Below are 288,358 nucleotides of genomic sequence, written 5' to 3'. Positions count from 1 at the left end.
AAGGTGATGAAGCTGACTGTGGACAAAGTGAAAGCAGCTGTGGAATATTTCCACAGGAGCACAGTAGGTGCTGAAAAACTAAAGTCGACGTACACAACGCCAGATGAGGATGCCTGAGCTGAGGCCTAAACAAGACTGCACTACAAGGTGGAATTCAACATTTTATATGTTGAAGCGGTTTCTTGAGTCTAAGGATGCCATCATCTCTACCCTGGACATTGTCAATGCACCTGTTGATGCTCTGACCCAAGAGGAATGGGAGGTGGTGGAGGAGGTGTGCAGAGTCCTGGAACCCTTTGAGCAGGTCACTGTGGAGATCAGTGGAGAGAGGTACAGTAAGCAGTTATTACTACATCATTATTTAATCCAGTATTATATAGGTATATGAGCAGTAGATGAGAATGTAGTATCAGTAGACAAAACATGAACCTGAACTAATAAGTTACTGCTCTCTCTTTTCAGCTATGTGACAGCCTCAAAAATGATACTCCTGTGTAAGGGTCTGCAGCGAATCACAGCTAGCCGCCAGAGAGAAGCAAATGTAACCACAGGACATGTGACAGAGTTGATGGACACCTTATGTTCATCAATGGACAGAAAGTTCCACAGAATGGAATAGAGTCACGTGCGATCAGAAACCGCTGCACTTGACCCCAGGTTTAAGAAGTTATCCTTCAGTGATGCCAGAGCGATTGATGAGGCTCTTCAAAGAATAACCTCAGCAGCAGGGAGGGACAGCCCCAGCAATCAGCTGGCTCTGGCACCAGGGCAACAGGAAGAAGAGGGATCAGATGGAGCAGAAGCACCAGCAGTAGTGTCACAAACGTCTGCTGTTTGGATTCTGTTTGACGAGAGAGCAACTGGGGATGCAGCACGAAGGAATCCCTCAGCAGATGCCATAATGGAGGTCCGATCCTAATTGGAGGATCCCCTCCTCCAAAGATCTGCAGATCCTCTGAGCTGGTGGAAGAACAAGGCCTCTGTCTATCCACGGCTTACTAAAGTCATGACAGGAAGACTCTGCCATAGTGGCCACATCCGCTCCCTCTGAGAGGGTCTTCTCGAAAACGGGACAAATAATTACTGAGAGAAGAAACCGCATCAGCCCCTTGAAAGTGAGGCAGCTTGCATTTCCGAATGCAAATCTCTCATTAAAGCAAAATATGGTCAGAATTGCTGAGTGCTGCTGGTTATAACATGGCAATAAAGTAGAGAGAGAGAAAAGAGGGACCAATTTAATGTTTTAAGTGGGATGCTGCAGTTTTGCACATTGTTATTTATTTTTCTTTGATATGGTGCAATATTCTATTATTATGTTGTTCAGAGTGTATTAATTTCATACTTTAAATACACATGTGTAATAGCATCCTTCTTTTTTACATTTATTTCAATTTGTGGGATGCTGCAGTTTTGAAAATGGTTATTTATTTCTCTTTAATATGGTGCAATATTCTATAATGTTGTTCAGATTGTATTCGTTTTGAATTGTTAGATTTATATGCACTTTGTTTATATACATTCAAAAGTTAAACTTTAAATGCAATTATTTATTTAACTAGGCAAGTCAGTTAAGAACATATTCTTATTTTCAATGACGGCCAAGGAATAATGGGTTAACTGCCTTATTCAGGGGCAGAACGACAGATTTTTACCTTGTCAGCTCGGGGGTTCAATCTTGCAACCTTTCGGTTACTAGTCCAACGCTCTAACTAATAGGCTTCCTGCCGCCCCCATGTTTAATAGTTTAATAGCATTCCTGTTCATAACAAACCAATGCATTTTTAAATACATTGTGGTTAAGGTAGAGTATGATTTAGTTTAATAATTTAATTAGAATTGTTTTAACACCAATCATAGTCAAACTATCGCAAACTGTTTGACTTGAAAAAATACAAAACATGTTTTTTTTTAAGAGCCACTTGGGACCCAAAAGATCCGTCTCTTTTTGGTGATCTGAGCCTAACGAGCCGGCTCACTGAAAAGAGCCGGAATGCCCATCACTAATTGTTATTTTCTAGTCCCTAATTTCAAAACCCCCCAAAATTTTAGGCTACACTTATACAGCAGAGTCAAGTCAAACTGTGGTGTATGCTTCTCCTTGTACCACACGGGAAATCATTAGTTAGCAGTATTAAGGTTGGAACTTAACTGTTCTGACAGTAACCGGTGAGAATGACATAAACGAAATAAGCCTTCAGATAAAGACAGGGTCGCGTGGAAACAAGATGTGACTCCTATTACTACCTACAGCGCCTTAAAAACTGCCCCCCAAAAAACAGCTATCATTGCTGGGAAGATAGCCTGGAGATTGGTGCTCGGCCCGATGTCAGAGCTTCCTTGACATGCTTTGATGAAGGCTAGAAATAGGGCTAGCTACAGGACTCCAGGGGAGAAGAAGAAGTAGGGAGGCTTTCAAAGCCCTAAATTACAGCGTATTAGAGTACTTACAGTACACAGGCCTCCAGACTGTCTAGGAAGAGGGATAGTCTTTTAATTTTTCTGTGAGTACAAAGCCATGTCATAAGAAGTCTACTTGGGGTGTAATAAAGTTTTTGTACAGTTAGTTAGGACCAAGGACAGGAGGTTGTGAATTCCACCATGTGAATAGACCAGGAAAAGCTATAGTTGCTGGCCTTGTAGCCTAAAACTAAGGTCCAGAGTTTTAAAAATAATTCTGGCTGTGGTCTTAAAAACTATACAAAACCTTCAGGTCACCCCAAATGACCTTTCTCGTAAAGTCTCTTTCAACTACACTCCCTGCATATCAAAGTAGATTTAACTAATATTCAAGTAGATTTACCTGATGGAGAGTGTTAACATAATGCCGCAGTGTTTGCCTGGGTTTCTTTGCCTTTTTGGTTTAGTCAGAGAGTCATCTAGTTGATTCAGCAATGGCAAACAGTGTGCTACTGGAGAGGTGGGAGATAATGTATAATTTACTTGGGACTTGAATATTGCTTCTCTCGCCTCTCTCTCTTTTTTGCTCCTTCTCCCGCTCCCCTTCTTTCCCCCCTTCCCTCTCTTTTCCTTCCTTCCTTCCTTCTCTCTCTCTCTCTCTCTCTCTCTCTCTCTCTCTCTCTCTCTCTCTCTCTCTCCCTCCTCTCCCTCCTCTCCCTCTCCTCCATTGCTGACATGCACATGCACAGTACCTCATATGTGGAGCTAATAATTTTCAAGGCAATGATTTACGGTCTCCCTTTGCTAATAAAGAGTGAGTAACAAGCTGTCAATGAGAGCCCAAGGATATTTATGAGCCTTCCCAAAGGAAACTTTCCCTCTCTACCCTGACAATAAGTTTTTTGTCTTTTTTTGCTGATGTTATACACATTCACCCAGGAAGGCGTGATAACGTGGAGTAATGACGAGGGGTTTGTGATAGCTCTTAATTTCCGAGTTAGGATGTCTCAAAGGATGTCTCAAAATAGAGGTAGATTTTGAATGATTTCATGTGCATATGAAACCAGCTTTTCAAATAGCAAGTCCTTGGACAGTGGCATTGTAAATGTTATAGCTCCGGAATCTAAATCGATAGACATAGAAATGGCATATTTCTTGGACGATTTATGCTTTTGCTGTATTTTCAGATGTGAAAGTTTCCAAGTCATTTAATGTTGTCTGACTTCTTGGTGTCGATCTTAGGACAGTCTGGATTCTCCTCCACACTCTTAGAAAAAAAGGTGCTATCTGTCCCCGTAGGAGAACCCTTTAAAGAACCCTATTTGGTTCCAGGTAGAAGCTAAAAAAGGGTTCTCCTATGGGTACAGCCGAAGAACAATTTTGGAACCCTCCTAAGATTGAACTCTCTAATGAGGGAACAAAGCTCTCACACTCTGGAGTAATTGATGCACTTGTCATTCACAAGTATGTTTAGATCTCCAGAAAGGTCGCAAAGCCCCCAAAAACGTTGATTGTCACATAAAGTGCGTACAAGTCTCAAGTATCGAGCCTACGAATCATCTTATCTCAGTAAATCCAATCGGAGAACTCTGACTTTAAAAGTCTCATCACCATGTGCTGGTCATAGAATACATAATGACACCTTCGTAACCTTTATGCAATTGATAAAGCTTTAATCATGACTTAGATCTCCGTAATTCCGCTGGACGTGCTTAATCAGAGTTCCCATGGATACGCGGCCAAACAGCTTCGTGCCTTTCAACAACACATATTGGAGATGTATTACTATAATGAACCCAATGACATGAATCCAATATTTGCATTCAACTTTCATTAAGTTATGGCTATGGCAAAATACGTCTGGAGGCAGTTCCAGCAATTTCAAGTAAAGCCGCATTGTATTATTGTAATTAAACACATTTTCCATAAGGTATGAGGCTCATTTCTCGGTGATGGTTGAATATTAATCCTGGGTAATGCTTATAGCTGACCAGCACGGGGTCAAGACATTTTGCGAAGCTCAAGGAAACATATTTCACTCTAATCCACTCATCTCTGTAAGACAGAGGAGTGTGATTCACTCCTCTCTCTGTTTCACATGGATCACATGGCGACAGCTCTACTTTTAGATTCCGGTTGGTGGTTGAAGCTGAAGGACGAATGGATAATTTTTTTTTAAATCAATGTTTTTACTTCAAATCAAATCAAATTGTATTGGTCACATACACATGGTTAGCAGATGTTAATGCGAGTGTAGTGGAATACAGTGTTCAATAGAAAGGAGAGGATCCGGCTTGGTTTTTGTACTCTCGTCCCCTGTTGTGCTTTTGATTCCCAACACCCTGGAAAAGAAACAAGCCGTACGAATAACAACACCACAAACCCCAACGATGATATATTCCGGATTAGGATTCCTGAACAATTCCTGAATTTTCATGCTGTCCGTGGAAGTGTTGAATTGAAATATGCATTGAACCATTTTCCCATTTTCCCAGGAATGTTTTTAGAAGACATTGGGGGGGGGGGGGCATTACTCATCCCTAAGATAAACATTAGACCAGAGCAATCAGAGATAACAGTCCAAAGATGTAGATCCACCTCTGTAGGTGGCAGATAAAGGGAGAACACCTGCTGTTCGCAGACTCTGCTCTGAATGAAATTAGAAACGAGAGACAGGGAACCTGCGGAAGACGAACGGGAAGCAAGACATGGGCTCAGTCAGAACAAGAACAGAGAACAAGAGCGTTGCAGAACTGGAACAAGGGAACAAGGCAAAGCCTCAGACAAGAATAGAGAACAAGGAAATGGAGAAGACACTAACTTTTGTCATTGAACCTGATCTTTCAAGACATGGCCTCCGAACAAGAAGAGAGAACAGGAAGAAGGATGAGACTTTTGACTTTATGACTTTTTGTTATTGGACCTGATTAGGGTTTCAATAAATTCCCTGGTTTTCCAGAATACCTGGTTGGAGGGTTCCAGATTTCCTGCTTCCTGATTCCAGGAACTTCCAACAGGGATTTCATGAAAACCAGGAAATGTATTAAAAGTTCCCTGAATTTTGCAAGGCTAATCCTGATACATCATTCACTCTTAATGTCCCCATACAGTCTTTTTCATTAACATTTTAAATAATCACTTTATGTCTAATAAATAACTGTGGTTGTTTTAAAAAAAAGAAAATCGAACTATATTTTTTTGTCATTTATTTCCCTGAGGCTGTGTGGGCGTGGGAATACACATTTGAATATATTTACATATACAGCCCTGATTGACTGATGCAATCATCTAGAGCCCACCCCCTTACGCCTTCAAGCAACAATAAAGGCATATGGAGTGTAGGCTACTTTGTTATGCTATCAAAACGAAAGGCACACTCCACGCATCTTAATTTGCTATATCAGTATTGCACTGTTTTCAATAGGTCACCAGAAGAAGACGCAGGACCAGAACAGCCTGTTTACATGGTGGACCATCCTGACCTACACCCTGTCTGCGGTCTATTAATTGCAGAATGCCATGATTATCTACAGGGCAGACCATACTGTAGGTCACTGCATCTCAGAGGCTTAACACACTAAGTAATACTAAGTACTACTTGCTGTTGTAGGCCTCTGAAGGCGATGAAGGCCCATGGCGTAATCTACAGAATCATCACAAAGTCTATTTCATCGTAATGCGAAATAAACTTTGTAATGATACTGGAGATTATTACTTATTAAAAATGTTCTAATGAGTAAACACTCTTGAATTAAACATTCCGGAATGTTTTCTGTTGTCGAAGGTAAATAAATAAACCAGACTGAAATGAAAGGTTGTCGTCTTCACAAATTCTCTTGTCAGTTTTAAACATAACAGAATAAACAGATCGTAAACAACTTTTCAAGTTATTGTTTTACAGTTCAAGCTCTGGAAGGTAGAACTAACAGTAAAATGTATTTATATTCTGATCCTATATTCTGGTACTTTTTCAAAAATGATGCACCATTTTCTGTGATCAGACACTTTCTTATCCGGATAGTAAATTAAATACACATCTGCACCAAAACAAATTACAGAAAGTATTGAGTCTTACGTATGGTAAGGAAAGACATGCACAAGTAATATCATATGAATAAAACAATCACTTTATTGAAAGTATAAGGTCAGGGGAATACATTGTGTCATTCAAACCTGAAAACAAAGTGCAAGTTACATCACTATCATAACCATAACATCCTACACAACTGCTTACCCTCGCATTCAGGTACCACACAAGCAAACGCCGTCATATTCTCCTTTCTATCTCTCCTGTAACAAAGCCAACATTTTCTAGGACCCAAATTAAGCCTAATCATGTACTAGGAAGCATTTTCAATGGAAAGTGTCTGGGATACCGCTCCAAAATGTACTCAATTCATTATACATCTTCTCATGTTCATTGTCTGAACTCCGTGCACATGTTGAATGCCATGATTACGGGCAAGAGTTTTTTTTTTTTGGCAATATTCTGTGCTTTCTCCCCAACCCCATTAAGATAAAACATGATTTGTCGTTGTAGCCCATTCTTTCTTATTTCGCAAACTTTGAAATCCGTAATTTTATTCCATCTGGCATTGCATCAGTGAACTCTCCCTCCACTTGCTACACATTGAGCCTCTTTGCTGCATTGATTGGCTCACATAAACATCAAGGTAGACACGTGAAGGCTACCAGTCAAAACTACATTGAAAAGTTAGCTGTCTTATTTAATTACTCATTTGAAATGTCACGGTATATCATTGTATGTAACAATGTCACACCGATGTTTTAATTTAATTTAGAAAAAGTATTTTTAGTGTTAAAATAGGCCTGTACATTTATTTTGTTGGGATCCCCCTCCCCCCCAAACAGCTTACCCAAAAAGGCTTTATCATAATGTTCACAATTTTAGAGGGTTAATTTTGACCTGAAAGTGTGCAAATAGCAGAAAAACCTCCGGGTAAAATCATCTTTTTTTCCTGCAGCGCCCCTTTAAAAGGTCAGGTCAGAGCTAAACGGCTAACCAGTTACTGTGACCTGACACGTCACCCTAACATCCCCTTTAATTTTTCCCTTCAGCAAAACATTTTGCCCAATTGGTTGTACAAAAAAGGTTCATGGGTAGCGAAATGCTCTTCAATCTGTAGTAGAGTAGAGACTGCTGAGAAATTGATATTCTGTCAGGCGTGCTTAAACATTTGATGCATACATAGGTTTTAATTTCAGGAAATACAGAACGTTCGTTCCCTGGGTATTTGGTCCAAAATAACAAACCCCTGAGCGCATGTAGATAATAGATTTGTGTTTGCTGAAGTCAACACAATGCAAGTTCCCTTTGTTTGTGCGTTGGCTATGGAGCCCAGAAGATCACACGCGTCAGGGTCTTTGAAATCAGAAATGTTTCAAGCTAAACACATCCACATAATCACATTTTGAGTGGTTATTAAAATGCAAAACCCCTAATGAATGTGAGAGTATTTTGGGAACTGAAATTTGGTGTTAAACTGGATGAATGGCATATTAAGTGGGGAAAATTTAGGCAGTGATGCCATGTGGAAACTTTTTGTGCAAGCTTATTGAATGTGGTTCAAAACCATGCTTGTTTGATGAGTAACCTTAGCTAAGACCTGAAGACTTGCGTTAGCTCCCTGAGCTAATGCATTGGCTTTAGCTCAATGGGCTAACACAGTCGTGTGGTGTGCAGGAGACACAGATTTTAACACAGTCAGTCACAAGCACAGAGTTGGTCTGACACAACAATGCTGGTCTGGTGAACATCTGAATATTCAAGAGATTTCCAAAGAGTGATCAACAAAGTTTTAGCTAAAAGCTATAGTTTAATCTTCAAGACATTTTGTAGATTCATACAGTAGCTTGTGTTATTTGAGACAATTTATGATCGCCACTGTACGCCCATAAACTAAACCTAAACTGAGAGCGACATAAAGAAATGTGGCATATAGCATATATGTTTAATCATGCAAAAAAAGACTTGCTTGTCATGGTGTGAATCATACCCTGAGAATTAAAGTGAGCTGCATACTGTATCTCATTTGCAAAGTTTAGGCTAGCACAACTGCATGGAACACACACACACACACACACACGTACGCACGCTAGCACGCACACACACACACACACACACACACACACACACACACACACACACACACAAAATTCTCTCTCTCTATCAGAAACAACATGCCCTCTGGCTTTGAACAACTTTTCCAAAACAATATCACATTATCTACACCCTGATTAGACTAATGTAATCAATCTTTTGATTAAGATCAACCTTAACGCAGCTAGGAGTCCTTGTTAACAAGGACTTAAATAAACATGAACATGAGAATTCTATTATCTGTGTTCATAAACTGGGTGGTTCGAGCCCTGTTGGTTTGGTTACCACGGCAACTACTGTAGCTATCTAGTAAACTTGATAGCTACTTCAGTGGATGTTGAACACATTTCTAGCAGCAAATGGTTTAAATTATAACCATGGTATAAAAGGGACATTCACCTTGGGGCTCTATGCTCTCTCTGGAAAATAATGCAACTCCGTGGAAGGTCAGTTCCACTCCGCTAGCGCATCGTGGAGCACCCTTCCACGTCGTTCATTATTTTCCATAGAACGCATCCCTCACAAAGCTCTTGGTCGAGTCACGATACCATAACCATAATACATACAGTATATGTCCTCATCCAAGTAATACTATTGGGGATATTTTCTCTCAGATATCACACACACACACACACACACACACACACACACACACACACACACACACACACACACACACACACACACACACACACAAACAGCAGATTGTCCTGGCAGGATCCTAGTGGACCACGAAATTAATCTAGCGTGATCAATTATTTATTAATTTAGTCGCCCCTTTTTATCCAAATCTATCTCTGGAGGAACCCTTGAGAGCATTCATGTTGACAATGCCAACAGAACTGGACATGGCATTAGCTGCTTGTTTGTTATCCTTATAAACATGAACTTTAACACTGTAGTGCTAAGTGCCCCTAAGGTTGATTGTGTCAACATACTGTAACATATACTAATATACATATAATATACACATATAATATGTCCCAAGGCCTTTATATGTGATATTCAAGTTGTACCTAGTGATAGTATAGAAGGCCACCTCGGTAATTTAGAACACCGCAAGGCTTATTAGTTTACAGTTTTTTTCGATTGCTAAACGACAGTGGACACAACTGGAGTCACATGTGCAAAACTCTAACTACAGTCTGCACAGCAGCAGTTCATGTGGACCAAACTCTAGTTCGTTTTTCATTGATTGAACACAGTTTACAAAACTCTACACACTTATCCCATGACTTTAACCACAACCTGCACAACACTGTGGATTTACAGCACTTTGTTCAAATGCTAACACACTGCTGTCAAAACTGTGAACCACTCATTCAAAACGGAATAGATTTCAGCCTTGTGCCTTTCAAACACTGCTGATTGCAATTTCAGCTGAAAGGCTAAGCAGGTGTCTTGTTTTAGACTTGTTAGTGAACACACACACATATTACAGTATATACAGGTAGAGCTCAGAAAGACTCATTTTAGAAATGGAACAAGGAAGATGGGTTCGTGGAGGGAGAAGGGTGGCAGGGAGAGGGCGGATGCGTGGAGGAAGACAAAGAAGACAAAGAGCTGTTATTTCAGATGAAATAAGGGTTACACTTATAGACCATGTCGTGAACCATGGTCTCTCATTGAGAGAGGTAGGGTTGAGGGTGCAACCCAATCTGCAAAGATCCACAGTGGCATCTGTAATGCGAATTTTCCATCATGCAAACAGGTGAGAGTTACATCCTTACAGTAAATGAAAACATTACAGGAATCTATTTTGTATTGCAACTATAGAGTATTTACACAGATATATATTACAGTAAGTTTGACTGTAAAATATATTTTTACAACAGGACCCAAAGGCTGCCCCCAACAGGGGGAAGAGGAAAAATATTTTCAGATGCGCAGGAAAATGCTATTGTTGACATGGTTGTTGTCAACAATGCAATAAAACTGCGGGAGATTCAAGATAGAGTGCTGGCTGATAATGATATATTTGAAAATGTTAATTCTGTCAGCACAACAACTATTGCTCGAGTCCTAAAGAAACACCAAGTTACAATGAAACAGTTATACACTGTACCGTTCGAGAGAAACAGTGAACGGGTAAAAGAGCAAAGATACCAATATGTCCAGGTAAGACGTCTGAGGTTACGTACACAGCTATACAAAATATTTACAGTAAAAAAAAACACTAGCATTTCTACAGTAAAACTGTGCACTTACTGTTTTTCAGAGAGTAATGGAGGTGGAAGCACTGGAAAGACCACATTCATTTGTATTTATCGATGAAGCTGGATTTAACCTTGCCAAAACACGGCGCAGAGGAAGGAATGTTATAGGTCAAAGGGCCACTGTGGAGGTTCCAGGCCAAAGGGGGGGAAATATCACCATGTGTGCTGCAATGGCCAATGATGGTTTGCTTCTCAACACACCACTCATTGGCCCATACAACACAGAAAGGCTTATAGCTTTCCTAGAACAGCTCTATGCTCAGCTAGTGCCAGCAGAACAGAGGGAGCCAGTAAGAAACCCCCAGTTTTTGTCATAGTTTGCGATAAAGTTGCTTTTCACCACTCTGCAGCTGTCACAGATTGGTTTGCAGCACATCACAGATTTATGGTTTTGTACCTGCCTGCATATTCACCCTTCCTCAACCCAATAGAGGAGTTTTTCTCTGCCTGGAGGTGGAAAGTGTTTGGTCACCACCCACATGACCAAATGTCTCTTTTGGAAGCCATGCGTGCCGGATGTGAGGACACGAGTCCAGAGGACTGCCAGGGATGGATAAGGCACTCCAGAAGGTTCTTCCCCAGGTGCATGGCAAGAGAAAACATTAGATGTGATGTTGAAGAAAACCTGTGGCCTGATGCTAGAGAGAGGCAGGATTAGCCCCTCAATTATTTGTTCGAATTACAGTATGTACTTTTAGTTTCTACCTTTTTTTTCTCATTACTGTAATTCCGTAAATTACTACAGACTATTGAAGCAAACTGCTAATTTTCATTTACCTTAATGAACTGTTATGTTCTAAAAATTTTAATAAATCATGTGAAAGAATGTCACTATTTTCTTTGAAGAAAATATGACTTTGTATGAAGTCACTGAAATTGTTCAAACTGTAAAGATGAAAAGTTTGTATTTTCTGTATTGGTGTTTGATGCTAGTGTTTTTACTCTGTGTGTTCTGAGTGACAGTGTGTGTTATCTCAGTGAGGGTTGTGCATAGTGTTTGGCTGCACTGAGCGTGTTTTGAGCCATGTGTTAAGAGTTGTGTTGCTTGGAATGAGTTTTGCAGGTGATGTGAACTGTTTAGCTCAGGTGACTGTTGGTAGTGCAGACTGTAGTTAGAGTTTTGCATATGTGACTCCAGTTGTGCCCACTGTCGTTTAGCAATCGAAAAAAACTGTAATTTCTCAATCTCTGAGGAGGAGGCTTTTATTGGAATTATCTGGGAATAGAATGAAATATAATAGAATAGCTATATACCAAGCAATTTCATAATCTGGAATTCTTAGTCAGAAATTGGTCAGAGAAAGGATCAGGGTATATAGTAAGAAATGAAAACATGTCACACAGTATAATAGAGTTTTAGTTACAGTTGAAGTCGGGAGTTTACATACACTTTGGTTGGAATCATTAAAACTTTTTTTCAACCACTCCACAAATGTCTTGTTAACAAACTATAGTGTTGGAAAGTCGGTTAGGACATCTACTTTGTGCATGACACAATACATTTTTCCAACAATTGTTTACAGACAGATTACTTCACTTACAATTCACTGTATCACAATTCCAGTGGGTCAGAAGTTTACATACACTAAGTTGACTGTGCCTTCAAACAGCTTGGAAAATTCCAGAAAACGATGTCATGGCTTTAGAAGCTTCTGATAGGCTAATTGAAATCATTTTAGTCAATTGGAGGTGTACCTGTGGATGGATTTCAAGGCCTACCTTCAGACTCAGTGCCTCTTTGCTTGACATCATGGGAAAATCAAAAGAAATCAGCCAAGACCTCAGAAAACAATTGTAGACCTCCACAAGTCTGGTTCATCCTTGGGAGAAATGACCATATGCAAGAAGGTACCACGTTCATCTGTACAAACAATAGTACGCAAGTATGAACACCATGGGACCACACAGCCGTCATACCGCTCAGGAAGGAGACACGTTCTGTCTCCTAGAGATGAAGGTACTTTGGTGCGAAAAGGTCAAATCAATCCCAGAACAACAGCAAAGGACCTTGTGAAGATCCTGGAGGAAACAGGTACACAAGTATCTACAGTGGGGCAAAAAAGTATTTAGTCAGCCACCAATTGTGCAAAAAATATCAGCAACAGTGTGTGAAAACCTTGTGAAGACTTACAGAAAACGTTTGACCTCTGTCATTGCCAACAAAGGGTATATAACAAAGTATTGAGATAAACTTTTGTTATTGACCAAATACTTATTTTCCACCATAATTTGCAAATAAATTCATAAAAAATCCTACAATGTGATTCTGGATTTTTTTTCTCATTTTGTCTGTCATAGTTGAAGTGTACCTATGATGAAAATTACAGGCCTCTCTCATCTTTTTAAGTGGGAGAACTTGCACAATTGGTGGCTGACTAAATATGTTTTTGCCCCACTGTATATCCAAAGTAGAGTCCTATGTCGGCATAACCTGAAAGGCCGCTCAGCAAGGAAGAAGCCACTGCTCCAAAACCACCATAAAAAAGCCAGACTACAGTTTGCAACTGCAAATGGGGACAAAGATTGTACTTTTTGGAGAAATGTCCTCTGGTCTGATGAAAAAAAAACTGCTTGGCTATAATGACCATCGTTATGTTTGGAAGAAAAACGTGCAAGCCGAAGAACACCATCCCAACCGTGAAGCACGGCGGTGGCAGCATCATGTTGTGGGGGTGCTTTGCTGCAGGAGGGACTGGTGCACGTCACAAAATAGATGGCATCATGAGGGAGAAAAATTATGGAGATATATTGAAGCAACATCTCAAGACATCAGTCAGGAAGTTAAAGCTTGGTTGCAAATGGGTCTTCCAAATGGACAATGACCCCAAGCATACTTCCAAAGTTGTGGCAAAATGGCTTAAGGCAAAGTCAAGATATTGGAGTGGCCCTCTCAAAGCCCTGACCTCAATCTTATAGAACATTTGTGGGCAGAACTGAAAAAGCGTGTGCGAGCAAGGAGGCCTACAAACCTGACTCAGTTAGACCAGCTCTGTCAGGAGGAATGGACCAAAATTCACCCAACTTATTGTGGGAAGCTTGTGGAATGCTACCCGAAACGTTTGACCCAAGGTAAATAATTTAAAGGCAATGCTACCAAATACTAATTGAGTGAATGCAAACTTCTGACCCACTGAGAACGTGATGAAAGAAATAAAAGTTTAAATAAATCATTCTCTCTACTATTATACTGACATTTCACATTCTTAAAATATAGTGGTGATCCTAAATGACCTAAAACAGGGAATTTTTACTAGGATTAAATGTCAGGAATTGTGAAAAATGGAGTTTAAATGTATTTGGCTAAGGTGTATGTAAACTTCCAACTTCAACTGTGTGTGTGATTGCCTGTTAGAAGATGATTTCAAGTACTTTCACACACTGTGCGTGGCTCTTAAAGTAAAATCCCTTAAGTGAATTACAACTAGGGTTTCAAAGCTACCAATCTCTTTCATAAGTTCTTTAAACAATAAAAGTAATTTTCCCAACATTTCTGGAACTCTTGGTAACACTTTACTGTAGGTGTCCTTATAAATGCATTCATAAAGCCTTTATAACAACATTACAACATTGTCATAAGCTGTCATAAGTGCTTTTAAATAGTTAAGGGTAATGGCATAAGATGTTACAAAACTAGTTAAAATGGGTGTTATAAATGAATGTTCTTTCTGTTGACATATGCTCTAATGCCAACTGTTAGTAACAACTGCTATTACAGAATCTGTATGACAATTTATGTAATATGCTTACTGAACAAAAATATGAACTCGACATATAAAGTCTCGGTCCCACGTTTCATGAGTTGAAATGAAAGAACCCATAAATCTCTCAATTGTTGTGCACAAATTAGTTTACATCCCTGTTCGTGAGCATTTCTCCTTTGCCAAGATAATCCATCAACCTGACAGCTGTGTCATATCATGAAGCTGATTTAACAGCATTATCATTACATAGGTGCACCTTGTGCTGGGGACAACAAAAGGGCTCTAAATGTACATCCAGCTTCTTCACCTGCGGGATCGTCTAAGACCAGCCACCCAGACAGGTGATGAAACTGAGGAGTATTTCTGTCTGTAATATAGCCCTTTTGTAGGGAAAAACTAATTGTCACAAACGTGAGGAGAGACGGACCAAGGCACAGCGGATGTTGAATTCCACATATTTATTGTAAAGTGAATTTTTTAAATTTAAAAAACAAAACAATAAATAAATTGGACCACGTCCAGATACACAAAATGTACATTATTATAATAATAATAATAACAACAATTTAAGTTAATATATATATTTTTTAACAAAATCACAACAGGATTTGTGAAAGCTGTGAAAAAAAGGAGGACTGAGCTGTAGTGTATATGCGTATATGGAGCAGTGGCAGCAGCGTATGTGGTGAGTGTGAAAGTGTGTGTATGTGTGTGTGTGTGTCGTCAGTATGCATGTGTGTGCATGTTATGTGTGTGTGTGTGTACGTGTGTGTGTCATCAGTATGCATGTGTGTGCATGTTATGTGTGTGTGTGTGTGTGTCGTCAGTATGCATGTGTGTGCATATTATGTGTGTGTGTGTGTGTGTGTGTGTGTGTCTGGGCGTTTGTATGTGTGTGTTGGGGTGTCAGTGTGAGTGTGTGGGTAGAGTCTAGTGTGTGTGTCCGTCGTCAGTATGCATGTGTGTGCATATTATGTGTGTGTGTGTGTGTGTGTGTGTGTGTGTGTGTGTGTTGGGGTGTCAGTGTGAGTGTGTGGGTAGAGTCTAGTGTGTGTGCAAGAGAGATTGTTAAAAAGGGGTAAATGCAGATTGTCTAGGTAGCCATTTTGATGAGCTATTTAGCGGTCTTGTTTAGCAGTGTAACTCTTACTAGCTAACATGATTATTATCCATGTATTTGCTGTGGCTAGGTTTCCTAACTTCTCCCGGGAGAAGACATATGCCAGCTCATGTAGCAAATCTAGCCACAGCAAATAGCTAACCTCGAAGTGAATTTAAAAAAAAACATTTTGGGCAAATTCACACCCCTGAGTCAATATACAGTATGTTAGAATCACGTTTGCCAGTGATTACAGTGGTGAGTCTTTCTGGGTAAGTGTTTACACACCAGGATTGCACAATATTTGCACCTTATTTGCACATCTTTTTTAATTCTTCAAGTTGGTGGTTGATCATTTCTAGACTGCCATTTTAAAGTCTTGACATAGATTTTTAAGCAAATTTAAGTCAAAACGGTAACTAGGCCACTTGGGAACATTCTATTTCATCTTGGTAAGCAACTCCGGTATTTCATTAGCCTTGTGTTTTAAGTTATTGTCCTGGAGAATTTGACTCCAAGTGTCTGTTTGAAAGCAGACTGAACCGAGTTTTCCTCAAGCATTTTGCCTGAGCTTAGCTCCGTTCTGTTTCCTTTTGTCCTAAAAAACTCCGTAGTCCTTGCCGATGACAAGCATAGGCATAACATGATGCAGCCACTACCATTCTTGAAAATATGAAGAGTGGTACTCAGTGATGTTGTGTTTGACTTGCCCCGAACATAACGCTTTGTATTCAGGACATAAAGTTTAATTTATTTGCCACGTTTTTTTGCAGTTTTACTTGAGTGCCTTATTGTAAACAGGATGCATGTTTTGGAATATTTTTGTTCTGTATAGGCTTCCCTCTTTTCACTCTGTCATGTAAGTTAATATTGTGGAGTAACTACAATGTTGTTGATCCATCCTCAGTTTTCTACTATCACAGCCATTAAACTCTGTAACTGTTTTAAAGTCACCAATGGCCTCATTGTGAAATCCCTGAGCTGTTTAATTCCTCTCCGGCAACTGAGTTAGGAAGGACACCTGTATCTTTGTAGTGACTGGGTGTATTGATACACCATCCAAAGTGTAATTAGTAACTTCACTATGCTCAAAGGGATATTCAATGTCTGTTTTCTACCAGTAGGTGCCAATAGGTGCATTTCTATGCAAGGCATTGCAAAACCTCCCTGGTATTTGTGGTTGAATCTGTGTTTGAAATGAACTGCTCGACTGACAGACGTTACAGATTATTGTGTATGTGGACTACGAAGAGGAGGTAGTCATTCAAAAATCATATTAATTACACTATTATTGCACACAGAGTCCATGCAATAAATTGTGACATAAGAAAATGTTGCCATGACAGCGGGGTTGAATAATTATTGACTCAAGACATTTCAGCTTTTCATATGTAATTAATTCATAAAAAGATAATTCCACTTTGACATTATGGGGTATTGTGTGTAAGCCAGTGATACACAATCTCAATATAATCCATTTGAAATTCAGGCTGTAACACAACAAAATGTGGAATGCTTTCTGAAGGCTGTGTGCTGTTGGATAACACATTTAATGATGGGGTGGGTTTGCCTAAAAAGGCTACCAATGTTTTTATTCACCAATAAATAAGAGGGGTGGGGAGAGGGACTATGGTGGGAGAAAGAAAGAAAGTGAAAATATGTTACTTGCCTTGCTTTGCCAAGCTCCCACTTTTGTATCAGATTATTGGATTGGCTGCTCAGTATATCATCCTTAATTCATCACATCCAATACCTTTAGAAGAGACACGATCAAACAGAATAGACTCAAGGTATACATATGACCAGATAGTCAAAGAAATTGGAATTGCTAAGAAATCTTCTTATCTTGTTTCTGATCTCACATTACCCCAGCTCAAATACATTTAAAATCAGTTTTTCACCATTCCTGACATTTAATCCTAGTCAAATCAGGATCACCACTTTATTTTAAGATTGTGAAATGTCAGAATAATAGTAGAGAGAATGATTTATTTCAGCTTTTATTTCTTTCATCACATTCCCAGCCCAGTTTGTCAGAAGTTTACATACACTCAATTAGTATTTGGTAGCATTGCCTTTAAATGATTTAACTTGGGTCAAACATTTTGGGTAGCCTTCCCCAAGCTTACCACAATAAGTTGGGTGAATTTTGGCCCATTCAACCTGACAGAGCTGGTGTAACTGAGTTAGGTTTGTAGGCCTCCTTGCTCGCACACGCTTTTTCAGTTCTGCCCCCAAATGTTCTATAAGACTGAGGTCAGGGCTTTGTGATGGCCACTCCAATACCTTGATTTGTTGTCCTTAAGCCATTTTGCCACAACTTTGGAAGTATGCTTGGGGTCATTGTCAATTTGGAAAACCCATTTGCGACCAAGCTTTAACTTGTCTTGAGATGTTGCTTCAATATATCCACATAATTTTCCTTTCACGTGATGCTATCTACTTTGTGAAGTGCACCAGTCCCTCCTGCAGCAAAGCACCCCCACATCATGATTCTGCCATCCCCGTGCTTCACGGTTGGGATGATGTTCTTCGGCTTGCAAGCCTCCCCCTTTTTCCTCCAAACATAAAGATGGTCATTATGGCCAAACAATTCTATTTTTGTTTCATCAGGCCAGAGGACATTTCTACAAAAAGTATGATCTTTGTCCCCATGTGCAGTTGCAAACCGTAGTCTGGCTTTTTATGGCGGTTTAGGAGCAGTGGCTTCTTCCTTGCTGAGCGGCCTTTCAGGTTATGTCGATATATGACTCGCTTTACTGTGGATATAGATACTTTTGTACCTGTTTCCTCCAGGATCTTCAGAAGGTCCATTGCTGTTGTTCTGGGATTGATTTGCACTTTTCGCACCAAAGTACATTAATCTCTAGGAGACAGAACGTGTATGAAAGCTGTGTAGTCCCATGGTGTTCATACTTGCGTACTACTGTTTGTACAGATGAACGTGGTACCGTCAGGCGGATGAACCAGACTTGTGGAGGTCTTCAATTTTCTTTCTGAGGTCTTGTATGATTTCTTTGGATTTTCCCATGATGTCAATCAAAGATGCACTGAGTTTGAAGGTAGGCCTTGAAATCCATCCACAGTTACACCTAAATTTGACTAAAATGATGTCAATTAGCCTATCAGAAGCTTCTAAAACCATGACATCATTTTCTGGAATTTTCCAAGCTGTTTGAAGGCACAGTCAACTTAGTGTATGTAAACTTCTGACCCACTGGAATTGTGATACAGTGAATTATAAGGGAACAACCTGTCTGTAAACAATCATTCAAATGAGTTCACGGTTGGGATGGTGTCATTAAATGAGTTTTAATGACTCCAACCTAAGTGTATGTAAACTTCCGACTTCAACTGTATGTAGGCCTAGAAGTAGTAACTGCATAGAATAAGCTGCTTGTAGAAGTTGTAATAGCTACATGTAGAAGTACAGTAGCAGTAGAAGTGAAAACTAGTTGTAACTAGTAGTAGGTAGATTTGCTATCAAACTACCTTTGGCGTTCAAAGGGACAAGTTGAAGGTCTCCATGTTTCTCAACACTGTGGCTACCTTCCGTTTGAACTCTCACCTCTATAAACACCCTTTCTGAGACATTCCTTTAAACCCTGTGTCAGCGGTTATAAGGTGGCTTGGCTCAATACACAAAAGCAATTAATCTGGCCCTGTATTCCTCTGTGTGTGATTTGAAGCCTGGGTGACCTTCACCAGTAAATTGACTGCCAGAAAGACCTCTTTTCTAACCTTACATGGCAGTCTTGAACCGCGTCTCGGCATGAATGATCTGACTCTGTGTTCGTTGAACTGAAAAAGTGTTTCTGGAAAAGGAGGGTTGAAGAGCGCACTGGTGGTGGTGAGTCAAGGCTAGTTGTTTTCCGCTGGGTCATGGCTAAGGATTGTGTTCTGGCAAGATCACATTGGTTTGATCTACACTGAACAAAAAGATCAGTACATTTAGGCAGAGGCTCTTATCCAGAGGGACTTGCAGTAGTGAGTGTACACATCTGAATTCACACTAGTCTCACGTGGGAATCAAACCCACAACCCTGGCATTGAAAGTGCAATGCTCTACCATCTGAGCCACATGGGGCCGCCAACATGTAACCTGCAACAGTGCTGGTCCCATGTTTCATGAGCTGAAATAAAAGATCCCAGGAATGTTTAATATGCACAAATAATTTTACATCTCTTTTTAGTAAACATTTCTCCCTTGACCATATAATCCATCCATCTAACATGTGTGGCATATCAAGAAGCTGATTAAACAGTATGATCATTACACAGGTGCACCTTGTGCTGGGTACACTAAAAGGCCACTCTAAAATGTGCAGTTTTGTCACACAACATAATGCCACAGACGTCTCAAGCTTTGATGGAGCGGGCAACTGGCATGCTGACTGTAGGAATGCCCACCAGAGTTGTTGCTAGATAATTGAATGTTAATTTCTCTACCAATGTCGTTTCAGAGAATTTGGCATTATGTCCAACCGGCCTTACAACTTCAGACCACGTGTATGGCGTTGTGTGGGTGAGTGGTTTGCTGATGTCAACGTTGTGAACAGAGTGCCCCATGGTAGATGTGGGGTTATGGTATGAGCAGGCATAAGCTACGGACAATGAACACATTTTATCAATGGCAATTTGAATGCACAGAAATATAGTGACGAGATCCTGAGGCCCATTTTTTTTCTTTTTAAAGGTATCTGTGACCAACAGATGCATATCTGTATTCTCAGTCATGTGAAATCCATAGATTTGGGCCTAATGAATTGATTTAAATTGAATTATTTCCATATAATGGAAATGGAAAGGAAAAGTGGGATACCTCGTCAGTTGTACAACTGAATGCATTCAATTGAAATGTGTCTTCCGCATTTAATGCAACCCCTCGTTGCATGTTGCGTGTATATTTGTGTTTAGTATCTTTCTTGGGCAACTCAATAGCTATAGGTTTGTCATGGCCTCGAAATGATTAGCCCCAGCAGCCTATAGTAATGGACTCATCGAACCTAATGTGGATTTCCCGTTTGTCTACCGATTGTTCTTCTCGCTGTTGACGTTTGACTGCCGACATTTTTGCACGATTCTACATGTAAAATGGTTTGTCACTCTGTGAGCAAAGCACTCTAGGCAAGCAAACACTATTTGTGAGTCCGAGCTCTGAAGTGGAGATAAGATCATATTCCCTAATTAACCAATTGCTCTTTTTGAATTGAGACAACTGCGTTTGCACGATAGGCAGTAAGTAACATTACACATACAAAACATTGGTGATAATAATTTCACCATCTCCTTGCTTTTACCTATGGATCTCTACAGACAAAGCAACATACATTACATTCTGGATGAAGTCATCACAATTGACTAAGGTTGTCCGAAGACGGTATTGTCACCTCGGTCCCTTTGCTCAATCATTATTTCTGTGTCTGTCTGTCTCTCCCGCTTTCTTTCTCTCTACTCTCTCTGGAAAACAAAAATGGCTTATCCGGTGTCCCATCTGAATGACATGGAGATAATTATCGAAGGAAGGCCTCATCGGAATTCACCAAAAGCCCCCTCTCTCTATGAGACAATGTTACTATTGTGCTAAAATCCCCGTCAGCTATTTTGATCATATCAGCAGCCAGATCTGGTTGTCACTGAATTCATAGCAGAGAGTAATGAGTTTATAGGCTCTGGAAAAACAGGGCGGCGGCAGTCGACATCTTAAACTAACCAACACCCTAGGGTTGTCTGGCAACTGAGGGAATGGAGGGGTGGAAGGATGTGTGTGTGTGTGTGTGTGTGGGGGGGGGGGGCAATGAGAAACATAGTTATAATCAGAGGGGAGAAAGTGAGATAAAGAAAAATATTGCATGATTACTATTTCGTCCAATGACTGTTTACTGCGAGGAAACAAAATGACAGGCGACGGCGGTGATGAGTGTGATTAAGTCGTAGTCCCTGAGCGAATTAGAAGGTGAGCCACTGTGCATTAGGTCGGAGTGTGGATTTGGAATTGTGCAGATGACTTGTCGCTGTGTTCTGGTTGGGGAAAACATTGAGAATTTCATGTACAGTATCTGTCATTAAAATGTCAATTACATGCAACACTTGGACTGTGCTTTTTAGCAGTGATGTTTTGGATTGTTTGGTGGCTTGAAGTAGGGCCCAAACTCTAGGCCCTACTCCTATAAGCAACCAAAGAGACACAAAAAGAGCAATAGTGTTTTATGTAGTGATAACTGTCCTTAAGCTATATAGAATCACCAGTGCTTGACTTGGACTGAAATAGGTACCGGTACTTATTTTGGTTGGCAGTACTGTTTACATTTAGGTGCAGGAGTTCCACGCTACTTTCTATAAGAGGAACAGGAGCTCAACCAGTAGGTAGTGTGAGGTGCCGGTACTCAGTTCCGGTGAGCAACATACCTTCATGGTTGAAGAAAACAGCCTACATAATCTGTAGCAACACAGAGGAATGATTCAGTCTGTTTTATTTCCTCGCACCCCTATCCATCACCATTCAGGTGAGACACCTTTTTAATGAATCTGGATCACATCAAATGATCACATTTATCATGTAGACGCGCAATTCTCCAAATTGTTGTTTGAAATGGAAAGAGGGACTGACAGGAGACATATTCCCCCATCAATCGTGACTCCATCCTGGGACTAGAATAGATTTGAGAAGTGCCGAATAATAATGTTTTGTTCTCCCCATAGACACATACCTAATGAAACGCGCTTTTGGAAATGTCTTTTTGTAAAGTAGCATGGAGTAGTCTGAGTAGTGCTTTATTCTCTTATCATCAAGTTGAACTGTATGTAGCTACTACAGAGGAAGACAATGAACAGCACAAGTAATCAAAATTGAACCAGGCGAACGTTTAGTCGTGCAATTCATGAGAGGAAGCTTACATTTAAAAGGAATGTTGATAACAGAGCATTTATTATGTTGCAACCGCCAAGGATGATTGGGTGGGAAAACATGGCACAATTGATAAGATTATTTGAAAAATAAATCCCCAAAATGACATCTAGAACCTAAATAGCCTCAACACCACAACAGTTACTCCCAACATATCACAGCATTTGACCACTTTGGCGTGACACTCAAATCAAATCAAATTGTACTCGTCACACGCGCCGAATAGAACAGGTGTAGACCTTAGAGTGAAATGCTTTACTTACGAGCCCTTAATCAACAATGCACTTTCAAGAAAAATACCTAAAAGAAAACAAGAAATAAAAGTAACAAAAAGTAACAGTCTACACCCATGTCTCGCAAACGTCAACATGAGTAACCCAGACACCGATCTGCGTCAACTGGTGGCAAAATGAGGCAGTACAATCTCCTCATGAAGACTTCCTTGTTTTTCCATGGTGGTACCAATGATCCAACGATCCGCGGCTCTCTCGATCTTTCACGGCCCATTCAGAGCCTCCCATTCTGGAGGCGTGCCAGGTGAGAGAGTTGGTGAATAACCAGCTAGGCAGAAGACCACCCAGTGTTTATTTAGTACTGAAGGGGGAGAGAGAGGGAGAGAGGGAGAGAGGGGAGAGAGAGAGGGAGAGAGGCAGAGAGGGAGAGAGAGAGAGGGAGAGAGGGCGAGAGAGAGGGAGAGAGGGAGAGAGAGAGGGAGAGAGGGAGAGAGGGAGTGGGAGAGAGGGAGAGAGGGAGTGGGAGAGAGGGAGAGAGACAGAGAGGGAGAGAGAGAGAGGGAGAGAGGGCGAGAGAGAGAGGGAGAGAGGGAGAGAGAGAGAGAGAGAGGGAGTGGGAGAGAGGGAGAGAGGGAGTGGGAGAGAGGGAGAGAGACAGAGAGAGAGAGAGAGAGAGACAGAGAGAGAGAGACAGAGCAACAGGGTTTGTTGGCAGGGAAGATGGCATCAGGGAGATTGATGAGGTTGCTGGATTTAATTACTTTTATTGGTGTTTTTGGCACAAGGTATCTGTGAGCTGTTTTTAGGGAATACAAATCACAGGCGTTGCAGGATTCACAGAATGGGCTAATCTCTCTTCTTCTCGCTCTAGATTGTCAGTCATCATACCTGGAGAGAGACACATGTAAGACATACGTTCCTCTCTAGGAGGTGTGGAAATATCAACGAAATACAAAGGTTTAGGAGAATTTCTGACACCTTTCGTGTCTGTTTGAGGTGTCAGGATAGAATGAGCAGCGGCCCTTAAATTAACCCAATATAGACCTCTAGAAAGTTTCAGCACAACATGATGTTGCCATGTAAAAACACACCGTAATATTGATATCCAGGGGTCATCACTTTGTTATGATAGATGTTACACCCAGTGAGTCAATGGACAGGTGTTGAGAGAGAGAGACACATCAAGGGATAGAGAGAGAGAGAGAGAGACAGAAAGACAGAGACAGAGGTATATTGCTGAAATGACCCTTATATGTTGGCAGGTAATTATTGAGCCATATTGTTTGGTAGCAACGGTGAAGGACCTCCTCAGCTTTCTCAGCTGGCATGAGATAAAGAATAGCTACATTAGAGGAAATTCATCTGGGTCCTGTGGGTGTGTGCGTGTGCGTGTGCGTGTGTGTGTGTGTTAGAGTGTATTGGTCTAGAGAGCCAGTGTGCGTGTGCGTTCGTGTGTGATTTGGTCGGTCTAGAGAGCTGTAACCTTCAGAAGACTGTTAATCCCCCCTTAGCTGTCGGTAGTTGAAGAGACACAGTACAGGAGGCTCTGTTGATGTGGTGGTGGCTGATGACAATAGGTGTTGTTCTGAGGTGTGGATTGTACAAGAAAAGAAATGGTAGGGAGATGTTATGATTGTATCCACTACTAGATAAGTCTTGTAATGGGAATGATGGCATGGGTGTGTGTGTGTGTGTCTGTGCTTCCGTTTGTGTGTGTGTGTGTGTGTGTTTGTATGAACTAACTATTCAGCTCTTTGGTTTTGATAAGACCAGACATATGAGGTCTCTTAGGAGCAACAAGTAATGCAATGTTTTATTGACTCGGTAGATGATTGTGAAACTCCTGTCAGATGTGGAGAGGACGAGCAGAAACAAAGGAATGATGCACCCACGAAGAACATGCTGATGCCCTGAGGGCAGAGTTCACTACTTCCATTTTGAGGCATCCTCACTGTCAGATTCATCCTCACTGTCAGATTTCAGTACCGTATCCCTCACCTTCCTCTGTTAGCATAGCAAGTATGATGGAAATGTGGAAAGTCAGAGTTCATCAGGAAATAGGGATCCCCAACCTCCAATTCCAAACATGAGATTACGGTGATCTTTTTTTCCGTTAGAGTGAAGTAATGACAGCAGGGAGAAAGAACTTCAAATGAGACAACATGGACTATATCACAGAAAAAGTATTGAATATGTAACATATTAATCAGGGAATTTGGCCTCTTAGTTTACATGTTAGTCTCCTGCAAACAGTCAGACACACACATATAGAGTACAGAGCCAAAACAACCAAAAATTTGTCACGGTCCTACTATTTTTGGACCTCAGTATATAACCACCTGTTTAACTGCGTAGCCGTACTGCTTACTAAGTATTGTTTGGTAAGGACAAAACATAGCATCCCTGAGGCATTGCTGTTTTCAGTGCATCAGAAGCAATCTGCCTTGCTCGACACTGTCTGTCTCCACATCCATTCTCTTTTCTCCTTGCAAAAAAATGGTGTGCATCCCGAATGGTACCCTGTTCCCTTTCAAGTGCACTTGGCAACACTTGCCCCTTTGGACCCTGGTCAAAAGTAGTGCACTACATAGAGAATAGGATGCATGTTGGCACGTAACCTAGTCCTGGGTCTCCATTAGTGATGCACTGCAAAAGAGGTAATTTGCAACAGATTTGTACCTTCAGGGCCTAACCATTGTCACCCAATTTCAGCTGTATTATTCTGCACCCCTAGAATCAAGTGACCTGTCCTCTGTCTCCTCTCCCTTTTTCTCCTCGTCATTTGCTCTAAAGAGAGAGAGATAGATGTGTGGAGAGTTCTGTTTGGGAGGTTATTTTGTCCTGGCTGGTGATTACACAGGCCCCAGATAGTGTGTGTGTGTGTGTGTGTGTGTGTGTGTGTGTGTGTGTGTGTGTGTGTGTGTGTGTGTGTGTGTGTGTGTGTGTGTGTGTGTGTCCAACTTGAAGTGGCCCTTTGGTTGATAGCGCCTCACAGGACGCCCTGCTCTCTCCAAGAAACGGGCGAGTTTTCCTGTCTTCAATAACATCTCTCCCCTGAGGAAAAGTCATTGTCATTTCTAGTTGTTTGTCTGCTCAGTTTTGAGGACGGTTACGTGTTCATCAGGCCCAGTTCTTTTCAGTTTGACACTATGCTGATACCTCGGTGTGTGTCGGGTTCCTGGAGAGGAAACGGGAAACTGAAAAGGATCCCCCTGTAAGACAGTCATAGGTGTGTCTGTTTGATAATGAGTGTTTCGAGGACTGAACCTGGCAATTCCACCGAAACGTGGGGCAGATTGACGAGGTATTACGTGATGTCATCTGGCACAAAATGGCAGAACATGGACAGATTGATGAGGCATTAAGTGATGTCATTTGGCACAAAATGGCCACGAAGCACCTGAGGCTATTTCTCCCAGTTTCCTTAGGGACCACTGATTGATAGGTGTCACAGTGGTGGTAAGGTTTGTCCAGAATACCGCCCATTAACCTGGAAGAGGAAGTTATTCACCTAGGAAGAGTTATTCAACTTCAGTTTAGAGAGATGGAGGAGCGGGTCAGAGCTATTAAAAGAATAAGCAACTGAAAATAAAGTTGATATCAACTTTAAAGGCCTCAACCTATTACAACGTTTCCATTGTATAACTTGAACTATGTTGATTTTTCTGTTCAAAGAAGATTGGTTCATGCCTTGAGGGTATATTTACTGACTGCTATTGAGAGCTACAAGACTGATTAATTGAATGCATGTTTCCAAATCCGGGAGACTAAGTTGTAATGGGTCAACAGGAATATTCCATATACTTTGAGGGAAGAGGTCTTAAATTGTCGAAGTGTTCTTGTCCTAGCCAATTGAAGGATTAAGCTGGAGGGATCAAGGAGTGTGTGCATGCATGAATCAAAGATCTTGTTCAAATACACACTCTCTGTTTGGATTTCAAATGAGTGAAGGCATCAACTACTTTGATAATGCATATAGATTTCTTTCCTTCTACTTTCACTTTGCGTTTCAAGGACTTTTGCCGAAGTGTCCATATCACTTGGCTACACTTGCAAAAAGTAGTATATCTTACAGATGACAGAAAAAAAATATGCTTTGTTTTTAAATGTCAGGTTCGCTCTTGAAGTGAAAAATATTTGTTTGCAGGTGAATTTATTCTTTGATTGTGACAAGGCTGCGTTTCTGAAAAACATGTCCTGATCATAAATTGATCTGATGACAACTGTACAGAGGCGAAGGCAGAAATTGCCATATGGCTGGGCTTGAGTAAAAGTGACTGGGCCAACATTTATCCTGCCAAAATACAGCAAAAATACCCAAACATCAGTCGTGTAGTCGTGGTGTATGGAGAAGGGGGTATACTCTAAATTTAAAAAAATCCCAACATTTCCCAAACGCCCTGCCTGGCGAACGAAAGGCGCCCTGTGTAAAATATTCGATGAGGAGCAAATGTAGGCTACACTGAATGACCTAAAATCAAGGCAATGCGAAATACATCCATCATTATCATCCAGAACTAAATAATAGACCTAGCACTTATGGCTGATATGTTAGGCTGAGGGACCAGATCAACACAGAGGTAAGAAAATAAACAGATTTCTGTGATGGTGCGTTGCATGAGAACGGGATACTGGGGGAGTTCCTACACTTCACAGCAGCTGAAAGCTTGGATGCTTGTCGCTGCTGGTTCATCTCTGTATTGTGCGTTTTGCTAGAGGAGATTTATTGGTTACAACAACAAAAAAGGCCTAGGCTACATTCAATTCTATACACCTTGGTTTTCACATATTTCTGCCCTAAAATATTACTATTCTTGTATACCTTTTCCAGGCTGTAGTCGTTGCCACATGATGTCTGTAGGCCTATAGGCTATTTCATCTATAAGGGAAATGGTGATCGCTACCCTGGCCTAAACCTCATAGCCTGTCCCTAAAGCTCTTCTATCGAGAAGCAAAATCAAGAGGCTAAACACTGTAGAACTCGTGAGACATGGGGAATAAATGCACAACTCTCTTTTTGAATGCGAATATTAGGAGACGGAGAACAGAAAAGAGTCCTGCGGGCTCAGCCAGCACCGGCCAAGCCACATTACCTGTCCGTGGGACTGAATAATATAGACCTATGCTATGGTTTCACACTCACACTTCTCAAGCAAGGATTGATTTGTGTTTTTGTAGGCGACTTTGTGCAGGATTTCTCTATTGTACTATATAATTGATAGGGTGTACACCTCCGCTACACCACTTTGACACGCATCAGTGGGGATTAAGAAAGACTTGAGACTAGCCTCCACTGCCCAACATATTTAAGGGGAAATTTGTGCAATCACATTGCATAATTTCACGCGTAACACAGGATAAAAAAACATTAAGTTGCCATGACAAAACAAGCCCGTTGTCGCAAAATAGGCAGAGCGAGTGTGCAACTACAGAGCCGTTTACAACAACATTGCTTACAAAACAGCCCGATGAATGTCTGAATCTGACAGTAAACAAACATAATGAAATACACAACATGTCTGTCACTTACATATTCAGAGAGAGAGAGAGAGAGAGAGAGAGAGAGAGAGAAAGAGAGAGAGAGAGAGAGAGTGGGAGAGAAGAGAGAGAGAGTATCAGGCAAGTGCAGAGGTAAAATGGGATATGATATATTGTCACAAAATACAGATGACGGATGAAGCGTTCAATCCGGATGAACCTCATGAAATAATCAACATATTATCAGATCAGATCGACCCAATCAAAGGAGCGATCTACAGTACAGGTAGGTGGATTCTGGGGACTGGATTCAGGACCGTGGTCAGCGCATCTGCCGGACACCAGCTCAGCACTAGATTGGAATAGGGGCAAACAGCTTATTGCACTACTGCACAACAAAGAATATAACGCCCTGAAAGTGTCACAATTTTTGCCATATGACAACAGCCAAACACAACACAATGCAAACACTTTAGGCTTGTATCTCAAACTGTATGGCGGGCATGACATGAATAGATTACTTTGAATAAGAATACGCTGCTGTATAGGCATTCAGGCATGAAAACATATTATCATTAAATACACTGCTCAAAAAAATAAAGGGAACACTAAAATAACACATCCTAGATCTGAATGAATGAAATATTCTTACTAAATACTTTTTTCTTCACATAGTTGAATGTGCTGACAACAAAATCATACAAAAATGATCCATGGAAATCAAATTTATCAACCCACGGAGGTCTGGATTTGGAGTCACACTCAAAATTCATGTGGAAAACCACACTACAGGCTGATCCAACTTTGATGTAATGTCCTTAAAACAAGTCAAAATGAGGCTCAGTAGTGTGTGTGGCCTCCATGTGCCTGTATGACCTCCCTACAACGCCTGGGCATGCTCCTGATGAGGTGGCGGATGGTCTCCTGAGGGATCTCCTCCCAGACCTGGACTAAAGCATCCGCCAACTCCTGGACAGTCTGTGGTGCAATGGTGGTGGATGGAGCGAGACATGATGTCCCAGATGTGCTCAATTGGATTCAGGTCTGGGGAATGGGCGGGCCAGTCCATAGCATCAATGCCTTCCTCTTGCAGGAACTGCTGACACACTCCAGCCACATGAGGTCTAGCATTGTCTTGCATTAGGAGGAACCCAGGGCCAACCGCACCAGCATATAGTCTCACAAGGGGTCTGAGGATCTCATCTCGATACCTAATGGCAGTCAGGCTACCTCTGGCGAGCACATGGAGGGCTGTGCGGCCCCCCAAAGAAATGCCACCCCACACAATGACTGACCCACTGCCAAACCAGTCATGCTGGAGGATGTTGCAGGCAGCAGAACGTTCTCCACGGCGTCTCCAGACTCTGTCACGTCTGTCACGTGCTCAGTGTGAACCTGCTTTCATCTGTGAAGAGCACAGGGCGCCAGTGGCGAATTTGACAATCTTGGTGTTCTCTGGCAAATGTCAAACGTCCTGCACGGTTTTGGGCTGTAAGCACAACCCCCACCTGTGGACGTCGGGCCCTCATACCACCCTCATGGAGTCTGTTTCTTGTCCATTTGAGCAGACACATGCACATTTGTGGCCTGCTGGAGGTCATTTTGCAGGGCTCTGGCAGTGCTCCTCCTGCTCCTCCTTGCACAAAGGCGGAGGTAGCGGTCCTGCTGCTGGGTTGTTGCCCTCCTACGGCCTCCTCCACGTCTCCTGGTGTACTGGCCTGTCTCCTGGTAGCGCCTCCATGCTCTGGACACTACGCTGACAGACAACAAACCTTCTTGTCACAGCTCGCATTGATGTGCCATCCTGTATGAGCTGCACTACCTGAGTCACTTGTGTGGGTTGTAGACTCCGTCTCATGCTACCACTAGAGTGCAAGCACCACCAGCATTCAAAGTGACCAAAACATCAGCCAGGAAGCATAGGAACTGAAGTGGTCTGTGGTCACCACCTGCAGAACCATTCCTTTATTGGAGGTGTCTTGCCAATTGCCTATAATTTCCACCTGTTGTCTATTCCATTTGCACAACAGTATGTGAAATTTATTGTCAATCAGTGTTGCTTCCTAAGTGGACAGTTTGATTTCACAGAAGTGTGATTGACTTGGAGTTACATTGTGTTGTTTAAGTGTTCCCTTTATTTTCTTGAGCAGTGTATAATACCGCAGAGGGTATGAATATAACAGCTCATTTGAATAAAAAACTATAAACCTGGCCTATCAAGGCAGGCATGAAAACATGAAAACATCACACACAGCCTAATATCACAGTGGGTATGAATACAATGGCCCACTGGAATCAAACACATACAGTGCCTTCAGAAGGTATTCATACCGCTTGACTTATTCCACATTTTGTTGTACCACCTGAATGAAACATTTATTAAATAGATTTGTTTTCTCTCACCCATCTACACATAATACCCAGTAATGACAAGTGGAAACATGTTTTTCAAATCTTTTTCAAATGTATTGAAAATGAAATACAGAAAAGCTAATTTACATAATTATTCACAACCTTTTGCTGTGACATTCCAAGTAGAGCTCAGGTGCATGCCGTTTCCATGGATCTTCCTTGAGATGTCACTACAACTTGATTGGAGTCCACCTCTGGCCAATTCCATTGTTTGGACATGATTTAGAAAGAAACGCATCTGTCCATATAAATTCCCACAGTTGACAGTGCATGCTAAAACAGAAACTATACCATGAAGTCCAAACGGGCAAGAAGGACCTTGGTCAGTAAGGTGAGCGAGAACCCATGACCACTCTGACAGAACTACAGAGTTCATTGACTGAGATGGGAGAACCTGCCAGAAGGGCAACAGTCTCTACAGCACTTCTCCAATCTGGGCTTTATGGGACAGCGGCCAGACGAAAGCCACTCCTGAGAAAAAGGCAAATGGAGTTTGCAAAAGGGCACGTGAAAGATTCTAAGAGCACAAGGCAAAATATTCTGTGGTCTGATGAGACAAAAATATAACTCTTTGGAAGGAATGCAGAGCGCTGGAGAAAACCAGGCACAGCTCATCACCCGTCTAACACCATCCCTACCGTGAAGAATGGTGGTGGCAGCATCATACTATCGGGATGCTTTTCAGAGACTGGGAGACTGGTAAGAATAGCGGGAACAATGAATGGAGCCAAATATAGGCAAATCGTTGATGAGAACCTGCTTCAGAGTGCAAAGTACTTAAAATGGGGGCAAAGATTTACGTGGACAATGACCCCAATCCTACAGCCATAGCAACACTGGAATGGCTTCAGAACAAGAATGTGAAAGTCCTTGAGTGGAAAGACTTGAAGGTTGCTGTTCACTGTCGCTCCCAATATAACTTAACAGAGCTTGACAAAATCTGCAAGGAAGAATTGGAGAAAATCCCCAAACTAAGCAAATACAGACGTACAGTACCCAAGACAACTCAAAACTGCAATCGACAACAAAGTTTTTTTGGTAACACTTTACTTGACACCCAGCACCATAACACGTTATGTCAAAATGTCATAACAGCTGACATAACTTGTCATAATATGGTCATAACACTGTCCTTACACATATATTTAGACCTGGTGTGACATTGTTGCGTTATTTTATGACTGGTTATGACACCTACATAAGAGTGTCAAAACCTACAAAACCTACCACACAAGGCAAAAACATTCCATTGCACCATAGCCTACCTGTCAACCGTATGTTTATGTTATATAACATTTTCTGAAATTGTCCATATTAAATGAACATTGAAATTATGCACACATTGATGTCATGCACCTACCCCATGCACATGCACCTACCCCAATGCATCTGTTGCTGGTAACTGGGAAGAATGCAAGAGAATATTTCAGGAGCAGGACACCCTCTTTTTTAATATTTTTGTTTACTGATGACTGACATAAGAGCACGGTACGTGATAGGCCTATCTGGCTTATATGATTATGATGATCATAATGCTTCTTGACAGTGCCACAAGAATGGCGCCAAATGGGATGGCTCACGTTCGCGTTGTTTGTAACTTATTTTTTTACTTATTTTGTACTTCATGTTGCTGCTATCGTCTCTTATGACCGAAAATAACTTCTGGACATCAGAACAGTGATTACTCACTTCGAACTGAACAAAGATTTTTTCTTTAATGAGTCCGATGCGAAGCCGGGCCCAAATCCCTGTAGTTTGCATGAAGAAAAGACAGAGAAAAAGGGGCGGAGGTCTGGCTGCCTTCTGAGAATTCGTAGACGAGTAAGTAAACCTCCACTACCATCCATTCTATTGGCCAATGTGCTATCATTGGAAAACAAAATGGATGATATGTACAATCAAGACTATCTTACCGACGGGACTTTAAAAACTCTAATATTGTAATGGTTTTCTTCTGGTGAAAGAGAGGCGGACCAAAACGCAGCGTGGTTAGTTTTGTACATCTTTAATAAAGATGAAAGTACAACAATCTACAAAACAAGAAATGTGAAAAAACCGAAACAGTCCTATCTGGTGCAACAAACACAGAGACAGGAACAATCACCCACAAAACCCAACACAAAACAGGCCACCCAAATATGGTTCCCAATCAGAGACAATGACTAACACCTGCCTCTGATTGAGAACCATATCAGGCCAAACATAGAAATAGACAAACCAGACACACAACATAGAATGCCCACCCAGCTCACGTCCTGACCAACACTAAAACAAGGAAAAGACACACGAACGATGGTCAGAACGTGACAAATATCTTATGTGGCTAACGACGACACGGATAATATAGAGCTGGTGAGATTGTCCATGTATACTCTATGAATTTTATGGACAGTCTATTTTTCAATAGTTCTATTTTTATTAATTTTTTCTCCTGTCCTTCCTCTACCCTCAACCTATCTCATCTATTTCTGATGTCCATCCGGTTTGATTTCTATTTGCCATATCTTTCAAACAGCTCTTTCACAAAAGTTCTTAAGCTACATACGTTTTACGGACAAAGTATATTTTACGTTCATTATCCTGTTGTTATTTTGGCTGTTCTTTTGGCTGCTGAATTTAACATTCAGCAAAAATAGCTTTCTTTCCTCTTTGAATATTCTGTCGGTATAAGAAATGCAAAACAAAAAATGTGTGTCCAGCAAGCTATTCTGGCCTAGCTTTTCCTGCATGGGACTTCAAGAGCTAAGGAACGTTTTTTAAGGAAAGGCCAGTGGAGCACAAGTGCTTGCGTATTGCGCAAGAGACATAGGCTATAAGTTAGAAGTTTATTATTTATAACCATCATTAATTAGCTTGATATAAGGCTAATGCTGCATTGAAATATATTATCTGAAAGAGATAGTCTACAACATCTATACATAGGGCTATATATCAATCTAGAACAGGATTATCTGTTTTGGATGCAATTTGAATGGGGTTGATGGAGAGAGAGAAAGACTGCAAGAGAGTTCTCAATGCGTGCATTGATTTAAAGGAACAATATTCCAGTGATAGGCTGTTTTAAAACTCTTAAAAAAGTATTGTCTTCACAATACTGGCTCCCAAAAGACAGATGGAGATGGGTAACTTAGACACGCAAAAATACTCAAAGTTGATTTTTCAGCAATGGGATATTAGTCATCAGGATACTAGGAAGAAGAAGCTGTGTAGCCCGTCATTTTAACCTAGCTTGGAGACCCTCTTTCTCTCTTTCGTCACAGGCGTAGCCTTAGGTCATCAAAGGACAACAGGGCTACATTGTTGAGATGTGCAGTCCGCATGCAAGTTCTGATCAATTTTATTATATGGCCTGTACTGGAGAAGAGTGTCTCAACAGTGCATGAAGTCATAGGTAGGGTGATGATGGTCGTTAGTGGTCTATTGATGTTAGGGAAAATGTCAATGTCTACACATTTTAGAGAAAACAGTGTCTCTTGTTGAATTGTATTCCTGCCAATAAAAATGTCCATACCACTTCCTTGAAATTAAACAAATTCATAAAAGATTGGACACACCTCCTCATTCAAGGCTTTTTCTTTGTTATTACCATCTTCTACATTGTAGAATAATAGAGAAGACACCAAAAGATGTAGTAACCCCAAAAAAGTGTTAAACAAATCCAAAAGTATTTTACATTTAAGATTCTTCAAAGTAGCCACCCTTTGCCTTGATGATACTTTGCACACTCTTGGCGTTCTCTCAACCCACTTCATGAGGTAGTCACCTGGAGTGCATTTCAATTAGTGTGGTGTGGTGCCAGGACAACAACCTCTCCCTCATTGTGAGCAAGACAAAGGAGCTTATCATGGACTACAGGAAAAGGTGGACCGAACAGGCCCCCATTAACATCGACTGGTCTGTAGTGGAGCGGGTCGAGGGTTTCAAGTTCCTTGGTGTCCACATCACCAGTTCTACAGCTGCACCATCGAGAGCATCCTGACCGGTTGCATCACCGCCTGATATGGCAACTGCTCGGCATCTGACCCCAAGGGGCTACAGAGGGTAGTGCAAACGGACCAGTACATCACTGGGGCTTAGCTTCCTGCCATCCAGGACCTATGTACAGTAATAGGCGATGTCAGAGGAAAGCCCATAAAATTGTCAGAGACTCCAGTCACCCAAGTCATAGACTGTTTTCTCTGCTACCGCACGGCAAGCAGTACCGGAGCGCCAGGTCTAGGACCAAAAGGCTCCTTAACAGCTTCTACCCCCAAGCCATAAGACTGCTGAACAATTATTCAAATCGCCACCCCCACCCCCTCATATTCGCTGTTTAATATTTATGCATAGTCGCTTCACCCCTACCTACATGTACAGATTACCTCAACTAACCTGTACCCCCGCACACTGACTCGGTACCGGTACCCGCTGTGTATAGTCTCATTATTGTTATTTTATTGCTTTACTTTTTATTATTTTTTACTTTAGTTCATTTGGTAAATATTTTCTTAACTCTTCTTGAAGTGCACTGTTGGTTAAGGGCTTGTAAGTAAGCATTTCACGTTGTATTCGGCGCATGTGACATTTTTTGTTATTGATTTGATTTGATTTGAATTAACAGGTGTGCCTTGTTAAAAGTTAATTTGTTGAATTTCTTTCCTTCTTAATGTGTTTGAGCAAATCAGTTGTGTTGTGACAAGGTAGAGTTGGTATACAGAAGACAACCCTATTTAGTAAAAGACCACATCCATATAAGACCACATCCATATTACGGCCTGAACAGCTCAAATATGCAAAGAGAAACAACAGTCCATCATGAAGGTCAGTCAATACGGAATATTTCAAGAACTTTGAAAGTTCCTTCAATTGCAGTCGCAAAACCCATCAGGCGCTATGATGAAACTTGCTCTCATGAGGACCACCACAGGAATGGAAGACCCAGAGTTACCTCTGCTGCAGAGGATAAGTTTGTTAGAGTTACCAGCCTCAGAAATTGCAGCCCAAATAAATGCTTGACAGAGTTCAAGTAACAGACACATCTCAACATCAACTGTTCAGAGGAGACTGTGTGAATCAGGCCTTCATGGTTGAATTGCTGCAAAGAAACCACTACTAAAGGACACCAATGATAAGAAGTGACTTGCTTGGGCCAAGAAACATGAGCAATGGACATTAGACAGGTGGAAATCTGTCCTTTGGTCTAATGAGTCCAAATTTGAGGTTTTTGGTTCCAACCGCGTCTTTGTAAAACGCAGAGTAGGTGGTAGTTTGAAGAATCTGTTGAACACTTTTTTGGTTACACATGATTCCAAATGTGTTATTTCACAGTTTTGATGTCTTCACTATTCTTATACAATGTAGAACACAGTAAAAATAAAGACAAATCCTTAGGTGTGTGTCCAAACTTTTGACTATATATATGTATATGAAGTCGGAAGTTTACATACACCTTAGCCAAATACATTTAAACTCAGTTTTTCACAATGGCTGACATTTAATCCATGTAAAAATTATCTATCTTAGTTCAGTTAGGATCACCATTTTATTTTAAGAATGTGAAATGTCAGAATAATAGTGGAGAGAATCATTTATTTCAGCTTTTATTTCATTCATCACATTCCCAGTGGGTCAGAAGCTTATGTACACTCAATTAGTATTTGGTAGCATTACCTTTAAATGATTTAAGTTGGGTTAAACGTTTCGGATAGCCTTCCACAAGCTTCCCACAATAAGTTGGGTAGATTTTGGCCCATTCCTCCTAACAGAGCTGGTGTAACTGAGTCAGGTTTGTAGACCTCCTTGCTCGCACACGCTTTTTCAGTTCTGCCCACAAACTTTCTATAGGAATGACGTCAGGGCTTTGTGATGGCCACTTTGTAGTCCTTAAGCCATTTTGCCACAACTTTGGAAGTGTGCTTGGGGTCATTGTCCATTTGGAAGACCCATTTGCGACTAAGCTTTAACTTCCTGACTGCTGTCTTGAGATGTTGCTTCAATATATCCACATAATTTCCCTCCTCATAATGCCATCCAATTTGTGAAGTGCACCAGTCCGTCCTGCAGCAAAGCACCCCCACAACATGATGCTGCCACGGTTGGGATGGTGTTCTTCGGCTTGCAAGCCTCCCCCTTTTTCCTCCGAACATAACGATGGTCATGTTGTCCAAACAGTTCTATTTTTGTTTCATCAGACCAGAGGGCATTTCTCCAAAAGGTAAGATCTTTGTCCCATGTGCAGTTGCAAACGGTAGTCTGGCTTTTTTATGACGGTTTTTGAGCAGTGGCTTCTTCCTTGCCTTTCAGGTTATGTTGATATAGGACTCATTTAACTGAAGATACTTTTGTACCTGATTCCTCCAGTATCTTCACAAGGTCCTTTGCTGTTGTTCTGGGATTGATTTGCACTTTTCGCACCAAAGTACGTTCATCTCTAGGAAACAGAACGCGTCTCCTTCCTGAGCGGTATGACGGCTGCATGGTCCCATGGTGTTTATACTTGAGTACTGTTGTTTGTAGAGATGAATGTGGTACCTTCAGGCATTTGTAAATTGCTCCCAAGGATGAACCAGACTTGTGGAGGTCTACAATTTTGTTTATGAGGTCTTGGCTGATTTCTATGATTTTCCCATGATGTCAAGCAAAGAGGCACTGAGTTTGAAGGTAGGCCTTGAAATCCATCCACAGGTACACCTCCAATTGACAAATGATGTCAATTAGTCTATCAGCAACTTCTAAAGCCATGATATAATTTTCTGGAATTTTCCAAGCTGTTTAAAGGTACAGTCAATTTAGTGTATGTAAACTTCTAACCCACTGGAATTGTGATACAGTGAATTATATGTGAAATAATCTGTCTTTAAACAATTGTTGGAAAAATGACTTGTGTCATGCACAAAGTGGATGTCCTAACTGACTTGCCAACACTATAGTTAGTTAAAAGACATTTTTGTCGTGGTTGAAAAACAAGTTTTAATGACTCCAACATAAGTGTATGTAAACTTCCGACTTCAAGTGTATGTATATATATATATATATATATTTTTTTAAGCCATCCTGATTGGGTGGGCCAGTTCAAGCTGGCCCTGCCACGGCTTCGCCTCTGCAACTGTAGAAATTAACTGCAAAAATGACTATATTCTGATTTTAAACCATATTCTCAATTTCTAGCTCTCAGTAGTTAGCAACTCATTTCACATAAAGCAAGCACACTCCTACAATATGTTATCCCTTTGTTCGAAAAATACATTACACAAAAGGGTGTAGGCATGAAAATCACCATTATTTAGTCGTTTACACATTACCCTCTTCATGTGGCTATATAAAACAGACTTCGTACGAACATGAAACATTAACATTTTGCTGGCTTATGATTATGAATGAGGTTTTGAATGTTCAATAATGTTGTTCCTAGGAGACAAATTAATTCCAATAAAGCAATCTCCACTAATCGTTTTTATAATCCTCTTGGCTGAAGCACACTTCAGGAGCGGTATCTACTCCTACGTATTGTACTCAGGCTTCATGTTGAGAGGAGTACTTGTACAAACACCACAGGGACTCTCAGTATGGTTGAGAAAAGACAGCAGCCACTAGATTCTATGATAGTTAATTCTCTCTTATATGCCAACCTGAGTCATTATACAATATTTTGAAGAGCCATTTTCCCTGGCACTAACTTACCAGTCATTTTGGATATTTTCAATTCTGTTTGGATTCAAATCCTGCACTTTTACGAGTCTACTAGGATTTTTAGAGCAGTGTGCCTTATTATGACAATTTAATATAGTCAGCTCACTATGCACCCCAACATGATTGGTTAGTTGATTAATTGACTATTGATTGGCCCATTGGAATGTCTTATCTACCATCTACTGTCCCTTCCCTCTATCCTGGGTAGGAACTGTTATGTTAGCTGATGAATGACTGTAAGGAGGCTTGCGATTCCATTACAGTGTTGACTATAGCTACTGGATCTATATAATCCACAAGTGTTAAGGACATTAGATGCAATTGCATGCTGATTGGGTTGATCCTCGTTGATGGACTCCCATTCATCCAACCAAATTTTGTCCACCCTGACCACATGACATATCTCTCTGTGTATCAATCAATTAGTGACTAGTTGAAACTAGTGTTTCTCACATATACATGACCAAATGTACAACCCTTCTAATGTATGTGTAGTTAACATGCTTGGATGTTTCAGTTACTTACAGTATATAGCTACAGTGCCTTCAGAAAGTATTCACATCCTTTGGCTTTTTCCACATTTTGTTGTGTTACAAAGTGGGATTCAAATGGATTTCATTGTTATTTCTGTCAACGATCTACACAAAATACTCCAGAATGTCAAAGTGGAAGAACAATTATAACATTTGTAATTGTCACGCCCTGGTCTTAGTATTTTGTGTTTTCTTTATTATTTTGGTCAGGCCAGGGTGTGACATGGGTTTATTATGTGGTGTGTTTTGTCTTGGGGTTTTAGTAGGTATTGGGATTGTGGCTTAGTAGGGTTATCTAGTAAAGTCTATGGTTGCCTGAAGTGGTTCTCAATCAGAGGCAGGTGATTATCGTTGTCTCTGATTGGGAACCATATTTAGGCAGCCATATTCTTTGAGTGTTTCATGGGTGATTGTTCCTGTCTCTGTGTTAGTTTGCACCAGCATAGGCTGTTTCGGTTTTCATGTTACGTTTATTATTTTTGTATTGTTCGTGTTTATTCGGTTATTAAACATGTATCAAAATTACCACGCTGCATTTTGGTCCGATCCTTGCTACACCTCTTCGTCAGAGGAGGAGAAAAACTGTGACAGAATCACCCACCACAACAGGACCAAGCGGCGTGGTGACAGGCAGCGGCAGGAGGAGCAGCGATCACAGGACTTCTAGACTTGGGAGGAGATCCTGGATGAAGAAAACCGTGACAGTAATACAATACGAATATATCTTGATAAGATAAGTATTCAACCCCCTGAACCAATACATGTTAGAATCACCATTACAGCCCATTACAGCTGTCTCTAAGAGCTTTCCACACCTGGATTTCACAGCATTTGCCCATTATTCTTTAAGAATTTCTTCAAGCTGGGTCAAATTGGTTGTTGATCATTGCTACACCACCACTTTCAGGTCTGGCCATAGATTGTCAAGTAGATTTAAGTCAAAACTATAACTCAGCTACTCAGGAACATTCACTGTCTTCTTGGTAAGCAACTCCAGTGTAGATTTGGCCTGGTGTTTTAGGTTATTATGTCTGGTGCAAAGCAGGTAACCAGGTTGTCCTCTGCTTAGCTCCATTCCTCGGACATTAATGGTTACAAGCAAATATTTACTCCTAAACTCATTTAGGCTTGCCATAACAAAGGGGTTGAATACTTATTGACTCAAGATCTTTTCAATTTTTATGAATTTGAAAAACATATTCCACTTTGAAATTATGGGGTATTGTGTGACAAAAAATATAAATGTAATTCATTTTAAACTCAGGCTGTAACACAACAACATGTGCAAAAAGCTAAGGGCTGTGAATACTTTCTGAAGGCACTTGATAAAACATGTTTGGTGAAATCGCCATTCAATTGGGGCATTATCACCAGCAGTGATCTGTGGCCAATTTGTAAATCAGCAAAAAATGTGTTGGGTGTGGGGAGAGAAACAATCGGCCCACTGCCTGCCATGATATTCACTCGTTTATGAATCCTCGGAGGGTGTAAAGGTTAAGAACTGTCATCAGATTAGCCATTGATTCCAATTAGTGCTGCTTGCTACTGAACAACCTTTGTCTGTCTGCGATCACTGCTCGGGTATTGATTCGCCAGGCTTGTTCCATTATGTTTGATTGTTGCCGGGGCACTGTCTGTTCTGAGAACCTGATTACCGTCTTTTCTCGCTCCCCCACATTTCAAACCACCCCTTTTTAGATAGATCCATGAATAAAGGTTTATAAAGGTTGCTAATAAGGTTAGCCCATGCACTGCTTTCCTATAGGTATTCCGAAAGGTCAAACAGAGATATTATGGCTGTGGTAAAGGAAACAAAAAGGCTAGGAATGGCTCATTATGAACCGGGTACAGAGAGGCCTGGGTAACTGCAAACAGCACAGTCAGGTCAGACAATACACTATATACACTGGCTGACTTAGAATAAGGACACAATACAAATAGTCTTACAGCAGTGTTATAATAGGACAGTAGCTTGTTGAAATACATAAAGTTATAAAGAGTGATAAATCAGTTTCTGGTTTTGAAATGTTTTCTCAGATGATTCTGATTTCATGTAAAGATTGTGTGGTATTATTGAAGAGCAAGGGTAAAACATTTCATCGTTTCTCCAACGAGAGAAAATATACTGATTTCCCCCCACACACAAATGGAAGTCAATTAATTGGGCCCCCACACCGATCTACAGTACATCAATATTTTTGCCTATTCCACCATAGCCTATACTCAGTGACAGCCATGCTAGTACAGGGCATTAAAATTGGAACTGAGCCTAGTCTCAAAATAGCTGCATCGCTACAAATGTCACCACCCCTCCGCTTGGTTAAATTAAACACATTTCAGGCAATTAATGTCGTATAAATGTCTATTACCATTTTGACGCTTGGAAGTTATGGAGTTTCTTGAAACTTTGAAATGAGGTTATTGATCCTCTTTGTTCTACCTTTACCCCCTTCTCTCGTCGAAATAAGTGTTTTCTTGAAAATGTTTTATGTGTTTTTTCACTTTGTTATGTGGCTGAAATTGGTTAATTGAATAGCAATGCAATTCTTTTTTGCTTGTCTGATGTATTTATCTGAGTTAACGATCATTTAATTAAATTCAGCAAATGGCAGATGTGATCTGTATAAGTGTAAATGAAATCATTTGTTTTTACTCTGTGATCTGTACCACAGTGTTACTACATACCCCAAGCGAATCACTGATTAAGGCTTTAAAACGTCCAGCAAATGTTTTTTTTTTACATTGGCAGAACACTTTAGCGGAAGAGAAATGTTTTGTCAGACCACACTCACACACTCCCCCAAAATAAAAGCATTACTGTCATTTACAAGTGTTCAAGCCTTCACCCATTTCCTAGCTGCCCAAAAGCAATACCAGAACTTCGCTAATTGGCCAGTAAATTTTGAATTTCCAGGTGGACGTTCAGAGAGGAAAAGTTATGTTTGTACTGTATAGAATTAATCAAAAATAGTCTTCTATAAAAATATACCCATTATCCTTTATTCTTCATTAAAGGACCCATGAATTCCAAATAAAAAGGAATACTTAATACAAAGTATTCCAACTGCCTACAAGGCCGCTCATTGCTACCCGTTCACTGGGCTCTCATTTGAACTAATTATTTGCTCAAGAGAAGTCTGGGTGAGGTGTGAAGAATAGGAATCAATTACGATATTTTTCAGCTTTCACGTTTGTTAAAGAACAAGAAATGACTAATGGGCTAGTCTGGAATCACTGGAATTTCTGGGAATCCATGGTGGGTCGGTGTCTTTTTTTCTTCCGAAGTCTGGCATAACACAAAGATACAGTACAAAGCTCCTCCATAGCTCAAAACCATTTACAAGCCACCAATCAAGATGATCCTTTTATTCTCTGCAGGCCGTGGCGTTTTAGAGGACGGAGGACATTCCAGTACAGCTATACACAGGAGGAATCGTGTAACCCTACATTTACATTTACATTTAAGTCATTTAGCAGACGCTCTTATCCAGAGCGACTTACAAATTGGAAATGCCATCATCTTAATCACCCTCACCAAGCCCCAAAAATGGAAAACAGCATTATTACACAGTATAGCAGTAGCCTACAATCTAGATATAGTCCATGTCGTACACATCCAATGAATTAGGTCCTGCTTTGAAAATCCTCCATGACAGAGGAGGACGCCACAGACTTGTTACACCAGAGGACTGTCTCTCTCAGTGGGCCCGTCCATTCAGGTCGCCCGCTTAATCGAGATACCATTGCGATGATGGAACAAATATGAATGTTTTTCATCCATATTAAAGTCCTCTCTGCATCTCCCTTTGGGGGAATGTTTCACCCCTTCAACTCTGCGGAGGGAGAGTGGTTAGTATTCCGAGTGATAGATTACAAGGCTATAATCACGCCTCGTGAAAGGCACACAGTGTTGAAGGGATGGGACGCCACAGTGGTAGATAAAAGGATCTGAATGTCTAGAGCATTGGGGTGATTTAAATATAAGCAATGCTAAAACACAAAGTAGAATAGAGAAGAGTTGAAGAATATATTAATTTTCAAATATGAGCAAAGTGTAGCCTATCCCATTGTGACCAGTTTTGGCCCCGTTTGGGAAACATGTTTGATTTAAATGTGTTTTTTAAATATCTGAATAAGTCTTGTGGATAGGTAATGCATTAATACTAAGTGTAGTTAATTACAATAAATTGAGTCCATGTTTTATGCACAAGGGTAAACAGAGGAGCAGATTATACAGTATATAAGTATAGTGTTTTTTTAATCAAAATCTTATTGTTAGATCTTGTGAATCATATTAATATGATTGAAGATGAAATTAACATTAGAAATTCAGTTAAAAACAGCTCTCTATGTTGTCTTAACTGGCGACTGAATAATTTCAGTATCAAAGGCAGTGAAGATCGCTTCATAAATCATATTTCAGGGCTGAAATATTTGAGTCCACATTTGATACATCCCATTGAATTGTCTGTTTCAGAGGTACCTACCTATAGGCCAATATGAAGTCATGAGCTTTAACTAGAAATTAATTTGAGTCCTCTCCTTCGATCCCACTCCTGTTTACTGAGAAGGGAAGTCTATGACATTTGTACGTGTCTGTAATAAGCTTGTGGATTTACATATTGCACAAGCAAGGATATTTGATTTGAAGGTCCAAAGTCTATCAAGAGATATTTATGCCTGGTTGATTTAACACATCTGTAGTGCTGTAGCAGCTATAGGGTTGCTTCCCAAATGGCATCCTATTCCCTAAACAGTGCAAGAGCCCTACGGGCCCTGTTCAAAACTAGTGTACTAAATAGGGAATAGGATGCCATTTGGGATACAGGTAAGGATTTTTATGACTAGGAGGTAAAAAAAGGCCAGAATTACAGCATAAGTTTGCCAGTCCCCACGTTCAGCCCTTTTCAGTAGATCTGAAGGATTAGCCGACAGATAACTGTCACGCCCTGACCTGAGTATTCTTTGTTTTCTTTATATATTTTGGTTGTTGACGAAATTGGAGGAGAGTGAAGAGAGAGAGCTGTTGGTTTGGCGTAGTATGCACGGCATTCGCCCTGAGGCGCATGTTAGCTGTTCGATGCCACCTATGTCAGTTTCTCGTACTCAGCCTGAAACTTGTGTTAAAGTTCCCGGAAGATTTGATGCCGGCTATACACACCAGGTCTCCAGTACACCTTCACAAGCCGGTGTGTCCTGTTCCTGCTTCTCGCACTCATCCTGAGGTGCGTGTTCTCAGACCGGTACCACCAGTACCAGTACCACGCACCAGGCCTATAGTGCGCCTCGACAGTCCAATACGCCCTGTTCCTACTCCCCGCACTCGCCCTGAGGTGCGTGTCCTCTGCCCAGTACCACCAGTGCCAACACCACGCACCAGGCTTCCTGTGCATCTCCAGAGCCCTGTAAGCCCTGTTCCTGCTCCCCGCACTCACCCTGAGGTGCGTGTCCCCAGCCCGGTACCACCAGTGCCGGCACCACGCACCAGGCCTATAGTGCGTCTCGGCAGTCCTGTACGCCCTGTTCCTTCTCCCCGCACTCGCCCTGAGGTGCGTGTCCTCGGTCCAGTACCACCAGTACCGGCAACAGTACCCAGTCCAGAGCATCCGGCAACAGTACCCAGTCCAGAGCGTCCGGCTACAGTACCCAGTCCAGAGCGTCCGGCAACAGTCTACAGACCGGAATCCCCTAGGACGGGTCGCAGTCCGGAACCTACCAGTCCGGATCCGCCAGAGTCTCCCTCCAGTCCGGATCCGCCAGAGTCTCCCTCCAGTCCGGATCCGCCAGAGTCTCCCTCCAGTCCGGATCCGCCAGAGTCTCCCTCCAGTCCGGATCCGCCAGAGTCTCCCTCCAGTCCGGATCCGCCAGAGTCTCCCTCCAGTCCGGATCCGCCAGAGTCTCCCTCCAGTCCGGATCCGCCCTTTACGATGATCTTCAGTCCGGGGCCCGCTGCAAGGGTCCCCGCTCCAGAGGAGTCATCTAAGTGGGCAAAGACTGAGGTAGAGCGGGGTCCACGTCCCGCACCCGAGCCGCCACCTTGAAAAAGGCCCACCCGGACCCTCCCCTTCTGATTATGTTTTGCGGCCAGAGTCCGTACCTTTGTGGGGGGGTACTGTAACGCCCTGACCTGAGTATTCTTTGTTTTCTTTATATATTTTGGTTAGGTCAGGGTGTGACATGGGGGATGTATGTGTTTTGTACTGTCTAGGGGTTTTGTAGGTTTATGGGGTTGTTTACCATCTAGGTGTTTATGTATGTCTATGGTTGCCTAGATTGTTTTTTCAATTAGAGGCAGCTGTTTATCGTTGTCTCTGATTGGGAACCATATTTAGGCAGCCATCTTCTTTGGGTATTTCGTGGGTTATTATCTATGTCTATGTCTAGTTGCCTGTGTCTGCACATTTAGACAATATAGCGTCACGTTCGTTTGTTGTTTTGTAAGTTTGTTTCAGTGTTCTTTCTTCATTAAATATAGAACATGTATTCATATCACACTGCACCTTGGTCTCCTCACTACGACGATCGTGACACTAACGCATCTGCTCAGACATGACTACATCTAAGACTACATCTGTATGGAATCAATACCTCATACTTTTGTGAAATTGAGTTTGTCGAGCGAGTATGGAAGAAATGCTGAGATGGCCAGTTATTGGAGAACTTAGAGAATGGGATTTCACCCACAAAGGGGTTGGAAGAATTAAGATTCTTGTTTCTTTTTATCGCATTTTTATGACAACATTCTTAGCTTTTTAAATAGACAATCACCTTTATAAGAGACGTGTCATGCTAAACGGGTATTTAAGGTTAAAAATCGATTCCATATGTTCCTATGCTGTTCTTCAGTAGGTATAGGTACAGTATAGGCACTATATTTTGGGGATTATTCTAATACAATTTATGCAACAGTACAATACAATAACACCTACATGTCTCCACCATCCTACTTACTGTACCCCTTACCGCTGGTCCAGTTGTATCATCAAACTTCATACTGAATACTGATAGACCCGTATACAGTGGGGAGAACAAGTATTTGATACACTGCAGATTTTGCAGGTTTTCCCACTTACAAAGCATGTAGAGGTCTGTAATTGTTATCATAGGTACACTTCAACTGTGAGGGACGGAATCTAAAAAAAAATCCCAAAAATCCGATTGTATGATTTTTAAGTAATTAATTTGCATTTTATTGCATGACATAAGTATTTGATCACCTACCAACCAGTAAGAATTCCGGCTCTCACAGACCTGTTAGTTTGTCTTTAAGAAGCCCCCCTGTTCTACACTCATTACCTGTATTAACTGCACCTGTTTGAACTCATTACCTGGCTACGTCCCTTCCGTCTTCAAGAGAGCGAGAGTTGCACCCCTTCTGAAAAAACCTACACTCGATCCCTCCGATGTCAACAACTACAGACCAGTATCCCTTCTTTCTTTTCTCTCCAAAACTCTTGAACGTGCCGTCCTTGGCCAGCTCTCCCGCTATCTCTCTCAGAATGACCTTCTTGATCCAAATCAGTCAGGTTTCAAGACTAGTCATTCAACTGAGACTGCTCTTCTCTGTATCACGGAGGCGCTCCGCACTGCTAAAGCTAACTCTCTCTCCTCTGCTCTCATCCTTCTAGACCTATCGGCTGCCTTCGATACTGTGAACCATCAGATCCTCCTCTCCACCCTCTCCGAGTTGGGCATCTCCGGCGCGGCCCACGCTTGGATTGCGTCCTACCTGACAGGTCGCTCCTACCAGGTGGCGTGGCGAGAATCCGTCTCCACACCACGTGCTCTCACCACTGGTGTCCCCCAGGGCTCTGTTCTAGGCCCTCTCCTATTCTCGCTATACACCAAGTCACTTGGCTCTGTCATAACCTCACATGGTCTCTCCTATCATTGCTATGCAGACGACACACAATTAATCTTCTCCTTTCCCCCTTCTGATGATCAGGTGGCGAATCGCATCTCTGCATGTCTGGCAGACATATCAGTGTGGATGACGGATCACCACCTCAAGCTGAACCTCGGCAAGACGGAGCTGCTCTTCCTCCTGGGGAAGGACTGCCCGTTCCATGATCTCGCCATCACGGTTGACAACTCCATCGTGTCCTCCTCCCAGAGCGCTAAGAATCTTGGCGTGATCCTGGACAACACCCTGTCGTTCTCAACTAACATCAAGGCGGTGGCCCGTTCCTGTAGGTTCATGCTCTACAACATCCGCAGAGTACGACCCTGCCTCACACAGGAAGCGGCGCAGGTCCTAATCCAGGCACTCGTCATCTCCCGTCTGGATTACTGCAACTCGCTGTTGGCTGGGCTCCCTGCCTGTGCCATTAAACCCCTACAACTCATCCAGAACGCCGCAGCCCGTCTGGTGTTCAACCTTCCCAAGTTCTCTCACGTCACCCCGCTCCTCCGCTCTCTCCACTGGCTTCCAGTTGAAGCTCGCATCCGCTACAAGACCATGGTGCTTGCCTACGGAGCTGTGAGGGGAACGGCACCTCAGTACCTCCAGGCTCTGATCAGGCCCTACACCCAAACAAGGGCACTGCGTTCATCCACCTCTGGCCTGCTCGCTCCCTACCACTGAGGAAGTACAGTTCCCGCTCAGCCCAGTCAAAACTGTTCGCTGCTCTGGCCCCCCAATGGTGGAACAAACTCCCTCACGACGCCAGGACAGCGGAGTCAATCACAACCTTCCGGAGACACCTGAAACCCCACCTCTTTAAGGAATACCTAGGATAGGATAAAGTAATCCCTCTCACCCCCCTTAAAAGATTTAGATGCACTACTGTTCCACTGGATGTCATAAGGTGAATGCACCAATTTGTAAGTCGCTCTGGATAAGAGCGTCTGCTAAATGACTTAAATGTAAATTACCTGTATAAAAGACACCTGTCCACACACTCAATCAAACAGACTCTAACCTTTCCACAATGGCCAAGACCAGAGAGCTGTGTAAGGACATCAGGGATAAAATTGTAGACATGCACAAGGCTGGGATGGGCTACAGGACAATAGGCAAGCAGCTTGGTGAGAAGGCAACAACTGTTGGTGCAATTACTAGAAAATGGAAGAAGTTCAAGATGACGGTCAATCACTTACTGTCTAGGGCTCCATGTAAGATCTCACCTCGTTGGGCATCAATGATCATGAGGAAGGTGAGGGATCAGCCCAGAACTACACGGCAGGACCTGGTCAATGACCTGAAGAGAGCTGGGACCACAGTCTCAAAGAAAGCCATTAGTAACACACTACGCTGTCATGAATTAAAATCCTGCAGCGCACGCAAGGTCCCCCTGCTCAAGGCAGCGCATGTCCAGGCCTGTCTGAAGTTTGCCAATGACCATCTGGATGATCCAGAGGAGGAATGGGAGAAGGTAATGTGGTCTGATGAGACAAAAATATAACTTTTTGGTCTAAACTCCACTCTCCGTGTTTGGAAGAAGAAGGATGAGTACAACCCCAAGAAGACCATCCCAACCGTGAAGCATTGGTTTTATGTAATGGACATACACAAAATAGTGAAATTAAAAAATATATTGTTTCAAAAGAATTCTAAAAATAACAAACGTAAAAGTGGTGCATGCATATGTATTCACCCCCTTTGCTATGAAGCCACTAAATAAGATCTGGTGCAACCAATTACCTTCAGAAGTCACATAATTCATTAAATAAAGTCCACCTGTGTGCAATCTAAGTGTCACATGATCTGTCACATGATCTCAGTATATATACACCTGTTCTGAAAGGCACAAGAGTCTGCAGCACCACTAAGCAAGGGACACCACCAAGCAAGTGGCACCATGAAGACCAAGGAGCTCTCCAAACAGGTCAGGGACAAAGTTGTGGAGATGTATAGATTAGGGTTGGGTTATAAAAAGAATATCCAAAACTTTGAACATCCCACGGAGCACCATTAAATCCATCATTAAAAAATGGAAAGAATATGGCACCACAATAAACTTGCCAAGAGAGGTTCGCCCATCAAAAGCTCCACAGCGGAGATTGGAGTATTTGTCCATAGGACCACTTTAAGCTGTACACTCGACAGAGCTGGGCTTTAGGGAAGAGTGGCCATTGCTTAAAGAAAGAATAAGCAAACAAAGAAAAGGCATTTGGGAGACTCCCCAAACATATGGAAGAAGGTACTCTGGTCAGATGAGACTGAGCTTTTTGGCCATCAAGGAAAACGCAATCTTTCACAAACCCAACGCCTCTCAGCACCCAGAGAACAACAGTGAAGCACGATGGTGGCAGCATCATGCTGTGGGTATGTTTTTCATCGGCAGGGACTCGGAAACTGGTCAGAATTGAAGGAATGATGGATGGTGCTTAATACAGGGAAAGTCTTGAGGGAAACCTGTTTCAGTCTTCCAGAGATTTGAGACTTGGACGGAGGTTCACCTTCCAGCAGGACAATGACCCTAAGCATACTGCTAAAGCAACACTCGAGTGGTTTAAGGGGAAACAAAGCCCAGACCACAATCCAATTGAGAATATGTGGTATGACTTAAAGATTGCTGTACACCAGCAGGAACCTATCCAAATTGAAGGAGCTGGAGCAGTTTTGCCTTGAAGAATGGGCACAAATCCCAGTGGCTAGATGTGCCAAGCTTATAGAGACATATCCCAAAAGACTTGCAGCTGTAATTGCTGCTAAAGGTGGGTCTACAAAGTATTGTCTTTGGGGGGGTGAATAGTTATGCATGCTCAAGTTCTCAATTATTTTCTTATTTCTTGTTTGTTTCACAAGAAAAAAGTGGTAGGCATGTTGTGTAAATTAAATGATACAAACCCCCAAAAAACCTTTTAATTCCAGGTTTGTAAGGGGGTGAATACTTTCACAAGGCATTGCGTTAAAAAAGTATGAAAAAGTATGCTTTCGTTACCGTAAGTCGCTCTGGATAAGAGCATCTGCTAAATTACAAAAATGTAAATGTTATTTTTTTGGGATACAATTGTGCAGGTTACAAAGACACAAATTAGACAAGTAGTGCACATTCACTTTTTTGTCCCCATGCAGTGTAGGCACTGCAGATTCCCGACTCCGAATGATTTGCACTTTCTTTTCCCAGTATGACAAAAATGACATGAGAATCCTCTCAGACTTCTAATCAGCGCAGTGGCTTTGGTCTCTGCATTGCTCTGCGCTTGGAGAGAGAGCTACTCTTTAAGAAGGGTGGATTCTTAGATCATAGGTACACATTTGCTATCTTAATTTGATCTCTGTTGTTGCAGATCATTTTAAAATGCAAACTTGTAATGTATTCAATGTTTAAAAATGCTCCTAAAATGTGTAATTTATCATTTCAGATTTAAATTGCCCTCATGAAAATTGTATCAACCCCTTCAAAAATGATAATCCACATAATAATGAGAATGCCCTGTTCTTGCAGAGTTATTTTCCTGCTGGGAGAAACTGGTCAAATTAAGACATACTATGTCTGTAATATAGGTCTAGTCAATACAAATATCAGCAAACTCTGAAGCATTGTTGCTATACAGTCTGTTGACGTTGATCCAGTTAAAGCCCTCCCATATGTTACAAAACCAGCCAGCCAGCCTGTGAATAAATCTACTCTTGCTATGTCTTAGGGTCCTAGGCCTGCCTAGCTATGTCTTAAACCAGTGTTTCCCAACCCTGGTCCTCCAGTACCCCCAACAGTACACTTTTGTATTGTATCCCTGGACAAGCACACCTGATTCAACTTGTCAACTAATCATCAAGCCCTCAATGAGTTGAACGAAGTGTATTTTTCAAGGGCTACAAAACTATATACTGTTGGGGGTACTCGAGGACCAGGGTTGGGAAACATTGCCTTAACATGTCTGAATGTGTATTTAATCATACATTATTTCCCTATCCATTCAACTCTATTTGGACAACAAGTGACTTAGTTTGACAACATTTGCCCTTGTAAATACATCTATAATGTATTCACATTGCACAGAAAATTCCATTGCACAACCCCCCTCTCTAAGTGTTAACCAACTGCTGATTTGTAATTCTAATACAAGGTGGGGAAAAGCGGTGTTGTTTTCTTGTGGGAGGTCTAGCTGGAGCAACTGTGATTTAGTTTGCTCTGATACCCACCTCATTATAATGACAGCAGCTCTTGCAAAACAACAAGCAATAACCACCACCTAACTATTAACTCCAATTAGTCATTTCATGCAGACTTCTCATGCCTATAACAGCCATGTTCATATCAGAGCGTCTAGATCCGTCAACATACGATACAGTATGTCACACATGTAGGACATGATAATACAATGTTCTTGCCGTGCTGCTTCGGTCCCCGCCTGTCACAGGAACGATTATCTCTCACACTAACAGCATAAACAGTAGGGTTCCCCGTTTCATTTGCTCAATGACGGAGGACAGTAATGAGCCTTATTCAATTTTCCAGCATGTTGTACAGTACATTAAGGCTGCGGGTAGAGCTTCAGCCCCTTTATCAATGCCCTTGGACGTGAAGAAGGTCCACACGTGTTGTGTTAATGTCTTTCTGATAAACTAGCACCTTGTAAACCTTAAACCTTGTAAACTGGAGCGAAAATAAATCCAACATGTATCTGCATTCATCAATTCGATCTAATTCTGATGAACAGTTTTTGATTACTGGATTACTATGTAACATATTACTGGAGTAGTCACACAGTTATTGCACAGGTACGCGATCAACTTAATGTAAAATAGAAAATAGAAAATAAACTTAATGTAAAGGTAGAAGAAAAACATACAGTAAAGCTATAAGAGAAATGTAATGTAAAGTATAAGAGACACTTCATGTAAAGGTATAAGAGACACTTCATGTAAAGGTATAAGACACACTTCATGTAAAGTATAAGAGACACTTCATGTAAAGGTATAAGAGAAACATAATGTAAAGTTAAGAGCAACTTAATGTAAAGGTATACGAGAAACGTCATGTAAATGTACAAGAGAAACTTAAAAGGTCAATTGTTACCCAATAGCATCATAGTTTTGACATCTTTTCATATGCAAATTAGGAACCATGGCCTTCTCCACTTGCAATCTCACTGGCAAGAGGCCTACATACGTAGCTCTCAAGGCTTTTCACACTGATGAATAAATGACAACAATTCTGCCGTTCCCTTTAAAATCCCCATGCAATACCTTAATTCACCTCCTTCTCCTGGGAGTTGTGTGTGCAGCAAAGGGCCCATGATTGACTTCCTTCTTGTCTTATTAAAGGGGAAGGAGCCAGGTTGGCTCCCCTAAGCCTTTCCCCTGGCCTTTATTAGAATCTTGAGCAAACACAAGCCAAACAGAGACGGATAAAACGGTTGTATACGAAGCCCTTTCCTGCAATCAAATAACCTAGTGGCCTCGTGTTGAAGGTTATTCCTATTTTTCATAACTTCATAATTAATCAACATAAAAAATATAAAATAAACACCAAACATCTGGTGTTTCTATGTCAAACTGTTTAGTTATAGTTCAGTGTTCTGTTCAGTATATACAAAGTGTAATATTGGGAGGCAAACCCAAAACGGAATACATTTCAACTCCATATCTGACATGTGAGGTGTATACTTTTGTTTCAAACTAGATTTGTTTAAGACTACCAAGAAACCCTTTGTGTGACTCTGATTTAGCCCACCGCAGTAAAAGGTGTTTTTATTTTCTCTGTTGTTCATTAAGGGTAAATACTACTTATGCATTATACGACAAGACTTAGAAGATGTTAATAGGACTCGTTTATGTGAAAGTTTAAGGAATTATCACAGTAAATTGACTGAAATAACAAACATACAAAAACTGCATTCCTTTGAATTACTATATTATTGTCAGCGTCATGTGTATAGGTGGCAGGGAAGTCAGGCGCAGGGGATTCAAAATGGAGTGTAAATGGAGTCTTTTAATAAATGTCCACGGAACATGCTCCATAACACTAAAAGTACAGACATGAACAAACATGGGTGTACGAGGACCCGTCGCGCACCAACACAACGATAAACAACACTGACAATAAAACAATCTCTGACAAAGACATGAGGGGAAACAGAGGGTTAAATACACAACAGGTAATGAATGGGATTGAAAACAGGTGTGTGGGAAGACAAGACAAAACCAATGGAAAATGAAAAATGGATCAATGATGGCTAGAAGACCGGTGACGTCGAACGCCGAGCACCGCCCGAACAAGGAGACGCATCGACTTCGGGAGAAGTCGTGACAATTATGCACATTGTTATTGATTCAATCATAAACTTCTTTTTTGGGATGATAAATGCAATTACAATTTGTGTCTGTTTCTGTTAATGTTAAATAAAACGCCATATCGTATCTTGGGCTACTTGCTCCGTGTATCCTTCACATTAATCTCTTGGCCCCAAAATGAAGTCTAACTGTTATCCAAAATACTCAACTCACATTTCATATCAAGATTTGGAACTGGGGGCTTATTGTTCCTATCCAAACAAAAACATAGATTTTTTGAGCATTTTCTTCTTACTTTCTCCTTCTGTTCTCTTGATCTGTCTTGAGGTTTCTTAATGCAGCAGTGATTTGTGAGGTCCACAGACAGGGTTGACTATAACATCCTTCTGGTTCAGTAAAGCGTGTGGGTTTAACAAGTTCATGACAGCCAATGTTCAAGAATTGAATCCCTCCGGGGAGGCAACAGAAATTTTCCCTGTTGCTTCTGTGTGTGTGTGTGTATCTTCACACACACACACACACACACACTACAGCACTTCTCTGCTAACAGTACAGAGGCAGTACAGTAAGCAACCTTAACTGAACCCCCCCACCTCCATTAACGCTCTTGGCTGCGCTGGCAGATTTCTTCTTCATGGGTCCTATTTAAAATAATGCTGACGTGCTAACAAATCTGACAATTAGCTCTTTTTCTGTTTTAGTAACTCCGCTGCAGTAACAATGAGTTCATATTTCCTTCTACTCCACCACAACGCCGAGGAGGAGGGTGGGGACCTGAAGGAGAAGACGCCCCCGGAGAAGAGTAAATATAGACGTCTTATGAGCAGTTACCACGGCTTCGCTCTGCGACAGGCGTTTTTTTTAAACGGTGGATATTTAACACTACCTGTGAGAAAGTCACTGTACATAGCAGAGTACTCTACATGTTTCCAACCACGCTATTAGCAGTGCAAAGCAATACCTTTCTACAGTGTCAGTGTGTATCATCAGTGGCCATGGTTCATTTGACATTTTGAAAACAATCTTACCCAAAGCAACTTACAGTAGTGAGTGCATACTTTTTCATACTAGCCCCCCCCCATGGGAATTGACCCCTCAAGCCTTGCACAGCAAGCGCCGTGCTCTACCAACTGAGCCACATGGGACCATATCTGATTTTGATGAGAGAGCAAGGGATGTTGTGTTAACATGCCCTCAGCCTGGCCTACTGTGGAGGTATATTATCTTGATGTCCTAGCTACTAGAGCCTGCTCATCCTCCCTTACATTTGCATTATCGTCGGGGATCTGGACTTCCGCGAGGGATTGCAGACAAAGGCATTCAATAATCTTGATGAGTGAATATATAAGTGTACATTGCAGGCCCAGTTGAATGGACCGGGTCCTTTTGAAGAGAAATCCTTCTCAATCGGTGCTACTGCCTCTATGCCTCCGGGTCTCCTTGTGTGTCTGAATGCACCGTCTCCCTGCTTTGTATTTCTACTCACCAAAAATGATGTTTCTGACACTCCGAATATAAGCAATAATTGAAAACCGTCTTTGAAGAGGTTTCATGCAGCACTGTGCAAAAAAATGACAATGATGTATAGGCCTACAGTGTCACTCTCTAACAAAAGGGCATTGTGCTAATGCATCTAAGCTACAAAAGGCATATGATTTTATCAAATTAGTTGGGCAGAGGCATGCCATTGGCTCTTGGCAACAGTTGCTGCGCTTCTGTCTTACTGGCACATGCTAATTCCTGTAATTGTATGAGCGGAACGAGACCATTAATGAGCATTCATTTTTAAAAACAAATTCAAATAGTTTTTATGTGGTACCTTCCCAATAAGACACATTCATTTGTTACGGGTCAAATGTTCATTTCAGTTGATGTGACTGGGAGAACCCTTAGCCTAGCACATTCCACTTCATATTAAGTGACCCTTCGCCTGTGTAGTTACACTGTGTTTAGGCTAGTAATAACATGTTAAGAACTGGGACTTTGAGGTTCCGCTCACATCATGTGCATAACGTGGTAAACTATTGGTGAATATTTGATTTTCCACACCACCTCCACATTTACAAAGGCAACTCTCCCATATGTAGTCAGTATGGTTACCATTTTTTTTTTTTTTTTTTTACCTTTATTTAACCAGGCAAGTCAGTTAAGAACAAATTCTTATTTTCAATGACGGCCTAGGAACAGGGGGTTAACTGCCTGTTCAGGGGCAGAACGACAGATTTGTACCTTGTCAGCTCGGGGGTTTGAACTTGCAACCTTCCGGTTACTAGTCCAACGCTCTAACCACTAGGCTACCCTGCCGCCCCAATTCACAAGATTCACAAGATTCAAGATACCAGGACCAAAGAGTATTCAAATAATACAATATAAGAGCTCTGATGATACAACCAGGAGAGTACGTTTTCAAGAATGACATAAAACATATTTAATTTACAACACGATCAAGGTGTTTTTTAAAAGATAGTGTATATTAAAAGGTATAAACGAATCCAATCAGAACAGGCTCACAAAGAGCTTGATGTTTCAATAAACGTCAAAGCCTCAAAGAGCCTGCGTTTGGTTTTGATGCTGAAAAGAAACGTTATTCAAGATACTGACAATGTAATTTCAGAATAATATGCCAGTGCAACCTTGATGTGTTGGCCAAGTAGATTGTTTCAAAGAGGGCTTTTGAGCTAAAGCTCAGTTTTTTCTACCTGAAGGCAATATCGTTGTTAAGAATCTCCTCATCGACAAAGATAATAGTCAGCAGTGTCAGGGTAGTTGTCGGGCTTGAGATACAAGGAAGAGGACATGTAACTGGTCACTGGTGATGACCAGAATCACTTGGTCTCTGATAACCGTACTAGGTCATGTAAGGGCCTTAAAGGGAAGTTCAGTGTTTTATAACATAATGTTTGGATGGTTCCTCACATTGAAAGCAATCTATTGGCCTGGAGAAACATTCAACCATGGTTTGGTTTTCTTCAAACAGCCACTGCCATGTCAACTACCAAGTCACGTAAGGCGCTTAATTCAGTTGTATACCAGCAAATGTGTTACCCAAGAGTTAGCCTATACAAAGCGAGTGTGACCAAAATGACTTTTCATCAATGAATGCTCAACTTATGTCACTTAATTAAAACCAGTTGAAATGCCTTCAATCTTAATCAGCAAAGTTGTCCATCAAGGAGCAGGAAATACGTGTCAAATCGTATCTTTCACACACGAGCAGTAAAAGCACGTCGACTAGTCTAGTGGCTGTCTTAATATTGGCAGACGAAGGTGAAAGCGCTTTCGAGACAACAACAAAAAATAAACAAAGAAAAACGTCTTTCAAGAGTGTTATTGTCCGTGACAACTAATCTCCATTCATCTCCATGCATTATTAAGAGACTAAACCAGAGAGTGATTGAGAGGAAGGAAGAAGAGAGAGCGAGAGAGAGAGAGAAGAGAGAGAGAGTAGAGAGAGAGTAGAGTAGAGAGAGAGAGAAAAGCGAGAGAGAGAAGAGAGAAGGGAGAGCAACGAAGGAAGAAGATATACAAGCCGATGCAAGCCATGGCCCCACATTTTGATCTAGAGGACTTGTGTCAAAAGCGGTGACATAAACGATGTATCTCGCAGGGCCCATCAATAACTCCCAAAGAGCTCCTAATGGAGGTATAAAACTGGACAGATAAGAAGTTTGGCCAGGAGCATCCATAAATCACCACCTCAGAATGACCTATATAAAAGTGAATGGCCGTGACAGGCGCACATAAATTACAAATGGATACTGTATTATAAGAAGTATTATTATAATTATCAAGGAGCCATAGACACCTTAAGTACATATAATATATTAAATATTCGGGAAAAGTGCTGCGGGTTACAGCTCACTGGGGCAATGTGATTTACAGTACATATCCAATATTGTCAGCAATTGAGGCTTATGCTATAGTGATTGATTGATTTTTCCTATTAATATCAACACTAAAGTTGTCATTTTTGGTGTTAGATATCTGTTTTTGCATGACCATTATCTCTGGGCAATTTCCAAAAACAACTATATGTCTGGTTTACCAAATATCCTTCGTACAAGGCTTTTTAACGAACTAAACTAACTAACTAACCCCTGTTGTTTACATGTGGCTGTATTTGTTTGATTAATCAGCCAATACAGTTTGATGAGTGAGGATCAAGAACATTTCGATCATGACCTTGAAAAGATAATGACTTTGCGGTTTAGAATTGAATCCCTGGGGGATACTCCATTTTGAGGCTCTTTGACATATGAGGTACATTTACATTTACATTTAAGTCATTTAGCAGACGCTCTTATCCAGAGCGACTTACAAATTGGTGCATTCACCTTATGACATCCAGTGGAACAGTAGTGCATCTAAATCTTTTAAGGGGGGTGAGGGGGATTACTTTATCCTATCCTAGGTATTCCTTAAAGAGGTGGGGTTTCAGGTGTCTCCGGAAGGTGGTGATTGACTCCGCTGTCCTGGCGTCGTGAGGGAGTTTGTTCCACCATTGGGGGGCCAGAGCAGCGAACAGTTTTGACTGGGCTGAGCGGGAACTGTACTTCCTCAGTGGTAGGGAGGCGAGCAGGCCAGAGGTGGATGAACGCAGTGCCCTTGTTTGGGTGTAGGGCCTGATCAGAGCCTGGAGGTACTGAGGTGCCGTTCCCCTCACAGCTCCGTAGGCAAGCACCATGGTCTTGTAGCGGATGCGAGCTTCAACTGGAAGCCAGTGGAGAGAGCGGAGGAGCGGGGTGACGTGAGAGAACTTGGGAAGGTTGAACACCAGACGGGCGTTCTGGATGAGTTGTAGGGGTTTAATGGCACAGGCAGGGAGCCCAGCCAACAGCGAGTTGCAGTAATCCAGACGGGAGATGACGAGTGCCTGGATTAGGACCTGCGCCGCTTCCTGTGTGAGGCAGGGTCGTACTCTGCGGATGTTGTAGAGCATGAACCTACAGGAACGGGCCACCGCCTTGATGTTAGTTGAGAACGACAGGGTGTTGTCCAGGATCACGCCAAGGTTCTTAGCGCTCTGGGAGGAGGACACAATGGAGTTGTCAACCGTGATGGCGAGATCATGGAACGGGCAGTCCTTCCCCGGGAGGAAGAGCAGCTCCGTCTTGCCGAGGTTCAGCTTGAGGTGGTGATCCGTCATCCACACTGATATGTCTGTCAGACATGCAGAGATGCGATTCGCCACCTGATCACCAGAAGGGGGAAAGGAGAAGATTAATTGTGTGTCGTCTGCATAGCAATGATAGGAGAGACCATGTGAGGTTATGACAGATTATCCCCTACCTCTTCAATCTAACAAGAAAATGACCTTTCAACATAACATAAAGTTGGAGATGAGAATGAACTCATCAAAGATGAATTGCAAAACCATGTACACTGCCTTCGCACATCAAACTTCACATCTTGCCTCAAGCTACCATTTCAAACCCCAGACAAAATTATGTCTGAATCTTCACTGTAGAGCCAAATATGGAACGAATGCCATTTGTGATGAAATCCTACATGATCGGTTTGATCTCGCGGTGCATTACTTTCCTGCTCTTTTAATCTTTCATCAGCATCAACCCATTGAAAAGCTCCAACCGTACTGTCCCAATCACTATTACTGTGATGAAGAATGCTCCAGCCTGCACATTTATGACTAGAGCCGACATCAGCATGTATGGAACTGAGTCAGACAGTAGTTGCAGTGAAACCTAGGATTTAATACTTCATACTCCAGAATAAATGTAATGTCCCAAAGACGTTAGGTTAAAACCTTTTGGGTGTCCCAAAACTCCTATCAAACCCCCCTCTTCCCCATTCAACCCATGATAAGATGTCTGGAATTTGCAGGAAATTCAGCTGAACTGCAAACTTGCATCATTTTCCCCGTCCCCTAGCATAGGCCCGGTAATCAAGTGAAACTGGTTGAGACAGCTCTTCCACCTTGCATTGCTAACAGAGCTGAATGAAAGAGTTCTGGCCGCTGACTGGTGGGTGAAGTAGTTTGTCCCGTTCTGTAACAAGTTCGGTCCAATGCTTGAGCAATGGGAGAGGCAGCCGCCTTTGCCTCACTCACCACAGAGAATGAGAAAGAGAGTGGGAGATGGAGAGACCGAATGAATGAGAGATCGAAAATGAGAAGAGAGAGAAGGAATGACAGTCAGAGAGAGAGAGAGAACAAGACAGATCACCAGAGAGAGAGAGTTAAAGAGAGAACAAGAAAAATGTAAAGAGAGAGAGAGAGCACTGAAAATAATTTAAAGCTAAATGCCAACTAAGAATAGACTTTGAATCAATCAAGCACAGCTGTCTGGTGGCAGAATTAATATGTCCCTTAGAAAGCAACGCCTTCCCCAAAGTCTGCAGCCTGAGCCAGACATATGTTTTCACAGCACATCGTTGAAATATTAGCACGGTCACAAGACTAACATTTTTCTACTTCTAGAGCTTCACTTTTGAGAACCATGTCAAATGAAATAACAAATGAGGGATTTCTGAAGATGATAATTACTTTAGAAACGATGAAATGGTCGATAAACAGAGCATCTCTAAAATATTAGCAGTCAAAGCACATATAAATCTTTTTTAAACTTCTTCTGCTTCACTTCTGTGCCTAGTTCCAATCATATAAAACACAATATTCTACACAAATTGGGATTAAGTATCAATAAAGAAGAGTATGACTTGGTCGATAAACGACGGGAGCATTGTGTTTTGTTGATTCCTGTTGCCTGTTTAGCCTTCAAGCATGTTTTCACCAGATACAAATAGCTTGATGAAAATAACTTTCTAACACATTCTATTTTTGACCACTTATAAAAGAACATGAAATCCATCATACAGCAACTATATTCAAAATGTCCCTCCAAACAGCTCCCAGGCCTTTGTACCAGAAAATAATTTACTGGTCTTGTGTTTTTGCTTTGACTTAACAACCCAGAGCTGCTAGCTACCTATCTCCTGAGAGTTAGAGTGACCTGTCTTGAAGGACCACTGTGATTCCAAGCCTGTGTGATGGACTCTCTGTATCCCTTCTCACCAACAAAAAGGTCCCTTTAAACCTTACAAGCTAGATGGAGCCCTGCAGCTTTGCACATTTCTCAGATGTGTTTTGTCGAATACAGGTCTAGTTTCTCAGCACTTCCAGCTGTTGAGAAGGAAGCCACAAGAAGTCCTGGAGTCTAGACATTAAAGACAACAACGTCTGGTCCTTAACTTGCAGAAATACACTTTTTGCATGTTTCTCTCAGAGAGCTATGTATAGTTTTACAAATAATATTTAAGCCTCCTACCACTTGTGCGTGTGAAAAGCTCATCGCTGCTGTCACGGTCGTCGTATGAATCGGACCAAGGCGCAGCGTGGTATGCGTACATTCTTTATTATTATAAGAATGAACACTGAACAAACTAACCAAAATAACAAAACGACACGTGAAGCTATACAAATGAGTGCTGACAGGCAACTACACATAGACAAGAACCCACAAACACCAAAGGGGAAATGGCTACCTAAATATGATCCCCAATCAGAGACAACGATAAACAGCTGCCTCTGATTGGGAACCATATCAGGCCACCATAAACATACTAATACCTAGACCTACAAAACCCTAGACATACAAAAATCCTAGAAAATACAAAACCCCTAGACAATACAAAAACTAGCGTATCCACCCTAGTCACACCCTGACCTAACCAAAATATAAAGAAAACAGAGATATCTCAGGTCAGGGCGTGACAGCTGCCAACGATGATATAATGGATGTCAAGTGAAACACAGTCTCGCAAAAATTCCCACGTCCCCATTTATCACTCTAAATCATTTCCTGAAGATTTCTCAAGACCACATTTATCGAATGCATCTATCTTTCTCTTGTGGAGCTGCCGACAGATATGGATGGTCAAGGAGCCTGAATATTTAAGGACAACCCTAGCCCCACAAAGTTGATAGTTCCTAATTATTCTAAATGCTAACCACTGTTCATATCAGGCACACATTTTGCCAGCACACAGACACACATGGCTTGAGAGATACAGTATATACGTATATTGTATATTCAACTCTGTTGACTGGAGTGCTTGAGATCAACAATGCTTGTTTTTAGTGTTGTGAAATGTGAAGTGCTTAGAACAAATCAAAGGCATGTCCTGTCACCTACTGTAGTAACACAGCTGCAAATTGCAGCTCATCAAACATGGATTACATTTAGCTAACTTTAGGTAACCATGAATAGCTGTGACAGGTTAATACCAGTACAGAAAAAACACGTGTGATGCTATGCTTTGTAATTTAAAGTCTGCTTTAAGATAATGCTTAACACAGCACTGTGCCTGGAGTCTCAAGCTCAACCACTAAATGGGTTAAAGAGATTTCCATTTGCACAATTGAAGATATTGACCGCAAGCATTAACTATGCCCCCACAGTGTTCTGTAGCTTAAAAAGACTCTAAATGCATTCCGCCATTATGCATGAGTGTACCCCCCCTTGCACCCTCTCGACCCCTCCTCCGTAGAAATTGTTTCCTGCTTTTGCATGTGACCAGCCAAGAGGTCGCGACCCTCATTAAAAGATGGAGTCGGAGAAGCGGAGAGGGACCTTTTTTAGATTGCTGAATAGACTGCAGCCGAATTAGAATAATGCTTTGAAAAAAGGTTTGTATGTTGAGCTGGCTGCTGGCTGCTGGCTGCTGGCTGCTGGCTGCTGGCTGCTGGCTGCTGAGAAAATGTTTCCTGTTTCGCCCGCAGTACCATTTCTATACGTAATCACCTAGCTCATGAAAATTGCAAAGGCAGCGGTGAATTATTTAAAATGCCTAGCGTTGAAAATGATGTGATGCACGCTGTCATAACTATCTATGGTGGTCCAGAGTAGACGTGGGAGTCAAAGAAGCGAGGGGAGTAGATAAAAAGAAATCTTCGTAACTGATTTTTCTTTCTCATTCATTTATAGTGCCTACATTTGGTATTCCTCAATACTTCTTTATTGGTACTCTAGGGGCATTCTTAAACCGAGCCAGGGTACTGTAGGACTCGAGAAGAGATGGAACGAGGAGAGAGAGGGAATGGAATAAGAAGTCGGAATAAAAACATATATGGGTATTCGACATTGCTAGAAAGGGCTAATATATACTTATATGTTTCCTAAGGGTTATTTACGTCCAAGAATGTTTACCATAGATACACTACAAATGTGTTGTTTTTATCTCATTATAACATATTCATTAACAGTTTAAGAATTTCTTGTTTTCTTTCTGCTGACCAAAGAGGAGGCACAGTCATTAGGAGAGAAAACATTGAAAATAGTTTGGTGTTTAACACCAGGGGAGTTCTGGGCTGATATGAGATGATTAACTGCAATCTTAATGTAATCCTTCAGGTTTCTGACCTCTTCTTTGTTATACCACCTTTTGCAGTCAGAATATAAATAGGTAGGAGTCGAGCTAGGCGTAAAGTAAAACTATGTTTCATATTGTGTTAGTGCAGATATATAGGTTATTAACTACGAGAGTAATGCTGCAATGTTTTATGATATAAGGTAATGGCTATATTGTGTAATCACAACAGCTATCAAACCAAGCCAGGCGTGCATTAACTATGGGTTGATGCAAACCATATTCATTTGTAATGAGCTCATAAAGCATTATTGGTCATAAAACTGTGCATATCTGGCCCAGTGGTTCTTGTGCTTGTTGAGTCATGCTTAGGTCCTGTCACGCCCTGGCCTTAGTATTCTTTGTTTTCTTTATTATTTTGGTTAGGTCAGGGTGTGACATGGGTTATTATATGTTTTTGTCCTGTCTAGGGCTTTTGTATGTTTATGGGGTGGGAACCAGTCTAGGGGTTTTGTATGTCTATGGTTGCCTAGATTAGTTCTCAATTAGAGGCAGCTGTTTATTGTTGTCTCTGATTGGGAACCATATTTAGGCAGCCATACTCCTTGAGTATTTCGTGTTTGATTATCTATTGCATGTTTGCACACTGTGTTGATAGCGGTCACGTTCGTTTTGTTATTTTGTTTGTTTAGTGTACTTCGTGTTATTTCGTCTTACATTAAAATAATGTATTCACATCACGCTCCGCTTTGGTCCTCCGATCCTTACTACTCCTCCTAGTCAGAAGAGGAGGACAATCGTGACAGAATCACCCACCACCAAAGGACCAAGCAGCATGGTTTCGGGCAGCAGCAGCGATCTCAGGACTCCTGGACATGGGAGGAGATTCTGGAGGGCAAGGGACCCTGGGCACAGGCTGGAGAATATCGCCGCCCCAAGGCTGAGCTGGAGGCAGCGAAAGCCGAGAGGCGGTGGTATGAGGAGGCAGCGCGGCTGGAAGCTCGAGAGGCAGCCCCAAACATTTCTTGGGGGGGGCACACGGGGAGTGTGTCGAAGTCAGGTAGGAGACTTGCGCCAACTCCCCGTGCTTACCATGGAGAGAGAGGGACCGGGCAGGCACTGTGTTATGCCGTGAGGCGCACGGTGTCCCCGGTGCGCATGCATAGCCCGGTGCGGTACATAGCAGCGCCTCGTATCGGCCGGGCTAGAGTGGGCACCGAGCCAGGTGCGTCTCCCCGGGCCGGGTACATGGCACCAGCCCTACGCATGGTGTCCCCGGTTCGCCAGCACAGCCCAGTGCGGGCTATTCCACCTCGACGCACTGGCCTGGCTACGGGGAGCATTCACCCAGGTAGGGTTGGGCACGCTCGGTGCTCGAGAGCTCCAGTGCGCCTTCATGGTCCGGTCTATCCAGTGCCACCTCCACACACCAGGCCTCCAGTGGCAGGCCCCGCACCAGGCTGTCTCTCTGTCTCCTCCCTACAGGTGCTTCCGTCTGTCCAGCGCTGCCGGAGTCTCCCTCCTGCCCAGAGCTGCCGGAGTCTCCCGTCTATCCTGAGCTGCCGGAGTCTCCCGTCTATCCTGAGCTGCCGGAGTCTCCCGTCTGTCCTGCGCTGACGGAGCCGCGCTAAGGGGAGCATTCAGCCAGGTAGGGTTGGGCAGTCCGGATCTGCCAGAGTCTCCCTCCAGTCCGGATCTGCCAGAGTCTCCATCCAGTCCGTATCTGCCAGTGCCGCCCGTCAGTCCAGAGGTGCCACTCACTCTAGACTCGACCATCAGGCTAGTGGCGTCCTCTCCGGGGTCGGTGGTGAGGGTTCCCGCTCCAGAGACACTACGTAGTAAGTGGGCTGAGTCAGAAGTGGAGCGGGGTCCACGCCCCTCACCAGAACCACCACCGCGGAGATATGCCCACCCAGACCCTCCCATATATACTTAGGAGGGGGGGGGGGGGGTACTGTCACGCCCCGACCTTATTATTCTTTTTTTCTTTATTATTTTGGTTAGGTCGGTGTGTGACATGGGTGATTATATGTTTTTGTCCTGTCTGGGGCTTTTGTATGTTTATTGGGTTGTTACCAGGGGTTTTGTATGTCTATGGTTGCCTAGATTGGTTCTCAATTAGAGGCAGCTGTTTATTGTTGTCTCTGATTGGGAACCATATTTAGGCAGCCATATTCCTTGAGTATTTCGTGGGTGATTATCTATGTCTTTGGATGTTGCATGTTTGCACACTGTGTTGATAGCGGTCATGTTCATTTTGTTATTTTGTTTGTTTAGTGTACTTCATGTTATTTCGTCTTACATTAAAATAATGTATTCACTTCACGCTGCCCTTTGGTCCTCCGTTCCTTATTACTCCTCCTCGTCAGAAGAGGAGGAGGACAATCGTGACAGGTCCTCATAATTCTGGTGGTTGATGAGGTCGGTCCTCATAATTCTGGTGGCTTATGAGGTTGGTCCTCATAATGCTGGTAGTTGATGAGGTTCTTATAAATACATATTCATCACTGAAATATGAATCACTTTCTGTCTGTGAAGACAGGGAAGAGGACGGAATGGGAATCTGGCATTTTAATGAAGGTAAGGTACAGGCTGAAATTCATGACCACTGCAGCAGAGGGGAAGTACTGTAGGTCTTGGATTTGGTTCCCCTAGCAACCTTTTCCTGCCTTTTCTATGCAACTAAAGCCTCACAACCACCAAGTCAATTAAGACCTAGCTCAATCACAATGATGTCTTTAAATACCGTTATGTGGTTTGGCCAGGAGAATAAGTGTGATGACATATTTCAACACAGATATGTAATTAGGCAATGACCTTTTAATGATGTCTGGTGATTTTAACTGTTGTTTTCTTCCGCCGAAAATATATTCTAGTCAACTCACTGCAGCTACGGTGATTTGCTTTTCCCTTAGATCTAGTTACTCAGCCCAGGGTAGCAACTGGCCTCACATAATCACTGCCTCATGGGCATAGCCTTCACAGCATTTATATGCAGATTGCTTGTAAAAATTTGAAGACTGAACACTACCAGTGCCTTGGCAATTTCCCAACCCACCTAAGGTCAAGTGCAGTGTGCGTTTTAAACGGAGCCCCAATTCCAGAGTATCTATATTTTCTTACAGTAATCTTTAATTAACTTCCCATAACTACCTAATAAAATTGACAAACTTTGTCAACTCCTGCCACTTTTTCCCCTGCTTCATTAGTGCATTTCTCACCGCCCAAGTGTCACTGGCAAATTTACATGCTTTATTTAATTTGGCTTTTTATTTGAATAAGACAACTGAAATATTATCGGTGACATAATCCATTTAAAAAATGATCCTATGGTGATTTATATCTCATTCCGAAGTCTTTATGATGAGCCATTCTCCCTGCAATATACGATCCGAGGGTGTGTGTTTGTGTGTTATGAATAACCATCCATCTCATTCCCATTTAAAAAGCCAGTTCCCCAGCTGTATTCTCAAATATATATTAATACTGCAACGGATGAATAAGAGGTATAAATTGTGCATAATGGCTCATATTTCATGGCAACCCTGAAAAATATTAATGGCTGTATACCGAGGTGTTGCCATGCCGTGCACATCAATAGTGGAATCAACAAGTAAGCAATCATATTTCTTGAAGATGTATAAACACTGTAGATTCTGTGACAGGCCTACTGGAATGGCTGTTTTGCATTGTTTTCCCTAAGGTTTAATTTTGGCTGCTACATGATGGTTAAGTAAAACAAATCTTTAGTTTCCCCATTTTCCCTTTAAATGTAGGTCGTGCCTCCCGAGCAGAGCAGTGGTCTAAGGCACTGCATCGTAGTGCTGAAGGCATCACTACAGATCTGGGTTCGATCCCGGGGTGTGTCACAACCGGCCGTGATTGGGAGTCCCATAGGGCGGCACACAATTGGCCCAGCGTTGATTGGGTTTGGGGAGGGTTTGGGGAGGGTTTGGGGAGGGTTTGGCCAGGGAGGCTTTACTTGGCTCATCATGCTCTAGCGACTCCTTGTGGCGGGCCGGGTGCCTGCAGGCTGACATCATTGTCAGTTGAACGGTGTTTCCTCCAACACATTGGTGCAGCTGGCATTCAGGTTAAAGTGAGCAGGTTTGGTGGGTCATTTTTCGGGCCCACCAAAATATAAAAATGAAATTTAGGTCATAACCATTATCCTCCTATGAATGTCTAAACATATGAGTTTTTAGGTACTCAATGGTATATAGTGAATGACTTGGAAACACTAAGTCATAACTTGCAATAAAGTATAACTGACTTTTCTGTGATGCAGAATCTTCAGGTCTTAAACACAGTTGATCAACTCAAACCTCTACTAGTTGTTGTAACATGTAGGCTGCATTTCCTACCTCCTCTTTACCCATCATCCTTTGCTCCATTAGCTCCTTCTCAACCCATATGTTACAAAACAAAACAACCTCGATCCAACTGTAAGGTTCTGTATTTATTTTCTTAGTCAACCTTGTGTTCTGTTTCGCTGTGTTCTTGAACGTAGCCCTGTCTTTCATTTTGTTCGTTACTAAGCCTTTTCCTAGCTTGTTTGTGAGAACCAGTTATAGCCTTCAGTCCTAGTTTTTATTCACCTGCCTGTTTGCCTACCTGTGTATGACCATGATTCCTGCCTTCTGTGAAGGTGAAATATACACCTGCCGCTCTCTGCGCGTGAATCTACACCTTTTTCATTACAGAATACCTCCCCTATAAACGGAATGGATTCAGCGGAGCTACAGCAGCACCTAACCCAGCAAGATGAGCGTATGGAGGAAATCTGCCATCTTCTCCGACAGCCTATCCCTACTCGTCCGATGCCAGGTATTGTAACCCATAGCCCTCCATTCATATCCAACATTGATGAAACACTCAAACGGTTTCATTCGTCCTTCTTCGTCTTCTTCCCCGGCTGCGTCCAACTTCTTCTTCTTTGGAAAAAGGGACGGTGGCCTCCGTCCATGTATTGATTACCATTCCCTGAATGACGTCACAGTCAAGAACCGTTTCCCTCTTCCTCTGATCCCAGCGACCCTTGAATAAGTGACCCTCGCCAACATCTATACAAAACTCGATCTGCGAAGTACATATAACCTTGGTCATATACGTGAAGGCAACGAATGGAAGACGGTCTTTATCACCTCACGAGGGCACTACGAATACCTGGTCATGCCCTATGGCCTTACTAACGCCCCCGTCGTCTTCCAATCCTTTGTGAACAAGGTTTTCCAGGATATGATCAACCACTTTCTCATCGTCTACAATGATGATATCCTGATTTTACTCCCCCTCCCTGAATGAACACATACAGCAGGTGCAAAAGGTTCTTCAACGGCTCCTTGACCATAACCTTTATGTGAAGACTGAAAAGAGCAGCTTCCATGTAACCTTGGTAAACTTCTTTGGTTTCGTACTGACACCTGGAGTGGTCAGCATGGATGAGAACAAAGTCACTGCCTTCAGTTCCTGGCCCAAACTCACCACAGTTAAGGAACTCCAACGTTTCATTGGGTTCCCCAACTACTATCGCCGGTTCATTCGGAACTTCAGTTCTACTGCTCGAGGAGTGTCGCCACTGATTGGAGGGCGCACAACATCCCTTTCTCGTCCTAACAGATCATTGTAATCTGGAATATATCAGAAGGGTCAAGAGGTTAAACTCCAGACAAGCCCACTGGGCTCTCTTCTTCACACGCTTCCATTTTCATGTTACTTACATCCCTGGAAAGAAAAACTTAAACTTAAAAGCTGATGCTCTCTCCCGCCAGATTGACCTTCCGACCAGTAACTCAGACCCTACACGCATTCTTCCTTCCTGTTGCATTATGGGACCTGTACAGTGGGAGGTTCACTCTGCCATACAGGAAGGCCTAACCTCAGACCCGGCTCCTCCTGAGACAACAGTTGGGAGGAGTTATGTACCAGCAGATGTTAGACCCCAACTGATGCAATGGTGTCACACATCCTTGGTGTCAGGACATCCGGGCATTACACGAACAACCAAACTTCTAGACCGTAAGTTCTGGTGGTCCTCACTGGCATCCGACGTAAGGGATTATGTACTCTCCTGTCCAGTCTGTGTTTCCAAACCAAAAGCCCTCGTCATCTCCCTATCGGTAAGCTTCAACCTTTGTCAATCCCTCACAGACCTTGGTCCCACATAGCTATTGACTTCATCACAGACTTCCTGAATCGACTGGTAACACCACCATCCTTGTCATAGTCGATCGTGGTTCCTCTTCCTCATTTACCTAATGCCATTGAGTGTATGTTTCAGGTTTCGGTGGAGTGAGCAGGTCTGGGAGACCACTCACCGGCATCTGCAGGAAGCCTCTAATACCAGGAAAATGCATTGCCGACAGATGGCACCAACCTTCGCCATTCTTTCACCACGGACAGTGTTTGTGGCTCTCGACCAGAGACATCCGGCTCCGCCTCCCCTGCGAGAAGTTCTGTCCTCGCTTCATTGGTCCCTTCAAGATAACCCATCGTAGGCCTCCCGGGTGGCGCAGTGGTTAAGGGCGCTGTACTGCAGCGCCAGCTGTGCCATCAGAGACCCTGGGTTCGCACCCAGGCTCTATCATAACCGGCCGCGACCGAGAGGTCCGTTGGGCGATGCACAATACAAAAAATAAATAAATAAAGATAACCCATCGCATCAACTGCCTGCAGTAACCCCGTCAGTATAAAATCTACTCGTCCTTCCCTGTGTCTCTGTTAAAACAGGTCACCTACAGTCCTCTTCATCCTCCAGTCTCAACCCGCAGTGCGCCCCCACCGTTGGACATCGCCTACACAATTTAGGCCATCCTTGATTCAAAATGCCACTATCTAGTGGACTGGGAAGGTTATGGCCTGAAGACCGGTCCTGTGTCCCCGACCAGGACATCCTTGACCCAGAGATGATTCAGGTATTCCACCGTAATCGTCTGGATCGTCCCGCTCCCCGACCTCGGGGTCGACCCCCGAACACACCCATTGGACACCCATTGCACACCCATCAGCCTCAACGCAGAACGTCGGATCAGTCCACGACCTTGTTGAACCAGCCTGCTGGACCTCGCCCCCGATGTAGGTGGCCGCCTCTGCTCCCCCGCCCGCACGCTCCACCCTCCGGTGCTGTTGGGTCGTCAGGAGCCTCCCCTGGGGGGGTTCTGTGTTTATTTTCTTAGTCAACCTTGTGTTCTGTTTCGTTGTGTTCTTGAACGTAGCCCTGTTTCTTTGTGTTCTTGAACGAGGCCTCTTTTATTTTTGTTCATTTTGACTCGACTAAGCCTTTTCCTAGGTTGTTTGTGAGGATCAGTTATAGCCTTCAGTCCTAGTTTTGATTCACCTGCTTGTTTGCCAACCTATGTATGACCACTGCCTGCCTGTGACCACAATTCCTGCCTTCTGCGAAGCTGAAATAAACATCTACCGCGCTCTGCGCGTGAATCTACACATTTTTCTCCCTGAGTGTAAATTACACCGACACAACCCTATTTAGGCTGCTACAGTGAAATACTCACTGACACAGATTTGGCACCTTGCCCTTCCAACCAATTTGATTAAAAATAATCTCATTGTCCAGGCCGGGCTAATGAATGCTAACGCAATATGAGTCACCTTTGTCCAATAAACACTACAGCCGGCTAGAGGAACATGATCTCTTGAAAATGCATCCAATCTGATGATATATCAGCCAAACAGAATGATTGATTGACTGTTTTGCTCACCAATTCCTTTTATAAAGCCATAGATTTCCGAGATGCCGTTTTAGCAGCCTTACCCAAAACAACGATTCCCGCAGATAAATCGTCCATGCCGACCAACAGGGCGACTATTTAGTCATAAATATGCATAGTGGACTCAATCACTCAGCATGTCATATATACACCACAGTCCTGGCCAACAGTCTAAGCCTCTGCGTAAACAAATGTGTTATTTATTTAGGTTCAGGTGTGGGAGTGAAGACGTTTGCAGTGTGAAATGCTATGGTCAGCTGTTTTCAGGTGATTTGTTTTTCTACTGTGTGTGGTTTGGGCCTTGTTAATATGGCAAGTGTGTACGAGATATTTCCATGATTGCAAATGTTTTTGTTATAGCCCTACTGGAAATATAACACTTAGTTGTTTTCCTTTAAGGAACATGGTTTCTTCCACCATGTACACACTGCAGTATGTGTATCTAACATGCTGGGTTTTCAGACGGTTTGGTAGTAAACTAAAACCAAAACGCATTTAATATGTACAGAGCTCTGTCTGCTTTAGGGAATAAACATATTATCAACACGTTGAAAATTCCGAACCACAAACTCTCTGACTGAAGTCATTAGGAGGAGCATGGCCATGAAGATTCCCAGGAGACCCAGTACTACTGGCACTTGGTGAAACCAAAGGAAACCCCAAGTGATTGGATCCATGTGTACTGGTAACAGCTTGACTCTGGGCTAGATAGTATACAGTCACAGAGCTGTGGAGCCGGGTGCTGCGATGCAAAACAAATCATGAGATCTCTCTACAGGCTACTAGCATTTTTTCACCTCTTAATTACAAGACACGATGCATTAAACCCGAACGTTACATGTTGACAATCTTGCATAGTAAACAGGTGGCGAAGTCAGCATCATTAACACTCTGAAAATTCCTCCCTTTGACATTAATATTGATACATCCACTTGTTCTATTAATTGAGTTCGTGTGAAATTACACAGTCCAAAACATTGAGGGATACTTTTGATTGTTCCTCACATTGGTGGTCAAAGAGGAACTAAAGGTGAGAATGCTGTGACGGCAAAAAATAATATTAGACTCGCTTCTCTGTGCAATTATTCACCAACGCACGACAACAGGGGATCAGTGCTAATAGTTATTGAGAGGCAAAATCTTGAATTAAACGTTTTTCTCAGACTAGCACTACAAGAACGCCGACCGTGTTGCAATTCAATTCTGGCCCGTGCCTCGTATTAGTGCTTAATGAAACTATTCACAATTATATCATTTGCAAACTCTTCCCCGGGTCAAAGTTGTCAGGGTGGCGAGGGTGTAGAAACTTAAAGACATCATTATCTCGGTTCCACTAATAATTATACTCTCAGGCTGGTGACTCTGTTCAGATGTGAGGTCAATTACAAATATACTGCATAGAAATGCATGCAGTAGGGGATGCATATTCAACCTGATGAATGACGACATTGCTACCCTGCTGCATAAATTCCCCCATTGAACACGTTTGGTACATGGTAATCGGAGGTGGTGTGTGTATGGACCAACTTAGCATATTAGCTCAGTTTTGTTTTTAGTCAATACATTTTAACATTTTTGCTTAAAGGCCTTTTTAAAAACGAGTTTTCGATCGCTTCACTGTAAATATGGACCCCTGCACAATCTTCACTTGTTGTAAATAAACGTTGAGGCCCTGGCATCTCAAGGATCTATTGTGTGCATGGTCTTCCTATCAGACTACCTATGCTCTCTGCGTTGGATATCCTCACTCCATCCATATGCAGGTTGAAGCTCTTGGATCGTGAGCCATTGATCTGCTGGTTTAAGGACAGCCAGTGGTCGTGAAAAATAAAGGTGTCACTCTTTCAGCTCTAACAGTGTCACAGTGTCACAGCACTGAAACACTGTCGCAGTGTGTAGAATAGCGGACACAGAGTAGCCAATGGAGTTGATAGGTGGGAATGAGGAGGACCTGTAGTTGCAGAACATTTTTTATATGATAGGTTTCACATTATGGATTTTCAGGAAGCATGGCTTGGCTTTAGTGGCGGTTCTAGATTTTCCAGGTCTATGCCCAAACAGTTCGAACTTCTAATTTTAAAAATGAATCTCTCCAGAAATAAGTCTCTCACTGTTGCCGCCTGCTACCAACCCCCCCTCAGCTCCCAGCTGTGCCCTGGACACCATCTGTGAATTGATCGCCCCCATCTAGCTTCAGAGTTTGTTCTGTTAGGTGACCTAAACATACTGTTTTTATTTGATTTACTTTTCTGCTCTTTTGCACACCAGTATCTCTACCTGCACATGTTCATCTGATCATTTATCACTCCAGTGTTAATCTGCTAAATTGTAATTATTCACTCCTATGGCCTATTTATTGCCTACCTCCTCATGCCTTTTGCACACAATGTATATAGATTCGTTTTTTTCTACTATGTTAATGACTTGTTTTGTTTACTCTACGTGTAACTCTGTGTTGTTGTCTGTTCACACTACTATGCTTTATCTTGGCCAGGTCGCAGTTGCAAATGAGAACTTGTTCTCAACTAGCCTACCTGGTTAAATAAAGGTGAAATAAAATAAAACAAATAAAAACGTATGGAATGTGGGTTGATTTGGCACTCGAGCGTCAATACATTACCCATACCCTAACACTGTCAACCAAGAGTCAAGACTAAACCAATTCAACCTCGGTGGTGTGCAGACTGGTTTTATATTATTCTTAACGATTTCGAACAAACCAGAAAAAATGCAACAATATACATGTGAAACTATATATTCACAGTATTATGAATGAATTGTGGTTTATTTGGTAGCATTTCGTAGTGTGACTGATTTTACTTATTGCATTAGCACTGTACAAGTTAGAGTTGAGCCCCCCTCCCCATCTCGTACTTCTGAGTGAGAGACCTCAGGCAGTAGCCTGTCTAGCTCACAAACTAGAAACAGGGCTCCCACTCCGACAAGGTTAATTGACCCACAGTCCCACACGGTGACATAATATCATTGACGTGACGGGGAAATGAGCGATAGAAACCCGATCGCGCAAATGCCACCATTCCTCTTTTTTGTGTGTGCGGGCGTCCCATGCCCCCTTGAGCAGCTTCGCATGTCGCCTATACCTGAATCCGCTACTGCTTGGCTTGAAAAACAGTTGTCCATAGCAGCAACTTCCAGGATACAAGAAACTCACAAAAATGACGGATGATGGCGAGTCTGAAGCTCAGCCCTTCAATTAGCTATTAAAAATATTGCCTAGTCAGACCATCATTAATCTGTTGAAATCTAATTGTATTTGTCACTTGCGCCGAACACAACAGGTGTAGGTAGACCTTACCGTGAAATGCTTTCTTACCAGCTCTTAACCAACAATGCAAATCAAGAAATAGAGATAAGAAAATATTTACTAAATAAATTAATGTAAAAAATAACACAATAAAATAACGAGGCTATAGACAGTGAGTACCGGTACCGAGTCAGTGTACGGGATTGCAGGTTAGTTGAGGTAATTTGTGCATGCAGGTAGGGGTAACGTGACTACACATAGATAATAAACAGGTGTCCTGGGTGATAGGCCTTATAAGGGGCATACTGTTAAGCGTGGCATAGATAATTTTCGACCTTTAATTAATTGGCGATACTTCCTCAATTCCCAATTTGGAAGAAAACATGTCTTCTGAACTTCCATGGCTAGTTTCAAGGGGTTTGTTTGAATTTACAAAATAATCCGTTATTTATTTTGCTCCATGAAGTACAGTGCATTCGGAAAGTATTCAGACCCCTTGACTTTTTCCACATTTTGTTACATTACAGCCTTATTCTAAAACGAATTAAATAGATTTTTCATCTATCTATACACATTACCCCATAATGACAAAGGAAAAGCATTACTTTTTTAGAAATGTTTGCAAATTCATGAAAAATATAAAATGGAAATATCTCATTTAAATAAGTATTCAGACCCTTCACTCAGTACTTTGTTGAAGCACCTTGGCCTTGATTACAGCCTCGAGTGTTCTTGGGTATGACGCTACAAGCTTGGCACACATGTATTTGGGAAGTTTCTCCCATTCTTCTCTGCAGATCCTCTCAAGTGTTGCCACGTTGGATGGGGTGCTCAAGTGCTGCACAGTTACAGTATTTTCAGGTCTCTCCAGAGATGTTTGATCGGATTCTAGTCCGGGCTCTGGCTGGGCCACTCAAGGACATTCAGAGACTTGTCCCGAAGCCACTCCAACATTGTCTTGGCTGTGTACTTAGGTTCGTTGTTGGAAGGTGAACCTTCGCCCCAGTCTGAGGACCTGAGCGCTCTGGAGCAGGTTTTCATCAAGAATCTCTCTGTTCTATGCTGCATTCATCTTTCCCTCAATCCTTATTAGCCTCCCAGTCCCTGCCCCTGAAAAACATCCCAACAGCATGATGCTGCCACCACCATGCTCTACCGTAGGGATGGTTCCAGGTTTCCTGCAATGTGACGCTGGCATTAAGGCCAAAGAGTTCATATTGGTTTCATCAGACCAGAGAATTTCCTTTCTCATGGTCTGAGAGTCTTTAGGTGACTTTTGGCATACTCCAAGCGGGCTGTCATGTGCCTTTTACGGAGGAGTGGCTTCCGTCTGGCCACTCTACCATAAAGGCCTGATTGGGGGAGTGCTGCAGAGATTATTTGTCCTTCTGGAAGGTTCTCCCATCTCCATAGAGGAACACTGGAGCTCTGTCAGAGTGACCATCGGGTTCTTGCTCACCTCCCTGACCAAGTCCCTTCTTCCCTGATTGCTCAGTTTGGCCAGGCGGCCAGCCCCAAGAGAGTCTTGGTGGTTCAAAACTTCTTCCATTTAAGAAGGATGGGGACACTGAGTTCTTGAGGACCTTTATTGCTGCAGACATTTTTTGGTACCCTTCCCCAGATCTGTGCCTCGACACAATGCTGTCTCTGAGCTCTACGGACAATTCCTTCGACCTCATGGCTTGGTTTTTGCTCTGACATGCACTGTCAACTGTGGGACTTTATATAGACAGGTGTGTGCCTTTCCAAATCATGTCCAATCAATTGAATTGACCACAGGTGTACTCCAATCAAGTTGCTGAAACATCTCAAGGATGATTAATGGAAACAGGATGCACCTGAGCTCAATTTCAAGTCTCATAGCAAAGGGTCTGATTACTTATATAAGGTTTATCTGTTTTTAATTTTTTTATACATTTGCAAACATTTCTAAAAAAACTGTTTGCTTCGTCATTATGGGGTACTGTGTTTAGATAGATTTTAAAAAATCATCAATTTTAGAATAAGGCTGTAACGTAACAAAATGTGGAAAAGGTCAAGGGGTCTGAATACTTTCTGAATGCACTGTAATCCAACAATGTGTACGCCGCCATCTTATCTATTTCAAATCATCTCGTATTGATCAACACAGGCTAGTGTCATGACATGCAGCCCTTTCGGGCATACACACACCCATCGCAATCAATGAGAGAAGATTGGACATAAGACAAGATGGTGGCGTACACATTGTGGATTATATCATGGAACAAAACATTCATTTTATTTAATAAACGGGGCAATTTCTCAATTCTATGTCCCTGCAACTTCACAACATCACCTACCTAATAATGCCTTCCAGCCAGCTGCAACAGTAATAATGGTCTGACTAGGCAATATTTTTAATAGCAACCACTCAATAGGGTTTCACCTGCAGCGAAGACTAGGCCTAAATGCTAAACAGCATAACTAGGAATTACCCATTTTCCAGCTCTAAACAGAGCCTACTGTAACACTGACCTTTACTAGGACTAAGGAGTCGACCAGTACAGCTAAGGTCAACAGGGAGCCAGTTGTAAAATTGAGTTCAACCCTGAGCTGAGAGAAAAGGACAGCATTTCTACCTTTGCTCTTAAAGCTCACCCACAATGATTAACCAATGAGAATGGACATTTAATTGTTGATTAGACAAGGCAATGCTATAGAAAACATGATTTTAGTTAAGTGCATTCATTACTTTAAATTACCATAGTTAGTCAAGTACACTTTAGTTTAAAAGACACAGAGCTGCATAAAATAGAACATGATTAGAGCTACTACTTAGGGACACTGAAAGCAAGGCTGAGCAGCACACTAATTATCTAATTCACCACACCTGTGCAATCAACATTGGTAGCAAACAATAATGTATATAAACTCTGCGTTACAGATTATATGTATTGGCCAATGAGAGGCTTAGAAGCAACCAGTCGACCATATTGCCACTCCCCAGAAAAAGCAGTCCTCCATAGGAATGTTTCAAGGTGTCACGACTTCCGCCGAAGTTGGGTCCTCCTCCTTGTTTGTGCAGCGCTCGGTGTCGATCCACTTTTCATTTTCCATGTGTTTTGTCTTGTTTTTCCTCACACCTGATTTCAATTCCCTCAATTACTTGTTGTATATTTAACCCTCTGTTCCCCCCATGTCTTTGTGTGGGATTGTTTATTTGTAGTGCTTGTGCACGTTCCCCATGAGCGCTCGACGGGTGATTTTTGTGCCTAAGTATCTTGTTGTTCTGGATGCCGTTGGTTTCGCATAATAAGTATCCGGTTATCACCCAGTTTTGCTCTCCTGCGCCTGACTTCTCTGCCGCCAATTACGCACCCGCTACACAAGGACAACATTTCATGTGTCTAAGTTGTTTTTTGTTGTAGTGGGGACAGTAAAATTAGAACTTTCAAAAAAAAAAAAAAATGAAAAATTGGTTTTTATATTTATATGTTTAGCTTACAAAATATACTTTAAAAGTATGCATTAACGTGTCTGTAATAAAACAAACATGGCAAAAACAAATTTAGACGTTAATATATGCATTTATTAAGCCTCCAAAATATGTTTTACTATGGTGAGGAAGTGCTAAGGTGGAGGCACAGAGCCTTCAAAACAGCGCCCCAAGTCAACCATCTAGTGTATATATAAATCATTGGTAGCAAACAATACAAAAAAAGGTTTATAGTCAGAGATCTGTATATAATGACGAGGTGCTCATGTCTCCACCCTAACAATGGGAGTCGTTGTCCCAAAGGTAGGAAGGTAGAGCGTCACTAGTTACCACAGCCACAATGTCTAAACCCTGCCCATTTCTACAATCTTTGAAAGGATGTCCCAGCATCAGTGGAAGAGAGCGAGAGACTGATGCGCCTATTGAAATAAAAGCCAGGCATCTGTCCATTTTTAAAGACACTCGATTCATGAATAAGTCATCATAGCGGAGCAGGGTTGAGGTAAACAATTTTTTTTTTAAAGTCACAACTGCAAGATCAAAAACTGTGATCCCATAACAGATTGATCTGTTCTTGTCTGGTGAGTCCCAATTTGAGGCTATGCTTCCCGTTTTCAGTACAGTAGGCTTCTGAAGTAAGAGTCATTAATAATTATCATTGCTTCACTTTGAAGGCTCCCGGTAATATTAATATTTCAGCCCCGGTAGTGAAAGCTTTTAAAGTAGTCGCTCATCTAATCCCTCAAATGGATTAAGAGTGATCTTTTTCCCTCTCTTACCTGGGCTCCTCCAAAAAAACTTTTCAGCAGCAGATGATGTTGATGAGAGTGCTACTAAGTTTAGTCAAGAGCTGTGTTGACAGACTGATTTTTTTCTGATGGTGGATGGCTCATCTTCAGTCCCTTTGTTCTTTCCTGTTAGCAGGGCACTGCAACAAGTTGAACTAAATACAACTAAACTGTAGCAAGTTGAACTAAATAAAACTGAACTGTAATACACTGAACTAAACAAAAACTGAACTGTAATAAGTTGAGCTAAATAAAACTGAACTGTAATAAGTTGAACTAAATGAACAATAGGGCTGTAACGAATCTCCTCTTCGTCTGACGACGAGTATGACATATCGGACCAATGCGCAGCGTGGTAAGTGTCCATGAGACATAGAGTTTGTGTGTGATTTGACTTGATTTATTCCTGTTAGCCCCTAGTGAAGCGAGGGCCCTCATGCATCTAGCTTTCTTTGTGAATTATACTTATTTCCTAAACCTTCTCAAAGGAACCACTGTGTATAAAAGATAATTATTTATTCTCATTGTTGTTGATAATAACTGCAACCATTTACAAAGGCAGCTCTATAGTCCAATTAAGTACCCTGCAAGAAAACATACATTTGGAGGCTTAAGTGAATTAAGGAGTACAATAAGGGCTTGATCAAGGACAGGTGGGTTACTCCCAAATTGCACAGTGTGGCAAAACAAACCTCTGTTCAAGATCACCCAATGTGAAAAATTTAAAACAAAATAAATTATATTCTCTCTCCACAAGGTAATCCTTTTTTTTTTTTTTACTATCTGGCATACTAACACCCTTCAGTGTGTGTCACACCCTGACCATAGAGAGCCATTGTTTGTTTCTCTATGGTGTAGTAGGTCAGGGCGTGACTAGGTGGTGATCTAGTATATCTATGTCTATGTTGTGTTCTAGTTTCTTTTTCTATGTTGGTGTTTAGTATGATTCCCAATTAGAGGCAGCTGGTAATCGTTGTCTCTAGTTGGGGATCATATTTAAGTAGTTATTTTTCCCACCTGTGTTTGTGGGATCTTGTTTATGTGTAGTTGCACTCCATTGTCGTCACGTTTCGTTCATTCTTTATTGTTTTTGTGCGTTTCAGTGAATAAAACATGTGGAAAACATATCATGCTGCACCTTGGTCCGATAATTCTTACGACGAACGTGACAGTGTGTTGAACAAGAAAGTCTCTGACGGTATATTCTATTGGCTGGCTTCAGTGGGTCCTTGTTATAACAGCTACTGTACATGTATATCATGCTTTTATGACCAAGGCTTTTGGTTTTAGCTGGATGACATCATTGCTAAGCTATGGCTTTGTTCATTAGGGGAGATCTCTCATTGCCCTAAAACCTGGGTCTCTCAGTTCTGTTTAAATGGATAATCCAATTATCCATGTCCCCAATGCCTCACTATATCCACCAGACCTTGGGGTCGATTCAATTCAAACTGAGCCAATTTAGAGGAGAGGAATTGAAATTTGAATCATGAATTGGAAACGGGGGTGATAACTTAACCACCCACGGTCAAGCCTACTTTTGTGACTTTTCATTCATAGCAATTGGGCTTCTGATTCTCCCAAAGTCTGAGTTTGAAACCTCATATTGTTATGGATGGACGGTCGGGCAATTAATCTTTCCTAGAAACAAACATCCCAAAACAGTGGAAATTGAAAGTGTTGAACTCAGCTGTTGAACTCTTCTCAATGAGTCACTGTCAACTGATTGCTCCTGACCCGACGATTGAACCTGGCAGAGCCCCACAGAGGGTGAATACCAAATAAAGGCTGTAATACGGGAAACATCTCCATTCAATAGAACTCTCTGTTTGAGACTCCACAAAGTGGAAAGAAAAGAACCATTCACTTGATCTCTTGTCTTTTCTAGCTTTTCCTGGAGCTGGAGACTTTAGATTTTTTTCCAAGACTTCAGTTCCTCCTTTTCCCCTTTATTCTAGTCACCACTTGTTCTCTTCTTACCCCTTTAGAAAAAGATCCCTTTGGCTGCGTTTAGACAGGCAGCCCAATTTTGGTATTTTTTTCCCACAAGTTGGTCTTTTAACCAAAATATCTGATGTGAAAGGATGTCATGTGATTGGTCAAAAGGCCAATAAGTGGGAAAAAATATCAGAATTGGGCTGCCTGTCTAAACGCAGCCTGGACAACTTCCTTGTTCGAGAGCTACTTTTACGAAGGGAATGTTTTGGCATTTAACTATATAAAAAGCCATGGCTTTTCTAGTTTGTGTCTGGCGATTTCAATTACTTGTTTGTGTTGGTGTTGCAGGCCTGTTTAACAGAGCCAAGGGTTTTTATGATAGGCTATCTGTGGCTGTGGTGTCGAAATGTGGCCCTGGGAGCTTAACTAGGGAAATGCAGGGACGCAGTAGAACAAATTGAATTCCAAATGTATGAGTAAAGTTGTATCTATGTAGCAGGGAGGCCCAGTTGATCAGTTATCACAGAAACTTCTAACCATAAATAACAATTCTAGCCTAAAAAAGGGGGTTCTGTGACTAAGTTACATTTCATGTAACTATTTGGGTTACAAACGAGACATACATTAGCTTGTTTTTGAAAGTCCTCCAGTGACGTTCGTTATATGTCCTTTAGAAATCTTACTCAACATATTCTAAGGATAGTCTGAATCACCCACACTTCTACAGTCCTCTACAGTCACCTTCAGTCAGATGGCATCTTAAACTTAACCAATGTCCTTATGCGTCCTGATACTGTACCTCCTTTCTCCCAGTCCCTCTTTCTGTGTGACTCATTGACCTTGTCGTGCATTCATAGTCCACGTGCATACTAGTACAGTACAACTGGGTACAAATCAGACAAAGTAGGGTCTGAATATCATATTCTGCAACATCCTCCAAATCCATTTCTGCTATTGACAGGGCATTGATTCTGTGTGAATGGATGACGTGTCCAGACTTGGATGTGAGATGATGGGGTGTGAGACTGTGCCACCCACTCACACACATGCAGGTGCACACGCACACACCCACCCACACACACACACACACACACAGCAATGGACATGATGATGGGAGTGATGGTGATTGAAGAGATGGTTGCCTGGCCGTGTGTGTGTGTGTGTGTGTGTGCCTGTGTGCACACTGGGGGAAGAACCACTTGATAAGTGTCTTCCAGCCACATGGGGCCTGTCCATCACAGGACCATTAATCCAATCCAAAATGTCTGCTTAATGCAGTGTGCCACGGAGAGAGGCAATACTTCATTTATTTTAGGTCTATGGTAGGACGTCAGGGGATTTAACACTTTAGGCCACCAAGAGGGAAGAAACATTCCAGTACAATGGGAATGATATTGGAATTCTATACCAATGATGGAGAATGAAACGTTAAAAATACATGTTGGGAATTGGATAGCCTACCACTGATCACAGTCCTTAAAAAAATACTATCAGATCGGTTTTTAATCTGAGGTCGATGTTTTAGGCTACTTGGATGAAAGCCATGAAAATATTTTTAAATCTCTATTTATTGTATCAACAACTCGTTATGTATGAATAGAAATAAAAACAACAACAACTGAACAACTGTCAAGGTGGTTTGTGTTCATTTGTCTTTCCCTCTGTGCATTTAAACGCTCATCAGCACAACAATTATCGCATACATAATGCATAACCTATCACGTCCAAACAAACAGCTACATTTCTGGCGTGTTTGTGTTTCCCCCAAAGTTACTGACATTGACTGTCTGCACAGTCTATAGGGACCTATGCCTTTTAAATGGTAATACTCTTATTTCTGATGTGTGAAAATAACATAACAGTATCTAATTATGATAACCGTACCTAGGCTATGTGTTTACTCTAGTGTTCTCCACAGGTGGCATCTCACGTTTATGAAACATTTTCAGATAAAAACAATTAATTATTGACAGCGTCAATTTGGCACGGAGGCACGTTCTAGCAAGTCCAAGGTGAACTTGAGTCTCTTCTAGATATCGGATGTGTCACGTAGGCTAGTGAACGACCTCACATTGCTTATGATGCCGTCACATCACACGTAGAGAGATAATCTATAGCAGTGGTTTCAAACTCATTCCAGGAGGGTTGCGTGTCTGCGGGTTTTTGGTTGTTCCTTTCAACTAAGACCTAGACAACCAGGTGAGGGGAGTTCATTACTATTTTGTGACCGTAATTCATCAATCAAGTACAAGGGTGGAGCGAAAACCCGTCACACAGTCACTCGGCCCTCTGGAATGAGTTTGATACACGTGATCTAAAGCATATATTCTATGCCCATATAGAGGTTATTTAAATCTTAATAAACAATACCTCTATGTGATCCGTGACATTATGCATAATTGGGGTTTAATTCAAATGTTATAATTTCGGAACAACCCCCCCTTCCTAATAGCAATAGCACGACTATAACTTTAAAGCAATTAGATAGATTCACAATGAATATAACTATTCTCTTTCATCTTCTGAGAAATGTGATTGAGCAGTTGACTCTTATGCACAGTAAACCTAGGCCTACTGGTAGATACAATCTACAGCTGTTAGGGATATTGTCAACAAGACCATAGTAACAGCCAACAACATTGACAAAGGACTCATATACAAAATTGTATTTAAATATAGATTGAATAAGATGACTATTACATACGTACGATAAATGCTAACAAATGATTTATTACAAAATGATTAATGCGTTGTTCTGGGTGAGGGGAAAAAAACAGGCGCAAGAAGAAATCTCGCCTATCTTTTCCCCCTGATACTGCCAGCTCCTCCTCCGCGCGCGCAAGGCTTCATTCGATCAAATCCTTCATCTGGGACCACTTCGCCGAGTCGCACTTTTTAACACTGCAGAACAATTGGACGAGCCACAACTTGCGACGAGTTCTGTTGCTTAACATCAATTACAGTCACAAAGGGGAGAGAAGAAGAGAGTAAAAAAGACTTGTATCCAGACTGAGTATCTTTCTCTGCCACCAGCTATGGAGAGGGGGGTCAGATTATGCCCTATTTGGCACACCAGCGTTTTCTGGTTTCTGCTTTTGATAATGCTATCTTTCTTTCTAGCCGCTAAATCAGAGATAACTTGCAGATCATGTCAGCCGGGAGATAAGGGGCGTATTAAGGAATTACTGCTTAAAACGGACACACGAGAATTCGCAACAGGGCACGGAGGGGAAGTTATTGGAAATGGAGACGGGACAACTGCTTCACGGAGTTTAAATTCTGCAAGTGCCGAAACTCAACAGCTTGATTGCGCAGCTGGATCCGATGAATGCATCCAGGGGAAATACATATACTCAAGGCGAAAACGGAATACTGACATACTGCTCCGTTCCAAGAACGCACTACTCGATGGAGGAATGCAATACGGTGGTGGTAAACAGAGAAAATTCACCCCGCGCGGTGAGTACAAAGTTTCCAGCCTGAAAATGAACCGTCATGTAGGCAATACAGATGTCTGGAAGGCTCGCGCAGATTTAATTCCCGGCGTCTCACACAAGCACCAAGTTCGTAGGGACAGCCCGGGAGCTAATATTGGGGATGTTAAAGTGAAGTCCTCCGGCTTACCCCAGAGAAGGGAGACACTGCCTCTGAGTTACTCGCGAGAGGGCATCACCTCACGGACTGGGCGCAGCAGAGTGACACGGTCCGAATTGCGATGGAGCAACGAGGACAGAAGAGCGGCCAGTTCGAGGCAGGACGAACTCAAACTCACCAGTTCAACCTTCGCATTGACCGGAGATTCCTCTCACAACCAAGCCATGGTGCACTGGTCTGGGCAAAACAGCAGTGTAAGTGAATACTTGTACAGTTGTTTTTAAATAATATTTGGCCTATGTGCGCATTCACGCAGCGCATCAATGGAGATAAAATTTAGCCATCAGTTTGACTTTGATGAAATTGCCAATAAAAGGCCCACGAAAGGTGTGTGCGTGCGTGCGTGCGTGAGTGTGATGGAGCGCGCATATAGTGTGAGATTCCCAGGATTCATTCCGAGGCAACTGTGCATGCTGTCATCCCCAGTATAATTGTCAAAGCCTATTCGACATGCATCTATTTTGTTGTTAAGTGATATCATCAAGTGACTGAACAATCATCGAACAAATCATGGCAGAGACAACCAAGACAGTTAACACAATCACCTCAGCATTTACTTCTCCGAGACAGTTTCCCCATGCTTTGCAGAGAGAATCGGTCTGACCCTCCTCCCCATTCCTCATTACCCACTCGTAGTCCTGTCTGTAACGAAACTGATTTCATTTCAACACATCACCAGCCCCCAGTCAGTCATGGCAGAAGTGACATCCCCCATGCCTCCAGGTGTTTCTGAGGGGGCATGAAAAACCAACTTCCAAAGTTTGACCATATGCACTTGCGTGGGGGGATATCAACATATATTACCTATTTCTTCTGTCGAGGCAGTAGTAACTAATGGTCATCCTAGGCTCTTGTCAAGGGTTTCCCAATACAAAGTGGTGCACATTTTTGTTCCTACCCAGCGCTAACACTCTACTGTACTGAACTGTACTCTATACTGTATTGAACTCTACTCTACTGAACTGTACTCTACTGTGCTGAGCTTTGATGTCCAAACTTATGATTGGTTCAGATTTGTCCGGTTTCAACTCTACTCTACTCTATACTGTAATGAACTCTACTGTTCTGTGCTGTGCTTTACTGTGCTGAACTTTGATGTCCAAACTTGTGAAACATAGACATCTATGATTGGGTCAGATTTTGTCCGGTTTGGACCAACCAAATTGGGTTTTATTTGGGGGCAGAGCTCATACAAATAATAGCCAGTGTGTGGAGTTATACCCAGGGTGTAAGGTCCTGGGTGCCGTGAGGGTGAAATCAGGCGCAGGAAAGCAGAGTTCAATAAAGTGCTTTTTTTTATGCGGTGAACTACGGTCCCCCCACTTACGGGTGCTCAAACCAAATGCCCCTGACACAGGGTACCGAAAACAGTCTAGCACTAAATACACGAACATGTACATCTAATTGGTTACAATAATCAATCCTGCACAAAGAACCAGGCGGGCCGGCTGACTAATAAAGCCTCACTAATTATAACCAACTCAAAACAGGTGTACTCAATAAACACATAATAAGGAGGGGGAGAAAAGAATCAGTGGCAGCTAGTAGGCCGGCGACGACGACCGCCGAGCGCCACCCGAACGGGAAGGGGAGCCACCTTCGGTCGGAGTCGTGACACAGGGACCCATGATGAAATTCCATTTCTGTAATTCTGTTACCGGGTGTAAATTCAAGTCAATAGCTGTGTTCGAATACTCATACCAACTAGAGGTCGACCGATTATGATTTTTCAACGCCGATACCGATACCGAATATTGGAGGACCAAAAAAAGCCGATACCGATTAATCGGACGATAAAAAAAAAAAATATATATATATATTTTTAAAATTATTATTATTATTTTTTTTACAACAATACTGATTGAACACTTATTTGAACTTTTAATACATAAATAAAAATCAATTTAGCCTCAAATAAATAATGAAACATGTTACATTTGGTTTAAATAATGCAAAAACAAAGTGTTGGAGAAGTAAAAGTGCAATATGTGCCATGTAAAAAACGTTTGAGTTCCTTCCTCAGAACATGAGAACATATGAAAGTTGGTGGTTCCTTTTAACATGAGACTTCAATATTCCAAGGTAAGAGGTTTTTAGGTTGTAGTTAATATAGTATTTATAGAATTATTTCTCTATACCATTTGTATTTCATATACCTTTGACTATTGGATGTTCTTATAGGCACTATAGTATAGTATTGCCAGTGTAACTCCCAGCTAACTAGCTAGCCATTTCACATCGGTTACACCAGCCATTAGGCTGATAGGCTTGAAGTCATAAACAGCGCTGTGCCTGCGAAGAGCTGCTGGCAAAACGCACGAAAGTGCTGTTTGAATGAATGCTTATGAGCCTGCGGCTGCCTTCCATCGCTCAGTCAGATTGCTCTATCAAATCATAGACTTAATTATAACATAACACACAGAAATACGAGCCTTTGGTCATTAATATGGTCGAATCCGGAAACAATCATTTCGAAAACAAAACGTTTATTATTTCAGTGAAATACGGAACCGTTCGGTATTTTATCTAATGGGTGGCATCCCTAAGTCTAAATATGCTTGTTACATTGCACAACCTTCAATGTTATGTCATAATTACGTACAATTCTGGCAAATTAGTTCGCAATGAGCCAGGCTGCCCAAACTGTTGCATATACCCTGACTCTGCGTGAATTGAACGCAAGAGAAATGACACAATTCCACCGGGTTAATATTGCCTGCTAACCTGGATTTCTTTTAGGTAAATATGCAGGTTTAAAAATATATACTTCTGTGTTGATTTGATTTTAAGAAAGGCATTCTGTCGTTCTGCACCTGAACAAGGCAGTTAACCCACCGTTCCTAGGCCGTCATTGAAAATAAGAATGTGTTCTTAATTAACTGACTTGCCTAGTTAAATAAAGGTATTAAAAAAATCGGCGCCTGAAAATACCGATTTCCAATTGTTATGAAAACTTGAAATCGTCCATAATTAATCGGCCATTACGATTAATCGGTCGACCTCTAATACTAACTTTACTATTTGTGACGTAAATTGAGAATGTAGTATGCTTATTGGTCATAGTATGAATAGAGTTAGTATGCCAAAAGTTCCCGGATGTCGTACTACATGCGCCAAAATATGAAGTATACACGCAGTGGACACTATTTCCGTACTTTTAGGGCCGATCATGCAATTCTTCAGGAAATGGGCATGGCTTCACAACATTTTCAGATTTGAAGAAAATGGAGGAAAATATGCAGCTGAAGTCCAAAGATAAAAATGAATTGTTTTAACTAATTATGACAGATGGTGAGCAATGTAATAAAGTAAGGCTGCACGTTATGTTGGCTGACAATGTGTTGGCTACGCTATCCTTACGAACTGCATAGTATATCATTACAGCAGTAGGTACTACCGCTATGTTAGCTAGCTACCTCGTTAGTTGGTTACTAATACATGGAACTTGCCAGTATATTAACTATATGTTATCTAACTAACTACCCAATGTTTATTGACTTGATTATTCACGTCATTCTTAGCTAAATGGTATAGTAGTTGTGATTTCTCAATGGACATGAATTCGCTCTGGCTATCTACTCCAATTTCAGAGCACTCTCGCCTGAGTGAGCCAGAGCGTGGAAAACCTGATGAATTTAGGAACGCTCAACACCCGTTTAATATTGCCGGGGTCATTAAACATCGGCAAAAAGGCCCAATTAAATTGTTGCCAGCAGCACAGTTACAGGCACCAACACTCTGGATAACATGCAAACAGCCTAACCATCTCTGCTGTGGTGAGAAGAGGTTGCATAGCAACAGAATCAACTTCCGGTAGACAGGTGTAGCGCTAGTATGCTCAACTGAAAGGATATCGTTTGTTTACAGTAAAATTAACTAATAGTATGTAGTATATACTCATTAAGTATGTAGTATACAGTATGTTAGTATGGCTGTGTTCGAATACCCAATCTGTCATGTCATAGCTGACACCCTGTTCTTTCTGCAGACATCGTTGAATCTGAATTCGAAGCAGATATTTACATTTTTTGGGGAAAAACGTGGACACAAAAAATAAAACCAAGGGAGATGTTACCAAACTTTGCATCTGCACAGTTCTTCCAGTAAATGTGTTGGTTTGTTAAACTTTGAAATCAATGTTTTTTGTTTGACATACATTTTAATAGAAAAATTGAGTCTCAGCGTAATTCTGTAACCGTGGAATTGCTCAGCAGCATCACCACCATCTAGCCACATGGAACCTGTGCTGTTTTGTGATATGAATAGATTGGGTTCTAATTGTGTGCAACTGTGAAACAATTCCCTCCTCTCTTCTCGCTTGTGACGCAAGCAACTTTGGAATGAGCAAGAATAGATCCTCTGCATTAAATATGTAGAGTTGTTGCTGTATGCAGAAATAAATAGAGACTTAGATTTTTCCCATCTGAGCACAAGTGCAAATAAACAGATGAGTTGACGATGCTTCGTGGAGCAGAAATGGAAGTGTCTGTCTGTCCGTCTGTCGTTATATGGGATGTATGCTGCTGCGGCTGTATATCTAACCTATTGGGCATATACATAGTTAAGGGTATTAATGTTCCCATATGCTTTGTGTGTGTGTTTGAGCCAGATTGGAATATGAAGGAATGTGCCTTCTCATGATAGCCCAAGAGACAGTGGTGGATTAAGTGATGGAGGGATGGAGTCATGCAGTAGAAGAGATGGGAGGTCTGTGTGTGTGTGTGTTTTTAAATACTGTATGATTTTACATGATTCATCTGATCATATCCAGTAAGATGAAACAAACAAAAAAAGTTCAATTATGGAATAGTTCAATTATGGAAATGTTTGACTCAAAAAGGAGCTGAGATAATTTGTACATTCTGATCATTGTTAGGAGAGATGTTGGGACAAGTTTGGGATTTTAAATCTCATGGAAAGGTTACAGCAAAAATGCCAGAGTCCCAACGGGGGATATGTGGCACTGGCATATTCCTTGCATGCACATAAAAGTGTGTCAGGAGACTGCATATTTACATTATTGAAATGTCAGGGCATTAAGTACTTTGCTTGTCACTCAAGATAACAAGATGCAGCCTGACACATAGTCAATCCATGTAACAAGTTTACTCCGCAGCTTTGGACTGCCTCGGAAGATGTAGAATGTGCCCACATGCATCATGGGTATTAATATGGATTGAGTGGTATGGAAGTCAATGGCTCAATCCCGAATCAACCCCTAAGCCTTTCGCCTTATGCACTTGTGGAGATCTGATAGGTTAGGTAGAAGTTTTAACTATATTTCTTACACCAATCAAATTCTCTCAGATCTCCACAAGTGCGTAGGTTGTAGGGCTTTAGTGGTCCATTTGAGATTGGGCCAATGTAGCGTTGAAGCTTCATCCTTGAATTCATGTTGCCACAGTACTCCTCAGTATCGGGTATTGCTCAGAAACATCTTCACTTTAGTCATAGCAGATCTGGGTTTAAATAGTATTTGTTTTCTGTCAAATGCTTCAGCTGTGCTTGACTGAGCTTGCCTGGCGCAATGGAACCAATGGAATAGTCCCAGAAGTGCCAACCCCGCCCATCTGGGACTTCATGAACCCAGGTCTGAGTCATAGAACCAGAATCAATGAACCAGAACCAAAGCCAGACTTGAACAAAGCCAGGAGCCATACTCTGATTCCATTTTCTCAGTTGAGGCAGTTCTTTTTCAAGACAAAGACAAAACCCATACTGAAAATGAAACGAGTTCTTAGCCATACAATGATCAAACAAAAGCATTTGTCAGAGAAGTTTCTTTTTGAGCCGAACAGAAGAAGAAAATCAAATGTTTTAGTAGCCAATTAGGGAGTGAGTTGATCACATGAAGTTGGTGGAGAAGTGTGTTGTGAGAAACCATCTCTCACCAGCTGTCTCGGTTTGACGACGCTCTCACTGTGGCTGTTCCTATGTGTTGAAGGAATCTATTTATGGTTCTGTACAGCTGTCGTCTCGTACAGCAGTGGTGGCACATTTACAGCAAAAAAAGAGAAACTGTCCTCTTTCAAACTAACATCTCTGATGTTTTTCTGCCTCATCAAATGTTCTGTAATTTGCTCGTTTTCCAACAATTTGATGGTGTCAACGGGTCCCGCTTTCAATAGTGGCCTCGGCGTAGCTAGTCGTGTTAAACCAAGTACAACCTGTTATCCAAGATGGCTGAAAATCAAACAGGCAATTTAAATGAGCCGTATGGTAAACTGACAGACCCACAAATCAGGGCCACAGCAGTTGAATAAGAGAACACAACCATTGAAATGTACTATTACATATTCATTGGCCCTGTCAGAGAGGAGTTTGTGTTTGATGTTGCTATTTCTTTCCATTCATTTGTCACTTTATTATTATCCTGCACCACCAACTGTGCTGTCCCTGTATTCCCACTCCTCACACCCCAACTCCCATGTACAAAACAGTGAGTCACGGAGTGATATCACTTGAATACGAACAACGATAACAGCAGCCTAACAAATCCACTCTTTCAATTGTCCCCCATCTCCAAAAGGAAGTAGGTATAGAAACACATTTACTTGCATTGCAATGGGATTCCCTCCACACTACAGGGGCTAAGGATAGGACTGAGCAACGGGTAAATATCTGGTCATATTCTATAACAGATACAAATGTTTGTCATTATGTGCTACATTCAACAGTTGAATGTGGTGTTTGGTTGGTGGTTGTGGGACTTTACACTAATATTTATTTGTGATAAATACTGTATCAATTCCATATGATTGGCTTATTATCTTACTAGAGAACACTTCCCAAGCTCTGTCCCCCCCCCCACTGGTAGGAGAGTTAACTCTGGTGTCTGTGTCTGTCTGGGATAATTGAGCCGCAGGGTATGTGCTGGGTCAGGCACTGATCAGGCGGCGGGCCCCTCGGAGGCCGTCACGGTCCGCTAGCCAGCGTTTATTTACCGGTCTGGCTAACACAGCCCTCCCTCGTTTGCCTGTAAACAAAACCCACCAGGCCCAGGTTTGCTCTTCGTTTCTCACTTTTCTTTCTCAGACAACTCCCAGAGGAATTATTCACAAATAATAAAGACGGCCTGAGTTGGAAAACCTTATTAACCAAATCTAATAGCGATATTGAAAGCGTCAGCTTTCCTTGTTGTTATAGAGCCCCAGACTCTGCATGCACGGACAAATAATAAAACCGAGTTTATAAGTAATGTACCTGGGTAGCACTCTAATCCTCACCCTCGGAGGCCTCAGGAGTGCACACTTAATTTCAGTAAGTGCCCTTCCCCTACCTCCCACCCTCCTCCACTCACACTCGCTTTTGGATCCTGTGTCAATCATATTTTGATATGATTTCATCATCTTTCATGTTTGCTTACCCTGGACAATATTCCAGGTCCCTATAGTGTTAAGTGAAGTAAATTAGTTATTTACCAATAAAGATTGAATCAAGTAAAAGCCAACTGGTAGATAATGCTTGCTGAGAGCTTGGGGGTAAATAGATTGCGGGGCTGTAATCACTGGTGGTTCAATTTCAAGGGTTATCAGTGTAATGCTATGCTATTTCCAGGGGATTGTAGGTGAAATAATTGGGTTTAAAATGCATGGTTTGGTGTCAAGAAGTTGGACAGCAGTGATGGGAAGCCATTGTATCACATTACTGCTGTAAAAGGAAATATACTTATCTGTTGTTAACCATACAATTTATTATTTAATTCAAACCGATTCATTTGGAATATGTTTACAGATTTTAAGGTTTGCACGAGCTAATTCAGCTGAAATGAACAACAAAACATTTGTCATATTCCTTTTTGAAAGTACCCCCTAGTTGACCTTTTTTGACAAATGTTGATTTATTCGGATACCTAACTCGCAACTCAACAGTCAGTGGTGCAGTCATACAAGTGCTAGTTCTCCCTCTCAGCACATCACACATCTGGATGGGTTCCCTCTTCATAGTATCCAGTGACACGTCATATACCAGGCAGGTAGTGGTGGTGGCATATTATCCTAAAGCCATCTCACGTGCACACACATACACACGGAGGCAGACGGCGATGGACATGATGATGGGAGTGATGGTGATTGAGGAGCTGCCTGGCTGTGTGTGTGTGTGTGTGTGTGTGTGTGTGGGAGGGAGGGATGAGAGGTGTGCTTAGCAGGGCCATGCCATTAGAGGTGCATTGAAGCGCGGTGCAAAGGCCTGGCTTCAAGGTGGAACACGATCAGGCTCTCTGAGAATTCATCACTGTTCGGATATCGGCCTATGATTTATGTATGTACTGAAGAGTAGACAGACATCTGAGGATGACTAAAATATGGAAGTGGATAATAAGAATGACTGAATTATGAGCCAGGTTTTTCCTTCTACATGTGTTTCAGGACAATTCTAAATGACTTTGAGTAGGAAATAGTCATCTGTATATTTGTTGTGATGGCTGTTATGGTTGGTGTCATGCATCAGGTTAGACTACTTTAAAACAAAAACCCTGTTGACTTCTGGTAGAAAAGTGATGTGTTCACTATAATGCGGATAGTGTTGATGTCCACACCTGCTTCAAAACTGCAAAAAGGCACGGAAAATATGAATCATTGATGGCATCATATTCTTACAATTAGGGAAACAGAAAATGCATTATCTCAAGTGTTGGATTTCCTTGATTGCCATGCTATTGAGTTGATTATCTTGTGTGTGCTTCCGTCTCTGCTCTCCATATGGAATAGAATGGGCCCCAGTGCAGAGTTTTTCATATTAGATCCGTTTGGCCTGATGTATTATTTCTCATTTCAGATTTGATTGTAATTGTTGAGTTTCACATTCACAAGGCCTAGCCACTTTGGCAGTGAGTTGAGCCACTCATGTCCATAGCACCAGTAAGTGGAGTTTGTCCTTTTAATAACCAGAACTGGACAGAAATAGTAGCGGTCCCAACCTCCCAGTAGGAGGAGGTACCCACACATCGTGCTAATCCCATTGACATTTTGGACATTTGATACAGCATGAGGAACATTTGATACATCAAGCCACATTTCCAAGTCCGTCTTGCTAATCACATCGAGAAATTGAACGTTTTATACGTCCATCCAGCAACATTTCCCCCGGTTGCGAGATGAGGCGTTTGAACGACAGCTTTGTAAAGCTGCACGATTCCAGATCTGATGATTATGTCCCTTCAGTAAATAACTACAGAGAGATCAAGACGGATGGAAAAAAAAACAATATGAACTTTTATTGAATAGGTTGTTTTGCAACACACGGAGTTGCAACCACAGTCCTCCAGAAACATACAGTAAGCCCTACATCAAGATGCCAGAATGGGTTCAGCTTTCAGCTCGTCTTCTACTCTCTCCTCTTAATCTCAGGCAAATGGGAAGGAATTGAGATGAATCGCTGTGCACAGAGTGTATACACATTAGTAGTTTCCTCGGAGCTCGTAGCAGCTCGTGTCCCCTCTCGCCATTCAGATTGACAAGGATGATTGTTGGCAGCTATTGAAAGACAGTCGGAGGTCCTCTTTAGGCAGCCAGACAGTCCCATCTAGGCCCATCTCCGCACTGATCAGGTGCAGAATTGTATGTGGCACAAATTGAATGCCAGGCAATCTGTAACCCCGAAGAGTATGGCTGAAAGCGAAGATAAAAATGATTTTTTTTTCAATGAAGAAACGCTGGGGAGGCAGACGGGGTGAAAGAGATGAGGTGGGATGAGATGACTGGCTCCAGTTAATTGACCAGGTCCAGATAAAGCAAGGAGACAGAGACCGGGGAGGAGGGGGGGAATGGTAACCCACCCCCAAAAAATATAGAATGGCATTTGCTCTCCTTAGGAACCATCAGCCGACATGTGTTTGGCTGGTTATGTCTGGCGCCGTCTATGGGCACAGCGACAAAATCAAACTCGAGATGAACTTTGTTTTTGCCCCACTTACGCTCTGGGAAACCGACATCGCACAATACAAGGGACTTTCAGATTCAAAACAAAAAGCGAACAGCAAAGTTCTCCTTTTACTACCACACCCACTGGAGGTGGTTTTAATAGATTACGACGGACGACCTGAGGAGTGCTTAACAACGACTCTCTTTCTATGATGACCGATAGGATTCATGTCTATACTTTCTCCTCTGTACGTGACTTGGCTCTGTATCAGCTTCTCTATGCTATTATAGAGAACATATACAGTTTGGATTTTTGTCACCCATTTAAAAAAAAATATATTGCACGGGTTAGTTAAGTCCACACAATATTTCTCCAGCTGCACTGAAGGCCATTCTGTTGCGTTTGAGTGTGTGTGTGTGTGAGAGAGAGAGAGTCAGAGAGAAACATCGGTAGATAGAGGGCGAGACAGACAGACAGAAAGCGAGAGAAGGAAGGAGAGAGAGGAAGGAGGCCAGAAAGACTAATCCATCTTACATGTGTAATTGACATTCCCCCTAGATGTTATTAAACATGCAGCACGCTTTTGCCCAGAACAAACAGAGAATTCTAGCTGCCCGCTTCCGTCGCCACCCGCCGACAACCACCTGACAACATTTATTAAACAACTGGAAAAAGGTTTACCACAATGGTGTGGTTGCACACAAAATGGATTGAGTACCTGCTATTGGTTACAGTATTCACTACAGTACAATACTGGATTATGTTCCTGCTATTGGTTACAGTATCCACTACAGTACAATACTGGATTATGCTCCTGCTATTGGTTACAGTATTCACTACAGTACAATACTGGATTATGCTCCTGCTATTGGTTACAGTATTCACTACAGTACAATACTGGATTATGTTCCTGCTACTGGTTACAGTATTTACTCCAGTACAATAAATACTGGATTATGTTCCTGCTATTGGTTACAGTATTTACTACAGTACAATACTGGATTGAGTTCCTGCTATTGGTTACAGTATTCACTACAGTACAATACTGGATTATGTTCCTGCTACTGGTTACAGTATTTACTCCAGTACAATAAATACTGGATTATGTTCCTGCTATTGGTTACAGTATTTACTACAGTACAATACTGGATTGAGTTCCTGCTATTGGTTACAGTATTTACTACAGTACAATAAATACTGGATTGTGTTCCTGCTATTCTATTGGTTACAGTATTTACTACAGTACAATACTGGATTATGTTCCTGCTACTGGTTACAGTATTTATTACAGTACAATAAATACTGGATTATGTTCCTGCTATTGGTTACAGTATTTACTACAGTACAATAAATACTGGAATGTCTTCCTGCTATTGGTTACAGTATTTACTACAGTACAATACTGGATTATGTCCCTGCTATTGGTTACAATATTCACTACAGTACAATAAATACTGGATTGTGTTCCTGCTATTGGTTACAGTATTTACTACAGGACAATACTGGATTGTGTTCCTGCTATTGGTTACAGTATTTACTACAGTACAATAAATACTGGATTGTGTTCCTGCTATTGGTTACAGTATTTACTACAGTACAATAAATACTGGATTGAGTACCTGCTATTGGTTACAGTATTCACTACAGTACCATACTGGATTATGTTCCTGCTATTGGTTACAGTATTTACTACAGTACAATAAATACTGGACTGTGTTCCTGCTATTGGTTACAGTATTTACTACAGTACAATACTGGATTGAGTTCCTGCTATTGGTTACAGTATTTACTACAGTACAATAAATACTGGATTGTGTTCCTGCTATTGGTTACAGTATTTACTACAGTACAATACTGGATTATGTTCCTGCTACTGGTTACAGTATTTATTACAGTACAATAAATACTGGATTATGTTCCTGCTATTGGTTACAGTATTTACTACAGTACAATACATACTGGAATGTCTTCCTGCTATGGGTTACAGTATTCACTACAGTACAATAGTGGATTGTGTTCCTGCTATTGGTAACAGTATTTACTACAGTACAATACTGGATTGCGTTCCTGCTATTGGTTACAGTATTTACTACAGTACAATACTGGATTGTGTTCCTGCTATTTGTTACAGTATTCACTACAGTACAATTCTGGATTGTGTTCCTGCTATTGGTTACATTATTTACCACAGTACAATACTGGATTGTGTTCCTGCTATTGGTTACAGTATTTACTACAGTACAATACTGGATTGTGTTCCTGCTATTGGTTACAGTATTTACTACAGTACAATACTGGATTGTGTTCCTGCTATTGGTTACAGTATTTACTACAGTACAATACTGGATTGTGTTCCTGCTATTGGTTACAGTATTTACTACAGTACAATACTGGATTGTGTTCCTGCTATTGGTTACAGTATTTACTACAGTACAATACTGGATTGTGTTCCTGCTATTGGTTACAGTATTTACTACAGTACAATACTGGATTGTGTTCCTGCTATTGGTTACAGTATTTACTACAGTACAATAATGGATTGTATCAACGAATAAAGCCAGATAGAAAAAAGGAAGAGGAAATGACCTTCTAGATGAGATCTCAGCTCTTAAAGTGAAGAGGATAAATGATATTAATAAGTAGAATCAACAAATGAACATGATGATTTATCTGTAGAATTAACCTTTTAGTGAACAAATTCCACTCAGTCCTTTATGGTATGTAAATTACATCCTATCAGATGTTAGATGAAAAAGCACATCAGCTGTACCTGGCACGCATCGGTGACTGTTCACACTCTACTGATCATTTCAGTCTATATTCCCTTGGCAACATCCATATTGGACTAACTCTACTTACAATTTCAGTACACACTATTCCCTTGAGAATCCTGCAGATTGGACTGTGAAGAAGTAACACATTCAGCTGTCCTTTCGTGAACCTGTAAGGGCTCAATTCTTCCCTCGGTAGTTGTATATATTCTAGTCAGGTGAGTGGTGGCCCTATTAGCAGATTGAATAGAGATATTAATATTAAATGAGGATTTATGGAAGAAAAAACCTTCCCCTAGAATGCAACATCAAACAGCTGTGAGTGTGGAGAGGAAGGGCCCCCTGTCTTGAAAAGGCGAGAGACGTATCAAAGGCAGGTATGAATTAATACATTAAATAAATCATGCCCAGAAAATGTTCATTCCTTTTGAATCTCTAAGCTGGTGCGTGCATATGAAAATATACACATTTTTGAGGCTCAAAAACAAACCGATGTCTAATCTCGTTGTTTACACAGTAAAATAATGTTTGTTCAGTGAATTAGTTCAGCGTGTTTTTGTGGTGTGAGAAATCTGAGACTGACTGGGCTTGTAAAGTTGTTTTTAGCGTTCTGATATGTGCCTCTGACCGGCTCCCACCGTATTTGATAGATCTGGAAACCGGGCCGCCATTTTGGTTCTGTCTTTGAAGTAAGGAATGGGTTGGATGCAACTGGCAGAGATACGCCTGGTGCTCTTGGCAGCTCCCATCTGTGTCAAACCTCATTGAAAGACACGTCGGAGACTGATGAAGGCATCTGGAGATACTACCTGCCACATCTGCCTGCCACAACTACCCACATCCAAATGTGTTTACCTCAACAGCCCTCATCACTGCCGAATTACCATGTAGCCTTCAGATGACGCTTTGATCGGGCCGCTCTCAATGCCGCAGCTCCAGGAGCCAACCGGCAACCATCAGTCTCCATTAGCTGCCACCAAAGTGACTGTTTTGACATCCCACATAGGCTAGGCTTCATTAGAGGCATCCTGGCTGGACTTCGTCTTTAATCTCTAGAGACCGGCTGTGGATGTCCGGTTGTCCCCATGTCTGTAATTGTAGGTGTTCAGTGGCCTTGAATCCCATCACCGTGGGCTAATCGTCATCATTCACCAACCTCATGGTCATCCCCATCTAGCAGATCTGATTTCCTGCATCTAAACATTGTGTACATATTTAATGTGCCTAGAGTATAGTTGCATTAAAAGGGATGCTTTTTTGGTGTGTCATTTCAATGTAAAGTTGTAGAGGGGGGGCAGTGGGGGTGCAGGTGGCGGTTGATTGATAGTGTCTGACTACAGCGGGGCTAGGCTCATTAGTATTTCTGGGCTTTCGATTGGTGCACCAGGAAACAGGGGCTTAATTAGTTCATCTACTCAGCAGCGATATGCTCCCGGGGTTCACCGGGCCTTAATAAAGGCTTCTACCATTCAGACAGAGATGAATTCTCAGCCCTCTTCGTTGACGTGGAGTTCAAAGGAAATCACCCAAGACTAGCTACAACGTCTGGCGGTCTTGGTCAATTTAGTTCTGTCTCTGTGTATTACCTGTTTCATACTTCTTTGTAATGCCAAGATGCTCCAGATAGATGGGAGAGACAGGGGATAGGGATATCTACCTTCACTCGTTCCCATAGACCTTCATGGAGGAAGCTTGAGTGAGTCCTCTTGCGAGATTAGGTGATACTGTATTAGATTATTTTAGCATGGAGTTGCGATAGAGAAGGCACATATGTCAACCTGCCAGGTAGTGGCTCATGGGAGCCCTGGTGGTGCAACACCGTATTACCTCCCAACTGCTTCCAATGCAGAGGTGGAGGATCGAAAGGAGTTTGTTTGTACATTCCATTATTCATGAATCAGTCATTTATTCATTATACATAGGTGGGGGGGGGTTCAAGCATGTGGGCTTTTTGATATTTAAATTATGATTTTTAATGGGATCCGGCCTTCATTTTGATTGAGGAAAAACAACATAACGTGCTTGACCAAACATCTGGAGTGTTTCTTTGTTTGGTACTCGGGGGGAGTGCTTCAATGACTCTGTCTTTTCTAAGGATGTTTAAGAGGCAAAACCAGACCAATATTTTCAGTCATTTTAACAATATACATCACCAAGTCTGTTTCATGCCCTTTCTTACTTATCTCAAGATTGGATCCATTTACACAGCAACTGTATTATAAAACCTTATTGCTATTCACCTTTATAATATAATTATGGTAATTTCAAGTAATTTTGTAATTTTATCAGTTAAAGAAGATTACATCCATTTTCATTTAAATCTATAAGAGCAGACTGAACCATAATCACACTCATCTGTCATTTTGTAATTTTTAATTTGACAACTGGTTAAGATGTTTTTTCACACACCGCTAATTAACATCTACTTTTTAATCAAGTAATTATCTAATTAGGGGAACTTTTGAATCTAAGTTTAAAAGCCTGTGCTAGCAGACATTAAACCATAATGATTACTTCTAACACACACTATGATTATAACTTAGGTCTTTGTAATGAAATCACTCCTACACATACATAGTCTGTCCATTCAACACCATTCAATGCTTCCAATTCCAACTTGTATGTGGTATTCCCCTTTAACAGAGAAATACAGAGGCATATGTACACCTGCAACCAGTAGGAAGTCACCTTTGACCTTTCCTCTCCACTTGGTACCCTTCCAGTCAGAGATGGTGCCATGCTGGGATGTACCATCCAAATCAAAGTGGACTCTTTCCTCCTTCTGGCGGTCTGCCAGATCCTACTATGCCAGGTTTGCCAGGTGCTCATGAGCCCGACACAAGGACCCAAGGCAGGTAGCCCCCCCCAGTCCCCAAGCCAGATGGCCCAACCCTGAGGCTACATCACCGAGACCTCCCCCTGGGGCTGGCTGCCACTGACCGCTGGTCATCATCAGGGTTGCCAAGAAAACCCATAACCATCCTGTTTAAATTTAAATCAGAGAGATCAAAGAATCAAGAAACGGAGCTTTTAGTGAACTTAGCTAACACATGGTGCCTCAGATCAGTCACTTTCCTAGCGCTGCTCTTCCCATGTCTTATACACTGCCCATTGTGATTTAGCTCACAGAAGGGGCAATCATGGCGTGTTTCATCTCGAAAGGACTTTGCCATTAACATTAAAGCTTATCAATGTAGGATAGCAAGGCAGAGGACTCTAGGCTTTCAACATACTGTACCAGCAGTGCTTGATTGCAAGTAAATCAAGCCACGGACAATCAACTAGAAAAAATACAATAGCATGCAGAGGATGGCGAGAGGTGCTCAAAGCAAAACCGTCCAGTCTTCTCACATAACGCACACACCCCTCCAGGCTTGTCCAAGGTCAAGGCCGGCCGGCAGAACTGACTGTGCAAGCACATCTATTCACTTCATATCTGTAAAAACTTTAACTGTTTGTCTCGTGCGAAATGACCCAGGGTCTGCAGAGCTGTTGCCTACAGTGTTATATCTGTGGATGAAGAGATTGTGGAAGTGGATAACAAGTTGAAAATGGTGTTCATACAAAATGTGGATGATTCCCCGAGACGATAAGTGCTGTGTTTAAACAATACGGGGGTGGGGGGGGGGGGCGCAATCTCACAAACAACACACTTTTTTAAATGTTGAATGTGATTCGAATAATTGTTTGACTACCAAACCATTTGCACAAAGACAAATAAAGATTACACTGAATGTAATCAATTATGCTGGCATACAAACATAATAGTATATTGAATAAAAATATGAACGCAACATGCAACAATTTCATTTTTTCCCACTAAAGGGCTTCATTACAGCTGTCAGGGTGGTTGGTCTCAGACGATCCCGCAGAGAAGAAGCCAGATGGGGAGGTCCTGGGCTGGCTTACACATGATCTGTAATTTTTAGGCCGGTTGGAAGTACTGCCAAATTCTCTAAAACGACGTTGGAGGCGGCTTATTGTAGAGAAATTAACATTACATTATCTGGCAACAGCTCTGGTGGACATCCCTGCAGTCAGCCTGCCAATTGCATACTCCCTCAACTTGAGACTGTGGCATTGTGTTGTGTGACAAAATTGAACATTTTAGAGTGACCTTTTATTGTCCTCAGTACAAGGTGCACCTGTGTAATGATCATGCTGTTTAGTCAGGTTCTTGATATGCCACACCTGTCAGGTGGATGGATTATCTTGGCAAAGGAGAAATGCTCACTAACAGGGACGTAATCAAATTTGTGCACAAAATTTGAGAGAAATAAGCGCGTATGGAATGTTTAATGAAACATAGGACCAACACTTTACATGTTGCTTTTTATATTTTTGTTAAGTGTAGTTTGTAGGCTATTGTTTGTACTTTCTATTTTGTCATAATTTCCTTTTTTAATTTTGCTGGATAAGCTATGTACACAGGAGTGGAGGCTCCTCAGAGGAGAAAGGGGAGGACCAACCTCAGAGAATTTCATAAAAATGGTCAAATATTAAAAAAGTATGTCTTTTCAAAAAATGATATGCTAAATATAATCACGTCACCAAATAGTTGATTAAAACACACTATTTTGATTACCAAAAATGACGAGACGGCCTACAGGGAGGTGAGAGACCTTGGAGTGTGGTGTCAGGAGAATAACCTCACACTCAACGTCAACAACACAAATTAGATTATCGTGGACTTCAGGAAACAGCAGAGGGAGCACCCCCTATCCACATCGACGGGACAGTAGTGGAGAAGGTGGAACATTTTTATTTCCTCGGCATACACATGATGGACAAACTGAAATGGTCCACCCACACAGACAGCGTGGTGAAGAAGGCGCAACAGCGCCTCTTCAACCTCAGGAGGCTGAGGAAATTTGGCTTGTCACTGAAAACACTCACAAACTTTTACAGATGCACAATCGAGAGCATCCTGTCGGGCTGTATCACCGCCTGGTACGGCAACTGCTCTGCCCACAACCGTAAGGCTCTCAAGAGGGTAGGGCGGTCTGCACAACGCATCACCGGGGGCAAACTACCTGCCTTCCAGGACACCTACACCACCCGATGTCACAGGAAGGCCAAAACGTTAATCAAGGACAACAACCACCCGAGCCACTGCCTGTTTACCCCGCTATCATCCAGAAGGTGAGGTTAGTACAGGTGCATCAAAGCTGGGACCGAGAGACTGAAAAACATATTCTATCTCAAGGCCATCAGACTGCTAAACAGCCATCACTAACATTGAGTGGCTGCTTCCAACAAACTGACTCAATCTCTAGCCACTTTAGTAATTCATAATTGGATGTAATAAATGTATCGCTAGTCACCGTAAACAATGCCACTTTATATAAGGATTACATACCCTACATTACTCATCTCATAGAGTTGAAGTCGGAAATGTACATACACATTTAAACTCAGTTTTTCACAATTCCTGACATTTAATCCTAGTAAAAATTCCCTGTTTTAGGTCAGTTAGGATGTCCAGTTTATTTTAAGAATGTGAAATGTAATAATAATAATAATAATAATAGTAGAGAGTGATTTATTTCAGCTTTTATTTCTTTCATCACATTTCCAGTGGGTCAGAAGTTTACATACACTCAATTCGTATTTGGTAGCATTGCCTTTAAATTGTTTAACTTGGGTCAAACATTTTGGGTAGCCTTCCATAAGCTTCCCACAATAAGTTGGGTGAATTTTGGCCCATTCCTCCTGACAGAGCTGGAGTAACTGAGTCAGGTTTATAGTCCTCCTTGCTCGCACACGTTTTTTTCAGTTTTGCCCACAAATCTTCTGTAGGATTGAGGTCAGGGCTTTGTGATGGCCACTCCAATACCTTGATTTTGGAAGTATGCGACCAAGCTTTAACTTCCTGACTGATGTCTTGAGCTGTTGCTTCAATATATTCACATCATTTTCCGGCCTCATGATGCCATCTATTTTGTGAAGACCCTTCCTTGCTGAGCAGCCTTTCAGGTTATGTCGATATAGGACTCGTTTTACTGTGGATATAGATACTTTTGTACCTGTTTCCTTCAGCATCTTCACAAGGTCCTTTGCTGTTGTTCTGGGATTGATTTGCACTTTTCACACAAAAGTACATTAATCTCTCGGAGACATAACGCGTCTCCTTCCTGAGCGGTATGACGGCTGCGTGGTCCCATGGTGTTTATACTTGTGTACTATTGTTTTTACAGATGAATGTGGTGCCTTCAGGCTTTTGGAAATTGTTCCCAAGGATGAACCAGACTTTTTTTTCCTGAGGTCTTGGCTGATTTCTTTTTGTTTTCCCACGATGTCAAGCGAAGAGGCACTGAGTTTGAAGGTAGGCCTTGAAAAACATCCACAGGTACACCTCCAATTGACTCCACAGGTACACCTCCACCTCCAAATGATGTCAATTAGCCTATCAGAAGCTTCTAAAGCCAAGCTTCTAAAGCCAGTTTTAATGACTCCAACCTAAGTGTATGTAAACTTCCGACTTCAACTGTATTTACTGTACTCTATACCATCTACTGCATCTTGCTTATGCCGCACGGCCATCACTCATCCATATATTTATATGTACATATTCTTATTCATCCCTTTACACTTGTGTGCATAAGCTAGTTGTTGTGAATTTGTTAGATGACTTGTTACTTGTTAGATATTACTGTCGGAACTAGAGGCACAAGCATTTCGCTACACTAGCCTTAACATCTGCTCACCATGTGTATGTGACCAATAAAATATTGATTTGATTTGATTCATTCTGTAGATTCTGTTGAAAAACGTTTCTTAAACGGAAGATAAACATACTTGAATTTGTCCAATAGAAACTTGCGTTTGTAACTGCTGGACGAATGATAACATCCTATATCAGCTAGATGCACTCAAGATTGTGCAAGTCGATATTGAATGTCACTGTCATCTCAAATGTGTCTCTCTACCTGTGTGCAACTACATTGTAAACTTTCATTCATAGGCTAGGTTTCAGCAACCTCATGATGGGTATAGGGGAAATGTGAGTATCATGTAGTAGCCTTAACCTATCGCTGTTACATTGAACTAGATGAACGGAATATGAGTGACAGTCATCCAATATGCTGTAATAGAAATAAGGCCATGCTCATAAAAAAATTGTCCTCCCTCATCTTAAACAGCACTGACCGCCACTGGTACACAGGTGAATAGTATCTCACCAGGGAATAGTACCATCAACTCAACAACATTGTCTATAGGGAATAACAGTAATATTAGAGACCGGTAAAGGTACTACTACAATACACTCTTAGAAAAAAGGTTTCCAAAAGGGTTCTTCGGCTGTCCCCATAAGAGAATACTTTTTGGTTCCCTCTGGGGGAAGGGTTCTACCTGGAACCAAAAAGGGTTCCTCAAAGGGTTCTCCTATGGGGACAGCCCCGAAGAACCCTTTTAGGTTCTAGATGGCACCTGTTTTTTGCTAAGATTGTATGGTAGCTCTTGTATTCCTCTGTTCGGATCGGATAAAGAACAATATTTGCTTTGTGTGTTGGCACCTCAATGCCAGATCTCTCTCTCCCTCCTTCTCTCTCTTTTCCCTGTCAGATTTTGACTGAATTGGGTTAGACATGTGAGGCACAAAAACAGAAGCATCACTGATGGAAATGACAATGCATCTGTCGTGTTGTTATATTGAGATGTAAAAAAATAAAAAAAACTCTCAAAAGCAACAGCAACTTATGTAACCCCGGCAAACCACAAACTTCTGGGACAGTTATGTTGCTTACATACAAAAATACTGTATAGACATTGTGAAAAAGTTGAGATTGCTTATACTACATGTGGTATGCCTATGATGAAAACTATCTAGACAATGAAATGCAGAACAGTTTGGTACTGTTTCAACAGTAGACTAATGAACAGAAACAGAATTCAAGATATATTTTGAACTGAACCCTATGGATATCAATGCCTGAAAGTGTGCTGCGGAATAACATATTTGAAGTCTATTCTGTTTGGAGTGGTAGTGTGGCGTCTGTATTCTGTGTTCAACTGCCATAGATCGTGGTGTCGTGCACAGGGACCTGTCTTGTCTGTCTCCTTGTGTGTGTTGGTTAGTAGACAGGGCCTAATTCCTCCACCATGTTGTCTCTTGTTTCCCTGCCTGCACCTTCTCCATGTTGTCTCTTGTTTCCCTGCCTACACCTTCTCCATGTTGTCTCTTGTTTCCCTGCCTGCACCTTCTCCATGTTGTCTCTTGTTTCCCAGCCTGCACCTTCTCCATGTTGTCTCTTGTTTCCCTGCCTGCTCCTTCTCCATGTTGTCTCTTGTTTCCCTGCCTGCTCCTTCTCCATGTTGTCTCTTGTTTCCCTGCCTGCACCTTCTCCATGTTGTCTCTTGTTTCCCAGCCTGCACCTTCTCCATGTTGTATCTTGTTTCCCTGCCTGCTCCTTCTCCATGTTGTCTCTTGTTTCCCTGCCTGCACCTTCTCCATGTTGTCTCTTGTTTCCCTGCCTGCACCTTCTCCATGTTGTCTCTTGTTTCCCTGCCTGCACCTTCTCCATGTTGCCTCTTGTTTCCCTGCCGGCTCCATCTCCATGTTGTCTCTTGTTTCCCTGCCTGCTCCATCTCCATGTTGTCTCTTGTTTCCCTGCCTGCACCTTCTCCATGTTGTCTCTTGTTTCCCTGCCTGCTCCTTCTCCATGTTGTCTCTTGTTTCCCTGCCTGCACCTTCTCCATGTTGTCTCTTGTTTCCCTGCCTGCTCCTTCTCCATGTTGTCTCTTGTTTCCCTGCCTGCTCCTTCTCCATGTTGTCTCTTGTTTCCCTGCCTGCTCCTTCTCCATGTTGTCTCTTGTTTCCCTGCCTGCACCTTCTCCTCCTACCTGGTTTATCTTTGCCACATGCTTCCCACCTCACAGAATAAATGTGACGGCTAGAAACGACATTGTGCCCGTGCGTTCAAGATGCCTAAGATAAACTGCTGAACATGTTCAACTGTTAAACACTGACGTTGTCAATGTCTGAAAAACACCGATACTCTCTGAATCTTCTCACAGAAAGGTAGATGTGAGGAAATACAAATACATGGTGCATTTGTTTAAATGAGCTAATGTGCTTCAGACGTCTGGCCTCCATCTTGAATTTGTGTTTTTATGACTCATGCCAGAGAGCTGATTAGATTGTTTTACGATGCAGTCTGCTGTACAGCGTAGTTTACTGATTTAGCAAATTTCACCATCCAGATATTTGTTTGTGAACAGGCGAGACATTTGGCCAGTATTTTCATGTGAGATTAAGTTATTGCATCAGATTTACTTCTTACTACTAGAGATTAATTTAAGTATTGATTTAATGATATCAACAAGGGAGTGTGTGGGTGTGTTTTTTTGTGTTGGTGCAATCCTTGAGAATTCACAAAGTCTGGACTTGTTTGAAGTGATCTATTTTTATCTGAGGGAAATGTTTGTTTATGTGTGCCTCGTATGCAAGAGCTTCCTCCACCTGGGACTTTTAAATATTGCTGGTTTTGAGCATTTTTACTTTTTAACAAGCAAATTTGCAGTTGTTGCAGCATTTTTTTATGCCTCTGTTTCCACTGCTGCTGAGGTCTTACGAAGCGCTCGTTCGCTTGCGCTGTGTTTCTTAGGTTTTCCCTCTCCTCTCGCTACACCTCTTCATCTGAATAACTCCTTAAAACCTGAGTACCTCAGCTTCCCCCAACTCCTATGGCAGGGCCATGTAGATAGAGAACAGGTATGCTACCTAATGAGATTTCCTCTATCTTTTCCCCCTTGCCCGGGGGTCTACGAAACGAAAGTCTGCTTAGTTGAAACGGGTAGCTACCTTTATTAGCGTATTCCTCAGTCGAAGGACTCCTTCAGATTCACACCTCAAGCAAATTCCCATCGTGTTTGATCCGTCAGCCCCGGCTGAATTGATCTGAGGTAAATCAAAGGTGCTGTACTCCAGCAGCATGAAAGGGAGGAGACACGCTGCGCACCACAAGACATCAACTTCGGCTTTCCAAGCTTTTTTAAATTAATTAGAAATAAAAAAATATATATACTCTACCGTTCAAATGTTTGGGGTCACTTAGAAATGTCCTTGTTTTGAAAGAAAAGCACATTTTTTTGTCCATTTAAAATAACATCAAATTGATCAGAAATACAGTGTAGACATTTGTTAATGTTGTAAATTACTATTGTAGCTGGAAACGGCAGATTTTTAAAAATGCAATATCTACATACTGTAGGTGTGCAGCAACCATCACTCCTGTGTTCCAATGGCACGTAGTGTTAGCTAATCCAAGTTTATCATTTTAAAAGGCTAAATTGATCATTAGAAAACCCCTTTGCAATTATGTTAGCACAGCTGAGAACTGTTGTTCTGATTAAAGAAGCAATAAAACTGGCCTTCTTTAGACTAGTTGAGTATCTGGAGCATCAGCATTTGTGTGTTCGATTACAGGCTCAAAATGGCCAGAAACAAAGACTTTCTTCTGAAACTCGCCAGTCTATTCTTGCGGCGCTCCTTGCGGCTGGGGACTTTAATACAGGCAAACTGAAATCAGTTTTACCCAATTTTTACCAGCATGTCACATGTGCAACCAGGGGGGAAAAAAATCCTAGACCACCTTTACTCCACACACAGATGCATACAAAGCTCTCCCCCACCCTCCATTTGTCAAATCTGACCATAATTATATCCTCCTGATTCCTGCTTACAAGCAAAAACTAAAGTAGGAAGCACCAGTGACTCGCTCAATACGGAAGTGGTCAGATGATGCGGATGCTACACTACAGGATTGTTTTGCTAGCACAGACTGGAATATGTTCTGGGTTTCATCCAATGGCATTGAGGAATACTTAACTGGGCAAGTCAGTTAAGAACAAATTCTTATTTTCAATGACGGCCTAGGAACAGTGGGTTAACTGCCTGTTCAGTGGCAGAACGACAGATTTGTACCTTGTCAGTTTGGGGTTTTGAACTTGCAACCTTCCGGTTACTAGTCCAACGCTCTAACCACTAGGCTACCCTAGTGAAAATTAAATAAATAAATACCCCCAAGCCATAAGTATGCTGAACAATTCATTCAATTTACACTGATCCCCCTCCCCCCTTTTGTACACTAGCTGTATGTTTTTGCTATGCATAGTCACTTCACCGCCACCTACATGTACAGATTACCTCAACGAACCTGTACCCCCGCACACTGACTCGGTACCGGTGCCCCCTGTATATAACCTCGGTATTGGTATTATTATTATTGTGTTTCTTTTATTATTACTTTTTTTATTTTAGTCTACTTGATAAATAATTTATTCTTCTTGAACTGCACTGTTGGTTAAGGGCTTGTAAGTAAGAATTTCACAGTAAAGTCTACACTTGTTGTATTTCGCGCATGTGACAAATAAAATTAGATTTGAAGGTGTCAGTTTATGGTTGGATTGAGATAGGTCATTTCCCATTCATTTATATGATGCAATTCTTCAATTGAACACTTACAATAGGTCGCCTAACAAATGGAGAGGTCTTGCCATTGGATTGCACCTGTCTGATCTTTGTACTGTACAATACTTTGACAGACTTCAACACTTCAACCCCAACGTGCAAAGGATGGATTTTCTGCTCAAGGGATGGATTATTTTTCCCATCTGGAGGAAATTGAGGAAGTCGTGATTGCCAAACAGATGACTTAACATATTGGGGAATTCTCTGATAATTCTTTGGCATTCCTTAGTTATTCATGAGGTTGTTATGGCAATAGTATCAGAGACACCGTTAGGATTCGTAGGAAAGAGAGAGAGAGAGAGAGTGAAGTCTCTGCTAATGGAATCTGCTAATGAATAGAGTGAGGGCAGTATTTTCATGACCATCAATCATTTAATTGTTAATTTCAATGATTAATGTTGGCTTCAGTTTCATCCACCAGAGTTGCCTATCTTTTGCTGCACATATTCTGTTCGTAGAATGATTTGAAAGCCTGTATAACTTGGAAGGGATGCACAGATTGCATTCCAATGCAGTGCTATGTGTTTGGTGGTACATGGACCTATACAGTGACAGAATTCAAATGAACGAATGACCAATGTCGACTAAAGAGGGAATACATTTTTCCATGTACTTCAAGTTTAACTGGATATATTAAACATGAGATTGAAAACTCATGAATTAATTACGCAGCTACAAGACATGAACCAGCTTAGTAATACACTATATATACACAAGTGTATATATAGTGTATCAAATTAGTGGATTTGGCAATTGCTGACAAGTGTATAAAATCGAGCACACAGCCATGCAATCTCCATAGACAAACATTGGCAGTAGAATGGCCTTACTGAAGAGCTCAGTGACTTTCAATGTGACACCGTCATAGGATGCCACCTTTCCAACAAGTCAGTTCATAAAATGTATGCCCTGCTAGAGCTGCCCCGGTCAACTGTAAGTACTAGGAGCATCAACGGCTCAGCCGCGAAGTGCTAGGCCACACAAACTCACAGAACGGGACCGCCGAGTGCTGAAGCGACACTCCCTACCGAGTTCAAAACTGCCTCTGAAAGCAACGTCAGCACAATAACTGTTTGTAGGGAGCTTCATGAAATGGGTTTCCATGGACGAGCAGCCGCACACAAGCCTAAGATCACCATGTGCAATACCAAGCGTTGGCTGGAGTGGTGTAAAACTCGCAGCCATTGGACTCTGGAGCAGTGGAAATGCGTTCTCTGGAGTGATGAATCACGCTTCACCATCTGTCGGACGAATATGGGTTGGGCGGATACCAGGAGAATGTTACCTGCCCGAATGCATTGTGCCAACTGTTTGGTGGATGAGGAATAATGATCTGGGGCTGTTTTTCATGATTCAGGCCCCTTAGTTCCAGTGAAGAGAAACCTTAAGCTTCAGCATAGATTGACATTCTAGATGATTCTGTGCTTCCAAAGTTGTGGCAAAAGTTTGCGGAAACCCTTTCCCGTTTCAGGATGACAATGCACCCGTGCACAACGTGAGGTGCATACAGAAATGGTTTGTCGAGATCAATGTGGAAGAACTTGACTGGCCTGCACAGAGCCCTGACCTCAACCTCATCGAACACTTTTGGGATGAATTGGAACGCCGACTGCAAGCCAGGCCTAATTGCCCAACATCAGTGCCCAACCTCACTAATGCTCATGTGGCTGAATGGGAGCAAGTTCCCGCAGCAATTTTCCAACATCTAGTGGAACGCCTTCCCAGAAGAGGGGAGGCTGTTATAGCAGCAAAGGGGGACCAACTCCATATTAATGCCCATGATTTTGGAATCAGATGTTCAACGATCAGGTGTCCACATACTTTTATGTATTGTATATGATATTTTTGGGGTCATTTGGACTATAAATAGTCCGCACGCTCATGTCTAACAAGTGTCTTGAAAGATTTTATAGCTTTTTTCACTGTCACTTGCAAAGCTCATCAGCTGTGCAAAGTGACCTACTCTAATTTGACCTACGGTAAACCGTGTCAACTGTGAAATGTGTGAAAGGAGTGGAAAGGCTAAATCGTATGGATTGATTTGCTTATTATACTTAGGAACACTCTACCCGAACCCCCAGTAAAACAGCCCACGTTATTAATGTACCGTTAATTGTGTCACAACAAGGTACCTTGGAGTTACGACAACTGTCTGTTTATTACACAGTTTAATGCCGTCATTTCCTACATTGTTGGTGGCAAAACGTCAACATTTCATTATAGCTCCAGCATCAAGCAGGTAGGGGGTTCCTATCTCTTTGATATACGCTATGTGCTGTGCACATTTACATAGCAAAGCATGGCTGCTTTTATTGAAGTTTCCGGCTCGACTTAATATTACTGTTCTTATTTTGCTGTCGTTATTCATAGGTTTTTTGCAATCAGAGGACTAGTATAGACCATATCAGCTTAGGATAAGATTAGATGTTTTTTAACTTACTCATATACGGTAAATAAAAAAAAAAAAAAAAGCTTTCAGATCTTTTTATTAAGTGATTTAAATTCCACTCTTTTCTGCTATGTGGACACAGTGTGACACGAAGTGACAAAATGACTCTTGCATATATTTTCCGCAGTGTGTGTCAACGGTTCGCTGGATAAGCCTACGCATAAAGTGCATTAGTAGTTCCTTTACTTTGAGAACATGCTTTCACATCACAAGGGCATCAGCAATTTCTTAAATGAAAGTCCTGAAAGTTATACAGGAAAGCCATTTTTTTTTTTTATCTATAGGTTTAGGCAAGTGGACCCAGTTGTAGTGAAAATTCAAGTTAAATAAAAACTAAAAAGATACCGCAAAGAAAACAAAGTCAAAAGTAGTTACTCTTCACTTGGATTCAAATGAATCTAGCAAGCGAGTTACGAAGATATTACGTAATAGCGCGAAACAACAGACGTACTAATGATTTTTAGATTGTATGCTAATTAAGTGACGCTAGGTCTTGCTGAAGGCGTTATATTATCTCAAAACATCTAAATATAAGTCAAAAATATTGTTTTTATGTATATATATATATTTTGTGATTATTATTTGACTTTTTATGCGTCATGGATTTATTATGAAACATTATAAGTGCTTATTTTGTTGTTTGTAAAGGTGTTACTTATCCTGGACACAGAGAAAACCAGTTTGATTCAATAGTGCTGGAATTGGTCGTTTTCTTTAAACACACAGCAGGCGCCACGGCAACCAGCTGTTGAATTTGATCGCTTTGTGTTTGGAGTTGTTTCCTCTATCAAAGGCAGTTGGATGATTAGGGCTTTACGCAGGAAACTAGACAGCCCTGAATCATTTGGCCAAATGATGCACTGTCATATGGCACTCACTGCGAAAAGCCTCACTGGGCAAACGTTTGTGTTTCTCTCATGTGTTATTGTGAAAGTAATTTTGTCAGGGTTTTAGGGATAACAAATCAAGAAGTTAGGTGTAGCTTTTTAATTTAGGTAAGAAGCAATGGAATGTTTACACTGTAATGTATGCAGAACGTTTTGTTTTTGTTATTCACAGAATTGAAGTGCCAATTTACCTGACTTTTCTGAAGGAAGATAATATTTACTGATGAACAGATGTTTTCTGATAGTAGATATCAAAATATGGTAGCTGTAAGGAGGGCTGGCACAAAACCCGTATAACCATGTAAATGACGGGTGTGCATGAAGACCGTCGTGAAAATAAAATAACCACCATCGTTACATTTTTTGTTGTGTTTCCTTATAGTTTTTAGGGGGGAGTGAACAGCTGACTGAAGATGGGACGGGCGGTTGAGTCCGTTTCTGCGATAACATGGACTCTTTAACAATGTGATGAAACTTGCCCTTTGCTGAAACAATGAATAGAATGGGCTTGGAATCCTGGCAGTCTGTCTGGTAAACTCATGGCTACACTCACAATAGACCCAGTTGGTATTAGATAGAACGTTGCGGCCCAACCGCCTGTGGGGAAAATCAACCTGTGGTTACCTAGGTTACCCCACTGGCTCACAGCAAATACTTTTCAAAGACAATTTTAGTTTTGTTTGCTTGTTTTTGTCAATTAGAAAACTACATTTAAGCGAAGTACAACATGTCTAAAGATTACTTTTCAACATTGCCTGCTCCCGAGTGTTCTCTCTACTTCTATCATGCCCCTTGTTATGATGGTGTTAGCAGCCACGTAAGTGAGTGCTAGCTAGCTTCCAACCGGAACATTAAGTTAGCCAAGACCAACAACACAGATTATACAGCTACAAGTAGTGAGTGGCGTTTCAAACGGACTATACTAAACAAGTAAAATGTCTTAACTGCGTTTAAATGTTTTCCACACACATAGCTCCAGTTGAAGTCGAAAGTTTACATACACTTAGTCATTAAAGCTCGTTATTCAACCACTCCAAAAATTTATTGAAAACAAGCTATAGTTTTGGCAAGTCGGTTAGGACATCTACTTTGTGCATGACACAAGTCATTTTTCCAACAATTATTTACAGACAGATTATTTCACAATACCAGTTTGTCAGAGGTTTACATACGCTAAGTTGACTATACCTATAAAAAGCTTGGAAAATTCCAGAAAATTATGTCATGGCTTTAGAAGTTTCTGATAGGCTAACTGACATCATTTGAGTCAATTGGAGGTGTACCTGTGGATGTATTTCAAGGCCTACCTTCAAACTCAGTGCGTTTTTGCTTGACATCAAAAGAAATCAGCCAAGACCTCAGAAAAACATTTGTAGACCTCCACAAGTCTGGTTCATCCTTGGGAACAATTCCCAAACACCTGAAGGTACCACATTCATCTGTACAAACAATAGTACACAAGTATAAACACCATGGGACCACGCAGCCGTCACACAGCTCAGGAAGGAGTGTAAAAACCATGTGAAGATTTACAGAAAACGTTTGACCTCTGTCAATGCCAACAAAGGGTATATAACAAATAGTATTGAGATAAACTTTTGTTATTGACCAAATACTTATTTTCCACCATAATTTGCAAATAAATTCATTAAAAATCCTACAATGTGATTTTCTGGATTTTTTTCCCTCATTTTGTCTGTCATATTTGAAGTGTATCTATGATGAAAATTACAGCCCTCTCTCATCTTTTTAAGTGGGCGAACTTGCACAATTGGTGGCTGACTAAATACTTTTTTGCCCCACTGTATATACTGTATTCTGTACTATTCTACTGTATCTTAGTCCGTTCGGTTCTGACATCGCTCATCCATATGTACTGTATATAGTCTTAATTCATTCTTACTTAGATTTGTGTGTACTGGGTATATGTTGTGTAATTGTTAAGATATTGCTTGTTAGTTTTGCTACACTGTCTGAGCTGGAAGCACAACCATTTCACTCCACCCGCAATACCATCTGCTAATCACGTGTATGTAACCAATAACATTTGATTTGATATGATGTTAACTAGTTGGCCTAGTGCATCGTTGCACATGAAAGGAAGTTTGGCTAGCGAGCAAGCATTTGAACCAGGTTGCCTTTTTATTTATTTGTTATTTCACCTTTATTTAACCAGGTAGGCTAGTTGAGAACTTGTCTTATGGAAGAAGTGTATCTTACAGAAGAAAAGAGCTTCTGGATATCAGGACAGCGATCACTCACCTCGGATTCGACAAAGATTTCTTTCTTCTCCAAACACCCTACAGGGCTGACATCCCAATTCTCTCCCTCACCCTCCATTTGGTAAATCCGACCACAATTCTATCCTCCTGATTCCTGCTTACAAGCAAAAATGAAAGCAGGAAGCACCAGTGACTCGGTCTATAAAAAATGGTCAGATGAAGCAGATGCTAAACTACAGGACTGTTTTGTTATCACAGACTGGAACATGTTCCGTGATTCTTCCGATGACATTGAGGAGTACACCACATCAGTCACTGGCTTTATCAATAAGTGCATTGAGGACGTCGTCCCCACAGTGACTGTATGTACATACCCCAACCAGAAGCCATGGATTACAGGCAACATTCACACTGAGTTAAAGGGTAGAGCTGCCGCTTTCAAGGTGCGGGACTCTAACCCGGAAGCTTACAAGAAATCCCACTATGCCCTACGACGAACCATCAAAAAGGCAAAGCATCAATACAGGGCTAAGATTGAATCATACTACACCGTCTATGACGCTCGTCGGATGTAGCAGAGCTTGCAAACTATTACAGACTACAAAGGGAAGCACAGCTGCGAGCTGCCCAGTTACACGAGCCTACCAGACGAGGTAAATCACTTCTATGCTCGCTTCGAGGCAAGCAACATGAGAGCATCAGTTGTTCCAGACGACTGTGTGATCACGCTCTCCGTAGCCGACGTGAGTAAGACTTTTAAACAGGTCAACATACACAAGGCTGTGGGGCCAGATGGATTACCAGGACGTGTGCTCCGGGCATGTGCTGACCAACTGGCAGGTGTCTTCACTGACATTTTCAACATGTTCCTGATAGAGTCTAATACCAACATGCTTCAAGCAGACCACCATAGTCCCTGTGCCCAAGAACACAAAGGCAACCTGCCTAAATGACTACAGACCTGTAGCACTCACGTCCGTAGCCATGAAGTGCTTTGAAAGGCTGGTAATGGCTCACATCAACACCATAATCCCAGAAACCATAGACCCACTCCAAGCAAGCTAAGGAACCTGGGACTAAACACCTCCATAGGCAACTGGATCCTGGACTTCCTGACAGGCCGCCCCCAGGTGGTGAGGGTAGGTAGCAACACATCTGCCACGCCAATCCTCAACACTGGAGCTCCCCAGGGGTGCATGCTCAGTCCCCTCCTGTACTCCCTGTTCACCCAAGACTGCATGGCCAGGCATGACTCCAACACCATCATTAAGTTTGCTGATGAAATAACAGTGGTAGGCCTGATCACCGACAACGACGAGACAGCCTATTGGGAGGAGGTCAGAGACCTGGCCGGGTGGTGCCAGAATAACAACCTATCCTTCAACGTAACCAAGACTAAGGAGATGATTGTGGACTACAGGAAAAGGAGCACAGAGCACGTCCCTATTCTTATCGACGGGGCTGTAGTGGAGAAGGTTGAGAGCTTCAAATTCCTTGGTGTCCACATCAACAACAAACTAGATTGGTCCAAACACACCAAGACAGGCGTGAAGAGGGCACGACAAAGCCTATTCCCCCTCAGGAAACTAAAACGATTTGGCATGGGTCCTGAGATCCTAAAAAGGTTCTACAGCTGCAACATCGAGAGCATCCTGACCGGTTGCATCACTGCCTGGTACGGCAATTGCTCGGCCTCCAACCGCAAGGCACTTCAGAGGGTAGTGCGTCAGACCCCAGCCACCCTAGTCATAGACTGTTCTCTCTACTACCCAATGGCAAGCGGTACCGGGGTGCCAAGTCTAGGAAAAAAAGGCTTCTCAACAGTTTTTACCCCCAAGCCATAAGACTCCTGAACAGGTAACCAAATGGTTACCCGGACTATTTGCATTGTGTGCCACCCCCCAACCCCTCTTTTATGCTGCTGCTACTCTCTGTTTATCTTATATGCATAGTCACTTTAACTATACATCCATGTACATACGACCTAAATTGGCCCGACCAACCAGTGCTCCCGCACATTGGCTAACCGAGCTATGTGCATTGTGTCCCACCACCCGCCAACCCCTCTTTTTACGCGTCTGCTACTCTCTGTTCATCATATATGCATAGTCACTTTAACGATACCTACATGTACATACTACCTCAATAAGCCTGACTAACAGGTGTCTGTATATAGCCTTGCTAATGTTTTTTCAAATGTCTTTTTACTGTTGTTTTATTTCTTTACTTACCTACACACACACACACATACCATTTTTTTTCGCACCATTGGTTAGAGCCTGTAAGTAAGCATTTCACTGTAAGGTCACCTGTTGTATTCAGCACACGTGACAAATAATCTTTGATTTGAATAATCTTTGATCTTTGAACAAGTTCCCATTTGCAACTGCGACCTGGCCAAGATAAAGCAAAGCAGTATATATATATATATATATATAAAATGGGGTGCAAAGGAGCAAGATAAATAAATAAATACAGTATGGGGATGAGGTAGATCAGTTGAAGAGCATACATTTAGTTTTACTTGCATTCAAGAGCAGTTGGAGGCCGCGGAAGGAGACTTGTATTGCATTGCAGCACGTCTGGAGTTTAGTTAACAGTGTCCAAAAAGCTAGGACATGTTTTCTTTTCTACTTGCATGCCTGCACGCACGCACGCACGCACACACACACACACACACACACAGACAGATAAATCAGTACCATGGACAGCCACATAATATATAGCTTATGTTGATTGGACGAAACCATTTTTGGTATCTTTGAGTTGTTACTGTATTAGACTAAGCATAGGTGATTTGTTGATGTTGAAATGTTGATGTTGAAATGGTTCTGGAATATAGTGGAGGCAGTTCCTGTTTTCTTTGTGTCTTGCGATAACTCTCCGTGGTTCTAAATCAGTAGTTGATTATTGGTCCGAAAATGTTGGAAACATGACCTTTCTTGACCATGCTGTAGGTTCTGCAACTCTTTGTTACATGCACAATGTTTTGTGGACTTCACCGGTCAGATGTTGCTCTTCGGTTTTGGGATAAAACAAAGGTGCGGTTCAATTTATTTTGCCTCTGTGTCTTCTTATTGTCTCGGCCTTAGGCCTATACATCACGATGTCTTCTTATTGTCTCGGCCTTAGGCCTATACATCACGATGTCTTCTTATTGTCTCGGCCTTAGGCCTATACATCACGATCTCTTCTTATTGTCTCGGCCTTAGGCCTATACATCACGATGTCTTCTTATTGTCTCGGCCTTAGGCATATACATCACGATGTCTTCTTATTGTCTCGGCCTTAGGCCTATACATCACGATGTCTTCTTATTGTCTCGGCCTTAGGCCTATACATCACGATGTCTTCTTATTGTCTCGGCCTTAGGCCTATACATCACGATGTCTTCTTATTGTCTCGGCCTTAGGCCTATACATCACGATGTCTTCTTATTGTCTCGGCCTTAGGCCTATACATCACGATGTCTTCTTATTGTCTCGGCCTTAGGCCTATACATCACGATGTCTTCTTATTGTCTCGGCCTTAGGCCTATACATCACGATGTCAAGGCATATGAACTAACGGCGCAATTTTCACAACACAGGTTGAAATGGACTTGAATGACGCCCGTTCTATTCATTCTATTGCTATGGCAGCACATGCCATGGTAATAGAGTGCCATTTGAACGGTTATTTGGCTGGCCAATTACCATCATCCAAAATGTATCAACTGTCACAGCCCTAGCCCGAAGTCAATGTTTGTTTTCTTGAGATGCAACTGTAGGCTACATTGCATTATAGAAAGAACATTCACTCAGTGGTGTAAAATAACCTCCTAAGGCATCTAACAACCTTGATTTATTCCCTTTTTACTTCCTGCCCGTTCTTTGGCACAGGTCGTGGAATTCAAAATGAAAGACCTATGTAAAGAATGCCTTTTTCTGGGAACACATTTGTTATTAAATGATGACTGTAGGTGTATGAAACCACAGTGATTTCTGCCAACACGTACACCACATGGTGTGGGCTGCCATCTTATTCAAAGTACAAGCTTCTGTAGCCTTTTCTTTCCAAAACGTCTGAAAACAACGGTCATAATTTTGCGTTGGATTTAGAAAATATACATTTAAATACAAGTTTCCGCTTAATGCAATATAAATAGGTATTCATATCTGGGACAATATTGTTTTTAATATTCTGAGGAAACAGAAGCACATTATTGGCAAGGTAAGATGAATGTGAGTTACTTCAATTGGAGTTTGATTACAATCCAGATCTCCAGAAATTGGTTACCTTAGCTACATTGTTCCCACCAAGTCCCGAGCCAAGTAAATTAAACCCTGAATAACACTAGCTTTAGCTGCCAGTCTTAAATCTGTCACTCGGTGCCTCGAGAGATCCAGAGCTATAGGCCGGAGCTAAATTTGCTGTCTGTAGTAAGTTGGCTTTGAGAATAGACACTCTACTCAATTCAGGGCTTCTGGGCATTCCAGAACATATCGCACATGATTTATGTGGATTTTCACCAAAATCCCTATTCAGTGAAGAAAATCCAAGAACAGTGTCTGAGGGGCGGAACAACCTGTCATGGAATGAAACCTAACACTCTCCTCCTAGCAACCACTCTCTGCAGTGCTATGATATTGTCATGGTCGGCTCTGGATAATCATTGAGTCTTAGAATATTTGAAATCAGTACACGTTGCTTATTATTTGGCTAAATGTTGTCTTGAAACAAGACCTGGGTTCAAACAGTATTTAGAATCTTTCAAATAGTTAAGCTGTGCTAAACTGATATTGTCTGACACAATGGAATTTACCCACAATTGCTACCTCCACCCATCTGGCACTCTTGTCAGGTTCAATCAAACAATCAACCTATTCAAAAATAGCATTTGAACTCAGGTCTGAAACACCATCAATTAGGCATTGTAATGACCCATAATCCAATAACACTTTATTTGGATAGTCTGCTCTACAACATTTCAGCTAACTATCTACTAACCCTTGCCCTAACCTGAACCCTTTTATTAATGACCCCTAATGTTAACCCAGACCTGAACCCTTACACTTATTCTAAACCTAACCATAATCAAATCAAATACATTTGTATTGGTAAAATACACGTGATTAGCAGATGTTATTGCGAGTGTATAAAAATGCTTGTCCTTCTAGCTCTGACAGTGCAGTAATATCTAACAAGTAATATCTAGCAAATTACACGACATATACCCAATACACACAAATCTAAGTAGGAATGAATTAAGACTATATACATATGGACGAGCGACGTCAGAACCGAACGGACTAAGACGCAGTAGAATAGCAAAGAATACAGTATATACATATGAGATGAGTAATGACTAGTGTTCCATTCCTTAAAGTGGCCAGGGATTTCTAGTCTATGCCTATAGGCAGCAGCCTCTAATGTGCTAGTGATGGCTGTTTAACCGTCTGATGGCCTTGAGATAGAAGCTGTTTTTCAGTCTCTCGGCCCCAGCTTTGATGCACCTGTACTGACCACGCCTTCTGGATGATAACGGGTGAACAGGCAATGCCTCGGGTGGATGATGTCCTTGATGATCTCTTTGGCCTTCCTGTGACATCGGGTGCTGTAGGTGTCCTGGAGGGCGGGTACTTGCCCCCGGTAATGGATTGGGCAGACCGCGCCACCCTCTGGAGGGCCTTGCGGTTGCATGCGGTGCAGTTGCCGTACCAGGCGGAGATACAGCCCGACAGGACGCTTTCAATTGTGCATCTGTAAATTACATAGGTGAGCGCTATGGAGTGATAGTCATTACGTTTAGTTACCTTTGCCTTCCTGGGTACAGGAACAATGGTGGCCATCTTGAAGCATGTGGGGACAGCAGACTGGGATAGGGAGAGATTGAATATGCCCTGAAACACACCAGCCAGCTGGGGTGCGCATGCTCTGAGGACACGGCTAGGGATGTCGTCTGGGCGGGCAGCCTTGCGAGGATTAACCTGTTAACCTGTTAGTTTTTTTAAGAAGCCCTCCTGTTCTCCACTCATTACCTGTATTAACTGCACCTGTTTGAACTGTTTGAACTTACCTGTGTAAAAGACACCTGTCCACACACTCAATCAAACACTCAAAGACTCCAACCTCTCCACAATGGCCAAGACGAGAGCTGTGTAAAGACATCAGGGATCAAATTGTAGACCTGCACAAGGCTAGGATGGGCTACAGGACAATAGGCAAGCAGATTGGTGAGAAGGCAACAACTGTTGGCGCAGTTATTAGAAAATGGAAGAAGTTCAAGATGACGGTCAATCACCCTCGATCATGCAAGATCTCACCTCGTGGGGCATCAATGATCATGAGGAAGGTGAGGGATCAGCCCAGAACTACACGGCAGGACCTGGCCAATGACCTGAAGAGAGCTGGGACCACAGTCTCAAAGAAAACCATTAGTAACACACTACGCCGTCATGGATTAAAATCCTGCAGCGCACGCAAGGTCCCCCTGCTCAAGCCAGCGCATGTCCAGGCCCGTCTGAAGTTTGCCAATGACCATCTGAATGATCCAGAGGAGGAATGGGAGGAGGTCATGTGGTCCGATGAGACAAAAATAGAGCTTTTTGGTCTAAACTCCACTCGCCGTGTTTGGAGTAAGAAGAAGGATGAGTACAACCCCAAGAACACCATCCCAACCGTGAAGCATGGAGGTGGAAACATCATTCTTTGGGGATGCTTTTCTGCAAAGGGGACAGTAAGAGCATTGAAGATGGGTCATGGCTGGGTCTTCCAGCATGACAATGACCCGAAACACACAGCCAGGGCAACTAAGGAGTGGCTCCGTAAAAAGCATCTCAAGGTCCTGGTGTGGCCTAGCCAGTTTCCAGACCTGAACCCAATAGAAAATCTTTGGAGGGAGCTGAAAGTCCGTATTGCCCAGTGACAGCCCCAAAACCTGAAGGATCTGGAGAAGGATCTGTATGGAGGAGTGGGCCAAAATCCCTGCTGCAGTGTGTGCAAACCTGGTCAAGAACTACAGGAAACGTATGATCTCTGTCATTGCAAACAAAGGTTTCTGTACCAAATATTAAGTTCTGCTTTTCTGATGTATCCACATGAGTATGTCATGCAATAAAATGCAAATTAATTACTTAAAAATCATACAATGTGATTTTCTGGATTTTTGTTTTAGATTCCGTCTCTCACAGTTGAGGTGTACCTATGATACAAATTACAGACCTCTACATGCTTAATTTACCGTCATCTTTGTAAGTAGGAAAAGCTGCAAAATCGGAAGTGTATCAAATACTTGTTCTCCCCACTGTACGTCTCGTGTCTGAGCCGCTGAATTGCAACTCCACTTTATCTCTATACTGACGTTTATGTTTGATTGCCTTGCGGAGTGAATAACTACACGGTTTATATTCTACCATATTACCAGTCGCCTTGCCATGGTTAAATGCGGTGGTTCATTAAGTTCAGTGACCTTTGCCTTCTTTGGTACAGGAACAAGAGTGGCCATCTTGAAGAATGTAGGGACAGCATACTGGGATAGAGAGAGATTGAATATGCCCGTAAACACACCATGCCGTCTGGGCCTGTAGCCGCGTGAGGGTTAACACATTTAAATGTTTTACTCACATTGGCCACAGAGAAGGAGAGCCCACAGTCCTTGGTAGCGGGCCGCATCGGTGGCACTGTGTTGTCCTAAAAGCGTGTGAAGACTGTGTTTAGCCTGTCCGGAAGCAAGACATCGGTCTCGGCGACTTGGCTTGTTTTTCTTTTTGTAGTCCGTGATTGTCTGTAGTCCCTGCCACATACGCCTCGTGTCTGAGCCGTTGAATTGCGACTCCACTTTATCTCTATACTGACTTTTAGCATGTTTGATTGCCTTGTGTAGTGAATAACTACACTGTTTATATTCTGCCAAATTACCAGTCGCCTTGCCATGGTTTAATGCAGTGGTTTGCGCTTTCAGTTTCGCGCAAATGCAACCATCTATCCACGGTTTCTGTTTAGGGTTGGTTTTAATAGTCACAGTGGGTACTACATTTAATATACACTTCCTTATGAACTCAGTCACCATATTCGTGTATCCATCTCGACTATTTTCGCAAGCTACCCGGAACATATCCCAGTCCACCTGATCAAAACAATCCTGAAGCATGGATTCAGATTGGTCAGACCAGTGTTGAATAGTACGAAGCATGGGTACTTCCTGTTTGAGTTTCTGCCTATGGGACGGGAGGAGCAAGATGGAGCCGTGGTCCGATTTGCCGAAAGGAGGGCAGGGGAGGATCTTGAAAGCATTCTGTAAGTTTGAATGGCAATGGTCAAGAGTCTTAGCAGCGCGAGTTGTACAATCGATAAGTTGATAGAACTTTGGCAGCACAGTCCTCAGATTTGCTTTGTTAAAATCCCCAGCTACAATAAATACATCCTCAGGATAAGTGGTTTCCAGTTTGTATAATGTCCAGTGAAGTTCTTTGAGGGCTGTCAAGGTTTCGGCTTGAGGTGGGATGTAAACGGCCGTGGCGATGATGGAGGAGAATTCTCTTGGGAGACAATATGGTCGGCCTTTAATTGTGAGTTATTCTAGATCGGGTGAATGAAAGGACTTGAGTTCCTGTATGTTCCTAGAATTACACCATGAGTTGTTAATCGTGAAACACACCCCTCAGCCCTTCTGCTTCTTGGAGAGATATTTATTGTTGTCTGCGCGATGTACTGCGAATCCTGCTGGCTTTACCAACTCTGACAGAGTATCCCGAGAGAGCCATGTTTCTGTGAAACAAAGTATGTTACAGGCCCCTTAGTTAGTTGGTCGTATGCCCATCTATAGAACATCTACAGATGGGCAATCAGGACTATCCAAATAAAATGTGACCCACAATCCTTCTCAATGCTTGCGAAACCTGTCTTTTCTCAGTGAGATGAGTTAGCAGCGTTCCCTAGACCTTTCATTTGTCAGTGGCTAACGACCAGCGTCCCTCCCCTCTGCTCGGGTGTTGTTTTACCTATAATAGTGGATTGATTTGTGACTCCCAGGAAAATTGTCTGGGAGTGAGTGAGTCGAAAGTTGGCATTGAACTCATTAAAGTTTGTATTATCCAGTGTTTAGCACACTGATTAAGGAAAGAGGAGCCATCTGCTTGAGGGACCAGGTCTCCCCTAACAGCCCTGTGTAATTCAACCAAACAAAGTTTGCCTCTCCATCCAAGATGGCTGCCCTGAGGGGAATAGCCAATTCTTCTGTTGCTCTGCTCTGCACACTACAGGAGCAGGTGTATCTTGTGATTGAATCAACAGTAGTATGTGGCTGTTCCTTTGATGTCTTCCCTTCCTGCCGCTTTCGTCGCTATCCTATTGGCCAAACATTTTATTAATGAATTCTCTCATTAATCAGTTCCACACAATAGGATTGGCTGATTTAAATTGAGTCACGGTGCCTCGCCAGGGGGTAATATCTCAGGGTGTCTCCCCCCACCCTGGACACAATGACACCAGTTATCTTTGGTTCCTATTCACAGGCTTTGACTGCTGTTTGGCAGCTGTGGATGACACATTGCTGTGGATGACACATTGCTGTCGAGATGGGCTGATATTTAGGATAATGATCGTTTTCGCCTGAATTTATGTGTTATGCATGATTTTGCCTGAATTGATAGCAGGGGAGTTGACACACGGTTGATTATAGATTATGGTAACCTTTAATGGGGTAAACAAGATAAGCAAAACAATGAATCACTAGCGAGACAAATAGTGCCAACAGTAGGTAAAGAAAGCTGGAGGTCTACTTTTACCGTCTCTTAAAACTTTTATGAAAAGTTTTATGCAAACTAGGACAGCAGACAACCATTAAGTACCTTCGTACTTTTGACAGAAGAGGTGGGAGTGAATTGATTTGATCTGATTTCTCTGCTATTTCCTGGATTACTGCTGAAACATTCAACAGAGATGGAGAACACACACCGGCTGACTGCTGTTATTAAATCAACAGAGATGAATGATTAGTTAGGAAAAACATTCTTAAAGTGACATGACCTGTTCTTATCCCATAGATGGGCTTTCATCACTCATGTATTGGAGAAGAGTTTTTAGGAAGTTTGACAGGAAGTTTCAACAAGTTGGTTGAGCGTCTGCCCAGACCACAGCTGTTCAATTGTTCAATGCAAATACTTACCAGTAAGGTCCTCTGATATGTTCACGGGTATCTAATATATTTAGTAGTCAATTTTAGTGTCTTATTTAAGTGCCCACTCCATTTCTCACAGCTAATAAAGCCGGGAATCTTGTCAGGGGATAAGAAATGTTCAGTACCTTTCAAAGTTCAATGGGTTTTTATATTTTCTGTTAAGAGGGTTTTAAGCGCCTTGTTAAGTTGCCCATTAAGTCAGTCCATATTGATCTCTCATCGTGCGCTGGAGTGCCGGCCAGCTATCATATTTCCCCAAAACTACCTCTTGGTTAAATGCTTACATACTAATTATTTTTGAAAAGTTGAACCCGCGCAACCCCTTACTCAAACCATTAGTGATCAGTTGTTTTATATTTCACTGTCAGTGGTAGTTATTTATACTAGTGTTGCAATTGCAGTGCCTTGCAAAAGTATTCACCCCCCTTGGCATTTTTCCTATTTTGTTACATTACAACCTGTAATTTAAATTGATTTTTATTTGGATTTCATATAATGGACATACACAATATAGTCCAAATTGGTGAAGTGAAATGAAAAAAACATATGTATTCACCCCCTTTGCCCCCTTTGCTATGAAGTCCCTAAATAAGATCTGGTGCAACCAACTCCCTTCAGAAGTCACATAATTATTTAAATAAAGTCCACCTGTGTGCAATCGAAGTGTCACATGATCTGTCACATGATTTCAGTATATATATACACCTGTTCTGAAAGGCCGCAGAGTCTGCCACACCACTAAGCAAGAGGCACCACCAAGTAAGTGGCACCATCAAGACCAAGGAGCTCGACAAACAGGCCAGGGACAAAGTTGTGGAGAAGTACAGATCAGGGTTGAGTTATAGAAAAATATCCAAAACTTTGAACATCCCACGGCGCTCCATTAAATCCATTATTAAAACATGGAAGGAATATGGCACCATAACAAACCTGCCAAGAGAGGGCCGCCCAACAAAACTCACAGACCAGGCAAGGAGGGCATTAAATCAGAGAGGCAACAAAGAGACCAAAGATAATCCTGAAGGAGCTGCAAAGCTCCACAGCGGAGATTGGATTATCTGAATATAGGACCACTATAAACCACTTTAAGTACACTCCACAGAGCTGGGCTTTACGGAAGAGTGGCCAGAAAAAAGCCATTGCTTAAAGACAAAAATATGCAAACACGTTTGGTGTTCGCCAAAAGGCATGTGGGAGACTCCCCAAACATATGAAAGAAGGTACTCTGGTCAGATGAGACTAAATTGAGCTTTTTGGCCATCAAGGAAAACGCTATGTCTGGCACAAACCCAACACCTCTCATCAACCCACCATGCTTCACTGTGGGGATGTTTTTCATCGGCAGGGACTGGGAAACTGGTCAGAATTCAAGGAATGATTGATGATGCTAAATACAGGGAAATTCTTGGGGGAAACCTGTTTCAGTCTTCCAGAGATTTGAGACTCGGACAGAGGTTCACCTTCCAGCAGGACAATGTCCCTAAGCATACTGCTAAAGCAACACTCGAGTGCTTTAAGGGGAAACATTTAAATATCTTGGAATGGCTAGATGTGCCAAGTTTATAGAGACATATCCCAAGAGACTTGCAGCTGTAATTGCTGCAAAAGACGGTTCTACAAAGTATGGACTTTGGGGGGGGGGGGGGGGGGATGGTTATGCACGCTCACGTTTTCAGTTTCCCTTATTTCTTGTTCGTTTCACAAGAAAAAATATGTTGCATCTTCAAAGTGGTAGGCATGTTGTTAGATTTTCGGGGGGTTTGTATCATTTGACTATTTTAATTCCAGGTTGTAAGGCAGCAAAATAGGAAAAATGCCAAGGGGCGTGAATACTTTCACAAGGCACTTTTGGTACTGATGTGAAGCGGAAGCTCTTTATTCAGGTATTGATGTACATGTTTAACTTTTGGCACAGATGCGAAAATATGACCAGGAAGTCAGGATTAATCAATAGGACTTTTTTTTCCCTCTCACTCTCATGGCTCATCCTTCATATTTCTTCAATAGTCTGCCATATTGATCATATGTCATGCAAACGTCTTACATGTTTCCCTTTACTCTATCCAGTCACTATTCCTTATTACCAACAGCACAAACATACAGTACAGTAGCACTCCTGTCATTCCCGAACCAATCAATACAACTTTTCTCACCCGTCCCCATAACTCCCAAGTTCACATCAGAAAGCAAAGTCAGGCACTGTTGTCATAAACATTCTTTCCTAACGTTTCTCTCTGATTCCCTCCAAACCCATCCTTCTCTATCCTCCCATCCCTCTCCCTGCTGGGAGATGTAGTCAATTATAGCTGTAGGCATCCGTCCATCTAGACCCCTCCCGGCCCTGCCAGGCTCTAGGTGATTGATCCTGGTTCCCCAGCGAGGCTCGGCCCCAGCCATGGCTCCGGCCCAAGGCACCACCACACGGTCACCTCTCAGCCTCCCTTCAGGGGGAGACCTTTTGTTCTCTTCACCGCTGAGAAAGATCTGAGAACGATGACCTGTCTGAAGTGATTGAGCTCTCCAGCATGTGAAACGGTGGCGGAGGAACACATTTCGTACCTAGGAAGGAGGGGGAGGGATGGAGGACTGTACGCTAGGGGGATGGCAAAGACGAAGGTCACGGGCAAGGCAGGGAAGCAGACGGGCATCACTCAGAATATATGACAGCTGGTTTGACACTTGTCTGATCGGCGTGTTCGAGGGTTGTAGCGATGATGGAAGTAGTACGTAAACTTAGTTACTCAATGGTGCTTGTTCTAGTGTGTTTGTAAGATGGTAACCTTTTTGATTGGTCATTTACTTCCATCTAGAAATCATAAATGATCCCAAAATAGTTCCAACAGATGTTGAATGTTGACTACTTGAAGTACTTCACTTTGTCACGTTGGCTTATGCGGTCAGCTTTTAGATGTGCTTGTCTTTTGTATTCTACATAGTTATTAAGAGACATGTAGCAGCCTGTATCGTGTGCGCTGGGAGTCAGGAAGCAAGTTCAGGGAGTGCACAATTTAATAAACAAATGAACAGAAACACGAACAACGCACAGACAGGAACCTGAAACAGAAACAATGATGCCTGGGGAAGGAACCAAAGGGAGTGACATACATAGGGCAGGAAATCAAGGAGGTGATGGAGTCCAGGTGAGTCTGATGACGCTCCGGTGCGCATAACGATGGTGACAGGTGTGCGCCATAACGAGCAGCCTGGTGACCTAGAGGCCGGAGAGGGAGCACACGTGACACAGACCAACATGATGGCTTTGTTCCAATATAAACGCTAGCATGCCACTTAGTATGAAGCAATGTATCGAGATAGTGGTATGCTACTTTAGTATAGACTAGAGGTCGACTGATATATGATTTTTCAACGCTGATACCGATTATTGGAGGACCAAAAAAAAGCTGATACCGATTATTCAGCCAATTTTTATATAAATATTTGTAATAATGACAATTGAAACAATATGAACAATGAACCCTTTTTATTTTAACTTCATATTGTACATAAATAAGATCTATTTAGTCTCGAATAAATAATGAAACATGTTCAATTTGGTTTAAATAATGCAAAAACAGTGTTGGAGAAGAAAGTAAAAGTGCAATATGTGCCATGTAAAAAAGCTAACTTTTAAGTTCCTTGCTCAGAACATGAGAACATATGAAAGCTGCTGGTTCAATATTCCCAGTTAAGAAGTTTTAGGTTGTAGTTATTATAGGAATTATGATTTTTTTGACTTTATCTCTATACCATTTGTATTTCATATACATTTTGACTATTGGATGTTCTTATAGGCACTTTAGTATTGCCAGCCTGTTCTCGGGGGTTGATAGGCTTGAAGTCATAAACAGCGCTGTGCTTCAAGCATTGCTAAGAGCTGCTCGCAAATGCAGTAAAGTGCTGTTTGAATGAATGCTTATGAGCCCGCTGCTGCCTACCACCGCTCAGTCAGACTGCTCTATCAAATATCAAATCATAGACCTTATTATAATAAACACACAGAAATAATATGGTCAAATCCGGAAACTATCATTTCGAAAACAAAACGTTTATTCTTTCAGTGAAATACGGGACCATTTTGTAGAGCGGGTGGCACCCCTAAGTCTATATATTGCTGTTACATTGCACAACCTTCAATGTTATGTCATAATTATGTAAAATTCTGGCAAATTAATTATGGTCTATGTTAGGAAGAAACACAGTTCGCAACGAGCCAGGCGGCCCAAACTGTTGCATATACCCTGACTCTGCTTGCACTGAACGCAAGAGAAGTTACACAATTTCCCTTGTTAATATTGCCTGCTAGCATATATTTTAACTAAATATGCAGGTTAAAAAATATATACTTGTGTATTGATTTTAAGAAAGACATTGATGTTTATGGTTATGTTTATGGTTTGGTGCAATGTAATCGGCATCCAAAAAGGCCGGTTACTAAAAACTTGAAATCGCCCATGCCGATTTATCGGTCGACCTCTAGTATAGACATTGGAACGTGGCCGATGTTTTGTTTTGCAGCTGTGGATAGCTACCACTTTATATGATGTGGTTCAAAGTCAGAGGAAGTACACTTGAGACATACAAATGATCTGTTAGAACCAAAAACAACAGGAAAAACACAATTATTGATGTCAATGCTGTATTGCCAGTCATGCAGACTATCTTGAGTTGGCACGTCCTTAGCACACTCCGTGTTGATCCTTTGCTGTGCTTTGTATTGTTTACTGTTAACATATACTGTACATTTGAGAGAAGATGGCTGTGAGTTTATAGCTAAGATACTATTGGTCAGCTCTAGAAAGACTGATGTATGTAAATGTTTGAAAGGCTGTTGTAAGTGTATACAGCATACATCAACCCAGTTGCATTATTGAGGGGGAAATGATCCTCTCACATTTGATCTTTCTACACTCTACTCGTTGTTTACACAGTGTACAAAAGATTAAGAAAACCTGCTCTTTCCATGACATCTGACCAGGTGAAAGCTATGATCCCTTATTGATGCCACTTGTTAAATCCACTTCAATCAGTGTAGATGAAGGAGAGGAGACAGATTAAAGAATCACTTTTAAGTCGTGAGGCAATTGAGACATGTTTTGTGCATGTGTGCCATTCAGAGGGTGAATGGGAAAGACAAAATATTGAAGTGCCTTTGAACGGGGTATGGTTATAAGTGCCAGGCACACCGGATTGTGTCAAGAACTGCAATGCTGCTGGGTTTTTCACGCTCAAAAGTTTCCTGTGTGTATTAAGAATGGTCCACCACCCAAAGGACATCCAGCCAACTTGACACAACTGTGGGAAGCATTGGAGTCAACATGGGCCATCATCCCTGTGGAACACTTTTGAAACCATGCCCCGACGAATTGAGGCTGTTCTGAGGGCAAAATGGGGGCGCAACTCAATATTAGGAAGGTGTCTTTAATGTTTCGTACACTCAGTGTATATTTCCATTATAAAATGACTAAGTGGCATGCAGGGACATATTGTGCATCATTGCGTTTGTAGAAGTTCAGTCACACACCCATAATGACAAGCGATTTATACAGAAAACAATTTCCAAAAATGCTCATATGCAACAACTTTGGAAACGAAAGCTCCAAAAACCCACCTATAATTCATACGGGTTCTAAATATTATGCAGCTGCTCCCGGCTTCTCCAAACCTGGTTTAGAGGGGGAAAATATGGCATTGATGCATGATCATTTGCTGGTGGAAATGATTGATACCAGCCATTGGATGGACTAAATTGCCACAATTTGTTTAGATCCCTCTGCAGAGAATATCTGAGCATTAATAAATCATTATCAGTCATTAGTATGGAACTGAGAGGGATCGTGTGAGCCTCGGCACAAATTTGTCTCCTCCTGTTTCTATGGGAGACGTGCTACCCAGCAGACCTAAACATATACGTCTTGTCACTTACGATCCGCCCATGCCTGAAATTTTAAACAAGCCCCCCAAAAATGTGTTATGTATGAGGATTGTCGTGCTTATCGTATCTAAGTGAGGATTAATGGGAATGTGACGTACTGTCCCTCCTGTCTTCTATCACCGTTCATTTCTGTATTGTCACGCAATGCTCATAGGATTTGCCTTAATTTATCTCTGAAGAATATTATCAGATGAATATTCACTCATGTCTGTGAACCTGCGATGCTGTATATCCGGAGGTATGTTGTATTACGTGCACCTATCATTTTATGATCAATTGACTAATGTCCCAAGTGTATGGGGAGGGCAATGCTAATGATACTGAACAAACAACCAGCATGATTTCATGACACTTCAACCTATTATCGATTCAATATAAATACAAATAACCTGAGATGTAAGCAGCTAACAAAGTTCCCGTGAGAAAGAAACGTGTGGAAAAATAATCTCTGCAGAGAAAAATGTTCTACCTCGTCTTATGTTAAATATAGAGGACAGCGTCAAGGAACGGAGAAGGCTTCAGAAAATAATTAGTCTCCATAGAGGGAGAGAAGAGACAGACAGACTCATTTCTTTCCATCCCTGGGCCTTTTTTTTGTACAGGACTTTCTTTTCCATCACTCCCCGAGAACAGCGTTACCGTTCCGTTCTTTTTACCTGTGATGTTTGTTTGCATCTATTTGCTCAGACGTGAGCATCTGAGGTAATTAAATAATAATCAACACAGACAGGCAGGAAAACTGGGGAGGAAATCATTTGTGCCTTCTCTTCATCTTCGAGAGCTCAACGGGCAGATGATACCGCTGTCGATTAAGTTGCTGTTCCTCCAATGACACCTGAAAAACAGAGCTGTGCAGAATAACACCGACTGGCCTCAGCATGGGAAGACATTTATCGACCAATGATTATTAGACACATGTTGCTTTGTGGAGGAGCTTGTAAGTGACAATTCTAGCTTCATCAATGCAGGTGGGAACCTCTGCAAAGTTATATCTTACACATTTCCCTATCTCATTTTGCTATGAACAACATCCCCAAACTGAAAAGGTCTAAAATGATCAAATAGAGCCATCACTATTATCATCACAACCAAGAACAAAAAAAAAAGTTAAACTGTCGAATAGCAATTCCCGGTAGTTTCTTTCATGTGTCTGGTATAATAGAAAGATTTAGGCGATACTCTCCTCTCCTGATTTAGCGACCGATATCGACACCGCTGGCGTCTATTCAATTTGGCAGTCGCCAGGGCCCCGACAATGGTCCAAATGCAAATTGAGGAGACAGCATGACATTTAAGTAAGCACCATGCCTTCTCCTTTGACTTCAGCTCTCCCTCCAGCCTCTAACCCCTGTCTCATCTTGAAAGCTGATGCAAGCAGTGCGACGGCTTCGGTATTGGATTCCCTGAAGGAGGGATGGAGAGTTACTCAGTGTCAGTCTTTTATTCGGAAGGCACTGTGCTAAAGGAACAGGCAATCCAGAACAGTATGAGAGATGCATTGTCCATTGCATGGCTTTTATAGTGGGAATAGCCAAGATGGGTTTTGAGAAAATCATGTTAGACTCCATGTAGAGTTCATTGTAGAAGACTTACTCTGGGCGGACTGTGGTTAAAGCCAATACCTGGTTACCACTTGTGGCTGAGTGAACCATGTTCACAAATGTGAAAACCCCCAGATATTACAGGAGCTATTCATGAACCTCAATGGACGACAATAGGGGGTCAGCCTCACATGGGTAGCCTAAAAGCTGTAGATATCAAAGATGTTGGATACATGAACTGTTTACCATTGACATTTTAGTTCTGGTCTACTTAACTGGGTGTGTCTCCCATAGACACCAGTGCAATAGCAGCTGGATCTGGTCTACTTCCTTGACTATCATCGAAACATAAATACAACTGTGAGTGGGGTGTCTCGCTTTCCCTTCCGTCTCTGGTAGATATCTCTCCAACACTTTCCGGGTTGGTTTTCAGTACTTACACCTTAGCATGGCGAGTTTCAACAGATCTTCTACAAATCTGATGAATCTCTACCCCACTGGTCGCCTGAATAGCCTCTTAGCTTTCTCCTCATGTACCTGGAATACACTTTTTTAAACTCCAGTGCCAGCCCTTTAAAGAGTGTGAGGTGCAGGATGCAGGTGTGTGGTTCACTGGCCTCGATGCAACAGGGCAGAGGAGAGGTAGAGAGCTAACTGAACTAGCCACTACCATTCAACCCCGCTGAGGCTTTTTCATTTGACCCCAGCTGACAGCTCCTACACTGCTCCCCAAGAGCCTCCACTTCCAGTTATTTAAGATAAGGTCCAGGAGGAGAGGAAAGACCGGCAGAGGGAGGAAAGAAAGAGAGAGAAGTAGTCAAAGTGACAGCGAGAGAGGGAGAGTAGAAAGAAGTTGGGTTGGCATGTCCATAGCATACACTAGTTGGCTGTGAGTTTATAGCTAAGATACAATTGGTCAGCTCTAGAAAGACTGATGTTTGAAAGGCTGTTGTATACACTTACATCAATCCAGTTACATTGTTGAGGGCGAAATGATCATCTAGCTCACGTTTGATCGTTTTACACTCTCTACTCGTTGTTTACACTGAGTGTACAAAACATGAAGAAAACCTGCTCTTTCCATGACATAGTCTGAACGGGCGAATCCAGGTGAAAGCTATGATCCCTTATTGATGCCACTTGTTAAATCCACTTCAATCAGTGTGGATGAAGGGGAGGAGAAGGGTTAATGATAAGGTCCAGGGATAGAGGAAAGACTGGCAGGGGGAGGATAGAAAGAGAGAGATTTTGTCAAAGTGAGAGCGAGAGAGAGGGAGAGTAGAAAGAAAGGGAGGGAGGGAGACAGACAGAAAGCGAGAGAGAGGTAGACAGGTATTCAGAGAGAGAGAGAGAGAGAGAGAGGGGTAGTCACAGAAAAGTAGGGAGGGAGAGCGAGAAAAAGAGAGAGCTAGACAGGGAGCGAGTGTGAGAATTTTATTTTGTTATCAACCATGCTGGCGGCTGCATGGGATTTCCCATGGGATTGAGCGCAAACAGACTGTATGGGGAGTTGAGTGCTCTCCTAATTTCTCCACCTGCTTCTCCGTGAACCATTGGGGCTCAACGTTCGGTGTTTGGGCGAATTTTAGTTAACACATTTTGGGTGCCTTCTTTACTGACGTCTCCCCAGATTTGAATTGGCACTGTACATTTTAATCCCCCAAATGATAACCTCCCTTTGAAATCAAAGAATCTGGACAAAGTTGTCCCAGAATATGAGTACTAACACAATGCAGCACAGATGTCTTGGCCCTATGTAGCCACAGAAGCCAGCATTAGTGTTGAGATTTAGTTGATGGCATGTTGCCTTTAAAGTCCTTGGCATATTGGGGCTAAAGTCACAGTCCTCAGTTAACACACCGTCAGCACTAAATGATTATTTCTAATCTATTTGATCTTGTTTAATTGCTCAATGGCATGCAATCATGCTTAAAGGCCCAGTGCAGTCAAAAACGTGATTTCCTGTTTTGTGGAGGATATTTCCATGCTGTGATGGTAATGCACTTTTTGTGTAATAGCTGTATGGAAAAAATGCCTGGAATTTCAGCCTTTTCTGGTGGGAGTATTTGTCCGATGCATAACGTCACAATGCGATCCGATTATTACAAACCAATGAATGTTTACATAGTTTAATTTGCTGATATCCTCCTAGTTATGGCGCTGGCCCCACCCAAAAGCAAGAGAAACTGAAGTATTGCTGTCTTCCATCCGAAAAATCACTTTGTCTGATTTGGCTTCGATTTATTTTTCATAATCAAGTGTCAAGAAATGAAGTCCGAACTGCCGACACATGCACAGCACACTTCGCTTTGGACTGCAGAGCAAATCAGGCTAGATACACACGTGGATTTCCCAGCAGTTGCTTCAATGTTGCCGCATGGATCTTGAAACCGGCGGCAGCAGCAACCATTCATGAAGTGTTTAGATAGTTTGTTTTCTATTATAAGTAAAGGACATGCTATTCATGTGTTGTATGCTTCGTCACAATATTGTCTTGAACATTCTCTTGAGTACTGATGCCCGGACGAACGCATTCTCTGAGCTACACTACACCCTTGGCGTTTTTGTTGCATTAGAACCTGTAATTTATATGGATTTTTATTTGGATTTCATATAATGGACGTACACAAAATAGTCAAAATTGGTGAAGTGAATTTTAAATTATGGAAAAGTGGTGCGTGTATATGTATTCAGCCCCTTTGCTATGCCCCTAAATACGATCTGGTGCAACCAATTACCTTCAGTCACATAATTAGTTAAATAAAGTCCTCCAGTGTGCAATCTATGTGTCACATGATCTGTTACATGATCTCAGTGTATATATACACCTGTTCTAAAAGGCCCCAGAGTCTGCAACACCACTAAGCAGGAGGCACCACCAAGCAAACGGCACCATGAAGACCAAGGATCTCTCTGAACAGGTCAGGGACAAAGTTGTGGAGAAGTACAGATCAGGGTTGGGTTATAGAAAAATATCCAAAACTTTGAACATCCCACGGAGCACCATTAAATCCATTATTAAAAAATGGAAAGACTATGGCACCACAACAAACCTACCAAGAGAGGGTCGCCCCCCACCCAAACTCACAGACCAGGCAAAGAGGGCATTAATCAGAGAGGCAACAAAGAGACCAAAGATAACCCTGAAGGAGCTGCAAAGCTCCACAGCAGAGATTGGAGTATCTGCCCATAGGACCACTTTAAGCCTTACACACCACAGAGATGGGCTTTACGGAAGAGTGGCCAGAAAAAAGCCATTGCTTAAAGAAATGCTGTGGGGATGTTTTTCATCGGCAGGGACTGGGAAACTGGTCGGAATTGAAGGAATGAGGAATGATGGATGGCACTAAATACAGGGAAATTCTTGAGGGAAACCTGTTTCAGTCTTCCATAGATTTGAGACTGGGACAGAGGTTCACCTTCCAGCAGGACAATGACCCTAAGCATACTGCTAAAGAAACACTCGAGTGGTTTAAGGGGAACCATTTATATGTCTTGGAATGGCCTAGTCAAAGCCCAGACCTCAATCCATTTGAGAATCTGTGGTATGACTTAAAGATTGCTGTACACCAGCAGGAACCGATCCAACTTGTAGGAGCTGGAGCAGTTTTGCCTTGAAGAATGGGCAAAAATCCGGATGGCTAGATGTGCCAAGCTTATAGAGACATATCCCAAGAGACTTGCATCTGTAATTGCTGCAAAAGTTGGCTCTACATATTATTGACTTTGGGGGGGTGAATAGTTATGCACGCTCAAGTTTTCAGTTTTTTAGTCTTATTTCTTGTTTTTTCACAAGAGAAAATATTTTTCATCTTCAAAGTGGTAGTCATGTTGTGTAAGTCAAATGATACAACGTTACTCTTTCAATAAATGTATTGTTTTATTCATATTATGCTATTTGTGTATGTCTTTCCTTATCATATGTTAGATTGCGTTCTGTAATTTGTTTTGGTCCAGGAATGTATTTAATTTACTCAAAATATTCCTTATTTTGTAAGGATCAGAATATACATACATTATACTGTGAGTTATACCTTTCAGAGCTCGAGTTGTAAAACAATAACTTATAAAGATACTTACATGCCAATGTTTTGACTTTCATTATAACCTTGTTTACGATCTGTTTATTCTGTTATGTAAATAACTGACGAGAAATTATGATGACGACAAGCTTTCATTTCAGTCTGGTTTATTTATTTCCCTTCAATAACAGAAAACATTCTGGAATGTGTAAATCGAGAGTGTTTACTCATTAGAAACATTTAAATAACTTATCTCCAGTATCATCACAAAGTATATTTTGCAAGAAATATGAAATAGACTTTGAGATGATACTGAAGATTAAACAGCAAGTATTACTTAGTGTGTTAAGCCTCTGAAGCAGTGACCTACAGTATGGTCTGCCCTTAATAGACGGCAGGATGGTCCACCATGTAAACAGGCTGTTCTGGTCCTGCGTCTTCTGGTGAGCTCGTGCTTGGTTTCCCAAACTCGCCCCCCCCCGGAGTTTTATTGGAAAAAATCAACACGCAGTGATGATTTAAAAAGACTGCATGGGGGCTCTCAACATCAATTGTTTTTGGAGGAGAAAAACACTGAAGTTAGCCTCCCTCACCAACACCACTTGTTGAGCTTACTCTGGAAGGGAGGGTCTTTTTAGTCCTGGTTGTGTTCTCGAGGGGAAGAATAAACATATTATATTTTAGTGTTTCAGGTTGTCAGCCCTCAAAGGTAATGCAGTGAGCAGACTTAGAAAAGGAATGATTGATGTGTTACCTATGAGATGTCTTGATGGAAAAATGACTTGATTCGATAGTCTATTTCCTTTCAGAGAAAATCTTCATATGAAAACAGTCACTTCTCTGAGATTGCAGGTTTAACTTTGGCACCAGAGAAGAGTGACATTGGCATCTAAAGCAAAGTCCCCCACCCCCTAGTGGGACGAGGACACAATTTACATAAGTAACATCTTGATTTGCTGTAACACGAAATTAGTGCCTCTGTTATGTTCAATTAACTCTGCGGTTGTCGTTGTAATTAAAAACTCCCGGTCCCCTACTGTTCAATAAGAAGCCCTAGCCAGGAACTAGGCAAAGGAAGAAAAAATGTAATAGTTGAAAGATGAACTGCTGGTTCATCAGGTTTTCATCAGATACGACCTTGGCAATCCATAATGGAGTCGGGTTCAAGATATCTTTGGAGGAGAGCCACACTATCCATAAGTTGAAAGTTAATGGGGGAAGCATCAGCTGTGGCCAGTCCCCCGACTCCCTGTTATGGAAGCCCTTGCCAGCTGTTACGTGGAGGAAGTGGCGGTTGGCTTAGTTGCACCCCCTTACTAGACATTTCTCTTTAAATGGATTACATTGGGGAGGGATTATGTTCCGCCGTATTATGCTAAGTAGTTTAGCTTTTTTGAGGTTAACAATTTTCCAAATTCACACTCGAGCATCTGGAGCTTCCTTTGCTCATTGGTATTTGCCGTAATGCTGTGTTTAAGAGCAAGTGGGAGGGAACCTCCGTCGTGTTCGGTTTCACATTACGTCTTTATCTTACTATCCCACTGGACGTGCTAGGAGGGAGAACCAATGAACTTCTGCTGACTAATTGCCTCTGATTAGTGTTTTGATTGTCCAGAGTCTAAATGAGGGGGCGTTTCAGGGTCCCCAGCAATACTCCATAGTGGAGTTTAGGTCTGTCACTTTTGTAACGATGCCACAGTGTGAATGATTAACTGCAAAGTAGAGAACCCATGCTGTCATTGTAATATGGCACTATTCTACAACACACTATTTAGCTCCCATGCTTTCCTTTTATGCAAACCATTCATCTTTATTTTACACTGAAGCTGAAGATGGGCATTTTATTTTTTGCAAAAGTCTCTCTATCTCTCTCTGTGCCTGTAACAGTATGCATCTAGGTGGTTGTTTTATGGGATCAGTTGCAGAGCTATAAGCCATAATCCCAAATGTTTTAAAATTGCTTTCAAATACTTTTTATGTTTAATTCATGAAGTGGTAATATGCAGGTAATAAATCTGGGAGCGAGAAAAGCCAACCCAAACCCTATTCATTAGGCATCTGCACCAGTTACACTGCGTTGTCTTACAATATAAATGGTACCACTCTTTGCTTCACTTACTTTTATGTGAAAGGCTTTGCTGTATCTACAGTTTCTTTGAGTGGATAAATATAGGCCTGTTGAATGCTCTAGCTAGCTGGTTGAATATAGGCCTGTCTGTTGAATGCTCTAGCTAGCTGGTTGAATATAGACCTGTCTGTTGAATGCCCTAGCTAGCTGGATGAATATAGGCCTGTATGTTGAATGCTCTAGCTAGCTGGTTGAATATAGGCCTGTCTGTTGAATGCTCTAGCTAGCTGGTTGAATATAGGCCTGTCTGTTGAATGCTCTAGCTAGCTGGTTGAATATAGGCCTGTCTGTTGAATGCTCTAGCTAGCTGGTTGAATATAGACCACCTGTTGAATGCTCTAGCTAGCTGGTTGAATATAGGCCACCTGTTGAATGCTCTAGCTAACTGGTTTAATATAGGCCACCTGTTGAATGCTCTAGCTAGCTGGTTGAATATAGGCCTGTATGTTGAATGCTCTAGCTAGCTGGTTGAATATAGACCTGTCTGTGAAAATGCTCTAGCTAGCTGGTTGAATATAGGCCTGTCTGTTGAATGCTCTAGCTAGCTGGTTGAATATAGGCCACCTGTTGAATGCTCTAGCTAGCTGGTTGAATATAGGCCTGTCTGTTGAATGCCCTAGCTAGCTGTCAATCCTCCCTATGTCTATCAACGTTTGGTGCCAGTAGTGCTTCCTGGTCAGCTCACATGGTCAGAGAGAACTCCTGACCATATTTACATATAAAAGTTGGGGCTAGGAGTTCATTTCTTGACATTTTATGTTTCGACATTTTAGTCATTTATTTAACAGACGCTCTTAGTGCATTCATCTTAAAATAGCTTGGTGAGGCAACCACATATTACAGTCATAGTATGGCCTGAACCGGAAAACTGAATTCATTGTGAAGCTAACATAAATAAGTGAATATTTTGCTTTCAGTGTGACTATAGCAGTTAACATTAAAAAAAAGATTGTCCCAAATTGCCAGATTACTGACCTTACCGTGTCCTACGCCCCAGACGTATTAGAATTCCACGGCACCCCAGTTACCTTGATACCATGTTTTATTCATCACAGCAGTAAACGTGGCTTGAATTTTACCGTGTATTTCTATTTCTAAAAAAGTCACGCTCATTAGGCTTGAGGTACGGTTGTTTAAGTCAGCGTCCAATTTTGGGACCTTGAACATTAGAATAATCTAAGTGCTCATTAACATGTTGGTAAAGACCAGCTAGGCCATATTAATTTGTGCATGTTTTCATCCAAGTTGGCAGTGCAGCTTACACCTGCACTTTCCAATACAAAGCCCAACAGGCCCAGCTTACTATAAAATGATCTGCATAAATTACTTCTATATTAAATGCTGCATCCTTGCTGCTGTACTCAGGAAATGCATTCTCTCCATGGGGATACCAATGCACTCTATTTATACATAGTGGATTCATAATAGGCTAGTCCGAGGCTATACTGCTAGTCCACTTTCAGAGATAATGAACATTTTCTGTCATAAATCCAGATCTGGCCAATTAGCTATATTGGCATATTAACGGCATGTGACATGACTGCAGTTTCCCCTGTATACTTACACAATCAAGTAGTTGTAGATTATTAGTTAGTGTGTTGTCTTAAAATGATCTCAAATCAAAGTTGAATGGTCAGGCACACAGATTTGCAGGTGTGATAGCTGGTGCAGTGAAATGCTTATGTTACTAGCTCCAACAGTACAGTATAATCTCTCAAATACAAATACACAAATAATCAAAGATCAAATCAAGAAATCAAGAAATGACAGAACGAGTCCAATTAACAATCCAGGGGTAGATATATTAGAGTGAGTATGTGTCAGAATCCATAACAGAACATCACATTTACACATAACCTTTAATGAATACCACAGCTATGTATTATAGAACAATTAGGATGACAAAAACCACCCGTCTATTTTTGGCCCAAGGTTTACTGTAAGTGCATCTTCAGAACCAAGGATCATGCTGTGGAACGCTGTTTGTGGATATTATAGATTGCTGACAACAACCTGGCAGGTACCGGGAGTCGAAATGCAGGTTACAGTCTAATGGCGGAGGCTACCCGTGGCAGGAAGACAGGCATGCGTGCAGTGCCTCTGTGAAAGAGTAATTTATCACCAAAAAAGTTACGTCCCAATCGATGAAAATGTAAAGCAAGGCAACCTTTATTCTATTTGTGCTGATACCAGCTCAAAGCACCGCTATTGAAGGGGCTCAGAATCCATTTGCAAGCCCCTGGCACAACTCCTAGTCATGTTCCGAGCGGAGCAACCCAGATACTGTTAAAAAGGCTCCCTTTATATTGGGAAGCTGGGAGATGGAGGCAACATTGGCAGGCAGGTGGCGGATGGAAAGCAGTAGAAGAAGTGGAATCAATGGGAACAGGGGCACATGCACCAATTATGGCCATGATTTCAAATGTAATCTCATAACACATATTAAAATACTTTTCCTGTTGAATACATTTTACATTGCACAGGTGATTACTCCCAAGTCTGGAAGCCAAATAGTGTGACAAGGTCTTTTTGTAGCTGGAGTGTTAGCGGTACCCTCTTAGCATCGAATACATAATGAATTTCAAAAGCTGCTGTTTAGGTATAACAAATTCTTCCTTTCCCCCCTTTTTTTTGTCTCCTGATCGGGTTTATGTATGTTTCGCTGACGCCAGTGTTTTTTTCCCACTTAGTCGTCAAAATGCTCGGCGCGGCTTGTTAGGGGTAAGCTAGTGTGTCAGCCACTGATAAGGGAAACTTGAGACATAATTCACCCTTGAATCTTTATGGTTCGCGCTAGGCGCTAGCGTTTGAAAGTTCCAAAGGAAGTCTTGATCAAAGTGATTAAGGCTGTGCAATAATGACAGACATTAATAGTCATCTCTGCATTATGCATTCTACTGATAATATACAGATCATTTCAATGAACAACGGTACATACCCTGAATACAACAATGCGGAACATCTCGAAGACAATCCTTCAGCAAGTGTCCCTCAAACAAACCCTGTTCATTTAGCAGTCTTTATGGTCCTCAAGCTCCACTTGACAAAGACATAAATACCTCTTTGTTGGATACTGAGGAAAAACACACTCAGCGTTTAATGGCCACTTATAGTAAACGAAGACAAACAGAATGATGATGCCATGCAATATAAAAGTTGCTATATAATAATATCCAACTGTTATGGTGTAGTGGATGGATTCACAGGCAATGGAACGCTGATGACATAAGGCGGAACTATCGACGACTCACCCTCATTAAAGCTAGAATTCTTAGTTGCTACATCCATTTCTGGACTTATAATTGAATGACATGTACCTATTGGTTCTTGAAGAATATAACTTATAAATGCCTCATGAGATTAGTTCTGTTTTACCCCTTCTGAACCCCAAAATATAAGCTTGTTTTACTCCACTGTTTGTAAACAATGTAAATGTTACCAAGCACTGTATAGCCTCAAAACATGGTTAAAACTATCATTTTGATATCATGACCCTGCATCCAAAGCTCTGTGTATGATTTTGAGAGTGGTTACATTTCTCCAGGCCCATCCCTCAACTTTTTACCAAAAAGATTTGATTAAGGATTTTTAGCTTTAACAGTGATCACAAAAATTCAGAGTATAACACAACTTTCATAGCAGAATTCCTTCAATTGCAGTGAATGATATACAATGTTGTAGCTCTGAGTCTCTACTTTTATATAATGTCAAAAACTATATTTCAAATTTTGCTACATAAGACTGAATCCAGGTTGGGAGTCCCGCTGAAAACTTAGACTGATATTGTCCTAATAACCAAAACCTTTTAGGCCTTTTTACTATAGTTTATGTGATGATATGGCATCAGAGGATACTTGAGTGTCAGCTGCATCTTGACACTTTACCCCATAAATCATCTATGCAATACCTTCCAGAGTGGTTCCTGGGTAAAGCTAAGACTCCCTGTACAACTCTACCATGATGATAAGGATTACCACCTGTTTGTATAGCTGTAGGTACGCTGTTTCACCTTCCAGAAATCTTAATTATGCATCATTTGATGCCATTTTCACAGCGAAGTAATGCAATTATCCCAAAGGCCTCCAAGCTTAGCCGCTTCACATTTTTGCTTCATAACTGCCACTGATGTTTTACAGAGAAACTGTTGTCTTTGAGGGTTGTTGTTTTTGTGAAGGTTGAGTTTTTTTTTGAAACCGTCTTCTCTTTAAACTCTCCAGATTTGTTTGTCTGGTATGGAGGGATTTGGAATACATTTAAAGCGATCATGTTTTGTTTAAAAAAAAAGACTCTGCACAACAGTTGCAGTCCTCTCCAGAGATGTCCGCATAAACCAAGCCGTCTGTTCAGAATCATTAATACACACATTTCCCTAGCACTTCACTATGTGACGTAAGACATTCCATTTCATTTTACCCCCATTACGTTCATATTCTCTTCGGGGTTTAATACTACAACTAAGGCAACTGACAAACAATCACATGATACATTTCCTCTGCAGATATTGTGCTAGAGTTTTATATTCCATATATATATATTTTACAAACATAATTTAGATGTCAATGTAAAGATGGTATGCTAACACATAGCCCAGTCACAGGAGGGATCAGGATTTAGAGAAGGGAATCGGTCAGAACATGGACAGATGAAATAGCAGACAGATTAGATATCAATAGGCTTCATGTTGACAGTGGGAAGGTAATCAGAGAAGATGTGATTCCATCTCAATGGAATCATAAGCTCCTTGGCCGGCGGTGAGGATTCGCTGATCCGCGACCTTCTGTTTTAAAGGCTGAGGATTTTTAAGTAAAAATACATGCTATGATACAGCTCCTAACCGCCATAAGACCTCTAAACAAGACTGCTAAATAGCTAATCAAATGGCTACCTGGACTACCTGCATTGACTTTGTTTTGCACTGACTCAATGCACACGCACTGGACTTCAGCCACACATACTCACACTGGCATCCCAATACACACACACACACACACACACACACACACACACACACACACACACACACACACACACACACACACACACACACACACACACACACACACACACACACACACACACACACACACACACACACACACACAACAATGCACACGCACTGGACTTTAGCCACACATACTCACACTGGCATCCCAATACACACACACACACACACACACACACACACACACACACACACACACACACACACACACATAACAATGCACACGCACTGGACTTCAGCCACACATACTCACACTGGCATCCCAATACACACACACACACACACACACACACACACACACACACACACACACACACACACACACACACACACACACACACACACACACACACACACACACACACACACACACACACATAACAATGCACACGCACTGGACTTTAGCCACACATACTCACACTGGCATCCCAATACACACACACACACACACACACACACACACACACACACACACACACACACACACACACACACACACACACACACACACACACACACACACACACACATAACAATGCACACGCACTGGACTTCAGCCACACATACTCACTCTGACATCCCAATACACACACACACATTACGTACACCCACACACACATAACATGCATAACATACAGGGTACTCCCTCTATACAACCCTAATATGTTCTACTCCCTATATATAGCAATGTCATTTTTACTCTCTATTTTTATTTGTTATTCACTGTGTATGTATTCCTCGGTCACAAATAATTTTTATGTTAGAAAAGGACCCGTAAGTAAGCATTTCCCTGTTTGTCTACGAAGCATGTGACAAATACAATTAGATTTGTTTCTGATGAAACGGCTATATCGCAGACTTATACAGACAGACGCTGGGCTCCACCATAAGGTGCGAGTCAAAGCACATCAGATGAATTTTCCCGAATGTAGAAATATGCTGTGCCAGCGAAGACACTCGGGTTTTAGGGCAGAAGAGGGGGAAATTCACATTTTGTCGTCAGGAAATGGATTTGCCATGATATTTCATGTGGAGAGCTTTCTCCTCTCCTTTGCAAATGACCCCGTATTGGAAAAATCAGATGGTTTAAGAAATCCATGAGATTAGATTCTGATACATTATGGACAGTGAGGGAACAAAAGAAACACAACACTTTTTTCTGCTGAAGAGACAACTGTGTTTGTGCTCGCCCCCGGAATGCGGAATGTGGTTTAACCCTCTCAGGTCTATAAGTCATTATCAATACAACGTCACAATAAGGTGCAGAGCGTTCGATATTCCTGCATGGGGGCATTGGTCCCCAAGCTCCATTAAAACCATTGACAACTGTGTTGACAACTCCCCTGTTTTCAAGGGATTGTTAAATAAATGTCAATTATTTGGTTGTAATATAATGTAATGTAATAGCTCTTGAAGAACATACATTCTTAGAATGGGTCTCCAACCCTCTGTGGAAGTTGTTCTACATGGAACTCAAAAAGGTGCTACCTGGAACCAAAAGGGTTCTTTAAAGGGTTCTCCTATGGGGACAGCTGAAGAACCCTTTTAGGTTGAAGATAGCACCTTGCTTTCTAACGGTGTAGTCAGAGCATCAGATTTCCAATTATTCCATGCAAAACAATTGCACACATTTAGCTCTATCATCATAGTTATGTTTAATCACAATTGCTGCTGACAGACATTATAGGCTACATTTGTTGATGGACCAGGTCAACTTGGCTAGCTAGCTAATAACAGATCATGTCAATATGGCTAGTATGGCTAACAGACTAGTTAACAGGCTAACTTTTAGGGGATAAACTATATGACTATATATCCAAATATTGTTTGATTTGATTGCCATCTATAGTGGTGATGACAGTAGGCCGACTGATCATTTTACCAGGACGAGGACTTGTTGATGTCAATCACTTTCCAAAAGCCTAATCTCTGATGAAGCAAGCTAAATGACATGTTTTTTTTGCTTAGCTAGCTACATGCCCAACGGATAGGATACCGTCACGTATCTGAAATGACATGATCAATTGATGTTTTCTGATCATGAAGATCATGTAGTTACTTGCTGTATAACTCTGATAGAACTAAATGTGGAATAATCTGAACGGTGTAGTTCTGACTATTCTCTTCACGGGGTGATGATATTAAAACCAAACAGTTATAACATTTATTTAACAATCCCTTGAAAACGGCACATAGTGTTCAGTGGTTTTAGCGGAGCTGGGGGTCTCCTTGCCCCCCCGCCCAACCATCCACCCAAATGGACAAGGAACATACATGGACTCTTTCCAATGAACTGTTCATGTGTTAGCATCCTTGTTTTCTGAGACATCATCTCTAACATCTCAAGGTACAATAACAAGGTCAAAAAGTGAACTTCAGAAGTCTCCTCTAATCCTCCAACCATCCCATTAGACCATCTCTCCTCTTTCCCGTTCCAGTCAGCACCTAATTGGTCCCTGCTTGTTATTTCAGCTCATAAATGATCTGATAGTTAAAAAAAGAGGCAGTCTTTTTCATATCAGTGTGGAAAGATGTGAAAAGCTTGACTCATTAATAAAATCCTGCTGTCTCCGTCATCCAAATGAAGGGGAATATTTTTTTTTCTCGAAAACTCTTCAAGAAGGTCAAACAGCTCAATATGGGGAATTACGCACGCACACACGCACACACGCACGCACACACGCACGCACGCACGTAGAGAGAGTCTTTTAAAACGCTGCCAGCGGTACCATTCATTCCATTCATCTAATTAGACTAAATAATCATGCATCCTGTTATTTGGTCTAATTTATTTCATAGATTTTTATTTTCAACTGAACGTGGGAGTTTTAGCTGGTTGGAGGCATATTTTAGTGTCAGATTTGCTTGACATTGACAAGCATTTTAAAGTGATGTGGGTGGTGTGTGTGTGCATGATTTTTTGTGTCTGACAGAGTGTGTGTGTATCGGTTAAAAATTCATGCTGTCTGTCCTTTAGTACTCATCACCAGCCCTGGTGTCAGATCCTATGATGTCATATGTCGAAGCTACTCTGTCAAGTAACTTCTTTCTCCATCACCAATGAAAGTCCGATTCTCTCTCTGTAAATTCCCCATCGCTTTGAACCTTCCGACAAAGTAGTACCCTCAGTTAATGCATGTACATGTATATTACCATATTGCGGGTCAATAAGTGTCAATTCCATTTAGAGGGTTAGAGGGTTACTAAAATCATCATTTATTTTCTATTAAAGTTCAGTGAGATGTATTGACTGTATTACTAGGCAGTGTATAAGGCAGTAATAAGGTGTACCTTTGATTATCTCAGGGGAATAATTGCGGTCAGACCAGATCATACCAGTCTAGGGAAGTCATTTGAAGTAATTTACTAATGTTTGTGTAAATATGCCGAACATCTATCTGTATGACAGACGGTCTGATGACAGAGAATGATGTTTCATATTAGCTAACTGTAACACGTTTAAGTTCTCCATCCAATCAGTTTGTGATGAGACAGGACATCCTTGTCTTACCACTGATTCTGCACCTGTCTGCATAGATTCTGTTGGCTCAGTCGTTTTTTTTTTTACCTATGCAAAGATATGATCTTGTGTGTGTTTGTTTACCCTCAACACACATCTGTCAGGTTAGGCAAACATCGATTGGAAACTGAAACGGCAGCAGCAGAATGCCTAGCATGTTAAAAGCCTCTTAAGGATCCGCCCCCTTTTTTTCTCCAATTGTAACCTAAAATGACATAGCCAAATCTAGCTGCCTGGAGCTCAGGCCCTGAAGCAAGGATATGCATATTCTTGATACCATTTGAAAGGAAACACTTTGAAGTTTGTGGAAATGTGAAAGGAATATAGGAAAATATAATGCATTAGATCTGGTAAAAGATAATACAATGAAAAAAAACAACATTTTTTTTGTATTTTTTGGGGGGGGACCATCATCTTTGAAATACAAGAGAAAGGCCAAAATGTATTAATCCAGCCCATGTGCAATTTAGATTTTGGACACTCGATGGGAGCAGTGTATGTGCAAAGTTTTAGACTGATGCAATGAATCATTGCATTTCTGTTCAAAATGTTGTATCAAGACTGCCCAAATGTGCCTAATTGGTTTATTAATTACTTTTCAAGTTCAAAACTGTACACTCTCCTCAAACAATAGCATGGTTTTCTTTCACTGTAATAGCTACTGTAAATTGTGCAGTTAGATTAACAAGAACTCAAGATTTCTGCCAATGTCTGATATGTCCTGGGAAATGTTCTTGTTACTTACAACCTCATGCTAATTGCATTAGCCTACGTTAGCTCAACCATCCCATGGGTGGGACACCGATCTGTAGAGATCCTTAAGAGGTCTAACCACATATCAAGCATCAAAAATGGACTAAACATTCAAATCCTGTTGCTGCAGGATTATTTTGCTGTGACAATATAGGTCAAATTAAGATCCTACATCTGTATCAAAATATACTTTAAGGGGATAATTTGTGAGTGGAAAAATGACAGCATCAACAACTATCCAAAATCTACCCAAAGACACAAACATTGCTCACCGCAGAACTCAAATACACCATCAACACCATCAACCCGCTCATTTGATGAACACCAGGTTTTTCATGCCGTTTTAGCCTCGTCACATGTTAGCAGCCACCCCGTGATCTAGTGCCTAGCGCTAAAATGGCTGATGGGATCCTTATAGCAATCATCCCATAGCATGCTGATGGGCCCTGACGTCTGCTTGCTCCAGTTAGCTCCCTGCCTCTAGCCTAGCCGTGGAAATCTGTCTCGTCTGTCTGTTTCTGCACATCAATATGAAAAAAAAGTTGTGCCTGCCATCACCATCGAATGCCGGTATAAAGAGATGGAAGTGATTGGATTGAAGAATGGGAGTGGGGGATGAGAGGAAGGCTGGAAAGCTTGTTTGGCTATGCACAGACTGGATGTATACTCTATTTATATATAAAAGTCAGTCGGAGAACAAACTAGCTCTGGTTCTGATGAGTCATCCGTTTTGTGTAAGTACTGTATCTGTACTTTTACAAAGTAATAGTGTTGAATAGTTTTGGTGTAACATTTATACAGAATTATTACAACTATTCCCGAGGAACCCAGATAATGATAGATAGCAAACAAAAGTGGAAATTTGCCAAACACTTTAAAAAAAGTACTTTTTTTCTTGCAGATAATATTCTCATTTCCCATTCATCTCATTTGAAACCAAGAGAAATGGGAAGCTTGTAGTACAGTGGGTTCCGTATCATACATTTTTTTTCCTCCTTTATTTAACCAGGTAGGCAAGTTGAGAACAAGTTCTCATTTACAATTGCGACCTGGCCAAGATAAAGCAAAGCAGTTCGACACATACAACGACACAGAGTTACACATGGAGTACAACAAACATACAGTCAATAATACAGTAGAAAAATAAGTCTATATACAATGTGGGGTGAGATAAGGGAGGTAAAAGGGTTACATTGGGTAACATTTACCTCCTGTGACCTCGCCAAGTCAATACATCCACTTATTACTAATTGCATCTGGTAATACGGTAGACTGTACGATTGGTAAGGTAAGCGAAGTGCTGAATTGGCAGATTTTGAAATGCTGGAAATTCATTGTAATGAATGGATCAGGCTTGTTTTCTTCATTTCTGGTTTTCTCCCACATCCCTTTGCTAATAATAACCATATCCCCAGGATACACTAAATGAATTACATTTAACTGAACTTTGCGTAGCTGTATAGTACGATATTGTACAATAAAGCCGCTCTACATTTCTGTAATCATAAAACACATTTCAAATGCGAATTCCCTCCATGTGTTCTTCAGATTTATAATGAATTTCTTCGGGGGCCCACAAATCAAATTAGCTGGCGACCTTTTTACAGTTCGCACAGATTTGAGGTTGAAGATTTAATCATCAGGTAACAACTGTCTAGGGAGAGGGAGTTTAATTTCACAAAGCCAGTGTCAAAAAGGACAACTTCATGAAGGTTTTGTTTAAAGTTTATGGATTTAAATGCAGCAATTTAGAATGGTATTTGTACATACTGAACAACAGTATGTTTTTACAGTTTATTAATTAGTATGCTCAATCTCTTCCACTGACACTTTGCTCCACAGATTGGGCTGAACTTTAGTCCCTGAAAAGTAAGCAGAATGTCCCTATCCGCTAACCACGAGTCAACTAGTACACTGTGTTCTGCGGAGCAGCTTCTTTTAGCCGTGCCTTTCAAACCGGACTTTTCTCCCCTGCATTACAAGAACATGTGGACCGATCTGCAACACCAAGGTGAGCTTCCCTTGGCTTTCTATGGATCCTGCCTCAGTCTTTGTCCATTAGTCAATAGATAAAAACTTTAAACCAGTTATGCGTCTCTCAATTGTGAATTCCCCTTCCCATAATCTCCCTGCTATCCCTAAGGACTCATTCGCTCTCCTCCATTTTAGCTGACCAAGGAGAATCCCTTTCCCTTTTTCCTTTCTCGGGCCTATAGAGGTGAATGGATCTGTGTGTGTTGCCGTATGTGTATGTGAAGTCACAATAAACAATAAATAGACAAGAGGATAAGGGGAGTGGAGGTTTATGTCCTACCAATAACCCCCAGGGTTTATTGCTTTCAATTGTCTCCTCGCGGAGGAGTTCCTTGTATACAGTAGCCTCCTCTCTCCATGAGAGATTGAACAACTCCCCTCCCTGTGGCCTGGCCTATTAATTTATGCATTAACTTGGACTCGATCCAGTCTCACATTTCCAAAATGCAGCCAGTCATCAGCTCTCCAAGCCCAAATAATTATTCTAAGTAATTGGATATAGTGTCAAGAACGCCATTAAAAACAGTAAAAGGGGTTGGCTGACGCGGATCAACCAATCAATCATTCCCGATCCCTAACCACTAACCAATAGGGGCCTCCCGCCTGTCCGTTACGCGACAACTCTTTGTTGTTGACATTTTAAATAGCCGTATGGTTCCTCCTGGACTTGCCCAGGCATGTCCCTCTGTAGTAAACAAATACACCACGGCTCACTAACCCCACTATATACATGATATACTGGGACATCTATGCAAAGGGCAACGCTAAAGGTGTCGCGGCAATTCTGAGTTTTTAGTACTACTGTTCGTGGCGTGTAATGCGCCCCCCCCGCGCCCCCCCCACCCCCCCCCCCATATGATGATAAACCATAAGTAATCAAGGAGGTGATAGAGGACTATAAATTGTACTTGAATGGAGTTTACATTACAGTGAAGGTGAGGCTGTTTGTTAAGCGCTGTGTTGAAAGGAGAGGCCTTGGGGTGACGGACATTGATCGTGTTTACATCATGTCCCCTGTATTATCCCCTAGTTAATGACACTGTTCAGATCAATGAATCTGATTGCACCCCCTGTAAATGGATTCGGTGGATGGTAGCCAATGAGATCGTCTCCAGATGACACTTTAGAAATGGGTGCCATTGACTCGACAACTGGTTGTGTTTTCCTCCTTGCGGGCTACAGTGTTGGTCTCCTCTGGTCCAATCAATCTTTTGGCCCTAGTATGGCGGCTTCCCTTCTGTCCTTGTTTGTGTGTGTGGCCTCCTCAGCCAAGGCTGGCACTAACGGTCTGGCCTTGAATGATTTCCTGTGTGGGCTGGGTTGAAATCTTGGTCAGATCTGACATCATGGGGAGATTGATCAAACTCCATTGAACCGTGATTGAAACCAGAGTTCTGTCTTTCTTCTCCTTCCTCTTATCTTGTTTTTCTTTTTTGTTGTTGCTTTATACAGGACATATTGAATATTCTGAATACTGCTATATCTCTAACATTGTTGACTATTCTGAATAATGCTATATCTCTAACATTGTTGACTATTATGAATAATGCTATATCTCTAACATTGTTGACTATTATGAATAATGCTATATCTCTAACATTGGTGACATTGTTGACTATTCTGAATAATGCTATATCTCTAACATTGTTGACTATTCTGAATAATGCTATATCTCTAACATTGGTGACATTGTTGACTATTCTGAATAATGCTATATCTCTGACATTGGTGACATTGTTGACTATTCTGAATAATGCTATACTTCTAACATTGGTGACATTGTTGACTATTCTGAATAATGCTATATCTCTGACATTGGTGACATTGTTGACTATTCTGAATAATGCTATATCTCTAACATTGGTGACATTGTTGACTATTCTGAATAATGCTATATCTCTAACATTGGTGACATTGTTGACTATTCTGAATAATGCTATATCTCTAACATTGGTGACATTGTTGACTATTCTGAATAATGCTATATCTGAATAATGCTATATCTCTAACATTGGTGACATTGTTGACTATTCTGAATAATGCTATATCTCTAACATTGGTGACATTGTTGACTATTCTGAATAATGCTATATCTCTGACATTGGTGACATTGTTGACTATTCTGAATAATGCTATATCTCTAACATTGGTGACATTGTTGACTATTCTGAATAATGCTATATCTCTAACAATGATGACATTGCTGACTATTCTGAATGCCATATATTGTCTTACTATACAATGCTCTCTTGTGCTGAAATTGAGTGTGCCTATTGATGTGCAGCGTGTGTCTCCTATTCTATTACCAGGGTATGAAGCTCAGCAACAATTGCTCCCGTATCGATACAGCTGTCTGTGTACACGCTAGAATACGGCTTGTTCCAACCCCCCAGGGAGCCGTTTTATCATCTCATTACAGTGATGTGCGAGACGAGGTTAAGACCCCCGTTGATTGTAATTCTCATTCCTCTGTGTTCTCGTGTTAACGGCTATCTCTTTAGCCACCTCAGCTACTTGAAAATCTTGTTTCTCTTTTGTATCGTTTTTATCCCTCCACGTAATACCTACTTTTGGTTTGTCTTAACGTGTTTTTCTTTGACGCAAATTAAGCACGTGAATGATGTTGAGGTGCCTCACACAATAGTTTGATACACAATGGTTTGATACACAACAGAGCCGAACAACAACAGAAAGGGAGTCAGTGTCATGGCGGTGGTGAGTGTTGGCGGTGATTGCAAAACTAGCAATAGGTGGGTGGGCCGCGATGATTCCAAGGGAGGGAAGTATTGGTTTAGACTGGAGCTCTACTGCTAATCACCTTTAATCACATGCAAATGCTGGGAATCAGGAGTCTTTGATTCTGAATAATGGGAACAAAGAAAGAGATTGGCAGAGAAGAGCTTGTTAGCTACTACCACCATCTCTTCTTCCCCCTGTCTCTCACGCTCTCTCTTGCTCTCTCCCTCTTCCTCCTTCGCTCTCTCTCCCTCTTCCTCCTCTCTGTCTCTCTCTCTCCCGCTCTCTCTGTCTCTCCCTCGGCCTTCTTCTCTCTCCTTCTTCCTACTTCTCTCTCTCGCTCGCTCTCTTTTGCTCTCTCTCTCTCTCTCTCTCTCTCTCTCTCTCTCTCTCTCTTGCTGCAAAGCCTGGAGGGACAATTCATCTGCCTTCGGCCCCTAGTACTCAAACTACCCAGCCCCAAACTGGAGGCCAATCAAGCAATATCAATGAGACAAAAAGTGGACCGATTATTTTGCCTCAGAGGGAGAGAGAGAAGAGAGGGAGAGAGTGTCTTTGCCAGATAGATAGATAGATAGATAGATAGATAGATAGATAGATAGATAGATAGATAGATAGATAGATAGATAGATAGATGTAGCTTTGTAAATACCTTTTATTATCCCATTAGTGAGCTGATGCTACTTCTGAGGATGAACATCTGAATAATGAATCTGCGATGAGCGAGATTCTTTTTAGCTTTATTTGTCACGCTCCATCTGTCTAGTAGTGTAGCGACTGTAGCTAATAATCTCATGTAGGTTGTGCTGTTAACAAATAGGGGGAAAACAGCCGCTAGACTAGCCTCTTGGGCCTCTGCAGTCTAGTACCAAAATCCAAGTCAGCCACAGCATTTTACTCATAGACTCGGTTTCATAGACTCGGTTTGTGTAATGCTTTCATCATATCCGCACCTACCTGTCACCGCTAACATAAAAACTTGATTTTCAACTCGTTGAAAATCATATACCCACAGACTTCTCATTCCCATTCAATACCACTAGAAACTTTGAGTATGTCTGTGAGTTTCATAGTGCTTTCATTTCCACACCTTTCTGTCACCGCTAACATAAAACTCGATTTTCCACGTTGACAGTTCCAAGGTTTTATGTGTTATTGCAATATCCCCCGGGGATATGTGAGCGGGTTCATCGGATTAACATTCATATATTCAGTTTTATTTGTCAAATGATCAGGAGTGAGCAACCACATTCCTCTCTCGCGGTACGGAAGTGATGTACTATATTTAACCAGTGGGTGGATTGTAACCTACTTTGGAAGTTAAAACTCAATTGTTGGAGCTCGGGCTTTTCATAATACGCAGGCAGGAACTCTTACCTACTTGGGATACGGTGAATAGTCCCGTTATCTTTTGTCTAGAGCGAGAGTGTCCATGAATTCAATTTCAATAATTCTGTCAAGTGTTATCTTCCCCTTATTTCAAAGTACTAAACAGTGATTTATTACCCGAATCGACATTGTTTTCAGATATATCATTCATTTGAAGACCCATGTGCGCACAGACACGCACACGCTCATTCGCACACATGCACATTTGCACTCGCATACAAGCATGCACACGCACGCACACACACACACTCAAACCTCCCAAAACAAGAGATTGTGAACAATCTCTAGAGTCTATGTGCATAATTCATGGCAGTATACAGTAGCAGTCAAAAGTTTGGAAAACATGCTCATTCAAGGATTTATTTTTATTTTTACTATTCTCTACATTGTAGAATAATAGTGAAGATATCACAACTATGAAATAACACGTATGGAATCATGTAGTAACCAAAAAAGTGTTAAACAAATCAAAATATATTTTATATTTAAGATTCTTCAAAGTAGCCACCGTTTGCCTTGATGTCAGCTTTGCACATTCTTGGCATTCTCTCAACCAACTTCATGAGGTAGTCACTCTGGGGTCCAACTCATTCCAAAACAGCTCAATTGGGTTGAGGTCGGGTGATTTATGGAGGCCAGGTCATCTGATGCAGCGCTCCATCACTCTCCTTCTTGGTCAAATAGCCCTTACACAGCCTGGAGCCTTTTTTCTGTACAGCACTTTTATATATCAGCTGATGTAAGAAGGGCTATATAAATACATTTGATTTGAAAAACAAATGATAGTCCCACTAAGCGCACACCAGATTGGATGGCATATCGCTGCAGAATGCTGTGGTAGCCATGCTGGTTGTGTGCCTTGAATTCTCACCAGCAATGCACCCCCACACCATCACACCTTCTCCTCCATGCTTCACGGTGGGAACCACACATACAGAGATCATCCGTTCACCTACTCTGTGTCTCGCAAAGACATGGCTGTTGGAACCAAAAACCTAAAATTTGGAATCAGACCAAAGGGCAGAAAGGACAGATTTCTAATGTCCATTGCTCGTGCTTCTTGGCCCAAGCAAGTCTCTTCTTCTTATTGGTGCCCTTTAGTGGTGGTTTCTTTGCAGCAATTCGACCAGGAAGGCCTGATTCACACAGTCTCCTCTGAACAGATGTGTCTGTTACTTGAACTCTGTGATGCATTTATTTGGGCTGCAATCTGAGGTGCAGTTAGTTAATTGCCGATTTCTGAGGCTGGTACATTTGACTAGTGTATGTACAGTAAGTGAATTCAACAGTGTTCAGTTGAAATTAAGTCGGGTGCACAGTAGCTCGTTCATCTAGACACACACACAGACACAGACACAGACACACACACGCACACGCACACGCACACGCACACGCACACACACACACACACACACACACACACACACGCACACGCACACGCACACACACACACACACACACACACACACACACACACACACACACACACACACAGTAGCTCAATGTCTTCCCCTGTTACAGTGATCACGCTGTGAATAAGGTAAATCCTGCCATCTAATCAGGCCAGTAGAATTGCAGGTGGCAGAATCAAACTACAGCAATGAAAATCTGCATTTGCACTTTGGATGTGTTTTAGTAATTTCAGAGTCTTCTTCCCACCACGGTGCTTTGTGTTTATCTGTTCTTCTGCTGATAGGGCTAAACACATACAAGCATGGCAGATAACTACTAAGTACAGTTGAAGTCGGAAGTGTACATACACTTGGAATCATTAAAACTCGTTTTTCAACCACTCCACACATTTCTTGTGGAGTGTTTTGACAAATCAGTTAGTCATTTTTCCAATAATTGTTTACAGACAGATTATTTCACTTATAATTCACTGTATCACAATTCCAGTGGGTCAGAAGTTTACATACACTAAGTTGACTGTACCTTTAATCAGCTTGTAAAATTCCAGAAAATGATGTCATGGCTTTAGAAGTTTCTGATAGACTAATTGACATCATTTGAGTCAATTGGAAGTGTAACTATGGATGTATTTCAAGGCCTACCTTCAAACTCAGTGCCTCTTTGCTTGACATCATTGGAAAATCAAAAGAAACCGGCCAAGACCTAAAAAAAAAAAGAATTGTAGACCTCCACAAGTCTGGTTCATCCTTGGGAGCAATTTCCAAATGCATGAAGGTACCACATTCATCTGTACAAACAATAGTACGCAAGTATAAACACCATGGGACCATGCAGCCGTCATACCGCTCAGGAAGGAGACGCGTTCTTTGGTGCGAAAAGTGCAAATCAATCCCAGAACAACAGCAAAGGACCCTGTGAAGATGCTGGAGGAAACAGGTACAAAAGTATCTATATCCACAGTAAAACGAGTCCTATATCGACATAACCTGAAAGGCCGCTCAGCAAGGAAGAAGCCACCGCTCCAAAACCGCCATAAAAAAGCCAGACTACGGTTTGCAACTGCACATGGGATCAAAGATCGTACTTTTTGGAGAAATGTCCTCTGGTCTGATGAAACAAATATAGAGCTCTTTGGCCATAATGACCATTGTTATGTTTGGAGGAAAAAGGGGGTGGCTGGCAAGCCGAAGAACACAATCCCAACCGTGAAGTAAGGGGGTGTCAGCATCATGTTGTAGGGGTGCTTTGCTGCAGGAGGGGCTGGTGAACTTTACAAAATAGATAGCATCATGAGGGGGGAAAATTATGTGGATATTTTGAAGAAGCATCTCAAGACATCATTCAGGAAGTTGACGCTTGGTCGCAAATGGGTCTCCAAATGGACAATGACCCCAAGCATACTGCCAAAGTTGTGGAAAAATGGCTTAAGGACAACAAGTCAAAGTATTGGAGTGGCCATCATAAAGCCCTGACCTCAATCCTATAGAGAAATTGTGGGCAGAACTGAAAAGCATGTGCGAGCAAGGAGCCCTACAAACCTGACTCAGTTACACCAGCTCTGTCAGGAGGATTGGGCCAAAATTCACCCAACTTATTGTGGGAAGCTTGTGGAAGGCTACCCGAAACATTTGACCTAAGTTAAACAATTTCAAGGCAATGTCACCAAATACTAATTGAGTTGTATGTAAACTTCTGACCCACTGGGAATTTGATGAAAGAAGCAAAAGCTGAAATAAACAATTCTCTCTACTATTCATCTGATATTTCACATTCTTATTATTCTTTACTAGGATTAAATGTCAGCAATTGTGAAAAACTGAGTTTAAATGTATTTGGCTAAGGCGTATGTAAACTTACAACTTCAACTGTATATCAGTACAATATAAAATCTTATTTCCATTAGTATCCAACCTGGAATATATATATATATCAACATACGATATCCAGCCGTGAATAGAGAGATTGTGCATACTGTGTGACAGATCTTGACTAAAACCCTGGGGGTATGTCAACAAGTTGGTTTACAACACTGAATATGTTGGTCTTAAAATATACAGAAAACTATATCACTGTGGTTTCGGGGTAATATTGTCAAAAGAAAAAAATATATATAGACTTTCTATTAGACTAGCTAATTAGGCCCCAGAAATAGGCATCCCAAAACCCAGAACATTACTATGCATGTTTGTTATTTATACTAACATTTCTTTGCCTGGGACATTGCTCTCAAATGACACGTTTTGATCCTCAATGGAGACAGATTTTTGGGGGGATATCCAAGAATTTGACAGATGACTTGAAAATCAAGGTTCGCAGCAACATTTTACTTTCATATCTGGAATAGGCATGGATTGTGAAATATTTCCAAAATATGAAACGACAACAGCTAATCCTACAGAGAGAAGGCATGTTGTCACGATGATCCCTCCGGAGTTTGACAGATTCAGGTTTTTGAACATCTAGGAAGATGAATCATGTTTAGATATGATATATATGTATTTGACTAACTTGTTTTTTTTCTCGGGAATATAATAGATATGTAGTAGCGTGCAATGCATTCCTTATAGATTTAAAAACACAGAGAAGCATTGGGTGCGAGCACTCAAGACTCAAGACTACAGTATCTGAATATCTGAGACGATACCTGAAACATTAATACGAGTGAGGAATACAGAATTGTACTTTTGCATGCAGTCAGAAAAAAACATGACTAAACTCTCTCTCTCTCTCGTACAATTCAGTGAAAGAAATACAGAAGAAGACGAAGAGTTTTATATGAATGCCCTAAAGTGTGTGCTTAACATGTCTAATATCTGGGAGTTTCACAGTCAGACAAAGCCGTGGCTAGGATCCCTGTGTTTTCTGTTTGTTTGCTGTTCGGGGCTCTCTGTTGCCGTAGGAGATCGTAATTATTATTTGTATATGCGTGTTTGGGGATTTTGATCGTTGTTCATCATTTTTATTTTTTCTCCCCTTGTCAATGACAATCACCAGATAGCGGGAAACACAACAAGCCGTTTTCTGGCAGCAAAGACACTCAGTGTGTTCTGTGTATGTATTCATGTGTGTGTTTCTGTCTCTCTCTGTGTGTGTGTATTTGCGTGTGAAAGAGAAACTCTAAGCACTTAAGTCTTTGCAGAAACACAGCTGTTATTGATCCGCACCCTGAGCTCAAACCTCTCTTTGCATTTCTAATACCCCCTAAAATTCTGCCAACCAGACTTTGCATAACATTTGCAAACTCCCTCAAACTGGCCTTCAATGCACTTTGAAAGTTTTACTTATCCGAAAGGGAACACTTAATACAAACCTCGCCGGGCCTACCACCGCGAACGTTCTTCTGAAGCCCAGTGACTTACTTCAATGTGGGGTTTTCAGCATAATGCATCCCATAAACAGAGCTGTCGCCTCAACCTGCCACAGCCACGGAAACCCAAACGCCTCACAAGCTAAAAGTCAGTCTTCCATCGTCTCTCCCTCACACAACTCTCTCCCCTTTGTTAGTCCTTCTCAAATATCTTTCATTTCCCAAAAGTCGGTCTTTTCCTTCTATTGCTCGGCAAGGTAATATTTACAGTAGGAGTCTACCCACGGGCCTAATTGGCAAGCTCGGTAATGTAGCATATGCACTTTCCAGCGGGGAGACCATCTGACACGGACGCACGCTGATGGCCACCCACATTAGGCTCCATATGTGGCGGACCGATGGGTCCGCATGCACACTGTCCTTCAGTTAATGATGCCAGCTACACAGCCAGCCCCGCCTGGCCTGCTCCGCTTTTACAGCTCTGCTTACTTTGCTTTTAAAGGACTTTATCTGCCCAGGTTATTGGTTGTTTGAGCGAGGGCGAGGTGATAGAGAACCTGGCTCTAGTACACAGAAACAGGCAGAGGTGGAGGCATAGGCATGGAGTACAGAGATACAGAGATACATTGGTACAAGGGCACCTGCTCTGACAAACAGACATAGAAAAACTGAATTTAGAGGTTTGGTAGAATTTAGGAGAGAGAAAGGAGGGAAGGAGATAGAGAGAGAGAGAGAAGCCTTGTGGAGGTGGTTGTGTGTGTGTGTGTGTGTGTGTACGCGCCTGTGTACGAATTCTCCCTCCAGCTGGCCAGCGAAATGGACTGGGTCATTAGCATGCATTGGTCTCATCTGCACATGTGAGGTTATTCATCCCCTGGGGTAAATCTCTCCTCACCGGAGTATCTACCACTCAGACGCTTTGAGGAGACGCCGGGCTACGTTGTGAACAGGCTCTTCATTTAAAGGAGTTTTGTGTTGATGTTTTCTTCTCTCTAACCATAACTCCTCCACAGGTCGACCCAAAGCAGCCGTGTGTGTGTGTGTGTGTGTGTGTGTGTGTGTGTGTGTGTGTGTGTGTGTGTGTGTGTGCGCGCGTGCATTGGTTCGGTGCGTTCCGAGGCCGCAGATGTTGCCTCATACATAATACAGCGTGATCAAAGGGGCCTGCCTCACAATGTAATTCCCCGCTGCAGAGGTGCATCTGTTCTGGCGTTGTAACTCACTCGCGGGGCCCCCACGCTGGCGGAACTCACTTCACAAAGTCACACAAGTTCCACGGTGGTGACTCCTCCGCCACGCCTGCCTCCACAACATGCAGCGGGGGGTAGACTCAAAGGTATCCGAGGGACAGGGAAACAGTTGGATGTTGCCATGACGCAGCGTGCAGCCAAGGAATATTGTGTAGCCGGTCTTGGAGACGGCATGTACAAATTGTTTATAGGCTCCAGTTGTTTTGTTTTTGCTGTACACTATGGACTTGGGACGATATTCCACAGAGTTTTTTCCCCTGAATATGCAGTTCCCTGAAGTTCCTCTTAGAAGTTTCAGACCGCCTAGACCGGGTGTTTGTGTATGGAGGGGGAAAAAATAAGCTATGTAGATGATGCTAAGGTCATCTGGATGACATGAGGCTGATAAAGATAGACATAACACTGCTGCTGGATCTGTTCGACTTGTCCATGTTGTTACTGACCTCTGTGTTGTATGACATCCACACGCATTTGAACAATCCCGAAACTGTCAAACCCATGACATCATACTCCAGGCGATTCCACACAGTTAGCAACATGCGAACAGACAGCAAACATTGCGTGAAACGTCAGTACCATGTCAAAGTAGACTGGTAAACTACAGGTGTGCTTGGTGAGTAGCTCCTTCGCACACAAATTGCAATGAATTTCAAATATACCTCTAGTCATAAAGTAAATAGATTGCGAGGGCTTCTGTAGTTCCGTGCTTCTGTAGTAACATGCTTCTGTAGTAACATGCTTTTGTAGTAACATGCTTCTGTAGTTCCGTGCTTCTGTAGTAACATGCTTCTGTAGTAACATGCTTCTGTAGTTCCGTGCTTCTGTAGTAACATGCTTCTGTAGTAACATGCTTCTGTAGTAACATGCTTCTGTAGTTCTCATTCTGCTTTGGGCGGAATGCGATTTATCTGTCTTCGTTTTCCCCCGAAGACTTGGATTGACCCAGATTTTCCTTCTAAATCCCATGCACGTTAAGGGTGTTACAGTTATAAAGAATATTTACAGTGCCACGTTTAGATTGGATAGGATATGGTTAAGTAATGAGCTCTTAATAATTAGTCGTCACACGCTGTTCGTCTGATGTATCTTTTAGTTCCTTTCGCTGACAGTTCAGCTGAGCTTGCTAGTCAGTAGTCAGATCCCCTGAACAAGCTAGGTGGAGGACACATTTGTTTAATGTATTCTCTATCAGGTAGGACCGTGAGTTTCCCAAAGACGGAACTATGCCTTTTCATGTGTGGCTACAGAGGCTACATATCAAACATTTAATAGCTTCCTTTCTCTGTTCCTTCTGTTTTCTATTTTGAAAAGGATGTGATGGGTGATTTTAGAAAGTATGGAAGAAGCATCTTGTCTTACACAAGTGATCGTGAAATAAAGGGACACCATTTGAACGTGGGAAAAGAAAGGGGGACAAGTAGTCAGTTGTACAGCTGAATGCATTCAACGGAAATATGTCTTCCACATTTAACTCCTCAATCAGAGAGGTGCGGGGGGCTGCCTTAATCCACGTCCACGTCATCGGCGCACGGGGAACAGTGGGTTAACTGCCTTGCTCAGGGGCAGAACGACAGATTTGTACCTTGTCAGCTCAGGGATTCGATTCAGCAACTTTTCGGGGATGTTAACAGGCCAAATTGTTGATGACCTGTGGCTTGTAACACCAATAACAGATCATTTCCTTGGATTTCACATACTGTAGAAGAAACACGGGTCTCCTTGACTGCTGACAATGTCATTCGGGGACGAATCATCAAATGTTTTGAATTGCTATGTGAAATGCGATTACGCCTAAGTTTAAGATGAATTGTTTGTTGAAACGTGCATTTATTGTAGGCTCCGTGTTTAACGTGTATTCATAAGGATTCTTCCTCGTGTCTTGCAGGTGATTCTCATGCTGACCAAGCTGTTTGACTTCAACCTGAACAGTGTCACAGAGAGCTCGTTGTGGAGGTAAGCACATCATGCAACGACAAAGTAAGTCTTCTGTGTACATTTCTGTGTCAAGTCTTCAGCAACTGCCCGTTATATTGGATTCTTAGCTGCAACAAGTTTGTGTTTCATGCTCTGTCTCCCTTGTATACCACCAACATTATAAATGCATATAATAGGTATAAGTACATCGCCATAAGAGGTTGACAAATCGAAGCCTTACACAAAATCACCTTGAATATTTAAACGGTGCAACTTGCCCTCTCCTCATTGAGGAGACTTTTCACCCGCATAACGTGCACCTGTCTCCAGAACCTTCCAGCTGACCGACCAGATGTTTAATTCATCCCAAAGCAGACAGGCATTAGTGTGAATATGACTCACGGACAGCCAATGTGCTCTCCAGTGTTGTCCAAGTGCACTTACTTTGACTGGCCTTGAGTGCAGCTCAAGCGAGTCTCGTTGCACTTTCAGCTCAAGGGGCTTCTCCCCCTTACTGAAAACTGAATTCATACATAATGCACTCCCTTGGCTATAGTTGTAATATCTTGTATTTGTAGATCTACAGGTTGTTTTCTTGCTACCTTGATATTCGGTGCCCAATAGGTTATTTATACAGTGTGACATTCTGTGATTCTGTTCAGAGTCACGTACAAGTATGTTTGAGAGTTTGCCGAAAATGTAAAGTGTTTGACTGTCCATTGGAAATCCCACAGTTAAAGGATTTTAGTTGTTCTTCTATAGACTCCTTTCAGCGGAGCATGTTTTGTGACGTCTCGCCTTATTTTACCCCGGTCTTTTGCAAAAAAAAAAGAGAGTCAAATTGAAAGCTCTTACATTTGTTCCACTTGGCAATCATTAAAGTTGATTGAATGCAGGTTTTGGCATTTTAAGAGACTCCGGAAACAGTAGGCCTGTCAAATCTGTACAAATCTCAGTGGTGCGGGTCTGCTGGAACATTGCGGCCCTCATGTGAGAAAGAGGAAAACAGACCTCAGGACTTTCCGGTGATTTCAGCGGCCCACAACTGATCCGTGGGTCACCCCAAGGCCCATCTCCCAACCACAGCAGTGGTAAATGTAGCGTTATGTGATTCTCTATGTAAGTCCTAACCACTAACCGTTAGTGGCTTAAGGCCGTGGATGGCTCAAACGTGAACGGGCGTGATACCTCATTACTCTGTTAATGGTGCATCTAACATCAAGAGAGAGAGACTGTCCTGGTAGTTTAAGAATGGTAGACAGCCATCAAACCTGGGGCAGAAATGGGAGGGGGGTACAAGCCCAACCTGCTCCTCTCAAAGCGGAGTGGAGAGAGAGAGAGAAATACTGTCGGAGTGCACCGATGCAATTCACACATTCATTTGGAATACTTAGCAAAGCTGCCATCCGTTGGACGTTTCAAGCTGTTTATTGTTTGTGTTGCACCCCGCTAATGCAATTAGCGACCTCTCGCTAACCATCTCCAGATAGGGAGGACAACAGGGCTTCGGGCTGCTGCTGTCATAGTACAGTAGATATATGGGGGGAAATCTAATTGGGCGTACTCTAAGTCTCCTCCCAAAATAAAGTTGTTGTCCTTGAAAAGAACCCAAAAAGGCAATATCACATTAGTACGGTATGAATAAAAGAGCTTGAAATTGAACCCTCAACTAAAACAGAGGAGTAGCTAGGTATGTGATGTGAGGAGTAGCTAGGTATTTGATGTGAGGAATAGCTAGGTATTTGATGTGAGGAGGAGCTAGGTATATGATGTGAGGAGTAGCTAGGTATATGATGTGAGGAGTAGCTAGGTATATGATGTGAGGAGTAGCTAGGTATATGATCTGAGGAGGAGCTAGGTATATGATGTGAGGAGTAGCTAGGTATATGATGTGAGGAGTAGCTAGGTATATGATGTGAGGAGGAGCTAGGTATATGATGTGAGGAGTATCTAGGTATATGACGTGAGGAGTAGCTAGGTATTTGACGTGAGGAGTAGCTAGGTATTTGATCTGAGGAGTAGCTAGGTATTTGATGTGAGGAGTAGCTAAGTATATGACGTGAGGAATAGCTAGGTATATGATGTGAGGAATAGCTAGGTATATGATGTGAGGAGTAGCTAGGTATATGATGTGAGGAATAGCTAGGTATATGATGTGAGGAGTAGCTAGGTATATGATGTGAGGAGTAGCTAGGTATATGATGTGAGGAATAGCTAGGTATATGATGTGAGGAGTAGCTAGGTATATGATGTGAGGAGTAGCTAGGTATATGATCTGAGGAGGAGCTAGGTATATGATGTGAGGAGTAGCTAGGTATATGATGTGAGGAGTAGCTAGGTATATGATGTGAGGAGGAGCTAGGTATATGACGTGAGGAGTAGCTAGGTATATGACGTGAGGAGTAGCTAGGTATTTGACGTGAGGAATAGCTAGGTATATGATGTGAGGAGTAGCTAGGTATATGATGTGAGGAGTAGCTAGGTATTTGATGTGAGGAGTAGCTAGGTATATGATGTGAGGAGTAGCTAGGTATATGATGTGAGGAGTAGCTAGGCATTTGATGTGAGGAGTAGCTAGGTATTTGATGTGAGGAGTAGCTAGGTATTTGATCTGAGGAGTAGCTAGGTATTTGATGTGAGGAGTAGCTAGGTATATGATGTGAGGAGTAGCTAGGTATATGACGTGAGGAGTAGCTAGGTATTTGACGTGAGGAATAGCTAGGTATATGATGTGAGGAGTAACTAGATATATGATGTGAGGAGTAGCTAGGTATTTGATGTGAGGAGTAGCTAGGTGTATGATGTGAGGAGTAGCTAGGTATATGATGTGAGGATTAGCTAGGTATTTGATGTGAGGAGTAGCTAGGTATTTGATGTGAGGAGTAGCTAGGTATTTGATCTGAGGAGTAGCTAGGTATTTGATGTGAGGAGTAGCTAGGTATATGATGTGAGGAGTAGCTAGGTATTTGACGGTATTTGAGGAGTAGCTAGATGTATTTGATGTGAGGAGTAGCTAGGTATATGATGAGGGGTGAGGATATGATGTAGCTAGGTATATGATGTGAGGAATAGCTAGCTATATGATGTGAGGAGTAGGTAGGTATATGATGTGAGGAGTAGCTAGGTATATGACGTGAGGAGTAGCTAGGTATTTGACGTGAGGAGTAGCTAGGTATTTGACGTGAGGAATAGCTAGGTATATGATGTGAGGAGTAACTAGGTATATGATGTGAGGAGTAGCTAGGTATATGATGTGAGGAGTAGCTAGGTATTTGATGTGAGGAGTAGCTAGGTATTTGATGTGAGGAGTAGCTAGGTATTTGATCTGAGGAGTAGCTAGGTATATGATGTGAGGAGTAGCTAGGTATATGACGTGAGGAATAGCTAGGTATATGATGTGAGGAGTAGCTAGGTATATGACGTGAGGAATAGCTAGGTATATGATGTGAGGAGTAGCTAGGTATTTGATGTGAGGAGTAGCTAGGTATATGATGTGAGGAGTAGCTAGGTGTTTGATCTGAGGAGTAGCTAGGTATTTGATCTGAGGAGGAGCTAGGTATATGATGTGAGGAGTAGCTAGGTATTTGATCTGAGGAGTAGCTAGGTATTTGATCTGAGGAGGAGCTAGGTATATGATGTGAGGAGTAGCTAGGTATATGATGTGAGGAGTAGCTAGGTATTTGATCTGAGGAGTAGCTAGGTATATGATGTGAGGAGTAGCTAGGTATATGATGGGAGGAGTAGCTAGGTATATGATGTGAGGAGTAGCTAGGTATTTGATGTGAGGAGTAGCTAGGTATTTGATGTGAGGAGTAACTAGGTATTTGATGTGAGGAGTAGCTAGGTATTTGATCTGAGGAGTAGCTAGGTATATGATGTGAGGAGTAGCTAGGTATTTGATGCGAGCAGGAGCTAGGTATTTGATGTGAGGAATAGCTAGGTATATGATGTGAGGAGTAGCTAGGTATATGACGTGAGGAATAGCTAGGTATTTGATGTGAGGAGTAGCTAGGTATATGATGTGAGGAGTAGCTAGGTGTTTGATCTGAGGAGTAGCTAGGTATTTGATCTGAGGAGGAGCTAGGTATATGATGTGAGGAGTAGCTAGGTATTTGATCTGAGGAGTAGCTAGGTATTTGATCTGAGGAGGAGCTAGGTATATGATGTGAGGAGTAGTTAGGTATATGATGTGAGGAGTAGCTAGGTATTTGATCTGAGGAGTAGCTAGGTATATGATGTGAGGAGTAGCTAGGTATATGATGTGAGGAGTAGCTAGGTATATGATGTGAGGAGTAGCTAGGTATTTGATCTGAGGAGTAGCTAGGTATTTGATGTGAGGAGTAGCTAGGTATTTGATGTGAGGAGTAGCTAGGTATTTGATCTGAGGAGTAGCTAGGTATATGATGTGAGGAGTAGCTAGGTATTTGATGCGAGCAGGAGCTAGGTATTTGATGTGAGGAATAGCTAGGTATATGATGTGAGGAGTAGCTAGGTATATGATGTGAGGAGTAGCTAGGTATTTGATGTGAGGAGTAGCTAGGTATATGACGTGAGGAATAGCTAGGTATATGATGTGAGGAGTAGCTAGGTATATGATGTGAGGAGTAGCTAGGTATTTGATATGAGGAGTAGCTAGGTATATGATGTGAGGAGTAGCTAAGTATATGATGTGAGGAGTAGCTAGGTATTTGATGTGAGGAGTAGCTAGGTATTTGATGTGAGGAGTAGCTAGGTAAATGATGTGAGGAATAGCTAGGTATATGATCTGAGGAGGAGCTAGGTATTTGATCTGAGGACGAGCTAGTTATATGAGGTGAGGAGTAGCTAGGTATATGATGTGAGGAGGAGCTAGGTATATGATGTGAGGAGGAGCTAGGTATTTGATGTGAGGAGGAGCTAGGTATTTGATGTGAGGAGTAGCTAGGTATTTGATCTGAGGAGGAGCTAGGTATTTGATGTGAGGAATAGCTAGGTATATGATGTGAGGAGGAGCTAGGTATTTGATCTGAGGAGGAGCTAGGTATATGATCTGAGGAGGAGCTAGGTATTTGATCTGAGGAGGAGCTAGGTATATGAGGTGAGGAGTAGCTAGGTATATGATGTGAGGAGGAGATAGGTATATGATGTGAGGAGGAGCTAGGTATTTGATGTGAGGAGGAGCTAGGTATTTGATGTGAGGAGGAGCTAGGTATTTGATCTGAGGAGGAGCTAGGTATATGATGTGAGGAGTAGCTAGGTATTTGATGTGAGGAGGAGCTAGGTATTTGATGTGAGGAGTAGCTATGTATTTGATGTGAGGAGGAGCTAGGTATATGATGTGAGGAGTAGCTAGGTATTTGATGTGAGGAGTAGCTAGGTATTTGATGTGAGGAGTAGCTAGGTATTTGATGTGAGGAGTAGCTAGGTATTTGACGTGAGGAATAGCTAGGTATATGACGTGAGGAATAGCTAGGTATATGATGTGAGGAGTAGCTAGGTATATGACGTGAGGAATAGCTAGGTATATGATGTGAGGAGTAGCTAGGTATATGATGTGAGGGGTAGCTAGGTATATGATGTGAGGAGTAGCTAGGTATTTGATGTGAGGAGTAGCTAGGTATTTGATGTGAGGAGTAGCTAGGTATATGATGTGAGGAGTAGCTAGGTATATGACGTGAGGAATAGCTAGGTATATGATGTGAGGAGTAGCTAGGTATATGATCTGAGGAGGAGCTAGGTATATGATGTGAGGAGTAGCTAGGTGTTTGATCTGAGGAGTAGCTAGGTATTTGATCTGAGGAGGAGCTAGGTATATGATGTGAGGAGTAGCTAGGTATTTGATCTGAGGAGTAGCTAGGTATTTGATCTGAGGAGGAGCTAGGTATATGATGTGAGGAGTAGCTAGGTATATAATGTGAGGAGTAGCTAGGTATTTGATCTGAGGAGTAGCTAGGTATATGATGTGAGGAGTAGCTAGGTATATGATGTATATGAGGAGTAGCTAGGTATATGATGTGAGGAGTAGCTAGGTATTTGATGATGAGGAGTAGCTAGGTATTTGATGTGAGGAGTAGCTAGGTATTTGATGTGAGGAGTAGCTAGGTATTTGATCTGAGGAGTAGCTAGGTATATGATGTGAGGAGTAGCTAGGTATTTGATCTGAGAGTAGCTAGGTATATGATGTGAGGAGTAGCTAGGTATATGATGTGAGGAGTAGCTAGGTATATGATGTGAGGAGTAGCTAGGTATTTGATGTGAGGAGTAGCTAGGTATTTCATGATGTGAGGAGTAGCTAGGTATATGATGTGAGGAGTAGCTAGGTATTTGATGTGAGGAGGAGCTAGGTATTTGATGGAGGAATAGCTAGGTATATGATGAGAGGAGTAGCTAGGTATATGATGTGAGGAATAGCTAGGTATTTGATGTGAGGAGTAGCTAGGTATATGATGTGAGGAGTAGCTAGGTGTTTGATGTGAGGAGTAGCTAGGTATATGATGTGAGGAGTAGCTAGGTATTTGACGTGAGGAATAGCTAGGTATATGATATGAGGAATAGCTAGGTATATGATGTGAGGAGTAACTAGGTATATGATGAGGAATAGCTAGGTATATGATGTGAGGAGTAGCTAGGTATTTGATGTGAGGAGGAGCTAGGTATTTGATGTGAGGAGGAGCTAGGTATATGATGAGAGGAGTAGCTAGGTATATGATGTGAGGAGTAGCTAGGTATATGATGTGAGGAGTAGCTAGGTATTTGATCTGAGGAGTAGCTAGGTATATGATGTGAGGAGTAGCTAGGTATATGATGTGAGGAGTAGCTAGGTATATGATGTGAGGAGTAGCTAGGTATTTGATGTGAGGAGTAGCTAGGTATTTGATGTGAGGAGTAGCTAGGTATATGATGTGAGGAGTAGCTAGGTATTTGATGCGAGCAGGAGCTAGGTATTTGATGTGAGGAATAGCTAGGTATATGATGTGAGGAGTAGCTAGGTATATGACGTGAGGAATAGCTAGGTATTTGATGTGAGGAGTAGCTAGGTATATGATGTGAGGAGTAGCTAGGTGTTTGATCTGAGGAGTAGCTAGGTATTTGATCTGAGGAGGAGCTAGATATATGATGTGAGGAGTAGCTAGGTATTTGATCTGAGGAGTAGCTAGGTATTTGATCTGAGGAGGAGCTAGGTATATGATGTGAGGAGTAGCTAGGTATATGATGTGAGGAGTAGCTAGGTATTTGATCTGAGGAGTAGCTAGGTATATGATGTGAGGAGTAGCTAGGTATATGATGTGAGGAGTAGCTAGGTATATGATGTGAGGAGTAGCTAGGTATTTGATGTGAGGAGTAGCTAGGTATTTGATGTGAGGAGTAGCTAGGTATTTGATGTGAGGAGTAGCTAGGTATTTGATGTGAGGAGCTAGGTATTTGATGTGAGGCTAGGTATTTGATCTGAGGAGTAGCTAGGTATATGATGTGAGGAGTAGCTAGGTATTTGATGTGAGGAGTAGCTAGGTATTTGATGTGAGGAATAGCTAGGTATTGATGTGAGGAGTAGCTAGGTATATGATGTGAGGAGTAGCTAGGTATTTGATGTGAGGAGTAGCTAGGTATTTGATGTGAGGAATAGCTAGGTATATGATGTGAGGAGTAGCTAGGTATATGATGTGAGGAGTAGCTAGGTATTTGATATGAGGAGTAGCTAGGTATATGATGTGAGGAGTAGCTAAGTATATGATGTGAGGAGTAGCTAGGTATTTGATGTGAGGAGTAGCTAGGTATTTGATGTGAGGAGTAGCTAGGTATATGATGTGAGGAATAGCTAGGTATATGATCTGAGGAGGAGCTAGGTATTTGATCTGAGGACGAGCTAGTTATATGAGGTGAGGAGTACCTAGGTATATGATGTGAGGAGGAGCTAGGTATATGATGTGAGGAGGAGCTAGGTATTTGATGTGAGGAGGAGCTAGGTATTTGATGTGAGGAGTAGCTAGGTATTTGATCTGAGGAGTAGCTAGGTATTTGATCTGAGGAGGAGCTAGGTATTTGATGTGAGGAATAGCTAGGTATATGATGTGAGGAGGAGCTAGGTATATGATGTGAGGAGTAGCTAGGTATTTGATCTGAGGAGTAGCTAGGTATATGATGTGAGGAGTAGCTAGGTATATGATGTGAGGAGTAGCTAGGTATTTGATGTGAGGAGTAGCTAGGTATTTGATGTGAGGAGTAGCTAGGTATATGATGTGAGGAATAGCTAGGTATTTGATCTGAGGAGGAGCTAGGTATATGATCTGAGGAGGAGCTAGGTATTTGATCTGAGGAGGAGCTAGGTATATGAGGTGAGGAGTAGCTAGGTATATGATGTGAGGAGGAGATAGGTATATGATGTGAGGAGGAGCTAGGTATTTGATGTGAGGAGGAGCTAGGTATTTGATGTGAGGAGGAGCTAGGTATTTGATCTGAGGAGGAGCTAGGTATATCATGTGAGGAGTAGCTAGGTATTTGATGTGAGGAGGAGCTAGGTATTTGATGTGAGGAATAGCTAGGTATTTGACGTGAGGAGTATCTAGGTATATGATGTGAGGAGTAGCTAGGTATATGACGTGAGGAGTAGCTAGGTATTTGACGTGAGGAGTAGCTAGGTATTTGACGTGAGGAATAGCTAGGTATATGATGTGAGGAGTAACTAGGTATATGATGTGAGGAGTAGCTAGGTATATGATGTGAGGAGTAGCTAGGTATTTGATGTGAGGAGTACCTAGGTATTTGATGTGAGGAGTAGCTAGGTATTTGATCTGAGGAGTAGCTAGGTATTTGATGTGAGGAGTAGCTAGGTATATGATGTGAGGAGTAGCTAGGTATTTGACGTGAGGAATAGCTAGGTATATGATATGAGGAATAGCTAGGTATATGATGTGAGGAGTAACTAGGTATATGATGTGAGGAATAGCTAGGTATATGATGTGAGGAGTAGCTAGGTTTTGATGTGAGGAGGAGCTAGGTATTTGATGTGAGGAGGAGCTAGGTATATGATGAGAGGAGTAGCTAGGTATATGATGTGAGGAGTAGCTAGGTATATGACGTGAGGAATAGCTAGGTATATGATGTGAGGAGTAGCTAGGTATATGATCTGAGGAGTAGCTAGGTATTTGATCTGAGGAATAGCTAGGTATATGACGTGAGGAATAGCTAGGTATATGATGTGAGGAGTAGCTAGGTATTTGTTTTGAGGAATAGCTAGGTATATGACGTGAGGAATAACTAGGTATATGATGTGAGGAGGAGCTAGGTATATGATGTGAGGAGGAGCTAGGTATTTGATGTGAGAGAGGAGCTAGGTATTTGATGTGAAGAGTAGCTAGGTATTTGATCTGAGGAGTAGCTAGGTTTTTGATCTGAGGAGGAGCTAGGTATTTGATGTGAGGAATAGCTAGGTTTATGATGTGAGGAGGAGCTAGGTATATGATGTGAGGAGTAGCTAGGTATTTGATCTGAGGAGTATCTAGGTATATGATGTGAGGAGTAGCTAGGTATATGATGTGAGGATTAGCTAGGTATTTGATGTGAGGAGTAGCTAGGTATTTGATGTGAGGAGTAGCTAGGTATTTGATCTGAGGTAGCTAGGTATGATGTGAGGAGTAGCTAGGTATTTGATGCGAGCAGGAGCTATGTATTTGATGTGAGGAATAGCTAGGTATATGATGTGAGGAGTAGCTAGGTATATGACGTGAGGAATAGCTAGGTATTTGATGCGAGCAGGAGCTATGTATTTGATGTGAGGAGTAGCTAGGTATTTGATGTGAGGAGTAGCTAGGTATTTGATGTGAGGAGTAGCTAGGTATATGATATGAGGAATAGCTAGGTATATGATCTGAGGAGGAGCTAGGTATTTGATCTGAGGACGAGCTAGGTATATGAGGTGAGGAGTAGCTTGGTATATGATGTGAGGAGGAGCTAGGTATATGATGTGAGGAGTAGCTAGGTATTTGATGTGAGGAGTAGCTAGGTATTTGATGTGAGGAGTAGCTAGGTATTTGATCTGAGGAGTAGCTAGGTATATGATGTGAGGAGTAGCTAGGTATTTGATCTGAGGAGTAGCTAGGTATATGATGTGAGGAGTAGCTAGGTATATGATGTGAGGAGTAGCTAGGTATATGATGTGAGGAGTAGCTAGGTATTTGATGTGAGGAGTAGCTAGGTATTTGATGTGAGGAGGTAGCTAGGTATAGGATTTGATGTGAGGAGTAGCTAGGTATTTGATGTGAGGAGGAGCTAGGTATTTGATGTGAGGAATAGCTAGGTATATGATGTGAGTAGCTAGGTATATGATGTGAGGAATAGCTAGATGTATTTGATGATGAGGAGTAGCTAGGTATATGATGTGAGGAGTAGCTAGGTATTTGATGTGAGGAGTAGCTAGGTATATGATGTGAGGAGTAGCTAGGTATTTGACGTGAGGAATAGCTAGGTATATGATATGAGGAATAGCTAGGTATATGATGTGAGGAGTAACTAGGTATATGATGTGAGGAATAGCTAGGTATATGATGTGAGGAGTAGCTAGGTTTTGATGTGAGGAGGAGCTAGGTATTTGATGTGAGGAGGAGCTAGGTATATGATGAGAGGAGTAGCTAGGTATATGATGTGAGGAGTAGCTAGGTATATGATGTGAGGAGTAGCTAGGTATTTGATCTGAGGAGTAGCTAGGTATATGATGTGAGGAGTAGCTAGGTATATGATGTGAGGAGTAGCTAGGTATATGATGTGAGGAGTAGCTAGGTATTTGATGTGAGGAGTAGCTAGGTATTTCATGTGAGGAGTAGCTAGGTATATGATGTGAGGAGTAGCTAGGTATTTGATGCGAGCAGGAGCTAGGTATTTGATGTGAGGAATAGCTAGGTATATGATGTGAGGAGTAGCTAGGTATATGACGTGAGGAATAGCTAGGTATTTGATGTGAGGAGTAGCTAGGTATATGATGTGAGGAGTAGCTAGGTGTTTGATCTGAGGAGTAGCTAGGTATTTGATCTGAGGAGGAGCTAGGTATATGATGTGAGGAGTAGCTAGGTATTTGATCTGAGGAGTAGCTAGGTATTTGATCTGAGGAGGAGCTAGGTATATGATGTGAGGAGTAGCTAGGTATATGATGTGAGGAGTAGCTAGGTATTTGATCTGAGGAGTAGCTAGGTATATGATGTGAGGAGTAGCTAGGTATATGATGTGAGGAGTAGCTAGGTATATGATGTGAGGAGTAGCTAGGTATTTGATGTGAGGAGTAGCTAGGTATTTGATGTGAGGAGTAGCTAGGTATTTGATGTGAGGAGTAGCTAGGTATTTGATGTGAGGAGTAGCTAGGTATTTGATCTGAGGAGTAGCTAGGTATATGATGTGAGGAGTAGCTAGGTATTTGATGCGAGCAGGAGCTAGGTATTTGATGTGAGGAATAGCTAGGTATATGATGTGAGGAGTAGCTAGGTATATGATGTGAGGAGTAGCTAGGTATTTGATGTGAGGAGCTAGCTAGGTATATGGTATATGAGGAATAGCTAGGTATATGATGTGAGGAGTAGCTAGGTATATGATGTGAGGAGTAGCTAGGTATTTGATATGAGGAGTAGCTAGGTATATGATGTGAGGAGTAGCTAGGTATTTGATGTGAGGAGTAGCTAGGTATTTGATGTGAGGAGTAGCTAGGTATTTGATCTGAGGAGCTAGGTATATGATGTGAGGAGTAGCTAGGTATTTGATGTGAGGAGGAGCTAGGTATTTGATGTGAGGAATAGCTAGGTATTTGATGTGAGGAGTAGCTAGGTATATGATGTGAGGAATAGCTAGGTATATGATGTGAGGAGTAGCTAGGTATTTGACGTGAGGAGTAGCTAGGTATTTGAAGGAATAGCTAGGTATATGATGTGAGGAGTAACTAGGTATATGATGTGAGGAGTAGATGTAGGTATATGATGTGAGGAGTAGCTAGGTATTTGATGTGAGGAGTAGCTAGGTATTTGATGTGAGGAGTAGCTAGGTATTTGATCTGAGGAGTAGCTAGGTATTTGATGTGAGGAGTAGCTAGGTATATGATGTGAGGAGTAGCTAGGTATTTGACGTGAGGAATAGCTAGGTATATGATGTGAGGAATAGCTAGGTATATGATGTGAGGAGTAACTAGGTATATGATGTGAGGAATAGCTAGGTATATGATGTGAGGAGTAGCTAGGTTTTGATGTGAGGAGGAGCTAGGTATTTGATGTGAGGAGGAGCTAGGTATATGATGAGAGGAGTAGCTAGGTATATGATGTGAGGAGTAGCTAGGTATATGACGTGAGGAATAGCTAGGTATATGATGTGAGGAGCTAGGTATATGATCTGAGGAGTAGCTAGGTATTTGATCTGAGGAATAGCTAGGTATATGACGTGAGGAATAGCTAGGTATATGATGTGAGGAGGAGCTAGCTAGGTATTTGATTTGAGGAATAGCTAGGTATATGACGTGAGGAATAACTAGGTATATGATGTGAGGAGGAGCTAGGTATATGATGTGAGGAGGAGCTAGGTATTTGATGTGAGGAGGAGCTAGGTATTTGATGTGAAGAGTAGCTAGGTATTTGATCTGAGGAGTAGCTAGGTTTTTGATCTGAGGAGGAGCTAGGTATTTGATGTGAGGAATAGCTAGGTTTATGATGTGAGGAGGAGCTAGGTATATGATGTGAGGAGTAGCTAGGTATTTGATCTGAGGAGTATCTAGGTATATGATGTGAGGAGTAGCTAGGTATATGATGTGAGGATTAGCTAGGTATTTGATGTGAGGAGTAGCTAGGTATTTGATGTGAGGAGTAGCTAGGTATTTGATCTGAGGAGTAGCTAGGTATATGATGTGAGGAGTAGCTAGGTATTTGATGCGAGCAGGAGCTATGTATTTGATGTGAGGAATAGCTAGGTATATGATGTGAGGAGTAGCTAGGTATATGACGTGAGGAATAGCTAGGTATTTGATGCGAGCAGGAGCTATGTATTTGATGTGAGGAGTAGCTAGGTATTTGATGTGAGGAGTAGCTAGGTATTTGATGTGAGGAGTAGCTAGGTATATGATATGAGGAATAGCTAGGTATATGATCTGAGGAGGAGCTAGGTATTTGATCTGAGGACGAGCTAGGTATATGAGGTGAGGAGTAGCTAGGTATATGATGTGAGGAGGAGCTAGGTATATGATGTGAGGAGGAGCTAGGTATTTGATGTGAGGAGGAGCTAGGTATTTGATGTGAGGAGTAGCTAGGTATTTGATCTGAGGAGTAGCTAGGTATTTGATCTGAGGAGGAGCTAGGTATTTGATGTGAGGAATAGCTAGGTATATGATGTGAGGAGGAGCTAGGTATATGATGTGAGGAGTAGCTAGGTATTTGATCTGAGGAGTAGCTAGGTATATGATGTGAGGAGTAGCTAGGTATATGATGTGAGGAGTAGCTAGGTATTTGATGTGAGGAGTAGCTAGGTATTTGATGTGAGGAGTAGCTAGGTATATGAGGAATAGCTAGGTATTTGATCTGAGGAGGAGCTAGGTATATGATCTGAGGAGGAGCTAGGTATTTGATCTGAGGAGGAGCTAGGTATATGATGTGAGGAGTAGCTAGGTATTTGATGCGAGCAGGAGCTAGGTATTTGATGTGAGGAATAGCTAGGTATATGATGTGAGGAGTAGCTAGGTATATGACGTGAGGAATAGCTAGGTATTTGATGTGAGGAGTAGCTAGGTATATGATGTGAGGAGTAGCTAGGTGTTTGATCTGAGGAGTAGCTAGGTATTTGATCTGAGGAGGAGCTAGGTATATGATGTGAGGAGTAGCTAGGTATTTGATCTGAGGAGTAGCTAGGTATTTGATCTGAGGAGGAGCTAGGTATATGATGTGAGGAGTAGCTAGGTATATGATGTGAGGAGTAGCTAGGTATTTGATCTGAGGAGTAGCTAGGTATATGATGTGAGGAGTAGCTAGGTATATGATGTGAGGAGTAGCTAGGTATATGATGTGAGGAGGTAGCTAGGTATTTGATGTGAGGAGCTAGGTATTTGATGTGGGAGTAGCTAGGTATTTGATGTGAGGAGTAGCTAGGTATATGATGTGAGGAGTAGCTAGGTATATGATGTGAGGAGTAGCTAGGTATATGATGTGAGGAGTAGCTAGGTATATGATGTGAGGAGTAACTAGGTATATGATGTGAGGAGTAGCTAGGTATATGATGTGAGGAGTAGCTAGGTATTTGATGTGAGGAGTAGCTAGGTATTTGATGTGAGGAGTAGCTAGGTATTTGATCTGAGGAGTAGCTAGGTATTTGATGTGAGGAGTAGCTAGGTATATGATGTGAGGAGTAGCTAGGTATTTGACGTGAGGAATAGCTAGGTATATGATGTGAGGAATAGCTAGGTATATGATGTGAGGAGTAACTAGGTATATGATGTGAGGAATAGCTAGGTATATGATGTGAGGAGTAGCTAGGTTTTGATGTGAGGAGGAGCTAGGTATTTGATCTGAGGAGGAGCTAGGTATATGATGTGAGGAGTAGCTAGGTATTTGATCTGAGGAGTAGCTAGGTATTTGATCTGAGGAGTAGCTAGGTATTTGATGTGAGGAGTAGCTAGGTATTTGATGTGGGGAGGAGCTAGGTAGATGTGAGATGTGAGGAATAGCTAGGTATATGATGAGAGGAGTGAGGTATATGATGTGAGGAGTAGCTAGGTATATGATGTGAGGAGTAGCTAGGTATTTGATGTGAGGAGTAGCTAGGTATTTGATGTGAGGAGTAGCTAGGTATATGATGTGAGGAATAGCTAGGTATATGACGTGAGGAATAGCTAGGTATATGATGTGAGGAGTAGCTAGGTATATGATCTGAGGAGTAGCTAGATATTTGATCTGAGGAATAGCTAGGTATATGACGTGAGGAATAGCTAGGTATATAATGTGAGGAGTAGCTAGGTATTTGATGTGAGGAATAGCTAGGTATATGACGTGAGGAATAGCTAGGTATATGATGTGAGGAATAGCTAGGTATATGATGTGAGGAATAGCTAGGTATATGACGTGAGGAATAGCTAGGTATATGATGTGAGGAGGAGCTAGGTATTTGATATGAGGAGTAGCTAGGTATTTGATGTGAGGAGGAGCTAGGTATATGATGAGAGGAGTAGCTAGGTATATGATGTGAGGAGTAGCTAGGTATATGACGTGAGGAATAGCTAGGTATATGATGTGAGGAGTAGCTAGGTATATGATCTGAGGAGTAGCTAGGTATTTGATCTGAGGAATAGCTAGGTATATGACGTGAGGAATAGCTAGGTATATGATGTGAGGAGTAGCTAGGTATTTGTTTTGAGGAATAGCTAGGTATATGACGTGAGGAATAACTAGGTATATGATGTGAGGAGGAGCTAGGTATATGATGTGAGGAGGAGCTAGGTATTTGATGTGAGGAGGAGCTAGGTATTTGATGTGAAGAGTAGCTAGGTATTTGATCTGAGGAGTAGCTAGGTTTTGATCTGAGGAGGAGCTAGGTATTTGATGTGAGGAATAGCTAGGTTTATGATGTGAGGAGGAGCTAGGTATATGATGATGAGGAGTAGCTAGGTATTTGATCTGAGGAGTATCTAGGTATATGATGTGAGGAGTAGCTAGGTATATGATGTGAGGAGTAGCTAGGTATTTGATGTGAGGAGTAGCTAGGTATTTGATGTGAGGAGTAGCTAGGTATTTGATGAGGAGTGAGGTATATGATGTGAGGAGTAGCTAGGTATTTGATGCGAGCAGGAGCTATGTATTTGATGTGAGGAATAGCTAGGTATATGATGTGAGGAGTAACTAGGTATATGATGTGAGGAATAGCTAGGTATATGATGTGAGGAGTAGCTAGGTTTTGATGTGAGGAGGAGCTAGGTATTTGATCTGAGGAGGAGCTAGGTATATGATGTGAGGAGTAGCTAGGTATTTGATCTGAGGAGTAGCTAGGTATTTGATCTGAGGAGTAGCTAGGTATTTGATGTGAGGAGTAGCTAGGTATTTGATGTGGGGAGGAGCTAGGTATTTGATATGAGGAGTAGCTAGGTATTTGATGTGAGGAGTAGCTAGGTATATGATGAGAGGAGTAGCTAGGTATATGATGTGAGGAGTAGCTAGGTATATGATGTGAGGAGTAGCTAGGTATTTGATGTGAGGAGTAGCTAGGTATTTGATGTGAGGAGTAGCTAGGTATATGATGTGAGGAATAGCTAGGTATATGACGTGAGGAATAGCTAGGTATATGATGTGAGGAGTAGCTAGGTATATGATCTGAGGAGTAGCTAGATATTTGATCTGAGGAATAGCTAGGTATATGATGTGAGGAATAGCTAGGTATATGATGTGAGGAGTAGCTAGGTATTTGATGTGATGTGAGGAGGATAGCTAGGTATATGATGTGAGGAATAGCTAGGTATATGATGTGAGGAATAGCTAGGTATATGATGTGAGGAATAGCTAGGTATATGACGTGAGGAATAGCTAGGTATATGATGTGAGGAGGAGCTAGGTATTTGATATGAGGAGTAGCTAGGTATTTGATGTGAGGAGGAGCTAGGTATATGATGAGAGGAGTAGCTAGGTATATGATGTGAGGAGTAGCTAGGTATATGACGTGAGGAATAGCTAGGTATATGATGTGAGGAGTAGCTAGGTATTTGATCTGAGGAGTAGCTAGGTATTTGATCTGAGGAATAGCTAGGTATATGAGTGAGGAATAGGGTATATGATGTGAGGAGTAGCTAGGTATAGCTGATTTGAGGAATAGCTAGGTATTTGATGTGAGGAGGAGCTAGGTATTTGATGTGAAATAGAGGTAGCTAGGTATTTGATGTGAGGAGTAGCTAGGTATTTGATCTGAGGAGGAGCTAGGTATTTGATGAGGAGGAATAGCTAGGTTTATGATGTGAGGAGGAGCTAGGTATATGATGTGAGGAGTAGCTAGGTATTTGATCTGAGGAGTATGGTATATGATGTGAGGAGTAGCTAGGTATATGATGTGAGGAGTAGCTAGGTATTTGATGTGAGGAGTAGCTAGGTATATGATGTGAGGAGTAGCTAGGTATTTGATGAGGAGTAGCTAGGTATATGATGTGAGGAGTAGCTAGGTATTTGATGTGAGGTATATTTGATGTGAGGAATAGCTAGGTATATGATGTGAGGAGTAGCTAGGTATATGATGTGAGGAAGCTAGGTATATGATCTGAGGAGTAGCTAGATATGATGAGGAGTAGCTAGGTATATGATGTGAGGAGTAGCTAGGATATGAGGATAGCTAGGTGATGTGAGGAGTAGCTAGGTATATGATGTGAGGAGTAGCTAGGTATTTGATGTGAGGAGTAGCTAGGTATTTGATGTGAGGATAGCTAGGTATATGATGATGTGAGGAATAGCTAGGTATATGATCTGAGGAGGAGCTAGGTATTTGATCTGAGGAGTAGCTAGGTATATGAGGGTATGAGGAGTAGCTAGGTATATGATGTGAGGAGGAGCTAGGTATATGATGTGAGGAGGAGCTAGGTATTTGATGTGAGGAGGAGCTAGGTATTTGATGTGAGGAGTAGCTAGGTATTTGATCTGAGGAGTAGCTAGGTATTTGATCTGAGAGGAGCTAGGTATTTGATGTGAGGAATAGCTAGGTATATGATGTGAGGAGGAGCTAGGTATATGATGTGAGGAGTAGCTAGGTATTTGATGTGAGTAGCTAGGTATATGATGTGAGGAGTAGCTAGGTATTTGATGTGAGGAGTAGCTAGGTATTTGATGTGAGGAGTAGCTAGGTATATGATGTGAGGAGTAGCTAGGTATTTGATGAGGAGGAGCTAGGATATGATGTGAGGAATAGCTAGGTATATGATGTGAGGAGTAGCTAGGTATATGATGTGAGGAATAGCTAGGTATATGATGTGAGGAGTAGCTAGGTATTTGATGTGAGGAGGAGCTAGGTATTTGATCTGAGGTAGGTATATGATGTGAGGAGTAGCTAGGTATTTGATCTGAGGAGTAGCTAGGTATTTGATCTGAGGAGTAGCTAGGTATTTGATGTGAGGAGTAGCTAGGTATTTGATGTGAGGAGGAGCTAGGTATTTGATGAGGAGGAGTAGCTAGGTATTTGATGTGAGGAGGCTAGGTATATGATGAGAGGAGAAGCTAGGTATATGATGTGAGGAGTAGCTATTTGATGTGAGGAGTAGCTAGGTATTTGATGTGAGGAGTAGCTAGGTATTTGATGTGAGGAGTAGCTAGGTATATGATGTGAGGAGTAGCTAGGTATATGATGTGAGGAATAGCTAGGTATTTGATGTGAGGAGTAGCTAGGTATATGATCTGATGAGTAGCTAGGTATTTGATCTGAGTAGCTAGGTATATGATGTGAGGAGTAGCTAGGTATATGATGTGAGGAGTAGCTAGGTATTTGATGAGGAATAGCTAGGTATATGATGTGAGGAATAGCTAGGTATATGATGTGAGGAATAGCTAGGTATATGATAGTGAGGAAATAGCTAGGTATAGGTGATGTGAGGAATAGCTAGGTATATGATGTGAGGAGGAGCTAGGTATTTGATATGAGGAGTAGCTAGGTATTTGATGTGAGGAGGAGCTAGGTATATGATGAGAGGAGTAGCTAGGTATATGATGTGAGGAGTAGCTAGGTATATGACGTGAGGAATAGCTAGGTATATGATGTGAGGAGTAGCTAGGTATATGATCTGAGGAGTAGCTAGGTATTTGATCTGAGGAATAGCTAGGTATATGACGTGAGGAATAGCTAGGTATATGATGTGAGGAGTAGCTAGGTATTTGTTTTGAGGAATAGCTAGGTATATGACGTGAGGAATAACTAGGTATATGATGTGAGGAGGAGCTAGGTATATGATGTGAGGAGGAGCTAGGTATTTGATGTGAGGAGGAGCTAGGTATTTGATGTGAAGAGTAGCTAGGTATTTGATCTGAGGAGTAGCTAGGTTTTTGATCTGAGGAGGAGCTAGGTATTTGATGTGAGGAATAGCTAGGTTTATGATGTGAGGAGGAGCTAGGTATATGATGTGAGGAGTAGCTAGGTATTTGATCTGAGGAGTATCTAGGTATATGATGTGAGGAGTAGCTAGGTATATGATGTGAGGAGTAGCTAGGTATTTGATGTGAGGAGTAGCTAGGTATTTGATGTGAGGAGTAGCTAGGTATTTGATCTGAGGAGTAGCTAGGTATATGATGTGAGGAGTAGCTAGGTATTTGATGCGATATGAGGAGCTATGTATTTGATGTGAGGAATAGCTAGGTATATGATGTGAGGAGTAGCTAGGTATATGACGTGAGGAATAGCTAGGTATATGATGTGAGGAGTAGCTAGGTATATGATGTGAGGAGTAGCTAGGTATTTGATATGAGGAGTAGCTAGGTATATGATGTGAGGAGTAGCTAAGTATATGATGTGAGGAGTAGCTAGGTATTTGATGTGAGGAGTAGCTAGGTATTTGATGTGAGGAGTAGCTAGGTATATGATGTGAGGAATAGCTAGGTATATGATCTGAGGAGGAGCTAGGTATTTGATCTGAGGACGAGCTAGGTATATGAGGTGAGGAGTAGCTTGGTATATGATGTGAGGAGGAGCTAGGTATATGATGTGAGGAGGAGCTAGGTATTTGATGTGAGGAGGAGCTAGGTATTTGATGTGAGGAGTAGCTAGGTATTTGATCTGAGGAGTAGCTAGGTATTTGATCTGAGGAGGAGCTAGGTATTTGATGTGAGGAATAGCTAGGTATATGATGTGAGGAGGAGCTAGGTATATGATGTGAGGAGTAGCTAGGTATTTGATCTGAGGAGTAGCTAGGTATATGATGTGAGGAGTAGCTAGGTATATGATGTGAGGAGTAGCTAGGTATTTGATGTGAGGAGTAGCTAGGTATTTGATGTGAGGAGTAGCTAGGTATATGATGTGAGGAATAGCTAGGTATTTGATCTGAGGAGGAGCTAGGTATATGATCTGAGGAGGAGCTAGGTATTTGATCTGAGGAGGAGCTAGGTATATGAGGTGAGGAGTAGCTAGGTATATGATGTGAGGAGTAGCTAGGTATTTGATGTGAGGAGTAGCTAGGTATTTGATGTGAGGAGTAGCTAGGTATATGATGTGAGGAGTAGCTAGGTATTTGATGTGAGGAGTAGCTAGGTATATGATGTGAGGAGTAGCTAGGTATATGATGTGAGGAGTAGCTAGGTATATGATGTGAGGAATAGCTAGGTATATCATGTGAGGAGTAGCTAGGTATTTGATGTGAGGAGGAGCTAGGTATTTGATCTGAGGAGGAGCTAGGTATATGATGTGAGGAGTAGCTAGGTATTTGATGTGAGGAGGAGCTAGGTATTTGATATGAGGAGTAGCTAGGTATTTGATGTGAGGAGGAGCTAGGTATATGATGAGAGGAGTAGCTAGGTATATGATGTGAGGAGTAGCTAGGTATATGACGTGAGGAATAGCTAGGTATATGATGTGAGGAGTAGCTAGGTTATGATCTGAGGAGTAGCTAGGTATTTGATCTGAGGAATAGCTAGGTATATGACGTGAGGAATATCTAGGTATATGATGTGAGGAGTAGCTAGGTATTTGATGTGAGGAATAGCTAGGTATATGACGTGAGGAATAGCTAGGTATATGATGTGAGGAATAGCTAGGTATATGATGTGAGGAATAGCTAGGTATATGACGTGAGGAATAGCTAGGTATATGATGTGAGGAGTAGCTAGGTATTTGATGTGAGGAGTAGCTAGGTATATGACGTGAGGAGGAGCTAGGTATATGATGTGAGGAATAGCTAGGTATTTGATGTGAGGAGTAGCTAGGTATATGATGTGAGGAGTAGCTAGGTATATGACGTGAGGAATAGCTAGGTATATGATGTGAGGAGTAGCTAGGTATTTGATGTGAGGAGTAGCTAGGTATATGATGTGAGGAGTAGCTAGGTATATGATCTGAGGAGTAGCTAGGTATTTGATCTGAGGAGGAGCTAGGTATATGATGTGAGGAGTAGCTAGGTATTTGATCTGAGGAGTAGCTAGGTATTTGATCTGAGGAGGAGCTAGGTATTTGATGTGAGGAATAGCTAGGTATATGATGTGAGGAGTAGCTAGGTATATGATGTGAGGAGTAGCTAGGTATATGATCTGAGGAGTAGCTAGGTATATGATGTGAGGAGTAGCTAGGTATATGATGTGAGGAGTAGCTAGGTATATGATGTGAGGAGTAGCTAGGTATATGATGTGAGGAGTAGCTAGGTATATGATGTGAGGAATAGCTAGGTATATGATGTGAGGAGTAGCTAGGTATTTGATGTGAGGAGTAGCTAGGTATTTGATGTGAGGAGTAGCTAGGTATTTGATGTGAGGAGTAGCTAGGTATATGATGTGAGGAGTAGCTAGGTATATGATGTGAGGAATAGCTAGGTATATGATGTGAGGAATAGCTAGGTATATGATGTGAGGAGTAGCTAGGTATATGATGTGAGGAGTAGCTAGGTATATGATGTGAGGAGTAGCTAGGTATATGATGTGAGGAGTAGCTAGGTATATGATGTGAGGAGTAGCTAGGTATATGATGTGAGGAGTAGCTAGGTATATGATGAGAGGAGTAGCTAGGTATATGATGTGAGGAGTAGCTAGGTATTTGATGTGATGGAATAGCTAGGTATATGACGTGAGGAGTAGCTAGGTATATGATGTGAGGAGTAGCTAGGTATATGACGTGAGGAATAGCTAGGTATATGATGTGAGGAGTAGCTAGGTATTTGATGTGAGGAGGAGCTAGGTATTTGATCTGAGGAGGAGCTAGGTATTTGATGTGAGGAGTAGCTAGGTATATGATGTGAGGAGGAGCTAGGTATATGATGTGAGGAGTAGCTAGGTATTTGATCTGAGGAGTATCTAGGTATATGATGTGAGGAGTAGCTAGGTATATGATGTGAGGAGTAGCTAGGTATTTGATGTGAGGAGTAGCTAGGTATTTGATGTGAGGAGTAGCTAGGTATTTGATCTGAGGAGTAGCTAGGTATATGATGTGAGGAGTAGCTAGGTATTTGATGTGGAGGAGCTAGGTATATTTGATGTGAGGAATAGCTAGGTATATGATGTGAGGAGTAGCTAGGTATATGACGTGAGGAATAGCTAGGTATATGATGTGAGGAGTAGCTAGGTATATGATGTGAGGAGTAGCTAGGTATTTGATATGAGGAGTAGCTAGGTATATGATGTGAGGAGTAGCTAGGTATATGATGTGAGGAGTAGCTAGGTATTTGATGTGAGGAGTAGCTAGGTATTTGATGTGAGAAGTAGCTAGGTATATGATGTGAGGAATAGCTAGGTATATGATCTGAGGAGGAGCTAGGTATTTGATCTGAGGACTAGAGCTAGGTATATGAGGTGAGGAGTAGCTAGGTATATGATGTGAGGAGGAGCTAGGTATATGATGTGAGGAGGAGCTAGGTATTTGATGTGAGGAGGAGCTAGGTATTTGATGTGAGGAGTAGCTAGGTATTTGATCTGAGGAGTAGCTAGGTATTTGATCTGAGGAGGAGCTAGGTATATGATGTGAGGAGTAGCTAGGTATATGATGTGAGGAATAGCTAGGTATATCATGTGAGGAGTAGCTAGGTATATGATGTGAGGAATAGCTAGGTATTTGATCTGAGGAGGAGCTAGGTATATGATCTGAGGAGGAGCTAGGTATTTGATCTGAGGAGGAGCTAGGTATATGAGGTGAGGAGTAGCTAGGTATATGATGTGAGGAGTAGCTAGGTATTTGATGTGAGGAGTAGCTAGGTATTTGATGTGAGGAGTAGCTAGGTATATGATGTGAGGAGTAACTAGGTATATGATGTGAGGAGTAGCTAGGTATATGATGTGAGGAGTAGCTAGGTATTTGATGTGAGGAGTAGCTAGGTATTTGATGTGAGGAGTAGCTAGGTATTTGATGTGAGGAGTAGCTAGGTATTTGATGTGAGGAGTAGCTAGGTATATGATGTGAGGAGTAGCTAGGTATTTGACGTGAGGAATAGCTAGGTATATGATGTGAGAAATAGCTAGGTATATGATGATAACTAGTGATGAGGAATAGCTAGGTATATGATGTGAGGAGTAGCTAGGTTTTGATGTGAGGAGGAGCTAGGTATTTGATCTGAGGAGGAGCTAGGTATATGATGTGAGGAGTAGCTAGGTATTTGATCTGAGGAGTAGCTAGGTATTTGATCTGAGGAGTAGCTAGGTATTTGATGTGAGGAGTAGCTAGGTATTTGATGTGGGGAGGAGCTAGGTATTTGATATGAGGAGTAGCTAGGTATTTGATGTGAGGAGTAGCTAGGTATATGATGAGAGGAGTAGCTAGGTATATGATGTGAGGAGTAACTAGGTATATGATGTGAGGAGTAGCTAGGTATTTGATGTGAGGAGTAGCTAGGTATTTGATGTGAGGAGTAGCTAGGTATTTGATGTGAGGAGTAGCTAGGTATATGATGTGAGGAATAGCTAGGTATATGACGTGAGGAATAGCTAGGTATATGACGTGAGGAATAGCTAGGTATATGATGTGAGGAGGAGCTAGGTATTTGATATGAGGAGTAGCTAGGTATTTGATGTGAGGAGGAGCTAGGTATATGATGAGAGGAGTAGCTAGGTATATGATGTGAGGAGTAGCTAGGTATATGACGTGAGGAATAGCTAGGTATATGATGTGAGGAGTAGCTAGGTATATGATCTGAGGAGTAGCTAGGTATTTGATCTGAGGAATAGCTAGGTATATGACGTGAGGAATAGCTAGGTATATGATGTGAGGAGTAGCTAGGTATTTGTTTTGAGGAATAGCTAGGTATATGACGTGAGGAATAACTAGGTATATGATGTGAGGAGGAGCTAGGTATATGATGTGAGGAGGAGCTAGGTATTTGATGTGAGGAGGAGCTAGGTATTTGATGTGAAGAGTAGCTAGGTATTTGATCTGAGGAGTAGCTAGGTTTTTGATCTGAGGAGGAGCTAGGTATTTGATGTGAGGAATAGCTAGGTTTATGATGTGAGGAGGAGCTAGGTATATGATGTGAGGAGTAGCTAGGTATTTGATCTGAGGAGTATCTAGGTATATGATGTGAGGAGTAGCTAGGTATATGATGTGAGGAGTAGCTAGGTATTTGATGTGAGGAGTAGCTAGGTATTTGATGTGAGGAGTAGCTAGGTATTTGATCTGAGGAGTAGCTAGGTATATGATGTGAGGAGTAGCTAGGTATTTGATGCGAGCAGGAGCTATGTATTTGATGTGAGGAATAGCTAGGTATATGATGTGAGGAGTAGCTAGGTATATGACGTGAGGAATAGCTAGGTATATGATGTGAGGAGTAGCTAGGTATATGATGTGAGGAGTAGCTAGGTATTTGATATGAGGAGTAGCTAGGTATATGATGTGAGGAGTAGCTAAGTATATGATGTGAGGAGTAGCTAGGTATTTGATGTGAGGAGTAGCTAGGTATTTGATGTGAGGAGTAGCTAGGTATATGATGTGAGGAATAGCTAGGTATATGATCTGAGGAGGAGCTAGGTATTTGATCTGAGGAGGTATTTGAGCTAGGTATATGAGGTGAGGAGTAGCTAGGTATATGATGTGAGGAGGAGCTAGGTATATGATGTGAGGAGGAGCTAGGTATTTGATGTGAGGAGTAGCTAGGTATTTGATCTGAGGAGTAGCTAGGTATTTGATCTGAGGAGGAGCTAGGTATTTGATGTGAGGAATAGCTAGGTATATGATGTGAGGAGTAGCTAGGTATAGGTATATGATGTGAGGAGTAGCTAGGTATTTGATGTGAGGAGTAGCTAGGTATATGATGTGAGGAGTAGCTAGGTATATGATGTGAGGAGTAGCTAGGTATTTGATGTGAGGAGTAGCTAGGTATTTGATGTGAGGAGTAGCTAGGTATATGATGTGAGGAATAGCTAGGTATTTGATCTGAGGAGGAGCTAGGTATATGATCTGAGGAGGAGCTAGGTATTTGATCTGAGGAGGAGCTAGGTATATGAGGTGAGGAGTAGCTAGGTATATGATGTGAGGAGTAGCTAGGTATTTGATGTGAGGAGTAGCTAGGTATTTGATGTGAGGAGTAGCTAGGTATATGATGTGAGGAGTAGCTAGGTATATGATGTGAGGAGTAGCTAGGTATATGATGTGAGGAGTAGCTAGGTATATGATGTGAGGAGTAGCTAGGTATATGATGTGAGGAATAGCTAGGTATATCATGTGAGGAGTAGCTAGGTATTTGATGTGAGGAGGAGCTAGGTATTTGATCTGAGGAGGAGCTAGGTATATGATGTGAGGAGTAGCTAGGTATTTGATGTGAGGAGGAGCTAGGTATTTGATATGAGGAGTAGCTAGGTATTTGATGTGAGGAGGAGCTAGGTATATGATGAGAGGAGTAGCTAGGTATATGATGTGAGGAGTAGCTAGGTATATGATGTGAGGAATAGCTAGGTATATCATGTGAGGAGTAGCTAGGTTATGATCTGAGGAGTAGCTAGGTATTTGATCTGAGGAATAGCTAGGTATATGACGTGAGGAATATCTAGGTATATGATGTGAGGAGTAGCTAGGTATTTGATGTGAGGAATAGCTAGGTATATGACGTGAGGAATAGCTAGGTATATGATGTGAGGAATAGCTAGGTATATGATGTGAGGAATAGCTAGGTATATGACGTGAGGAATAGCTAGGTATATGATGTGAGGAGTAGCTAGGTATTTGATGTGAGGAGTAGCTAGGTATATGACGTGAGGAGGAGCTAGGTATATGATGTGAGGAATAGCTAGGTATTTGATGTGAGGAGTAGCTAGGTATATGATGTGAGGAGTAGCTAGGTATATGACGTGAGGAATAGCTAGGTATATGATGTGAGGAGTAGCTAGGTATTTGATGTGAGGAGTAGCTAGGTATATGATGTGAGGAGTAGCTAGGTATATGATCTGAGGAGTAGCTAGGTATTTGATCTGAGGAGGAGCTAGGTATATGATGTGAGGAGTAGCTAGGTATTTGATCTGAGGAGTAGCTAGGTATTTGATCTGAGGAGGAGCTAGGTATTTGATGTGAGGAATAGCTAGGTATATGATGTGAGGAGTAGCTAGGTATATGATGTGAGGAGTAGCTAGGTATATGATCTGAGGAGTAGCTAGGTATATGATGTGAGGAGTAGCTAGGTATATGATGTGAGGAGTAGCTAGGTATATGATGTGAGGAGTAGCTAGGTATATGACGTGAGGAGTAGCTAGGTATTTGACGTATGGAATAGCTAGGTATATGACGTGAGGAGTAGCTAGGAATATGCTGTGAGGAGTAGCTAGTTATATGATGTGAGGAGTAGCTAGGTATTTGATGTGAGGAGTAGCTAGGTATTTGATGTGAGGAGTAGCTAGGTATTTGATGTGAGGAGTAGCTAGGTATATGATGTGAGGAGTAGCTAGGTATATGATGTGAGGAATAGCTAGGTATATGATGTGAGGAATAGCTAGGTATATGATGTGAGGAGTAGCTAGGTATATGATGTGAGGAGTAGCTAGGTATATGATGTGAGGAGTAGCTAGGTATATGATCTGAGGAGTAGCTAGGTATATGATGTGAGGAGTAGCTAGGTATATGATGTGAGGAGTAGCTAGGTATATGATGTGAGGAGTAGCTAGGTATATGATGTGAGGAGTAGCTAGGTATATGACGTGAGGAGTAGCTAGGTATTTGACGTATGGAATAGCTAGGTATATGACGTGAGGAGTAGCTAGGTATATGATGTGAGGAGTAGCTAGGTATATGACGTGAGGAATAGCTAGGTATATGATGTGAGGAGTAGCTAGGTATTTGATGTGAGGAGGAGCTAGGTTTTTGATCTGAGGAGGAGCTAGGTATTTGATGTGAGGAATAGCTAGGTATATGATGTGAGGAGGAGCTAGGTATATTATGTGAGGAGTAGCTAGGTATTTGATCTGAGGAGTATCTAGGTATATGATGTGAGGAGTAGCTAGGTATATGATGTGAGGAGTAGCTAGGTATTTGATGTGAGGAGTAGCTAGGTTTTTGATGTGAGGAGTAGCTAGGTATTTGATCTGAGGAGTAGCTAGGTATATGATGTGAGGAGTAGCTAGGTATTTGATGCTAGAGATGAGGAGCTAGGTATTTGATGTGAGGAATAGCTAGGTATATGATAGGTGAGGAGGAGTAGCTAGGTATATGATGTGAGGAATAGCTAGGTATATGATGTGAGGAGTAGCTAGGTATATGATGTGAGGAGTAGCTAGGTATTTGATATGAGGAGTAGCTAGGTATATGATGTGAGGAGTAGCTAAGTATATGATGTGAGGAGTAGCTAGGTATTTGATGTGAGGAGTAGCTAGGTATTTGATGTGAGAAGTAGCTAGGTATATGATGTGAGGAATAGCTAGGTATATGATCTGAGGAGGAGCTAGGTATTTGATCTGAGGACGAGCTAGGTATATGAGGTGAGGAGTAGCTTGGTATATGATGTGAGGAGGAGCTAGGTATATGATGTGAGGAGGAGCTAGGTATTTGATGTGAGGAGGAGCTAGGTATTTGATGTGAGGAGTAGCTAGGTATTTGATCTGAGGAGTAGCTAGGTATTTGATCTGAGGAGGAGCTAGGTATATGATGTGAGGAGTAGCTAGGTATATGATGTGAGGAATAGCTAGGTATATCATGTGAGGAGTAGCTAGGTATATGATGTGAGGAATAGCTAGGTATTTGATCTGAGGAGGAGCTAGGTATATGATCTGAGGAGGAGCTAGGTATTTGATCTGAGGAGGAGCTAGGTATAGCTGAGGTGAGGAGTAGCTAGGTATATGATGTGAGGAGTAGCTAGGTATTTGATGAGGAGTAGCTAGGTATTTGATGTGAGGAGTAGCTAGGTATATGATGTGAGGAGTAGCTAGGTATTTGATGTGAGGAGTAGCTAGGTATATGATGAGGAGTAGCTAGGTATATGATGTGAGGAGTAGCTAGGTATATGATGTGAGGAATAGCTAGGTATATCATGTGAGGAGTAGCTAGGTATTTGATGTGAGGAGGAGCTAGGTATTTGATCTGAGGAGGAGCTAGGTATATGATGTGAGGAGTAGCTAGGTATATTTGATGTGAGGAGGAGCTAGGTATTTGATATGAGGAGTAGCTAGGTATTTGATGTGAGGAGGAGCTAGGTATATGATGTGAGGAGTAGCTAGGTATATGATGTGAGGAGTAGCTAGGTATATGATGTGAGGAATAGCTAGGTATATGATGTGAGGAGTAGCTAGGTTATGATCTGAGGAGTAGCTAGGTATTTGATCTGAGGAATAGCTAGGTATATGATAGTGAGGAATAGGAATAGCTAGGTATATGATGTGAGGAGTAGCTAGGTATTTGATGTGAGGAATAGCTAGGTATATGATGTGAGGAATAGCTAGGTATATGATGTGAGGAATAGCTAGGTATATGATGTGAGGAATAGCTAGGTATATGATGTGAGGAATAGCTAGGTATATGATGTGAGGAGTAGCTAGGTATTTGATGTGAGGAGTAGCTAGGTATATGACGTGAGGAGGAGCTAGGTATATGATGTGAGGAATAGCTAGGTATTTGATGTGAGGAGTAGCTAGGTATATGATGTGAGGAGTAGCTAGGTATATGGTATGATGTGAATAGCTAGGTATATGATGTGAGGAGTAGCTAGGTATTTGATGTGAGGAGTAGCTAGGTATATGATGTGAGGAGTAGCTAGGTATATGATCTGAGGAGTAGCTAGGTATTTGATCTGAGGAGGAGCTAGGTATATGATGTGAGGAGTAGCTAGGTATTTGATCTGAGGAGTAGCTAGGTATTTGATCTGAGGAGGAGCTAGGTATTTGATGTGAGGAATAGCTAGGTATATGATGTGAGGAGTAGCTAGGTATATGATGTGAGGAGTAGCTAGGTATATGATCTGAGGAGTAGCTAGGTATATGATGTGAGGAGTAGCTAGGTATATGATGTGAGGAGTAGCTAGGTATATGATGTGAGGAGTAGCTAGGTATATGACGTGAGGAGTAGCTAGGTATTTGACGTATGGAATAGCTAGGTATATGACGTGAGGAGTAGCTAGGTATATGAATATGCTGTGAGGCTATATGATTAGGAGTAGCTAGATTTGATGAGTAGCTAGGTATTTGATGTGAGGAGTAGCTAGGTATTTGATGTGAGGAGTAGCTAGGTATTTGATGTGAGGAGTAGCTAGGTATATGATGTGAGGAGTAGCTAGGTATATGATGTGAGGAATAGCTAGGTATATGATGTGAGGAATAGCTAGGTATATGATGTGAGGAGTAGCTAGGTATATGATGTGAGGAGTAGCTAGGTATATGATGTGAGGAGTAGCTAGGTATATGATCTGAGGAGTAGCTAGGTATATGATGTGAGGAGTAGCTAGGTATATGATGTGAGGAGTAGCTAGGTATATGATGTGAGGAGTAGCTAGGTATATGACGTGAGGAGTAGCTAGGTATTTGACGTATGGAATAGCTAGGTATATGACGTGAGGAGTAGCTAGGTATATGATGTGAGGAGTAGCTAGTTATATGATGTGAGGAGTAGCTAGGTATTTGATGTGAGGAGTAGCTAGGTATTTGATGTGAGGAGTAGCTAGGTATTTGATGTGAGGAGTAGCTAGGTATTTGATGTGAGGAGTAGCTAGGTATATGATGTGAGGAGTAGCTAGGTATATGATGTGAGGAATAGCTAGGTATATGATGTGAGGAATAGCTAGGTATATGATGTGAGGAGTAGCTAGGTATATGATGTGAGGAGTAGCTAGGTATATGATGTGAGGAGTAGCTAGGTATTTGATGTGAGGAGGAGCTAGGTATTTGATATGAGGAGTAGCTAGGTATTTGATGTGAGGAGGAGCTAGGTATATGATGAGAGGAGTAGCTAGGTATATGATGTGAGGAGTAGCTAGGTATATGACGTGAGGAATAGCTAGGTATATGATGTGAGGAGTAGCTAGGTTTTTGATGTGAGGAGGAGCTAGGTTTTTGATCTGAGGAGGAGCTAGGTATTTGATGTGAGGAATAGCTAGGTATATGATGTGAGGAGGAGCTAGGTATATGATGTGAGGAGTAGCTAGGTATTTGATCTGAGGAGTATCTAGGTATATGATGTGAGGAGTAGCTAGGTATATGATGTGAGGAGTAGCTAGGTATTTGATGTGAGGAGTAGCTAGGTTTTTGATGTGAGGAGTAGCTAGGTATTTGATCTGAGGAGTAGCTAGGTATATGATGTGAGGAGTAGCTAGGTATTTGATGCGAGCAGGAGCTATGTATTTGATGTGAGGAATAGCTAGGTATATGATGTGAGGAGTAGCTAGGTATATGACGTGAGGAATAGCTAGGTATATGATGTGAGGAGTAGCTAGGTATATGATGTGAGGAGTAGCTAGGTATTTGATATGAGGAGTAGCTAGGTATATGATGTGAGGAGTAGCTAAGTATATGATGTGAGGAGTAGCTAGGTATTTGATGTGAGGAGTAGCTAGGTATTTGATGTGAGAAGTAGCTAGGTATATGATGTGAGGAATAGCTAGGTATATGATCTGAGGAGGAGCTAGGTATTTGATCTGAGGACGAGCTAGGTATATGAGGTGAGGAGTAGCTTGGTATATGATGTGAGGAGGAGCTAGGTATATGATGTGAGGAGGAGCTAGGTATTTGATGTGAGGAGGAGCTAGGTATTTGATGTGAGGAGTAGCTAGGTATTTGATCTGAGGAGTAGCTAGGTATTTGATCTGAGGAGGAGCTAGGTATTTGATGTGAGGAATAGCTAGGTATATGATGTGAGCAGGAGCTAGGTATATGATGTGAGGAGTAGCTAGGTATTTGATCTGAGGAGTAGCTAGGTATATGATGTGAGGAGTAGCTAGGTATATGATGTGAGGAGTAGCTAGGTATTTGATGTGAGGAGTAGCTAGGTATTTGATGTGAGGAGTAGCTAGGTATATGATGTGAGGAATAGCTAGGTATTTGATCTGAGGAGGAGCTAGGTATATGATCTGAGGAGGAGCTAGGTATTTAATCTGAGGAGGAGCTAGGTATATGAGGTGAGGAGTAGCTAGGTATATGATGTGAGGAGTAGCTAGGTATTTGATGTGAGGAGTAGCTAGGTATTTGATGTGAGGAGTAGCTAGGTATATGATGTGAGGAGTAGCTAGGTATTTGATGTGAGGAGTAGCTAGGTATATGATGTGAGGAGTAGCTAGGTATATGATGTGAGGAGTAGCTAGGTATATGATGTGAGGAATAGCTAGGTATATCATGTGAGGAGTAGCTAGGTTATGATCTGAGGAGTAGCTAGGTATTTGATCTGAGGAATAGCTAGGTATATGACGTGAGGAATATCTAGGTATATGATGTGAGGAGTAGCTAGGTATTTGATGTGAGGAATAGCTAGGTATATGAGGAGTAGCTAGTGTGAGGAATAGCTAGGTATATGATGTGAGGAATAGCTAGGTATATGATGTGAGGAATAGCTAGGTATATGACGTGAGGAATAGCTAGGTATATGATGTGAGGAGTAGCTAGGAATATGCTGTGAGGAGTAGCTAGTTATATGATGTGAGGAGTAGCTAGGTATTTGATGTGAGGAGTAGCTAGGTATATGATGTGAGGAGTAGCTAGGTATATGATGTGAGGAGTAGCTAGGTATATGACGTGAGGAGTAGCTAGGTATTTGACGTATGGAATAGCTAGGTATATGACGTGAGGAGTAGCTAGGTATATGATGTGAGGAGTAGCTAGTTATATGATGTGAGGAGTAGCTAGGTATTTGATGTGAGGAGTAGCTAGGTATTTGATGTGAGGAGTAGCTAGGTATTTGATGTGAGGAGTAGCTAGGTATATGATGTGAGGAGTAGCTAGGTATATGATGTGAGGAGTAGCTAGGTATATGATGTGAGGAGTAGCTAGGTATTTGATGTGAGGAGGAGCTAGGTATTTGATCTGAGGAGGAGCTAGGTATATGATGTGAGGAGTAGCTAGGTATATGATGTGAGGAGGAGCTAGGTATTTGATGTGAGGAGTAGCTAGGTATTTGATGTGAAGAGGAGCTAGGTATATGATGTGAGGAGTAGCTAGGTATTTGATGTGAGGAGTAGCTAGGTATTTGATCTGAGGAGTAGCTAGGTATATGATGTGAGGAGTAGCTAGGTATATGATGTGAGGAGTAGCTAGGTATATGATGTGAGGAATAGCTAGGTATATGATGTGAGGAGTAGCTAGGTATTTGATGTGAGGAGTAGCTAGGTATATGACGTGAGGAGTAGCTAGGTATTTGATGTGAGGAGTAGCTAGGTATTTGATGTGAGGAGTAGCTAGGTATTTGATGTGAGGAATAGCTAGGTATTTGATCTGAGGAGGAGCTAGGTATATGATCTGAGGAGGAGCTAGGTATTTGATCTGAGGAGGAGCTAGGTATTTGATCTGAGGAGGAGCTAGGTATATGATGTGAGGAGTAGCTAGGTATATGGAATAACTCAATCACCTGTAACACAATACACAATCCCCAGTGATCCAATATCACAGTGAACCAGATCACCGTTATCAGACTCACTTTACATTTGTATTCATTTAGCACACTCTGGTACAGTATCCAGAGCAACTTACAGGAGCAATTAGGGTGAAGTGCCTTGCTCAAGGGCACATCGGACAATTTTTCTTTCACCTAGTCGGCTCGGGGATTATTAACCGATTTTAACCGCTAGGCTACCTCCCACCCTGTTATTCTTGTCTCTTTATAATATTCCATCCAACACATGAACAATCCAGAGAATTGGCTGGCTGAAACCAGAGGTCATATGGAGAAGATAACAGCAGAAGGACAGGGGTAGAGCCACCATTTCACAACCTCATAACCAGCCCAGCCTTTTCCGCAATCATTGTCCTTGAGCAACCAAATGGGGGGGAGGGTGACGATTGTATTGGTTTCATTGGTTCATGTTGAGAGTTGCTGCACCACTAAAAGTAAGTCATTGGACCTTAAATCACAGCAGGCGTATGATAGGGTTCTATGAGGAGCAGATCAATAGCCAGATGATGTCATTGTCCTGTGGTCCAAAGTGTCGATGGATCCACCCGTTGATAGATGTTACCGCTGGTATTCAGGAGTTCACCGAGAGGCGCCCATATTTAATCGACATGGAAACCATCCCATAATAAATCTGAAAAAGTAAAAATGAAAGTCACGGGGCTGGGCTTTTTGTGTGTTTCTATGTGTTGTTTGTCAACTTCACCAGAAGAAGAAAAAAACGACTTAAACATTGTAACGGTTCCATTTCAATAGAGTTTCCAAAATCAGGATTTAACATTTCTTTAAGCACATGATGAATGAAAACCCTCTATCGAAGTCAGTGATTGCTTTGTTTGTAGTAGGGACAAGCATTGTAGGGTGATGCATGCATGGTGTATTTTTGAAGCTTTGCCTGCTTTGAATGTGTGTGTGTGTGTGTGTGTGTGTGTGTGTGTGTGTGTGTGTGTGTGTGTGTGTGTGTGTTTATGTGTGTGTTTTAGCTGAACATGAAATGGCTCCTTGATTGAGCCTCGCTTCTCTATAAATAAAATGATCCTGGCAGGGGAGATAAGTTGTTCAAACTTCGAGACATTCTGGAATGTAACATCTCAGACAGAACACAAATTTCACATTAGTACTCTGACCATCGCTTAAATATTTCAGCACAATCCCCTTTCATCCACCGTTAGCTTTGACTCAACTGTTGGGATCCATATTGGGTTGTAGTTTTATGCAGACAGACATGGTGATACTTTGAAACCACAGAGTTGTCCTACCTAGACACGACCTCCAAAAAACTTCACACACTATTTAGCCTTTTCAGTATTCTTTACCAAATCCACTCAAACATTGATGTTACTTCCTTTAAAACAGGAAGCTTTGTGTGAATGACAATGCAGGAGGCCGTGTGAAAACTTTGCATAAAGCTAGTCTAACTCATGGTTCAATGGCTTCATCTTTGACAGTCCACTTGAGACTATGCAGCCAGTCTTTCAAATGTACGTGAAGTTTTGCACTTCGTTGTGTCTTTATCTCCTAAAAGATTGGACTGAAGGAGTAAATTACATGATTTGACTTCAAGAATCTTGTCCTGGATCATAACAGAGCAACTATTCCAGAAAAAATGCTATTGTTCCTGGTGATGCTGTTTAAAAAAAATTCTGTGCCGTTTTAAAAGAAGTGATGGTCATTGGTCAGACAGTTGGAGACTGTATTTCAATGAATGTTGAAGTAGTTTGTTTCGACGGCCACATATAGCAGAATGTGAAGTACGGATTTGCCAATTTAGAGGTTGGACATCTGTTTCAAACTGGTAGGAGACTATATGTCAACAAGTGTCACAATTTCAAAAAAATAAGTATTCTACTGAGCTAAAAGTGGCTAACAAGTACATACTTTGCTGTGGAACTATTTAACTGACATTAAAATGGACAGTCCTATAGATGTAGGATGTTAATTTGACCAGTTTCTCACAGCAGGGAAATTATCCTGCTGCATCAGAACATATACACACTTTAGAAGCCTTTTTAAACCTTGATTACACTACCAGTTTGCATTTCCTGCAACAAACACGGTGATCAAATGAAGATCCTTCATCTGTATGATTCATATGAATATCAAAGATCAAAATGGTTAACTATGCCAAATATGTGCTGTAGTGATATGTAGAGCCCCCTATTCTAACTATACGTTACAGGTACTGATATTTGGCGCTTAGGCTTATACAAAACATGAAGGTCAAACTTCCCACTTGAACCCACTACACCCTGGCTAGGTGGATTGGTGGATTATCCCGTGTAATCTGAGTGTGTTGTCGTAGAACAGCGAACCACAAGGAGGTGGGACTTAATTGTGCATGCTTTTTTTTCTCTCACCTACTAAACATTCTCCAGGGGATTTTTTTAATTACAACAAGTAATTCATCAAGTCTTCATCAAACACTCTGATTAAATTCCAGGTCAACCGACTACGGAACCACTTACCAGAAGCTCAATGAGAAAGTGGGGGCGAAAACAATCCTCAGCTACTTATACGTCAGTCCCAACAACAAGAGAAAGGTAAGGTGCATTTATGTGTTTTGAGGTGTATTTAGTGTTGTTGTTTTGTCATAACTATGAGATAACGTTCTAGTTCTCTGTTTGCTTTCCAAATGTCTCTCTGTGTGGGGTTGTTTCTTACACTGTAAATGCTGACAAATGTCCTAGCTCATATAAAACAGTCCACTTGACTCAAATTCGAACGATCTATCAGTATAAGTCGTTTTTGTAGTAGAAAAAGTTGATCTGCACATTGCGGCTCAGTTGGATACACTTACGAAGGCGCGGCAATGGACTTGCAATGCTGATGTCAACTGCCAATATATAACGAACAGAAACATTTTGAAGTTTGTACTGCCATGTCTGTTTGGTGCCTCTGTCATCTTCAACAACATCCGCCACATCCATTAAGCCGTGCTAATCTCCACCCAGAGAGTTAGCAGTGCTCTTCTAAAAAAATACTTCTAATCGTTAATATTTATACCGACCCTATAATTTCTCTCTCTTTCCGGAACGAATGAATTATAGACCAGACAAAGAAAAAAAGGAAGGAAGAATTGCAGTGTTTTAATCAAAGGATAGACGAGCTCTTCATATTTGCGACCGTTGGCTCACCCCCTGCACCCCTAACCCCATCCAACCCCTTCTCCCACAACCCTCAAGAGGAGCCATCCTGACAATTTGAATCATTAGTCCCGTCTCCCTTCATCCTTCCTTTCTCTCATTCCTCCCTTTTTAAGAAGACTCTAATCAGAAGAGGTCATTTTCTCCTAGTTAATTCTTGTCTAATAATGAAGATGAAATGCCCCCAACCTCCACTCCCCACCCCACCTCTCCTCGCCCCCCGTGTTCAGTCCAATGAGAAAGCTTCTGTCATAGACCAGGAAAGAGGTGTCACGCTAATGGTGAGAGGACGGGAAAAACAGCAGTAGGCTTTATCATTGCTGTGGATTGTCATGTGGAATGTTAGCCTGTTTTGTTTGGAACAGGAACACTTTGTATTACAAGAGGTAGGAGGTAAGCCTAGATAATTGTGCAAAATAAAAAACATCAAAGACCAGGGAAATGTTGTCAAGGTAACAGATATTGATAGTGAGACATGCAGGGAATACAGTATAGTGAGCTTTACCATTTCCATTAAATATAGTGTAGACTGTTAGCCCGTGGAACATTAGCCTGCACTGTTTTTAAATGTTTTATTGACAAGAAGTGGAAGGTACAGGCCTTGATGTTGCTACAAAATAAAAACTAACAAACTACTAAGAGTCAAATAGCCTGCTATCTTACAAAGACCATACTGAGCCGTACCTAGTAATTCACCCTGTCTCTGCAGCAAACCTTCTAGCTTAAACACTGAGTGTACAAAACATTAGGAACACTTTTCGTAATATGGATTTATCCTCAGGCCAGACTCAATTCGTCGGGGAAATGGACTCTACAAGGTGTTGAAAGTGTTCAGAAGGGATGTTCATAATGTTTTGTGCACTCAGTGTATGTCTCTCTGAACAAAACACAGACCGCTAGTGGGTTTCTAAAATGGCTACAGCATACTACTGCAGAGTCACCCCTTTAACACAGAACTCAGGTGATATGACGTGTAAAAACAGGTAACTGGGTGCTAATCACACACACACACACACACACACACACACACACACACACACACACACACACACACACACACACACACACACACACAGCCTGTGGGAAGAGGGACCCAGGTTACCTTTGTCATCATCACTCTGGCTAGCTGTCACCCACGCTGTTAGGGTAAGTCAACCTTCTGTTGCTGCAGGGGATGGTAGAGTAGAGAGGAGTGGAGGAGAGGGATGCATGGGGTCACTGGTGTACAAGGACCAGTGGAAGGCCAGTCAGAAACAATGGATCACTATTTTATCACTCAGATCAGAACACTGCATGCATTCTGACTCATTCTGAGTATGAGAATGCTTATAAAGGAAACGCTTGCGAAGGCAAATAACCGTATTATCAGTAGTTTCTAGTTTTATTAGATGTGTGTATGGGATATGCATGCTATAACATCGTTCAACAAAACGCTTACTGGCAAGTTCCTTCTGGACGGTGCAACCACAATAAAACTTAATAAAAGATAACAATAGAAACATAGTTAATGGTTCAGTAGAACAGAATAAACATTTTAGCATAAGTATAATGAAGAAAGGCACAATTACAGTCCAATATTTACTCATGTTTTGGGGAAGAGGGGTGGATGGGGGGCAGTGTATAAATTGAGCAGTATTATAAGTCTTGTAGCAGCCGTTGTGATGTGTGTGTGTGTGTAGCATGAATGTATATGTGTGTGTTTGTCTGTGTTGGTGTGTGCATGTGTGCTAAGGTGCAGAGAATCAGAGCAGGTGGTCAGTCCAGTTGAAGAGTAAACACAAGCAAATAGCGGATAAACAGGTTTTAGTACAGAGAAATGTGTGTGAGAAATAACGTGTAATGACGGCAAATATCGACAACCCCTCTGACATGCTTGCAGATCATTTTCTTGTACAAATGTTTGGTAGGGCGGCTAATGCTTCCGGAAAATGAAAGGAATTTGAGGGGAGGGTGATTGAGCGACGGACAGATTCAGACAAACAACCTCTCTGGTTCCCTCTCAGAAGCAGTCTTTTTTTTTGTTGGAAGTAATAGCTGTGCTTTCCATGAAAATTGCAGAACAAGCTCAATTGTGGTGGCTTCTGGTACATCCTAATGCCTTGATTCCATCCAAAATGCACCCCTAAATTATAGAATACTTTAATGACTTTTCCTCTCATTTTGGTCAAATTTGTTGTTGTACTAACTAGAAAGACATTACTTTACAATAAAATGACTGGAAATGATTGAAATTCAGTGTGTTAGTTGTTTTGGATATCGTCTAGGCCTTGTCCTGATCTCAACTCTTTCCTAAGTAAGAAAACCTTTTCAACATCAAACCTGTCTTCTCTTGAGATTCAAGTCACATTTACAGTCTTACTTCAACAGGTATGATTGAATAATGAAGCAGGTGTTAAACATGGGCTTTGCTAAACAGAAAGCAGCAGTTGTCTGTTAAATGTAATTAAATCAGTAGGCCACATATCTATCTGTCTTTAATACTAGCATATAAGTATCATTATCAATCTGTTTTATTTCATCATATTTTGGACCTGAACGCTCTCTCCACTTCCTATTGTTCCTGCAGTGAGAATTCATCTTCACTGAATATTTTCATAATTTATCTGCAGACACATCTCTCTTATGGAGGAGATTCGGTTCCATTAACCTAACAGATCCATTCAAAAAGAGCCAGTCAGTTGGCGAACAACCCATCGCTAGGCTACACTGCCATTCAAAAGAGAGCTACACTGACGAGCCATTCAGAGCCAGTCAGTTGGCCAACCCATTCAAAAGCCATTCAAAAAGAGCCAGTCAGTTGGCGAACAACCCATAGGCTACACTGCTTCAAAAAGAGCTACACTGACTACACTGACGAGCCATTCAAAAAGAGCCAGTCAGTTGGCGAACAACCCATCGCTAGGCTACACTGACGAGCCATTCAAAAAGAGCCAGTCAGTTGGCGAACAACCCATCGCTAGGCTACACTGACGAGCCATTCAAAAAGAGCCGTCAGTTGGCGAACAACCCATCGCTAGGCTACACTGACGAGCCACTTTAGCGGTCACTGGCATATCTTTTCATGGGCTTCGAATCCTAGGAAAAAACAAACAAGATCTTTGGTTTTACATGTCCCGATGCTATACCATGGACATAACTACATTGTATGATTTATAAATAGCAAAGGGATATAGGGGATTGACTTTATTCAGTCGACACTTTTTGTAAACTAGTCAACACTTGCCGTTTGGTAATCAATCAAAGCACAGTAAATAGCCTTTGCGCCCCGACTCTGTGGCTGTATAGGCCGATAAAACATGCGAAAGACTGACAGGTGTCTGTACTATCAATAGATCAATAGACGATGCATATCATTCTCTTTAGAGACAGAAGGCTACATGGACTTTTCTGACTAAAATTTTAAGTGGAAAAAGTAGCCCGGCTTACAATGAGTCTGTTATCGGCTATTTAGCTGACGGCCGGGCGCTTATGGAAAACACTGATGAATGCTTTTTCTCATGAACATATTGACTAAAGCAGCAGTCAGTGGCACAAATGTTTCAGATGAGGGCCTTATTTATTTATCTCTCTCTCTCTGTGTGTGTGTGTGTGTGTGTGTGTGTGTGTGTGTGTGTGTGTGTGTGTGTTGTGCTCCAAAACAATGATAGCCTCTGTACAGCTCAGACATCATCATCAGGCAGGTGGGTGGAATATGAATTTGCTTCAGAGTTCAAATACTTCCATTCATTGCCACTATTTTTGAAACAAGCACATATTTATAAGTGCAAATTAATATTTAATGTCCTTGAACTGTCCTCAAAGTAGTAAAGACAAACTCTTTAGAAATGTTCCCATCACTTCCCAAAGAAGTGTAAATGAGGGTACGTACAGATGTAGGATCTTCTTTTGATCACTCGTTTGCTGAGAATTTTCCTGCACAGCAGGAAATGCAAACTTGTAGTGTATTCAATGTTTAAAAAGGCTAGCAACTGGAACTGCCATGGGACCCAACTGGCTCTAGCATGATAGTTTAGCATGCTAGCAACTGGAACTGCCATGGGACCCAACTGGCTCTAGCATGATAGTTTAGCATGCTAGCAACTGGAACTGCCATGGGACCCAACTGGCTCTAGCATGATAGTTTAGCGTGCTAGCAACTGGAACTGCCATGGGACCCAACTGGCTCTAGCATGATAGTTTAGCGTGCTAGCACGGCGCAATTTACCATCCTTCAGCTGGTGGAGGTAAACGCTAGCACGGGAGTGGTTCCTCATCTCACTGTTCTTCATGGGAGACGATACAGGCGTGATCTGAGTCGAGGCGAGTTAGCCGTGCTCTGGCTGAAGGAAGGGAGTAGCTGTGCATGTGGTGGTAAACGTGATGGAAGCGAACAACCTAACGGTGGAAAAAATATAGAACATCTGTCAGCCCTAAGGCACAATCTACAAATGAGAGCGAGGCAAGAACACTAAGGCCCATGAGCAGGCTGGGAGGGAGGGAGGGAGGGAGAAGCCAATGGAGAGAGAGAGAACCCCTTGGAGTGCTTCCGCAATCTCACACAGATCACATCTCATGACGCCACATGCGATTAATCTTACATTCTATTATGATTTATTAATGTTCCACGTAGCGTGATTGTTTGAGACAAAGCAAAATCAAGGTAGTGGCAAAACGGCATGCTTCTTTGCCCTTTAAGTAGACCTACCTCAAACTGTGTTGCATGCCTTTCCTTGTATGACCTCATTATTATGTGATGCAGTGTAGAGGGTCTGCACTCCAAAAATATAATTTGCATATTTTTTTCCATTCTAGAGGCAACAAGTGCAACGCAAACAGGATTATCATTAATGTGCTTAATATTATGCATCGATCCCCCACTAGCTCCGACTAGCTTGTTGTACACAACACTCCACCATATCTTCCAATGTGTTTGTGTGTGTGTGTTGGGAGGTAGGGGCTAGGATGGGAGTCATAAAGCCCCAATTACCGTCAGTGTGAAGATGCGATGTTCGTGTTGGTGAGGTTTCCGGGCCGGGCCGGGGTGCAGTGGAAATGTCAAGGTGGTTAGTCAATTAGTCTCGACTTCAAATGCCTGGGCTCGAGAGACAGTACTTGTGTTTAATAAGGAGAGTTCAAATTGTTGCAGCACCTGGTTGGCTGGTAAAAGAGAAGAGAAGGGCTCATTATGTAGTCCAGAATAGAGCGCTGTAATACCGCATGCAAAGACAAGACAAAGTTTTGAGGGAGTGATCAAATACGGGTGAAATGAAGAGGTGAACTAATGACGAGGTAATAATGATACGGCCAAATCCAAAAAGATGGTCCATGCACCATTTGCCGCAGTGTGTTCTCACTTGTTCAATGTCCCTCTTTCTCTTCCTCCCGCTTGGCACCCCTTTCATTTTGGTGAGACCTTTACCCGAGCATCCCAAGTCTCCCGGCTGACATTTTTATTAGCCTCTTTTCCCACGCCAGACCTTGTCCCTGCCTGACTGCCCTTTTGCCTGTAGCCTCAATCCGGCATCTACTCGGCCTCCCATCCAAAGCAAGACCTGGATTGTGTTCGAAAACGGACTGAAACCGAGGAAGAGACTACCTGGGACGTGTCCACTAAGAAATGCTCATCTTAGTTTTCCTTTGTAAAACATTTTAAAACCTGCCCTAAATGAACATAACCCTGTAGTTAAACCCATTCAATCCCTTTCCATTGCTGACATGTTCTCCGTAAATAGGTTATGCCCTGGGTTCAGAGCAGCAACCGCGAGATAACTCCTTAGGTAGATCTTTAGTAAGCGCTAGGACAGTACATTGTATTAGCAGATGAAGAAAGTGAAGTCCATTAGGAAGAAATGATCTCTCCAAGGCACTGCGGGGCTTTTCATTAAAGATGTATTATCTTTCCTGGGTCTTAGTGAGTGTGTTACACTGAGATTTCTCACAAAGGAAAGAGGAGGCCATTTTTATTCATTCCAGACAGGCATACAGAGGAAATTGAAGCCATTCTGTCAGTAATTAAAATGCACGGTGGACAATTATCTCAGTTGCAATAGCGTTATTAAGATACATTCTTAAGACATGAATATAGAATGTCCATGTGAATATATTGGAACATTTCACTAACAGTAGATAGATGTACATTCTGATTTACTGTAGTATGTGTGTGTTATATAGTATGTCTTATAAGATTTACGTAATATGATCTTGCTGCCTTTTCTCCTGCCAAGTTGGACGGTTTCTACTCATGATTTTCCTCATGAAAAACCCCTACACTTCCTATCCATCAAACTCAAACGTATTTGCTGGGGAGTTTTCTTCTCTTTTTGGACACATTTTGGAATCGCCCTAACTCCAAATATAAATTGGACTATCTGACCAGCTGATGCAGAAAGAACTGTCGAATGGCCAAAAAGTTTTAAACAGAGGAAGTTATTTTAAAACTCTGGGGGGTCCATGGAGGTACTGCAAGGGGACTGCAAAAATATATATATTTTTATTTAATTTAATTTAATGAATATTGCTTGCAACAACAGAATAAACACATTTAAAATGACATACCTACAGTAAAAAATAGGATATTATGTTATTTCTAATGATGTCAACTTTATTTCTCAACTCCTAATATTGACATAGGCTTTGAAAAGCACCTGCGTTAAAGGCTACCAGTGCAGCAAGTGGCGCTGGCTGCTGGTATGCTTTCTCAACTCGGACATACAGTTTCTCCAACACATGGCGAACCTTTGTTCGCCGTGCAGAAACTCCCGCAGCAGAAACTCCCGCAAGCTCTGGGGGCTGATGAGACCATCCAGCTCACACCTAGAGTGGGGATAACAAGTATTTGATACACTGCCGATTTTGCAGGTTTTCCTACTTACAAAGCATGTAGAGGTCTGTAATTTTTATCAAAGGTACAATTCAACTGTGAGAGACGGAATCTAAAACAAAAATCCAGAAAATCACATTGTATGATTTTTAAGTAATTAATTTGCATTTTTTTTGCATGACATAAGTATTTGATCACCTACCAACCAGTAAGAATTCCGTCTCTCACAGACAGTTAGTTTGTCTTTAAGAAGCCCTCCTGTTATCCACTCATTACTTGTATTAACTGCACCTGTTTGAACTCGTTACCTGTATAAAAGACACCTGTCCACACACTCAATCAAACAGACTACAACCTCTCCACAATGGCCAAGACCAGAGAGCTGTGTAAGGACATCAGGGATAAAATTGTAGACCTGCACAAGGCCGGGATGGGCTACAGGACAATAGGCAAGCAGCTTGGTGAGAAGGCAACAACTTGGCACAACTATTAGAAAATGGAAGAAGTTCAAGATGACGGTCAATCACCCTTGGTCTGGGGCTCCATGCAAGATCTCACCTCGTGGGGCATCAATGATCACGAGGAAGGTGAGGGATCAGCTCAGAACTACACGGCAGGACCTGGCCAATGACCTGAAGAGAGCCGGGACCACAGTCTCAAAGAAAACCATTAGTAACACACCACGCAGTCATGGATTAAAATCCTGCAACGCACGAAAGGTCCCCCTGCTCAAGCCAGCGCATGTCCAGGCCCGTCTGAAGTTTGCCAATGACCATATGGATGATCCAGAGGAGGAATAGGAGAAGGTAATTTGGTCTGATGAGACAAAAATAGAGTTTTTTGGTCTAAACTCCACTCGCCATGTTTGGAGGAAGAAGAAGGATGAGTACAACCCCAAGAACACCATCCCAACCGTGAAGCATAGAGGTGGAAACATCATTCTTTGGGGATGCTTTTCTGCAAAGGGGACAGGACGACTGCACCGTATTGAGGGGAGGATGGATGGGGCTATGTATCGCGAGATCTTGGCCAACAACCTCCTTCACTCAGAAGAGCATTGAAGATGGGTGGTGGCTGGATCTTCCAGCATGGCAACGACCCGAAACACACAGCCAGGGCAACTAAGGAGTGGCTCCGTAAGAAGCATCTCAATGTCCTGCAGTGGCCTAGCCAGTCTCCAGACCTGAACCCAATAGAAAATCTTTGGAGGGAGCTGAAAGTCCGTGTTGCCCAGCGACAGCCCGGAAACCCGAAGGATCTGGAGAAGGTCTGTATGAAGGAGTGGGCCAAAATCCCTGCTGCAGTGTGTGCAAACCTGGTCAAGAACTACAGGAAACGTATGATCTCTGTCATTGCAAACAAAGGTTTCTGTACCAAATATTAATTTCTGCTTTTCTGATGTATCAAATTCTTATGTCGTGCAATAAAATGCAAATGAATGACTTAAAAATCATACAATGTGATTTTCAGGATTTTTGTTTTAGATTCCGTCTCTCACAGTTGAAGTTTACCTATGATAAACATTACAGACTTCTACATGCTTTGTAAGTAGGAAAACCTGCAAAATCGGCAGTGTATCAAATACTTCTCCCCACTGTATGTCTAAATTTCATGTTTTTAAGAAATTATTTTGACAGTAACCCTCCTTTTTAATTTCCACATCTAACAAGTGAAGTGCTTATTGTCCTATCTACATAGTAGTAGGTTAGTCAGACAGACTATATAGTTGTCATGCATCTAATTAGCCTATTACCGAGCAGTGCCGGTGGCAGCCCGCCTCGGCCTCCTCACCTATTTGGCTATCAAAAGTTCAAAACAGTTAGGTGAATCAGGTCGGACTCGGATGGAGAGTGAGTGCATTGTTGATGGTGGATGAACAAAAGGCCAAGTGGTCCACAAAAACGCAGCAAAAAAATCTTTATCTGACCAACCTCATGCCAAATGACCACCTTGTCCTCGAATGAGGAAACACCAGGTGGAAGCTAATAGGCCTAGTTATGCAGCAGCTAGCACTAGCAGCCTGCCAGTCCAGACTGAGACCTCACTGCCCGGGCCCTGCTATAAGAGTGGACTTATAGCAGGGCCCTCCTCTTCTTCCTCCCTTTGCGAATAGTGACAGGTTCCTCTAGTGAGAGTGTCGAGCCTCCACCTCCTCCTCCTCTCCCAGAAAACCAAGCTGACGGTAAAAGCCTACGTGGAGTCCAAGTTCCAGTGTGTAACATATATAGGCTACCATGCTAAGTACTGTATATAGCTATAGATAGGCTAGTAGGCCAGACTGCATTGTCTGTATAATGAAACAATCCCTAGTAAGCTATTGTTTTGATCACTGGCATTAATAGACTGGTTCTCCGTTCTACCCAAGCTGCACGAGAGCGTGAGGACGGCAAAGGTAGGCTTTTAGGGCTACAGGACAGTTGTATCCTATTTAAAAACGTAAATTTCTTACTGATTAGTATGTTGTTGCATGGAACATTAATTTCACAATCTGCAACGTTTGAATGTCCTACTATAATGACTATGGAAGTAAATACATTATTGCAAACAGACAGCATTCTAAACAGCAGCATTGCAACACTGTAGGCCTATAGCTTAGTGAAACACAAGTGTCAGGCTCAACATGAGAAAATGACAATCCAAAAAAACAAAAACATGTATCCATTAAAGCAAAGCTATAGGCACTAGCACCAATCTGATAGCCTATCGATAGGCAGCCGCATAGACGTTGCAATTTCAGAACCACGGACAGCGATCGGTAGTCTACACTGAGGGGCTGACTTTGCGAGGGTCCAGAGAAACTGCGCTACGCAAGTGCCCTTAGCCAAAATGTGTTTGGAGTTCCACTTCCTCTTCCAATCATAATGTGGGGGGGGAGTCAAAATGTAGAGAAACCTCACCAAATATATTCATTATAAAATGTTAATTACTTCTCCTTGCCATTATCATTCATCTGATGATAAGACAAGAGATGTGAAAGAAACACGTTTTTGCTAACATATGATGAGGGTTCCTAGGTCGCTGGTTTGCCTGGGAGGGGGGTCCCTTGGCAAGAAAAGGTTGAAGACCCTTGGTCTAGTTATGTTGGGTGTTGTGTAATTGTTACTTGGGCCACTAGATGGTGGCTGATTCATGGCTTCTACACTACTCTGCTGCTCTTCAGACACTCTCTACAAGGCGAAAGAGACAGTCAAGACTGGAGGAGTTCACCTACTGGTCACCGACCGTCCATGGGATGACATTAGTCGAACAAGCAACTCCTATTGTTTTCCGTTCAACAACAAATGCACCTGCTGCTCGTTTACAGGAAGTAACATCTGTCATGTTGCCCATTCAAACTCTCATAATCATGTCTGGGTAGTCAAACTAGAAGTGGGTAGTCAGCCTAAAAGTGGGGGTCTGTTGTTAGGAGCTACAATTTAGTGAGTACTACTTTCCCTCTACTCCTCTCCATGAACTTCCTTGAAATCTTGCCATTTGAACCTCCTATAGTGCAAAGAGAGTATATTTGTCGCTGGGGCACCGACTGTGTTACGCTTGGATTTAGAGAGAGGCTTCACAATCCAATTACTGTGACTGGGGTGAAATGGAAAATATGGGCCTAATTTCATTAATATTCTATCACTGAGTATTTACTGCTGCACGGCTATTAACTCACTGTGTTATTCATCGCACACTTCTTAAATGTCTTGCAGTTGGTGGCTGCTTCATTATCCTTTGGTCATTTTGAACCTCTTTGGCTTCATAAACTAAATACGTGCACACGGACACACACACACACACACACACACACACACACACACACACACACACACACACACACACACACACACACACACACACACACACACACACACACACACACACAGATGTAGCAATTCCAGGCATGCCCTCTCTTTTCCCCGTGCCCCATCAGGGGAAAGTGTGAAGTGTAGAAATGAACAAAATGCCAGCGTTTAAGTGTGGATTACAGAGCATGGAACTCTGATGGAGAACATTTCAGGGTCAGCATGATTCCTTCAGACTCCATTTTATTTCCCAAACTCTGTTAATTAAGCAACAAGTGAAGGATTTAACAAGCAAAGCATTACGCAACATTTGGACATGCATTGTTTTGACCAGAGTGTGATGGTTTCTTGAAATTGCCATTGGAAACGTTGATTGAGTCAACATGTTCAGTCTGTCATTTCCTGTCTAAACATGTCACCGTAATGTCATGTTGTGTGAAGAGGATGTTGACATTTCCATGCAGTTTTATAGAAATCTGTTCAATTACAAGGGGAAGCTCCAAGATGGCGTATCTAAAGATACAGCTATGTCTAAGCAAACAGTCATGTAATTACAAGGTAAAGCTCCAAGATGGCTTATCTAAAGATACAGCTACTGTCTAAGCAAACAGTCGTGAAATTCTGCATGATGAGGACGTTGTTGACATTTTTATACAGTTTTACATAAATATGTAAAATGACAAGGTAAAGCTCCGAGCTAACATAAGTCTAAAGGCTTATCCATGTTAAGTGAAGTTGAGTATTTAGATAAAAGTAGAACTGCTGAATACTTGGCAACTTCATTGCCCTGTTTACCGCTCGTGGTTAATGTCATCTTATGAAGCAGAATATAGTATTCAACACGACTCCTACAGGATTCATTCCCTCACAGCCACATCTGTCCAACTCTTCCCCTCATTTCTCTCTCATCTCAAGGTTATAAGTGGAACTAATCAGATACAACCACATCCCCGAGAAGCTCACCAGAATCTTCATAATCCATTTCCACGTCGCACTAGAATATATATCGATTTCCATATTCCAAAAACATATTATTGAAATAAGTTGTTGTGAGTGTTCCCCGAATTGATGAAACTGCTTATAATCCTCCCTTCACAATAGCTGCATTAGCCTACATAGGCTAGGATAGAATAGGGCTGTATCACAATAGCTGCATTAGCCTACATAGGCTAGGCTAGAATAGGGCTATATCGCACTAGGGTGTTGTTTCCATATTTATAGGAGCAGACACAAGTTTTTATAGTGCTCAGAGTTAAAATACTGTCTCTTACAAAGTGTTAATTGTGTATGGAATGTAAAAAAGAAACCTTGTTGGGTGCTACATTTGATATTTGATTGGATTGGTCAGCATGTGGATCACGTATGGCGCTACGCTAGCTAGCTCACTGTGATTGATGAACTTGTGTTTGGGGTCGGCCCACTATAGCTACCATTACCATGCATAGTTTGACAAATGACTTAGCAAGCTTGAGCAGGCGCGGCTGAGACTATGTTATATAGCCAATGGTTCCTGCTGGAAGTGTATTGGGCATTTTAGCTCATGCCCCATTCCCAAATCCACCGCTATTGATGGTAATCAGGGAAACTTAGGAGATTTGTCAAATGGGGAAAAGCTGAGAAAGAGTGATAACTGATTGGAAAGACATCTGTCATGTGACACAGGGGAACCTGTTAAAATCACCTTGGGATGTTGGTTGAAGGTTGTGTCTCCCTACTCCGTTAGCCTTTTCTCTATCCTCTATAACCCAGTCAGCATGGTTCCATAGCAGTGTGATCCCTGCACGACTGGTGTCATTAATGACAATTTGCTAGCGTAATGTTATCAGTGGTCTGGCTGGGGAAGGGTGAACTATAGAAATATGGTGGTGTGAGGAGACTCCTAGACTTCGACGGTTTGACGGTTCCACAATGTCTCGACACTGAAACTGTGGAGGTTTCAGAGTCGTTGTCTGACACTCAAATTGTGGACACTACTGGGATGGATGAGTTAGGATAATATATGCCAATCAGTTCATGGTTTTATTAACACACACACACACACACACACACACACACACACACACACACACACACACACACACACACACACACACACACACACACTACTTCCTTCCCACTGTGCTACTGATAAGGGGTTATGTAAGTGTTCAGGATGACTGATTCAATTACATTTGCTGCTGATTATATCTTTTGATATATGTGTTTTTGTTCTCATTTGGCACAATCACAGGGAAAAAATTGTGAACCTCCAAGAAAAGAACAAAGCTTGTGGGAAATTAGAGCTTTCAAAGCCTGACTGAACAGAGCACAGGAGAAAGAGAGAGAGGGAGAGCAATCTGAATGCGTTACCCATACACACTCGCTACAAGATAGGCAAAAGGTGTTTTAAAAGACTGTCTGTACAACAGTAATTAGGATCTAGCAGAGCGGAATACAGGTTTATAATTGAGATATCTAACAAGCGGGAGATGACAGTGAGTCTAAAGACGCCAATTTAGAACCGCAAATTACTGACATTATATCTGTTATTAAATGTAGACTTTATAATCAAATCATATATTTGAATAATAATTTAATTTTTTCAATCGTGCAACTTCAAACTCTCAAGCTGCCTATCACATGGATTCAGTGGTGGTCGGCGACGTTTAAGATGAGGGAGGATGAGCATGGCCTTATTTCTGTTATCAGCTCAATGTAAAATCAATAGGTTTAGGTTACTACATGATACTAGAATTTTCCCTATTCCCATCATGAGGTTGCTACAATCTAACCTATCAATGAAAGTTTACAACTTAGTTGCAAAGGTCGAGGGGAAAATTGGAGTAATCAAGGTGACAGACAGTGACACATTCAATACTTTGCACACTCTTGGCTGCATCGAGTTGATCTAGGGTGTAATCATTAGTCCAACAGTTGCAAACAAGAGTTTCTGTTTGACAAATTCAGGTATGTTTATCCCTGTTTCGTTACGTTTGCTTCCGTTTAAGAAATGTTTTTCAAAAAAATCGGCGGAATGAATACACCCTAATCACATTCCAACACAGTTCACTTTCATAGCAGCCACATACAAACAGCATGATAATTTTGCTCATTGTATAATTCCTTCTCGCATCTACACGCTCTCCTCCGCTCACATTTTCCCTTTGCTTGTGGACTTCAGTACACAACACATTAGCTGTCTGTGACCAGGCGAAAAAACCTTTCTAAGCCAAACCTTCATATTGTAACCGCCAACCGCGACACACGGCCTACATCATTGTCACCATATTAACTAACGTCATAGTCAACATGGTTACTAGAACTAACATGTTAGTAAACCTGCTACAATCATGCAGTACAGTGTACAGTCAGCAAGCAGTTTAGCAGTTACACCGATGGGGCCCGGTAGCAATACATTAATAAAACCAAAAGCTTACCTTGACTTGGAAGAGTTCCAGTGTTGGATAGCCATAGCCAGCTAGCTAACATAGCATCCCTCTCTGTTTGAGCTGAGTGTTTGAGCAGGCTAAACTAGCTAGCTGCATTCGCTAGCTAAGTGAAAGTGAAAAGAAAATACAACAAAATATAGCTCTCTCTCTCTTGCTTCTTCATTTTTAACGAAATTAATTTGTTAAACTGTTCAACTATTGGCTTTCTCTTTCTTTGAGTCTACTACTCACCACATTTTATAAACTGCCATGCTAGCTAGCTGTAGCTTATGCTTTCAGTACTAGATTAATTCTCTGATCCTTTGATTGATTGGGTGGACAACATGTCGGTTCATGCTGCAGAAGCAGACGGACGTCCTCCGGAAGTTGTCACAATTACTGTGTAAGTCTATGGAAGGGGGTGATTTTGTATTGAAGTCGTTGTACCCAGAGGAGGACGGAAACTAGCTGTCCACGGAGTCCATCATGGTGCTACCCTACAGAGTGCTGTGGAGGCTGCTGTAGACCTTCATTGCAAAACAGTGGGTTTTAATAAACTATTTGGTGACGTGAATACATTTAGTATAGTTTTATCTAAAAAGGATAACTGTTTTAATGTTTCACATTTTTTTATGATATTTACTGAGTAGGATGGTCCTCCCCTTCCTCTGATGAGCCTTCACTGCATGGATTACCAAAATATATACCATTTAAATCTTTATCCAACACTGATTCAAACTAAGCCTCACTCCCAAGCCAACTATAATATCTCCCATTCTTCCAGGACCAGCTCCCTCCATGGCTAGCTCTGATTTATATTTCTGTCTGCTCTCATTCAGATCATGCTTCTGACTGACCCGGAGGTGGAAAGCAGCCTGCTGATCAGCTCCGATGAGGGAGCCACCTATCAGAAGTACCGCCTCAGCTTCTACATCCTCAGCCTTCTCTTCCACCCCGAGCAGGAGGACTGGATCCTTGCCTACAGCCATGACCAGAAGGTAAGAGGAGAGGGAGGAGAGAGAACTGACTGACACAGGTACGCACACACCCACTCAGAGATCACTTAACTACTGTATCTGGTAGATAGCTATAGTCTCTTTTTGTCATCAGAGGCTTTCTGTATTTTGTCTGTTTTGCCCTCTGTCAGACATCAAAACAAGATGAGCTGTTATGAATGAATAATCTTTTTTTTCCTTTTTTTTTTCGTGTCAAATCGTCAATTGGCAACCCCATCCCTTATGGGATTAATTGACACATAAACAAACATTACAATAATTCACTATGGTAATTAAATGATAATTCTTCTGAGTCAGGCGGTGGGGTGAGGGATGAGGTGGCATCAGTTGGGGACTGGTTGCTCTGCAGTTGAGTGAGTCGCGTTACCATGGTGAGAGAGAGAGAGACTTGATTAGCATATTTTGTGGATTGCCAGTGGATTTAAATTTATGATAGCCCTCAACTAAGAAAGTGAGTGGGTTTTAAACTATGAGGGTTGATGATTGTTGATTCTATTTAATATATTGGAGTTTAGACAAGTGGCAAAGTCAAGTGTTCATAACTTACGCAACGATTTGCTTTATTTGAATAAATTGAGTTTCTGTGGCTGAGACTAGAGCCATGTACTCTATACCCCATATACTCTATATATAGTGTCATATACTCAATCTACTACATTTTGCTGTATATGGAGCCATACTCCATATATATACTGTATTCTCAATATTCTCCACATACTCCATATATAGTGCCATACACTCAATATACTCAATATAGAGTCCCACTGTATATGTGGCTCAGGTGGCCCTACATGAGGATTTTACGATGCAGTTTGGGGACTTTAGAGGACGAATCCCTAAGTCCCTTAAGCTCCTCATCCGTTAAATGTAGGCCCGGCATCCCTTCCGATAACTTTAGGAGAAAGCAAAACCAACAGGGGTGAACCCCGATAAACAGTCATATGCACCTTAACAAAGGCTAAACGTGTATTATATAGCCTTAGACCGAGGGTTTGACTAATTCCTTTTCACCATGACTCAGGGGTTTGATATCCCCTACAGTATTTTCGGAAAAAGGCATCAAAGGTATAACATATGTGGCGATGAATCATCAAGATTCTAGTCCAAGGGAATGAAGCGTTGCCGTTTTAAGAATAAATAACCGTCTAATATATGAGACGCTGTCTGATGATGGTAATTACTGATGAACTACTGAGGCAGGAGATGGTAATATGTAAAATATATATTCCAGACCTGCGATTTATAGCAATTTTGAGAATGACCATTACCATTAATAAATGCCTTGCTTGCAGCCAGAGCCATTTGCGCCTAATGTTTCACATCTGATAAATAATGAATGTTTCTCTTTTCTTTCCTGAGGAGGTACTTAGTGTAACTTGGGAGGTGTTTGGTTGTAGTTATAAGATGCACCTGGCCATGCATATACACTGAGTGTACAAAACATTAAGAACATCTTCCTAATGTTGAGTTGAACCAACCCCCCCCCCCCCCCAATCGCTCATTCTCCTTACCTACCCCCCTCTCTACTTACCTGACTACCCAGACTCCTTGCTCCAGCTAAATGCTACGCCACACGTTAGTTTATTCTCCGCAATGAGTCTGAATCCGAGTACCTCCCAGACGATTTCTTGAATGTAAACAAATTCTATCCATTTTGATTGGTCCCAGAAATCGATGGGTTGGGCCAGAGCCAGAACACACGTGGGTAAAGCAGTGGGTTTGAAAACGGGCTTTGATCACCTGATTGGTTAGAAATGATCCAATCACTGATGACTTTGTTTTGTACAACACCCCTCATTTCGACATCTCGACAAATAGCTTCAATGATGGCAGTCTCAGACGAGTAGCGGAAGAATTCAGTTTGAGTCGTCAGGCAACCTCTCTACCTCCCTCCCTTCCTTCCTTCCTTCCTCACTCCCTCTCTCCTACTCCTGTCTTTCCCCTTTCCTTCATTTATCTTGCAGTGGTCCCTTAGAGCTATTTCTCCTCATTATTTGCATGTCTTAGATTGAGGGACTTCTAGAAAACACACACACACACACACACACACACACACACACACACACACACACACACACACACACACACACACACACACACACACACACACACACACACACACACACACACACACACACACACACACAGAGAGAGAGATCACTTAACTACTGTATCTGGTAGCTAGCTACTGTCTCTTTTGTCATCTGAGGCTTTCTGTCGGTTTTGGCCTCTGTCAGACATCAAAACAAGGTGAGCTGTTATGAGAGGTGGAGGGTGAGAGTGAGGGGTGAGGCAGCATCAGGGGACAATTTTTTTCTGCCGGTGAGTGAGTGGCGTGACCATGGCGAGAGGCTATTGTCTGACTCATTACTCATATTCAGATATGACAAAGAGAGAGGGAGGAGGGGGAGAGAGGGAGAAGAGAGGGAGAAGGAGGGAGAAAGAGCGATTAGACGAGTTAGAGACTCGATTGGTGTCGGTGGATGTAAACTGAAAGTAGTCCTGAAGGTAGCCCTGAACTTTCCAGGAAGCGAGAAGCATTCACACAATGGGTTGATGATTGTTGACATAATGACACTAGATTGTGTAATATTTTTAAGTTCAACTGAGTGGCAAAGTCGAGTAGTCATAACTTACTCAGACTGATTTGCTCATACTTGAATAAATTCCGTTCTTGTGACTGAAACCAAAGCCATATATAGAGCCACATACTCCATATACAGTGCATTCAGAATGTATTCAGACTCCTTCACTTTTTCCACATTTTGTTACGTTACAGCCTTATTCTAAAATTGATTAAACAGTTATTTTTCCTCATCAATCTACACACAATACCCCATAATGACAAAGAAAAAACTGTTTTTTAGAAAATGTTGCAAATGTATTAAAAATCAAAAACTTATATCACATTTACATAAGTATTCAGACCCTTTACTCAGTACTTTGTTGAAGCTCCTTTGGCAGCGATTACAGCCTTGATTCTTCTTGGGTATGACGCTACACACTTGGCACACCTTTATTTGGGGAGTTTTTCCCATTTTTCTCTGTAGAATTTCTGGATGGGGAGTGTTGCTGCATATCTATTTTCAGGTCCAGAGATGTTTTATTGGGTTCAAGTCCGGGCTCTGGCTAGTTCACTCGAGGACATTCAGAGACTTTCCCGAAGCCACTCCTGCGTTGTCTTGGCTGTGTGCTTCGGGTTGTTGTCCCGTTTGGGAGGTGAACCTTCGCCCCCAGTCTGTGGTCCTGAGCACTCTGGAGCAGGTTTTCATCAAGACACTCTCTGTACTTTGCTCCGTTCATCTAGTTTCCCAGTCCCTCAACTGTGAAGCATGGTGGTGGTAGCATCATGCTGCCAGGATGTTTTTCATCTTTGTCATTGTGGGGTATTGTATGTAGATTGATTGAGGGGAAAAAATGATTTTATCCATTTTAGAATAAGGCTGTAACGTAACAAAATGTGGAAAAAGGGAAACGGTCTGAATGCTTTCCAAATGCCCTGAATAGTGCCATACACTCAACATACTTCATATATTTCATAGAGTCCTATAGATGGCCCTACATGGCGACTTTCTTTTGCAGTGTGGGGACTTTTGAGGACCAATACCTAAGTCCCTTAAAAGGAAACTTCACCATTTTTCAACTTCTTGAACATCACCTCCAGCACCACCCCAACATAGACATATGTGACAATTGTTTATTTCCATGTTTGGTAGTAAAAAGAGATAGAGGAAGATACGTGTTTCCAATGATATCATCATTGTGCATCGTTTGATTTTGACCAATTGTGCGTAGGCATTGCCAACTAATTGCCTACTAATTCTCTACTAATTGGTTTATGATGTCCTTGGAAAGACTCATCTTTCTCTATTGTTTTTACTACAAAACATAGAAACGGGCCATTTTCACATATGTTAATGTCGGGGTGGTGCTGGAGATGGTGAAAATGAGGTAGATTTCTCTTGAAGCTCCTCGTCCGTTAAATGTAGGCCCGGCATTCCTTCCAATAACTTTAGGAGAAAGAAAAACCAACCGAGGTGAACCCCGATAAACAGTCATATGCACTTTAACAAAGGCTAAACGTGTATTATATACCTTTAGAACGAGGGTTTGACTAATTCCTTTTCGCCATGACTAAGTGATTCGATGAATCAAGCTCGATGAATCAGACAAAGATGTAAACATTGTGCTTATAATTAATTGATATTGGAGTCTAAGGGAATGCAGTGCATATTTGTATCGAATAAATGGTTATGGAATTGTTCATGAATAAATAATCATCTAATACATGAGACACTGTCTTGTGATGGTAATTGTCTGTGAATTACTGAGGCAAGAGAGAAGGTAATTATGCCAAAGATATATTCCAGACCTGCGATATATAGCCATTTTGACCATTACCATTAATAAATGCCTATCTTGCAGCCAGAGCCATTTGGGCCTAATTCTTCGCATCTGATAAATAATAATACTCATTTTCTCCAGAGGAGATACTTATTGTACTTCGGGAGGTTTTCGGCTGTTGTTATAGGATGCACCTGGCCATGTGTATATATATGCTACACTCTATAGACCCTCACTTCTTTCTTCTCTCTCTCTCTCTCTCTCTCTAAATCTCTCACTCTCACTCTCCCCTCATCTCCCTCCCTCCCTCAATCTCCTGCTCCCGTCTTTCCCATTCTCTTTATTTACTCTCTATGGTCCCTTGGAGCTATTCCTCCTTCCTCCTTGGCATTTCCTAGATTGGAGATCTGGCTCTCTAGCCAGTACTTATTTCAGTGTACAAATCCCTCTCACTCTCCCTCCTCTCCAACTTGCCTGACTAAGTGCTAACACTGTATGTGTCTCAAATGGCACCCTATTCCCTATATGAGGCACTACTTTTGACCAGATCCATATGGGGCCTGGTTAAAATTAGTGCACTAACTAGGGAATCGGGTGCAATTTGAGACACAACCTCAGTGTGGGGGTTAGCTAATTAGTCAGTGATTTCCTCTCTACCCCTTCTTCTTGCATCTGTTTAATTCAACTCTGTTCCTTATGAAAGTCATAGCTCAGCTCAAATAGCATTTTTTACATTTTCCACTGCCATGTATTGACGTAGAAATATATTGACCATGTTCTGTGGCCAGAATAGCATATGCTCATATGCAGATATTGCAGATAAGGCACAAATGGTATGGAAGCAACCGACTGTATAGTACATGCAGTACAGTACTGTACATACATAGTAACGTGTTCAACCTGGCCTGATCTAATGTTATGACATGGTTATGAAATGTTTAATGATGTTACGGATGGTAGTAGCATGTGTTGTGGACTGAAGACCCTAATGGTTGGCCTTCACTGGTGTTCTTTGAAGACCATTGTGTAAAGACCTTGTTAAAGACCTTACATAATGGAACATCATTTCACTGCAGTTCAAATGCCTGCAATTCAGCTTGGCTTTAATGGTGGTTCGGATCAGTTTAATTAAACATGATTATCAATTGAATAACAAGAATTTTCAAGGGGATTATTTGAATGAAAATGTGCTGAAATTGAGGTCTGTTAACTGAGGCCTTGACTTCACCCTTCAGGAATGAGTAAAAAACTACAATTTAAAAAAATAAACAAATATTAACAAACAGTATCACCATTCAGTCGGCCGTTAATAAATGACTGTTTACATGTTATGCTTGATCGCTCACGTTTAAAATGGAAAAAGTCCACAAACTAAAACAATTAAATAAAGTCTCATGCCTCGTTGACTTCTCTGCTATAATCAGTAAACCAATACATCATTTGGCTTAGCTGTCGCAGGTGATTTTGTAAAAGAATAAAAAAATAAACCACATCCAAACTTTCACAACTTTACCATTCTCACAAGGTTTGCGTCTCATTGGCTGGACATCAGTAAACAGATTAAGCTCAAAAAACAACAAACAAAACAAAGCCCAATATTGACATTGTTCATGGATAGTTCATAGTAACCAGAAAAAATACTGACTCCAAATTAAATAGTGAAAAAAGAAGCAACCAAAAGGCATTTATTCCATGCTTATTCAGGATATTCAATTGTGCCATGCTTCCTTCCCCAAATAAGATTTCCTGTTTCTTGAAAGAATCCCCCCTCGGCTCAAACCATCTACCAATAGAGATTGAAATGCCTATGTGTGTGTGTGTGTGTGTGTGTGTGTGTGTGTGCGAACCATCTCTGTGTAGCAGCTCTCAGTAGAGATTGGGATATCTCAGCAACCTTCCCGAAGTGCTGACTTGCGAAACAATGCTCACATTGAGACCACCGGCTGTGCTGCGGCTCCCCTGCTAGGCCCCCCGCCACACACACACAAACACACACATCACCCCCCCCCCCCCCCCCCCCCCGCTGATCTCTAGCCTTGTTAGGAGTATGCAGCCATATATCCAGTACAATGACACCCTCACCATACACAATCCCTTTTACAGCTTCTTATTTAACCTGGGAATGTGTGTGAGGTTTTCACATGGAAAGAATGTGTGGAGGATTGACAGATCGTGTCTATCAGCTTCAGCCCTGTTCTGAGGCACATTTTTTGCTGCTCTCTTGTGCCAAGTAGGTAACATAGCATCTCAAGAATGTAAATCAACTTGAGAGCAATTTTTCCTACGGAAGTAATTGCGTGATTGCATCATTTGTGAAGTGAGCAGGACTAATTGTATAACGAGTTGTGCTCATATTGTATCACATTGAGGGTAATGGGAAAATGCTAAACTATTTGAATTAAAGTAAACTATATCTGGACTGTCACTTAGGGTTTGCGTTGAATGATTATTTTACAGTATTCATTTAATCTGTCTTGTCTGACTGAATACAGAATGTAAGTCCCACCGGCTTTCTCCCCACAGCTGTACAGCTCGGTGGAGTTTGGAAGGAGGTGGCAACTTGTCCATGAGAGGGTGGCCCCCAATCGATTCTACTGGTAAGCACAGCAACCTATAACCTTCTTCCTGTCTTCCCTAATGCCAAGACTAACTATACATTGAAATCCTTATTTGGTCTTTGGAAGCAGATATGCCAGAGTGAATCCTCTTCTTTGCGTTACATTATTGACATGTCTGCGTCTGTGCTTTCTCAACATGAGATAGCAAGGTGCTGGCGCTCCAAAGAGTTTCAGACTTCTAACGAATGCATTAGGGCTTGTTCGTGAACTCACTGTGCTGAATGGTTCAGGATTTGGAATGCAGCTAACGATGTGGTCTTCGTTTGGTCGAGCGTGGCTAGTGGACAAGGGAATGTGAACAGACCCAGTAGTCAACACATGAGTGGAATTTTGGATGAGTTTTGTGATTTCAGCCAGAACCTGTTGGAGCTCAGGAGGGGTCCTGTTCAATGTTATTCCTAAAGCAAGGTCATATCCAAGGTTTTGGAGTTACGTTTGGAATGTTAGTTTGAGGGAGTTAAATGGATTTGGATATGCATGAAATACCTTGTACAATTAATGCTGCAAATATATATTTATTATCCTTTTTTTATGAGCTTCTCTGTCATGGGATACAGCAGTCCTTGATAATACTTGATAATGAGAGCATTGTAGTTTGATTTAGATCTTCTGTTTGAACCATAATGCCCTAGGTCTTTCGAAAGCATGACCTTACTTGACCGTGTCAGTCAAATCCACCCCATGAGAATGCTCTCGTCTTCTATCTATATTCTGCCGGGATTTGATCTTCCTTCTACTGTTTCGTTTCTTGTTCTCCTCCTCTGTTCTCCGTCCTGTTCTACTTCGTAGCTGGTCCCACGTCTGCCAGACACGAACTGTCAAAATCACACTGTTAACCCTGATTCCTAACCCTAACATTACATTAGACCAAAGAGGTAATACATTTTTACAATATAGCCAATTTTGACTTTGCAGAAGTCAAAATCAAGCAGAAATCGCTCAGTTCTGACTCGAGGACAGGACTCGTCCCAAAAAACGTCAACCTGCCAGCCGTGAGCAGATTTTCATCTAGAATCTGGATCACATCTATAGATCACATCTTCTCTGTTTTTTTTAATGTGAGGCAAGAGCTCCATCTCATGACAACCCTTCTAATCATTTGTACCTGTTTAAACCACTAGTCTCAAGGAAAGACAACATCACAGCTAATCACATGTCAAATCATTATTACTGCCCCTTATCTTCCCACATTGTAGATGCTGTAGATTCAAACTCACCACTAGTACAGTCTATGAGAATTGAAATAGGTGAGCTTAAATAATAGTTGTTCACCCTTATTTTTTAAACTGAAGAGAGAATGAGGGAGAAAGATAAATAGGTCAGTCTCCAGAGATTATGCGTTTTATCTAGGAAATCACCAATACTGCCAAAAAGTGCCATAATTAAGACCGGGGGGTGGGCTCTGTGCGTGATCTCATCTCCCTTTGTGTGCTGTCTCATTTGCTCTATGAAGATATCCCTCCGATTTCCTTTTAGTAAATATTTGAGGCCTGTAATGATTTTGTGCAGCTGCACTGTGTCTGCGGGCATTCTGAGCAAGCAAATCAATTACCTTCCCTCTTGCTAATGTTAGGATGTGTTCTCCATCAATCTGTCAGGAAGGTAAGGGCAGTTTGGTATGGTTTGGCCTTGAACACGGTAACATCACACGCAACACCTGAGGTAGTTTTCCTTTTTACCTCAATGAACAACCTTTTGAGGTGTTCCTCAAGGTTATAGCCTGGGGCCCTTGAAGTTTCTGGCAATCGTTATTCTGGTTGTCATTTCCCCTCAGTGTTCTGTATTTATCTGACAAGCAATCTCAGGGATGAGAAGGTAAGTATAAGCTCGGTAGCATCAGTAAAGTCCTTCTGTCCTTCCTTGCTAAAGAATAGTGATGTACATGAAAGAAATTCGTCTTCTCCCCCGCAGGTCGAAAACGGGTTTAGACAAAGAACCGGGCTTAATTCACCTGGAAACCATCATCTCTGAAGGACGTGAGTAATTCAATTTTCAGAGTTCCTGCTCTGTTCCTCAATTTTCCGGTGTCTCTACTGTACTATGAGCCTTGAACTAAAGTGGAAAGGGATTGAGAGGGTATGTAGGGCTACGGGCCACACGATTGAAGGCGCACAATGACGATTGAGAAAAGTAATGCATATATTAGAATGCCTTTAAAACCAGAGTGATCCCGATACTCAACATTCTGAATGTCAATGAAATGGATGGAAACACAATGGCCACCTGTCCGGTGTTTTAGCACGGACATAATTCACTTGAATGGATCTACCTGATACAGTGACGCAATACGCATGATACAATACCAATTCACAATTTATGTTTTTCTACTCTGTCATGAACATATTATATTTACCATGTATCCTAACGTCAAAAGGTTGAGACCGATATGGAGGTAACACATGACATATACACCTCATAGTTAATCTACGCCATTGTACTGGGGATACATCTCTCAAAACTTAAGGGGTATTCTTCCCGGCCCTCAACTAACTCAATAGACAAAAATAGAAGCTCCCTTCTAATCCCTGACAGAAAGCAAACAACCACCCTTTTGGCTGGGGTGGCAGAATCACCCCCAGTTAGCAGCCGCCACAGATACAGACACCCTTGTGACAGCGCAAGCTTTGCCCCAGTATGGCCATCACCATTGATCACGCGGCTCACTGTGTAAACCAGACAGCATAGTTAGCTGAAGCCTAACACACAGGGACAGCCAGTCCCACACCTCTCTCCCCACCTCACACCGCAATAGAGGGGAAAGAAAGCAATTGGCCTCCCTGGTCCACCCTCCACTTTCCCCTCGCTTTTCTCTCACCACTTTATTGACACAATTAATGTGAGACACCTGATGGAAGGCTAGCTCGCTGTGAAGGCTGCCTGTTCCCCATTGGCTAATATGATCATTGGTTCAATGGCTGCGGTTTCTTCTCTCCGTGTGTGCAGAGGCGCTGTACGTCACCTGCAAGCTGCAGAACTGCACCGAGGCCAATAAGGGCAAGCCGTTCCCTGGCTACATTGACCCCAATTCCCTTGTGGTGCAAGACGAGTATGTGTTTGTCCAGGTAGGTAATTGTACATATCTGACGTGAACCAGAACAGAGCTGTGTGTGTAAGAGAACATGTAGTAGGATTATCAGAAATTTTGAGATCATATCAGTATGTATATTGCGTGAATATGCATTGGGATTGATGTGTTATACTGCTTGAATGTGAACGAACAATGGTATGTGTGTGAGAGAGAACATGTTATACTTTTATTGGAAATGTATTATAACAGATTATCTTAATCAGGGCTTTAGTGTGTAGTATGTTTAATGGGTCATATATATCTTGAATGTGTTTTTTCATTCAATGGTTTCATGACCTGCAGGTGTCAACTGGTGGCCGTCCAATCTACTATGTGTCAGCCAAGCGGGAAGTCTTCACACCCATGAAGCTACCCAAGTACACCTTGCCTAAGGTATAACTCACAGACACACATGGTCATACAATGATTGATCAACATGCCAGGATAGGAGCAGAAGCAGGGAGACAGAGTAGAGGGAACAGAAGCAGGAAGACCGAGTAGGGAGAACAGAAGCAGGAAGACCGAGTAGAGGGAACAGAAGCGGGAAGACTGAGTAGAGGGAACAGAAGCAGGAAGACCGAGTAGGGAGAACAGAAGCAGGAAGACTGAGTAGAGGGAACAGAAGCAGGAAGACTGAGTAGAGGGAACAGAAGCAGGAATACTGAGTAGAGGGAACAGAAGCAGGAAGACTGAGTAGAGGGAACAGAAGCAGGAAGACCGAGTAGGGAGAACAGAAGCAGGAAGACTGAGTAGAGGGAACAGAAGCAGGAAGACTGAGTAGAGGGAACAGAAGCAGGAAGACTGAGTAGAGGGAACAGAAGCAGGAAGACTGAGTAGAGGGAACAGAAGCAGGAAGACTGAGTAGAGGGAACAGAAGCAGGAAGACTGAGTAGGGAGAACAGAAGCAGGAAGACTGAGTAGAGGGAACAGAAGCAGGAAGACTGAGTAGGAGAACAGAAGCAGGAAGACTGAGTAGAGGGAACAGAAGCAGGAAGACTGAGTAGGGGAACAGAAGCAGGAAGACTGAGTAGGAGAACAGAAGCAGGAAGACTGAGTAGAGGGAACAGAAGCAGGAAGACTGAGTAGAGGGAACAGAAGCAGGAAGACTGAGTAGGGAGAACAGAAGCAGGAAGACTGAGTAGAGGGAACAGAAGCAGGAAGACTGAGTAGGGAGAACAGAAGCAGGAAGACTGAGTAGAGGGAACAGAAGCAGGAAGACTGAGTAGGGAGAACAGAAGCAGGAAGACTGAGTAGAGGGAACAGAAGCAGGAAGACTGAGTAGGGGGAACAGAAGCAGGAAGACTGAGTAGACAGAAGCAGGAAGACCGAGTAGGGAGAACAGAAGCAGGAAGACTGAGTAGACAGAAGCAGGAAGACCGAGTAGGGAGAACAGAAGCAGGAAGACTGAGTAGGGAGAACAGAAGCAGGAAGACCGAGTAGGGAGAACAGAAGCAGGAAGACCGAGTAGAGGGAACAGAAGCAGGAAGACTGAGTAGGGAGAACAGAAGCAGGAAGACTGAGTAGAGGGAACAGAAGCAGGAAGACTGAGTAGAGGGAACAGAAGCAGGAAGACTGAGTAGGGAGAACAGAAGCAGGAAGACTGAGTAGAGGGAACAGAAGCAGGAAGACTGAGTAGGGAGAACAGAAGCAGGAAGACTGAGTAGGGAGAACAGAAGCAGGAAGACTGAGTAGAGGGAACAGAAGCAGGAAGACTGAGTAGGGAGAACAGAAGCAGGAAGACTGAGTAGACAGAAGCAGGAAGACTGAGTAGGGAGAACAGAAGCAGGAAGACAGAGTAGAGGGTGGAGAAGTGTCTAGGGCTCATGCTGGAAACAATCAGTGATCCCTGCTGTAGGAGGAAGTATATGGTTCCGGAAGCGAGAGTGTTACCCACTCGACCAGACTCCGGTCCAGTGGATATATATCTATGTTTCAACCTACCTTAAATGCATCAAAAGAATAATCTCTATGGGAATTCAAACCTAAGCCATCATGAGACCAATACTGGAAACATCACAGGTAGCTTTCTATCCAGCATCTCTTTGTTATTTATGAGTGAACTGAGGCCAAAACCAACTGCCATTATTTCTGGCATTGTTATTCAATGCAGTTATATGCTTGTGGTCTCCTTTGTGGCCTTCCCGCCTCTCCATTGACAATTAAACATGTTTTATTCAATCAAGCCATGGGCCATCCTAGTCTCGTTCTCTCTCTCACACACTCTCTCGCTCTCTCCCTCTCTCTCTCTCTACACACTGAGGTGTGCAGGCGCAGTCAGAGGTAGATGAAATTCACTAGTGAGAACAGCTTGTGTCCCTCTGTGTTAGTGCGGGCCGACAAGCACGCAATTCAAGTTAATAAGTGTAATATCCTCCTCGCTGGAGTTACGTTGGTGAGAATGAGGTCGGATACTGATTTAGTCTTATGATTAAACCCAGCGGGGGTGGGATGAGTAAATTGGGTAGACGGAGGTTCTCGAAAGGCCACTGTAATACACCCGTTGACATATTATTATTATTAACAGGCGTTGATTGTGGGTACATGGAATGTCAATTTTTAAGGTTAATCAAGGGAGATGTTAGATTCGATTGTAATTTATGTTATTTTCTTGTGATTATGTGCTGGATGAGTTAGAATGCATTCTAAATAAACTATCGTCTCCATTGAGGAGCTACAGTAGTTAGAGAGAGTACCAAATCAACCTTTTATTTCATCAGATCACTTCCACTGTACGATACTTCTGAAGCAGTAGATTGTTTTTCTGTTACCTTACTGGCGAAAAGGAGGGGGAAGCTATACATTTTGAGAGTTACATACCGCATCACCTCTGTTAATTTGATAATTACATGGGGATTTTGAAATTGGAGGTGTGAGTTTGAGTTTGTGTTGCTTGATACGCTCTTCATCAAGTTGTTCATTCCAGTGTAATTTCACTGTAATTACTATTGTGTAATTATTCTATTGTGTAAGTGAAATTACAGTTGGCCTTCATGTCATTAATTAAATCTGATTGTTTCACCAATGCAATCTATTTGAAATGGTTAGCTACCAACTAATGATTGAATTGTAATCAAACAAAATCGCTGTAAAAATGATTAATTTAAATGTTCATTAAAATGTTCAATTAACTTAGTGCACCAAACATTGAGTTGCCCTCAGAACAGCCTCAATTCGTTGTGGCACGGACTCTACAACGTGTCAAAAGCGTTCCACAGGGATACCGGCCCATGTTGACTCCAATGATTTCCACAGTTGTGTCAAGTTGGCTGGATATCCTTTGGATGGTGGACCATTTGTGATACACACAGGAAACTGTCGAGCATGAAAAACTCAGCAGCGTTGGAGTTCTTGACACAAACCGGTGCGGCTTGCACCTACTACCATACCCCATTCAAAGGCACAAATCTTCTGTTTTGCCCATTCACACTCTGAATGGCAAGAATACACTTGTCTCAAGAATACACAATACTTGTCTCAATGCTTAAAGATCATTTTGTAACCTGTCTCCTCCCCTTCCTCTACACTGATTGAAGTGGATTTAACAAGTGACATCAATAAGGGATCATAGTTTTCACCTGGTCAGTCTATGTCATGGAAAGAGCAGGTATTCCTGATGTTTTGTACACTCAGTGTATATTAGTCTGTACTTAATTACAGCTCACAAATGTATGTATTTGTTCCAATTACATGATAAAGTGTATATGCAACTTAATGTCAAATGTAACCTGCTGACATTCTTTCTCTGCTAGGATCTGCATGTGATCAGTACGGATGAGAACCGGGTGGTTGCGGCGGTGCAGGAGTGGAACCAGAACGACACCTACAACCTGTACGTGTCAGAGACTGGAGGGGTCTTCTACACCCTGGCCCTGGAGAACGTAGTCAGCAGCATGGGGCACGAGGGCAACGTCATGATAGACCTGTACGAGGTAAATATACAACGTCATGGTAGACCTGTATGAGGTAAATATACAACATCACGGTAGACCTGTATGAGGTAAATATACAACGTCATGATAGACCTGTATGAGGTAAATATACAACATCATGGTATACCTGTATGAGGTAAATATACAACGTCATGATAGACCTGTACGAGGTAAATATACAAAATCACGGTAGACCTGTATGAGGTAAATATACAACATCATGGTATACCTGTATGAGGTAAATATACAACATCATGGTATACCTGTATGAGGTAAATATACAACATCATGGTATACCTGTATGAGGTAAATATACAACGTCATGATAGACCTGTACGAGGTAAATATACAACATCACGGTATACCTGTATGAGGTAAATATACAACATCACGGTAGACCTGTATGAGGTAAATATACAACGTCATGATATACCTGTATGAACTAAATGTACAACGTCATGATAGACCTGTATGAGGTAAATATAAAACATCATGATAGACCTGTATGAGGTAAATATACAACATCACGGTAGACCTGTATGAGGTAAATATACAACGTCATGATAGACCTGTACGAGGTAAATATACAACGTCATGGTAGACCTGTATGACGTAAATATACAACATCACGGTAGACCTGTATGAGGTAAATATACAACGTCATGATAGACCTGTATGAGGTAAATATACAACATCATAGTATACCTGTATGAGGTAAATATACAACGTCATGATATACCTGTATGAACTAAATATACAACGTCATGATAGACCTGTACGAGGTAAATATACAAAATCACGGTAGACCTGTATGAGGTAAATATACAACATCATGGTATACCTGTATGAGGTAAATATACAACGTCATGATATACCTGTATGAACTAAATGTACAACGTCATGATAGACCTGTATGAGGTAAATACTGTATACAACGTCATGATAGACCTGTATGAGGTAAATATACAACATCATGGTAGACCTGTATGAGGTAAATATACAACATCACGGTAGACCTTTATGAGGTAAATATACAACGTCATGATAGACCTTTATGAGGTAAATATACAACGTCACGGTAGACCTTTATGAGGTAAATATACAACGTCATGATAGACCTGTATGAGGTAAATATACAACATCACGGTAGACCTTTATGAGGTAAATATACAACGTCATGATAGACCTGTATGAGGTAAATATACAACATCATGATAGACCTGTATGAGGTAAATATACAACGTCATGATAGACCTGTATGAGGTAAATATACAACGTCATGATAGACCTGTATGAGGTAAATATACAACATCATGGTAGACCTGTATGAGGTAAATATACAACATCATGATAGACCTGTATGAGGTAAATATACAACGTCATGATAGACCTGTATGAGGTAAATATACAATGTCATGATAGACCTGTATGAGGTAAATATACAACGTCATGATAGACCTGTATGAGGTAAATACACAACGTCATGATAGACCTCTTGTACATGTACAAAGTAAATATACTGGAGATAAGGTAGATGTACCTGTATGTGTGCCTGAGGCTGGTCTAGTGGGTAACACTGCTGCCTGGCTTCACGGCTTCTCTGAATCTTTCTGTCTCTCTGCTCATCTCTACCTATCTCTGTTTCAATAAAAAAAAAAATACTTTGAATAATATAAATATATATATATAACTCAGCAAAAAAAGAAACTTCCCTTTTTCAGGACCCTGTCTTTCAAAGATAATTTGTAAAAATCCAAATAACTTCACAGATCATCATTGTAAAGCGTTTAAACACTGTTTCCCATGAACCATAAACAATTAATGAACATGCACCTGTGGAACGGTCGTTAAGACACTAACAGCTTACAGACGGTAGGCAATTAAGGTCACAGTTCTGAAAACTTAGAACACTAAAGAGGCCTTTCTACTGATTCTGAAAAACACCAAAATAAAGATGTCCAGGGTCCCTGCTCATCTGCGTGAACGTGCCTTAGGCATGCTGCAAGGAGGCATGAAGACTGCAGATGTGGCCTGGGCAATGAAATGCAATGTCCGTACTGTGAGACGCCTAAGACAGCGCTACAGAGAGACAGTACGGACAGGTGATCATCCTCGCAGTGACAGACAACGTGTAACAACACCTGCACAGGATCGATACATCCATACATCACACCTGCGGGACAGGTACAGGATGGCAACAACAACTGCCCGAGTTACACCAGGAACGCACAATCCCTCCATCAGTGCTCAGACTGTCCGCAATAGGCTGAGAGAGGCTGGACTGAGGGCTTGTAGGCCTGTTGTAAGGCAGGTCCTCAGCAGACATCACTGGCAACAACGTCGCCTATGGGCACAAAACCACCGTTGCTGGACCAGACAGGACTGGCAAAAAGTGTTCTTCACTGATGAGTCGCGGTTTTGTCTCACGAGGGGTGATGGTCGGATTTCCGTTTATCGTCGAAGGAATGAGCGTTACACCGAGGCCTGTACTCTGGAGCGGGATCGATTTGGAGGTGGAGGGTCCGTCATGGTCTGGGGTGGTGTGTCACAGCATCATCGGACTGAGCTTGTTGTCATTGCAGGCAATCTCAACGCTGTGCTTTACAGGGAAGACATCCTCCTCCCTCATGTGGTACCCTTCCTGCAGGCTCATCCTGATATGACCCTCCAGTATGACAATGCCACCAGCCATACTGCTCATTCTGTGCATGATTTCCTGCAAGAAAGGAGTGTCAGTGTTCTGCCATGGCCAGCGAAGAGCCCGGATCTCAATCCCATTGAGCACTTCTGGGACCTGTTGGATCGGAGGGTGAGGGCTAGGTCCATTCCCCCCAGAAATGTCAGAGAACTTGCAGGTGCTTTGGTGGAAGAGTGGGGTAACATCTCACAGCAAGAACTGGAAAATCTGGTGCAGTCCATGAGGAGATGCACTGCTGCACTTAATGCAGCTGGTGGCCACACCAGACTGTTACTTTTGATTTTGACTCCCCCTTTGTTCAGGGACACATTATTACATTTCTGTTAGTCACATGTCTGTGGAACTTGTTCAGTTTATGTCTCAGTTGTTGAATCTTGTTATGTTCATGCAAATATTTACACATGTTAAGTTTGCTGAAAATGAACGCAGTTGACAGTGAGAGGACGTTTCTTTTTTTGCTGAGTTTATATATACAGTGGGGGCAAAAAAGTAATTAGTCACCAATTGTGCAAGTTCTCCCACTTAAAAAGATGAGGGAGGCCTGTAATTTTCATCATAGGTACACTTCAACTATGACAGACAAAATGAGAATAAAATCCAGGAAATCACATTGTAGGATTTTTAATGAATTTATTTGCAAATTATGGTGGAAAATAAGTATTTGGTCACCTACAAACAAGCAAGATTTCTGGCTCTCACAGACCTGTAACTTCTTCTTTAAGAGGCTCCTCTGTCCTCCACTCGTTACCTGTATTAATGGCACCTGTTTGAACTTGTTATCAGTATAAAAGACACCTGTCCACAACCTCAAACAGTCACACTCCAAACTCCACTATGGCCAAGACCAAAGAGCTGTCAAAGGACACCAGAAACAAAATTGTAGACCTGCACCAGGCTGGGAAGACTGAATCTGCAATAGGTAAGCAGCTTGGTTTGAAGAAATCAACTGTGGGAGCAATTATTAGGAAATGGAAGACATACAAGACCACTGATAATCTCCCTCGATCTGGGGCTCCACGCAAGATCTCACCCCGTGGGGTCAAAATGATCACAAGAACGGAGAGTAAAAATCCCAGAACCACACGGGGGGACCTAGTGAATGACCTGCAGAGAGCTGGGACCAAAGTAACAAAGCCTTCCATCAGTAACACACTACGCCGCCAGGGACTCAAATCCTGCAGTGCCAGACGTGTCCCCCTGCTTAAGCCAGTACATGTCCAGGCCCGTCTGAAGTTTGCTAGAGAGCATTTGGATGATCCAGAAGAAGATTGGGAGGTGGGGGTGGAAACATCATGCTTTGGGGCTGTTTTTCTGCAAAGGGACCAGGACGACTGATCCGTGTAAAGAAAATAATTATTGGGGCCATGTATCGTGAGATTTTGAGTGAAAACCTCTTACCATCAGCAAGAGCATTGAAGACGAAACGTGGCTGGGTCTTTCAGCATAACAATGATCCCAAACACACCGCCCTGGCAACGAAGGAGTGGCTTCGTAAGAAGCATTTCAAGGTCCTGGAGTGGCCTAGCCAGTCTCCAGATCTCAACCCCATAGAAAATCTTTGGAGGGAGTTGAAAGTCCGTGTTGCCCAGCAACAGCCCCAAAACATCACTGCTCTAGAGGAGATCTGCATGGAGGAATGGGCCAAAATACCAGCAACAGTGTGTGAAAACCTTGTGAAGACTTACAGAAAACGTTTGACCTCTGTCATTGCCAACAAAGGGTATATAACAAAGTATTGAGATACACTTTTGTTATTGACCAAATAGTTATTTTCCACCATTTGCAAATAAATTCATTAAAAATCTTACAATGTGATTTTCTGGATTTTTTTCTCATTTTGTCTGTCATAGTTGAAGTGTACCTATGATGAAAATTACAGGCCTCTCTCATCTTTTTAAGTGGGAGAACTTGCACAATTGGTGGCTGACTAAGTACTTTTTGCCCCACTGTATGTATGTATGTATGTATGTATGTATGTATGTATGTATGTATGTATACAGTGAATATACTGTAAACAAGGCAGGAGTGTGGTGAAGGAAAATGCTTAATGTCATGATTGATCTGTAAATACACTGGAGAAATGGTTAATACACATACAGGTTCCCAATGCACAAGGGTGGCATGTAATGTTAGAAACAGAGGTGGTTTGCGCTAGAGTGTAACCTTGAGATACCAATTGCCTTCATCTTTCCTGAGACCGGAAATGAATTGTTGCCTCTGGAGCTAGGCTCTGGAACACCTATACCATATACTCTAGTGGTACAGTAACTAGGCCCAGGCCTATAGTAGGCTTTGAAGTGTGGCGTCCCTGTGGGGCCATGATATCGAATGCAGCCAGAGTTGGCAGAAGTACAAACTAGACAGTTTCAAGGTGTTCGACCCCCAAGCACTTTGATGTATTGAATGATTTCCAATCACACAGTTGACAGATGGAATTAATATATCACTGATAATAACCATCAAACATAGCCTCGTTTAAATGCAATCTTCCCAAATAGACCTATTCTTTCTCTATATTACCTACTCCAGTAATATTAGATTATATTGACTAGCGATCAATGTGGGAGAGTTTAAGAACCAGGAGGTGTAGAGAATAAAGTAATCTCCTGTCACTTTTGGAAGTAAACCGAGTTGCTGTTCCATTTTCAAAGGCGCTTTGGAATGAACACAGAAGCAGTTTCAAACTGCTGACGCGCACATTCTTTTCTTTGATGAATAACTGCAGACATTAGCTTACATACCTGATACAAACGTGGGGCCCGCTGTACACCAGATTGCCAGGGAAGAAAATATCAGCTCCATCGAAAAATTTAATAATTAAGCTGTTGATGATATACCAGCCGCGTCTAAGCCCCTCATTTGGCCTTGAGATCGGCGATAGAATCAAATCCAGTCCCTTGATTGGGGTCGGGGACCCGAAACACAGCATATGCTAAAATCTGAGCTCCAGGCGAGACTGAAGTATCTGTCAATTATTGACGAGAAGGGAGTGCTTGGCAGATGCATGTGAGGACTTCAACTCAATTTCATATTCAGAGTTATTTCCCAAGCCCCCAAGTCAGATTAACTTAGGACACCCGTATCTTACTACATACAGAGAGTCTAGTCTAGACGATAAATCGCTTCTTACTTATTTTGTAATAAATGGCTTTTAGCGTGATGTTATCACGCTTTTACGGTTATAGGATGTGTGTGTGTATCGTCAGAGGGGACCTACTGTAATATGCATCATAATATATTGTGCTCTGCTTAATGCAGGAGATATGATTGTGATACAGATGTCGGATCTTAATTTGTTCTCTCTTTTGTTGCTGAGAATTTTCCTGCACTGCAGAAAATGCAGATGAGCTTTGTGATTTGCATAAATTAACTGAAAACCCGCACTAACACACGGTTATGGAGCCCACGTTTTGCCAGCTAATAGCCTAACCACCGATCAAGTAACATTATGGACTAAACGTTAAAATCCTGTGGCCGCAGGATTATTTTGCCTTAACAATATAGGTCTAATTAAGATCCTACATCTGTATCACAATCATATCTCCTGCATTAAGCAGAGCACAATATATTATGATGCGTATTACAGTAGATCCCCTCTGGCGATACACACACACATCCTATAACCATAAAAACGTGATAACATCTCGCTAAACACCATATAATATATGTTTGTATTAAGTAAGATGTGATTTATCGTCTAGACTCTATGAAAATGCGTAATATTAGTCAGGTATTTTTATCTCTCATCCATTATCTTGATGAGATAGCCTGGTCTCGTACTTTGTTCATAACAAACTTACATTTTGCACTTCTTACGTTAATAAAATACATTTTTTTTATACATAAGATCACTTTTAGTTGAGAACAATGTGTCTGACCATTTCCCTAGAAATAGGTCTAGAACCTTCCTTGAAGTAACCACTCATTATTAGACCAGCTACAATTTGGGGCTGATAGCAGGATCTAATAGAAGTATTGCATCTTTACTTCTTTTAGGAGTATTGCATCATGTTTTCCCTGATCTATATCTCCTAGGTGGCGGGTATAAAAGGGATGTTCCTCGCCAACAAGATGACGGACAGCGTGGTGAAGACTTACATCACCTACAACAGAGGGAGAGACTGGAGGCTCCTGCAGGCTCCCACTGCTGACCTGAGGGGCAACAGCATCCGCTGTGAACTAGTGAGGACACACACACACACACACACACCACACAAACAGATGCACGCACGTACCAAACACACATGTATACACACATGGGTACACACACACACACACACACACACACACACACACACACACACACACACACACACACACACGTCATAACACTGTTGGACTTGTCAACGGGGCCTTGTCAGAAGTTGACTGAGCCGGGCCGTTGCCGCGGTGCTGAGGTGGTGAGCGAAGGGGGATAGAGCTCTGAAAGAGCACTGCTCGTCAAAGCTGAGCGCTCCGGAGGTTGTGCAGCGTAGGAAGCTAGCCGAGCTGAAAGGTCAGCCATTTTGATTTTGATCCAGTCCAATAAACTGATCTCACATTTAGAGCTGGAGATGTGTCAGAAAGAGAGAGACAAACTATGCCTTTCTTTTCTTTGTTTCTCCACAAACTTGGGTGTTGATTGTTCATGCTAGCTAATAGCTACTTTCAAGTAGTTCCAAAGTTGAGACCTTTGCTGTATTGTTTGTGGATATCAACTCTATTCGGGGTATTTCTCATAGTTAAGTGTGCTGGCCGTCTAAAAGGCTCAAAGTAACACAGATTTGCTTTAATTGTCAGCTTTATTACAGTGTGTATTATAGATACAGGTCCCAGTCAGCCAAGGGGTAGAGCATAGCCACTTTTTAGCTTCCTTAATACACCCCAAAATAATTACCCTTTGATAAAGTAATTAGTGATTCAATAGCGCACCTCGCCTTCACCCAGTATTATGCAGTCGTTTGTCAGAAAATGTCAGCCTTTTAATAAACCTCTAAACACAACACACACACACACACAACACATACGCTCGCACTACTGGCATTTGCAGTGTCCTAATGAGAATTGTGTAGCTAAAGGTTATTCCAATCAAAGCTAATGGTGGAAGGAGCCAATGGGGAGTAGTGTTTGTGTGAGGATTTATGATGAGGGGGGGGTGGTTTGTGTGTGTGTGTGTGTGTGTGTGTGTGTGTGTGTGTGTGTGTGTGTGTGTGTGTGTGGATTCATGTGTGTGTCAATAAATCCCACCTCGATGGCCATTTGCTTGAGGGTCTTCTCTAATGGGTGTTTGTGTTGACATACAGATAAGTCTATTCTGGTGACAGATCTTCCCCCTCCTTTGTTAACGAGTCAGGCTAACTGTTCTGTTTGTTCTTCTTCCCCAGCCATACTGTTCCCTACACCTCCACCTACATGTGTCGGCCAACCCCTACACGTCGGGGAATATCGAGAGCAAGGACTCTGCCCCTGGGATCATTGTGGCCTCAGGTAGGTGAACATGGGATTTTATTTAAAGTGGCAGTGTGGATTTGTAAAGTTACATTTACTGCGTACATTTTGTGAAGCTCAGATACTTGAGGGGTTTCTTTGACTTTATGAGTTGAGTTTAGACAATTTGCATACTTTATCGTTCCGGGGTGAACATATAGGCCTGTATTAAAGTTTTCAAACACTGGCAGTTATACAATTTAGGGGCTTCATTCATGTTGCAAATATATCCAGATTTAAATTATGTACTCAGCCCAAAGCATTTCCTGAAAAGTTTCTGATCCAGCATACTTTAGGACGGCCATGCATAATATTTGTTGTTGGCCCAAACTGACGTCCCCGCGCTGTCACCACTGTGCGTTGTATACAGATGGATTTACTAGCTAAGTGCTACACTTGGGAATTCTAGAGTGGGACAGCATCTTCAGAGTGCCTGCTGTTCCTCTTAAGTGCCTTTTCTTATTCTCCTCCAGTCACTGCCTGACTAGCGCCCGTCTATTGTCTTTTATATTGTGCTGTATGGAACTGTTGACTCTTCGTGACAGACTGCTCATCACTGGCTTTACATGGGCCTTTCAGTCAGATATGACAGTCTCCCATTTGCACATGAACAGAGACTAAATATATGGTTTCGTAATGTTAAAATACCATCTTTGCCACCCAACTGAACATGCTTCTATTTCAGGGAAGTTAGGAACCAATATGCACAGGCAGTTAGGAAAGCTAAGGCTAGCTTTTTCAAACAGTAATTTGCATCCTGTAGCACAAACTCAAAAACATTCTGGGGCACTGTAAAGTCCATGGAGAATAAGAGTACCTCCTCCCAGCTGCCCACTGCACTGAGGCTAGGAAACATTGTCACCACTGATGAATCCACTACTATTGAGAATTTCAAAAAGCATTTTTCTACGGCTGGCCATGCTTTCCACCTGGCTACCCCTACCCAGGTCAACTGCCCTGCACCCCCACAGCCAATCTCCCAAGCCTCCCCATTTCTCCTTCACCCAAATCCAAATAGCTGATGTTCTGAAAGAGCTGAAAAATCTGAACCCCTACAAATCAGCCGGGCTAGACAATCTGAACCTTCTCTTTCTAAAATGATCTGCCCAAATTGTTGCAACCCCTCTGACTAGTCTGTTTAACCTCTCTTTTGTATCGTCTGAGATTCCCAAAGATTGGAAAGCTCCCCCTCTTCAAAGGGGGAGACACTCTAGACCCAAACTGCTATAGACCTATATCTATCCTACCCTGCCTTTCTAAGGTCTTCGAAAGCCAAGTTAACATTTCAAATCCCAACGTACCTTTCCCGCTATGCAATCTGGTTTCAGAGCTGGTCATGTGTGCATCTCAGCCACACTCAAGGTCCTAAACTATACCATAACCGCCATCGATAAGAAACATTACTGTGCAGCTGCATTCATCGACCTGGCCAAGGCTTTTGACTCTGTCAATCACCACATTCTTATCGGCAGACTCAACAGCCTTGGTTTCTCAAATGACTGCCTCGCCTGGTTCACCAACTACTTCTCTGATAGAGTTCAGTGTGTCAAATCAGAGGGCCTGTTGTCCGGACCTCTGGCAGTCTCTATGGGGGTGCCACAGGGCTCAATTCTCGGGCCTACTCTCTTCTCTGTATACCTCAATGATGTCGCTCTTGCTGCTGTTGATTCTCTGATCCACCTCTACGCAGACAACACCATTCTGTATACTTCTGGCCCTTCTTTGGACACTGTGTTAACTAACCTCCAGACGAGCTTCAATGCCATAAAAACTCTCCTTCCGTGGCCGCCAACTGCTCTTAAATGCAAGTAAAACTAAATGCATGCTAATCAACCGATCGCCAAACCCACTGGCTCCAGGTCATATACAAGTCTTTGCTAGGTAAAGCCCCGCCTTATCTTAGCTCACTGGTCACCATAGCAGCACCCTCCCGTAGCACGTGCTCCAGCAGGTATATCTCACTGGTCACCTCCAAAGCCAATTCCTCCTTTGGCCGCCTTTCCTTCCAGTTCTCTGCTGCCAATGACTGGAACGAACTGCAAAAATCTCTGAAGCTGGAGACTCATATCTCCCTCACTAGCTTTAAGCACCAGTTGTCAGAGCAGCTCACAGATCACTGCACCTGTATATATCCCATCTGTAAATAGCCCATCCAACTACCTCATCCCAATACAGTATTTATTTATTTATCTTTCTCCTTTTCACCCCAGTATCTCTACTTGCACATTCATCTTCTGCACATCTATTCACTCCAATGTGAATTAATGTTGTAATTACTTCGCCATCATTCCTTACCTCCCTTATCTTACCTCATTTGCACACACTGTATATAGACTTTTTCTAGTATTATTGATTGTATGTTTGTTTATTCAATGTGTAACTGTGTTGTTGTATGTGTCGAAATGCTTTGCTTTATCTTGGCCAGGTCGAAGTTGTAAATGAGAACTTGTTCTCAACTAGCCTACCTGGTTAAATAAAGGTGAAATAAAATTAAAATTAAAAGTGATAATGCCCGGGATGCCGCTGTTTGGAGGATATATTGGCACGGGTGTTGTTAGTCTTGAGATGAAGTCAATCACTTCAAACTGAAGTTGGAAAGACTGCAAGCTAGCTACACTTTGTTTCGTTTCACCTCTTTTGAATTGACATTTCTTTGTATACATCTATAAAGATTATGCCAGCTAATTCGATTTCGACTGGCTGAGAAACGTTGCCAGCCTGCCTGTCTGTCTCGTCCCGACTCCCGACACATTCATTACTATGGGACAGCTGAACTTGAATATTGAATCAATGACAGACAGACAGCAAGGTTTCTCTACTGTTGAAAACTTAAATGTTAGTCTAAAAGTTAGTCTAAAAGAAATGTGGAGATCAAGTTTATAAATTGCCTGGCTGGGCTGATGAGAAAGTGGATTCCACAGTCAGATGGAACAGAGTAAATAGGTATTTTAACGTCATAGATTTAGCTGGTGGTAACTTGTGGAATTGACATCAGATGGATTAGACCCACCCGTTGTATAAAAAGGGACATTTGTTATATAGTTTTTTTCCTTAAACTAAACAACCAGCCCAACCATCCACTGTGAGTTTTTCTCTTCCACGAGAACCTAGGTGGCAGCATGTCTGTGTCAACTCAAATTTGTGGCTAAACACAGGAAACCATAATCCAGAAACTCACAGTGGTGCACAAAACTATACCCATCACGGTTTAGCCCTTTATGGCTGCCAACTGGGAGTCCGGGCACAGGAGTGCATGTCCGCTCGATGCACTCATCATCTCCCCACCGTTAGTGGAGTAAAACAAACACCACAGGAGGATCAGAGACTATGTCGTGCCCCAAATATCACCCTGTTCCCAATATAGTGTACTACTCTTGATCAGAGCCTATGCACTAAATAGGGAATAGGGTGCCATTTTGGACTCAATACCAGCATCAGTCTCAGAATGACTTCCCATTTTAGCTGTAGGGCTTTTAATTCCTGCTGGGATAGACTAGTCTATGACATATCTCCACACGCCTTAGGAGTCAGGAGTGGGTCTAGTCTACTACTAGACAGTGCCATGTGGTCTCTGGAGAACTGAAGGGCTGGGACTTCATGGGGTAGTATAACTGGCATGGTATGACAGAGGGTCTATCGCTAGTATATGTACAATTGCTATTACAGAACATCTCTGTATCCATTATATAGAATATTATATCCATAATGTAACTGACTGTGTTTAGCTGAGTCATTGCAAACACACAAATCGTTATTTCACATCTCTGTATCCATTCAAAGTAGGCTACTGTAACCGACAGTTTTTTGCTGGGTCATAGATTTCTAAAGCAACAGCTGTAGGGAAAGTGAGCAGAGCACTGTTTCACCTCGACACTGGATAAAAGCCCTTAATCCTAGGGTACAAATCTAGTTAAATAAAATCACATTTCATTTGTCACATGCGCAGAAAACAACAGGTGTGAAATGCTTACATACAAGCCCTTCCCAACAATGCAGAGTTTTAAAAATTCCAATAAAAAGAAAAATAGTAACACAAGAGGAATATAATACACAAGAATGGAGCAGCATACAGGGACTAGATCAATGTGCAGTAGTACGAGGTATTTGAGGTAGATATGTACGTGAAAGCAGGATAAAGTGACTAGGTGTCATGATAGATAATAATAAGTTAAACAAAGAACAGTAGAAGAGGCATATAGCATGCAGGGGGGAGAGAGATGATTTGGAGGGAGCGGGGCTCTGAGGGTTACACTCTGGAACAGTTCTCTTGTACCCTCCTGTTAGGAAGGAGGTCAGGAGAGGGAGGCAACTAAGGAAGGAAGGAAGGAAGGAAGGAGAGAGAGAGTGAGAGAGAGAGACACACAGAGCCAATGAGACATACACGCAGTGCCCGTGACACACACGCAGAGCCCGTGACACACACGCAGAGCCCGTGACACACACGCAGAGCCCGTGACACACACGCAGTGCCCGTGACACACACGCAGAGACCGTGACACAAACGCAGTGCCCGTGACACACACGCAGAGCCCGTGACACACACGCAGTGCCCGTGACACACACGCAGTGCCCGTGACACACACACGCAGAGCCCGTGACACACACGCAGAGCCCGTGACACACACGTAGTGCCCGTGACACACACGCAGTGCCCGTGACACACACACGCAGAGCCCGTGACACAAACGCAGAGCCCGTGACACACACGCAGAGCCCGTGACACACATGCAGAGTCCGTGACACACACACAGAGCCACTGAGACACAGGGGTAGCCAACTCTGCCTCTGAGGGGTACACTCTGGAACACTTCTCCTCTAGCCTCCTGTTAAACCACCTGACTCTAATTAGCTACTAAATGGGAGTAATTATAGTAGAAGACTCAACAGCCTCAGTCTGAAAGTGGAGGTCTTTATGTGATAGAGGAGACTGGATGGTTAATACTGCACAGTAAGTGGACTATATTACTGTAATGTGTGTTAGGAAACCTTTTTAGTTATCAATGTCAATGTATGAAAGGACATGACTGACTTTGACTCTAGTATATAGTCTGTGTGTCCTTCAGGAAGAAATGACATCAATCACTTCTGTAATTTAAGACACTTCCTGTATGACTTTGAACTTTTTATTAAGGTCATGTACAGTATATCAGACAGCTGTGGGATTTTGGATTTGATTTAGATCAGCACCACACCCTCAAGGATATCAATAGTTTAGCAGTTGGCTAAAGTCATACGGGACTCTCTCATCCTGAACACTTCACCCAACCCCCCCCACCCTCTCATCAGGCTCCATCGGAGCGGAGTTGACCACCAGCAACGTGAGCATGTTCATCACCTCGGACGCCGGAAACACGTGGAGACAGGTGAGGGGGAGGGAGGGAGGGAGATCCTCACCATCTCAATAACTACATCATCATCCCCAGGATGGTGTTTAATCCACCACTTTGCCACCCGCCGCTGTGATTTAGTGCAGATAATCAAATGAGATCTTGAGACTAATGTTATTCGGTAGCCCCCCTGCCTTTGCCCGCACAACGGTGCCCGTGGGTGGGTGTCTGTGCCACCTTCTCCTCCACCTCCCTTATATGACGGCCGCAATTTCAATGTAAGGGGCCTCGTGTCTAATTAAAGGACGCAGATGAAAATTAATGAATAGAGAATTGACGCGGCAACGTCACGCCACATCGAAGTGTGGTGTGATTTGGTGTTGAGGGGGGGGGGGGGGGGTAGGGAGGAAGGGAGATCTGATGTGTGTAAGGGGGGTGTGTATGTGTGTGCTTGCCTATGTGTGTGTACCTTCGTTCATTAGGTTGCTCTTTCATCAACATTAAAGTCCACTACTATAACTAAAATGTCTTGGTAATCAATAACGCTAGTCATATAATGAGTTTATACTTTTTACCTTTTGCCTTTCAGATCTTTGATGAGGAGTACAGTGTTCTCTACCTGGACCAAGGAGGGGCCCTGGTGGCTATAAGACACACTCCACTCCCCATCCGACACCTATGGTGAATCTCTATTAGAAAAATAGAATTTGGCATGGTTTGCATCAACTCTCTCTCTCTCTCTGAGGAAGACTTACGTCCTCACGTTCCCACAAGCCTGATAGTGTAATGAGTATGTCTAAGAACATAGGAAGTTATTAGTTTAATTCCAAACCAGTAGGCGGTGAGATATTCTCCTCCTTTGACGATTGCTATTCAATTTCACCTTTCCCTGTTCATTACGTGATGTATAGCCTTGCCTTTCAATGCCTTTAGAAATGCAGTACTCATATCCTATCCTATGTGGAATAATTAAAATTCAGTTTTTAGCAATTGGATAAGACACTGGAGAAGATGTTTGTTTTCTCCCATAGAGATGCATATAATACTGTAATAGTACACACTATAATATGTTCTAATTCTGTCCATCAGTTATGGTATGTGTTATTATTATATTGCTATGGTTTCTGCCATAAAGATACAGCAGAAAATACTGAACTATACAACAGAAAATACTCAACTAAACAAAAAAAGAAACGTCCTCTCACTGTCAACTGCATTTATTTTCAGCAAACTTAACATGTGTAAATATTTGTATGAACATAACAAGATTCAACAACTGAGACATAACTGAACAAGTTCCACAGATGTGACTAACATAAATGGGATAATGTGTCCCTGAACAAAGGGGGGGTCAACATCAAAAGTAATATTCAGTATCTGGTGTGGCCACCAGCTGCATTAAGTATTGCAGTGCATCTCCTCATGGACTGCACCAGATTTGCCAGTTCTTGCTGTGAGATGTTACCCCACTCTTCCACCAACGCACCTGCATGTTCCCAGACATTTCTGGGGGGAATGGCCATAGCCCTCACCCTCCGATCCAACAGGTCCCAGACGTGCTCATTGGGATTGAGATCCGGGCTCTTCACTGGCTATGGCAGAACACTGACATTCCTGTCTTGCAGGAAATCACGCACAGAACGAGCAGTATGGCTGGTGGCATTGTCATGCTGGAGGGTCATATCAGAATGAGCCTGCAGGAAGGATACCACATGAGGGAGGAGCGTTGAGATTGCCTATAATGACAACAAGCTCAGTCCGATGATGCTGTGACACACCGCCCCAGACCGTGACGGACCCTCCACCTCCAAATCGATCCCGCTCCTGAGTACAGGCCTCGGTGTAACGCTCATTCCTTCGACGATAAACGCAAATCCGACCATCACCCCTCGTGAGACAAAACCACAAATCATCAGTGAAGAGCACTTTTTGCCAGTCCTGTCTGGTCCAGCGATGGTGGGGTTGTGCCCATAGACTACGTTGTTGCCGGGGATGTCTGGTGAGGACCTGCCTTACAACAGGCCTACAATCCCTCCGTCCAGCCTCTCTCAGCCTATTGCGGAAAGTCTGAGCACTGATGGAGGGATTGTGCGTTCCTGGTGTAACTCGGGCAGTTGTTGTTGCCATCCTGTACGTGTCCTGCAGGTGTGATGTTCAGATGTACCAATCCTGTGCAGGTGTTGTTACACGTGGTCTGCCACTGTGAGGATGATCATCTGTCTGTCCTGTCTCCCTGTAGCGCTGTCTTAGGCGTCGCACAGTACGGACATTGCAATTTGTTGCCCTGGCCATATCTGCAGTCCTCATGCCTCTTTGCAGCATGCCTAAGGCACGTTCACACAGATGAGCAGGGACCCTGGGCATCTTTCTTTTGGTGTTTTTCAGAGTCAATAAAAAGGCCTCTTTAGTGTCCCAAGTTTTCATAACTGTGACCTTAATTGCCTACCGTCTGTAAGCTTTTAGTGTCTTAACGACCATTCCACAGGTGCATGTTCATTAATTGTTTATGGTTCATTGAACACGCATGGGAAACAGTGTTTAAACTGCTTTTACAATGAAGATCTGTGAAGTTATTTTGATTTTTTTTTTTACAAATTATCTTTGAAAGACAGGGTCCTGAAAAAGGGCCTTTTCTTTTTTTGCTTAGTTTATAATACTGTTAAATACACAAATGAGTTCTCATTCTATTGCTATGGTCTCTCCCATAGAGATACAGAAGAAAATACTATAATACTGTTAAATACATTAGCTCTCATTCTCTTTCTATGGTTCCTCCCACAGGATGAGTTTCGACGAGGGGAGAGAGTGGAATAAATACAGTTTCACCATGTCGCCTCTGTTTGTGGACGGGTTGCTAGGGGAGCCGGGGGAGGAGACTCTCATCATGACGTAAATCAACTTTATTTACCCAATTTTGAATGAGAGGGAGACCGGTAAGGGGAAACTCTGAACCAAAAAGGATGGATGCAGGATTCAAACGTTGGCAGAAGAAGTGTTTCTGTATGTTGTCCGTATAGACTACTATACTACTACACCACACTGTCAAATCAAATCCCATCTGATTGCAGATATACAGTATGTTTGATGTGTTAACATAATGAATTGAGATTGAATGAACCTTAACCGTGTTAGATGTGTTGACGTTGTGTGCGAGGGGGGGGGGGTGGGTGGGAGTTTTACTCGTTTCCAAAGCCCTGGTAGTAACGACAGCGCTGGCTGCCCATTTTCCCTAACATGAATGGAATAGATCCCTCTCAAGGTTTAGCCTCACATCAAAACCATCTGTCTCGGGATTGTGATCACAGAGACATCAGTGGTGTTGGGAGCCCGGCGACAGCAGAGCACTCCATTTTGAAGAACACGAGGAACATCATCAAAAATAAAATAGACTATGGCTAAAGGACCGAATAGGAAAGTAGGGCTCTAAAAGTTCTTTCTGCATTATGTAGCAACATTGACTCAATAGTTTTAAGAAACATGGCATGTGAAGTTTTCCGTCTTTTCTACAACTTATTTCCTTCTAGAATGACCCACTTAGCGATACTACGTGAGATGATACTGCTCTTATTGTACTTTTTGTGGTGTACAACTTTGACGGCTGCTGCATAAGGTTTCCCGTAGCCCTTACAGCAGTGTTATCTAACACCTGTCATCACCGAAAACTGAGTGACGGACAGACAGTTGACTTTGTAGTCGGCACGGCAGCAGAAGGATAGGCCACAGCTGCTGAGACCGGGAGAGGGAAGGACAGAAGTGGGGAGAGAGAGAGAGATGAGGGGAGAGACTGAGACCGGGAGAGGGAAGGACAGAAGTGGGGAGAGAGAGAGAGATGAGGGGAGAGACTGAGACAGAGAGAGGGAAGGACAGAAGTGGGGAGAGAGAGAGATGAGGGGAGAGACTGAGACAGAGAGAGAGAGAGATGAGGGGAGAGACTGAGACCGGGAGAGGGAAGGACAGAAGTGGGGAGAGAGAGAGAGAGAGAGATGAGGGGAGAGACTGAGACAGAGAGAGAGAGAGATGAGGGGAGAGACTGAGACCGGGAGAGGGAAGGACAGAAGTGGGGAGAGAGAGAGAGATGAGGGGAGAGACTGAGACCGGGAGAGGGAAGGACAGAAGTGGGGAGAGAGGGAGAGATGAGGGGAGAGACTGAGACCGGGAGAGGGAAGGACAGAAGTGGGGAGAGAGAGAGAGATGAGGGGAGAGACTGAGACCGGGAGAGGGAAGGACAGAAGTGGGGAGAGAGGGAGAGATGAGGGGAGAGACTGAGACCGGGAGAGGGAAGGACAGAAGTGGGGAGAGAGAGAGAGATGAGGGGAGAGACTGAGACCGGGAGAGGGAAGGACAGAAGTGGGGAGAGAGAGAGAGATGAGGGGAGAGACTGAGACCGGGAGAGGGAAGGACAGAAGTGGGGAGAGAGAGAGATGAGGGGAGAGACTGAGACCGGGAGAGGGAAGGACAGAAGTGGGGAGAGAGAGAGAGATGAGGGGAGAGACTGAGACCGGGAGAGGGAAGGACAGAAGTGGGGAGAGAGAGAGAGATGAGGGGAGAGACTGAGACCGGGAGAGGGAAGGACAGAAGTGGGGAGAGAGAGAGAGATGAGGGGAGAGACTGAGACCGGGAGAGGGAAGGACAGAAGTGGGGAGAGAGAGAGAGATGAGGGGAGAGACTGAGACCGGGAGAGGGAAGGACAGAAGTGGGGAGAGAGAGAGAGATGAGGGGAGAGACTGAGACCGGGAGAGGGAAGGACAGAAGTGGGGAGAGAGAGAGAGATGAGGGGAGAGACTGAGACCGGGAGAGGGAAGGACAGAAGTGGGGAGAGAGAGAGAGATGAGGGGAGAGACTGAGACCGGGAGAGGGAAGGACAGAAGTGGGGAGAGAGAGAGAGATGAGGGGAGAGACTGAGACCGGGAGAGGGAAGGACAGAAGTGGGGAGAGAGAGAGAGATGAGGGGAGAGACTGAGACCGGGAGAGGGAAGGACAGAAGTGGGGGAGAGAGAGAGATGAGGGGAGAGACTGAGACCGGGAGAGGGAAGGACAGAAGTGGGGAGAGAGAGAGAGATGAGGGGAGAGACTGAGACAGAGAGAGGGAAGGACAGAAGTGGGGAGAGAGAGAGAGATGAGGGGAGAGACTGAGACAGAGAGAGGGAAGGACAGAAGTGGGGAGAGAGAGAGAGATGAGGGGAGAGACTGAGACCGGGAGAGGGAAGGACAGAAGTGGGGAGAGAGAGAGAGATGAGGGAGAGACTGAGACCGGGAGAGGGAAGGACAGAAGTGGGGAGAGAGAGAGAGATGAGGGGAGAGACTGAGACAGAGAGAGGGAAGGACAGAAGTGGGGAGAGAGAGAGAGATGAGGGGAGAGACTGAGACAGAGAGAGGGAAGGACAGAAGTGGGGAGAGAGAGAGAGATGAGGGGAGAGACTGAGACCGGGAGAGGGAAGGACAGAAGTGGGGAGAGAGAGAGAGATGAGGGGAGAGACTGAGACCGGGAGAGGGAAGGACAGAAGTGGGGAGAGAGGGAGAGATGAGGGGAGAGACTGAGACCGGGAGAGGGAAGGACAGAAGTGGGGAGAGAGAGAGAGATGAGGGGAGAGACTGAGACCGGGAGAGGGAAGGACAGAAGTGGGGAGAGAGAGAGAGATGAGGGGAGAGACTGAGACCGGGAGAGGGAAGGACAGAAGTGGGGAGAGAGAGAGAGATGAGGGGAGAGACTGAGACCGGGAGAGGGAAGGACAGAAGTGGGGGAGAGAGAGAGAGATGAGGGGAGAGACTGAGACCGGGAGAGGGAAGGACAGAAGTGGGGAGAGAGAGAGAGATGAGGGGAGAGACTGAGACAGAGAGAGAGAAGGACAGAAGTGGGGAGAGAGAGAGAGATGAGGGGAAAGACTGAGACCGGGAGAGGGAAGGACAGAAGTGGGGAGAGAGAGAGATGAGGGGAGAGACTGAGACCGGGAGAGGGAAGGACAGAAGTGGGGAGAGAGAGAGAGATGAGGGGAGAGACTGAGACAGAGAGAGGGAAGGACAGAAGTGGGGAGAGAGAGAGAGATGAGGGGAGAGACTGAGACAGAGAGAGGGAAGGACAGAAGTGGGGAGAGAGAGAGAGATGAGGGGAGAGACTGAGACAGAGAGAGGGAAGGACAGAAGTGGGGAGAGAGAGAGAGATGAGGGGAGAGACTGAGACAGAGAGAGGGAAGGACAGAAGTGGGGAGAGAGAGAGAGATGAGGGGAGAGACTGAGACAGAGAGAGGGAAGGACAGAAGTGGGGAGAGAGAGAGAGATGAGGGGAGAGACTGAGACAGAGAGAGGGAAGGACAGAAGTGGGGAGAGAGAGAGAGATGAGGGGAGAGACTGAGACAGAGAGAGAGAGGAATATGGTAGGATAAGATAGGACTTTCTCCCTGTAGGCCCAGAGTGCACTTCTCTGAACCAGCTGAGACAGACAGGACTGTGGGATATGAGATTGTTGACAGCCTACTACAACTTTTCATAGGGAAAAAAAATGAAATGTGTACTCTTTTTCTCTGCCTTTCTGTGTATGGACACCTCATTATTTATCATTATTTCAATTCAGACCATTTTCTTATCAATTCATAATGATTTTACAGTTAGGGACAGTTGTAGACCAGCGCCTCAGTCCGTTAATTGATGGATTGAGTGTGATACATTTGTTGTTTGATTAGCAGAGAGAGGAGGTAAATCCCAGTAAAACTCCCACCCAATGTTGTCTGAGAAGGAATGTTTTCTGCGACATGTGAATGTTAATTTGATGTGGTGTTACGACCTTGCATTTTGGTTGAAGTTTGTGTTGGATCTGAGGGAAATACACACCCTGTAAGACATATCTCTTTTCGTTAAGTGATTCATTTCGATTCCATTAGTCGCCAAATGCAATTTCTCTGAAGCTTTTAGTAATAACTGTCATGTTTGTCCAAGTCAAAGAAAATGTTGACTCCACACTTTTACATTCCTCTATCCAACTAAGTATATTTTATTCAGCTCAGAAGTGACTTGTCTTGACTGATGCCTCGGTCTGACAACTGAGGGACTTCCTAATATGGGTGCCGTACCTGACGCTCCTTAGTTTGACTAGTGTTTTTCCCTCTGTCACCCTAATCATTATAACCATACTGCTGTGTTTCAGTGTAGTGTACCTATCAGTGTTCACAGCTGCTGTGGCTTTGCTATCTGACAACCAGATACTAGTGTACCTTTTCTGCTGCAGCTGTAAGGTTCCTTGCTGTTTGCAGGATCTTTGGCCACGTCAGTCACCGGTCCGAGTGGCAGCTGGTCAAGATTGACTTCAGGTCCATCTTCAACCGGAGATGTACAGAGGGGGATTACCAGACATGGCACCTACACAACCGGGTAATGGCAACTACGTACAGTTGAAGTCGGAAGTTTACATACACCTTAGCCAAACACATTTAAACTCCGTTTTTCACAATTCCTGACATTTAATCCTAGTACAAATTCCCTGTTTTAGGTTAGTTAGGATCACCACTTTATTTTAAGAATGTGAAATGTCAGAGTAATACTAGAGAGTGATTTATTTCAGCTTTTATTTCCTTCATCACATTCCCAGTGGGTCAGAAGTTTACATACACTCAAATAGAATTTGGTAGCATTGCCTTTAAATTGTTTAACTTGGGTCAAACGTGTTGGGTAGCCTTCCACAAGCTTCCCACAATAAATTGGGTGAATTTTGGCCCATTCCTCCTGACAGAACTGGTGTAACTGAGTCAGGTTTGTAGGCCTCCGTGCTCGCACACACTTTTTCAGTTCTATAGGATTGAGGTCAGGGCTTTGTGATGGCCACTCCAATACCTTGACGTTATTGTCCTTAAGCCATACTGCCACAACTTTGGAAGTATGCTTGGGGTCATTGTCCATTTGGAAGAGCCACTTGCGACCAAGCTTCAACTTCCTGACTGATGTCTTGAGATGTTGCTTCAATATATCCACATCATTTTCCCTCCTCATAAAGCCATCTATTTTGTGAAGAGCACCAGTCCCTCCTGCAGAAAAGCACCCCCACAACATGATGCCGCCACCCTCGTGCTTCACGGTTGGGATGGTGTTCTTCGGCTTGTAAGCCTCCCCCTTTTTCCTCCAAACATGACGACGGTCATTTTGGCCAAACAGTTCTATTTCATCAGACCAGAGGACATTTCTCCAAAAGTACGATCTTTGTCCACATGTGCAGTTGCAAACCGCTTTGCACTTTACGCACCAAAGTACGTTCATCTCTAGGAGACAGAACGGGTCACTTTTCTGAGCGGTATGACGGCTGCGTGGTCCCATGGTGTTCATACTTGCGTACCATTGTTTATACAGATGAACCAGACAAGGATGGACCAGACAATATTTTTTCCGAGGACTTGGCTGATTTCTTTTGATTTTCCCATGATGTCAAGCAAAGGGGCACTGAGTTTGAAGGTAGGCCTTGAAATTCATCCACATGTACACCTCTAATTGATTCAAATGATGCCAATTAGCCTATCAGAAGCTTCTAAAGCCATGACATCATTTTCTCTGAATTTCCCAAGCTGTTTAAAGGCACAGTCAACTTAGTGTATGTAAACTTCTGACCCACTGGAATTGTGATACAGTGAATTATAAGTGAAAAAATCTGTCTGTAAACAATTGTTGGAAAAATGTCTTGTGTCATGCGCAAAGTCGATGTCCTAACCGACTTGCCAAAACTATAGTTTGTTCACAAGAAATTTGTGGAGTGAAGTTGTAAAACGAGGTTTAATGACTCCAACCTAAGTGTATGTAAACTTTGACTTCAACTGTAACTGTGACTCTGTCTGCAGAAAACTGGTTTCAGAGGCCTTCCTCAGCCTGGTCATTTCAGCCATGGATAGCTCCTAACATGTAGAACACTAGCAACCCCCCTCGCAGTGCTTTATGAGCAAACAACTTCTTTTGCAAGAAGTTGTGAGCACTTTATATCTTACACTTTGAAGTGTCACCCAAACTTTTAAGATGGGGATTAAACTTGTAATTTACTATGACTTAGAAATTCACATAGAAATGCGAGTTATAGATCTGTCATTCTCATTGACAGCAAGTCGTAAGAAATGGTAGATATGTTCTATGTGTGCTATTTCTATGCCTCCTGCTCATAAGTATTGTTTTTGTGTCTTACTTACAATTTTGTACACCAGCTTCAAACAATATTTTTGCTTACTGGAAAATATATTTCACAGAGGTTTAGATGTTACAATGATTCTCTACACTATACTTGTCACATAAACTGAAATTAGGCTAATTCTAATTCACTATTCAAATTTTATCAACCAGGAAGCGGCGGAGCGATTTCTGCACGGTGTGTCTTTAACCTGCGACATAAAATGTTTTGTCATTTAGCCTATTCTCTTATCCAGGTAAAGTGCCTTGCTCAAAGTCACATTGGGAGATTTTTCACCTAGTCGTCTTGCCAGTGACCTCTCGGTTACTGAGCCAGTGACCTCTCGGTTACAGGCTCAACGCTCTTAACCGCTAAGCCCCTACTGCTACCATGTGTGCTCTGTGGCCATTCCCACCAACCTCCATCTCTTATCATTTACTTGACAGAGAGGTCCAGATAGACCGAGACCCTTAATCGAATGAAAGACAGTTACGACATGCAGTGTACTGCTTGATCACTCCCCTACCTCCATCCTCTGCTTTGTGTTGAGCTGTTGAGTGTGAGCTGGACAGGTGCCGGGCGTTCCTCTCCCTCAGGCCCAAAGCTCTTAGGCATTCTCCCTCTAATTCTTGTTGATGTATGTATGTCTCTACAACTCTCCTTATAAAACACTGCATACGTTTGAGCCAGAGCGAATGCTCTACCTCAAGCCTAGACAGACCCAGAGCCAAACATAAGGATGAGACGGAGAGTGCTTCTTTATTCTGACCGAGCTACCGTAATTGACTCAGACATCTATATGATTGGGCTGGCCCTAACGATCAAAACATTTAGCCATGGAAGTGGAAAACAGTCCAATTCAATTACAGAGGTAAACATTGAAGAACAGATCGTGAACTGGCCCAAAGGAAAGGCTGTGGTGTGTTTAAAAAAAAAAGCAACAGTCTGTGGCAGGGTAAGGTGTTGAAATGGCAGATTGTGGCTTTAAGACCATTTGGACCCAGTCAGGCCTTTAGCGTTATCACATTGAGAGAACCAACTCTGCCTCTGAAGTGTATACTCCTCTAGCCTCCTTTTAAACCATCTGACTCTAGGAGAGAGAATGGCAGAACCACTATTTCACCCCTAAAAAAATCATTTTGATTCATCCAGCAACGCCCTATGTACCAAAACGAAAAATCTTAATGTTTTTCCGAAACTAAGTCAAGCGAGCTGCAACAGCTTGGGTGTAGTGATACATGAGAGAGAGAGAGAGAGAAGTGTTTTAAGTTTAGCATCGCTTACCGCTAGCACACCACACAACATGAGCCTCAGTGGGCAGCGATGCAAAATAAGCCCATGTAAAGGGAAAAGCAACTGCATGCCTTTTCACATACATGATGATACAGGCACGGTTCACCGCACTGCAGTAAATTATTTATGGCGATGGCAAATGTAACAAAACAACTCCTTTTCTCCATTTTTCTTTCAATTCGTAAAATATATCCACAGGGCGAACCGTGCATCATGGGAGTGAAAAGAATCTACAGGAAGTTGAAGCCCATAGCCAGGTGCGTTATGGGTAAGACGTACTCGGTCACGATGACCTCGGCGCCCTGCGACTGCACAGAGGCCGACTTTGAGTGGTGAGTAGACAGATGGGTCCCACTTCACATGAATTATCCCTAAATTATGCAGAAGTAGGTACAGTGTAAATACAATGTAAGTAAACTGCCACACAATACATGTAGTAAACATTACACAAGTTAACGGTTTACTTGAATGGAATTGTACTGGAACAGATCAAATAACCGGAACTGGCCGATGGTACTTGAGGAGAGACTCCGACACACTACTCGAACACAAACACATCTAGCGTTACAACTTCTGCCTAAGCCGCCCTATCAATATACCACTGGCATATGGAGTGGAGGAGGGAAAAAAAAGAATCCTGGAAGCGAAGGATGAAAAGATAAGGGATCACCGTCATGGTGAAGCTCACTCCAGATTAGAATTGCAGAGGAGACTTAGCTTTTGGATTCTCTTGGAGGCTGCTCCGGCTAAATGGAATGCAGTCAACTGCACCACTCCAAGCTGTGTGTGTATCGAAGAATGATGGAAAAAGCACAGAGAGAGAGAGGAGGGCTGCAAGGATCCAAGTTTGCATGGGGATAGGGAGTGGGATAGGGAAGTGTGTGTGTGTGTGTGTGTGTGTGTGTGTGTGTGTCTTTCTCCTTGAATGTCTGCCATTGCTCTTCCCTACAATGTCACCATACGTTTATGAAACAAACCAACTCTCACTGCTTTTGTGGCTTTCAGCTTGGGCCAGTGACTCTCTGGTCATCGACGACGCATTTCCAAAGCATATTTGCTACAAACTTCACCATCCATTTCTTTGAATTATCTATCAGTATTATTAATGTTGCTTTTGTTAATTCCCAAATCCGTGGGCCCCTTGAGTGAGGCGGTAAACTTGGAATGAGTTTTAGTAAGAGACGATTAATCACCGGGCTTAATAGCGTTCATTAACTATCACAACACTTCTGCATCTGTGTGCATGTCGGCCTAATTGGGCCAATTTGTTCCTATCGTTTTGAGGACGCGCGTGCTGGCAACGTTGCCTTTTAATGATAGGACACACAAACCAGAGCTGTGTTTGAAAAAGTTTTTTTTGTCAAATCAGTTTGTTTGAGAATGTGAGTGTTTTCATGCCCAAGTGCAGAGTCTCACCCCAAACCCTCAAAGACAATTCCTCTACGTCACATAAATCAAATGTATCAAAACAAACTTCATAGAATTTCCCTCGACTGTGTTAATGCTATTATTGTAGCATAAACAACGTTGTCTGGTTTTGAAAAACTAAAAAGACAATCGCATTATTACAGCATTTCTGTCAAATCAGTAAGTGCCATTGAAATTCTTCAATTATTTTGAATCCAGGGTCACCAGTATGAGTCAGGAATTTAATCACTTATAGAAGTTTACTGTGTAGCATTTCACTCGACTGTTGTTTATTTTGGTATGATCCAAACATTACAGTGACTATGGCTACGATAGGCGGAGTGATGGCAAGTGCACCCCTGCCTTTTGGTTCCTCTCATCGTCCATGTCTAGAAGCTGCACCACAGGGACTACTTTCATCAACAGCACTGGGTAAGCAGATTATTCCCAGGACTTTCATTAGTCTCTTACAGATGTTGGATCTTAATTTGATCACCCTGTTGATGGAGAACTTTCCTATTTTCTGTCTCAAATTAAGTTCCTACATCTGTATGTACACTCATTCACTATTTAATTCAAACTGACTGCAAAGGTACAATTGGAATAAGGATATTTCAAATGACAGGACATTATTGTAAGAGAATGTGTTCTCAATAGCCAACCTGCTAACCTGCTAAGGTCGTTCTTCCCGATGCTCATCTATCCATCAGCAAAGCTTCTAACCGCGGTTGTGACCTATGTACATTCAGCTACAGGAAGGTTGTGTCCAATAACTGCACAGCGGGAGTCATAGCAGAGTACACGGCCAGGAGGCAGCACTGTCCTACCCAGGCCCCCAAAGGCCTGCACCTCGTCACCAGTGAGGGAAAGCTGACAGCTACGCTGGGCACCAATGTCACCTTCCTGGTGTTTCTTGAAGAGGTGAGTTGTTTTTCCTAAGGAGCAATACAGTAACTGGCTCCCTGTTCATTCAGACATGACTTTAACTCAATATTGTAAAATGTATGTCAACTCTCCACTTCTGTAATAGCAACAAAATACTCTCTATTCTCTTACTATGCCATTACATCTTCATATAAAGTGTTACCAAATAACATGTTAATGGAAATACCTACAGTAGCTAGTGTAAGTGTACCGTTTTCTTTCTTCAATCGTTGATGACTGTCACCTCCTGTATAGGGCGACGGAGCCAGGACGAGCATCATGGTGGACTTCGGGGACGGTCACGCTCTGACCTACTCCAACGTGAGCTCCATAGAGGATGGGGTCAAGCACGTCTACAAGGCTGTGGGGATCTACCGTGTGTCCGCTACAGGAGAGAACAGGCTGGGGTCGGAGAGCGTGGTGCTGTACCTCCACGTCACATGTGAGTCTGTCTCTCTCACTGTGGGTTCACCAAGTCATGGTCTTCAACCTCCATACTTCATGTTTGGTCTTCAACCTTTAACATGTGAGTGTAGTTACTTACCTTAGCTTAGCTTAGCTTAGCTTACTGTACCTTACCTCAAGTCAGTGTAGCCCGTAATCTACAGACATATGAGTGAGGTAGTTAGACAATTCTGACACACAAAAATGTTCCTTTGCAGACTTTTACTTGCATAGAACAGTGTTTCCCAACCCTGGTCCTCGAGTACCCCAACAGTACACATTTGTATTGTAGTCCTGGACAAACTCACCTCATTCAACTCATTGAGGACTTGATGACTAGTTGACAAGTTGAATCAGGTGTGCTTTTCCAAGGTCACAATAAAAATGTGTACTGTTGGTGGGGTACTGGAGGACCGATTGTTTATTTTCTGTTTGTGTCATATGCATGTCATGGTCCGACATCAGTGGAGATGAAGGTAGCCTAAATCCATTACAATTCCAGTCAAACCGAAGCCATTTTCTCTATATAATGCCCCTTCAGGGTACCCCCACTCTAACTCTAACATGCAAGTCATTCCCGTCTTCTCTGTGATGATGGGGCTGACCACCCCTGGTGGTTTCGTGGGTGACAGATGTAACGTAGTTGACTTATTGATCAGGGAGCTGTGGGACCTTGCAATCTGTCCATCTTGATGTGCCAGCCATTACAAATGGGGACCAGCCAGGACTCAGGAGTGCCAGGGATGAAAAATAACACACAGATGGCGTCCACAACGTCCCAGAATGGACCAGATCCTCTGAATGCAGCTCACATTTTTTTTGCTATGTGCCTTCAGTTCACAAGGGGCCCATAGACGGATACTCGGAAGTTTTCTGCTTACCTTCATTTCGTTAGAGGCCCCGAAACTTTAAGGAGTCAATCGGTTCACTGTAATATGTATTTTTTGTGCCTTCATTTCATATTATAAGGGGCTACAAACTTACTTTGTGGATTCAGTCAGTTCACTGTGATGCATTTTTAGGGCAGATAATTTTGAAAGCAACTTTATCCATTTCATAAGAGGCCCCAAAACGTTGTGGAGTCAGTCTCAGTGGGTTCACTGTCATGTATTTTTGTTACTTTGAGTAGGTCAGCTGGAGTATATCCATCTCTCCGCTCCCTTTGTGGCGGTGAAGAGTAAGGAAGTCAACCTCACTGCTGTGCTGTGGCCGAGCCAAGTGGGAACAGTCACCTACATCTGGTGGTTCGGAAATAACACTGAGGTAAGATAAGATACTTCAATACTGCTGGGACTTGTAGTTTTATTGTGTGCTCATCCTTCACACTGTAAGATAAAGTGACGTGAAGAAAGATTTGTGCCAGGTTTACAAATTAGAGCAGTATTTGTCTGACTTAATTCTGAATTTGTTTTGTTTGGTTGGGCAATGAGTTTAGCTACTAATGCAGCTGCTAGCTATTCTAGTACATGAGGAAATGATCCAAAATTAGCATGTCTGAGCTATATCAAAAACAAATGGAGATCCAAGTTTCGACAGAGAGAACTGCTGGTGTCTCATGGAACTCTCCCCGGACAGTTCTATGCAGCACAGCTGCGATCATGGTTCCTTGGGGGGCGATGTGGGTTGTGTTTATGTGTGTGGCTGCCTGCCTGCCTCCCGGCTGACACCTCTGTAGTGTAAATAGTGCCTTTGTGAGATGTTAACAAGGTTGATAAGGGCCTCTCTTGGGAACCCCCGTGCTCTCTCGCTCTTCCCCTCTCTCGGTCGCTCTCTCTCCCGCTCGTTCCCTCTCTCCTCTCTCTCTCTCTCTCTCTCCCTCCCCCCCCCCCCCCCCCCCCTCCTCCCTGTCTCCTCTCTTTCTCTTTGTAGCCGATAATCACCCTGGAAGGGAGCGTGGCGTGCACGTTCTCCCGGGAAGGCGTCAACACTGTCACCGTGCAGGTGTCCGCTGGGAACGCCATCCTGCAGGACCGGAAAGCCATCGCTGTCCACGGTGAGCAGTGAGCAGTTTTTTTGTGTGTTTTTGTTGTTGTATTGTAAACAGCCAGACAGCCATGTATACTGCTGGAGGTTTGTTTCTAGTTAACATTGTAGATTTTAATGCACTGGAGGTTGGCTAGTAAGTATGATTTAAAGTAGCTGTTTAGAAGTAGTTAAAAGTAATTGTTTACTACTCATTCATTTGACACATTCATTATTTCAGACAATAGGGCAGAAATAAAAAGCATCGTCATCAGCTGATCATCATATAGTTGTTTCTCTGTGCAGAATATTTCAGGTCACATCTACTAGCCTTCTCATCTAACCTGGATGACCACAACCCCGACGTGGCCGAATGGAGACTAGACGTCAGCAGAGTCATCAAGAACTCCATGGTCAAAGTGAGTGGTCCTTGTATCTAACTGTATATTACATGCACACACACACACACACACACACACACACACACACACACACACACACACACACACACACACACACACACACACACACACACACACACACACACACACACACACACACACACACACACTATATACTGAGCAGAAATATAAACTCAACATGCAACAATTTCAACAATTTTTACTTAGTTACAGTTCATGTAAGGAAATCAGTGGATTTCACATGACTGGGTAGCGGCACAGCCATGGGTGGGGCTGGGAGGGCATAGGCCCACCCACTTTGGAGCCAGGTCCAGCCAATCACAAATATTTTTTTCCCCACAAAAGGGCTTTATTACAGAAAGGAATACTTCTCAACACCTCCCCGCCCCCACCTCAAATGATCCCGCAGGTAAAGAAGCCAAATGTGGAGATCCTGGGCTGCTGTGGTTACAAGTGGTCTACGATTGTGAGGCCAGTTGGACGTACTGCCAAATTCTCTGAAACGATGTTGGAGGCAGCTTCTGGTAGAGATATGAAAATTACACTCTCTGGCAACAGCTCTGGTGGACTTTCCTGTAGTCAGCATGCTAATTGCACACTCCCTCAAAACTTGAGACGTCTGTGGCATTGTGTTGTGTGACAAATCTACACTTTTAAAGTGATCTTTTATTGTCCCCAGCACAAGGTACACCTGTGGAATGATCATGCTGTTTAATTAGCTTCTTGATATGCCACACAAAACAGGGATGTTAACAAATTTGTGCACAACATTTGAGAGAAATAAGCTTTTTGTGCATATGGAAAATGTCTGGGATTTTTTATTTAAGCTCATGAAACATGTGATCAACACTTTGGCGTTTATATTTTGGTTCAGTGTATTTAGTCTGTTGCCCACTTTACAATACATTCCCTGTGACCTGAGGTCGTGACTGAGATGTTAACTGGCAAGGGAAAATGACTTAAAGTACATTCTAAATTGCTGTTGCACTGCCTTCCCTGTCACATTGAACTATGGAATTGCTGGTCGCCTGCGAGTTCAGGGTCGTATTTGTTGAGGCCATACATGCACAAATAAATCTCACTGAATGTCTGATTGTCATGGTTTGGCCCAGCTGAACTGTAGCTCCGAATGCTATCACCAGTCAGTGTGAGGGACATGCACTACATGAACATGGGTATGTGGACACCTTCTCATCAAACGTCACATTTCAAAATCTTTGACATTAATATGGAGTTGGTCCCCCCTTTGTTGTTATAACAACCTCCACTCTCATGGGAAGGCTTTCCACTAGATGTTGGAACATTGCTGCAGGGACTTGCTTCCATTCAGCCACAAGAGCATTAGTCAGGTCTGTGGTGGAAATTCTAACCAAGTGAGAGAGACTTTGTCATTTCTTCAAACAATCATCTTTGTTTAATATTGATTCATTATTGCAATAATGACGCTGGTCAACCCCGGTCGACCCCACACTCTTAAAAAAACAGAGGTCCTACAGTTGAAGTGGGAAGTTTACATAAACTTAGGTTGTTTTTCAACCACTCCACACATTTCTTGTTAACAAACTATAGTTTTGGCAAGTCGGTTAGGACATTTACTTTGTGCATGACACAAGTAATTTTTCCAAGTATTGTTTACAGACAGATTATTTCACTTATAATTCACCGTATCACAATTCCAGTGGGTCAGTAGTTTACATACACTAAGGTGACTGTGCCTTTAAACAGCTTGGGAAATTCCAGAAAATGATGTCATGGCTTTAGAAGCTTCTGATAGGCTATATGACATTATTTGAGTCAATTGGAGGTGTACCTGTGGATGTATTTCAAGGCCTACCGTCAAACTCAGTGCCTCTTTGCTCGACATCTTGAGAAAATGGAAAGAAATCAGCCAAGACCTCATAAAAAAATTGTAGACCTCCACAAGTCTGGTTCATCCACGGGAGCAATTTCCAAATGCCTGAAGGTACCACGTTCATCTGTACAAACAATAGTATGCAAGTATAAACACCATGGGACCACGCAGCCATCATACTGCTCAGGAAGGAGACACGTTCTGTCTCCTAGAGATGAACGTACTTTGGTGCATAAGTGCAAATCAATCCCAGAACAACAGCAAAGGACCTTGTGAAGATGCTGGAGGAAACAGGTACAAAAGTACCTATATCCACAGTAAAACGGGTCCGATATCGACATAACCTGAAAGGCCACTCAGCAAGGAAGAAGCCACTGCTCCAAAACCGCCATAAAAAGGCCAGTCTAGGGTTTGCAACTGCACATGGGGACAAAGATCATACTTTTTGGAGAAATGTCCTCTGGTCTGATGAAACAAATATAGAGCTGTTTGGCCATAATGACCATTGTTATGTTTGGAGGAAAAAGGGGGAGGCTAGTAAGCCGAAGCACACCATCACAACCGTGAAGCATGGGGGTGGCAGCATCATGTTGTGGGGGTGCTTTGCTGCAGGAGGGACTGGTGCCGTTCACAAAATAGATGGCATCATGATGAGGAAAATTGTGGATATAATTGAAGCAACATCTCCAGACATCAGTCATCAAAGACATCAAACCATTTCTGTGAGACATCAGTCAGGAAGTTAATGCTTGGTCACAAATGGGTCTTCCAAATGGACAATGACCCCCAAGCATACTTCCAAAGTTGTGGCAAAATGGCTTAAGGACAACAAAGTCAAGGTATTGGAGTGGCCACCACAAAGCCCTGACCTCAATCCCATTGACAATTTGTTGACAGAACTGAAAAAGTGTGTGCGAGCAAGGAGGCCTACAAACCTGACTCAGTTCACCAGCTCTGTCAGGAGGAATGGGCCAAAATTCACCCAACTTATTGTGGGAAGCTTGTGGAAGGCTACCCGAAACGTTTGACCCAAGTTGAACAATTTAAAGGCTATGCTACCAAATACTAATTGATTGTATGTAAACTTCTGACCCACTGGGAATGTGATTAAAGAAATGAAAGCTGAAACAAATCATTCTCTCTACTATTACATTTCACATTCTTAAAGTAAAGTGGTGTTCCTAATTGACCTAAGACAGAGAATCTTTACTAGGATTATATTTCAGGAATTGTGAAGAGTTTAAATGTATTTGGCCGAGGTGTATGTAATCTTCCGACTTCAACTGTATAGATCAAACCTAAAAATGCTTAGTCATGGCTGGTTCCACCTCTCCCATGCAGATTGGGGCATCATAAGCCACCTTGGGTCCATCTTGTGGTTATGTGCACCGGGTGTTGTTTACCTCTCCCTAGCGTAGTTTCTCAGAAGAAAAGATGATTAGGACAAATAGGGGTTTGTTCTACCTCATCCAGGCAATCTCTATCTCAGGTCACACTATGTCCTTGATTATACTCACAGACCAGCTGCAGGGGGCTAGAGGAAAACCATCCCTTTTTAGAAGCACTGCACTACTAGTTATGAAAGTCTCTTACGATTTTCAGCATATCATTGTTAACTATTAATTTTCAAACAAAGCAGGTAAATACATATTTTTTCTCACAGGTCGGGCACTGATGTTAGGGCGATTAGGCCTGGCTCGCAGTCGGCATTCCAATTAATCCCAAAGGTGTTCGATGAGGTTGAGGTCAGGGCTCTGTGCAGGCCAGTCAAGTTCTTCCACACTGATCTTGTCAAGCCATTTCTATATGGGCCTCACTTTGTGCACAAGGTGTTGTCATGATGAAACAGAAAATGGCCTTCCCCAAACTGTTCCCATAAAGTTGGAAGCACGAATCGTCTAGAATGTCACTGTATGCTCTAGCATTAAGATTTCCCTTCTCTGGAACTAAGGGGCCTAGCCCGAACCATGAAAACAGCCCCAGACAATTATTCCTCCTTCACCAAACTTTACAGTTGGCACTATGCACTGGGGCACATAGCGTTCTCCTGGCATCCGCCAAACCCAGAGTCGTTGACGTTGCTTCCAGAGGCAGTTTTGAACTCGGTAGTGGGCTACGCACTTCAGCACTCGTTGGTCCCATTCTGTGAGCTTGTGTGGCCTACCACTTCACTGCTGAGCCGCTGTTGCTCCTAGATGTTTCCACTTCACAACAGCACTTACAGTTGACCGGGGCAACTCTAGCAGGGCAGAAATTTGACGAATGAAAGGTGGGATCCTATGACGGTGCCACGTTGAAAGTCACTGAGCTCTTCAGAAAGGCCATTCTGTTGCCAATGTTTGTTTATGGAGATTGCATGGCGGTATGCTCAATTTTATACACCTGTCAGAAACAACTGTGCTGAAAAAGCCTAATCCACTAATTTGAAGTGGTGTCCACATACTTTTGTATATATAGTGTATTTCAACTCCAGACATGACATATGACCTGTTTGGTAGACATTGTCGTATCCCAAAAATGTATTGAATTGCTCATGCTATTCAGTATTTTTGAGAACGGAAATCGTATCATATTTGATACAAACGGCTCAGTGTGATCATTAGTGTGTAGTGATCATTTCAGATCTAAGTCTCATTGATGTTAGTAATAATGTATCACAGTGAGTATCGCAGCAATGTATCACAGTCACACTAATTACGACCATCCAGACAATTCCTATTTTTCGATGCCACTGCTTTCCTCTTTGATGATGTGCTTAGTGACATGAAAAGCGATCCAGGCTGGTCCAAATGGTTGATAGGGAATTCTTCCTCTTACTACTCCTCTTTCTGTTCTTCTTCATCTTCCTCCTCTCCATCTCCCTCCTCCTCTTCATCCTCTCCCTCTCCCACCTTTTCATCTTCCTCATCTCCCTCTTCATCTCCCTCGTCTCCCTCTCTTCTTCTTTTCCTCTTCCTCTCCCAACCCCTCATCCTACCATTCTCATCTCTCTCTTCCTTCTCTCCCTCCTCATCCTTCTCTAGGCCACAGGGGTGACACCGGAACGGCTCCTTGTCACCGTCCTACCAGGGTTGCCCACTGCAGCAGAGTTTTTCCTCCTGCCAGACAAAGAGTTAACGGAGGGAAAGCCGGATAAGAACTCAGCTCATTTAGACCAGGTATGATTGATTAATAACAGGCTAATAACAGTTGAAACACAGACATAACATATTATAGGCGTTAGCCTTATTCAAAAGATATGATATAGCGGCTTCTTCATGTCTGTAACGGGTTAAAAAAGCATTTTATCTGTCAGTGTTACCTGTCAGTTAAATATTTCCAAAATGGTTATCTGACAACTACATTTCCATAAAAGTAAACCATAAAATTAAATTCATTAAGTTCCGATGTTGATTCATGCCAGATGTTTGAGTGGGAGTAGGAGCATACTTTTTATGAGTTAATTTGACATATACTTACTCTGAATTATCACTGAATGACATTTGGAGCTATATTTCAGGGGGATATTACTCTGCTTGTTGGATGTTTGGGTTTGACGGCTAAGCACTTGTTTTCTTGCACCAACATGTTCGCCATCTGTTGATATCCTTGTTATTCCATTTGGCATAATTTGGAAGTCTCCAATGAACTAAAACATGAGTAGGCTTAGAAATATTCATTTTTCTAACATTCCTCACTAATACATAGCTGCTTTGGTCTATACCGCTACATGGTCTGAAAACAGAATTGCAACATACTTATATGTTCAAGGCTGAGTTCATATTTTCTCCAGTAGATGTCAATATTGTCCACATGGGCTTACACACACACACACACACACACACACACACACACACACACACACACACACACACACACACACACACACACACACACACACACACACACACACACTGCAGAATATCAGCTAGCCTCCTCAATAAGTGTGACAAGCTATTAAAAGTCATCACTGCTGACAACTTTACTGTAGAATACCCCGAGTCATCTCTATGTGAGAGGGCAGGGGTTTCCGTCTTTCACAGGAATAAAGCCAGTCAAAGATAGTGTCTCTGCTGATACTGGCCACTGAATCAGCAGCAGGTATCAAGATGTACTGAATTAGCTCCTAGGCTCATATAATAGATAATGGATGATCATTAAAAAGATGTGAGTAGAATAGAACCAGGAAGTAATTCATTGTAACCCCCCCCCCTCAAATCTGCCTGATAGCCTGGCTATGGCTAGACCCTTCTCACTCAGGCCCCAGCAATGCATCTTTATTCAAGGTTTGCATCTTGAAAGTGTAATGTGCGGTTGTGCTTATTAGATTGTATAATAGATTTAGTGAGCCCGATACACAGTGAGAAAAAGTAATTATTCATAGCTTCTAGTCTAATTTTAAACTTGGTAAGAAATCTAAAAGCGGGAAGGAATGTGAAGGACTGGGAGAAACTACTCACAATTCATTTGGTAAATGAGGCAGATCAAATTTAATGAAGCCTAGCAAAGAAATAAGACGGATTCCGTAGGGAAACAGGAATTTGTTTGGCCAGGGTTGTTCTATGCACGACCTGCGTACAGATTCTCGGTTTTTAGTCTTTGGCCTGAATGCAAAGTAAAAAGGATACAACTTTGTTAAATGACATATCTGACATAATGTGTTACAGTTTAGATTTATAACGGCACAAATCATCAGTTGTGTGATTGAGATCATATGGACGGTGTAGTTCAGGGGACTATGTCCGGACTAAATTGGAAGCATCATGAAGTGGAACACTGTATTCCAGCTTTAGCCTCCAGATCAGGGTGATACGTCTGATATATGTCCAAACTGCACGTTCTCTGTGCAGAAGGTTACTTGTCGCTCTAAAAAACCCGGAGTAAAAGCCTGGTTTTTCATCAAATAAGCCCTACATTATGTATTAAAGTGGTGAGAACCGGCACGGATTCATCCATAGATATTTCACTTTAAATGGGTTTCTGGGTGGAGGGAGGGTGCAGTGAGCTGTGGGGGTGTGTAGTATCAGTGAGTCAGGGTTGGTATCAGTAAGTATGTGGTGGAAAGATCTACCTCAGTATGGTATGCATGAGAAGAAACTCATTCTGAATCTAACCAATAATATGACTCGAGTTGTTCTACTGGTTATACTATTTAATGCTACTGCTAGATGTGTTCTATTCTGTCTCTTGTACTGTACGGTCAAGTGTATTGAGATGATTTATGCAGTTTAGATACAGTTGGATTTGATTTAGTGTTGACCTATAGACTAGGGGTCAAGAGTGTTGGGAGAGTAACCGAAAGGTTGCTGGTTTGAAACCCCGCTCCTACTAGGTGAAACATCTGTTAATCAGTGACATGAGCCGAACACAACCTTACCATGAAATGCTTACTTACAAGCAGTTAACCAACAATGAATGCAGTTCAAGAAAGAAAATAGTTACCAAATAAACTAAAGTAAAATATAATAAAAAGTAACACAATAAAATAATAATAATGAGGCTAACAACGATACAGTGGGTACCGGTACGAATCAATGTGCGGGAGGACAGGTTAGTCTAAGGTCATTTGTACATGTACAGTAGGTAGAGTGACTATGCATACATAATAAACAGCGAGTAGCAGTAGTGTAAAAACAAATTGGAGGGGATGGGTGTCAATGTAAATAGTCCAGGTGGCCATTTGACTAATTGTTCAGCAGTCTTATGGCTTGGGGGTAGAAGCTGATAAGGAGCCTTTTGGTCCTAGACTTGGCGCTCCGGTACCACTAGCCATCCATTAGCAGAGAAAACAGTCTATGACTGGGTGACTGGAGTCTTTGACAATTTTTTGGGCTTTCCTCTTACACCGCCTAGTATATAGGTCCTGGATGGCAGGAAGCTTGGCCCCAGTGATGTACTGGGCTGTACACACTACCCTCTGTAGCGCATTACAGTCAGATGTCTAGCAGTTGTCATACCAGGAGGTGATGCAACATGCTCTCGATGGTGCAGCTGTAGACCTACTTGGGGATCTGGGGACCCATGCCAAAACTCTTCAGTCTCCTGAGGGGGAAATGTTTTTGTCGTGCCCTCTTCACGACTGTCTAGGTGTGTTTGAACCATGATAGTTTGTTGGGGATGTGGACACCAAGGAACTTGAAACTCTCGACCCGCTCCACTACAGCCCCGTCGATGTTAATGGGGGCCTGTTTGGCCTGCCTTTTCCTGTTGTCCACGATCAGCTCCTTTGTCTTGCTCACATTGAGGGAGAGGTTGTTGTCTTGGCACCACACTGCCATGTTTCTGACCTCCCTATAGGCTGTCTCATCGTTTGTCGGTGCCAGGACAACAACGTGTGCCCTTGACCCTAATTGCTCCTGTAAGTCGCTCTGGATAAGACACTAAATGTAAATGTACTCTCACAGATCTCTGATATAAAAAGTTCCAATACGTTGATTTAGAAATCTTAATACTCTAATTATATAAATCGATGCACACATACTTTTTTTAATTTAATTTTTTTGTCGTGTTTGTCTCTCCCTCTCTAGCTCACTGAAATCATACTTAGTGCCCTCAACCAAAACCTGGTCCAGTTCACCCTTCGGCCTGGGGTCCAGGTCACAGTATATGCTGCACATTTGTCAGCAGGTAAGTGTCTGCATCTCTTCGAATACAAATACCTACATTTTGTTTGTGTTTGCTAGGTGTATTGAGGATAACTGGGTCTTTTTAATGAGTATATAGATGGATAGAGATAGTTCTAGATAGAAATAGAGAGCTAGGGCCCGTATTCACAAAGTGTCTCAGAATAGGACTTCAGATCTAGCATCAGTTTTGCCTTTTAGATCATAACAAATAAGATTATATGGAAAGCAAGGACCTGATCCTAGATCAGCACTCCTACACTAAGACTCTTTGTGAATACAGGCCCAGGCGGTTTATTTCCTGCCCAGCGACTAACTAACACCCCCCAACCCTGTTGTCTGATTGGCTCCCATCATGTAGCTACACAGAGACATTCAGAGAGTGAGCATCGTTACAAGTATGTGTGCCTCTTCCTTTTGGGGATGCTGCTACTGTCCTAGGGGCTTATAAGATAAAGAGTAAGAGAAGTCAATAAATACTTACCGTATCAAAAACGTAATCACAATACAATTTAATATATTTTTGTATTATTTTGTTATATTTTGTATTTGATTAATTAGTAGGTGTCTCTTTTCATGTTGACTTCTTAAACGCATGATTTACTTGTTCTCTAAGGAAACTGTTTGGAATTTAATGTATACTGTACTGTGTGACTCTTGTCTCCCACCTCTACAGCGCCCCTAGTGGACATGAGTGAGAACCACAGCGGCTCGGCCATGCTGATGCTGCTGTCGGTTGTGGTTTTGGGTTTGGCGATATTTGTCGTCTACAAATTCAAAAGGTACATTGCTCATGAGATACTGTAGAGATGATCTCGATACCCCATATCTGGTTGTAAGTTGCTAGGACGTTGGGAGAATGTTACTAACCAAGTGGGAAAGTTCCTGAGTGTTGACGAAACATTTTGAGTAAGCTAGGACACTGAGGAGTGAGCTATGATCTCACTGTTCGACTAGGGTCTAATCCCACTTCTGACACCAATTGTGAGCTATGAGCTACTGTATAATTATGGTTATATATCAGAAAGAACATTGGGTAAAATTACTAACCAAATGGGAGTTACTGAGTGTCTAGACATTTGGCATTTAACAAAAATACTGTCTATCAAACGTCTGTGAAAACTTTCAGTTTCAAGGGAGAAATGGCTTATATCTCAACTTTCTTAGAATCCTTTTGTCGAGGTGTTTTCTCTGTCCGCAAATGAAATGCCAGTCAGCCTTCAGGCATTATCAATATTTAGCCCTTTGAGCTTTGCTTGTTGACCTTTCTGAAATGTTAAATTATTTCCGTTCACCAAGGTACAGTTCTGTGTGAAAAGGGCAGTAGGGGTCAATGAGACAAGATCTATAGAGAGAAACAGAAGAGGGAGAGAAAGAGAACGCAACAACGTATAGATCTTAGAACATAAATGTGTTTATACAGTAGAATGTCTAATTGCCTTTTTTTAATAATATTGTATTTTTAGGTGTTCCCTTTCTTTTTTTGCATCAAATACAAACAAACACCTACGAACAGCAACTTACAGATACACACAAACAGTTGAAGTCAGAAATGTACATACACCTCGGCCAAATACATTTAACCTTTCTGGCGCTGGCGTTCCGCTAGCAACCCACCTGGACAACATCCGGTGAAATTGCAGAGCGCCAAATTCAAAATACAGAAATAGTCATAATAAACATTCATAAGAAATACAAGTGTTATACATCGGTTTAAAGATTAATGTCTTGTTAATCCAGCCGATTTGTCAGATTTCAAAAAGGCTTTACGGCGAAAGCAAACCATGCGATTATCTGAGGACAGCCCCCCACTTACAAAAGCATACAAACATTTTACAACCAAGTAAAGGAATTACAAAAGTCAGAAATAGCGATAAAAATAATCACTTACCTTTGAAGATATTCGTATGGTTGCAGTCACAAGAGTCCCAGCTACACGATAAATGTTCATTTTGTTCGATAAAGTCCCTCTTTTTAAACCCAAAAACTCAGTTTGGTTTGCTCGTTTTGTTCAGTAATCCACTGGCTCAAAGGCGGTCAAAATATGCAGAAGAATACATCCTAATAGTACCGGTAAAGTTCGTCGAAACATGTGAAACAATGTTTATAACTAATCCTCAGGTTATCAATTGTCTAAATAATCAATAATATTTCAACCGGACATTAGCGTATTCACTAGAAAGGAAAAGCAAAGAAGGGTGCGCACTCGGTCACGCACTGCATGATTCTACAGTCCACTGACAGAAAGGTCGCATTCTTCTTAATTTTTCAGAAAACAAGCCTGAAACAATGTCTAAAGACTGTTGACATCTAGTGGAAGCCATAGTAACTGCAATCTGGGTCCTAACCCATTAGATACTCTATTGGTATTCAATTGAAAATACCCACATCAAAAGAATCCCACTTCCTGGATGGCTCAGGTTTTCACCTGCCATATAACTTCTGTTATAGTCAGACATTATTGTAACAGTTTTAGAAACTTTAGAGTGTTTTCCATCCAAATCTACCAATTATATTAATATCCTAGCTACTGGGCCTGAGTAACATGCAGTTTCTTTTGGGCATGCTTCTCATAAGAAGTTTAAACTCAGTTTTTCACAATTCCTGACATATAATCCAAGTAACAATTCGCTGTTTTAGGTCAGTTAGGATCACCACTTTATTTTAAGAATGTGAAATGTCAGAATAATAGTAGAGATAATTATTTATTTCATCTTTTATTTCTTTCATCACATTCCCAGTGGGTCAGAAGTTTACGTACACTCAATTAGTATTTGGTAACATGGCCTTGAAATTGTTTAACTTGGGTCAAATGTTTTGGGTCGCCTTCCACAAGCTTCCCACAATAAGTTGGGTGAATTTTGTCCCATTCCTCCTGACAGAGCTGGTGTAACTGTGTCAGGTTTTTAGGCCTCCTTGCTCGCACATGTTTTTTCAGTTCTGCCCACAAATGTTCTATAAGACTGAGGTCAGGGCTTTGTGATGGCCACTCCAATACCTTGACTTTGTTGTCCTTAAGCCATTTGGCCACAACTTTGGAAGTATGCTTGGGGTCATTGTCCAAGCGTTAACTTCCTGATTGATGTCTTGAGATGTTGCTTCAATATATACACGTATTTTTCATTCCTAATGACGCCATCTATTTTGTGAAGGGCACCAGTCCCTCCTGCAGCAAAGCACCCCCAAAACATGATGCTGCCACCCCCGTGCTTCACGGTTGGGATAGTTTTCTTCGGCTTGCAAGCCTCCCCTTTTTCTTCCAAAGATATTGATGGTCATTATGGCCAAACAGATCTATTTTTGTTTCATCAGACCAGAGGACATTTCTCCAAAAAGTACGATCTTTGTCCCCATGTGCAGTTGCAAACCATAGTCTGGCTTGTTTATGGTGGTTTTGGAGCGGTGGCTTCTTCCTTGCTGGGTGCCTTTCAGGTTATGTTGACATAGGACTTGTTTTAATGTGGATATAGATACTTCTGTACCTGTTTCCTCCAGGATCTTCACAAGGTCCTTTGCTGTTGTTCTGGGATTGATTCACACTTTTCGCACCAAAGTACGTTAATATCTAGGATTCAGAATGCGTCTCGTTCCTGAGCGGTATGACGGCTGCGTGGTCCCGTGGTGTTTATACTTGCGTACTAATGTTTGTACAGATGAACGTGGTACCTTCAGGCGTTTAGAAATTGCTCCCAAGGATGAACCAGACTTGTGGAGGTCTACACTATTTTTTTACGAGGTCTTGGCTGATTTCTTTTGATTTTCCCATGATGTCAAGTAAAAAGGCACTGAGTTTGAAGGTAGGCCTTGAAATACATCCACAGGTACACCTCTAATTGACTCAAATGATGTCAGAAGCTTCTAAAGCCGTGACATTTTTATATGTTTTTTTCCAATCTGTTTAAAGGCACAGTCAACTTAGTGGATGTAAACTTCTGACCCACTGGAATTGTGATACAGTGAATTATAAGTGAAAAAATCTGTCTGTAAACAATTGTTGGAAAAATTACTTGTATCATGCACAAAGTAGATGTCCTAACAGACTTGCCGAAACTCTAGTTTGTTAACAAGAAATGTGTGGAGTGGTTGAAAAATGAGTTTTAATGACTCCAACCTAAGTGTATGTAAACTTCCGACTTCAACTGTACATCTCCTCTGCCCAAACCCTCTGCCTTCCAAAGACATGCAGTATAATCCTATTTTACATACAAATATATACAAAATTATACATAAAGCCTGAAGGCTTCGAAACAAAGCATTTAAGTCAACTCGGTACATCTCCTGGGTGCGTCTACACATTATTGCGTTGTTAAGGGGAGCATCAGAATTATTTGGTCCCCAATGCAGGCAATCCCTCCCATTTTATTAGTCTGGCAAATGTCTTTATCCCTCGTCTCATTGTAAATATTTCCTCAAGGAAGATCCCAGGCCTCAACGTCTATGCGCAGATGCAGAACGAAAAAGAACAAGAAATGATCCAGAGTCCAGTAAGTCCAACGGAAAGCACCCTGGTGTCCCCGAACACTCCGAGGGAGCTGGTGACTTCTCCGGAGCTTATGGACACCGAGTTGAACACACAGCCCATCGGTGAGTGACTACGCCACTTAAAAAAAAACATTTTTAATCTTTCTTTCTTTTTCTTTCTTTTAATTTATGTTTTGTTTTTTTATGAGTTACTAAGTCCAGTACTACAAATATAATTGAACTTTTACCGCCATTTCTTGTCATAATATTACATTTTGTTCCATCTCTTTCACATACTATATATCGGTTGCCATGAAGATAATCTGTTGTCATTCACGTAAAAGAGACTTTCACTGAGGTTTTGATTAATACATTGATAGCCCCATTCTCACTCAAGGTTTCAGCTAGAGCCTTCATTGTGGAGTAATGTGACTCAACTCATACGGACTGGAATCTCTTCTGACATCTTTCCTCATGTCTCTGTCTCCCATCATGTTATCCTTTAAAGGATGCATCAAATCTCACGCACATGTCAAGTTCTCAACGGAACTCCCCACGTACATCAACATTTAAGAACTCTGGACAACCCCGAAAACAGCAACTCCATTCAGTGTCATGGACTTTTTGAATCATTTGAGCGGACACAATGGTTTTGAGCTTTATACCGGTGCATGTTGGACTTTACTGACTTTGCTGACACTTACTGTGCTCTGTGAAAATCAGAAGAAACTGTATACAGGTTTTTTTTTATTCATAATATATGTCTATCCAATAAAAAAATCATTTTTGATGAAATGTATTTATACAAAGTCAAGTACATGACTACAAATGGAAAGCCAGCATGATCTAAAGAAAAAAAGACTCAAAAAAACAACACTCTTTTGGTTAGCTTACTGTAAGTGTCTTACATCCTTTTTCGCTACTGTGTGTCGCTACCAGAGGTGGTACACTATTTATTCACTATATAATTGAATTTAAAATCACATTTATTTTGTAAATCATGAATGTCTGTGTGATATTTGTGTATTTTAATAACAAATTACAAACTGAAAAACTATATCAATTATTAATACAACAATTTTGTTTCCGTTCACTGTCTCATGGAAAGCTGATTATGGCACAATACACTTTTGTACTGAAATGTTTTGTTTTTGCTTACAATGTAATAATTCAAAGACAGATACAGGGTTTGGTTGTCTCTTGATTTGGTGATGTTATTGAACTTTGCTGTTAATCTCTACACTACGAGCTATATTTAACGAGAAACACTAGTTGTATATGACACTTTGTTTTTTTTCCCAATGTAATAGCTTGCCTGAGAACCGTGGTGCTAGCCTGCTACCATGATAGGGACTTCAAGAGAAGCCAATGTAGATGCATTATGTTTTCAGCTTCCTCTGACACCATGCATTAGTTACACCTGATTTCATAGAAGAGAAATGGGCAGAAGACAGTTATTGGGGGGGGGGGGCATCAAAATCAGTCAATATCCTCTCAAAGTAACCTTTCCTTCCGAAGTTATCTGACGTCCCAATTTGGAGGTTGAAAAAGTTCAAATGAAATACAGCTGCTTTAAGACGGAATATCAAGTTCAGAGCGAGAAAAAAGAGTAGCCTGCCTTTAAGGACAAGACACACCAGGGCATTGAAATAGGGAGAACAGAACAGAACTGGAAGTCTAGTCGGGAATTGAGTTAATGCAGCCAGTCAAGCTCAATGCTGGTTAAGGTTGGTGACACATTTAGGCTAATGGCCCCTAGTCTCGGCCCTGTATACTCCATCTCCGTAGCGTATTATACCCCTTTTCAAGAACCAAAGGAAGTAGAGCGCAGACAGTGGAGGATGGTAGGGTACATGGATGGTTAACTTGTTTTGAGAAGCAGGGTTAGACGCAGTCGAACCCCGAAGTGTTTTACATTGTGGAATCTGACAGACGTGATTGTTTGATTGATGGTTATGCAATTTCGGAAAGCCCTTCTTATTGTCCTTGTCGTTCCATAAAGACAATGATGGAGGGAAAATTATGATATTTCTGGAATCTTCATATAACCGTTATTCTACTGTAGCTGGACAGTGATGCTAAAATATTCCAAGTGACTTGAACTATGTAGCATACATATTGTATACACACACACGAACACCCACCAACACACAACCTAGAATGTACAGTACCAGTCAAATGTTTGGACACACCTACTCATTCAAGGGTTTTTCTTTATTTTGACTATGTTCTACATTGTATAATAATAGTGAAGACATCAAAATTATGAAATAACACATGGAATCATTTAGTAACCAAAAAATTGTTAAACAAATCAAAATATATTTTAAATTTGAGATTCGTCAAAGTAGCCACCCTTTGCCTTGATGACAGTTTTGCACTCCCTTGGCATTCTCAAAACCAGCGTCACATGGAATGCTTTTCAAAAAGTCTTGAACAAGTTTCCACAAATGCTGAGCACTTTATGGCTACTTTTCTTTCTCTAATGTCCATTGCTCGTGTCTCTTGGACCAAGCAAGTCTCTTCTTCTTATCGGTGTTCTTAAGTAGTGGTATATTTGCAGCAATTGGACCATGAAGGCCTGATTCACACAGTCTCCTCTTAACAGTTGATGTTGAGATGTGTCTGCTTCTTGAACTCTGTGAAGCATTTATTTGGGCTGCAATTTCTGAGGCTGGTAACTCTAACAAACTTATCCTCTGCAGCAGAAGTAACTTTGGGTCTTCCTTTTCTGTGGTGGTCCTCATGAGAGCCAGTTTCATAAGAACGCTTGATGGGTTTTGCAACTGCACTTGAAGAAACTTTAAAAGTTCTTGAAATGTTTCCGCATTGACTGACATTCATGTCTTAAAGTAATGATGGACTGTTGTTTCTCTTTGCTTATTTGAGTTGTTCTTGACATAATATGGACTTGGTCTTTTACCAAATAGGCTTTCTTCTGTGTACCAGCCCACCTTGTCTCAACACAACTGATTGGCTCAAACTCAGGAAAGAAGGAAAGGAAAGAAATTCCACAAATTAAAATTTAACAAGGCGCACCTGTTAATTTAAATGCATTCCAGGTGACTACCTCATGAAGCTGGTTGAGAGAATGCCAAGAATGTGCAAAGCTGTCAAGGCAAAGGGTGGCTACTTTGAAGGATCTCATATAAAATATATTTTGATTTGTTTAACACTTTGTTGGTTACTACATAATTCCACATGTGTTATTTCATAGTTTTGATGTCTTCATTATTATTCTACAATGTATAAAACAGTATAAATAAAGAAAAACCCTTGAATGAATAGGTTTGTCCAAACCTTTGACTGGTACTGTAATCGAGAAAGAAAAGGACAATGTTCATGTCTTTTCAGATAGATATGGACTGGATACACCAATGTATTGTATGAATTCAGATGTAATTTACTAACTCATTGTTACATTGCTATCTTCCAATAGTGTTTCATAGCAAAGCTTCTTTTTTCATTATGAAAAAGGGCCCATCCTCCGGTTTAAACATGTATATTTGAGGCTGCATGCTAGTGCTTTTTTAAATAACAAACCTCATTTCATCTTCTGTTTATTTTGTTTGATTTTTTTCTTACAAATTGACAAGACAGACTATTTCCTCTCAGAAAGACTACTATAAAGTTGCAATTATTTAATGTATATCAAAAATGTTGACATTGTAACAAATGACTGGTTGAACTACAGGATTTATAACTCCATCAGTGCAGCAGGAAACTATTGCAATATGACCCTATATTGACTTCTGATTATCGTCACATTAAAAGATTTGAGAGACTTTTCTGAGTGAATGGTCGCTTTAACATAAGTCTTCAAATTACAAGCTTTGCGTGCTCCATGTAAATATTTAGACCTATAGAACAATGGCGGACCTCTCAGAGCAACCCCTTAGGCAATATTCAGCTGAGAACGATTCCACCTTCTGCCTTTGAATCCTTCAGGTTCACAAATGGAGGCGGACAGGTGGATCTTCCTTGAAGCTCTGCTGGCAAGTGATAGGGAAACTGGCCCGGGATGTTCAGACATATTGTGATGTCACAGGACAGGAACCCAAGGTGTGGGCTGGGCTGTATACAAACGACAGACTAGCTAGAGCAAGAGGCGGGCATGTCCAGTTTTCAACAGCCTGAATGTCTTGTTTCTAAAGCAGTTCTAATATGGACACCGTAAAACCTTGTTTAACATCTGAAACAAGGTCTGATTCCACCAGGTAAACCAGCAGTATGGTGTCCATTTTAGGACCGTATCCAGGTGTGTGAAGGCATTAAAAGGAAACCAGCAGACACTCACGCTTCACGAGGACTTGATTTTGTTCATCCCTAAAATATAATTTCGCTTTATTCCCCCATAGATTTAGTGAGATTATTTTTGTAGACAGAGTTTTATTACTGTAAAGCTTTTATATAAAAATACAAAAGTTTAGGTGTACAATGTTTTTTGTTTTGACCTTAAATGTGCTGTGCGTAATTGTTTTATGCATTTACAATCATATTTATTAAATGGAAAGAAAGTTGATGTTAACAGTGTTTTCATTTTTTTTTTACAATATTTGTAAAAAAAAAATACTATGTATTTGCGGAAGTTATATTCAACCTATAAAGAAAATCGAATCAAACAGTTGTTGGTATTTTCTTATCCAGACATACATGACAGATACATTGACAAATGTTGCATTTACCTATACATGAATACTTGGTAAATACAATGACAAATGTATTTTCCCATATGCTTACTCCGAGAGATAAACACATTGACATACAGTAGGTGTAGTAGATTTTTACTTAGCGTCTCATAAGTGGTTCCAGTAATGGTATAATGGATAATATGTCAACTTTAAGTAATAGCACAAACCTTACCATGCATAAAGCACTCAATATAGCCTATTTTTTTTATCAACAACAATGACTTCACTGTAAAATCTTCATCATGCTTCCTGTCCTGTGAGGGTATCTGAGGCAACATAACACAAGAGTGGTGATGATGGTGATAATTTTAGACGGTAATACAGACCCCTGTGTCACTAGCAAAGGGTTAATGAGAAAGAGAGAGAGAGAGGGAGAGAGAGATGGAGAAAGAGAGGGAGCGATGGAGACAGTGACAGAAAGAGAGAGGGAGAGAAACAAGAAAAGGGAGAGAGAAAGAGGCAGAAAGGAGATGATTGAGTGATAGAAGGGACAGATGGAGAAGAGACGGGGATAGGGAGAGAGATAGAGATATGGAGGGAGGGAGAGAGAGGCAGAAAGGAGATGATCGAGCGATAGAAGAGACAGATGGAGAAGAGACGGGGATAGGGAGAGAGATAGAGATATGGAGGGAGAGAGAGAGAGGCAGAAAGGAGATGATCGAGCGATAGAAGAGACAGATGGAGAAGAGACGGGGATAGGGAGAGAGATAGAGATATGGAGGGAGAGAGATAGAGGCAGAAAGGAGATGATCGAGCGATAGAAGAGACAGATGGAGAAGAGACGGGGGTAGGGAGAGAGATAGAGATATGGAGGGAGGGAGAGAGAGGCAGAAAGGAGATGATCGAGCGATAGAAGAGACAGATGGAGAAGAGACGGGGATAGGGAGAGAGAGAGATATGGAGGGAGGGAGAGAGAGGCAGAAAGGAGATGATCGAGCGATAGAAGAGACAGATGGAGAAGAGACGGGGATAGGGAGAGAGATAGAGATATGGAGGGAGGGAGAGAGAGAACAATGGAAAGAGAAACGGAGACGAGAAAAGTAACGTCCAGGGCCATTAGTGATGCATGGTGATGCCTCTTCAGATTGACTTGAGGGACTCTTTAATCGTTCAAAGTCAGACCAGGGCCGGTGCCCTGGGAGACGGAGGGGAGATTAACCAAAGATCAATGCTAACAGGGGGCCAGCCCAGTGCTCCCTAATGCTGCTGCTGACATCTCAAGGAAACGGACTGCAGTGCCCCAGATACCCAGCAGCCAGAGCACACAACACAGCACAGTGTAACCTTGCTGCCTATATAGGGCTGGTATTATTAAACTGAAGAAGAGACACACAGACAGACACAGAGAGAGTAAGGTATTTCACACTGTTGAAGTAAGATATGCGATGATGACATTCAACTTGCAATGCCAATATTAGCCAGAGAGAGAGAGAGAGAGAGAGAGAGAGAGAAGGAAACACTCAGGAACATTTCTCCTCTAGCCTCCTGTTAAACCACCTGACTCAGAGAGAGAAGAGAGAGAATGGCTTCAAACACTTTTAAGTTAATCATGTGATTGCATTTCTAGCGTTTGATCATTGATGATCAGTAATACATCGGTTTTAGCAATTACTTTTTTTTGCTCCTTTGCACCCCAGTATCTCACATTCATCTTCTGCACATCTATCACTCCAGTGTTTAATTGCTAAATTGTAATTATTTCGCCACTATGGCCTATTTATTGCCTACCTCCCTTGTCTTACCTCATTTGCAAACACTGTATATAGACTTTTCTATTGTGTTATTGACTGTACGTTTGTTTATCCCATGTGTTACTCTGTGTTGTTTGTGTCACACTGCTTTGCTCTATCTTGGCCTACCTGGCTAAATATAGGTGAAATATATATATTTTTAAATTATAGAGTTAGCACCACCCCTGATAATGTCAACATCAATAGTCCATGATGTCACGTTGAGTTAAAGCCCAGACCTAAAGTCAGCGAGTCTAGCTCTGAAGAAAAGAAGACGCAATTGCTTGAAGAGAGGGGGTTTAGAGGGGAGGACAGGAGGAGGACAGCAGACTGTGTGTGTGTGTGTGTGTGTGTGTGTGTTTCAGGTGGGACAGCGCCCTGGGTAGTTAAAACCCCTTCTTAGCCTTTACATCAATCAAAGACAAGGAACTGCATAGTGATAACACAGTCCAGGAGCACGCCCCCATTCTCATCGACGGGGCTGCAGTGGAGCAGGTTGAGAGCTTCAAGTTCCTTGATGTCCACATCACCAACAAACTAACATGGTCCAAGCACACCAAGACAGTCGTGAAGAGGGCACGACAAAACATTTTCCCCCTCAGGAGACTGAAATGATTTGGCATGGGTCCTCAGATCCTCAAAAGGTTCTACAGCTGCACCATCGAGAGCATCCTAACTGTTTGCATCACTGCCTGGTATGGAAACTGCTCGGCCTCCGACCGCAAGGCAGTACAGAGGGTAGTGCGAACGTGCCAGTACATCACTGGGGCCAAGCTTCCTGCCATCCAGGACCTCTCTACCAGGCGGTGTCAGAGGAAGGCCCTAAAGATTGTTAAAGACTCCAGCCACCCTAGTCTTAGACTGTTTTCTCTGCTACCACTCGGCAAGTGGTCCTAGAGGCTTCTAAAGAGTTTCTACCCCTAAGTCATAAGACTCCTGAACACCTAATCAGATGGCTACCCAGACTATTTGCATTGCACACCCTCTCACCCTCTTTCACACCGCTGCTACTCTCTGTTGTTGTCATCTATGCATAGTCACTTTAATAACTCTACATATACACATATTACCTCAACTAAACGGTGCCCCTGCACATTGATTCTGTACCGGTACCCCCTGTATATAATCTCGCTATTGTTATTTTACTGATGCTCTTTAATTACTTGCTACTTTTATTTCTTATTCTTATCCTTATTTTTTTCAACTGCATTGTTGGTTAGGGGCTCGTAAGTAAGCATTTCACTGTATTTGGCGCATTTGACTAATACCATTTGATTTGATTTCATATTCCTCTGAAGGCAACTCGAGAAGTAGCCCTTTCCTGCAGTCAAATGACCTAGTAGTCCCATGGATGGAATGTTATTCATGTTTTTCAGAATTTCATAAAACACGCCAAAAATCTGGTGTTTCTATGTCAAACAGTTTTGTTATATTTTAGTCTTCAGTGATTTATATAAAGTGTAGTATTGGGATGCAAACTATTTTTATTTTATTTTACCAGGTAAGTAGACCGAGAACATACTCTCATTAACAGCAATGACCTGGGGAATAGTTACAGGGGATGAATGAGTAACATCAGAAAGTTGAACAATGAGCCAATATTTCTGTAATGGAAGGGTCCGTTGGTGCTTAAATGTCAGATCAGTCATTGTTTTGGTAGATTGTTACTGATGATAGGACGTCATAATTGTATCTTTGAAAGTCTACTTTGAAAGATACAATTCTAGTTATCAGATTTACACCAAAATGTCGCAAACATTTTTGATTAAACATGAAACTATTTGTGAGAAGATAAAATGTGATTTTAGCTTCTAAATGAGAGAATTGTTCAATAAGAAAAACTTATGCTCAATCAGTAACCCCACCCACGGGAGCACAGACATTGGTTAGAAGGATGAAACACGCCCCTTCTCCTCACCAGTACTAAAGCCCTTGTAACAATCATTAACATTTAGTTCCAGAAATGTAAGGACCGCTGTCCGAATGTTAAAAAGGGTGAATTTCCCATGTAAGTGACGATCACCACGCTGGGATGGTGAATTTCACCGTGTAAGTGACGATCACCACGCTGGGATGGTGAATTTCGACTAGACCAGCCAGAATACAGCACGAGCTGATTATGGCAACTTGGTATGAACTTTGAACTATTATTCACTAAAAAAAGAAGTGATACATCCTAGATGTTGAGTTATCAGCTGCCGCTGTAAACGTTTGTGGCCTAGGAAATGACAGACAATCTCCTGAGAATGACAGGGTACTTCAACGTATCCGCTCTACAAAGCCACGACCAGAAAGATTCTTCAAAGGACAATGGCGATCTCTGCTGGTCAAACCAGTCTTCCATCTTCGACCCATCTTTCGATGCACGGCTCAGAGTAAATATATATCTTGCATTTTCCTTTTCCGAATGGGCGGTTATTAGAATGCATAAGACTCTGTATTTACAGAAGCATAGCTTCTCAAGGTCCGATAAAGACCCAATACCCTTGTCCCTCAGTCGTCCCGCTCTTTCTTTCAAACCCAACCCCCTTCCTTAGTGTAACCAGCCATCTTATATTGGGTTTGTCCACTAGGGACTTCATGACATGATTAGTAATCGATGTATCGATCTATCCTGTGTATATATGTAATTATGTGTGATTAGTAAATAAATAATTAAGCCAATTTGTGTATTGCTGATTCAATATGTTAGCCAGGGTTCGTGCAGATAACCAGGTACTTTACGACAATCAGAATGAGACTGAATAAGGTGACAATTAATAATTGACTACTATTTATATAAAAGATCTTCAAATTAGTTTATTCGGAAGACAGCAACTCCATGAACACTCTTCCATGGTGCCCCAGGTTATTAATGAGTACATTTTTGCATGGTTTAATTCATTCACGTAATTAATTTGATATATTCACCTGTCATCTCATCAGTCAGAGACACGACCCTACAAAGGGCAATGTCCCCAGTCATTGCCCTGGGATATTTTATTTAACCAGAGGAAAGAGTGCCTCCTACTGGCCCTCCAATACCACTTCGAGCAGCATCTGGTCTCCCATTGAGGGACCAAGCAGGACCAACCCTGCTTAACTTCAGAGGCAAGCCAGCAGGAGGGTGCAGAGTGGCATGCTTCTGACATGGTACAGATGCCTTCTTTGTTTTAAGCCCATGTGAGGCGTATACTTTTGTTTCAAAGTAGATTTGTTTAAGACTACCAAGAAACACTCTGTGTGACCCTGATTTAGCCTACTGCAGTACATTAATTCCTTTACAGACAACAACCTGTATTCCTGGTAGTGGTCGTTCCACATCAGTAGACGTCTCAGAAGGACTATTCATCCTAGAACAACATTTACACCCAAAGATGTGTCTGATAAAAAGCAATAGCAGGACATGTCTTCTCTTCACTTTGAGCCGACACCTCAGAATTTTTTAATTTAATTTTTTATTTCACCTTTATTTAACCAGGTAGGCTAGTTGAGAACAAGTTCTCATTTGCAACTGCGACCTGGCCAAGATAAAGCATAGCAGTGTGAACAGACAACACAGAGTTACACATGGAGTAAACAATTAACAAGTCAATAACACAGTAGAAAAAAAATGGGCAGTCTATATACAATGTCTGCAAAAGGCATGAGGAGGTAGGCGAATAATACAATTTTGCAGATTAACACTGGGGTGATAAATGATCAGATGGTCATGTACAGGTAGAGATATTGGTGTGCAAAAGAGCAGAAAAGTAAATAAATAAATAAAAAAACAGTATAAAAACAGTATGGGAATGAGGTAGGTGAAAATGGGTGGGCTATTTACCAATAGACTATGTACAGCTGCAGCGATCGGTTAGCTGCTCGGATAGCTGATGTTTGAAGTTGGTGAGGGAGATAAAGTCTCCAACTTCAGCGATTTTGCAGTTCGTTCCAGTCACAGGCAGCAGAGTACTGGAACGAAAGGCGGCCAAATGAGGTGTTGGCTTTAGGGATGATCAGTGAGATACACCTGCTGGAGCGCGTGCTACGGATGGGTGTTGCCATCGTGACCAGTGAACTGAGATAAGGCGGAGCTTTACCTAGCATGGACTTGTAGATGACCTGGAGCCAGTGGGTCTGGCGACGAATATGTAGCGAGGGCCAGCCGACTAGAGCATACAAGTCGCAGTGGTGGGTGGTATAAGGTGCTTTGGTGACAAAACGGATGGCACTGTGATAGACTGCATCCAGTTTGCTGAGTAGAGTGTTGGAAGCCATTTTGTAGATGACATCGCCGAAGTCGAGGATCGGTAGGATAGTCAGTTTTACTAGGGTAAGCTTGGCGGCGTGAGTGAAGGAGGCTTTGTTGCGGAATAGAAAGCCGACTCTTGATTTGATTTTTGATTGGAGATGTTTGATGTGAGTCTGGAAGGAGAGTTTGCAGTCTAGCCAGACACCTAGGTACTTATAGATGTCCACATATTCAAGGTCGGAACCATCCAGGGTGGTGATGCTAGTCGGGCATGCGGGTGCAGGCAGCGATCGGTTGAAAAGCATGCATTTGGTTTTACTCGCGTTTAAGAGCAGTTGGAGGCCACGGAAGGAGTGCTGTATGGCATTGAAGCTCGTTTGGAGGTTAGATAGCACAGTGTCCAATGACGGGCCGAAAGTATATAGAATGGTGTCGTCTGCGTAGAGGTGGATCAGGGAATCGCCCGCAGCAAGATCAACATCATTGATATATACAGAGAAAAGAGTCGGCCCGAGAATTGAACCCTGTGGCACCCCCATAGAGACTGCCAGAGGACCGGACAGCATGCCCTCCGATTTGACACACTGAACTCTGTCTGCAAAGTAATTGGTGAACCAGGCAAGGCAGTCATCCGAAAAACCTAGGCTACTGAGTCTGCCGATAAGAATATGGTGATTGACAGAGTCGAAAGCCTTGGCGAGGTTGATGAAGACGGCTGCACAGTACTGTCTTTTATCGATGGCGGTTATGATATCGTTTAGTACCTTGAGCGTGGCTGAGGTGCACCCGTGACCGGCTCGGAAACCAGATTGCACAGCGGAGAAGGTACGGTGGGATTCGAGATGGTCAGTGACCTGTTTGTTGACTTGGCTTTCGAAGACCTTAGATAGGCAGGGCAGGATGGATATAGGTCTATAGCAGTTTGGGTCCAGGGTGTCTCCCCCTTTGAAGAGGGGGATGACTGTGGCAGCTTTCCAATCCTTGGGGATCTCAGACGATATGAAAGAGAGGTTGAACAGGCTGGTAATAGGGGTTGCGACAATGGCGGCAGATAGTTTCAGAAATAGAGGGTCCAGATTGTCAAGCCCAGCTGATTTGTACGGGTCTAGGTTTTGCAGCTCTTTCAGAACATCTGCTATCTGGATTTGGGTAAAGGAGAACCTGGAGAGGCTTGGGCGAGGAGCTGCGGGGCGGAGCTGTTGGCCGAGGTTGGAGTAGCCAGGCGGAAGGCATGGCCAGCCGTTGAGAAGTGCTTATTGAAGCTTTCGATAATCGTGGATTTATCGGTGGAGACCGTGTTACCTAGCCTCAGTGCAGTGGGCAGCTGGGAGGAGGTGCTCTTGTTCTCCATGGACTTCACAGTGTCCCAGAACTTTTTGGAGTTGGAGCTACAGGATGCAAACTTCTGCCTGAAGAAGCTGGCCTTAGCTTTCCTGACTGACTGCGTGTATTGGTTCCTGACTTCCCTGAACAGTTGCATATCACGGGGGCTATTCAATGCTTTTGCAGTCCGCCACAGGATGTTTTTGTGCTGGTCGAGGGCAGTCAGGTCTGGAGTGAACCAAGGGCTGTATCTGTTCTTGGTTCTGCATTTTTTGAACGGAGCATGCTTATCTAAAATGGTGAGGAAGTTACTTTTAAAGAATGACCAGGCATCCTCAACTGACGGGATGAGGTCAATGTCCTTCCAGGATACCCGGGCCAGGTCGATTAGAAAGGCCTGCTCACAGAAGTGTTTTAGGGAGCGTTTGACAGTGATGAGGGGTGGTCGTTTGACTGCGGCTCCGTGGCGGATACAGGCAATGAGGCAGTGATCGCTGAGATCCTGGTTGAAGACAGCGGAGGTGTATTTGGAGGGCCAGTTGGTCAGGATGACGTCTATGAGGGTGCCCTTGTTTACAGAGTTAGGGTTGTACCTGGTGGGTTCCTTGATGATTTGAGTGAGATTGAGGGCATCTAGCTTACATTGTAGGACTGCCGGGGTGTTAAGCATATCCCAGTTTAGGTCACCTAACAGAACAAACTCTGAAGCTAGATGGGGGGCGATCAATTCACAAATGGTGTCCAGGGCACAGCTGGGAGCAGTGGGGTGGTCGGTAGCAGGCGGCAACAGTGAGAGACTTATTTCTGGAGAGGGTAATTTTCAAAAGTAGTAGTTCGAACTGTTTGGGTATGGACCTGGAAAGTATGACATTACTTTGCAGGCTATCTCTGCAGTAGACTGCAACTCCGCCCCCTTTGGTAGTTCTATCTTGACGGAAGATGTTATAGTTGGGTATGGAAATCTCTGAATTTTTGGTGGCCTTCCTGAGCCAGGATTCAGACACGGCAAGGACATCAGGGTTAGCAGAGTGTGCTAAAGCAGTGAGTAAAACAAACTTAGGGAGGAGGCTTCTGATGTTGACATGCATAAAACCAAGGCTTTTTCGATCACAGAAGTCAACAAATGAGGGTATCTGGGGACATGCAGGGCCTGGGTTTACCTCCACATCACCCGCGGAACAGAGAAGGAGTAGTATGAGGGTGCGGCTAAAGGCTATCAAAACTGGTCGCCTAGAGCGTTGGGGGCAGAGGATAAGAGGAGCAGGTTTCTGGGCATGGTAGAATATATTCAGGGCATAATGCGCTGACAGGGGTATGGTGGGGTGCGGGTACAGCGGAGGTAGGCCCAGGCACTGGGTGATGATGAGAGAGGTTGTATCTCTGGACATGCTGGTTGTAATGGGTGAGGTCACCGCATGTGTGGGAGGTGGGACAAAGGAGGTAACAGGGGTATGCAGAGTGGGTCTAGGGGCTCCATTGTGAACTAAAACAATGATAACTAACCTGAACAACAGTATACAAGGCATATTGACATCTGAGAGAGACATACAGCGAGGCATACAGTAATCACAGGTGTTGAATTTGGAAAGCTAGCTAAAAACAGTAGGCGAGGCTAATCCGCTAGCACAACAAACAGCTGGTAAAATTGCGTTGACTAGGCAACGGGGCCGACAGGTAAGACAAACAAGCAGAAAGGAGTACCGTGATTAATGGACAGTCCAGCGTGCGTCAGCTATGTAGCCAAGAGATCAGTGTCCAGGGGGCAGCGGTGGATGGGCAGGGGGGCTGGGCTGGCGAGTGTTATCCAGGTTTAAAAAAAAACTAACAATGACTAAATAGCTTGTAGCTAGTTAGCTGGTTAGCGTCTGGAGGTTCTTGAGTGTGTCATAAAAATAAAAATAAGAGTAAAAGTAATAGCGATTCCGTATCACATTGGGTGATGTCAGGATTTGGCCAGGTTTGTTCCGGTTTTTGGTCACTAGATGCCCCCATTGTGCCTTTTGACCTTTTGTTTTCCCTTGATCCCCATTATTATTTGCACCTGTACCTCGTTTCTCCTGATTGTATTTAAACCCTTTGTTTTCCTCAGTCCTTTGCTCTGTGTTTGTATGTTAGCACCCAGCCCTAGTATTCTGTTAACTCTTGTTGATCCCGGTGGACGCTCTTGTGGAATTCTGTTTTTTGTTCTTGTTTATTTATTTTTGAGTATCTTTTGAGGCTTTTTGTGCAATACCTACCACCTTGTGGATTTACCTTTTTTGTCTTGGAGGATTACCTTTGTTCTTGTGGAATTCCTTTTGAGGTTGTGGAGTTACATGTGTTCCTGAAGGACTTCACTTTTTACTACATTAAATACACTGTCTCAAGTACTGCTGTGTCTGCCTCATCTTCTGGGTTCTGCCGACTATTCATGGCTCAGTTGGTTAAGTGACTGTTTCTCACTCCGGAGACCCGGGTTCGTAACCGGGCCCTGACAGAAACACAGATCCTAAAATGAACCCAGAGGCAGCCAGTTCCCAGGACCTTGTTGCCATGCTGTCCCACCACCAGGAGACTGTCCAACGCCACGAAGTCGCCCTGGTTCAGCAAGAGGCCTTAATGGCTAGACATTCTCATCTTCTGTCGGAGATGCTGACTTCCATAAAGCAGATATCTGATCGACTTACCTCGGCAACAGTTCCCGTCCCAGTACCTCAGATTCACGTACCCATGGCAGTTAACCCTCTGGCTGAACCTCGTCTTCCACCTCCCCAACGGTTCTCAGGTGATCCAAGTGCTTGTAAAGGGTTTCTCACCCAATGTTCTCTCTCCTTCGAGCTGCAACCCTCGTCGTTCCCCACCGACCGGTCTAAGATCGCATATATCATCACCCTGCTGTCGGAAAAAGCCTGGGCTGGGCTACTGCTGTGTGGGATGCCCATAGTTCCTGCTGTGCCAGCTACTCTGCCTTTGCTGAGGAATTCAAACGAGTGTTTCAAGGCCCAAGCAGTGGTCCTGACTCAGCCAAACAGCTCCTGACTCTCCACCAAGGTCGGCGCAGCGTGACGGACTATGCCATCCAGTTCCGCACGGTGGCAGCAGCGAGTGGTTGGAACAACGAGGCGCTCACTGTGTGCTTTCTGAAAGGCCTTTCCGACACTATCCAAGATGAACTGGCCACTCGGGAACCACCAGACAATCTCGAGTCCCTGATCAAGTTGGCCTCACGCATTGACCAGCGTCTGAGAGAGAGAGAACTCAACCGTAGACCTCTAGCCCCTATCAGTCCCAGCTCCGAGTCCCCACCTTTATCCTCGCTGGCTCCACCGGAACCCATGCAGATTGGACGCATCTCCCAGGCTGAGAGAGACCGCCGGATGAGGGAGCGACGCTGTCTATATTGCGGCAAACCGGGCCATTTCCGTTCCACGTGTCCCGGGCTCCAGGGAAACGCTCTGTCCCGTACAGACCGGGGGAACTGTAACGGGAAACATAACCTCCTCCCATCCGTCCAACTCCCGTCTGCTCATTCCAGTCACCCTTTCCTGGGACAACCACAAGCTTCACCTTCAAGCCTTGGTAGACTCTGGAGCCGCAGGTAACTTCATGGATGGTGTCTGGGCGAAGGAGAATGGCGTTCACTTTGAACCTCTAAGTGACCCCATGAGGGTTACTACATTGGATGGAAGCCCTTTGGGATCTGGACTTGTCACTCATGTCACTACCTCCTTGCGACTTTCAGTTTCACAACACAAGGAATTGATGAACTTTCATTTGATCTCCTGTTCCGAGTTCCCTCTCGTCCTTGGATACCCCTGGCTTCACAGCCATAACCCTCACATCGACTGGTCTGTGGGCACTATCAAGCAGTGGGGTCCTACGTGCCAAGCTACATGTATTTTCCCGAATTCCCGAGTTCTAATCCCGAGTCTTTAGAATCCATCGACCTGACCCGAGTTCCCGAGTGTTACCATGACCTCAAACTGGTATTTAGCAAACAGAGGGCCACCATGCTACCACCCCATAGACCTTATGATTGCCCCATCGAACTGTTTCCGGGCACTTGCCCCCCCAGGGGTCGGATCTTTTCCCTATCTCCACCCGAACGAGCTGCTATGGATACCTACATCAAGGACGCTCTGGAAGCAGGCCTCATGCGTCCATCCACCTCCCCGGCGGGAGCAGGGTTTTTCTTTGTGGCCAAGAAAGACGGTGGATTACGTCCTTGCATCGACTACCGGGGACTCAATGCCATAACCGTCCGTAACCGTTACCCGCTACCCCTTATGGCCACAGCCTTCGAGCTGCTCCAGGAAGCAGTTGTTTTCACTAAGCTTGACCTGAGGAACGCATACCATCTTGTGCGGATCAGACCTGGTGACGAGTGGAAGACCGCGTTCAACACGCCTACTGGTCACTATAAATACTTGGTGATGCCCTTCGGCCTGACCAACGCCCCAGCGGTGTTCCAAGCGCTCATAAACGATGTGCTTAGGGATATGCTTAACATATTTGTGTTTGTTTACTTGGATGACATCCTCATCTTTTCGAGCTCTCTTCAAGAACACACAAAGCATGTCAGACAAGTACTCAAACGCCTCCTAGACAGCCATCTGTACGTTAAGCCGGAAAAATGTGAATTCCATTCATCCCGAGTACAATTCCTGGGATTTGTAGTGGAACCCGGTCGAGTCCAAATGGACCCCAGGAAGGTAGGGGCGGTAGCGGATTGGCCCACCCCAAATCCGTTAAGGAAGTTCAGCGTTTCCTGGGCTTCACAAACTTTTACCGCAAGTTCATCAAGAACTTCAGCTTGGTGGCAGCCCCTCTCTCAGCTTTAACCAAGGGTGGCAATGCAAGGTTTTTGTGGGGCAGAGAAGCTGAGACGGCCTTCCAAGGACTCAAGCAGCGCGTCCTCTCTGCTCCCATCCTGATACTACCGACTACGGATGAACCGTTTGTGGTGGAGGTAGACGCCTCAGAGGTTGGTGTTGGAGCTGTCCTGTCTCAGAGGGTGAAGACAAGAAGCTTCATCCGTGCGCTTTCTTCTCACACCGGCTTACCCCGGCTGAGAGGAACTACGATGTGGGGGATCGTGAACTCCTAGCGGTTAAGATGGCATTGAAGGAATGGAGACACTGGCTCGAGGGGGCTTCTCACCCGTTTCAAGTGCTTACGGACCACAAAAATCTGGAGTATATCCAGCAGGCGAAGCGGTTGAACTCTAGACAAGCTAGATGGTCTCTTTTCTTCAATCGATTCCAGTTTATCCTCACCTATCGGCCCGGGTCGAAGAATCTCAAACCGGATGCCCTGTCCCGAGTCTACGCTCCTGCCATTCGAGATGACACGGACATGCCTGTCCTTCCTGCTGCTAAGATCGTGGCTCCGATTTCGTGGCAAGTTGAGGATACCGTGAGACGAGCTCAAGCTATCGAACCGGACCGAAAGGGGGTCCTGCCAATCGGTTGTTTGTCCCCAAGGCAGTGAGGACTCAGGTCCTTCTGTGGGGGCACTCCTCTCGCCTCACCTGTCACCCGGGCGTAGGTCGCACCTTGGAGTTCATCCAGCGTAAGTTCTGGTGGCCTACCATAAGAGAAGACGTTGCCTCTTTCGTCAATGCCTGCCCCGTGTGCTGCCAGGGCAAATCTTCTCACCTCCGCCCTCAAGGACTCCTTCACCCTTTACCTATTCCCCACAGACCCTGGTCCCATATCTCGTTGGACTTTATTACTGGCCTTCCTCCATCCCATGGCAATACTACTATCCTAGTCATAATCGACAGGTTTTCAAAGGCGGCCAGGTTCGTCCCTCTGACTAAGTTACCTTCTGCCAAGGAGACGGCTGAGTTGGTAATTAATCATGTGTTCCGAGTCTTCGGCATTCCTCAAGATATGGTTTCTGACAGAGGTCCCCAGTTTGCCTCAAGGTTTTGGAAGGCCTTCTGCCAACTCATGGGTGCTTCTGCCAGTCTATCTTCAGGGTACCATCCGAGTCCAACGGCCAAACAGAGAGGATGAATCAAGAGCTGGAAGCCACCCTCCGATGTATGACTCGTAACAACCCGTCCACATGGTCGTCCTTCATTGTTTGGGCCGAATACGCGCACAACACCTTGCGCTCCTCCTCCACTGGTATGTCCCCGCACGAGTGTCAGTTTGGCTATGCCCCTCCATTGTTCCCGGACCAGGAGGCAGAAGTCAGAGTGCCTTCAGCCTTGAAGTTCGTCAGACGCTGTCGGCTTATGTGGAGGAAGACCCGTCTTAATCTTATGCGTTCCTCACAGAGGTACCAACAACAAGCCAACAGACGTCGCCGTCCCGGCCTACCCTGCGCCCGGCCAGAGAGTCTGGCTCTCCACAAGAGACTTACCACTACGGGTGGAGTCTCGCAAGCTGTCCCAAAATACATCGGTCCCTTTAAGGTTGCCAGGAGAGTTAACCCAGTTTCTTATCGCCTACACTTACCCAGATCCCTTAAGATTAATCCCACATTTCACATTTCCTTATTAAAACCTGTTGTTTTTTCTCCCCTTGTCCCGGCAGACAGACCTCCCCCTCCGCCTCGTGTCATTGGAGGCCAGCCGGCTTATACCGTCCATCGGATACTGGATTCCCGCCGGTGCAGCGGTCCTGGCAGTATCTGGTGGACTGGGAAGGCTACGGTCCCGAGGAGCGCTCCTGGGTTCCTGCCAAAGACATACTGGACCCTGATCTCATTCGTCAGTTCAGGGCTCTCCACCCTGAGAGAGCTGGTAGGAACGTCAGGAGCCGTTCTAGGGGGGATTCTGTCAGGATTTGGCCAGGGTTGTTCCGGTTTTTGGTCACTAGATGCCCCCATTGTGCCTTTTGACCTTTTGTTTTCCCTTGATCCCCATTATTATTTGCACCTGTACCTCGTTTCCCCTGATTGTATTTAAACCCTTTGTTTTCCTCAGTCCTTTGCTCTGTGTTTGTATGTTAGCACCCAGCCCTAGTATTCTGTTAACTCTTGTTGATCCCGGTGGACGCTCTTGTGGAATTCTGTTTTTTGTTCTTGTTTATTTATTTTTGAGTATCTTTTGAGGCTTTTTGTGCAATACCTACCACCTTGTGGATTTACCTTTTTTGTCTTGGAGGATTACCTTTGTTCTTGTGGAATTCCTTTTGAGGTTGTGGAGTTACATGTGTTCCTGAAGGACTTCACTTTTTACTACATTAAATACACCATCTCAAGTACTGCTGTGTCTGCCTCATCTTCTGGGTTCTGCCGACTATTCGTGGCTCAGTTGGTTAAGTGACTGTTTCTCACTCCGGAGACCCGGGTTCGTAACCGGGCCCTGACAGGTGAGGCAGGTTTCCGGAAGGTATAAACAAATTAAAAATCAAAAAGAGATAGAGAGTAAATGGGGTCAGAGAGTGATTGGGACGCGGTGGTTCAGACGGTTAGCAGGCCTGTGCTAACAAGCTGACAGTTCGTAGGCCCGAGCTAGACAAGGTAGCAGTTAGCGGACCGGAGCTTGACAAGCTAGCCGTTAGCAGGCCGAATTAGCAAGCAGGGAGATAGCGAGGGCTAGAGAGTTAACCTTTGGGGGACGTCGCGATGGGGTGAGTCTGTTTATTCCTCTTCATGCGGTGAGCTGGAGATACAGCGATTCAGAAAGCTCGCGGGCCTTGGCCAGCAGATGGATCTTTGGCGATGTCGCAGCGGAAAAGCCTGTTGAAACCCCCAAACACACACCACCCAGGAACTGTAGAAGTACATCACACAGTGAACCATGGAGGTTAGAAACGGGATCTCTAATACAGGGACGCCAGCATGCAGTGTAGCAGTAACAAACCAGCCGTCCTCTCTCTAACTCTCTATTAACACATGATGGAACCCTGTGTCGTGTCGTGTACTTCAGAGAGGGAGCTGGCTGTCCCTCGGGGAAGGAAGGAAGTAGGGAGGGCTATATATATGGATATATATATATATTTACCCCAAAAATATGGGTGATTGGAAATGATGCAGACAATTACATTGGAAGCAACATTCTTTCCGCAATATTAAGCTGATCCACCATCCAAAAACAAAAAAAAAAGGAAGTAGGGAGGGCGAGTGAGGACACTGGTGAGGTCCTCTCCTCTGCGATTTGCATGCTCTAATATTAATTGCCATTGGAAATGCTTTATTTCAGTAAAGGGGGTTTCCTGAGGGGACAGGTCTACAGAGAGGCTTCAGAGCAGAGAGTTAGAGGGAGAAATGCCTTTGCTGGTAACCTTCTAAAGCAGCAGAGTGGAGAGGGACTGGTAAGAAGTGTGCAGACAGTAGCATGCACACATACATACACACAAACACATGCATTGCAAACAAACACACACATACATATGAACACACAATGGCAATTGTCTTGGTAGAAACGTTCACAGAAAGACAACACACACAAACGCACCAACACACACAAATAATTCATTTTATAGTTCTACTGATTACTCCTTTTATTCATTCTAGGGGCGTTCTGTGTATGCAATATTTTGAATGAAGACCAGGTTGCTACAATAGGCCTTTTGTTTTGACTACAGAGGGTGTGTTAATCTATTGAGTTTACAATTAATGTGATTTGACAATGATGTCCCTACAGGAGGCTGGACAAGGCTTTGACAATACAACAGACACACACACACGCATGCACGCACAGTAGCCCAGCTGTACGTAAACAGGCACAAGCGCACGCATATGTGTACACCCTCCCATACACATGGTCGTGCATGTACACACTCATACACATGCGCACACATGCTCACACACACACACACACACACACACACACACACACACACACACACACACACACACACACACACACACACACACACACACACACACACACACACACACACACACACACACACACACACTTGTCACCGCCTTCTCAAGATCATTAACATACAGTACCCGGGAGTTTAATGGTCTTACACGTTAATGTTCTCTCCTTGGAAGGGGAGCTTACAGCCAGGTAGTTAAAACTGAGTTCAATGAGGTTGAACTCTTTAGTTATTGGGCCATGGTGCTGAATACTGAATAGACACACACACACACACACACACACACACACACACACACACACACACACACACACACACACACACACACACACACACACACACACACACACACACACACACACACACACACACACACACACACACACACACACACACACACGCACAACACACACACCTACACTCACACTCACTTTCTTGCATAATGATTGATTGGTGAACTCGTAATACCTTCAGACACTTTTATGATGAGTGCAACGGTAAAAAGAAAAGACAGACAACATTCAGAGAAATAAAGGTAGTAGTCATTATGAAGCAGTTTATGCACTGTTTGCTTTTGGTATTGAAACGTTACTAGCATCTCAAACCAATATGAAGCCTAGATGCAGTGAGACTGACAGGTTTTCATTAGAAGCCACTTGGGTGCCTCATATTCCTCGCTTATCTCTGTTTCTATGATAGCTCTGTTTAAAACTCAGTTGCGTTGTGTTATGAATGCTGTAGAGTAGAAGTCAAATCTAGTTTTGTTTCGTAAAATGTCTTCGTAATTGGTAATGAATAGATAATAAAGGCTGTATTCTGAATAGAAAAAGATGATCCAGCTGATCATCAACACAATTCTTTCCAAAAAGTTTATTTTTAACTTCCTGTTAATCTTTTCTGTGATTCAATTGAAAGGAAATCTAAGAGATTAAAATGGATTCATAATTAATTGAGGCAAAATGACATTTTCATAAAACCAGAATGAAAGTAGCTGGCGCACAGACAGTCATATTATCTGATAATATCAATGAGAGCCATATCTCTGGATG

The 288,358-nt window shown here is 42.4% G+C and overlaps 1 protein-coding gene across 3 annotated transcripts; it reads left to right on the top strand.

Annotated features, from left to right (window-relative positions):
• Window positions 1-82,322: 82,322 nt before the first annotated feature.
• Window positions 82,323-268,058, top strand: LOC115103701 (VPS10 domain-containing receptor SorCS1-like). 3 transcript variants are annotated; one of them, XM_065006209.1, is made up of 27 exons: window positions 82,323-83,297; window positions 159,841-159,908; window positions 194,932-195,031; window positions 210,465-210,623; window positions 217,509-217,582; window positions 219,515-219,579; window positions 220,547-220,665; window positions 220,974-221,063; window positions 224,420-224,599; window positions 231,333-231,479; window positions 232,661-232,763; window positions 238,050-238,126; window positions 238,680-238,771; window positions 240,872-240,979; window positions 245,335-245,452; window positions 248,712-248,845; window positions 250,239-250,352; window positions 250,670-250,841; window positions 251,100-251,286; window positions 252,418-252,551; window positions 253,158-253,281; window positions 253,557-253,669; window positions 258,548-258,682; window positions 262,031-262,130; window positions 262,803-262,908; window positions 266,541-266,710; window positions 267,096-268,058. In XM_065006209.1, exons 1-27 carry the CDS (start codon window positions 82,485-82,487, stop codon window positions 267,158-267,160), a joined length of 3,867 nt encoding a protein of 1,288 aa, XP_064862281.1. In that variant the 5' UTR covers window positions 82,323-82,484; the 3' UTR covers window positions 267,161-268,058. The 3 variants fall into 3 exon arrangements, with proteins under 3 accessions (XP_064862281.1, XP_064862282.1, XP_064862283.1); XM_065006210.1 differs by lacking the exon at window positions 267,096-268,058 and having other exon boundaries at window positions 266,545-266,699; XM_065006211.1 differs by lacking the exons at window positions 266,541-266,710; window positions 267,096-268,058 and adding an exon at window positions 262,488-262,585 and having other exon boundaries at window positions 262,803-262,881.
• Window positions 268,059-288,358: the final 20,300 nt, after the last annotated feature.

The sequence above is a fragment of the Oncorhynchus nerka genome, linkage group LG21, assembly GCF_034236695.1.
Source record: "Oncorhynchus nerka isolate Pitt River linkage group LG21, Oner_Uvic_2.0, whole genome shotgun sequence".
Lineage (NCBI taxonomy): Eukaryota > Metazoa > Chordata > Actinopteri > Salmoniformes > Salmonidae > Oncorhynchus > Oncorhynchus nerka.
Note: the sequence above shows the minus strand (reverse complement) of the source record. Positions and strands in the feature narration are given on the sequence as shown.

Coding starts and splice junctions, on each gene's coding strand:
- LOC115103701 (XM_065006209.1), top strand. CDS start 82,485: ATGGAGAGGGGGGTCAGATTATGCCCTATTTGGCACACCAGCGTTTTC. Junction 231,480..232,660: donor ACAGCATCCGCTGTGAACTA/GTGAGGACACAC, acceptor CTTCTTCCCCAG/CCATACTGTTCCCTACACCT. Junction 250,842..251,099: donor TCCTGGTGTTTCTTGAAGAG/GTGAGTTGTTTT, acceptor CCTCCTGTATAG/GGCGACGGAGCCAGGACGAG.